Below are 260951 nucleotides of genomic sequence, written 5' to 3' on the forward strand. Positions count from 1 at the left end.
CATCAAGTCTGAGTATGGGAATCTGTGACATGTCACTTGTTACACGATTATGTCTTATTTCAGCACATTACAAAAATTTTACAAATATATATATTTTCCCAACATGAATAATTTTTTTTTTATTATTATTTTTTTAATTTTATTTATTTATTTTTAGAGAGGAGAGAGAGACAGGGAGAGAGAGGAGAGACAGAGAGAGAGAAGGAGGGAGGAGCAGGAAGCATCAACTCCCATATGTGCCTTGACCAGACAAGCTCAGGGTTTCGAACTGGCGACCTCAGCATTTCCAGGTCGACGCTTTATCCACTGCGCCACCACAGGTCAGGCATGAATAATTTTAGAGATTATTTCTGAAGAAAAAATTATTCGAAAAAAAATGGTGCTGATGATTAAAGTTACCATCAAGTGTATTGGCGAGCTCTGAACAAAGAGTACACTTGTGACCTGGGCTGTCTGTCGCCCACAGGGCAGCCAGAGCGCAACACTTTTCAGCACTCACAGGACATATCACTTCCGTAGTTCAACATACCCACTGTGGGACCTCGGGCAAGACACTTTTGAGCCTGTTTGTTCTTCTACATAATGAACGTTTGGGTTTGGGGGGCTCATATAACTGCATGTTATTAAGATTCTTAGATCTAACAATATCTTGTGGGTTAGGGGAAAGTTAATTTATATACCAAGAGTTACTTACTGCATTAGACCATTTTTAAAAGCATGTTTATTTGAGCTTCCTGGTTGTACGTATTCTAAATGAATGAGTGCTTAGCATAAAAAATAAATCTTCTTCTAGGTAAACTAGGAAGACAGATACAAGGTTGAAACTGGTTTAACTAAGAAAGAATGCTTAAGTATTTGGAGTTTATTTCCAATTTCTTTGATTCTTTGACCTTTGAATTAAACTGTGATTTTTCTAAGAAATTCTTTCTGCTTTCAACGTCCCATTACTGCTATCCTTGAAGAAAAAAAAATACTTTCCTCTAGAAGCTTACTTCTACTGAACTCAACTATGAATTAGTATTTTCTGTGCGCAAAGTACTAAGCTGGGCACTGCAGAAAGTAAAAAAAGTAACTTCAATAAAGCAGAATATTATACAAGAGACATTCTAAAGTGAGATGATCTTATATATTTAGGATACTGAATTGTGTAGCATGTACCTTTATGGACACATCTTAAATCTTCTTGCCATATGTATATAAATACATATACATATATTTTTATTATTTATTATATATTATTATATATATACACTTTAATCTTATGTATTATATATTACATATGCATAGGCACATATAACTCTATTGAGGCATAGTTAATATAAAATGAGCTGCACAATCTGTAATTATTTGAATGGTATAACTTGATAAATCTTGACACATGGATAAAACTATCACCACAGTATAATGAATATATCAATCACTGCCAAAGTATCCATCACGTCCTGTGTGATTCCTCCTTGGTACACTTTCTTATTCCATCTGACCCCAGACAAAAGAAATCACTAGCTACTTTCTATCAATATAGAATATACTTTGTATTTTCTAAATGTTTGTAAAACTTTAATCATGGAGTATATACTTTTTTATTTCTTCCTTCTTTCACCCAGTATAGTTATTTGAGATTCATATATGTTGTGGTATATTTCAAGAGTTCATTTCTTTTACTTTTATTTATTTTTTATTAATCTTTTTTTATTCATTTTAATGTGGTGACATTGATAAATCAGGGTACATATGTTGAGAGAAAACATCTCCAGATTATTTGACATTTGATTATGCTGTATACCCCTCACCCAAAGTCAAATTGTCTTCCGTAAACTTCTATCTGGTTTTCTTTGTGCCCCTCCCCACCCCCAAACCCTCTCTCCTTCTTCACCCCATCCCACCCTCCCCCCCACCCCTGTTGCCATCACATTCTTGTTCATGTCTCTGAGTCTCATTTTTATGTCCCTTCTATGTATGGATTCATATAATTCTTAGTTTTTTTCTGATTTACTTATTTCACTTCGTATAATGTTATCAAGGTCCATCCATGTTATTGTAAATGATCCGATGTCATCATTTCTTATGGCTGAGTAGTATTCCATAGTATATATGTACCAAAGCTTTTTAATCCACTCGTCCTCTGACAGACACTTGGACTGTTTCCAGATCTTCGCTATTGTGAACAATGCTGCCACAAACATGGGGGTGCATTTCTCCTTTTGGAGCCGTTCTATGGTGTCCTTGGGGTATATTCCTAAAAGTGGGATAGCTGGGTCAAAAGGCAGTTCAATTTTCAGTTTTTTGAGGAATCTCCATACTGTTTTCCATAGTGGCTGCACCAGTCTGCATTCCCACCAGCAGTGCAGGAGGGTTCCCTTTTCTCCACATCCTCGCCAGCACTTATTCTGTGTTGTTTTGTTGATGAGTGCCATTCTGACTGGTGTCAGGTGATATCTCATTGTGGTTTTAATTTGCATTTCTCTAATGATTAGTGATGTTGAGCATTTTTTCAAATGCCTATTGGCCATCTGTATGTCCTCTTTGGAGAAGTGTCTATTCATTTCTTTTGCCCATTTTTCAATTGGATTGTTTGTCTTCCTGGTGTTGAGATTTACAAGTTCTTTATAAATTTTGGTTATTAACCCCTTATCAGACATACTGTCAAATATGTTCTCCCATTGTGTAGTTTGTCTTTTTAGTCTGTTCTTATTGTCTTTAGCTGTGCAAAAGCTTTTTAGTTTGATATAGTCCCATTTGTTTATCCTGTCTTTTATTTCACTTCCCTGTGGAGATAAATCAGCAAATAAATTGCTCCAAGAGATGTCGGAGAGCTAACTGCCTATGTTTTCTTCTAAGATGCTTTCGGTTTCACGGCTTACATTTAAGTCTTTTACCCATTTTGAGTTTATTTTTGTGAATGGTGTAAGCTGGTGGTCTAGTTCCATTTTTTTGCAAGTAGCTGTCCAATTTTCCCAACACCTTTTGTTAAAGAGGCTGTCTTTACTCCATTGTATTTCCTTACCTCCTTTGTCAAATATCAATTGTCCATAGAGCTGTGGGTTTATTTCTGGGTTCTCTGTTCTGTTCCATTGATCTATATGCCTGTTTGTATGCCAGTACCAGGCTGTTTTGAGTACAATGGTCTTATAATATAACTTGATATCAGTAACTGTGATACCTTCTTCTTTTTTAAGATTGCTGAGGCTATTCGTGTTCTTTTTTGGTTTCATATAATTTTTGGAATATATGATCTATATCTTTGAAGTATGTCATTGGTATTTTAATTGGTATTGCATTGAATTTATAGATTGCTTTGGGTAATATAGACATTTTAATGATGTTTATTCTTACTAACCATGAGCACGGTATATGCTTCCACTTGTTTGTATGTTCCTTGATTTCTTTTATCAATGCTTTATAATTTTCCGAGTACAAGTCTTTGGTCTCCTTGGTTAAATGTACTCCTAGGTACTTTATTTTTTTGGTTGTAATAGTGAAGGGGATTGTTTCCTTAATTTCTCTTTCTGACTGTTCATTGTTGGAGTATAAAAATGCCTCCAATTTCTGAGTATTGATTTTATATCCTGCCACTTTGCTGAATTCATTTATCAGGTCCAGTAGTTTTTTGACTGAGACTTTAGGGTTTTCTATATATAATATCATATCATCTGCAAATAATGATAGCTTTAATTCTTTTCCAACTTGAATGCCTTGTATTTCTTCTTCTTGTCTGATTGCTGTGGCTAGGACTTCCAGGACTATGTTGAATAAAAGTGGTGAAAGGGGGCACCCCTGCTTTGTTCCTGATCTTAAGGGGATTGCTTTTAATTTTTGCCCATTGAATATGATGTTGGCTGTGGGTTTGTCATAAATGGCTTTTAACATGTTGAGGTATGTTCCCTGTATTCCCACTTTGCTGAGAGTTTTGATCAAGAATGGATGCTGGATTTTATCAAATGCTTTTTCTGCATCTATTGAAATTATCATGTGTTTTTTCTCCTTTTTGTTTATGTGATGAATCAAATTGATTGATTTGTGAATATTGTACCAGCCTTGCCTCCCAAGAATAAATCCCAGTTGATCATGGTGTATGATTTTTTTCCATATATTGTTGGATCCGGTTTGCTAATATTTTGTTGAGGATTTTAGCATCTATATTCATCAGGGATATTGGCCTATAATTTTTTTTCTTTGTGTTGTCTTTGCCTGGTTTTGGAATCAGAATTATGCTCGCCTCATAAAAGGAGCTTGGAAGTCTTCCTTCCTCTTGAATTTTTTGAAATAGCTTGAGAAGGATAGGAGTTAGTTCTTCTTTGAATATTTCATAGAATTTAGTTGTGAAGCCATCGGTTGCCAGACTTTTCTTTGTTGGAAGTTTTTTGATAACTGTTTCGATCTCATTTGTTGTAATCGGTCTGTTTAGGTTTTCTGATTCTTCCAGATTGATTTTTGGAAGATTATATGTTTCAAGGAATTTGTCCATTTCATCTAGGTTGTCCAGCTTTATTTATTTATTTATTTAGTATTTTTCTTCATTCAGTTCTTCATAGTATTTTCTTACAATATTTTGTATTTCTGTTGTGTCAGTTGTTATTTCTCCACTCTCATTTCTAATTTTATTTATTTGGGTCCTCTCTCCCTTTTTCTTGGTGAGTCTAGTTAAAGGTTCATCGATCTTGTTTACCTTTTCAAAGAACCAGCTCCTAGTTGCATTGATCCTCTGTATTGTTTCTTTAGCCTCTATGTCATTTATTTTTGCTCTGATCTTTATTATTTCATTCTTTCTACTACATTTGGGCTTTACTTCCTGTTCTTTTTCTAGTTCTTTTAGATGCAGGGTTAAGTTGTTTTTTTGAGCTTTTTCTAGTTTCTTAAGGTGTGCCTGTAGTGCTATGAACTTTCCTCTGAGTACTGCTTCTGCTATGTCCCATAAATTTTGAATTGTTGTATGCTCTTTGTCATTCATTTCTAGGAATTTTTTTTATTTCTTCTTTGATCTCATTCTGCTTTTTTATTTTTTTTATTTTTTACAGAGAAAGAGAGAGAGAGTCAGAGTGAGGGACAAACTGGTACAGACAGACAGGAACGGAGAGATGAGAAGTATCAATCATTAGTTTTCGTTGCAATTGCAACATCTTAGTTGTTCATTGATTGCTTTCTCATATGTATCTTGACCATAGGCCTTCAGCAGACTGAGCAACCCCTTGCTTGAGCCAGCGACCTTCGGTCCAAGCTGGTGAATTTTTTGCTCAAACCAGATGAGCCCACGCTCAAGCTGGCGACCTCGGGGTCTTGAACCTGGGTCTTCCGCATCCCAGTCCGACGCTCTATCCACTGCGCCACTGCCTGGTCAGGCTTTGATTTCATTCTTAATCCATTCATTATTTAACAACCTGCTATTTAGTTTCCACGTATTTGAGAGTTTTTGAGCTTTTCTGTTGTGGTTCATTTCTAGTTTCATGCCATTGTGATCAGAGAAAGTGCTTGATATGATTTCAATCTTCTTAAATTTGTTGAGACCACTTTTGTGCCCTAATGTGTGGTCTAACCTAGAGAATGTACCATGAGCACTTGAAAAGAATGTATATTCTGCTGCTTTAGGGTGAAAGGTTCTGAAGATATCTATTAAATTGAGTTGATCTGGTGTGTCCTTTAAGTCTGCTGTTTCTTTGTTAATTTTCTTTCTTGAGGATCTATCTAGTGATTTTAGTGGGTATTGAAATCCCCTACTATTATAGTATTGCTGTTGATCTCACCTTTTAAATCCATCAAAGTCTGCTTGATATATTTAGGTGCTCCTATATTGAGGGCATAGATACTTATAATAGTTATACCTTCCTGTTGGATTACTCCCTTTATCATTATGTAATGGCCTTCTTTATCCTTGACTATATCCTTTGTTTTAAAGTCCATTTTGTCTGATATAAGTATTGCTACCCCAGCTTTTTTTTCATTTCATTTGCATGAAATGTTTTTTTTTTTCATCCTTTTACCTTCAACCTATGTGCATCTTTTGTTTTAAGGTGTGTCTCTTGTAGACAGCATATGTATGGGTCCTGTTTTCTTATCCATGCAGCTACCCTATGTCTTTTGATTGGATCATTTAAACCATTTACATTTAAGGTTATTATTGATATGTAGTTGTTTATTGCCATTTTATTCTTTAAAGCTGTATTCCTCTTTTGCTATATTCTTTTCCCACTTTGATCTGTTTACAACAGGCCCCTTAACATTTCCTGCAGCATTGGTTTGGTTGTAATGAATTCCTTGAGTTGTTTTTTATCTGGGAAGCTTTTTATTTCTCCTTCGATTTTAAATGATAGCCTTGCTGGATAAAGTAGTCTTGGTTGTAGGTTCTTGTTCTGCATTACTTTGAATATTTCTTGCCATTCCCTTTTGGCCTCAAGTGTTTCTGTTGAGAAGTCGGATGTCAAACTTATGGGGGCTCCTTTGTAGGTGATAGCTTTTTTTTTCTCTTGCAGCTTTTAATATTTTCTCTTTATTACTTAGCTTTGGTATTTTAATTTTAATTATGATGTGTCTTGGTGTAGGTTTCTTTTGGTTTCTCTTTAATGGAGTTCTCTCTGCTTCTTGAACTTCTGAGAGTTTCTCCTGCATTAATTTAGGGAAGTTTTCAGCTATGATATGATTGAACAAAGTCTCTATCCCTTGTTCTTTCTCTTCTTCTTCAGGAACCCCTATGATGTGGATGTTATTTCTCTTCATGTTGTCACAGAACTCTCTAAGAGTTTCCTCAGACTTTTTGAGTCTCTTTTCTTTTTTCTTCTCTACTTTCTTGCCTTCATTGAAGTTGTCCTCCAACTCACTGATTCGATCCTCAGCTCTATGCATCTGTTTTTAATTCCTTCCATTGTGGTCTTCATTTCTGATATTTTATTTGTCATCTCCAACTGATTCTTTTTTAGTATTTCAATATCCTTTTTTATACTTGCTATTTATTTAGGTGTTCATAATGACCATCCATTGTTGTTCTAAGATCCCTAAGCATCCTTACAATCATTATTTTGAACTCCACATCTGGAAGTTTGATTATTTCCATATCACTCAGTTCATCTCCTGAAGGTTTCTATTCTGGTTTCATTTGGATTGCATTTCTTTGTCTTCTCATTATCTGTGTTTGGGTGTTTTGTTTGTAGAGTTGGTTGAGTATAGGCTTGGTGTTGTCTGCCTCCAGTTTTCAATTGTGTTATTTCTAGGTCTTCTTGGGTTGGTATCAGCTATTATTTGTAATCTACTTTTGGATTTGGGCCACTTTGAAGTCTTGATTTGTTTGTTTTCTTAACAGGTGATAGTCTTGTTTACTGATCTCAGCAGGGGGCTTCCTTGAAACTGTATCCAGGAATGCAGTGGGTGTAACCTGAGACTCTGAAGGCCTCTTCCACCAACTAATCTCTCTGGGGGCAGGGTGTTTTCTCAGCTTCAGTAAGGGGAGGTGTATCTCAGATCTCCATGGAGACCTGAGTTACTGCCCCTCCTCCCCACTTCTTGTTTTCAGCTGTGTCTTGTTGCGCTGATTGGAGCTTGCGAGATGTCTGGAGATCTGTGATCTGGAAGCAATTCAGTTGTTTTATGGAAGGATCAGTCCCTCCCCCAGCTATGGCCGCCTCCAGCACAGATGAGTCAGCTTTTTTAGGTCACCTCCTGCATTCCTTTGCCCCTCACAGTCTGTCCCTCTCTCTCTCCTGTGTAAAGGACTTCGGAGATAAGCCGGTCCTTTCAACACACCTTGCTCCCTGTTCGCCAGGCAAGTGGCTGTGAGCAGTATTTTCTGCTCTTTTCCCTGGAGTGAGATCCCCTCTGGGCTCTCAGCCTCACCCCCTCCCCTGTTCCTGTAAGCAGAGGGGATTCAGGCACTCCCTACCAGGTTTGTTGTGGCTTCTTCTTTGCTCCTCGGTTTTTGAGAGCTGTTCTTGTAGTCCAGAGTTGGTTTTTCATGCTGATATTTTCTAAATTGATTTGTATTCCAGTTTGGTGGTGAGAGCTGGGTGTCTGTGCATCTGCTTACTCCACTGCCATCTTCAGGTCTATTTTTAGTTTTTTGTATTTTTCTGAAGTGAGAAGCGCTGAGGCAGAGAGACAGACTCCTGCATGCACCCAAGTAGGATCCACCTGGCAAGCCCACTAGGAGTCAATATTCTGCCCATCTGGGGCCTTGATGTTGCAACCGGAGCCATTCTAGCACCTGAGGCAGAGGCCATGGAGCTATCCTCATCACCCGAGCCATCTTTGCTCCAATGGAGCCTTGGTTGCAGGAGGGGAAGAGAGAGATAGAAAGAAAGGAGAGGGGGAAGGGTAGAGAAGCAGATGGTCACTCCTCCTATGTGCCCTGGCCAGGAATCAAATCTGGGACTTTCACAAACTGGGCCGATGATCTACCACTGAGGCAACCAGCCAGAACCTAGAAGTTCATTTCGTTTAATTGATGAATAATATTCTATTGTATGCTTATATTACCAAATGTCTTCCAAGGTGGCTATACTTTGCATTCCCACTAGCAATGAATAAGAATTTCTGTTGCTCCAACATCCTCACCAGTAGTTGTTGCTGTCAGTGTCCCAGATTTTGGCTGTTCTAATAGGTGTGTAATAAGTGGTATCTCTTTGTTTTAATTTGCACTTCCCTAATGGCATACAATGTGAAACATCTCATATGCTTATTTGGCATCTGCATGTCTTCTGGTGTCTATAAAAGTCTTTGGCCCATATTATTATGGGATTGTTTTCTAACTGTAAATTTTTAAGAGTTCTTTATATATTTTGAATAATAGCTCTTTATCAGATGTGGGTTTTCATTGCAAATACATATTTTTCCATTTTATTAATTTTATTAGGGTGAACTGGTTAACAAAATTATACAGGTTTCAGGTGCATAATCCTGCAACACATCAACTGTATGTTGAATTGTGTGTTCACTACCCCAATTCTGTGGTTTTTATTCTTATTTTCTTGATATTGATTTTAGCATAGAAATAATTTTTCTTTTTTTTTATTTTCTTTTTTTTTTTGTATTTTTCTGAAGCTGGAAACGGGGAGAGACAGTCAGACAGACTCCCGCATGCGTCCGACTGGGATCCACCCGGCATGCCCACCAGGGGGTGACGCTCTGCCCACCAGGGGGCAATGCTCTGCCCCTCCGGGGCATCGCTCTGCCGTGACCAGAGCCACTCTAGCGCCTGGGGCAGAGGCCAAGGAGCCATCCCCAGCGCCCGGGCCATCTTTGCTCCAATGGAGCCTTGGCTGCGGGAGGGGAAGAGAGAGACAGAGAGGAAGGAGTGGGGGTGGAGAAGCAAATGGGTGCTTCTCCTATGTGCCCTGGCCAGGAATCGAACCTGGGTCCCCCACACGCCAGGCCGACGCTCTACCGCTGAACCAACCGGCCAGGGCCAGTATAGAAATAGTTTTTAATTTTAATGATATTCAACTTATTATTTCTTTCATGTGTAATCGTTTTGGTGTTACATTTAAAAAGCCTTTACCATATTCAAGATTATCTAAGTTTTCTTGTGTGTTATTTCCTAAAATACTTATAGGGTTGTATTTAACTTTTAAGTCTTGTAATCAAATTTGAGTTAGTTTTTGTGAAGGCTATAAGTCCTGTGTCTGGATTCACTTTTTTGCACGTGGAAGTCAAGTTGATCCAGCAACATTGAGAAGACTACCTTTTCTGTATTGTATTGCCTTTGCTTCTTTGTCAAAGATCAGTTGATTGTAATATTTGGGTCTACTTCTGGGCTCTCCATTTTGCTCCATTGATCTATTTGTCTATTCTTTCAACAATGGCATATTGTCTTAATTACTGACCTTTATAGTAAATCTTGTATTCAGGTTTTTTTGTCAATATTCTTTATCCAGTTGAAGAAGTTACCTTCAATTCTTAGTTTAGTGAGACATTTTATCAATTATGTATGCATGATTTTACTAAAAGTTTTTCTGCATACTATTTTGAGATTATCAATATTGATTGATTGCTATTTGATATTGAGATTATTATATTTCTTTGTTCGGTTTTCTATTTGGGTAACTATATTTACACACACACACATACACACACACATATAGAGAGAGAGAGATTTTATAATGTTAAAAAAACCCTTGCATTACATGGATAAGGAGCTCATCTGATGATGATAAGGAGGTTAATTTATCAAAAAGACATAAAAATCTGCCCTGACCAGATAGCTCAGTTGGTTGGAGTGTCATCCCAATATGCAAAGGTTGTAAATTCAATCCCCGGTCAGGGCACATACAAGAAGAGTTCAATGTTTCTGTCTGTCTCTCTCCTTTTTCTTTCTCACTCTCTAAAATCAATAAATATTTTTTAAAAAATTAAAGAAGACACAAAGATCATAAACATTTTACTTCTATAAATGTAGTTTTTAAATACATGAAGAAAAACTGACAGCTACAAGGATAAAAAGGCAAATCCACTATTATATCAGAGATTTCAATACCCCTTACTCAATAATTGACAGGTTATGTAGACAGAAAATTAAATCTGAGAATGTAGAATATTTAACCAACATTTTAAACCAACTTGACCTAATTGACATTCACTGAAGACTTCATTCAACAATAGAATATATATTCTTTTCATATGGGAATTTAATAAAATAGATCATATTTATGGCCAGAAAGTAATTAATAAATTTGAAAGAGTTCAAGTCATAAAAATTTCTCTTATCATAAATGAATTAAATTAAAAATTAAAAATAGAAAGCTCTTTAGAAAATCCCCAAATATTGAAAACTAAAAAATATGCTTCAAAGTAACTCTGATAATATGCTTTGCTATGAAAACTACTTTGTCTGATATTAAATAGCCACTTTAGCTTCTTATTTATAAATGCTAGAATTTTATACCTTGGTATATATTTTAAATAATTAACTTACAACTTATTGTGTCTTTGGATATAAAGTGTGTTTCTTTTCAGTGGTTTGTATAGTTGGTTCTTGCTTTTGGGAGTAGGTTTTTAAAATAATTTTAAAAATTTTTATTACACTTGATATTCAATATTGTATTACTTTCAGGTGTATAGTGTCAGACATCTATATAACTTTCAAAGTGATCCAGTTTTTTCACCCCTAATAAGTCTAGTACTCATCTGGCACCATATATACAGTATTACTACAGTATTATTGACTATATTCCCTAGGTTGTACTTTATATTCCTGTGACTGTTTTATAAGTGCCAATTTGTATTTCTTAATCCCTTTACCATTTTCACCCAGCCCCCCACTCCCCTTCCATTTGGAAACCATCAGTTTGTTCTTTATTTCTATGAGTTTGTTTATGTTCTATTTGTACATTTATTTTGTTTTTTAGATTTTACATATAAGTGAAATCAGATAATATCTATCTTTCTCTGTATGATTACTTTGACTTATCACAGTATCATCTAAGTCCCTCCATATTGTCACAAATAGGAAGATTTCATATTTTTATAACCAAGTAATATTCTATTGGATAAAGAAAATGTGGCACATATACAATGGGATGGGTATTTTATTTAGGTGAAAAAGCTCAGGCTTTTAATTGGTATAGTGAACTAGTACTATTCTTCTCAAACTATTCCAAAAAATTCAAAAGGAGAGAAGACTCTCCCAAGCTCATTTTAGGAGGACAGCATTATCCTCATTCCAAAACCAGATAAACACACTATAAAGAGAAACATATTACAGGTCAATATACCTGATGAACATAGTTGCTAAAATCCTCAAGAAAATATTAGCGAGGCCCTGGCCGGTTGGCTCAGTGGTAGAGCGTCGGCCTGGCGTATAGAAATCCCAGGTTCAATTCCCGGCCAGGGCACACAGGAAAGGCGCCCATCTGCTTCTCCACCCCTCCCCCTCTCCTTCATCTCTATCTCTCTCTTCCCCTCCTGCAGCCGAGGCTCCACTGGAGCAAAGATGGCCCGGGCACTGGGGATGGCTCCTCTGCCTCTGCCCCAGGCGCTGGAGTGGCTCTGGTCTCAACAGAGCGACGCCCGGGAGGGGCAGAGTATCACCCCCTGGTGGGCAGAGCGTTGCCCCCTGGTGGGCGTGCCGGGTGGATCCCGGTCGGGCGCATGCGGGAGTCTGTCTGACTGTCTCTCCCCATTTCCGGCTTCAGAAAAATACAGAAAACAAATATATATTAGCAAATCAAATCCAGCAATATATTAAAAAGATCAGACCCTGGCCTGTTGGCTCAGTGGTAGAGCATCGGCCTGGTATGCAGGAGTCCCAGGTTCGATTCCCAGCCAGGGCACACAGGAGAAATGCTCATCTGCTTCTCCACCCCTCCCCCTCTCCTTCCTCTCTGTCTCCCTCTTCCCATCCCGCAGCCAAGGCTCCACTGGAGCAAAAGTTGGCCCAGGTGCTGGGGATGGCTCCATGTCTTCTGCCTCGGGCGCTAGAATGGCTCTGGCTGCAACAGAGCAACGCCCCAGATGGGCAGAGCAATGCCCCCTGGTGGGCATGCCAGGTGGATCCCTGTTGGGCGCATGTGGGAGTCTATCTGACTGCCTCCCATTTCTAACTTTAGAAAAATACAAAAAAAAAAAAAGATTAGGCCCTGGCCGGTTGGCTCAGTGGTAGAGCGTCGGCCTGGCATGCAGAAGTCCCAGGTTCAATTCCCGGCCAGGTCACACAGGAGAAGCGCCCATCTGCTTCTCCACCCCTACCCCTCTCCTTCCTCTCCTTCCTCTCTGTCTCTCTCTTCCCCTCCTGCAGCTGAGGCTCCATTGGAGCAGAGATGGCCCGGGCGCTGGGGATGGCTCCTTGGCCTCTGCCCCAGGCGCTAGAGTGGCTCTGGTCGCAACAGAGCGACGCCCCGGAGGGGCAGAGCATCGCCCCCTGGTGGGCAGAGCGTCACCCCCTGGTGGGCGTGCCGGGTTGATCCCGGTCGGGCGCATGCGGGAGTCTGACTGTCTCTCCCCGTTTCCAGCTTCAGAAAAAAAAAGATCATATGTCATGATCAAGTGAGATTTATTCTGGGAGACAAGGTTGGTACAATATCCACTAATCAATAAATTTGATCAACCACATAAACAAAACAAAGGATAAAAGCCACATTATCATATGAATAGATGCAGAAAAGCATTTGATAAAATCCAGCATGTACTTATGATCAAAATTCTCAGCAAAGTGGGAAGAGAGGGAACATATCTCAACATGAATAAAAGCAATATATGACAAACCTGCAGCCAACATCATACTAACTGGGCAAAAACTACAAGCATTTCCTTTCAAATTGGGAACAAGACAAAGATGTCTGCTTTCACCACTCTTAATCAACATAATACTGAAAGTTCTAGCCATGGTAATCAGACAAAAAGAAGAAATTAAAGGCATCCAAATTGGAAAGGAAGAAGTAAATCTATCATTATTTTCCGATGATATGATACTGTATATAGAGAACACTAAAGATTTCACCAAAATAAATGCAAGAACTGATAAATAAAATCAGTAAAGAAGCAGGATATAAAATAAATATCCAGAAATCAGTTGTACATTTATAAAGCAATAATGAATTATTAGAAAGAAAATCTAAGAAAACAAGCTCACTCACAATTGCTTTAAAAAGAATAAAATAGCCCTGGCCGGTTGGCTCAGCGGTAGAGCGTCGGCCTAGCGTGCGGAGGACCCGGGTTAGATTCCCGGCCAGGGCACATAGGAGAAGCGCCCATTTGCTTCTCTACCCCTCCGCCGCACCTTCCTCTCTGTCTCTCTCTTCCCCTCCCGCAGCCAAGGCTCCACTGGAGCAAAGATGGCCCGGGCGCTGGGGATGGCTCTGTGGCCTCTGCCCCAGGCGTTAGAGTGGCTCTGGTCGCAACATGGCGACACCCAGGATGGTCGCAACATGGCGACGCCCAGGATGGGCAGAGCGTAGCCCCATGGTGGGCGTGCCGGGTGGATCCCGGTCGGGCGCATGTGGGAGTCTGTCTGACTGTCTCTCCCTGTTTCCAGCTTCAGAAAAATGCAAAAGAAAAAGAAAAAGAATAAAATACCTAGGAATAAATTTAACCATGCAGAGGTGGATTAAGGTTTGTTGAAGCCCTGGGTGCAGAAGAAAATATTGGGCTCCTTAAAAAAAGAGACAGGAAAAATAAAAATACATGTTAACCATATTTTTAAATAAATAAAAAATATGTACTATTAATGTTAAAATTGCACCGGTGAAACCAAACTTGGTGTCATTAGAAAAAAGTGTAAACTTGGAGTTTTACAGGGCCCTTCGGAGTCAGGGCCCCGGGTGCACACCCGGTGCACCAACTGTTAAATCTGCCTCTGTAACCACATGTATAAAAGACCTGTACTCAGAAAATTATAAGACACTGAAGAAAAAAAATTGAAGAAGATACAAGTAAATGAAAACATATACAGTATTGTGTTTATGGATAGGAAGAATTAACATTATTAAATGTTCATACTATCCAAAGTAATATATAGATTCAATGCAGTTTTTATCAAAATACCAGTGGTATATTTTACAGAATTAGAACTAACATTCCAAAATTATTATGGAATCATGAAAGACTCCAAATAGATACAGCAACATTGAGAAAGAAGAACAAAGTTGGAAGAAACACACTATGTAATATCAAATTATACTACAAGGACATAGTAAACAAAACAGCATGGCACTGACATAAAAACAGACATATAGATCAGTGGAAAAGAATAGAGAGCCCAGAAACAAACCCATGCATTTATAGTCAATTAATACTTGACAAAGGAGGCAAAAACATACAATGGGGTAAAGATAGTCTATTCAATAAATCATGTTGGGAAAATTACACAGATACATGCAAAAATATAAAACTAGACCATCTTCTTATACTATACACAAAAATAAAACAGAATTTGAACAAGTATTTCAAAAATTTATATGGAACCCCATAGAAGGTCCAGTCCTGGAAAATGGATCTGGTGTTGTTATGGGATCCTAAAGAAACCACAAGGAAGACCAGATGGAGCAAACATAGTCTTTATTACTTACATACAGAGGCAGCACCTATGGTGGCTGGCCTGCACACTGCTTGGTGGGGTCAAGGTTTAAATAGCTAAGCACTGGGCAATTACTCAAACAAAACTCTGCCTTCATGCAAGCAAGCAGGTGAGCAAGGAGTAGGGGAAATGATATGTACCTGTTCTATATTGTCCCTCCTTGATACATATCTGATGACTCAGTTTCATTTTTCTTAGTAAAATCTTAGTTTCAGTTTGACTATCTTTTATCGAATGGCCTAAGGTCAGGATTCATGACCACAGTGCCATGTGGCTGGGGAGGGGGAAGGGTCATGTTCGGCATCAACCCTACAAATAGCAATGGCAATCTTGAGAAAGAAGAGCAAAGTTGGAGGAATCATGGTACCTGATATCACACTATACTATAAAGCCATAGAAATTAAAACAGCGTGGTACTGGCATAAAAACAGACATATATAAATCAGTACAACAGAATAGAGAGCCCAGAAATAAACCCAAGCCTTTAGAGTCAGTTAATATTTAACAAAGGAGGCAAGAACATACAATGAGATAATGATAGTCTATTTAATAAATGGTGTTGGGAATATTGGACAGATATGTGCATCAAAATGAAACTAGATCACCTTCTTACACCATACACAAGAATAAACTCAAAATAGACTAAAGACTTTTTAATTTTTTTTAAAGAGACAGAGAATCAGAGAGAGGGATAGATAGGGATGGACAGGAATGAAAAAAGATGAGAAGCATCAATCATCAGTTTTTCATTGAGACACCTTAGTTGTTCATTGATTGCTTTCTCATATGTGCCTTGACTGTGGGCCTTCAGCAGACCAAGTAACCCCTTGCTCAAGCCAGCGACCTTGAGTCCAAGCTGGTGAGCTTTGCTCAAGCCAGATGAGCCCATGCTCAAGCTGGCGACGTTGGGGTCTCGAACCTGGGTCCTCTGCATCCCAGTCCAATGCTCTATCCACTGTACCACCACCTGGTCAGGCTAGACTAAAGACTGAAATGTTAGATTTGAAATCTTAAAAATCCTAGAAGAAAAGACAAGCAGTAAAATCTCAGGCAGTTCTTTTTTAAAATTTTTTTTTACTGATTGATTTAGAGAGAGAGAAAGGAAAGAGAGGAAAAAGAGAGAGATTGATTTATTGTTCCACTCATGCAGGCATTCATTGATTGACTTCTATATGTGCCCTGACCAGGGATCGAACCCTCAACTTTGATGTATTGGAACAATGTTTTAACTAACTGAACTACCCTGCCAGGGCTTAGACATTTCTTGTACCAATATTTTTTCTGATATATTTCCTTGAGCAAGGGAAAAAATAAACAAATGGAACTACATCAAACTATAAAGTTTTACATAGGAAAGGAAAAGATTAACAAAATAAAAATCACTTAATGAGGCCACATATTTGCCAATGATACATCTGATAAAGGGTCAATATCCAAAATTATGAAAAGCTTAGACAACCACCACCAACAAAAAACAAACAATCCAATTAAAAAATAGGCAAAAGACCTGAATAGACTTCTCCAAAGAAGACATACATATGGCCAATAGACATATGAAAAGATGCTCAATGTCACTAGTCATCAAAGAAATATAAATTAAAACCACAATGAGATATCAGCTCACACCTGTTAGAATGGGCATTATCAATAAATTAACAAACAACAAGGTTGACGAGGATGTGGAGAAAAGGAAACCCTCATGCACTGTTGGTGTAAATGCAATATAGAGTTACCTCAAAAAATTAAAAATGGAACTGCCTTGTGACTCAGCAATTCCACTTCTGGTAATATATTCAAAGAAAACTAAAATATTAATTAAAAGGGATATATATGTACATTGCAGCATTATTTACAATAGCCAAGGTTTGGACGCAGCCCAAGTGTCCATTAGTAAATAAGCGAATAAAAAAGCTGTGGTACATTTACACAATGGAATACCACTCAGCTGAAAAAAAGAAGGAAATCTTATTTTTTGTGACAGCATGGATGGACCTGGAGAACATTATCCTAAATGAAATAAGCCAGTCAGAAAAAGAGAAATGCCATATGATTTCACTCATATGTGGAATCCAATGAGAAAAATGAACTAACAAGCAAAATAGAGACAGACTCATAGAGAGCAGGCTGAGAGTGTCCAGAGAGGGCCTGGGTGGGGGAAGAAGGGGTTGAGAGATTAAGCAAAAAAAGTAAAAATAAGAGAAAAAACTCTCAGAAAAGGGCAACAGTGTAATAATTGCTGAGAGGGAAGGTGAGTTGGCAGTGGTAGAGGAAGGTTTGAGGGGTACATGGTGATGGATGGACACATGACTTGGGGTGGTGAATGCGCAATACAGTGTATACATGATGTGTTGTATAACTGAGCACCTGAAATCTGTATAAGTTTGCTAACCAGTTTCACAACAATAAATTTAATAAAAAGGGGAAAAATAGTATAGTTAGAGCATTTTTTTTAATTTATGTAAGTCCTGATTCTGTTTTTTTTTAATTTTTTTAATTTTATTTTATTTATTCATTTTAGAGAGTAGAGAGAGGAGAGAGAGAAGGGGGGAGGAGCTGGAAGCATCAACTCCCATATGTGCCTTGACCAGGCGAGCCCAGGGTTTCGAACCGACAACCTCAGCATTTCCAAGTCGACGCTTTATCCACTGTGCCACCACAGGTCAGTAGAGCATCTTTTTTAATGTGATTGATTTTGTTCTGTATTTGTCACATTGTTTCATCATACAATTTTTTTCTTTTTATATGCATTACTTTAAATTCATTTAAAAAATTTAATGACTTAATTTTATAGACATTGTTTGTTAGTTCCTTGTTTTGTTATTTTAGTGAGTGCTTAAGATTTAGAGCACACATATTCCACTTTTCACAATCTACTTCATGAGATTTTATAGTACAGATATTGATCGACTTAAGATCTATGCAACTTAATGACCATTCGACTTTACAACCACAATCGCTAGCCACAACTGCTCCGCATCTGGCAGTGCAAGCATTGCCCAGCTGGGTGTACGACAGTGTGGACCAGCTTCCAGCAGCACTACCATCTCTGCGTGCACCATTTCAACTGTTATCCCAGACTTGGTACAGCAATTTGTGTTTTGTGTCTTGGATATTTTTCATCAAACCCCTCCCAAGATGACTACCAAGAGGAAATTGTCTTTGTCTATGCCTCAGCCTGCCAAGAAAGAAAGAAAGGCCATCATTCTTGACATGAAAATGAGCGCGGGCTCATCTGACTTGAGCATGGGTTCACCAGCTTGAGTGCAGGGGCACTGGCTTGAGCATGGGATCATAGACATAACCCCATGGTCACTGGTTTGAGCCCAAGGTCACTGGCTTGAGCAAGGGGCCACTTGCTCCGCTGTAACCCTCTGGTCAAGGCACATATGAGAAAGCAATCAATGAACAGGTACAAAGGAGGAAAGAAAGTGAATGTGATCGCACCTGTTTATGAAAAAACCAACTCCGGTAACCCCAACTGCTGCCGCAGGTGACGACATCAACGATCCATAGCCAAGCACCAGCGGCCAATAAAATGTTTCGTACATGTTTATATATTTTGATATGTTTTGCAATTGGGAAAATGTTTCCAGTGGTATTTTTTACACCTGTATTTTGTATTTTTGTATGCACCTGTATTTTGTATGTTTTGCAAATATTAAACCAGTTGTGCTGGTAATGCGTGTTTTACTTAAACCTGACGAATGTAAAAATAAGAAACAAAATGGTGTGAAGATGATACAAATGGCATAAAATGAACAAAGAAAATTATGATTTATAACAATAATGAAAGAAAATTATGATAAAATATGACTTAAAGATTTTTATAACATCATTTCACAGTACTGTACATATAGCCTACTCAATTTACGACCAAATAGTGTTATGACCAGGGGTCTCAAACTCGTGGCCCGCCCACCAATTTTGTGCGGCCCGCAGACTAATCAAACTTCGTGGACTAGTCTGCGGGCCAGTCTGCGGGCTGCACAAAATCGAGTTTGAGATCCCTGGACTAGTCTGTCGGAACCAATCATGGTTGTAAATCAAGCACTAGCTGTACTAAACATTGAATAAGAATCCTTCAATGAATAATTAACTCTTTTCCCTATCCCCAATCCTTAGCTACTGCTGCAATACATTTCACTTTTGTATACATCATAAATTCCAAACAGTATTTTTAATATTTTTGTTCAAACTGTCAATATATTTTTTAAGATTTAAATAATATTAAAAAACCTGATGTACTTTTCCATGAAGTTCTCATTTGTGATGACCATATTCTTTTGTATTGACTCGTATTTCCGTCTGGTGTCCTTTCCTTCTGCCTGAATGACTGCGTTAACATTTATTGTAGTGTGAGTCTGCTAGTGATATATTTTTCAGCTTTTAAATATCTGAGAAAGTATCTATTTCATTTTCATTTATGAAAGATATTTTTATTAGATACAGACTTACATGTCTGGATAGTTTACATTAGATGCTAAACACTGTAATTTACCTTAATGGGTGTTGAATAGTTTTATATTCCTATAAATGTTCTTGAGAAAAATTTTTTTTGGAATCACAGTTAAGATCAGTTAAGATGATACAGGAGTTAAGTTACATGCAAACAGTGATCCTTTCATATATTGATTTTAAGTTCTGTTTTGAGGGCCGATGTAGCATTTAATCTAAAGCTAATTTTTTTCTGCAAGTGACATGAGATCCTTCTGAGTACTCTACCCATTATTTTGTGAATTATATATTTTCCAGGTTGAATAGGAAGATGCGCTATTCTTGGCCCTGTCTGACCATTTGGTGTTGTTCCCTCTTATCTTTTTGGGTAGGTCTTTCTCCGTTCTCAGGTAGTTTCTTTGCATGCATACACTGATGAATACTCAAGGACCCCTGATGATCTCTGTAATTCTTTCTATGCATCTTTTCTTCTATGTGAAACCCCTTGGTCTCCCAGACTCTCAGCTCCATCCTGTCAGTTCAGAAAGGTCAGTGGGCTCTATCTGTGTCCCCACACCCCACACCTCAATCTAGAAACTCTTTAAAGGAAGGAGCTGGGGCAATTGTAGAACTTACCCTACTTTGTTTCCCATTTTCATGATTCACTATCCTTTATCGCCTTATGTCCAATGCCTTGAAAGCCATTGTTTCATATATATATATTTTTTATTTTTTATTTATTTATTTTTTTTTTTTTTTGGTTTGTTAGTTGATTCTGGAGGAAGACTAAATCTATTCCCTGTTTAACTAGTTTGGCTAGAAGCAAAAGTCCACTTAATTTTATTTAAATATATATATATTTAATTATTTTATTTTATTTTATTTTTTACAGAGACAGAGAGTCAGAGAGAGGGATAGATAGGTACAGACAGACAGGAATGGAGAGAGATGAGAAGCATCAATCATTAGTTTTTCATTGCGACACCTTAGTTGTTCATTGATTGCTTTCTCATATGTACCTTGACCGTGGGGCTACAGCAGACTGAGTAACCCCTTGCTCGAGTCAGCGACCTTGGGTTCAAGCTGGTGAGCTTTTGCTCAAACCGGATGAGCCCACGCTCAAGCTGGCGACCTCGAGGTCTTGAACCTGGGTCCTCCACATCCCAGTTCGATGCTCTATCCACTGCGCCACTGCCTTGTCAGGCTATATATTTAAATTTTATCAAGAGAAAGAGGACGCAAGAGAGGGACAGACAGGAAAAGACAGACAGGAAGGGAGAGAGATATGAGAAGCATGAACTCGTAGTTGAGAGACTTTAGTTGTTCAGTGACTGCTTTCTCACATGTGCCTTGACTAGGAAACTCTAGTAGCGCCAGTGACCCCTTGTTCAAGCCAGTGACGTTGGGCTCAAGCCAGCAACCTTGAGCTTCAAGCCAATGAGCTTTGGGCTCAAGCCAGTGACCATGGGGTCATGTCTATGATCCCATGCACAAGCTGGTGAGCCCATGCTCAAGCTGGTGAGCCCACACTCAAGCCAAATGAACCTGTGCTCAAGCCAGAGACCTCTGGGTTTTAAACCTGGGTCCTCAGTGTCCCAGGTCAATGCTTTATCCACTGTGCCACCACCTGGCCAGGCATAATTTTATTTTAATATGCTAATGTTAATTACAAATAGTGTCCCTATTTTGTAGAACTGATATTAGTCAAGTTTTTGTTGTACTAGTAAATTATCCACTTTCAAGATCCCTGTATTTCCCTAACATTGTACTTCCATCAAGTAATATAATATGCTCACTCTCTTCACTGACTAGCCCCTCCAGTTCTTTCCTCACTAGGTGTACTCTAGCCATATTAGCATGCCAAACCCGAGACCTCTCCCATACTGCCTCTCTTTCTGGAATATCCTGAACCCAAATTTTTGCCTAAGACTACTCCTCTGAGGCTCAGCTTAATTATCGGGTTCTTCGAAAGGCTTTTTTTTTATGCTTTCCCATTATTTCCATATTATTTTCTATTAAGTACTTTCTTTTTTATTATGATTTATGTCTTATTCTGGTTCATTCTCTCTGTAGCCAATGATTTTGTTTGTCTTTCCCCCTTGTGGGTCTAATTATTGTAATGTACTCTATGTCTAGTAAGAAAGACATTAAACAATGTCTAACTTTAAAAGTGCATGAAGAAAAATATTAGGATTATACAGGAGTTTCATAATGAGGAAACCTAATCCTTCTGTTTCAGGCTTTTCTGAAATTAAAATAATCAGTCCTAAAAGATGAGTAACAGCTAGCAAAGAGTGATTGGGGAAAGAAAGAAGGAATTCATGTCCTTAGTCTGGGGAAAGAGGTTTGATGTGAAAGCAAGGTGAAAAGGTGATAGTGAAAAAGCAACTTTGATGTGTTTGAACTGTTGCTACATCAAAGAAGTATTAGTTATAGTCTATTGTTTTGCAGTTTCAAGGTAAGAAAGAGAATTAAGGTGGTAATTCAAGTCATGGGATTTTGACATGATGTCAGTAAGATCTTTCTAACATCTGAAACTGTCCAAAAAGCCCATCATCCTTAAAATGCAGCAAATTTTCTGAAATTGGAGGTGCTTAAAGATTGTGTGACCATTCTTAAAGGAATAAATAAACATATTTCTGCATTAATTCAAAATATAATATTCTTTTCACAAGTACCCTGAAATCTAATTTATGCTGGGGCTTAAACTAGCAATTGCATGCATTAATTCATTTATTCAAGGATTATTTAATGATACTTACTATATACCAAATTATCATCCCAGGTACTAAATTAACAGAGGTGTTTAAAATAATCCTGTTCCCAATTCTTAAACTTAAAATCTAGATTAACAACAAGTCTTCATATTAAATATTCCTCATTTGAAAACTTCTGAAATATTTTTGTGTTCCTCCAGGTGGCTTAGAGTACTGAGCTTTCCTGGAATGAAAGAAACAGTTTATGGATGAATACTAGATTTAAATACTTTTCCACATGCTTGCTCTTTTGTCTGAAACTTTTCTTTGTATCTCCTTCCTTTATCTTGCTAATTAGTATTTATCTTGTAAGACGCAGCTCCCATGTCACCTTTAAAAAGCATTCCCTGAATAACAGTTGATACTCCTAATAGTGTAGTATTTCCTTCTTGCCAGTGCTGACCCAAGACAAATGGTCATCCTGGGAAGCATGATTTGGCATCTTCGAAAAATAAACACTTAAAATTTTTTGTTAATCTTTTATTTGAGTTTAAGAGAAACTGAGGCAAGAGTAGAGACAAATGACCCTTCTCAAACCTGTGACATTCTTCTGCACTGTCACCAACCCCTACTTTGCGCACAGATTGGGCATTTATACTACTCAAAATTGCTCCGATTAAAAAAGCTCTAAGTTTGTAATCCTCTGACCACAACCTCCCTTGTTTTTGGAGGTCAGCTTTTGAATTATTTATATTAAACCTCTTCTGCCATCTAGAATTCTATGCCCGCAATTACAGTCCCAACTATTTTTTTTATCCATCAGCAACCTCTTCTTTTCTTCTCAGCATATCTTCTGTAGTCTACTGTGTCCAGCACTGTGCTCACCTCTATGCTCTCTTGCCCCTTTGCCCAGCAAAGCATCACTCTTGAGTTAATACAACTCTCTCCCTGGGTTTCTGGTTCCATGCTCCTAAAATCCACCTAAGTAAAACTACACAACAAAGCAGACAGCTTGCTCTATGACTCATGACTACTCGTTTTAAGTGTCTCAACAAGGCCTGGCAATATTCCTGTTTCTCTAATTAATCGTCTTTCCTACTTTCTGAAATCACTATTTTAAACCTCCATTCTCTTTAAACTTCTGATCTCTTGCCTCACTTCCAACAAATTCAGCAAAATGGATAAACTTTTTTTATTTTGCAGAAAAAAGTGGGAGCATCATAATAGAATCATTTCCATTTCCTGTTTCCAAATGCATAAATCTTCCTGCATCCTCACTGTAAAGCCAAAAGCCACAGCCAGGGCCACTATCACAGCAGCCACCTGGCCTATGCAGGTTCACTTCGAATTCTGACAGTCGGTAAAGAAACAACGGAGCCACAAACTGGTGGGCCATAGTCTTTAATCCTAGCTTGCACCCGGTGGGCAAGTAAAAACACACAGTGGGCTCCAAAACTCACTCACATTCAGTGCTCACAAAGCTACTGACTTATCCGAGTTTCCTAGAATCAAAGGTTTCTAGCTCACCAGCCTTATTCTCCTCAGTTCCCCATCTCCTTCCTTATCCCAGATACAAACTCTACACAAACTGACATCTCACTCAGCACTCCGCCATCTTGGCTGCTTTTCCTGGCCTCCTCCACGTGGCCTCCTTCGGCTGCTGGCTCTACTCTCTCTGCTCTCTCATGCTAATCTCAGGAACCAAGAGAGCAAGCTCTCATTCTGCCCCCATTTTATAGTGTAGAAATCCAAACCTTTAGTCTCCAATACAAAGTCACTTCTCTGAGGCATGATTGGATTGTACTGCCCCACAGCAAAAAGGGTGGGAAAGGCTTAATCCCAAAACCAAGCCCCAGGCTACAAGGATTCTCAAAACACATTAATATCACCTGGGCGATGGCCTCACGTGGGCAGCGCTATTTTTAACAAAGTGAGCATAATACATTTTATCTGCCCAACACTCACCATCTTTTTCTCTTTCCCTTCTGTGAAAGGATATGTCCCTCCTCCAATTAAACTCTACCTGTGTTATGGATCTCAGCCTCCTCTACGTTTTTAGGCAAATTTCCTATGAGATAGTTCATTTCTATCATCTTTTTTTTTAAAAGTTTTATTACTTATCTTTTTATTGTATCCTTTACAGCAACATTTAAACACATGCTCCCATTATTTAAAAAAAAAAGAAAAGAATCTTTGTGTTTTTTCAGCCTTGTTAGATACTATCCATACTCTTTTTATCCCTTTATGGTGAAACACCTAGAAAAGTACCTACTTTCACATGTTATCTCCTATTAATTTCTCAGTCTACTCACTTCTGATTTCTACACTCAGTGAAAACTACTTCCGCTAAGCTCTCCAGTGACCCCTCTGTTAGTTATAACAGTAGATACTTCTAGTCCTCACTTAATTTGACTTTTTAGTTGTTCTCCATATATGTGATAATATTTTATTTCTAGAAGTACCATCTTACCTTGGCTTCTTGACTCTAAATGCTTCTGTCCCACCTCAACTCCCATCAACTGCTGCTATTTCTCTGATAACATCCCCATTTTCTTGTTTTTTTTTCTTCCTTTTTTATGTTGTACATATTGAATATCTTTCGTATTCTGGGCCTTTTCCTCTTCCCTTTCTTTCCCTTCTTTTTTTTCTCTTTTCTTTTTATAGTTTCTACTTTGACAACTTAATCAGCTCCTGTGATTTTAATTCAATATGCATTTTAACCACTCCTAACTTTATAATATATCTATATAAGGCAATATGTGTTATACAGTATATTCACAAGATCTCTATTAAAATTTAGATATCTGTATCCAGATGCTATTTAACATTTTACTTGGGTGTTGCACAGGAAACACAAAGGTTTTATTCTAAATTGAAATCATTATCCCCCCTTTCTCCAAAGTGATCATCCTGCTGGTGTAATCCAGTTTAGAATATGTTATCTATATCTACTAGGTGCAAAGCCTAAGACTATGGAATGTCTTTTGAAATTTCACCCTTCATCACACCGACACAAATGAACCACAATTTTGGTTCATCCTAGCAACTAAATGTATCAAAAACCTATCATTCTATTTCCATTTTAAGAACCCTGTTAAAATCACTGCCATCTCTCAACTATCTGCTACAACACTCTGATCTGGGTTCCTTATATCCATAATTGCCACCAATATTTCTCAAAGATAGAGTAATGCTTTAAAAGCAAAACTGATCTCATTGCTTCTTTACTTAAAACCCTTAACATCTCTTCTTGCATATCTTTGTACAGAGTCCAGATTCATAATATGTTTGTATTTCAGTCTTCAGATGAACTGATCTGATCTACTGCTCCAGTTTCCCTCATTTGTGTGTTCCAGCAGCACTGGTTTGGTTTCAACAACTTAACTGGACCAAGAACTCTATGCCACCACAGGGAATTTGCTCATGGAAGTTTCTCTGGACTTCCCCTCTGCTCCCACTCCTCTTTGCCTAGCTACTGTTCTTCAGGTCCCAAGTTAAACATTTCTTCATCAGAGATGATTCTCTAGCACTCTAGACTAGAATAGGTTTATTTTATATCTCACACCATTGTCTACCTTTCTTAGTAGCACATCCCACAAATGTAATTAATTATTTAGTGTTGTAATTATTAATAGAGTGTCTGTATTTCCACTTGGTTCCAAATTCCAGAAAGATAGGCATGTTGTCTGTCTTGGCCATTTATCTTCAACTTTGATCTAACATGGTACTAACATAAAATATATTGCTCAATTAATATATGTTGGGTTACTTTTTAATGTTATAGGATGGATTAAAAAATGTATAGACTCACAAAAATACAACCAGAAAACACCTTTGTAATCATGTAGCCCATCCTGCTAATGCTCTAAATTAAGAATTTGAAGCTTAGAAAGGTTAAATTATTTGTCTAATGTAAAAAAAATATAGTGGCAGGGTTAACATACAATGGAACCCAAGTCTTCTGACTCCATATTTATTGCTCTATCCAATATTTCAACTGCCTTTCCAACATAGTATTTTCAGTTTTACAATCTGATTTTTCACTTATTGAGTAAAACCATGCCTTATCCAACACTAATGAACTTGAAGGAAGAAATGCATTATGATAACAGGAAAATGGGTGGCAGCTTTCCCTTCCATTGTATTGAATTTTATGACGCAGTTGTTATTCCCATGTTCTCCACACATATTTTTATTTATATTCTGTTAGTGACCTTATCAATGAATATCATCATTCAGGTAATTACAAAAAATAAAACTGGATACTGTATTGAAGAGGTTATTTGAGGTTTTTTTTTCTGTGTGACCTCATAATATTTTATAATACTATACTGTAGCATGAAATTTACCACTGAAAATTTGTTTATGGGATGATGAAAATATAACAAGGAAGTATTTAATCTTTTATAACAAGCACATCTCTACACTTACCAAACACCTAGTCCACTGTTATTCTAAATTTGCTGTTAAAATAAATGATTAAAATTTTCTAAGACAAATAAATATGGGTCAAGGGCATTTTTATTCAGATCAACTAAAGTCAATTCAAATCTTGATGAGAAAGCACAGACACTAGGGAAACAAAGAAAATTAGTAGGTAATGGAGGCAGAATTAATGTTCATTTAAAAAACTATTTGAATCATACAACTATTCTTATTTTGCTATTGTCATTATGTGAATTGCTTGGTTAGTATATGAAAAAATATGCATTGATTACTATGTCAGACAATAGGATAAATTTTAGGAATATGAAGATAGAAATACAGTCACTGACTTATCAATAGCTTAAATATTTATATAATGATAACTTTTAGAATGTTAATATGACTGTGTTTCTCAATATCAAAATATCCCTCCATTGTCAAACCAAATTTTTATAATCTAATTATAATACTTAGGGTATACACTAAGATACTGTAACATTAAAACTCCAAAAATACAGTGAATCTATCAAGTTGGTAGACTTTTTCTCTCTCTCATATAGAAGTCCATCCAATTTTGGCTAGTCAGAATTTTGCTCCAGATCATTCCAGAATCCAGTTATTCCTATTATGGCGCTCAACTATCCCTTGGTCCTAATTCTCCTGCTAAAAGACACTTCATTGCCCAATGTTGTTCTAGTTCTGTGAAAGAGGAAAGGGAGACAAAATAAAATGTGAGCACATTTCTGTTTACTGGTTTAACTAAAAGATTTAACACATCATGTCTACTGACATTTATTTGTCTAGAACTTAGTCACCTCTTTCCTACCTTAAAGGTAAGCTAAGAAATGTAATATCTTTCTGACTAATTCTATGTTTAGTTAAAACTCTGAGGATTCTAGTATTAAGTGGACTAGGAAAATGAATATACATGAACAGTTAGCAGTCTCTATCACAGTTTTTCCTTCTAGCCATATGGGTATTTTTTTTTTTTTTTTGTATTTTTTGTATTTTTCTGAAGCTGGAAACGGGGAGAGACAGTCAGACAGACTCCCGCATGCGCCCGACTGGGATCCACCCGGCACGCCCACCAGGGGCGACGCTCTGCCCACCAGGGGGCGATGCTCTGCCCCTCCGGGGCGTCGCTCTGCCACGACCAGAGCCACTCTAGCGCCTGGGGCAGCGGCCACAGAGCCATCCCCAGCGCACCCGGGCCATCTTTGCTCCAATGGAGGCTCAGCTGCGAGAGGGGAAGAGAGAGAGACAGAGAGGAAGGAGGGGAGGGGTGGAGAAGCAAATGGGCGCTTCTCCTATGTGCCCGGCCGGGAATCGAACCCGGGTCCCCCGCACGCCAGGCCGACGCTCTACCGCTGAGCCAACCGGCCAGGACCGCCATATGGGTATGCATCTCATCATTCCTCACAAATACACTCAAACCTACATGGTAGCCTATCAAAATCCAGTAGTTCTATCCCTATGCAGCTGAAAATTCAGGACCAGAGTAGTCTTCCGTATCAGATCTGGAAATTGCTCCTGATGATCTGGCAGCCCATCAACTAACCACAAGTTATATGTCTTCCCCAACCCTAATATACAAATGGTAGGGTAAGAAAAGGATAACTGAATTGAAAACACCCTGAGAGAGATACAATATCACCTATGGAAGATTTCAGTCAAGAATAGATATGATGAAATATTATTCAGCCATAAAAGGAAGGAGATGCTGACATTATACTATAACATGGATGAACCTTGAAGACATTATGATAAGTCAAATAAGCCAGACATATTAAGATAAATATTATATAATTCTGCTTGTATGAGTTACCTAGAATACTCAAACTCATAGAGAAAGAAAGTAGAATGTTGGTTACCAGGGGCTGGGGAGAAGGGAAAATGGAAACACTGTACACTAGGCACAGAATATCAATTTGGGAAAATGAAAAAGTCCTGCATAGATGGTGGTAAGGCTGCACAATGATGTGCATGCAAATGCCAGTGAACTGCACACTTAAAAATGGTTAAAATGATAAATTTTATGTTATGTATATTTTACCACAATAATTTTAAAAATAATAATAATAAAACAACACCCTCTCAGGACTATAAAGAGTAGAATGTTCAAAATAAATTTGGGTCCATAGCAAATGTTAAATCCTCCTGGGCAGGAACTGTGAAAACTTCATGCCAGTGGGTTGAGTTCCTTGGTTAATTCCTCTGCCAAGGTCTGATTTATATCTCTCTTGTTCACAGTTTCCTGTGTTGCAAAGTATCATACCTCACTAATGTTGTAAAGTACCGTACCTCACTTCTGCGGGTTTACATAGAGACACAAAGTCCAGATGAATTTTGAAGGGTTTTATTAAAAGGAGGAGATTTATTAATATGCCAGCTACATATGACTAACACGGGGCATATCTGAACCAAATTGTGCACCTCCAAATATATCTCAGAGGCTGGTTATATTCCCTTTGACTACATACAGGTTGGGGGGGGCATGACAGCATGACACAATTATTAACATTTGTCTAGGGGATTTAAAAAAAGTTAAAACTTGCAAGGTAACACAATGGTGATGTCATTTTACATATCAAAATACATTCATATCCTACCTCAATGCCCTACTCATATTTCAGGCCAGGACCTACTCCTAATTTAGAGCTCTCTTTCCTGCTTTTGCCAACTTCTATTATGAATCTACCTTTGCCACCCAGCTTAGTGTATCCCAAGGTTCTCTTTACCATGCCACAGTCGCAGAGCTCCAGGGAAAAGCAACCTGGTCTCATCTCTCCAGGCAGAGGAGATCAGAAGCTCCATCTCCACACATGCTGCAGATGGCCTTTCCAGTCTACCTGAATCATCACCAGCTAGAAGCAGCGGTCATTGGGACTTGGACATGAGCTGCAAAGTATAGAATGGTGACAACAATTCCAGTGCCATGAGGACTTTTCCTGGATGTGGACTTTTCCTGGACTCCTGCTCCCTGTGACAGATCCTAACAAACTGAACTGTGGTTGGGTTGCATTTTTCACGAATTTGGCATGGTGATGGGGCCAACTTGGATTTGGTGAACATGTTAAGGACACTACTCTTTTATGGATTCTTGCTGTATTGTCCGAGAGTTTGCTTAAAGGCTTTTAATCACTGTAAAAAAAAAAAAATAGAAGACTGGATAAAGAAGATGGGACACATATACACCATGGTATACTATTCAGCTAGAAGAAATGATGACATCGGATCACTTACAGCAGAATGGTGGAATCTTGATAACATTATGCGGAGTGAAATAAGCGAATCAGAAAAAAACAAGAACTGCAGGATTCCATACATTGGTGGGACATAAAAACGAGACTAAGAGACATGGACAGGCGTGGGGTGGTTACGGGGGGGGGGTGAGGAGAAGGGAGGAGGGAGAGGGGGAGGGGGAGGGGGAGGGGTACAGGGAAAACTGGATAGAGGGTGACAGAGGCCGATCTCTCTTTGGGTATGCAACAGAACTAGGTGACAAGATAACCTGGAAATGTTTTCTTTGAATATATGTACCCTGATTTATTGATGTCACCCATTAAAATAAAAATTTATTTATAAAAAAAATACATTCATAAACCTTTTAGTGTCTATCTCTTTCCCTAGTTTTTTTTTACAGTTTTCTTAGTTTGCTTAGTATTTACTTGGACATAAACTAAACACTCAGATATTATGCCTTCTGTAATAGATTCTAAGTCTGGCCTTTTTAATTATTCCTTTCCTGCTGGCAAAATTTTTTCTAATTGGTTGCGAATAAACCTGCCAAGGAATTATTGCTAAATAAAGGTTTTAGTAAAGTTACTAAAATTTTTTAGAAGCCCTGCTGATTTTAGGTAGCATCTTCAGCTTTTGGGTTTTCTTAAGATTTTAGGGAGTCTCCCTTCTTTTGGTGTCCTGGTCAGTGACTGAAAGCCACTATCTCAGGGGAGCAGGCTCCTGCATTGTTGGGGTGAGGGTCTGAGCCAGACAGAGTTATGTGATTGAGGGAGGAGCAATGTCCCTTCTGAAATGCTTAGTTTTATTCACTTATTTATTTTTAGCAGCTGATAATGCCACCTTTATAAAATTTATAATACATTTTTTAATTTTTAAAGCTGATTGCTATGTAAAAGGCTAAGTTGACTGCCTCAGTATTTTTTCTGATCTTGGCTAACAGAAACTGAGGGAAAGTGTCTAAATTTTTCTCACTTACTTGGTAGCTAGAATCTTACTTAAGCTAAGCAATTAGAAACATTTTCTTGAGGTGGTCTTGATTGTTTTACAGATTCTAACAGTCCTGCTAGGGCTTGAGGCTTCCCTGATAAAGGGAATTCTGATTTTTCTAATTCTATAGGTCACTTGGGAAAAAAGGATTTAAATTATTTTCTGTTACATTTATGTCTTACATTCTAATGATTTAGTGACAAGCACCAATTGGAATGACCAATAAATCTTATATTTCACTTAATTACAAATTTCTTTTACATTCTAAGAAAACATACCTCATTTATGCTATAATTTTACTGTTAGACTAATCAATAGTAATATTTGTTACTCTGGGTTTTTGGTGACCTAACTCTGAACAACACTGCTTTAAAAATGATAGTAAACTAAACACATAAAAAGACATTATTAACAATTATTACATATTTTCCAAATATCTAAATCAAGATTATAGGGCTATGAAATAGCAAATAAAAAGAAGAATTAACAAAAGGCTTTTGAAATAACACATACAATTCTAACATGGAAAATACTTTTTACATAACAAGGGATCCTTGGTACAAAAAGGAAGTTTTTGGATTTGACAGACTATACAAGTCTCTATGCCTTATTATTAGTACAATTTTAGTACAGTTTACAATAAGAGGATTGTAAATTACTACCCCAATGAATTATTGATTGACTGAGTGTAAAGCCAGTAGCCAATGCCACCATCATAGCCACCTGGCCCGTGCTGGTTCGCCTTTGATTCAGACAGATGGTAATGAAACATCGGAGCCAAGAACTGGTGGGCCATTAGCTTTAATCCTATCTTGCACTTGGTAGGCAAGTAATACACACAGAGGGAAAACACTTCCCTTTCCATTCAGGGCTCCCAAAGCCACTGACTTATCTGAGTTTCCTAGAATCAAAGGTTTCTAGCTCACCAGCCTTATTCACCTCTGTTCCCCATCTCCTTCTCTCTGCACAAACTGGCTTCTCCTTCAGCATTCCGCCATCTTGGCTGCTTCTCCACTCCTCAACACAGCCTTTCTCTGCTCTCCTATGTAATGCTAATTTTGGGAACCAAGAGAGAGCAAGCTCCCAATCTGCCCCATTTTATAATGTTGAAATCAAAACCTTTAATCCAATATACAAACAAGGAAGTCTCAGATACAAAGTCACTTATCTGAGGCATAATGGGATTCCTCATGAGAATGCACCACCCCCTATCATGCAACAGTCAAGGGTGTGGGCAAAAGCTTAGTTTTAAAACTAAGCCTTAGGCTATAATAACTTTGCCAGCTTATAGCCTGTCTCCCACACCCAAAGCAAACTATAAGCGAGCAAACATATATATTTACAAACTTATTTGATCAACACTGAGAAAAATAAAGAATGATCAAAATGCAGTCACTATTTTGTAACTGCCCAGCTGGCAAAGAGATAGTAACCCTCTTTTTGAGCTACAGTGCTTTTACACCATCAAGTCCACATGAGGTTTTCAATTTCCCCGCAATTCCCTGAGAACCCTCTTTTACAATTTTTCACTATTATGGCTAGAGCAGTGGGTCTCCCCCGTGAATCCCATGCCTCCCACATCAGACAACAACCATGACCCCTGAAGGAACTGGGGAAGGGTAGGGGAAACTTGGTGGGGACCCAACACCTGCTTCACTCGGAACTTATTCTTCTTTTCACACTTTCTATACACCAGTGGAAGGAAACAAGCCACCACCTCCAACCCATGGAGGGCCCACGTGATCCCCATGTCTTAGGGAAGGGAAAGGAAGAGGTAGCCAGAGGGCCTGTCCCTGATAATCCCATTCCCTATAATCTTATTACTCATGATTCCATCACTCATGCTCCTTTCTGGAGCTGCAATTCATTTCAAGGAACTGATAACCAGCAAGGTCTACACCTGTGGTTTGTTAATTTCTAAACAATTCTACCTGGCCCCGTTTCCTTTTCTTTCTCTAAGATTTTTCTAAAGTAAAGTTCTAATTTTTAATACTATTCCTACCCTGTATCTTCCAAATGCATAAAACTTCTTTTGGTCAGTAGGTGGATATCTGAATATCTGAAATATAGAATAGTTTCTATTCTATACTTCCGTCAGCACTTTCTCAGGTCTTAGTTAATTTTTAGCTTTAAGTAATATAATATTTCTACGAATTTTTGCTAGTTTTATAATTTGCGGGCTCCAGCAGACATCCGCTAGCTCACATGAGGTTTACAAATTTCCCTTCACTTTTACCCTCTGGTTTTAAGCCAGAAATTTCCAATTTTTGCATGTGAGAACTTAATTCAGGATGTAAAAACAGACACATTTAAACATTAAACAAAGACTTCATATATACAAATCACATATTAAGAAATTTAAATGAGTGTGCTTTACTTATTCCAATTAAAATTATACCAGAGCTTTTCCTGACAAACAGACAAAACAGATCACTTGCTATTTACGCACACAGCTCAACAGACAAAGGAAGGGGTTCCCCCATTAGGGGCCTCTCAGGTACTTGCTCAGCCATGTCCTGGGGGAGGGCTTAGGCTCAGGCACCAGAGATGCCCACTCATACACTAACCACTCATTAGGTGCTTTCCTAGCCGTATTCCTGGAACTTAGGCTCAGGCATCAGAGAGTTCTCATTATATATTAATTACTCATCAGATGCTCTCCTAGCCATGCTCCTGGGACTTAGGCTCAGGCACCAGAGATTCCCACTCACACACCAATCACTCAGGGGGTTTAGACAGAAAGATTAAAAACAAAGAACAAGATCTGACAAACACCTGACAAACACAAAGATGTCTCTGGAAGTCCAAGGCGAGATCGATCGATTGATCAACCTGGTTAACTCAGTCCCACTGATGCAATGTGACGTGAGACTGTTTAATCCTGGTTAATTCAGTCTCCACTATGCCTTCCTAGAGCACGAACAAAGTCCCCACTAATGTCTTTTTTCTGAGAGCACAACTAGATGCCTCTGTAAGTCCAAGGTGGGACCTGGTCCCCACTAATGTCTTCCTAGAGCATAGACATTCCTAGAGGTCCCAGGCAGGACTGAACAATCTGGTTAACTCAGTCCCCACTAATGCTCTCCTAGGGTACAAACAGATTCCCTGGGAGTCCGAGATAGGACCTAATTCTCATTAATTGTCCTTCCAGAGTACAACCAGATATCTCCCAGCAAAGCCTGAGATGGGACCTAAAAACTCCCCACCGACGTCTTGGTCTTGGAGTGTCTACTGCATGAGTAAGATTGCATACAATCCTTATGTGGTAGTCTGAATTGACTTGTCCCAAACAGAAAAGCAAGAATTCAGAGGAAAGCTAGAATTCAGTAAAGCAAAAGAGTTGCTTTACTGCCTTGATTTCTCTGCTGAATTGTCCAAATCGTCAAATTTGGGAATCAGGGGTGTCTACTGAAGAACTGTCCAAACGTACAGAAAAACAGAGAGTCCTGAAAACGTCACAAGTGGAACCTCTCCTCAAGATTCCAGGGGGTTCAGGCAGTCCCCCAGAGAGACCAGCCGATTTGGGTGTCTCTACCCAGTGACGCGGAACACTGGATCCCGGATGAGCCTCCAAATGTTGTAAAGTACTGTTGGGCAGATAAAATATATTATGCTCTGTAAGGCCAGGAACCATCATCGTGGCCATTCACATGCAGGTTCCCATTGGATTCAGGCAGACGATAAAGAAATGGCAGAGTTGGAGGATGGTGGGCCATCCTATTTATTGGTGTCTCACCAAGACAGGCAAACCATAAAAGAAGACAAGGGAAAAGCAGAAAACCAGCTTTTCCCATGAAGGGCAAGGGATCAGGGAAGCCCCTGCAATTGTGATAGCAGGAACTGTGTGTGCCAGCTCCTGGTCTGTCCCACTTTATAGTGTAGAAAACCAAAATCCCCTAATCCAATATACAAACAAGGAAGTCTCTGATACAAAGCCACTTATCCGAGGCATAATTGGATTCCTCATGAGAGTGCACCACCCAGATCATACAATCAGTCAAGGGTGTGGGGAAAAGCACAATCTCAAAACCAAACCCTAGGCTACAACGACCCTGCCTGCCCACAGTCCGTCCCCCATACCCAACACAAACCACAAGTGAGCAAACACATATATCATATTGACAAACTCATTTGACCAACATGCTCACTTTGTTAAAGATGACGCTGCCGACGTGGGGGCCATTGCCCAGGTGATATTAATGTGTATTGGGGGTGGGCTAAAGGCAGGCAGAATCCTTGTACTCTGGGGCTTAGGTTTGGGATTAAGCCTTTCCCACCCTTTCTGATGTGGGGCGGTACAATCCAATCATGCCTCAGAGAAGTGACTTTGTATTAGAGACTTCCCTATTTTATATATTGGATTAAAGGTTGTGAAGCTACACTATAAAATGGAGGCAGAACGGGAGCTGGCTCTTGGTTCCTGAGATTATCATTAGAGGAGAGAGCAGAGCAGAGAGCAGAAGGAAGCCACATGGAGGAGGCCAGGAGATGCAGCCAAGATGGGGAGTGTTGAGTAAGAAGCCAGTTAGTACAGAGTTTGTGCAGGGAGAAGGAAGGAGATGGGGAACAGAGGTGAATAAGTCTGGTGAGCTAGAAACCTTTGATTCTAGAAAACTCGGATAAGTCAGTAGCTTTGTGAGCACTGAATGTGAGTGGGTTTTGGAGCCCAGTGTGTGTTTTTGCTTGCCCGCAGGGTGCAAGCTAGGATTAAAGATGATGGCCCACCAGTTTTTGGCTCCATTGTTTCTTTACCAACTGTCCGAATTTAATGCGAACCTGCATGGGCCGGGTGGCTGTGATGTCGGCCCTGGCCACTGGCATTACAAGTACCATGCCTCACTTCTGCGGATTTATGTAGAGACATCAATTCCAGATGAATTTTGAAGGGTTTTATTAAAAGGAGGAGATTTATTAATATGCTGGCTGCATATGACTGACGGGGCATATCTGACCCAAATCATGTGCCCCCAATACATTTCAGAGCCTGGCTATATACCCTTTGACCACATACAGGTTGGGGGGGGGGGGCATGACAGCATGACACAATTATTAACAAGCTTATAACATTTGTCTAAGGGATTTTTTTAAATGTTAAAAATTTCAAGGTAACACAATGTTGATGTGGTTTTACATATCAAAATACATTCATAAACCTTCTAGTGTCTATCTCTCCTCCTTTGCCTAGAAGAGGTACACATTAATCTCAGGATTCCAGGAAGGGAGGGAGAGCTAGAATTAGTGTAGGGTGGTATGTAAATTTTGTCTCTTATTGAAAGGGAAAGGAAGTTCTTCAGATAACCTTAATTCTTTTAGAGAGCTAAAACTAAATGACCCAGTTGTCCTTGTTAGTCAGGAGATTTCTGTATCCTTTTCCCTCCATTTTCCAAAGAAAATATGGGACAGAAAGCCTGATTTTTCCTCTTTAAAATGGCGTTGCCAATACTAAGTTTTACAGTTCTTTGGCACCTTACCACACCTAGGGCTTTGATTTTGTGGGTTTGGGAGAACTTTTCCTGCCTAACATCCACATCAGAATGGACAAGAAAGAGTGCAGTCCACTTGGGGGAACTTTAGGGGACTGGTTATTATGCTAGAGATTTAGTAATCATAGGCTATTTTATACCAGACCTGTGATTCCCTTGGTAATAAAATTTCTTCAAAATCTTAGCAGCCTTCTTGTCTAGTTACTTCTAGTCAATTCTATGTAGAGTAGCCACACTCAAAGACCTGTTTTGAACAAATTTCTTTAAAGCATATAGACTTTCATCTTTAATTTATTGTCTTCTCTACACTGCTTATCAATCTTTTATCTTATCTTAATATCAGCTAAGCTAATACCAGGTAAAACTAAAGTCTTGGCAACTTGGTTGAGAAGCCAATAATCTTAAAATGATCTTTGTTCCTGGGCTGGCTCTGATGACACTCTTATATCATGCTCTTTAGGAAATATGAGAAGTTGACTTTCTAAACCTCTACAGTCCCAAATTAATAACACTTTAATCCATTGACTTGCATTTCATAAGCAGTGAAACTCTCCACTAGTTGAGACATTTTCTCTCTCATCTCTTTTTGGAAAAGGTTCACTTATTGTCTTACTTTATCTCATGTATCTTATAGCACTTTGATAAAAGTTCCAAGTAGCAGCCACATATACCAAAAACTTGACTTACTTTTTTTTTAGCCTATTTTCCTAAACCTACTAACTGGGTAGTAATGTGGTCTGTCTCCAAGTTAACACATATTTTCAAGCTCTACAATAATGGGTACATACCTCTTCCTACACTAAGTATGGTCCTCATCTGCTTTACCACTTGCTCAACTAATACTACATATTCTGATTTTTACGATCACTGTACCCCACTTCCAGGAGCTCATTGGTATGATACACTACAAGCTAAGCAGATGTAACCTAAATTATAGTGCCTTAAATAAAGCAGAATTTGTGTTTCTTTTTCTTACAACAGTCAAGAAGTAAGCCACATAGGGAGTAGGTATGATTTACCCACAAAATTATTCAGATTCTTAGATATTATTTCTTCATTATCACTCAAAATCTTGTCCTGACTTTCATCATTGAAGCATATTTGCAGACTGTGGGAAAGGGTAAATAAGGACGTGGAAAGCAAGCAACTTCCTTTGTAATAGGAATGTGCATATCCCTTCTGCTCACATCATGTTTGTAGAAACAAGGTCTATGCCTCCTCCTGGCTACAAGAGAGAGTAGGTAGGACATGTAATCAGTTACTGGGCAGCTATAATCCAGCTGAAACTCAGGGTGATTTATGACGAAAATAAAGAAGAGGGTAGTAATGAAAGATTTGCAAACTGTGCCTCTCCAAAGAAATCCCATTGATATGGAGACATTCGTGTAACAAATAATTTAATTATAGTGTAATAATTCAGCATATGTGAATTAGAATTAAAGACTACTAAGAAAGATCAGAGGAGACATAGTGCTGCCTTCTGATTCAAAAAAGGCTCCAGTTCCCCCCCCCCAAATTGATGGAACTTGGAGAAAAGGCAAACAGTAATTAAGATGCAAATTTTTTCTTAACCAAAAGTCTCAATTGTAAAGCATGGATAAGAACTCTAAGATGTATGATCATCTGTTTGTTAACATTTGATACTTTGCAATATTTACCAAGATATTGATTACTTCTAATCAGCTAGGTAGGCTATCCATAATTGCAAATGTATATACAGACATTTAAGTTGCTATGTCAATACAAGTAAGAGTGAATTAGTATGTGAGCATGAGAATAAAAACAAAAATTACTTTGAATGTCCAGTCTCACATCTTGAAGAGTAGGGAAAAAGTATGTCTATAGGTTAAATTGCATGAAAAGTTGGTGAGGAAGAGGTAGACAAGACAAAAGTAAATTTTCTTCCTTTTATGTTTGTCGGGCAGATAAAATATATTATGCTTACTTTGTTAAAGATGGTGCTGCCCACGTGGAAGCTTATCCCCCAGGTGACTGCTTGGGATGGGCATGATTATGTTAATATGTGTTGGGGGACGGCTTTCACACCAAAAGGTTTTTATAAGGAAGAGAGATCACTTTTTTTTTACTTGCAGCAAAAATTTGGATAAGATAGTCTATGTTGGTTTCAATTTATTTTTATTCTCTTTTTGAAATTTTATTGGTCTATTAAATCCAGAAGTTTGGAAGTGTTCTATGCAAGACAATTCTAAACAAAAGTTCATTATTTAGAAACCTTTATGCAGAGTCTTTAGTCTGGCATTCTTAAATTATCTTCACATTTGTAAGCATTATTTTCCAACAAAATATCTGATATTTGAGGGCATAAGTACCCCAATAAATTCAATAAAAAAAGAGAAAGAAAAATACCTCTGGCTTCTTCAGTTTTTCTCAAGGAGCTGACCTAACTGTGTGAGTACACGGTTGACATTCCTAAATGATTGAATCAGATGACGGTCTATACTTGTTTTGTATAGAAGTGACAATGAGTCACTATCTGGAACTTGCCTTTGGGCCATTTCTCACTGGCTTCCTGGGGGGGCCAGCCCTTCTTCCAGATGAGGGTCTCAGGGACTCGTGTGGTTTCCTTTTCTCTCTAATGTAGCTGTTTTTTACTGACCTCCAGGTTTCTCTGCTTACTCTACCAGTTTGCCACATACTGGGACAGAGTCTTCCTACTTTTCTCTTTTTTGTTTGTAAGAAAACCATACAGGTTTGTATGGCCAGTAGTTGTTGCCATCACAGCCATGCACATGCAGGTTCCCATTAGATTTGAACAGACAGTAAAGAAACAGTGGAGCCATTTCTTTATTAAAGTCTCACACTGGTCCATGAGCAACACAGAGGGAAAACACTTCCCTTTCATTCATTCAGAGCTCACAAAGCACTGGCATATTCTCTGGTTCCACAACCAGGAGAATCTTCTCCGGTTTCTCCTAGAATCAAAGGCTCCAACAGTCTCAGCTCAGCTTGCAAAAGTCCCTCAGCTCTGGTTCCCCATCTGCACACCTTCTCCCTCTTTCCCTGCTGTAAAGCCAGAAGCCACGGCTACCATCATAGCAGCCAGCTGGCCCATGCAGGTTCACATTGGATTCGGACAGTCGGTAAAGAAACAACGGAGCCACAAACTGGTGGGCCATAGTCTTTAATTCTAGCTTGCACCCGGCGGGCAAGTAAAAACACACACTGGGCTCCAAAACCTACTCACATTCAGTGCTCACAAAGCCACTGACTTATCTGAGTTTCCTAGAATCAAAGGTTTCTAGCTCACCAGACTTATTCTCCTCTGTTCCCCATCTCCTTCCTTATCCCAGATACAAACTCTGCACAAACTGGCATCTCACTCAGCACTTCGCCATCTTGGCTGCTTCTCCTGGCCACATGGCCTCTTTCTGCTCTCTGCTCTGCTCCCTCTGCTCTCTCATGCTAATCATCCCAGGAACCAAGCGAGCAAACTCCCGTTCTGCCCCCATTTTATAGTGTACATTCCAAACCTTTAATCCAATATACAAAATAGGGAAGTCTCTAATACAAAGTCACTTCTCTGAGGCATGATTGGATTGTACCACCCCACATCAAAAAGGGTGGGAAAGGCTTAATCCCAAAACTAAACTCCAGGCTACAGAAATTCTGCCTGCCCACAGAGACACACATTAATATCACCTGGGCAGCGGCCTCCACGTGGGCAGTGCCACTTTAACAAAGTGAGCATAATACATTTTATCTGCCCAACACCTGCACAAACTTGGCTTCTTCTTCAGCACCCTGCAATCTCTCTGCTCTCCCTGCAAAACAGAGCATCCCTCTCTTCTCCTCCTTCTTCTCCTTTTTAAAACTTTCTTGCCTGAAAACCTCTCCTCCAGCAAACATTAGCAAGACAATGGCCCTTCCCAAGCAGGAAGGTAATTTGCAATTTCACAGATCACATACCTGGCACTGCCCAGCGCCATTATTTTTTGGGGGCAGGGGTGGGGGGGTGGGGGGGGGGTGGGGGGTGGGGGGGGTGGGGTTCAGCGCCATTTTTTAACACTAAAAGTGAGCAGACTCAAAAAATACAAATTTTACAAACTCATTTGCCCAACAAGTTTCTTTACATTTTGAGTCTAACACTAATCACTTCTGATAATTAGATATGAGATAATAATGAAAGTAAACTTAAATCACAAAGGTTTAAAATTTTTATTGTATTCTAACAGTCATGGTTTCTGTTCTATATTTTTTGACTTCTTAACAAAAATGCTAACTAACTAGGTGTGAAGCCAGTAGCCAGGGCCACCATCACAGCCGCCCAGCCCATGCAGGTTCGCATTGGATTCGGACAGTCAGTAACGAAAAAAAGAAGCCAAAAAATGGTGGGCCATCATCTTTAATCCTAGCTTGCACCCGGAGGGCAAGTAAAAACACACACTGGGCTCCAAAACCTACTCATTCTGTGCTCACAAAGCTACTGACTTATCCGAGTTTCCTAGAATCAAAGGTTTCTAGCTCACCAGACTTATTCATCTCTGTTCCCCATCTCCTTCCTTCTCCCTGCACAAACTCTGCACAAACTGGCTTCTCCTTCAGCACTCCGCCATCTTGGCTGCTTCTCCAGGCCTCCTCCATGTGGCCTTTATCTGCTCTCCTCTCTAATCTCAGGAACTAAGAGAGAGCAAGCTCCCGGTCTGCCCCACTTTACAGTGCAGAAATCAAAACCTTTAATCCAACATACAAAATAGGGAAGTCTCTGATACAAAGTACACCCCACATCAAAAAGGGTGGGAAAGGCTTAATCCTAAAACCAAGCCCCAGGCTACAAGGATCCTGCCTGCCCATAGCCCACAGAGACACACATTAATATATTGAATAATTACGCCCATCCCAAGCATAAGGGCAACTAATATCATCACCTGGGAGACAGGCTTCCACATGGGCTGTGCCATCTTTAACAAAGTGAGCATAATATAATTTATCTGCCCAACAATAGGTGTCCTAACTTTTTTTTTTTTGTATTTTTCCGAAGTTAGAAGTGGGGAGGCAATCAGACTCCTGCATGCACCCGACCAGGATCCACCTGATATGCTCACAAGGGGGCCATGCTCTGCTCATCTGGGCATTGCTCCATTGTGGCTGGAGCCATTCTAGTAGCTGAGGTGGCCATGGAGCCATCCTCAGCGCCTGGTCCAACTTTGCTCCAGTGGAGCCATGGCTGCAGGAGGAGAAGAGAGAGATAGAGAGGAAGGAGAGGGAGAAGGGTGGAGAAGCAGATGAATGCTTCTCCTGTATGCCCTGACTGGGAATCGAACCTGGGACTTCCACACGCTGGGTCGACACTTTATTGCTGAGCCAACCAGCCAGGGTCGGTGTCCTAACTTTTTTTTTTTTTCATTTTTCCGAAGCTGGAAACGGGGAGGCAGTCAGACAGACTCCCGCATGCGCCCGACCAGGATCCACCCGGTATGCCCACCAGGGGGCGATGCTTTGCCCCTCTGGGGCGTCGCTCTGTTGCGTCTAGAGCCATTCTAGTGCTTGAGGCCAAGGCCACAGAGCCATCCCCAGCGCCCGGGCCATCTTTGCTCCAATGGAGCCTTGCTGCGGGAGGGGAAGAGAGAGACAGAGAGGAAGGAGAGGGGGAGGGTGGAGAAGCAAATGGGCGCCTCTCCTGTGTGCCCTGGCCGGGAATCAAACCCAGGACTCCTGCACGCCAGGCCGACGCTCTACCGCTGAGCCAACCAGCCAGGGCCAGTGTCCTAACTTTTATTTCTTTTCTTTCTTTACTAAAGTACAGTTGATATATTATGTTATAGTGGTTTCAGGTGTACAGCATATTGATTCTATATGTTTACACTTTGGGATACAATCACCATAATATGTCTAGTAACCATCTGTCATCATACAACATTATTATGATATTACTGACTGTATTCCCTTTGCTGTATATTACATCCACACGATTTCTTTATTTGATACTTTATTTCTGGAAGTTTGTACCTCTTATTCCCCTTCACTCTTTTCACCCACCCCTTGTCCCCTCTGGCAACCATCAGTTTGCTTTCTGTATCTGAGTCTGTTTTTGCTGGTTTTTAAGATTTTGCATACCATATGTGAAATCATACAGTATGTCTTTCTCTGTCTGACTTAGTATAATACCCTCTAGATCTATCTGTATTGTCACAAATAGCAAAATTTTATAAATTCATTATTATTATTTTTTATTCATTTTAGAGAGGAGAGAGAAAGGGAGAGAGAGAGAGGAGAGAGAGACAGAGAGAGAAGGTGGGGAGGAGCAGGAAGCATCAACTCCCATATATGCCTCGACCAGGCAAGCCCAGGGTTTTGAACCGGCGACCTCAGCATTTCCAGGTCAACGCTTTATCCACTGCGCTACCACAGGTCAGGCTAATTTCATTATTTTTTATTTCTTCAAAAACCCTACTCTAAGGCTGGCATGCAGCATGTCTAATCAGGGAAAGAAAATTAACATCAGTTAAGTCAATTTAGAATAGATGCTGTAGTAGGCTGAATAGTGACCACACCAATATATCAGGTCCCAATCCCAGGAACCAGTAAATGTTACTTTATAAGGAAAAGTGGGTTTGATTAAATTTAGCTTAAAATCTTAGGTCTAGAAATCATCTCTCTCTCTCCACACACACACACCTTCAGAGAGCTAGACTCTCCCTGGATAAATAGCAACTCCCCCTCCCCCAACCCCATCCCCAGCAGAAGACAATACCCTGTACTTGACTAGTGGTTACAGGTCCAGACCACTGGCAGGCTAAAGATAACGTCTTAAATTATGCAATTCCTGAACCCTAATGTGGAATGACCCCCTGGCCATTATGTCATGAGATGGAACAGAGGGAACCAGAAAAGACCTCAGAATTGTCCTCAAGACCTGAAGAAATGATTATTACCCAATCAGCTCCCAGCATGACCTGCAAGCCCCTACCACATGGTGGCCTGTGATTTTGCCCTATATAATCTGTAACCTACACACCACCCATCAGGGAGTTTGGACTTTGGAGCATTAGCTTCCAGTTCTCCTGGGTGGCACCATTTATCATAAAATATACAATATTTCTCCGCTGCAATTCTCCCTGCTCAGTGTTTGGCTCCATCAGCTCCAGGCGGTGAATTCTTTCTGTTCTGTTACAATCACTTGTATAGTGTATTATGAACACACTGAAGAATGTGCAGATGACAAAAGAGTCTGTGTGACAGTGGAGGAGAGGTGGTTAGGAAAAGCTTCATGAGAAAGATATGCCTCTGAGCTGACAAAGAAGCAGAGTAATAAAAGCAAGCAGAAGGGACAAACATTTATCAGGTTTTTTATTTTTTTGATGGATTTCATATGTTGAAGGATGCTGTCTACCAAAAAGGACAAGCAGGCCTCTGTGTTTATTAAGTACTGAATAGATCAAGAACACCTGCAACTGCCAACCAAAGTTTATCATCAGCATGGGATGATTATTAGTCTTTTACCATTATTTCAGCCAAGAGCAAAGGTATTTGTTGTTTGATTTTTTTTCCCTATGAAGTCTTTTCCTGACAAAAGCATATTTTTTTAAAAGAAATTATGATTTTTGGAATACTAATACAGCTATAGAACTCTCTTTTCACTGTTTTCAAGGACAGCCCTTTTCATCTTGGGAAAGACAGCACTAGCTACTTTCGCTAAACAATCTGGCCTAGAGAAAAGTATATTGACAAGAAACCCAATAAGGAGAGTTCCTGCTTAAGGAGGCAATAGCTCTGTCTCCTGGGGGATAGCTTGCAGTATTGTTTCCTTGTAAAGCAATTGAAAGAGTCAGATCTTGGCCCCCTTTTACAGATCACCTATATGATAATAGTGATAAGTATAACAATCAACATTTGTTTAGCATTCTGTCATTTTACAAAAGGGTTTCACAAAAGTATCTGATGATGGGTTATTCGAGCCATTAACAAATACTGTTTAACCATTTCACTCAAGTATCTCTTCTTGCCTTTTATTTTTCACATTTATTGTGATGTTATTATTTTAGTTAACATAATCTTTTTTCAGCTTTTTTGAGATATAATTGACATCTAATGCTGTGTTGATTTGATACACATATAGTGCGAAATGAATGCCATCCTAGCTTTAGTTAACACTTCTATCACCTCACATAGTTACCATTTCTTTTTTTGTGGTGAGAACATTTAAGATCTACTCTTCTTGCAAGTTTCAAGTATATAATGCAGTATTGTTAACTATATATATATAATCACCATGCTGTACATTAGATTTCCTGAACTTACTCATTTTGTAACTGGAAGTTTATACCCTTTGACCAACATCTTCCTGTTTCTCCTCCCTCCGCAAGAAACTTTCTTAATCTCTTTTAGCTTCAGTTTCCTTATCTTTAAAGTGGTGGAACTGATATCCACAGAGCTGTTATGAGAATTAAGTGAGATTTTGTATATGAAGTAGTAAAGACAGTGCTGACATTTATGTACACAGTAGGAGCTAGATTTCTTTCCCCCTTGAAAGTAGCCGACCTTTTAAAACACTGTTTTTTGTTCTACTTGTCTTCAATTGTTTTTTATTCTACTATTCTTCAATTGCTTCACTCCTCTCAGCTCAGGACAAGAACCAAACCATTTTCCAGACCGTCCCCTCCTCCTATCTATCTATTGAAATTACGGCTCTGGAATGGTTACTTAGGGGTGTCATTTAGAGAGCACCAGTGTGTCCCAGAATCTGAACTTCCTCCAGTTCTGGTATGCCTTGGGTTGTCTGTGCTCTTGGCCCTTTAAGTAGTATCACATGGTTAATAAGAACAGGGTGTTATTATAAATAATATACTCCCTTACTCCAGGAAGACCTGACACAGTTTTCAGGATTTGATGATGCATAAAATAAGGAAAAAGAGATGACTATTAGAAAATTTGGTGAACTATAACTGGAATTTGATACAGATCATTCCAGTTTTGAATTGAAATCACTTATTAATCAGTTCATGAAATTAACTGAGATAAATACTTTGCATTTGGTAAAGGAAGTATGATTTTATGAAATTCTAGTTTCATTTATATATTATGATGTGTTGTAAGGTGTATTTTGTTTTAAAAAAAGCTTGAAAGTCATTAGTTTAGGCTACTAATGGTTTCTTTTTCCTCCACTTGTTATTTCTTAATGTTGGGAAATTCCAGATTTAAAAAAAAAACATTTATTGAACACTTAGTTTCCATCAGATATTGTGTTTTTTATGAATAATTGTTTTCACTTCCCTAACACTGCTATTTTGCAGTGTAAAACAGGTACCCTGTGTCAATTCCACATTCTTCTCACCCTTCACCTGGCCTCTGATACTATTTGGAGAGGATTCCTGTTACTAAATAGACACTAGGTAGTAAAATGTAAATTTCTAAATAGACTGAATTTGAACTGCCCTAAAGCCCCTGGGATTACGTTAGTTTTAATTGTTAATCCTCTGGGCAATGTGGGTTGTAGTGAGGATGGGGTTTGGAGAAGAGGAAGGTAGAGGGAGGCTTTAGGAATGGGTTGTGAAGGCAGCGTTTGCGGGTGGATGAGTTGCTGAGGATGGGCGGGAGAAGGGGGACCCCAGTACACAAAAGTCTATTTCCGGCCTTAATTTCGTTACCAAGGCGCTCTGAGTTGAACTGTTTGGGGTGAAAAGACGTGTCCAGAACAGCTAGGTGCGTGTGAGCGAGAAGCGAGGCCAGGGTTCCCCCTTTAAGCCCGAGTACCGCTCTGCACATCTTTGTCCTTCGGAGCTGGGCAGGCTGTGCCGCGGGCCGCCTCCCAGTTCCCAGCCCAGGACATCCTGAACCGCGGCAGCCACAACAACAGGCTCGCCCCAGACAAAGGGGCTGGCGCGCTGCAGCCCCGCGCAGCTCGGGCCGCGGCCCGGGGGAGCGCGCCCTCGGAGCTCGGGGCCGGGGTCGGGCCGGGGCCGCCCGCCCGCACGCACGCAGCGCAGACCCGGCGCGGGCCGCAGCCGCCGCGCCCGGAAGACCAGGCTCCGGGGCGTAGACCCCGCCCGGGCTGGCGCTGCGCCGCCCTCCGGGCTTCCACTCAGGCTTTGACCACCGCCCGCCCCCGTCCTGGCCCGCCCCCGCCCGCGCTACTGTAACCGCTGCCCCCGGGGCCGCCGCTCCTTGTCGGGCCGGCCGGCGGCGAGCGCGGCGCGGCGGGTCCGGCGGCATGGCTGTGTCCTGGAGGAGCTGGCTGGCCAACGAAGGGGTTAAACACCTCTGCCTGGTAGGATGGCGGGCAAGGCTCTCCCCGCGTTTTGTCTCTTGTGAAGCGATTTTGATTCATTCTCTGAGCGTGCGCGGGTGGGAAGCTGGAAGTGGAAGTTTTGCCTCTAATTCGAACATTCTCAACTAATAAAACTTCTTGCTGTTAATACCTGGAGATAATAACGATCTTACCCTTCCTCCAAATGCATGAGAACTTCCCTACACACAGATGGGAGAGCGGATGTGGAGGAAGGGAGAAGGGATCACTTTAATGAACACCGCTTTTTCTTAACCCTTTAAACATCTTCCCTTCTCTGCTCTTTTCCCAGATTGCTTCTGCTTGATGATATATTTTAACAATATACAACATTTGGGACATGGTGATGTCACTGATTTCTTAGTCCCATTTTGTACAGCTGGGGATGTCTGCAGATCATTCAGAAGACCTGTTGACAACCCAAATGCTTATCTTAGGTTCAGGGTCTGAGTGAGGTCAGGTTTGTTTTTCTTTGAGTGGTTTTCAGCTTGTTGGTTAATTGACATCGCTTTCTTCAGTTACTAATTGAGGTTCCATTGAAAGTATTGTGCCCAAGGAATGTACTTAAGGTTTCCATGCATCAGGTAATGTTTATAGTTAATTTTTGTTTTCTCTCTCCTTTTGTATGATTTAGCTTGTTTGGCTCTCCCTGAACGTCTTACTTTTCTGGAAATCCTTCCTGCTGTATAACCAAGGGCCAGAGTATCACTACCTCCACCAGATGTTGGGGGTAAGTGGGAGTTGGGTGACCTGGTGGAATGCTTTTAATGTGGGGAAACATTGCTACAGTTCCTTGGTCAGTTCTTCCATTCATCAAAGAAACATTGGTTATTCACTATGAAATATTTGCTATTCTCCGAAGCGGTCAAGTTTTCTTGATTTATCATTTATACTTGTCTGGGTTAAAATGATTGACTCTTTTAAGAACTGAAGATAGTATCTGCTGGGGTGAAATGGATAAAATAGACCAGGCTTTTCTCAGTGCCTGAGAAAAGCTGTTACTTCTTGTCAACTGCAAATTGCCCTGAAGCTTCTGCTTCACCAGGAGGACCCATGGATGACAGGCTTTTGGTTTTCACTAATCAAGACTTCAGCCTGCCTGTAAGCTTCTCCAGAGGATTTCTACAGCTTCCCTTTACTGCCAGTTCTCAAAAACTGGGCATCTGATCTGTATTCATAACTGACATTGAGAAGCAGCTAATTCTTTCTAATTGTCTGAAATCTCTACTTTCTATTTAAAAAAACCTATTTATTCAGTAGTCTATTTAAACTGAAGATACACAGGGCACTTTACAATATTTTTAAGCCAGGTAACTATCCTTCCCATTTTACACATGGGCAAATACTGGCTAAGGAAGCTGAATGACTTGCTCAGTCCCTTTGGATGGTCAGTGTTAGAGTTAGACCTGAATGCAATGTCTCCTGGCCTGTTGCTTTTATCTCATACTACACAGACTTTCTAAACCACTTCACTGGCCCAGTTCAGATACTCGTGCCACTGGTTAGTATTATTACTATTTATTAGTGCTTCCCAATAGAAATATTTTATATGAGATATAAGTCATTTAAAATTTCCCTGTTGTACATTAAAAAGTAAGAAGATGCCATTGGCATTAATTTAATAATATATTTTATTTAAAGTAATATATCCAAAGTATTATAACAGATTAGTCAACATGTGGCCAATATTTTTAAAAAATTAATGAGATATTTTACGTTATTTTTTGCCTATTTGAAATATAGCATGTGTTTCACACTTACGCAGATCACAACTCAGTCACTTAATTTTCATCAGAAAAGGCCTGACCTGTGGTGGCGCAGTGGGATAAAGTGTCGACCTGGAACACTGAGGTTGCCGGTTCGAAACCTTGGGCTTGCCTGGTCAAGGCACATATGGGAGTTGATGCTTCCTGCTCCTCCCCCTTCTCTCTCTCTCTCTCTCTCTCTCTCATTCCTCTCTCTCTAAAAAATCAATAAATAAATTTTCATCAGAAATACTTAACCTATGCTTAGATTTTATGAACTTTTACAGATGATATAGTGGATTCACATACCCAAATTGTTCCAAACATAGTTAAAGCTTTCCCAATAACACAAATAAGTATCAGCTTTTAAATTTTACTTTAACTAAATTAATAAAATTAAATATTTAGTTTCTTGGTGGCTCTACACACATTTTACATGCTCCGTAGGCATGTGTGGCTAGTGGCCATCATTTTGAACAGCACAAGTGTAGACTGTGGAGGAAGATATTCCCACCTTCATGGTCATATGCACTTATTCTGCTTTAAAGCAAACAGCTAGCCACCAATCAGTACAATATAAAGACATCAGAATATGGTTAATTCTCTTGCTCTGCCTCTCCCAAATAAGAGCTGATATTGGAGGGGAAGTTGTGGGCTCTAATTACTGCCATGTAACTATGAAAATACCTCTGACTTCTCCCTAATTTGGTGGTGGGAACCTTTGAGAATGAAGGTTAAAGTATTTAATTTTTCAGACCTTAAGTGTCCATTTTTATTACTAGTGAGCTAGGTGACTATTCTCACACCAAAATTAAGGATTAAAATAGTTGCAAAAGAACTGACAGGTAAAAGAAGATTTTAAATGATGGAGGATAAAAATGTTGGGATTACTATGTCTTAGTAGGAGTTTTCATCATGGTTGTTCTTTGTCAGACTGGCCTGATCCAGACCTGGAGGCAGCATGGTCATGGCTGGTTATGCTTGAGTTAATGTCTGACTCAGACTTTGTACTTCTAGGAAATGTTTAATTATGACATGCCATGAATATTGGGATCTTAAATTTTCTAAGAGAGAAAAAATACCTTTTGAGAAAAGCCAAAACAACATCCAGAGAAACAAACTAAAAAATAACTTCCTCCATCTTCCCATAACTATTTTAAAAATTAAACTTATTGAGGTAACATTACTTTTTAAATAAAAGACTCTATTGATTACTCTTTTTTTTCTTTTTCCAAGAGAGAGGAAGGGAGATAGAGAGACAGACTCCCACATACACCCTGACCGGGATCCACCCAGCAACCCTTGTCTGGAGCTGATGCTCTGCCCATCTGGGGACATGCTTGCAACTGAGCTATTTTTAGCACCTGAGGTGGAGGCTCCATGGAGCAATCCTCAGTGGCCGGGTTGATGCACTCGAATCAGTTGAGCCATGGTTTTGGGAGGGTGAGGGGTAGAGGGGCAGATGGTTGCTTTTCCTGTGTGCCCTGATTGGGAATTGAACCTGGGACATCCACATGCCCAGCCAACTCTCTACCCCTAAGCCAACCAGCCAGGGCCCCATTGATTATATAAGATGAAATTTTTTTGATTTATTTATTTTCAAAATAAATATTTATTTATTTTGATATATTATATTTACTTTATAATATTTATTATAAAGTAAAATGCAGTCGCTTGTACTTTAATGGAAAATACTAATGTGCTGTGATCAATACTGAGAAATTTAATTTCTTACATTTTTTGAAATGTCAGAGCAGTTAGCTGAGAATGCTATTTATAGAAACATTCATATTCATGTTTACCTATTTGAATTGTATTTATGATATTTTAATAATTAATGGATATAATTTAATTGATATAAACATTTTATTTTGAGAAGAGAATGAGTTTTATGGTACCAGATTCAATGTGTCTTGGTTTTATATCTTTCCCCCCAAATTAACACATGTATATGGACTGTTCAAGTTTAGCCTACTTATACTTATTATAACATGATGAGAATGTAATTCTTTTTGCTCTGTTTTACAGTTATTATTTTAGATTTGCTACATGATCATGAAAATCTTTTTCTTTCTTTTTTTAAACTTTTATTGAGATATCTATGTTAATTGGAAGAATGTTGTGAGCTTTGAGTTTTTTCTTTTTTTTTCTCTGATTTCACATTGATGATCTTTCTTTGGTCAATCATTATTTTTTAAGTGATTTAGAAATATTAATAGTTTACCCTTTCAAGAATCTTCAGTGTAATATCGTAACATATTTCAGAGACAAAAGTCTGATGTCATTTTTTTTTTTTTTTTTTAACAGAGACAGAGAGAGAGAGAGAGTCAGAGAGAGGGATAGATAGGGACAGACAGGAACAGAGAGAGATGAGAAGCATCAATCCTTAGTTTTTTGTTGTGACACCTTAGTTGTTCACTGATTGCTTTCTCATATGTGCCTTGACTGGAGGCCTTCAGCAGACCAAGTAACCCCTTGCTCAAGCAGTAACCTTGGGTCCAAGCTGGTGAGCTTTGCTCAAACCAGATGAGCCCATGCTCAAGCTGGCGACCGCGGGGTCTCGAATCTGGGTCCTTGGCATCCCAGTTCGACGCTCTATTCACTGCATCACTGCCTGGTCAGACTCATATAAGTTTCTTAAGGTGAGAGATTAAAGTCTTTGGATGAATGGGTGTAGGGGAGGTGTGGCCAACAGATTTTGCCCCCGGGCCAAATTAGAAATAAAATTTATTTCACAGGCCGGTCAAAATATTAAAATTAAAAAATGTTAAATACAAAAACGACTTAAGTAAACAAAATTTTATTATGTAATTTGTTTATGATTAAATGTGAGTGAAAAAAATTTTAATATACAATATTATTTTAATAAAAATATATTTACATACCGTATAAATATCCAAACTGTATCACAATCAGTTGAAACAATATTTAATTAATAGAATGAGCTTGAAAGGGTTATGTCGCAAATAAAACAATTATTTCTTTTTACAAACAGCCTGGACACGTTTTCAGTTATCAACTGCAGCCATTGTCTATGCTACAATGCCACTTGATTCAGCACACTTGACCACAAAAATAACGAATTGTTTGACCTTGGGTGCACACTGTCAAACTCCACTTAAAAGAATGTGGATTTCACATTGCCGCTAAATGTCAAACAGTTCACATCAAGTACAGACGAGTACAAAAGTTGTAAATCTTTATAATGGAATTTTTTTAAAAAATAAAGAAGTATCACGATTCCATTCGGCCAATTATTGGAAGTTAACCCTAGATTAGTCACATGCGGAATTCTTTTCCGCGTATCACTATCTTCTTAAATATCTCAATTTCCTATAATCAAAGACACTTCTACTTCTGAATAGCTGAGATTTTAAAGTAGCGGAGAATATTAAAAATTTAATCATGGGCCCCATAAACTCATTACACGGGCCGGATCCGGCCCATGGGCCATATGTTGGCCATGCTTGGCGTAGGGTTTTTGAGTCAGTATTATTTTCACTGCTGGCTTAGGCAGCTTTAATTCTGCTGAGAAGGAATATATGCCTTCTGTCAATTTCAGAGAAGGCTTGATCATTAACCTTTTCCTTTTTTTCCACATGATCCTGTAGTTTCAATTGGGATATTTTTAACTAGGTGTATTTTTTGTTTTCATTTATTTTTAACATTCTGCTATTTGAAAACAATTTACTTCCAATTTATTGACAAGTGGAATGGGTTATATTACTTGATGCAATCATTATTTTCCTAATCTGTTTCTGATAGGTACTCATGGAATTTTAGATTTAGAGGAATCCTTTGACTTACTTAGATTTCTTCCTTATGTTCCCAAACAGAAAAATGAGGTTGAAATGATATGTTCTCTATCACCCACTGAATCAGTGGGTTTGTTACCATTCTGGTCTATTGGTTCTGTCAGTCCAATATTTAGCCTATTATAATAAATAATTTTATAACCTATGCAAGAACATATTAAACTTCATACTTAATAGGCTTCTAGTTTTTCATCTTACATGAAATGATATTTAAAGATGTTTAGTAATTTAAGAAGTTAAGGAAAATTATTGGTTTATCCCTGTGATAACATATTTTTAGCATTATAGTTGTTTTAGACTTATATCACAAATTGTTAGAAAATTATGAGCAATTTTATTTAAATAATTTCTGATTTCACAATATTTTAACACTTCATGTTTAATCTCTTTGTTTTATACACATAAATGGCCACTGTATAATTCTCTTTTACCAATATCATCTGAAACAGCATAGAAGTGGGTGTTGGAATTAACTTTAGAGATTTTCAAATGTACTTTCTTCATTTCATTATTCATAATATCAAAAACAGATTACATTCATTGAGGACTAAGTTTTAGGCATTAATATAAGAGTTTTGCCTGGATTAATTTATTTTATCTTTTCATCCATCCTATGGAGTAGATACTTCTAATTTTGCGGCTAAGAAACTGAATTAGAGAAGTTTCCTAATTTGCTAGTGAGTGGCAGAGGTAGGACTCTCGTCCAAACATCCTGGTTCTAGAATTTATATTCTTAATCATTGTGCTCTCTGCCTCTATGCAACATGAACATTAGGGTAAGCCATATAGAATTGCCAAGTGATAGAAACAAAAATATTCAAGTATCAGCCATTTCATCAGGTTCAACCTAATAACTATTATAATTTATTAATCCCATACACTGTGGCAGACACAGTTCTTTGCTCTGTCCTTTTATAATCTCACTTTATTTTTAATTTTTTGAGCAGTCAGTCTCCTGTTTTCCATAGTGACGGCACCAATTTGCAGTCCCACCGACAGTGCACAATGGTTCTCTTTTCTTAGTCTTAAACTTGAGGCAGACTTCTACAATTAGTAGGTATCTTGATACCTATTCCATTAATATGCTTGGGCTTCCATACAAAGTACTACCAACTGGGTGGCTCAAATAACAGAAATTTATTTCCTCACAGTTGTGGAGGCTCTATGTTGTTTGCTTTCTCCTGAGGAACACCCGGTCTAGGAGAGAGGAGTCTGCTGAGCTGCAGAATGTTATAGGGACTTTGGGCATTGTTCTAGTTCATTGATCTCATTTGACAGATCAGCTTGGTATAGTTAAATGCCTTCTGTATAGACTCACTGAAAAGCTCAAAGTGGATGGTAGGTCTAACTCCAGTCAGTTTTTCTAGTTAATCATGCTAAGCATTGCATTGATCATAAAATTGATTTTTCAAGTGCCTAGGTAATCCTGGGGAGGAAAATCAAACAACTCTAATTCCTTTTTTTGACAAGAACCTGGGCTTTGGAACTACGTGGGAATTTGAATCTTGGTTCAGGCATTTACCTCCCTTTGTGATTGTGACAAATTACTTCTCTGAGCTTAAGTTTAAATCATCTATAAAGTCATGCTTAAACCTTCCTCTTGTGTCAGTTGTGAAGATTACATGAATAAAATGCAGATGAAATGCTTAGCACTTGGGGCATATGCACTTAGCAAAAAATAACTGTGATTGTAAATATTAAGAATTATTATTTGGTTTTAATGTCATTAATACTATTAATAGTACTAAATAGTAATATTATAAATTATTTGTATTTATAAGTAAAAATATTAAAAGGAATTTAGAGATATATAAAGATAGAAGGAACCTACTGTTTAGCAGATGGTATTAAGGCAGGGCAACATTCTTTCCTTTGGTTGACCTCTGGCTGCCTCCCTATTCTTCTGGACATAGGAAGGCTATCTGCTACTACTTGTTGTTGGCACAAAACTTATGACAACTTGGTTATAAGTGCTGGGTGGAACTTCAGCTTGATGTAGGATGCATCGCATTTATTTATTAGTCTTTATAAAACCTTGGATTCTTCTACAGATAAGAGAAATAATGCATATCTCACAAGATTTTAGTGAAAGTTTAAGAAAATTGAAAGAAACTAATAATTAAAGTCAACATTCATTGAAATGTTCTCATGGGCCAGATGTTATGTTAAATTTTGTATACATTTAGTGTCAGCACCTTATTTTATCTACAAGGTAGGTTCTATTACACAAGAGAAAAATGAAAGCACAGAAAATATAAGTAACTTTCTCATGATTAAGGTTCCTACCATAAAGCCCATTCTATAATAAGAGTTCCAAAAATGTTAGCTTTTCTTTTTCCTTCCCATTTTCTAATCCTTTATAGCCATATACAATTCACTTAACTGTTCTGCACCCGATAAAACACGGTGAAACTATCCTTCTTATCTCAGAGAACTGTGCTGAGGATTAGAGAACTTAATGGATACGGAACTGCTTTGAAGAACCAAAGGCATCACAGATGTTAAAAAACAAAAAAAGAAAAGGGAAAAAGGTTATCACAGATTGTTTGTCTCCTGTTCACTCTTCCCAGGCGTTAAGGCACCAGCCATGGTACCATATTAGAGTTCATCTAGGAGTAAGGACGGTTTGTACAAAGGAATGAGAAGATTTTGTCGTCATGACAGAAAAGTGTTATATTGCTCTTAGCATCCAATATGCTTTACATTTACAGTGTTGACTACTTAAGTGGGATCTTTAGGGCCTGTGACATGTTGTAACTAATAATTTTACTAAGGCATGAACTAAGAATGAGACCTTTTCATTTTATTTTATTTTTTTATGTTTTTCTTAAGTGAGAAGCGGGGAGGCAGACTGACAGACTCCTGCATGCACTTGACTGGGATCCATCCAGCAAGCCCACCAGGTGGCGATGCTCTGCCCATCTGGGGCATTGCTCTGCTGCAACCGGAGCCATCCTCAGCACCTGAGGTGGAATCCGTGGAGCCATCCTCAGCGCCCGGGCCAACTTTGCTCCAATAGAGCTGGACCCTTGGCTGCGGGAGGGAAAGAGAGAGATAGAATGGAGAGGGGGAAGGGTGGAGAAACAGATAGGTTTCTCCTGTGTGCCCCGACCAGGAATCAAACCCAGGACTTCCACATGCCAGGCTGATTCTCTACCACTGAGCCAAGTGGCCAGGGCCAAGAGTGGGATCTTAATATGAAGGTAAATGACTGGGGTGGAAGTGAATCTACTTCATCTTTTAGTTTCCATGTCTTAATGCAATTTTGTAATGTGATAAAAGTCAAACAGTGTGTTAAAAAGTTACTCTTGTGAAGAGTTAGTTTCTGTTGTATTTTAGTAATCAGACTAAAGAAAAAGTAGATAAAGGACAAGATAAACCTTTCATGATCAATAGAATTTATTTACATTTTAGAAATAGGAAAGTTGAGTTTGGCAGTGACTCCTATCTGGATAAATAAATCCAATACATATTCTGTGGGGGGAAAATGAATATTTTAATGGTTTTCCTGGGTTTGGAGATTATTTTTAAGGGAGAGAGAGACAGACAGACAGATAGGGACAGACAGGAAGGTAAGAGAGATGAGAAGCATTCATTTATACTTGCGGCACCTTAGTTGTTCATTGTTTGCTTTCTCATATGTGCCTTGACTGGGGGGCTCCAGGCAAGCCAGTGACTCCTTGCTCAAGCCAGAGACCTTGGGTTTCAAGTCAGTGACCTTTGGGCTCAAGTCAGTGACCATGGGGTCAAGTCTATGATGCCACACTCAAGCTGACAACCCTGTGCTCAAGATGGTGAGCCTGTGCTTAAGCCAGTGACCCCATACTTAAGCCGGCATCCTTGGGGTTTCAAACCTGTGTCCTCAGTGTCCCAGGCCAATGCTCTATCCGCTGTGCCACTGCCTGGTCAGGCTGGATTTGGAGATTGTTAAAAGTCTCCAAACACATCAAGAATATTAGAGGTCTGATAAAGTTTGAGGCAAGAAGAGATGAGTGATAGCCACAAAGTAAAAGCACTTTGTATATCTGAGATTTTTTTAAAAAAAGTAGGTGCTTTGACACTAAGATAAATAATGAAATTATCTGTGGTAAAAGCCTTTCAGACTATATTTTTTTTCTCTATGATAGGATATTCGTACCGCTGATTACAAATTGCAGGTCATTTTGTTCAATGTAGTCTGGGAAGCTCAGGTCCGTTGGAAGGATCTGAAGTGGATCCAAACAAGCTTCTTTTATTCTTTTTTCCATGCTATCATTTTGGTTCTCTTTGTTAATTTCTTTCCCCCCAATATACTCTTTTACATGCTTTTCAATTACCATCTTATCTTGAGTAAATTCCCTGTCACCCCGTCTCCTATGGGAACATGACTTCAAGGTGGGTGAAGGTGCCCTAAGAAGAGCCAGTTCCAGAACAGGAAGTAAGAACCACTATTGAGAGTACAGATGAGGGTGATGCATGCTTTTACTTTGCACTAATTTTCCTTGGCCAGGTTATTTTTGATAAGTTACTTTGGGCCTTTGAGTTTTGTTAATTCTCTTAGTTTGAAAAGATTGGACCCAAAACCACATTTATAAAGTGATTTTAGTTATTCAAATAAAGGTGAAGATACATATTCCTTTTCTTTTTTTTTCTCAATAGCTCAGACTATCTAAAGAGAAAACCCAGCAAATATCATCGGTGTTCTATATTAATGGATTCCAATTGGATACCAATGTCTCATATTAGACCACAAGAATGTAGAATTTCAACATAAAAGTTCTACTTGACAAATGGCATTTGCTGTTTGATATTCTCTGTATTACATTTGTTGCCTACTATGGAATTTTTCTGGGGGTTGGGCTTTGGCTTGTCCTTTGTAGAACCCATCACTGAATTTTTCAGCTCTTTTGAACTTGTACATTTTTTTAAAACGTAAGAGAGAAAGAATTATTTGAATAAAAATCTGGAAGAGTTTAGTTTCGTGGGTCATAATGGATCTTGAAGGCTTCCTTAGTTTTGGTTTGCCTGAAGAAAACATATCTTAGACTTGTACTGGTTTTAAAGCTTGAATGTGCTATGATTAAAGAAGAAAGTGTGTTTTGTTTAAACCACAGATTTTAGAATATGAAATGTAACTTGTTAAAGACTTGAATAACATTCAGTCTAGTTCTAGTTAAAACCAAAGGTTTCCTATTGTCCTTTCCTAAGTATGGAGTAATTATTAGCTTAAATTTCAAATATAGTAATTATAAAAATTCCAGCTTGTCAATGGCAACATTATATTGTAGTGAAAAGAACATAAATTTTGTAGACAAAATGACTTAATGGATCAATGTTCTGTCTCTCTCTTCCTTCCTCTCTCTCTAAAAACATAAATTTAAAATGCTTCTGAGTTGAAATATTAGCTTTACTTCTTAATGAATGTATCTTTTTAAAATTATATATTGATTGCCTGACCTGTGATGGTGCAGTGGGATAAAGCGTCGACCTGGAACACTGAGGTTGCCGGTTCGAAACCTTGGGCTTGCCTGGTCAAGGCACATATGGGAGTTGATGCTTCCTGCTCCTCCCCCTTCTCTCTCTCTCTCTCTCTAAAAATCAATAAATAGGCCTGACCTGTGATGGCGCAGTGGATAAAGCATCGACCTGGAAATGCTGAGGTCGCCGGTTCGAAACCCTGGGCTTGCCTGGTCAAGGCACATATGGGAGTTGATGCTTCCAGCTCCTCCCCCCTGTCTCTCTCTCCTCTCTGTCTCTCTCTCTCTCCTCTCTAAAATGAATAAATAAAAAAATCAATAAACAAAATTATATATTGATTGATTTTAGAGAGAAAAGGAGAAGGAGGGAGAGAGAAACAGGAACATTGGTCTGCTCCTGTATGTTTCCTGACCGGGGATCGAACTGGAAACCTCTACACTTTGGGTAGATACTCTAACCAAATAAGCTATCTGGCCAGGGCTTAACAACTATATATTTAAGTAATTATTGAAATTGTCAAAGCCTTAGTTTTCTCTATTTTAAATTGAGAATTATATTATTAAATTGAACTACAAGAAAATTTCAATATTGAAACATTTTGACTTATAAAATGTCAATATTGCATAGTTTCGCTTTATTTTTGTCTTACAAGATTTTGTCTAAAAGAAGAGGAGTAAATAAGATGAGGAAAAAAATGAGTGGGAGCATCTCAAAATATGTTACTTTTCTTTTTATTTATTTTCAATTATAATTTACATTCAATATTGTTTTGTATTAGTTTCAGGTATACAGCATACTGCTTAATTATATACAAAATATTCCCCCTGATACTTACCTTACCCCTCTGGCACAATAAAAGTTATTACGACATTGTTAGCTATATTCCCTATGTTGTACTTTACATTAGATTTTGTACTTCTTAATCCTGGCACCTTTTTCACCCAGTTCACCCAGCCCCCTTCCCCTCTGGCAACTGTCAGTCTGTTCTCTGTGTCTGTGAGTCTGTTTCAATATTGTTTATTTACTTATTTTGTTCTCTAGATTATTGGTTTCCAGCTGCCAGTTGTAACATCTGGTTGGTTAACTCTTTTGTGAACCAGCATAAAATTTCTGGGGGACCGGCACTGGTCCTCAGACTGGCGGTTGTAACCCACTGGTTTAGATTCCACGTTATAAGTGAAATCATATGGTATTTGTCTTTCTCTGTGTGACTTACTTCACTTAGCGTGATGCCCTCCAGGTCGATCCGTGTCATTACAAATGGTAAGATTTTATTCTTTTTTTGTGGTCGAGTGATATCCCAATGTATTTTTGTAGCACAACTTTTTTATCTTCTCTTTTATCTGTTTGGGTTGTTTCCAAAGCTAGGCTTTTCTGCATAACGCTGCAATGAACAAAGGGATGTATACATTCTTTTGAATTAGTGTTTCCGGTTTCTTCACATATAATATATACTCAGAAGTAGAATAATTAAGTCATTGGCAGTTCTATTTTTAACTTTTTAACTTGTTGTTTGAGGATTTTTTGATGATAGCTACTGTAACAGGTATTAAAGGGATAGTATCCAAATTGATATGCTCAATGTTAATAATTGTCAGAGAAATGAAAATTAAAGCAACAATGATATGTAACTTCACATCTTTCAGAATGGCTATCATCACTACTCTCACTTCTAATACAGAGTCATAATAAACAAATTTGTGATAATGCTAGACTCATTTCTTTTGGTAAATGTTGTTGAAGTTAAGACTGTTATGTTGAAATCTATTTGTTAATGTTTGCTAATGACTAAAAGTTTTCAGTAACTAAGAGAGTTCATTCCTAATTTTGAAGAATCTAAAAAGATATTTTGCAGTCTGACCAGGCGGTGGCACAGTAGATAGAGCATCAGACTGGGATGCAGAGGACCCAGGTTCGAGATCCCGAGGTCACCAGCTTGAGCGCGGGCTCATCTGGTTTGAGCAAAGCTCACCAGCTTGGACCCAAGGTCGCTGGCTTGAGCAAGGGGTTACTTGGTCTGCTGAAGCCCCATGGTCAAGGCACATATGAGAAAGCAATCAATGAACAACTAAAGGTGTCGCAACGAGAAACTAATGATTGATGCTTTTCATCTCTCTCCATTCCTGTCTGTCCCTATCTGTCCCTCTCTCTGTCTCTGTGGAAAAAAAAAAGATATTTTGCAAATGATACTACATATTTTTTTCTAATTATAATTTCAAAAATATTTAAGGTCGCAATTAATTTGCTTTTATTTAACATTGGTTTTCAAATTTTAGCTCAAAATTTGTTGGCCTTTTAAAACATTTTTGTCAGGCAAACCAAAGATTGAGGTACATTTGAGAAGACTAATTTTATAGGAAATTAGCAGTGAGTCCCCTCTGTAAAAACAAAAGTGTTTTTTTTTTTTATTAAGTGAGAAGCGGGGAGGTGGGGAGACAGACTCCTGCATGTACCTCAACCAGGACCCACTCAGCAAGCCCCCTACTAGGCAATGCTCTGCTCATCTGGGGCCATTGCTCTGTTGTGCCTGAGGTGAGAAAGGCCATGGAGTCATCCTCAGCACCAGGCCAACTTGCTAGAACCAATTGAGCTATGGCTATGGGAGGGGAAGAGAGAGAGAGAAAAAGGGGGAAAGTGGGGGAGAGGCAGATGGTTACTTCTCCTGTATGTTCTGACTGGGAAATAAACCCAGGACTTCCACATAGCGGGCTGATGTTTTACCACTGACTGATATACTTTCATTGTTTATTTTTGGTTTTAATTCTCATGACTTTGAGACCAAATTCATAAAATTCTCTCTAAGACCATGGTCCATATGTTTATTCTTAAATTATTTTTCTTTACAATTTTATTTTATTTGTTCTTTTTTTTTTTTTTTTGGAAGCATCCAAAATATTTTAATAGTAAAGAACTAAGAGTAAATCTTAATTTGTTCCTAGAGTTCAACGGCTAACTTTACAATTTGAAAACTTAAGTCAAAACAGTTTTCATGAATACAAGAAAAAGTAAAAACAAAATACAATCATCTAATTTTCCAAATACAATTATAAGCTTTCAGATAATATGTGGTTATTTCACTTTTAGAACAAAATATAAAATATAAAGAAACAATTTATGCAAATATCAAAAAGACTCAATTTCAGAAAAGTTTGACTCATTATAAAGTGAGAAAAAATTAACTTTAAATTTTATTTATTAGCATCCTGAATCACATTGGTTTGCTTAAATTATACAAATAGACTTTCTGCTTCCTTTAGCTTTTTTTTCCTATCTACTTTAGCAATTACAGCCCAACGGTCATCCCGCATTTTCCTCATAGCTCCAAACTTCCGTGCAGATCCAGAGGTTGTTAGAGATGAAGGGGTCTTTTCTGGTGTTCTGACACAAAAATGAGAAGTTGTTGAATGATTATTCTTGCTTAGGTTTTTCAATGTCTCTTCCTCAGTAACCATGCTCAAAAGATCAGTAGATTCTGAACTATCTGAATTAATATCAAACTCAAAGACCATTTTTCTCTTTTTAGTATTTTCTTCAATGGGTACATTCTTGTTTTCTCTTTGTTGCGTTTTTAATTTTGTTGGTGTCTTCACAGTATATGCCTTTGGTAGTGGTGTAGATAAAGTACTTTTGGCAGATGTCCACAAGTAGTCTTTTTTATTTTTGGATTTGCCGTGATCAGCTGATGTAAAGTTTTGAGATATATTTTGTAAAGGAGCTGCTTTAGAATCAAATTTCCAAAAACTAGTTTCAAGTGTTTCCAAAAAAGATGTCTGTGTTTTCTTGTCACTTTTTTCTTTGAGAGTAACTGTGTTTTCTTCTGCCTCTCTTTTGAGGTTTTCTTTTTCTTCTCTTTCTATTTCAAGTTGTTTCCTAGTAGATGAAAGTTCATTTTTGAGGTTGGATAATTCAATCTCCAAAGATGCTTTCATTGATGATTGTTCTTGTTCTCTGTTCTTACAAAGTCCTAATTCTGAGTCTCTTTCTTCAATGATTTTATCATACTGATGCTTATGTTTTTCCATAAGTGCAACCATTTCAGCTATTTTATGTTGACATCGTAGATCAATTTCTTTCTGTAATCTTACAGCATCATCAGCTATTACTTTTGCTTTCTCAACCTCTCCCAAAAGATTTTCTTCTGATACCTTTTTATCCTCAATTTCTTTTTGATAGCTGTCAGACATTTCTTTAAAATTTTGTTTTGCACCTTCTAGTTCTAACTCTAATTTACTGACCTTTATCTCATAAACATCCAGTTGCTTGCTTTCCGCTGTACCCTTTTTTTTTAAGGCCTTATTCTCCTGTTGGAGTTCTTCAATAGTCTTGATTTTATTTTCAACTTGTTTCTTTAAATTGTTACACTTGTTTTCTAACATCTTCATCTGTTTATCTTTTTTTAATACTTCACATTCAATGTTTCGAACATTTTCCTCACTCTTGTCCAATGTGCATTTAACTTCATTTTCTTTCTGCTTTAGTTCTTCTCTCACAGATTCCAGCTCATTCCTTAATTGTGTTTCTGTTTCTTCTAGATTTTCTATTTGTTTCAACATCCTCTTTTCTTCCTTTTTGTTATTATTAATATCTTCTTGCTGTTTATTGAGTTCTAAGTTCATTTCACTTGTTTCTTGGACTAGTTCTTTGTTCTCCAGTGAAAGCCTGTTGTAGCTTGCAGTTAGTTCAGTATTCTTAAGCTTCTCATTTTCAAGCTCAGTTTTCAGTTCTGTAACCTGTTTTGAATACTGCTGTTCACTTGTCACAATGGCAGTTAATTGTGTTTCCAAATCATGTACTTTTTCCTGTCTGGTTTGGAGAAGTTCAGTTAGTTCTTGCTCTGTTCCTTTTAATCCTTCAACAATCTTCTCCAAGTGTTTCTTTTCATCTAAAAGCTTTTGGTTTTCTGCCTGTCTGGTTTGGAGAAGTTCAGTTAGTTCTTGCTCTGTTCCTTTTAATCCTTCAACAATCTTCTCCAAGTGTTTCTTTTCATCTAAAAGCTTTTGGTTTTCTGCTAAGGTTTTCTTCAATTCTTCAAGTTCTACTTCTTGGTTATTTTTAAGCTTAGTCATCTCTTCCAGTTCACTTGATTTCTCCTGAAGCTCCATGGTAAGTATTTTCAATTGATCTTCACTTTTTTCCAATCTCTGATGTTCTGTAGTCAGTAATTCTTTCAAGTTGCAGATAGTAGTATTAAGATCAGTAACCACAAATAATTGAGCAGCTTTAGCTTTATTAAATTCTTCCATTTGAGCTTCTTTTTCTTCAGTGAGCTGGTATATTTTTTTTGTTGCTATCTGCAAATCTTCCTCTAAAGCCTTTTGAGCACTCACACTTCTTTGCAAGGACATTTTGCAATCTTCTAGTTCTGATGTCAGATAATCCTGCTTCTCATTTGATTCCTTTAAGTTTTCATTCTGTAATTTTATTTTTCCTTCTAATTGATTAACTTTATCTCTGGATTCCTTTAGCAGCAATGTTAACTCTTTTATTTTATTTTCTTTCTCAGTGTTTTGGAGCAATAGCAGCGATACCTGCTTTTCCTTGTCATTTACCTCCTGCTTGTATTCTTCTTCAAGGTGTTGGATTTTTTCATAATCTTCCTTTAATTTAAAACACATTTCTAGTCTGGAATTCTCAGCTTGCACACGAAGTTCTTCAAAAGCCATTATCATTTTCTCAACGTTACTATTTAGATCCATATAAACTTGCCTAGTTTCTTCCCGTTCATATTCATATTTCTTTGTCTTTTCTGTAGATCTGGTACAGGTTTCTTTCAGTAAATTGCATAAATGCCTTGTAGCATTATTCTCTTTTATTAAATCTTTATTTTCTTGAAGTCCTTCTTCTAATTTCAAACTTACTTTTTCATTTTCAAACTGTAGTTCCTGAATGGCTTTCCGCTGTGCTTCAATTATCTTTCTGTTTTCTTGCAACTTATTTTCTTTCTGCTTCAGCTCAGATTCTACATTCACTTTCCACTTCTTAATCTTTCCAGCCTCCTTATACAATTTTGAATATAGTCTGCTCATTGGCTCTGAATTCTCAAAAGCAGAGTCTTTTAGTCCTTCTTGGTAGTGACAACTGTCAGAATTATCAACCTGTTCAAGCATGGGCAAAAAGTTAACTTTTTGTAAAGCAGCATCTGAATTAGTATTTCTGTCATTTTTGGAGAGGTTAGTCATTGTAAATGGAAAAGCAGTATCATCTTTAATTTGTTGAAATTCTTTGTTGAAGTTCTTGAAAAAATTAGCCTCTCCTCCCGAGGTCTGGGGTTTCACCGCAGACACCTGACTGCTACCCAATCTCGGTGGGACAAACAAATTTTATTTGTTCTTTGGGATAAATATATTTTTATCTTTTTTATTTTTTTAATTACAGTTGACATACATTATTATATTAGTTGCAGATGTACACCAGTGATTAGACATTACGCAGCTTACTAAATGATCAAACTGATAATTCTTGCAAGTGTCTGACACCATAGTTATGGGAATATTATTGACTATATTCCCTATGCTGTACTTTATATCCCCCTGAGTATTCTGTAATGACCAATTTGTGCTACTTTATCCATTCACTTTTTTCAGCCAGCCCCCTGAGTCCCTCTCTTTTGGCAACCATCAAAGTTTTCTCTGTATCTATAAGTCTGTTTCTATTCTGCCTGTTCTTCTAGGGACATCACTTATTTTTATTTTTAGAGTCAATTCTTGCTATATATATTTATTTCCACTTTATGGTGGTTGTGGGAGGATAGAGTACATTTACCTATGCCACCATCTTGACTGGAAGTTGATCCAGCGTCCATAAGTTTATTTATTTATTTATGACAGAGAGAAACAGAGAGAGGGACAGATAGGGAAAGACAGACAGGAAGGGAGAGAGATGAGAAGAATCAATTCTTTGTTGTGGCACCTTAGTTGTTCATTGATTGCTTTCTCATATGTGCCTTGATCAGGGGGCTACAGCAGACCGAGTGACCCCTTGCTCAAGCCAGCGACCTTGAACTCAAGCTGATGAGCCTTGCTCAAACCAGATGAGCCCATACTTCGAACCTGGGTCCTCTGCATCCCAGTCCGACATTCTGTCCACTGTGCCACTGCCTGGTCAGGCCAAAGTTCATCAGTTTAGTACTTGTGTTTTCTTCTATGTAATTTATTGCTTCAGTTCTTATAGTTAGGTAAATCTTTGATTCATTTTGAGTTGACTTTTGTGTATGGTGACAAATAGAATAGTTTCATTCTTTTGCTTGTGGCTTTCCAATTTCCCCAGCATCATTTATTGAAGAGACTTTCTTTTCTTTTCTTTTTTTTCAGGGAAAGTAGTCTTTTTATTTTATTTTTTTAATTTTTATTTATTTATTTCAGAGACAGAGCGAGAGTCAGAGAGAGGGATAGACAGGGACAGACAGACAGGAACGGAAAGAGATGAGAAGCATCAATCGTCAGTTTTTCGTTGCAACACCTCAGTTGCTCATCGATTGCTTTCCCATATGTGCCTTGACCGTGGGCCCTCAGCAGACCAAGCAACGCCTCGCTCGAGCCAGCGACCTTTGGTCCAAGCTAGTGAGCTTTTTGCTCACACCAGATGAGCCCACGCTCAAGCTGGCAACCTCGAGGTCTCGAACCTGGGTCCTTCCACATCCCAGTCGCATGCTCTATCCACTGCCCCACCGCCTGGTCAGGCGTCTTTTTATTTTGAATAACCATCCATTCAGTTAAAAACTATTTTACTATGGCACAAAAGGAGTATAGATATGAAGGATATAATTAGAAGTCTGTCACAGATATTAAAACTGAAGTGTTAGTGACTATTCAGGAACTTTTACATTCTAACTATTACAGACTGAGGTGACAATAACTCCAATCGTTAATCCACTGTGTTACAATCACACTTGGTACTGCTCTGGTTGTTCATATCTAAGAGATGGGAGACCAAGTAGAAAGAAGAAAAACGTTTTTGCAGTAAGGAAGTTGGGGTGGGATGATACAACAACAAAAGGAATGGAAGAGGCAAGGCAGAGTAAAAAGAAAGGGTAGAATTGACAAGACAAAGTGATTGGATATTGGAGGAAAGGGAGGAGGATCTGAACTTATGCTCAGCTTTGAAAGCAAATGAGACCTTGGTAATTGGACTAAAAAGGGTAGTTTGGAGACTACAGTAGGCCAGTGGAGTTAACTACTGCAAATTGACCCGAAATCTCTCTTTCATCTCTCACTTCTTGACATGAATTTTCTCTTGAATGGACTAATGAAGTTAATAAACTTCTCTAAGTAGTTAATCTTTGACAGGAAAAAATTAACAGGTCTTAGTGACTTACCCTAGCCAGTTATAATGTTCCTTCTCCTAATTCAGTATACTACATGGGACTCCTTAAATTTCTGAGTTCTTAAGGCATTCTTAATTCAAGTATCAGAATTTCTCACTTGAGTAAGCTATTTTGAGAATCTATTCTCCCAGCTAGAAAGTAGAATTGGTATTGTTATAGTTTTTATAATTGTGAAGTTTAAAATACATTGAGGACAGAGACTTGACTTGGAGTAGTGAACACACAATACACTGTACAAATGATGTGTTGTGGGATTGTGCATCTGAAACCTGTATAATTTTGTCAACCAGGTTCACCTCAATAAATTCAATAAAAAGTAATAAGGAAATAAATAAAATACATTGAATGTCTAAGGAACATGACCTCATGACTGGTTCAGTAAATGTTAGTTTCTGTCTCCTTTCAAAGCCCTTTTTTTTTTTGCAGCCATACAAACATTTATTCAGTAGTTACTATTTTGCGTACTATGCTAAGTGCTAGGGAGAAAAGTTGAACTTAATCATTGGAAACAAAGTTACAATTCTTTTTTCACTTCCAGATGTTGAGGTAAATTGTGATCTTCTACACAAGGGTGCCCGCCCCCTGGGCTGGGAGTTCCTGAGAGCAGAGAACATGCATGTGGCCTTCCCACATGTACTTATTACGTATATGACTAAATATATGACCAAGGTCCAAGGAATGAAGCCAAAAAAATCTGAAAGCAGGACTAGAGTTAGAAAACTAGGATGGTCATGGATGTTTAGACATTACTGGAGTCAATTCAATGAATGTTGAGTGTCTGCTGAGGTGCTCCTTCCATATGGGGCTCAGTGCCGCCTTCTAGAATGGCTGTTGGAGCAGGTGAGGATCTTACGAAGCAAGGGGCAGTATATGACAATGGTTAGGAGCTTGGGCTCTGGAATCAGACATTTGTGCATATAATTATCATACAAGTAAGATAAATCTTTCAAGAAGAGAACAGGCAGACCTACTTGGTCTGAGGGTTCAGGGAAGGCCTTCTTGAAGAGTTCTATAAGTTGCTTACTGCACACCTGAGGTGTTAGCATAGGTAGAAATCCAACCTGTGTTCCACTATCCAGACAGCAGGTTCACCTTGGCCCAAGACCATGTCTTCCTTGGAAGAGTTCTTTTCTCCTTTTACGTGAAGGCCCCACAATTCACCAAGCCTTCTCCATCTGCTACCCTTTAGCCATGCCTCTGAAGTTATGGACATCTGAAAGCAAAAAGATAAGCAGATGTTTTCCAGACAAAGTTTAGGCTAAAGGATCAATAAAAGGAATAGCAATGTATGAGGTCTGGGGGATTTAAGGAAGCCTGGTGTATTTTAGGATCTGAAGAAAGTTCACTATGGCGTGAGGGTGGAGTTCAAAGGAAAACTAACAAGAGTGAGGCTGGAAAGGTACTCATTATAGTTGGCATTTTCTGTGAGTTTACCAGTTACACTGAACTAATGGATTTTTTAAACATTTTTTTAATTAAAAATTTTTTTATTGTGTTTACATAGATATGTGTCTTTTCTTGATTATATGTTTTTACTTCTCTGTTGAAAATTATTTGCCCGTATACATGTGAGTTTATTTTTGGGCTATCAATTCTGTTTCATTGGTCTATATATCTGTTTTTTTCTGCCAGTACCTTGCTCTTTGAATTATTATCCCTTTGCAGTATAACTTGAAGTCAGGGAGTGTGACACCTTTGGCCTTTTTCCCCCCTCACGGTTGCTTTGTCTATTCAGGGTCTTAGGTGGTCAAGTCTCCTTCTGTCACTATCTCCACTGTTCTATTTAAATTTTCCAATTTTTCTTGATTCAGTGTAGGAAGGTTATATATTTCTAAGAACTTGACCATTTCTTCTCGGTTATTGAATTTTTTGGCATGTAGTCTTTCATAGTATTCTTGTATGATCCTTTATATATTTTACAGTGTTAACTGTAACTTCTCTTTCATTTCTGATCTTGTTTATGTGAGTTTTTTCTCTTTTTTTCTTAGTGAGTCTACAATAGAATTTATATAACTTACAAAGTGATCACCCTGATAAATCCAGTACTCACATGGTACCATACATAGTTATTAAAATATTATTAACTAGATTCTTTTTGAATGCTATACTTTATATCCTCACGACTATCTTGTAAATGCCAATTTGTACTTCTTAATTCCTTCACCTCTTTTACTCATTCCTCTGCTACCCCAGTCTGGCAATCATCAGTTTATTTTCTGTATCTAGGAGTTCGTTTCTGTTTTGTCTGTTTATTTGTTATTTGGATTCTACATATACATAAAATTATATGGTATTTGTTTTTCTCTGCCTGACTTATTTCACTTAACACAATTTATTCTACTTGGAAAACTATAAGACATTAAAGAAAGAAATTGAACAAGATATACATAAATGGAAGGATAAACTGTGCTCATGGATAGGAGGAACTAACATCATTAAAATCTCCATAGTACCCAAAGCAGTCTACAGATTCAATGCAGTCTTTATCAAAATACCAGTACCTCAGGTGTAGTAATTTCTGTATTTATAATTTATATGGCTCTTTCTTATGTATTGCCCATAACACTGACCATTCAAGCAAAAATAGTCATATAAACAGTAAAAGTGACAATAAGAAATATAATTTCAAACTTAAAAACACTATGAAATGGAGTAAATATAAGAGAGAAGTTTAAAAATCTAGATGAAACCTGACTACACTTCGTCCCCATGAACAAAAATTAATTCAGAATGGATCAAAAACCTAAATATAGGCCCTGGCCGGTTGGCTCAGTGGTAGAGCATCAGCCTGGCGTTCAGGAGTCCCGGGTTCGATTCCCGGCCAGGGCACACAGGAAAAGGGCCCATCTGCTTCTCCACCCCTCCCCCTCTCCTTTCTCTCTGTCTCTCTCTTCCCCTCCTGCAGCCAAGGCTCCATTGGAGCAAAGTTTGCCCGGGCGCTGAGGATGGCTCTGTGGCCTGTGCCTCAGGCACTAGAATGGCTCTGATTGCGGCAGAGTGATGCCCCAAGATGGGCAGAGCATTGCCCCCTGTTGGGCATGCTGGGTGGATCCTGGTCGGGTGCATGCGGGAGTCTGTCTGACTGCCTCCCCATTTCCAACTTCAGAAAAATACAAAAAAAACCCCCAAAAAACCTAAATATAGATCTGAAACAATAAATTACATAGAATAAAACATGGATACTCAACCTATAGATCTTGGCTGTAGACAGTGTTTTATGAATTTGATGCCAAAGGCAAGGGAAGGAAAAACAAAGATAAATGAATTGGACTATATTAAACTAAAAAGCTTATGCACAGCAAAATAAACCTACAATAAAACAAAAAGAGAGCCAACCAAATTGGAGTTGATATTCACAAACTACCACTCTGACAAGGAGTTAATATCTAAATATATAAAGAACTCATAAACTCAACAGCAAACAAGTAATCAGTCCAATTAAAAAATGAGAAGAGGCTGAACAGACATTTCTCTCATGAAGACATGCAAACAACTAATAGGACATATTAAAAGATGCTCATCTTTGCTAGCTATTAGAGACTTCCAAATCAAAACTACAATGAGATACCACCTCACACCTGCTGGATTGGCTATCATCATCATGACAAGTAATAACAAGTGTTGGAGAGGTTGTGGAGAAAAAGGAACCCTCATTCACTGCTGGTGGGAACGTAAACTGATACAGCAATTATAGAAGATAGTATGGTGGTTCCTCAAAAAACTCAGAATAGACCCAGCAATCCCTCTACTGGATATCTACCTGAAAAACTTGAAAATATTGGTACACAAAGGCACATGCACCCCCATGTTCATCGCAGCATTATTCACAGTAGCTAAGATACGGAAACAACCAAAGTGTCCATTGATAGAGGACTGGATAAAGAAGTGGTACATACATACAATAGATACTGCTCTGCTATAAGAAATGATATATTGCCATTCATGACAACATGGATGGAATTTGAAAACATACGGAGTGAAATAAGTAAATCAGAAAAAGCTAAGAACTGTATGATTTCACACATAGGCGGGATATAAAAATGAGACTCATGGACATAGATAAAAGTGAAGTGATACCAGGAGGAGGTGTTTGTAGGGGAAGAGGTTGTGCAGAGGGAAGTAAAGAGGCAAAATATACAATGACAGAAAATGATTTGACTTTGAGGCATACAATACAATCAAAGTTCAAATATTATAGAGATGTTTAATAATCCTATTGAACAATGTCATCCCATTAAATTTAATTTCTTATTTTTTTAATTAAAAAAAATTTTTTTTTTCGTGAAGTGAGAGGCAGGGAGGCAGAGATACAGATTCACGCATGTGTACCCCAACGGGGATCCATCTGGCAAGCCCCCTACAGGGTGATGCTCTGCCCATCTGGGGCCACTGCTCCATTGCTTGGCAACTGAACCATTTCAGTTCCTGAGGCAAAGCCATGAAGCCATCCTCAGTACCCGGGGCCAACTTGCTTGAAGCATTTGAGCCATGGCTGCAGGAGGGGAAGAGAGAGAGAGAGAAGTAGGAGGGGGAAGGTTGGAGAAGCATATGGTCGCTTCTCTTGGGTGCCCTGACCAGGAATCGAACCGGAACTTCCACATGCCAGGACAACACTCTACTGCTGTGCCAACTAGCCGGGGCTAGTTTCTTATTTTTAAATTCTTATTTTTGTTCATTTAATTGTATTCATTTTAGAGAGAGAGGAGGGGTGAAAGAGACAGAAACATCGATCTGTTTCTGTGTGTGCCCAGACTATAATCAAACCGGCAATCTTTGTACTTTGGGATGATCCTCTAACCAACTAAACTATCTGGCCAGGGCAAATTTAGTTTCTAAATAAATAATAATAAAAAAGTCTAGGTGGATAAAATAAACTGCATTATAAAAAAAGAGTAATTGTGACAGCAATAATTTATCCTGTCTTTCTGAACTGTAAAGTATAGTAGATAGCCCATACTAACCCACATACTAAGCAAGGTTAGGGTGGTTGTGAGATGGCATATAAGAGGAGGCACATGGCAGTGTGTTAGGTTTTTCTTTGTTAATATTTTAATATATGTTGAAATACCTTTTTTTTTATTTTTTAGGACCTGTTTGTTAAGTGTCTTAACAGTGCTTAAGAAAACCATGATGTAGGAAATATAATATGGTGCCTATCACAAAGGAAACATAGTTTGAATGATATCTATTATTTGGGCCTCGTTTAAGTTGTAGTGTTGAAGAATTAGTAACTTTGTCTTTTGTGCCTTCCTATTACCCCATAGTTCTTCTTTACGTTACTTGGAATCCCCCCTTTTCTCTGCTAGCTGTAATGTCACTCATGATAACTTCCACTCCTCCATATTTGTTTCCATACCTATTTCATCTTATCCTAGCTTATTGATCCCATGCTTCAAATAAATATCTTCTCATTTATCAAAATCCTAGACGAGTCCAGCAGCTTAGTGTTCTTATGAAAGCTTTCTCTTTAAACCATTGATATGTTTTCAAAATAATTCTGTAAAGTTTATCATGTATTTGCCAGCATATAATAATACAGTTACGTGAAAAAATGGAAAATGCACAAAAGTAAAAATAGAAGGAAATTTGCCAGTCATATCATTATTTAAAGATAATATTATTCTTCAAATTGTACTTTTAAGACTTTTCCCACATTATTTGCTTTAGAAAATAATTTTCTTATGAATTTTATATTTGTTTAATCCTTTTCATACTTATTATAGTAAATGAGGGAAAATGTTGAAAAACTCATTTATACACCCACACATAACACTATTAACATTTTGATTTATTTTCTAAACACAAGTTTTTGTTAAAAAATATTGTCATTTAGAATAGTTTTGTAATCTTTTAAAATATATAACTAAATATTTCGTTAGACTTGTTACTCATTATAAACTTATAGATAAACACACATTTATTTTTAACATTTGGCTGAATACCTAACTTAAACATATCTGTATTTTTAGACATTTAATTAGTTTCTGTTACTTTATTTACCTAAAAAATACTGTAAAAATATCATTGTGCAGAATATCTCCTCTGTTTTTACAATTATGTCTTCTGGAAATATTATTAGAATTTCAAAGTATATTAACCCATTGATTTCAGTTATTGTGCATTTTTATTGTTATTTGTCTAGTTCTTTATGCTTAATTGTTAAAATATATTACATTTCAAGAAACATGCTTCTGTGTACTGAATTCTGATAATATAGTAAACGTTAGAAAATCTCTTTACTTCTAAGAAATAACCATCTGTATCTATATAATCCATATCAATATCTACATTTATATCTATGCCTGTGTATGTAAATACCCATATATATATGCATATTAATTCAATTATATATCACACATATTATTTTATTTTTCTTATACAAGTTTAACCTGTTTTTAATGGCTACATAGTATCCCATCATGTTATATACTTTGTTTTACATTTCTGTACTCTTGGCCATTTTAGCCCTATTTTTTGTTGTTTTTGTGTCACAGATCATACTTTAGTTAGTGTCCTTGTAGAAACTTATATGAACACTTGAATAAGTATGTCTGTATGTTATTTTATTGTCAAAAGAAAGGCCAAGGTGTGATATTTTGATCTTATTCAATGTTAGTTAAAAATAAATTTGATTTACATTTCCTCTATTATAACAAAATATCATCTTACATTTGATTTACTCTATTGTTTTTTCAGAAGATGAACTAGTATGAAGCAGTGTATGTTGACCAATTAAACTCTGTGAAGAGTTTGTCAGAAGTGTCTAATGCTTAAATACAGTAGCCTGCCCCCCTCCTTATCCACAGTTTTGCTTTTCATGGTTTCAGTTAACTGTGGTCAACCAAAGTCTGAAAATATTACATGGAAAATTCCAGAAATAAACAATTCATGAGGTTTAAACTGTGCATCCTTCTGAGGAGCAAGATAAAAATCTTTGTTCTGCTTTGTTTTGCTTAAGATGTAAATCATCCCTCTGTCTAATGTATCCACATTGTATAAGCTCCTTGCCCATTAGGCATCTATGTTATCAAATCAACTATTGTATTAACAATACAGAGCTTGGGGTCAAGTAACCCTTATTTTACTTAATAATATCACATTCACATAACTTTTATTGCAGTATATTATTACAATCATTCTGTTTATTAGTTATTACTGTTAATCTCTTCCTATGCTTAATTTATGAATTAAACTTTACCATAGCTATGCACATATATAGTTGTCCTTTGTTGTCTGTGGGGGTTGATTCCAGGACCGCTGAGGATACCAAAACCTGCAGATGCTCAGATCCCTTGGTTAGCTATTTATATCTGTGGATGCAGAACCCATAGATTCATGGGGAAAACTGCATGGGAAAAAACATAGTGTACATTGAGTTCAGTATCATCCGATGTTTTAGGCACTGAGGGTCTTGGAACATATCTCCTGTGGATAATTGAGGACTACTGTATGTGTGCGTCATGGCGTTTAGGTATATAATTTGTTCCAAACGATCCATTCATTCAGTCTGTCTTCACTGAATTCCTATTCTGTTAGGCATTTTGGTCATTTTAATGTATTGAGTTCTTTTGCTTCAAATTAATAGGTTCTTGGAGACAGTATTTTTCTTTTCCCAAAGAAAGATTGGAAGAAAGTCAACTTGATTCAAAATTGAAAATCATAGTTAAAAGACATGCTGAATTAGCTAAGATCACTAGTATTTTGATGACAAAAATAGAACTTAATGACAGTTTTATAGATTCAAATAAGATGAGTTATTAAATAGGACTGAGTTCAAGAGGAGTCAGATAGATATGTTTAGGTGTGGTATGCTTGACAGAGGTGAGAGAAAAATCTTAATATTCAATATGTGAATTTTAATATATATTACTATGAATAGTTTGATTAAAATTCTAACCAAGCAAAGAGGTGACATTGCTATAAATATTATTTCCTTTCAAGAATATTCCATATGATCAGGCCACTAGTATATTTGTTTTTGTCTTCTAGATTTTAGGAGGAATGTTGAGAAATTAAAAATGGTGTAAAGATGAGGAAGAATGATGCAAAGATTTGGAATGATTGTTCCCAATGAAGAGGGTGAGAGGTGACTCAGTAATTGTGATCAGATGTGCTGAACCTGACCTGTAGTGGGAACCCAGGCCTGCCTCAGCTTTCTAGACCACCACACTCTGCAAAATGCATTCTATTCTCTGATGCTGTTTCCTTGCTTCTGTAGGACAAGGAAAAGATAGTAATGACATTAAACCAAATGCTCTGTAACTCTTGACACACTTGTTATTGTGCCTTAGAAAGGAGGAAGATGTTAAGGGATGGGCATGAATATCCCCAAAATTTAATAGATGCATTAAAATAAATTCCATTTTAATAATGTTTGTCAGCTAGAGAGGCCAAACCATTTTCATTTGATATGTTTTTTACTTTTTAGAAAAGTTCTCTGAAGAGAAAGTGGAAGAAGATTTTATTATAGTTTTGTTAATTTCTATAATTCTAGGTTTTGGAGACCAGTGACCCTGGTAGAGGTCACAGTATTAGCTGTGGTAAATATCTTGTACCTTTTAATCTGGAGACCATCACCTTTAAAACACATGAATGTGTTCAAATGCATTCAGAGTCCCATTTATGTTGAACTTTAACTTTTCCAGACAGACACATATTCTAGAAGTGAATCTTTTCTGTCTCTTGGCTTTTGGCACATGAAAGACAAAGTAGGCAAACGAGGACAGAAATATCATGTTATAATCTTGCTTACTTATTTTTCTGTAATAGTTACATTTTCTTCTGACTCCTAATTGACTTCTAAAGAAAAACTATATTTGGACTGAAAATGAAAGAACATTCACTTCCAGAAAGGGTGGAATGAAGGGCGATGTCATACAAAAAGAAAGATTGGAGTTCACAAACAAAAGGAAAGATCTGGCTCTAAGGTCAGGGTGGATGCTATATTTTTGGTATTCCTTTCAATTACATGGAAAAAATAATTCCTTTAGCTTCTCTCTATAGAACTGATAGCTTCTTTTAGAGACAGTGTTAAGAAATAAAAAAAGCAGTTTATAGGTGGTAAGAAAGGTCAACTTGAGTAAAAAATTTCATCATATTGAAAAGTCTCCAGGGCTGTTAGTCGACAGAAACCAGCTAACATCATTTGGAATGAATTATAGTTTGTTGTGTCATGAAGGGTCATTCATGAGCTTTTGGATATGCCCCAACAGCTGAATTGGTAGTTTATTTGGGGATTTTTTTTTTGAAAGAATTACTTCAGTTATTAACTGCTTTCTGGTTGTTCATGACAAGTTATTCATTATTGTTTTTATATGAAACCTCATCAAAATAGGTTATCCACTTTTGAAGTAGCCTATCATTGAAATGTCATTTAAAAAAAAAATTTTTTTTTTTGTATTTTTCTGAAGTTGGAAACGGGGAGGTAGTCAGACAGACTCCCGCATGCGCCTGACAGGGATCCACCCGGCATGCCCACCAGGGGGCGATGCTCTGCCCATCTGGGGCGTTGCTCTGCCACAATCAGAGCCATTCTAGTGCCTGAGGCAGAGGCCACAGAGCCATCCTCAGCGCCCGGGCAAACTTTGCTCCAATAGAGCCTTGGCTGCGGGAGGGGAAGAGAGAGACAGAGAGGAAGGAGAGGGGCAGGGGTGGAGAAGTAGATGGGTGCTCCTCCTGTGTGCCCTGGCCCGGAATCGAACCTGGGACTCCCGCATGCCAGGCTGACGCTCTACCACTGAGCCAACTGGCCAGGGCCTGAAATGTCATTTTTTAATTCTTAAGTGCAATCTTGCTCCCATGGAAGTTCATCATATTTCTTTCTTTTTTTTCTTTTTTTCTTTTTTTTTTTTAGCAAGAGATACAGAGACAGAGAGAGAGACAGAGAGAGGGACAGATAGGGACAGACAGACAGGAAGGAAGAGAGATGAGAAGCATCAGTTCTTCACCGCAGTTCCTTAGTTGTTCATTGATTGCTTTCTCATATGTGCCTGACCAGGGGGCTCTAGCTGAGCCAGTGACTTCTTGCTCAAGTCAGCAACCATGTGATCATGTCTATGATCCCATGCTCAAGCCAGCCACCCTGCACTCAAGCTGGTCAGCCCATATTTAAGCCGGATAAGCCCATGCTCAAGCTGAGGACCTTAGGTTTTGAACCTGGGTCCTCTGTGTCCCAGTCCAATGCTTTATCTATTGTGCCATCACCTGGTCAGGCAAAAGTTTATTATATTCTAAATTATAATATTATATTCTATATTTATATATTATAGAATTATATATTACATATTTATATAATGTAATTATATATTATAGAATTCTAAAATATATTTATATGTAAATATATATTGTATGTATAAATATAATTATGTTCATAAAATATATATTATAAATATATTTTATATAAAATGATATATTATACAATTATTTTTTTCTATAATTATATAATCTATAATTATATAGTTATATTTAATATATAATTGTTAATAGTATAAAGTAAACATTTAAATTAGGACCACAGGTTTGATATATAGATGTATAAGAAAAATAAATTGTTCTGACTTTCTACCGTGGACCTTTTTGGTTACCATTAAGACAATAAAAAATGCCTACCATTGCCTTTAGAAATCATATAGATTACTGTATGGGGTTGTCTCTTCTTAGTTGTGTAACTGTTTTATGACTGCGTTTCTTTGGCTTTCATTGATGAAAGTATATTTCCTCCAAGGAGTATTAATGAAATAATTTTTTCCTTAAAGACCATACATTTTGAGGTCCCCAAAAATATGAGACAGCTTGGCTTTGCCACTTTCCAGTGAGGCCATTTGCTAGCTTTGTGGAGAGATAAGATAAATAGGTAAAATGTTAAAATATAATGGGTTAAATGCTCAAAAGAGGGTCTGGTGAAGGAAGAAAAGAAGCATTGTGAATGATGCTTTAAATTTTTCAGAATATTTGAAGAAGGGGGAAATTTGGAGGTGTAAATGAGAGGGTGTAGGTGTAGGTGCCAGCCCCAGCAAAGCCCGAGAAAATGTCCCTTGGGTTGGGACTTGAAGAATAATAAAGAACTCATCATGTGGTTAGCAAGGAGGTGGGAAGAGGCAGGAATGTCACCACAAATGGAAGAAATGGCAGCAGCATAAGGCATGGAGAGCGAACTAAGATAATGCAGTAAAAACTTGGAATAGCTGATCTGGGTAATGCAACCAGGAGCTGAACTGAGCCATAGAGAATATAAGTATAGCTGAGTGACCTTGTCATATTATGAATGTGGCTTATTTCTAGACTTCTAATGTAAGTTGAATTAAAAAGAAGGTTGGAGTAGATAGATCTAAACAGTCTAATGAAAGAGTTACAGTGGTCCTAAGGGTTTTCTTCAAATTGAGAGTTGTTCAGTTACATAGAGTAAATCTCAGTTGTCAGAATGGTAGGACTTAGGGAAATGGAGGCAGAGTTGCTATTGTGGGCAATATGGAATAATAGAAAGAGCAGGTCTTGAGTTCTGATCCTAAATATGAGCTAGATAGATCTCTAGATAGTAATCACTTTTGGTTCTGATTCTTTTTTCCTTAATTTTAAACTGGGGACTTTGAAGGATCATCTTATTGGCTCATTCACTCATTTATTTACCATACACTTATTGAACACTTAGTAGTTAACTAGAACTTTCTTTGAATTCTTTAAATATAGTTGAGTGGAATAAAGCTCAGCTTCCGTAGCTACAACTATAACATCACCTTCTAATGCTGAGGATGGAAAAAAGTTCTGGAAAGAGTAACTTTCAGGAAGCCATGCCACAAGAGCATTTAAATTATGAAAGTAGGTCTAGTTTGTGATGGTGAGTGATCAGGCTGACGATAATAGCTTCTGTTGATTTCTTACAATGTGCGAGGCACTGCACTAAGTTCTATATATGCTCATTTAATATAATAACCTTTTGGACTAGAGTTATTGTCATTTACAAAACAATGTTGTAGATGAAGAAAATGACAGAGAGGGTAAGAAAATCACCTATGGCCACATACTAGTATAGGTGCTTCAAGCTTAACTTGGTCTGACTTCAAAATATATTCTAAAACAGTGATTGTCAAGTCTGGCTGTACCTCTGGAGGGCCCTGCTCCAGATCTCAGAAATGAGAATTTTAGGAAGTACACACAGCTCAGACATGTTTCTTTTTAAATAGTCCATCAAGTGATTTCAACATGTAGTCAGAGTAGGGTAATCTTGTGTAAAGATTTACCCAAAATGACAGGGAAAGCTTTTTTGATTGGATAAAATTATAAGCAACAAGAGTAAGAAAATATTATGGTTTGGAAAGAGCCCTATAGACAAGGTGTCTAAATTCACATCTCTGTTCTGGGGAGTGAAGTGCTGTTAGGAAGATGACAGAGCGTGGAGGGAGGCCTGGGATCTAGTACTTGCTAATTTACAATCTAGAATATAAATGGAGGCAAAAGGAAGGTTGGACTGGTAACTTGTCAGGCCTCATGAAATAGCTACAGTTCTGTGATTATAAAACACGTAAGAATGAGGTAGGGTGTAAGGTTTATTTGGTTTAATTAAAAATATTTTCTAGGGGGAAAAGAGTCTAACATGACTTCCTAGCCCAATTTTTGGGCTAAGTAATGAGTACAAATTTACGTAACTTCATAACTTTAGACAAATACAAAATACCAGATCAGAATATAAAACATATTTTATAAACTTCTATGGTAACTTTTGTTTTTATTTATTTTTCCTGGAAGTGACTAATTATTGACTCACTAAGAGGTAGCTGGAAAAAATGATCAATTATTAAAGTTTACTACTATATTAATACTTCTCTAGCTTTTTTCAAATTCCTTTGAACAATAGTTATACATAGATAGTTACGTGTGGAATGTCACATATTTTACCCAAATTGTAAAATTCCCAATCGAAAGAAAAATGTTTATTTAAAATTTAATGTACCAGAAAAGGTAGTTTGCAACTTCTCTCTAGAGTAAACTATTTTAATAGGATTTTGTTACATTTTAATAGCTTTATCAATAAGTTGAATGAAGATGTAGAAAATGTGAATATAAAATTTTCAGCTAAAGAAATTAATGAGAAAAACCATCAGAATATAAGATTCATACCTGATATAATGGGCTAACGCCAAGAAATTCTTGCATTTACGTACCTGCTCTCTCACACCTCCATTTTCCCCCCTATAGGATAGAAGAGGTTATTACTTAATAGCGCTTCATGTGAGAAAATCTATATGATGTAAACTCAAGATGAGCCGTTATGTGTCATAGTTACCCCACAATGTAATATAGATGGAATAAGTAGATCATATCCTCAGTGAGGGGAAATGATGATCTTCAGTTCTACATAGACATAGGTCTATGTAGAGCATGTGGTGCATTTTAGTGAATAGGGAAGGTTACTGAGATGATAAGGGAGTCTGAAAATTATATCGAGAATTTTATAGGCAACTAATGTGTTTAGCCTGAAGAAAAAATTGGGCTGGGAAATCATTCCATTTTTATATTCCACTTTTTAGTGTTTGAATGTCTGTTTTAGGACTATCTAGAGCAGTCTAGTGGGTGGAAGTTACAGAGACACAGATTTCATCTCAGTGTCAGAAAACAAAATGGAAGCTTTGACAGTCTCTGGGGATAGTCAACCTGCGGTCAGAGTTGCGAGTAGACGCTGGGTGGATGATGGGATGTGGCTAAGCTGTTGTCTCTGGGAAAATTCAACCTGTGGTCAGGGTTGCGGGTAGACACTGGTGGGTGGTGGGATGTAGGTTAGGCTTTTTAAATTCTCCAAGTTTAGAAGTATATTTTTTGTGAATTATTCAGCAAAATAAATTTAGCAAAATATTTAGTCAAAACTGAATTCTTGTTTTATCTGACACAGATATAATTGCCATCAAATGTAGTCCTCACAAACAAAATTTGCTTTTGGGACGATTAACTACACAAAATAACATAATTACCAAAATTACTTCCAATTTGTTCTCCACATTTTAGCCAGAGGAATCATTACCAGATACTGATCTCTTCACACCACCTCTCTGCTTAAAACACAGTCACTGTACATTGATTTTAGGATAAATGTACACATTCTGTTTTATTTTATTTTATTTTTTGTTTTATTTTTTACAAAGACAGTCAGAGAGAGGGATAGATAGGGACAGACAGATGGGAATGGAGAGAGATGAGAAGCATCAATTATCAGTTTTTCATTGTGACACCTTAGTTGTTCATTGATTGCTTTCTCATATGTGCCTTGACTGTGGGCCTTCAGCAGACCAAGTAACCCCTTGCTCGAGCCAGCGACCCCACATTCAAGCTGGTGAGCTTTTGCTCAAACCAGATGAGCCGGCGCTCAAACTGGCAACCTTGGGGGTCTCGAACCTGGGTCTTCCGCATCCCAATCCAATGCTCTATCCACTGCGCCACCACCTGGTCAGGCAAATGTACACATTCTTAACATGACCTACAAAGTCCAGCAAGGTCTACCGCTACCTGCTTCTCCAGTGTTATGTTGTATCACCCTTCATTTCCAGTTCAACCACATTGGACTGCTGGGAGTACCATGCTCCCATCTGCCATTTACCACGTATCTGTTAGCATGCTGTTTTTTAAAAGCTATTTCTTACATATACCTAATTCAATCGCATAAGTATCTTTCTTTTATTAAGTATTTCAGAGTCATTCAATTCAGTATTTTTTCTTATTGAATTTATTGGTGTGATATTGTTTAATAAAATTACGTTTCAATGTACAATTCTATAATACATTATCTGTATATTTTACAGTGTGTTCACCCCCCAAGTCAAGTCTCCTTCCATTGCCATTTATCCTCCCCACACCCTCCTCTACCACCCCACCCCTTTCCCTCTCATAATCACCTTATTGTTGTTTGTGTCTGTTTTTTGTTTGTTTGTTTGTTTTCTCTCCTGTGTGAATGGCTTTCTCATTCCTGGATGGCACTTGCTGTCACCCTCCAGATCTCAGCTTCCTTTTAACTTAAGCAAGGAAATGTTTCTGACTTTCCTGTGGAGATCTCATGTCCTGTTACACATGCTCATTCTCCGTATTTCTCATTCACAGCATTGATCACTTACAATTTACATTTGATTATATAAATATTTGATTCAATATGCTTCCCCTACTAAAATATAAGCATCCTAAGGCAGAAGGCATTTTCTGTTTTTAGTTCACTTTTGAAATCCTGGTGCCTTCGTATATGTAAGTATCACAATGAATATGGATTGAATGAATAATGTGAGTAGATGGACACTTACTTTAAAACACAGAAGAGAACATTTAGAGCAGGGGTCGAGAACCTATGGCTCGTGAGCCAGATGTGGCTCTTTTGATGGCTGCATCTGGCTCACAGACAAATCTTTAATTAAAAAAAATAATAACGTTAAAAATATAAAACATTCCCATGTATGACAATCCATTCATTTCCTACCGCTCATGTTCATGTGAATCGTCACATGAGGAAGAAGGAGAGCTCTGGTCTCTTCCTCTCCTATAAGGGCACTAAACATAGCATCGGCTCTACCTTCATGATCTTATCTAAGCCTAGTTACCTCCAAAGTCTCTCCCTCTGAATATAATGACATTAGTGTTCAACATATGAATCTTGGGGGGCACACATTCTCTTCTCTCTGTAGCAAGGGCTAAGCTATGTTTTTATTACTATCTAATATTTGATTAAAATTAGTTGCCACAAAGTATTACATCAATACCAAAAGGGACTGATTTTTTTTTAATATGTTGTGCAGTGTGGTTTTGATTAGCTCTACCTGAGGCACTGCTGATCTGAGACCTCTCTTAATTTGGGGTCAGGGTCGAATGCTAGACTTGTGCTTTAAGAGGAAACCTGGAAGGTGGAGAGAGCTGGTAAGGTGAAGAGCTTAAAGACAGGTGGTTCTGTGGAAGGGAGCTGTGTGAGGCTCAGAGTATTCTAGAGGGAGAATGTCAACTGTAATTGAAAAATAAAAATCGCTACGGAATTCTCAATTATGTTTTAGCAACCTTGACAGGTAGATTTCAAACATGAAAGTAACACTGCCATCTAGTGACAACTAACCTAAATGAAATTCGGAAACTAGACTAGCAGGTTAAGGTCCCTAGGAAAGATGGAACAAGGTATTCGCACAGAGTGGGCAGGGCACAGAATTTAAGGTACACATTTCTTTTTAGTGAACATTGGAGGCAGCTTATTCTTAAGGAGGTCATGAATGAATAATGACCAAATAAGAGAAATGCTCTTGTCTGTAGAATGCTACCCATATAGTAAGTAAATAAATGATTGTGTCACTTGACTGGGATCTGTCTCTGTTTTTCCTCACTTTCTCCACTGCTTCTGAATGAGGGAATTTGTACTCTGACAACCTAATAAAAAGTTTATATCTTAGTTTAAAGAGCTAAGTATATTCAGGAATAAACATATATGAGGAAATGAATTCTCCGTAAAATTTCCGGTTTGGTTTTGCAGTATCTAAAGGAAGAAGTGGTTGCCAAAAGGACACTTCAAGCCAATTTGAGTTAAATTATTGTGAGATTTAATGTAAACACGACAATAAAACACTTCCAAATACACAAAAAAGTAGAAAATAAAGTGTAAGAATTTTCTTTGAAGTATTGAACCACAAAGGAAATTTGTAAAACTTATTTTTATCTAAGTCCCAAATTTAATATGATAGATTTTAGCTGATGTATTTTAAATGAATTATTATCCTGGTAGATTAAAATTGCAAGTAAAAATATATAAAATTTCTTGAGCAAAAATTTTCTTATGTATAGATTCCAGATCAAAAGAGGCAAAAATTATTCTATTTTTCTGGAGGCCTAAACAACAAAAACCAATCACTTTTAATCTTTTTTTTTTAACTTGATTTATTCATTTTTAGAGAGGAGAGAGAGAGGTAGAGAGAGAGACAGAGAGAAAGGAGGGGGGAGGAGCAGGAAGCATCAACTCCCATATGTGCCTTGACCAGGCAAGCCCAGGGTTTTGAACCAGCAACCTCAGCATTTCCAGGTCGACACTTTATCCACTGCGCCACCACAGGTCAGGCAACCAATCACTTTTAAAAGATAATAATTTTGCTAATTGAAGGGAGAAAATTATATTCAATATTTTTTTAAGATGGTCTGGACAGCCTGACCAGGCGGTGGTGCAGTGGATAGAGCGTCAGACTGGGATGAAGAAGGACCCAGGTTCAAGACCCCGGGTTAGCCAGCTTGAGCGCGGGCTCATCTGGCTTGAGCAAAAAGCTCACCAGCTTGGACCCAAGGTCACTGGTTCAAGTGGGGCGTTACTCGGTCTGCTGAAGGCCCGCAGTCACGGCACATATGAGAAAGCAATCAATGAACAACTAAGGTATCGCAACGATAAACTGATGATTGATGCTTCTCATCTCTCTCCCTTCCTGTCTCTCTGTCCTTATCTATCCCTCTATCTCTCTCTCTGTCCCTGTAAAAAAAAAAAAAAAAAAAAAAATATGGTCTGGACAGTATTATTCTATTTGTTCAGTTACTGGTATATGCAGTGAACTGGTTCCCTAAGGTGTTCTAACAATGTAGAAATAGCCTAACTGGAAATATTAATTACTTTTTTATGTAAGCCAATGGAAGTTATTGCTTTCCTGACACTACTTATTAACTAGTCTCTCCTCAGGAACAATATTTCTTATGCTGACAACAAATAATGTGTAACAGAGTTGCTATTCTGCCGAGTTAAGTTGGAAATCTCAGGAGCATGCACCATTTCCAGATAAGAGACAAGCATCTGACTTGCACATATTTCTTAGCCAATATCCTTAAAATAGTAGTTTTATGTTTATTTTTGGACAACTGTACAGACATGACCCTGTCTCTTGTCTTCTTGTAATAACTATTCATAAAAAGAACGTAGGTACCAGTCAAGAGCAGGTGGCCATCAAGCAAGAATTTTATTAAAATTAGTTGCCAAAAAGTGATCCGTCAATATCAAAGTGGACTGATTTTTTGATTATATGTTGTGCAGTAGTAGAAATAAGAGGTGACTAGCTTTTATGGCAGTGCAAAGCAGAAAGAGGTCAGTTTTTCCTAGGGGTTTATAGTGAAAAGAAAAGGGAAGGTTATTCAAGATTCTTAAAGGAGTTGGCATTTACCATGATCCTTCAAAGAGGAGCTGGGTGAGGTCTGCAGCATGTTTGATGTTTTTGTCCTTGACTGAGTTTGGACCCTTGCTTTATTTGTTCAGCTAGGATTGTGTCTCAGCAGAGCCTCCGCATCTGTTCTTAACCTCAACTGCAGCCTTATCCTTTTACCCATGTGCCGGACGCTCCTGGCTTACCTGCGAGGATCCCAGAAGGTAAGAAAAATGAAACTGTAGCCACAGATTGCAGAATAAAAATTCATTGTGACAGTGGAGTGTTAGTCCTACTTAGTTTCCATGGTCTGACTTTCTGATACAGTGATTGCTTCAAAGATGACAGTAAAGATCTTGTCACCTGTCAAGGTGATCAAGGAGCTATTTTAGATAGCAACACTAAAGGCAGAGAATAATATAAAAGTTATAATAGAAAAAGTTATTAGGCACAATGCTAAGCACTTCACATATATAATTGTGAATCCCCACAGTGATGCTGCAATCCGGTGTCGCAGATGAAGCACCGAGGCATTGAGAGTGTAAGTGAGTTGAAGATCCCAGGACCAGTGAATGGTAGAGCTAAGAGCAGTCTCAGTTCTGAGGTCTTTCCACTATATCATGCCTCACTGAGATCTTGTTTTCCATTTAATTAAATCCAGGTGAGCAAACTCAAGCCCTGTGGCTTTTGAGCAATTCATAGAATGACTGCTAGTCTTGGTGGTAATTTCTCTCTTAAAGTGCACACCTGTTTTGAGCTATGTAAGATGACTCAAAAATATCTTGATTAAACAGTGATGTCACGTGTGGTTATTTAGTGTTGTAAAATGAAGGATTTAAGAAAACAGAAAAGCCCTGGAAAGTTAAAACTCAACTGACATTCTTTTGTCTTTAATTATCTGTGTGTGTGTGTGTGTGTGTGTGTGTGTGTGTGTGTGTGTGTGTGTGTGTTTATTCCTTTCTTCTGAGATAGTAAGGCATTGCTGGATAGATACTGATATTTTACTTTATTTATTTTTTTTGATACTGACATTTCAAAAGGAGTTGTTAATGTGAGGTCACTTTGATGTCCTGTGAAATTTATGTGGCTGAATTTACTACGGTAAAACTTCTTAACCTTTTCCTGTGATTATATATGGAAACTCTTTTCTTTTAATGTGGTAATTTATGGAAATAACTCTTGTTTGTCTACCAGTGTAAGATGCTAGATTTTGATCCCTCTGGCTGGCCACTGGCTTGGCGTGAAGAAAGAAGATAAATAGCAGGAAAAGTGCCCATCTAAATCTCTCAGTATTTAATATGTCATAAAGAATTGTCCCCTATTTTGAAACATAGGTATTCAAAGATGCTTGACATTTTATTTTTCTTAAGATCAAGCAGGCATAAATGAAATTGCGCTATTTAAAAAAAATGTTATTTTTTAACTGCAAAAGGAAATCATATATGTAGTAAAATGCAAACATTCCAGAAACATGCAAAGTAATCAGTGAAGGTTTCCCCTAATGTTACTCTGTGACAACAACTGCTGATTAAAATTGGGGTAAATGCTACAGATATGTTGACATATAATGCCACTAATTTTAAACAATATAGGATTTATTGTTAGGTAATGTTTTTACCTAACAGTATATCTTGTACATTTTCTCATATAAATAATAAGCCTTCTCACATTCTTTTTTTTTTTTTTTTTGTATTTTTTCTGAAGTTGGAAACGGGGAGGCAGTCAGACAGACTCCCGCATGCGCCCAACCGGGATCCACCCGGCTTGCCCACCAGGGGGCGATGCTCTGCCCATCTGGGGCTTCGCTCTGTTGCAACCAGAGCCATTCTAGCACCTGAGGCAGAGGCCACAGAGCCATCCTCAGCGCCCGGGCAAACTTTGCTCCAATGGAGCCTCGGCTGTGGGAGGGGAAGAGAGAGACAGAGAGGAAGGAGAGGGGGAGGGGTAGAGAAGCAGATGGGCGCTTCTCCTGTGTGCTCTGGCCGAGAATCAAACCCGGGACTCTTGCATGCCAGGCCGACACTCTACCATTGAGCCAACCGGCCAGGGCCACATTCTTTTTAATGATTTGAGTGTACCACGGATTAGATATATCAATTTATCTCACTAATTTTTAATCGATAGGCTTCTGCTATATTTCTAAAATGTTGATAGTATAAACAATGCTATAGTGAAAAACTTTGTACACGTATCTTAATTACTGTATCATTTTTTAGAATATTAAATGCTTTTTATTTAGGTTCCAAGCAGGAGAACCAGAAGATTGTTGGATAAAAGCAGAACATTCCATATAACCTGTGGTGTTACCATCTGTATTTTCTCAGGTGAGAAAATCAAAAGATGTGATCTATTGTGTTATAGTAACGCATTTCTAAATGACATTTTTATTATTCTGTAGATTATTTACTTTCACCAACTTGTGATTTTTCTCATGTAGTTTAATTTTTTCTTCCATGGCTTTTTTTTTTTTTTTTTTTTTTTTACAGAGACAGAGAGTCAGAGAGAGGGATAGATAGGGACAGACAGACAGGAACAGAGAGAGATGAGAAGCATCAATCATCAGTTTTTCATTGTGACACCTTAGTTGTTCATTGATTGCTTTCTCATATGTGCCTTGACCGTGGGCCTTCAGCAGACCGAGTAACCTCTTGCTTGAGCCAGCGACCTTGGGTCCAAGCTGGTGAGCTTTGCTCAAACCAGATGAGCCCGCACTCAAGCTGGCAACCTTGGTGTCTTGAACCTGGGTCCTCCACATTCCAGGCTGATGCTCTATCCATTGCGCCACCACCTGGTCAGGCTCTTTCAAGTTTTTAAAGAGAGTTGCTAGTGGCGCTACAGAAAATAGGTGTGTCTTATGCCAATTTGTAAAGGGTGGCTTCCAAGGTGTTAAAAATATTTCCTAAAAGTAAATAATTTCATTTATAAAGATTAGAAGAAGCAGACTAAAAGTTTTTAAGCTCTAAAAGTAGTGATATGATAGGAGTTTAAACACATCAAAATTAGAATGCCAAATGCACATCCAAAGAAGATGATACCATTCAAAATTATATTTGATAAATGTTACTTTGATAGTAATACTTGGATAGAGGAGCATATTTCAAAAATTTGTGAAAATTTGTCCAGCTTAATTCCCAGTTAACATATAAAATGAGAATCTTTTCGTTTTTAAGCATCATATTATACCCAATGCACTATACAGAGCGTGTAACATATCATAGAAACGTACACTTGAAACCCTATATAATCTTATTAACCAAATCACCACAATATATTTAATGAAAAGTGTCATTTTAAAATAAATTTTTATCCTGAGTATTTATAGAATACTTAAAATTTTTGGGGAACAAATAGTAATAAATATATTAAGTATATGGACTCTGGAGGTGGATTATGTAGGATTTATCCCTAGCTGCACTTCTGCCTTACTGTGTGATGTGCATAGGCAGTTCTTAGGGTAGACTTTGTTATTATAGTTTTGAGTTTCAGAGATTAATTACTATCTGGTGGCATACCCCCTGATATTTTTATTTGGTTGTCATTTGTGGGACATAGCTGTTTTGATGCCATGGACATTTGGTCTGGATATTTGTGTAAGGCTTTTTGAATCAGGAGTGTTCTCAAAGCTTTTTAAAATTGCCAAGTATTTCTTTACTGCTTTATTCCTGAACACCTGTGTTCCCATTGGTAGTCCCACCTGTGGAGGTGAGACATGGAGAGAGGCTCTGGGAAGGGAATAGAACTCCGGTACAGCTTGAGTCTGGGGATGGAGTAAGAGTTCAACAAGAGCTAAGGGCCAGATGCGTGCTAAAGTTTAGGGATGGATTAGCTAGGGAGAATGAAAGGTCAGAAATGGAGGAGGATCATGAAATGGAGGAGGACATTGGCATAATCATAACTGGATTTGTTGTAAACTGTACTTGTGTTCCAATATGCTGGTTCAGTTGAAGAACGACCAATAGACTGAGATAGTGGAGAGAGTATTGCCATGAATGAGCACATTTTCTGGAGAGCCTGTTTTCTGCTGTTGGCTAGCAGTCTGACCTTAGCTAGGTTACCTTTCTATCCTCAGTTTTCTTATCTGTAAAGTAGGTATAATTCTACCTACCTCATTGTTTTATTGTGAGAATTAAATGAGAAAATTCACACAAAGTGCTGGCATAGCTTTCTCCCTGCTTCCTAAAATTAGAAGCCCTGAATTATTTTGACCTAGAAGGCTTTTTAAAGAAGGTACATGTACCCCTTAAGGATGTATCTCATACAGCTATTGCTCAGGACTGTTATTTGGGAGAATTCAGAAGAATGGCAATTTCTCTAGGGAAGCCTTTACACTTTTGAGCCATAGAGTATGTAATTAACATATAAACTTTTAATTTTAAATAACGGGATTTTTTTACTATTTTATTTTATTTATTTGTTTTTTTTTGCAGTGATGAAGCTATAGGACACAGACAGTTTTGCTTAAATAATGTTTTATACTTGTGCCAAAGTTGTGCCTCACTTAGATATCCTTTGTTTTATTTCTTTGAGACTTTGTCTTTGCTCATTAATTAGTCTACTTCTAGTTCCATGTTGGTAGGCTTTTTACGTGACCTTTTTCCCTCCTCTAACTTGATCACTGGTAGGAGCTTATAAATCCTTTAAATAATTTTTATGTTATTATTATTTTTTTTGAGACAGTGAGAGAGAGAGAGAGAGAGAGACAGAGGAAGGAACAGATGGGGACAGACAGACAGAAAGGGAGAGAGATGAGAAACATCAATTCTTCATTGCAGCACCTTAGTTGTTCATTGATTGCTTTCTTATATATACCTTGACTGGGGGGTTCCAGCTGAACCAGTGACCCCTTGCTCAAACCAGCAACCTTGGGCTCAAGATGGTGAGCTGTGCTCAAACCAGATGAGCCTGTGCTCAAGCCAGTGACCTTGGGGTTTTGAACCTAGGTCCTCTGTGTCCCAGTTGGACGCTCTATCCACTGCACCACCACCTGGTCAGGCTAGTATTCTAGTCCTTCTTTCTCACTTTGTCTAAGTGAGAAATTCAGAACTCTTGGCCTATTTAGTATCTCGTGCTAGATTTGAGGGGATTGTAGCATTTTTCAGTTGCTGGGCCATGTCTTCTTATGAATCACTACCTCCAAGTATTTGTGTAAACTGTAATGGTTTATTGAGCAATTTTGGGTCACCTATCTCACTAAGTCTTTAATTTCTGTCATTGTATAGAGAAGTAAATTGAGGTGTTGGTAGGCAAGTAATATCTACAATAGCTAAGAAAATAGGTTCCCAACTAATTATCTGTTGTTCTTTCCAGTACATTATAATGTGCTGTTAGTTCAAACCGTTTTTCACCTACAGCAAAAGGCTGGAAAATCCAATACACAGGTCATTAGCTCCTCCCCTGTCCAACCTCCTCAAGATAATCTTCTTTTTCCCTGGCATGCTAAAATGAATTTATCTTTAACTCTTCAGTAATTTCCTTATACTTTTATCTTTTGTATAAGCTCAGAGCCAGTAGTTGAGCACTCTGTTTATTGTGCCATTGTAGATTGATTATTAAATGGTAATTATTCTTTTCCTGAGATTTTGTTCTATGAAGTGATTATCAACACTTTTGCTATTGGGTTTAGGACATTATACTTTGAATTTGTATATCGGTGAAAAGTTTTCACTGGTTAAAAGCTGTTAAATGAATCTATATTTTAGGTTGAGTGGCAGTGAAGTATACAAGACATAACAGATTTTGAGTTATGGGACAGGTGAAAGGTGTGGAACATGTGGAATATCCAGGAGCTACTTAAAAAAAAAAATTCCCATATTATCATATTACTTATTTGTGTAAGTGTGTGTGCATATATATGCACATGTATTTTTACTTTCTAACTGTGACCTAGTATGGCTGTTTTATTCTAGCCTTTGAAAATTCAGTTTCTTTTTTTTTTTTTGTATTTTTCTGAAGTGAGAAGCTGGGAGGCAGAGTGACACTCTTGCATGCGCCTGACAGGGATCCATATGACAAGCTCACTAGAGGGTGATGCTCTGCCCATCTGGGGCCTTGCTCTGTTGCAACTGGAGCCATTCTAGCACCTGAGGTGCAGGCCATGGAGCTATCCTCAGCACCTGGGCCAACTTTGCTCCAGTGGAGCCTTGGCTGCAGGAGGGGAATAGAGAGATAGAGAGGAATAAGAGGGGAAGGGTGGAGAAGTAGATGGGTGCTTCTCCTGTATGCCTCAGCCGGGAATCGAACCCAGGGCTTCCATATGCCAGGTGGATGCTCTACCACTGAGCCAACCGGCCAGGACCTTGAAATTTTAGTTTCTTTACATGATTTTTAATACTGAAACCTTCCATAATCAAGATTGTTTGTTTCTTTAAATCTCCCCTTTTAAGGTTAATATTTTATTGCTTATGTAGTTGTCAAAGTTTGATCCTGTATTGACTTAGAGGAACTGACTCCTTCTTATAACATATCTGAAACCCCCCTGACTTGCACCTGGTGCTATTCTGTAGGTGTGCATGTGGCTGCTCATCTGGTGAATGCCCTCAATTTCTCGGTGAACTACAGTGCGGATTTTGTTGAACTGAATGCAGCAAGATACCGAGATGAGGTGAGTAGATTCTGTCTCATTTTTCTTTCCCTAGTTGTGAAATGACTAATGAGGGGCTGTAATTTTCACACAAAAAATTTGTACCTTGCTGCTCCCTTTGAGTGATCATAAATGCATTTGTCAGGTTGAGTTTTATTCCTTTTCAATTGGAAATATAGGTAATTACTGTTTCACAGTCTCCCCTGCTGAAAATGGGAGTTCAGAGCGTGTCTACTTTCTATGTTCTTCAGTGTTCAGATGATTGCCACTCAGGCTTGCCTTCTGCCTCTCAACAGCTTTTGTCTAATTCTTGTCATGCAGTGGAGACTGTCAATAATGCTGTTCCAGGGTAAAAATCCTTTAATAACTCTAATACTGTGCTTGGGAGAAACAGGGCAGAAAAGCAGGTCAATAATTTGAGGATCCTGGATAATCAGTTTATTTGACTTAAAATATTATTGAGTTTTAATGGTTCATTCATTTTGTTTTGTTTTTTAATCCTCAAAATAAATGACCTTGAGCTGAAGTCTGTAGCAGGCAATGTCTGGTGTAGGGATGCTTTTGTCCACGTGAAGCTGCCCATGAAATGAGATTGTGCGTGTTGGATGCCAGGCCGGAGCCTGCTGCACAGCACCTGCACTAACCTGGTTAGGCCTCCTGCTCAGGCTGCCATCCTGTCCTCAGGCTGCCCTTGCTTCATGCCAAGGCTGCATTAAAACCCAACTGCTCAGCTTTCCATTTGATCCGAACCTTGCCCTGTTCCTCCAAGTCTGGTGGTGACTTAATACGATTACTCCCCCTCTCCTCCCACTCCATTTTCTCCTCCACATATCACCAGACTTATCTAGATTAATACTGCTCATGTGTTTGCCCTCTCTTCCGAAACAGAGCAGTAAAGTACCTGCAAACACAGAAACAGGTCACAAAACTCAGGTAGCAATTAACCTTTGGTAAATCCTTTGACTTCTACTAGTGCTTTTTAAAACACCAATATGATTTAATTGATCCGGTTTGGGGTCAGTTAGTATTATTTTTAAAGAGCTCACCAGGTGATCGTAGTGTGCACCCAGCGTTAAGAACCATTGAATAATCCAGCGTCTTAGTACTCCAGCGGAGGCTCTTCTCACGTACCACTTTCGGACCAGAGGGAACGCTTTCCTCTTACCACTGCTTCTACCCATTTGTCTATCCTCTGCAATTTCCTTTTTTAACTTTTCCTTCTTTGGTTCTCTCTTTTGTTTTATAATTCATGTCTTTTTTTTTTTTTTTTCTGAAGTGAGAAGTGGGGAGGCAAAGAGACAGACTCCCGCAAGTGCCTGACCGGGATCCACCTGGCATGCCACTAGGGGTCGATGCTCTGCCCATCTGGAACACTTGCTCCATTGTAACCAGAGCCATTTTAGCACCTGAGGCAGAGGCCATTGAGTCATCCTCAGCACCTGAGGCCAACTCACTCTAATCAAGCCTTGGCTACAGGAGGGGAGGAGAAGAGAGAGAGAGAGAGAGAGAGAGAGAGAGAGAGAGAGAGAAAGAGAGAAGCGAGAGGGAGAGGGGTGGAGAAGCAGATGGGTGCTTCTCCTCTGTGCCCTGACTGGGAATTGAACCCGGGACACCCATGCTGGGCCTACACTCTGCCATGGAGCCAACTAACCAGGGCCTGCTCATTTTTAGTTTTGATGAACATTGTCAAATTTCCTTTCAAAAAGCCTTCACCAATTAACACACTTCTACCATGCTTATTTCTACACCTCATTAAAAAAAATTTTTTTTGCCAATATGATGAAAGAAAAAGGTAACTAATTGTTTTAATTTATATTTCCCCTTTCTGTAGTTCTGTCATTCCTTTCTTTCTCCCTTTTTTTTCTCCCTCTCTTTTTTCTTTTAATAAATATTTTTGAGCCCTTTTTAGGTACTGACAATGATATAAAGATGAAAACACACACACACACATTGCATGCATAAACAGATATATTGTTCTGAGAATTGTCTTTGAAAAAGATGGGTTTATGCCATTCCCTTTATTGTTCTTGCTTTGTGCTTTCACTTTGCCTCCTCCAGATCTTCAGTGACCCGTCCTCCTATTTGAGGTGGTATTCTTGACAACCTAGTTGAATCTGCCTCATCCTTCCATCTGTGAAATTGTCTTTTACTCTCACATTACATTTTTATTCCCTGGCAATATTAATTGTTCCATCTTCTGAGTTTCCATAGCTATTTATTCCACTTTGTTCAGATTGTTTTCTGTTTTTAGTAATTGTATATATATTAGATTATTCTACATTACCCTTTAGCCAGGTATAGAAGTCATTTGACCTAACCCAGATAAGGAGCTATTCTTAAGCAAGTGGTCCTTATTCAAGTCCCCTGGAACTGCAAGTTCCCTTGAATGACTTCCTACTTTGTATATTCCTGGCTTGATCCCAGAAGGCATAAGAAAGAAATTCAAAAATTGAGCCCTATTAAGCACCATTAGGATGAAAAATAAATTCACAAATTTGCTGGAGATTAATCTAAGTTTCCCAGAAGATAGAAAAGCAGTTGACTAAGGTCCATTACCTCATGGGAGATATAGTGTAAATAAAACACTAGCAATATTAATGTTTTATACTGATGAATAACAGAAGTAACCACTCCTTCTTATTTGTCATCACAATTTTTTACAATATTTGAAACATAAGTTCTTAATTAGTATTGCATTGAATTTACAGCGTACAACCCCTCCTGATCACTTTTAGTTCCCACTGTCCTGACACATTGTAGGTACAGTTTGGTAATTATAGAATTAATGTTTCCACATTAGAGACCAAAATACTGAGTTTCAATTTGGTCAAAAGGTGAGCTCCAGGCCACTGCCACTAGATTTAATTAGCCATTAACATGAAAGCTGACATCCTGTGACTCCTTATTCGGGACTCTTCCTGTCAGATGGATAGATTTCTCAGAGCCAGGTCTGTACTTGTTATACTCTTTTTTTTTAGCATGATGAAACCATTACAAAAACCTTAAAACCTATATAAAAGAGGAGAAACAGGCATCAGTTCAATTGGAAGATTACTATTTTAACTGCCTAATACATGGAACTTATACCCAGCCATATTCCCTGTAGAATTTTATAGGAACAATGTTTTATCTTTCAGTCAAGTATTTTTTTCTCCCTTTTTTTCAGGATCCTAGAAAACTTCTCTTTACAAGTGGTAAGTTGTTATTCACTTTTTTTTTTCTTAAGATTCAGGAAAACCTTTGAGAATAAGCATCATCAAACTGTATAGCAATTAGATGTATGTTAAAATGTAACAAGGGTACTTGCATATCTGAACGAATATTAGGAATTCAAGCGTAAAGTTGCAATGAAAACAGCAGGACAAGGCAAACAGTTGGGGTTCGAATGAGGAGTAAAAGTAAGTAAATGCATTTGTCTTTCACGTGTTCTCCCAATGAGAGCAATAGGACACCACAGGCTCTCTGAGGCCCTGCCTGCTCTGGGCGCACTGCTGTGGCAAGTGCTGGCAGAGACAATGCCTGGGGAATAGGTCCCGGCCCTGGAGGTCCTGGAGAGGAACACCAAGCACTCTGAGCATCAATGTAGTTCTTAGAATTCAGTAGGATATTTTGTAATCTTGAAACCTATAAAAAAAGATGAGAAACAGTCATTAAAATCAGTTATTTTTCTTGAAATGTGCCCCCTTTTTCATTTGTAATTTACTTTTCATTCGCAAGAATTATTTATGCATGAAATCTCCACTCTAGACTCTTAATTTGTTCTTCAAAGCACATTTGACTATCCCCAAATTTTGCCCTGACGTTAGGATAATTTGGACCAACATTCTTCTTTTTTCAGCCTTACATTTATACTGATGAAAGGAGGAAATTGTATTTTGGAGGATTTTTTAGCGCATACCTGTATTTCAGACATTTAGATGAGTGGGTAGTTGAGATGGTATGTCGTAAAGGCTTGGCTGCAAGCACCCTGCTAAGGATCAGAATTGCATATGGGACTGAGGCATGGCCCTGTCAAATGCATTGTTGTTGTTTTTTTCCAGTCAATTTTATAATGAAAAGTAACAAAACATCAGGTGTTTTACCCATCCATGTCACAACTCTATGTTTAGATTTATAAAATATATTTTGTCTCTGTCTTATGATATTTGCTACTTGCAAAGTATTTCACAGTTTTCTCTTTAGGAACCTAGTTTAGTTTTGTTTACAACTTTGCTTATTGAAAACACTGTTTTATTTAAGCTTTAAGAATTGGATAAGAAATAGAAGGGAGAAAAAGCAGAAAAATAAAGCCTTACGTATGAATCACTATATATATATTTTTTTGGTTCATGTGAAATAATTTAAGAAAAATATATAAAATTTGTTTTGATGTTATTTTCTACAGCACAGATTTGAAATGTTTTAAAAAGTTTAGTTTACAAAGATATAAAATAAATATCTTCTATGACAAAGATGTTAGGTTAAGAAACTTAGTATAATTAATACTTCTATATAAACAGGTGATCTCTCCATCTAAGCATGAAACCACATCACCCTTTGTTCCTTCCCAGAGATTCCCATGGGTGATGATGGACTAAGTAGAGACAGAATCCCGGCCCCACCCCAGAGTCTCCCGGCTGGGCCCTGGCAGTGTGCTTTATCCATCTTCCCATACACCTTGGGAGCTTCTGTTTTACCCTTACCATATAGCTCACCACACTTTTGAGAATACGTGCTCACTGCCACCTATATTTTGCCTACTCTCTTATATTACTGTCTCTTTATCACCGGGTCAACTCTTGCTCAACCTTAAGTCTCAGCTGACTTGCACAAATTCCTCCCTAATTCCATTAGGCAGAGCAGGCCTTTTCTTGGTCTGGATTCCCAAGGATACATAGTACTATGTCATCAAATAATTTATTTCCTTACACCTACTGTCTTTTCCACTTGGATATGAGCTCTCCTAGGGTGTGGCAGGGCTGCCCCTAGGGCATGCAAAGCCTCAGGCAAATATTTTTGTGGAGTTTCTGGCAGTACAAACCACTTGCATCACCCCAAATTGGCATGTGAGCATCATTGTGGTGGCCCAGTTTACATCATTTTATGAAAGGTGATATCCACTTCCTACGTCTTTAGCATGGAATGCAGGGGAAGACCCCTAAATATGAGTCTAGATAGACCCCCCTGAGTAGTAACAAGTGAAATAACAAGGTAGTGTCTAAGGAAAGTAATGAGATGAGTGACGTTGTTTATTTACAAATGGACTTAATCTAGCTTTGTTTTACTAATACAACTCTGACTAAAACTGTTATATAGCTATTATTAAATGTTGTCAGGCATAGCACCTAGGAAAAATTAAGTTTCTGAGGAAGGAATGCATGCATGCTTTCAGTTGTTCTAATGATAAAGAATATATTCTTCAGTTGAGATGTGTCTTGGATTTTAGTTTGTTTAGTTACGTTTTCTCTCCGTGTGTCTTTAAATTGTTTTCCATGTAAGCAAGGTCTGAGAAATTAAGATTGTCTTATAGAAAATAAAGCTTGTAGCAGTGCAAGTGACAAAATATGGTAGTCAGAATCACTAAGTATGAAATGTTAAAAACATTTAAATTAAGAATTTAGGAATTAAAATAAGTTTAAAAGATTGGAATATTCAAACCTTCATTTAAAAATACTGCATATCGCCAAATTTGGTAGTGCCTTGTATGATGAGAATAAAATGCACAGTATCCAATTTCTATTAGAAAAATCCTAAAAAATAAATTCAATTGTTTCCAGTTGTTTTGGCAAAAACAGGATAATGAATACAAGATGGTATATTTCTGACCATGTCGGGGTATGGTTGAAAACGATCTCTCAGTCTTATCTAGAAACAGCAGTAAAGTAAAATCATTCATTTTAAAGGCTACTAATTAATGAATTTAATACACGTCGATAAGCAATAAGAGTAAACATTCAAGAATGGTTTTTCTAAGGAAACAACTATAAGTTTTGCTTCATAACTTGAAAGACTCAAAGAGTGCATGGTATACTTCATTTTGCCCAGAGAGGTTAGCCTAGTCCAGTAATTTCCAGAATGTGCTTCCTGACTGTTAGAATAAGTGTAGGAATAGAGGCTAATATACTGCGATTTATCAATGCTAGCTTTTCAGGCTAAGTTAGGGTACCTTTGATGAACCTCAGAAACACTTACTGCTTAGCTCTCTGTTAACACATAATGCCCCGTGTTACAGTTACCAGGCTGTCCTGTCTCCCAGACTAGGAAGGGATCTCTTGTAGAGCAGGATTTATTTTTCCTCTGGCACTTAACAGTATACTATAGATGCCCAGGAAATAGTCACTAAATAGATAAAAAAGCCACTTGTTTAACTCTACTTCTTGATGTGTAGACCTTCCCTACAATATCCAATTTGTTGGCCAGACTCTATTTTTCTAATTCCAGTGACAAAAAAAAAAATCATAACTTCTTAAAATATCACCCCACCTCTTCTTTTGGACCAATTTAATTGTAATATATATATATATTATATACATTATATATATTATATATATATACATATTGCTAATTATAAGCAATTTTTCATCTTTACTTACCCAAAGGCTATTACTTTATAAATAATTAACTCTGGTCTTTTTATACTTCTAGGAGATAGAAAAGAAAAAATAAATTCTTCACATAAAAACGATAATTGCATAAATCTGAAAGAAAATTAGAAAGCACTGAATTAATTATCCTTATGATATGCAGTGAAATTGTGGTTTGACCTAAGAGACAGTACAGGATCCTAATGACAGAATAAACATATCATTGGTCAAGTTGTCTGGGGTTTCTACTTCATCTTCAAATGACTTGAGTCAACTATTTTACCCCCTCTCAGTCTTTCAAATATATTTTTTGTGCTCTGCTCTAAAAGGAGTTCTTTAATTAAATGTTTTAGGAAATATCCATTTTATTTTAAACTGGTTTCTTCTCAGAGACTTTAATACACTAATATGTCTGGTGCCTTCTCAAGAAATGGTTATGGCATCTTTGAGTAATAGAAATTAATATCTCAAGAATTAATGCTAAAATGATGTACTTTGGGACTTATGCCTCTATTCCAAACATACTCAGTTTTTTCAGGTGTCCTCTTGATGAAGTGATTTGCAAACACTTTATAACTAATCTTGGCATGTTTAGAACCACATAGGAAACCTTGTATGTAGACACAGCAGAGATTAATGAAACGACAATAAAATTATTGGAAAGGACTTCAACCACAATTTCACATTTGGAGCCGTCTGGGATTTTATCATTTATTTATTCATTTGGTCAAATAAGGATTAAAAAAAAACTACTTGAAGCTAGAGAGACCTCCTCTTTTTTTCTTCAAATTTATTGAGTTATGATGAAGAACATTAAATTATGCAAACATAATTTATGCTACCTTTTATTGGTTTTGACATATGTTTAAACATTTGAAAACATGACCAAAATCAAGATGACGAATATATCTATCATTCTAAACAGTCTTTTGTACTTCATTATAATGCACCCTACCCTCTGCCCCTCCTAGCAACTAATCTGCTTTCTACCACTAAAGAGTGGTTTGAATTTTCTAGAATGTTACATAAAGGGATTCATAGAGCTTATACTCTTTGAGTTTTCTTTTATGGGTTTTGGCTTTATTTCACTCAGCCTAATAGTTTTGTGATTCATCTCTGTGATTGCATGTATATCAATAGTTTGTAGGGTGTTTTTTTTTTAACACTGATTACTTTTCCAGCTGATGGAGACTTTTGTTGTTTATAGGACTTTTAAAATAAAGTGGCTATGAACATTTTTGAATATGTCTTTTTGTGGATATATGTTTGTTTCTTTTGGGTAAATAGGGAGTTGGAAGACTGAGTCACTTAGTAGGCATGCTGTTCTTTTTAAGAACTATTCATCTTTTAGTGTGAACTGGTATAGTTATCTTGCTCTTCTACCTTTTGAGAAGTAAGACCTCACCTGGGCAGTGGTAAAGATAATGGGAAAGGAAGTACGCTAAGACGGAAGTAGAGAGATGAGATGGTTTGGATTAGACACATCAGGGAAAAGCAAATATTGTTAGGCTTCCAAATCTATGGATTGAAAAGAGTGAGGATTACGTATCCAAAGAGTAACTCCCTTATTTCTCATGTGGTCCTTTGCACATAAAAACTTGTTTCTACTGTTCTGAGATTTCCATTTTTTTTTCACTGATTCTAAACTCCCCAGAACCCTAATAATGTATACCTGTATCATTCTTATATTGTACCCAGCTTGTCTGCTTCTGCTAGTGGCTTACAGTTTAGGATGGCCCCTCTCTTTCATAGGTGGTTCTTTGGCAAGAAGAGAAATAGGGGGATGTCTTTACTTTTGGAGATAGAATTATTTCATTAGCTTTTCTTAGAGGATTTAAGCTAGGACAGTTAGGAGTTACTGTTGCTTGTATGATTTTAAGAGTAAACAAAAGTAAGTGGTAGGATATTTTATTTGCCAGTAAAAAGATAGTAAGAAATGAAACTTTTGATTTTAGCTCCTCCCCCCCCCCCCCCCTGAAGTGAGAAGCAGGAAGGCAGAGAGACAGACTCCCGCATGCACCCAACCGGGATCCATCTGGCTTGCCCACCAGGGGGCAGTGCTCTGCCCATCTTGGGGTTGCTCAGTTGCAATGGAACCATTCTAATGCCTGAGGCGGAGGCCATGGAGCCATCCTCAGTGCCAGGGCCAACTTTGCTCCAATGGAGCCTCGGCTGTGGGAGGGGAAGAGAGAGACAGAGAAAAAGTAGAGGGGGAAGGGTGAAGAAGCAAATGGGCGCTTTTCCTGTGTGCCCTGGTCGGGAATCGAACTCAGAACTTCCACATACCGGGCAGATGCTGTACCATGGAACCTGCCAGCCAGGGCCTAATTTTAGCTCTTTTTGATATAGTACATGAGCTATTCATTTTAGACATGCTATATTAGCTAACTCTAGATTTGAAGCAATCTATCATGTCAATATTTAAAAAACTAACATTTTTGCACATTAAAAAAAAATAAATGTCCTATCAGCATGATTTCAGCATGTTTTCTATACTGAAGAAATATATCTGCAAGTGTTTTGAAAACATCAGCACTGTAATTTTTTCTGAAACTCCACTATTTTTTTTGTTCTACACTTGAATTTGTGGTTTTTAGAAAGCTTTTAGTTTTATTTATTTAAAAAACTATTCTAGATAATAAAGCTCCAGATATATTATTTGAAATTAAAACTAAAGGAGCTACTAGTTGTTCAAAATGGGAAAGGAGAGAGTAAAGGAGTTTAGTTATATGGTGGGGAAACAAAACCAGTAAATGTATTGAATGTCAATCCTGTACATGTATTAATTATTGACATTGGTATAGTATGTACCTTTAGAAACACATATTTATTCATCATTCTGAATGGAATATTTGAAAATATAAAAAGAACTCTTCTGTTAAAAGTAGAAAAGACTGCTTTGCCTTAAGTACCTTGAAATTGTGCAAATTTAAAAAAAAGCTTTTTTGAGAGAGAACATACAAGGAGATATGTGATTTCAATTGGGCTCCCCACAGAACAGCATAATACTTTGGATTTTAAGGCAATAATTTTTTGTACTTTTTCCCTCAGTATGACTTAAGTTAAAATGTACTTATGTCCATTTTTATAGTTCCTGGCCTGACAGGAGTCTGCATGGTATTGGTGCTATTTCTGATGATTACAGCTTCTACGTATGCTATACGGTGAGTGTCACAGTCATGATTTCAGTATTTACTGGTTAGATTATTTAGATTTTCTTCAGAGGATCTTCATTTTCTTTCTTTTTTTTTAAGATTATAATTTTATTTATTTATTTATTTTGTGACAGAGAGAGTGAGAGGGACAAACAGGAAGGGAGAGAGATGAGAAGCATCAATTCTTTGTTGTGGCACCTTAGTTGTTTGTTGATTGCTTTCTCATATGTGCCTTGACTGGGGGGCTATAGCGGACTAAATGACCCTTTGCTCAAGCCAGCGACCTTGGGCTCAAGCTGGTGAGCCCGCGCTCACCAGATGAGCCCGCGCTCAAGCTGGTGACCTCGGAGTCTTGAACCTGCGTTCTCTGCATCCCAGTCCGATGCTCTATCCACTGCACCAACGCCTGGTCAGATGGATCTTAATTTTCATGTATAGAAAAACTCTTGATTAACCAGAATGCTTAGCCAATATCACATTCTGATGAATAGACTATTCTGGGTAACTAAGAATGAAGTAGAGACATTTCTGGATTATATATATATCTCCAGATAATATACACACACACACACACACACACACACACACACATATATTATTTTATGTTTCTAAAATTTTTTTTGTATTAGTCAAATATTCTAGATTGGTAAGGAATTGTATGTGGAGACTTTTTAATGTGAGGAATTTTGAGTTTTTCAGGGGTATTTTTCTGGAGGATAATGTATCTATGAGACACTATGAGACTGAATTCAATTTGTATGCACAGAAATATATAACTTAAAAGTATGTTATAATTCATTTTTTATATGAGTTTGTTTTTCTGTAACTTAATATAGTACAATATTTTAAACAAAGCTTTAAAAACATAGTTAGTGGACATCTGCTAAAATAATCAGAAATATCTTTAATTTCATTATTCTTCTAGTTAAGAGATTTTGAGCAATTGCAGGGACACATTTTCCTGAGTACTTTCACATGTTCTTTCTGGTGGGTACATCTGTTTTTCACTATATTTTACAGTATCTTTTGTTACTGGTCATATTTCTTAGTTAAGAAAGCAAGAAGAAGAAACAATATATAATCTTCAAAAGTAGTCATTCTGTTTGTTGAGATGTGAAATATAATGGAAACATATACACACATATTTTGAAAATAATTACCCCACACCATGATCAAATGAGTCTATCTCTGCACTTCTGAACACATCTAGGCACAGAAGCACACACATCAAATCTCACAAATAAACTTACCACTCAGAGACGGACACTATAAACTTCCTGGTGTTATGTTTTTATACTTCATTCTTCTTGCTTTTGCTCAGTCATTCATCATGTCTTACCTCAACCAAAATCACTTTCTCTTCTCTTTTCACATTTCTGATCTCTGTCTCTTCATATGTATATTTTACCAAAATTGGACCATATAATATGTGCTATTTTAAAACTGATTTTTACTTAAATATTGTTATGAACATTTTTCTCTTTACTGATGGCACAGCATATTACTATATAGACATGCATTACTCTCTCCGCCCCTTATAGTTGGATGTTTTAGGTTGATTCTATATTTTCAGTAGTTCAATTGGGAAAAACCCTGTCAATGTGTCTTTGCATACTTTTATAATTAAGTCCAGTGGAAAAATACCTAGATAGAGAATGATTAAGGCAAATTTTAAGCCAATTTTTATAACTTTTCATAAGAATAAAAATCACAGAAAAGCAAGTCTCTAACATTAGTGCATCAGGGTATCAATTTTTTGGGAGAAACTTTATTTTAGTTAGGTCAATAAGTCATTAAAAAACTGACGTTTTCAATTTTGAGAGTTCTTGAAGAAAAATTAAGGCAGTTGACATTTATTTACAAGATCGAAGATATATAAATGTTCTATATCTAGAAAATGAATCCTTGATTGAGAGATAGTATTGTAAAAACAGATATAAAGATCGGCTCTGTTCTCAACTGAGCCATCACATAAGTAATTTCGTTACTGTGTCTTAATTGTTAGTTCTTCTATTTGTTTAAAAGAGATAAAACTAACTCTGCTTTTCTCCAAGCTTCATTGTGAGAATTATGAAGTTATTAAATGGATCATGGAGATAAACTTTTTCTACCTCTTCTCTTTATTAGTAAGGGAATACAACAGAAATCAGGTGAATCAATATGACTTCAGTATTTGATTTCTGGCATTGAATGTAGTCTAACAATATACCAATAGTTCGGTTTTCCTAAGAAAATTATGAAAAAGCCAAAGTGATATTTTAAATTTTATTATAGTATGCTACTATTTATATATGGTAAGAAATTAAACATTTAGAATTATTAAAAAAAATACAATAACAAATTATCATTACTTTTACAGTAAGGTAGATATAATTGTCTAGCCAGAAAAACCAAGAAAATTATGGGGAAAAATGGTGTTACATCAAATAAAAGTGTTGAAATAGGTAAATGACAAATATTAAAAAAATACCTCTTTTCCATAATAGCTATTATCAGTTTGAAAATAGAATAAAATAAAAAGATACCACTAATCACTGTAACAAAAATATAAAATATCTGCAAATAAACTTAAGAAATTAAGTGAAAGCTATATGGAAAAAAACACACAAAATTCACGGAAAGAAATAAGATATTTGAATAAAGACAATATAATTCAAAAATGGAGTTCTTCAATTATTTCATAAATTTGTTGCAATTTCAATTAAAATTCAAGTTAGGTTGGTTGTTTGCTTATTGGATTTAGTAAAGTTCTCCTTAAATTTATCTGAGGGAATATCCAAGTACATGTTTCAAAAGTGGAGTGAAATGGAGCACGTGGCTTACTAAACTTTAAAATGATTAAGCTTCCATAACTGAAAGCAGATAGAGCTTACTTGCAAAAATGATTAAGACACTGAACCAATGATAGAGTTGGCAGAAAGCCTAGTAAAGGACTTCATTATATATTAGAACCTACTAAATAGTAAAGGTGCCCACACAAACTTGTGATGAAAATAAAGCTTAAGTGAATGAAATTCAAAATAATTTACATAGTTATCTAAAATAATTACACCATTAAAAATTTAGAAGAAACTTTAAGTGAATATTAATTAGATCTCATAATAGAAATATTTGAGGAAACATAGGAAATATTTGACTTTCTAAAAATAGGAAAACTAACACAATATACATTATAAAAATTGAAATGTAAACATGTTATTTGAAAAATTATTACAATTATGTGGAACTAATACATTCTTAAAATTTGAATACTCAACAATTAAGAAAAATTCACTGTAGATATGGGTAATTTTTATGAATAGAGAAGTAATAGATGGATTAAAAGTGTGTAACACAAATATAAAATAATGCCGAATTCCACTTATACAAAATAATGAACTTACAAGGTGGATCCTGAGTTTGGGGAAAGAGGCACTCCTATTTGAAAGTTGGATTTGTAATTGATAAACATGTTTTCAGATAGTAATGGGCAGTGTATCTCAAAATCCTTGCAAATATGTGCCCTTTGACCTAGGAATTTCACTTGTAGGAATTGAAATTAAAAAAGAATTAGATATGTGCAAAAAGGCATATGTTACAAAAATGTTAATGATTTTGTTTATGAGAATAAAAGCCGAATGAAATGGGAATCAACTGCCCACTGTTTAAATCAGGGGTTGTAAAAGGGGTTCTAAATCAGGTGTTGTATCAGAATCCTCTCAAAAACCTTTACAAATCCCTGTCCTTCACCTCTAAGAGTCTATATATTAATACCCACCCAGACATATAAAATAAAATAACTATTAGTTTTTGTACTTCTCTCAAACATTTTATAGATTGTGTTTATCATACTCAAATGTGTTATTTTTTTCAAATTCTGTTCTTCTGCAGAACAGTGATACCACATTGTGATTTTTAAGTTATCTTTGTCCAGGACAAGAATATAATTTTAATGAGCATATATTTAATTCTCTCACTTTGAGTTTCCTTTAAATTACTCTCTAAAAAATATGAACATTGGTTGGTTTGGAAATCACTTGAATATTGAGAATATTGGAAAAAATGACAACAAAAGTACATATGAGCAAACTATAACCATTCCTTAGCCTTACATCAGAATAACTGTAAAATCAACACCTTATTTTAATTTTTCCATGTGTCTTTATTTCAACTACCCAAAGAACTTCAAGTTTTAGGGTTATTTCTAATTTTTGTCAGTTATCTCTATGGTATGTGCATATTTTTATATAATAGATAAATCTCAGATGAATTCATATTTGACTTTCTTCCATTGTGACGTGTTTGAAATGCAGTCTTTTTAGTGAGGTGGAATGTAAAGTGGCATTGAAACTAAGTTATTTGTTTTTTCAGCGTTTCTAACTATGACATCTTCTGGTACACTCATAATCTCTTCTTTGTCTTCTACATGCTGCTGATGTTGCATGTTTCAGGGTAAGTCATAAAAAATATTTTTAACACCACATGTGCCTAAAAATGGGGTAATGACAGAGATATCTGCAGAAATTTTCATAGGAAATGGTAAAATTATTTGGTTGCTTGAAATTGAGGCCAGTATCAAGAATGGAAGAAAGAATTTTATTTTTAGCATAGCACGTTTAATGGAACTAGTATAAAAGTATATTAAAATTGAAAGACAGAGGTATTTTTCCCATAATAATCTTTAAAGCTCCCTGTAGTTTTATCATGATAACTTCCTTAAGAAAGTAAGAAGTGCCTAAGTGATGGTGCTGTGGGTTGATCATAGGCCCAGGGCACTGAGGCCCTTGATTCCAAACCCCAAGGTTGCCTGTTTGAGTATGGACTCACCACCTCGAGCACAGGGTCATGACTTTGAGCACAGGGCTGCCAGCATAAGTGCGGGATCATTGACATGATCGCAAGGTTACTGGCTTGAGCCCAAGGTTGCTAGCTTGAGCAAGGGGTTAGTGGCTCAGCTTGAACTCCCTGGGTTAAGGAATGCATAAGAAGCAATCAATAAAAAAATAAATTAAGAAAAAAAACAAGTAAAATGAAGCAACTACAAGTTGATACTTCTCATCCCTCTCCTCCGTACTTCTCTCTCCCTTCCTGTCTCTCTCTCTCTCTCTTGAAAGAAGAAGGAAGGAAGGAAGGAAGGAAGGAAGGAAGGAAGGAAGGAAGGAAGGGAGGAAGGAAGGAAAGAAGGAAAGAGAGAGAGAGAAAGAAAGAAAGGAAAGAAATAAAGAAAGAAAAGAAAAGAAAAAGAAAAAGAAAGAAAGAAAGAAAAGAAAGAAAGAAAGAAAGAAAGAAAGAAAGAAAGAAAGAAAAGAAAGAAAGAAAAAGAAAGAGTAGGAAGTGAAGAGCTTCAAGAAGCAATTTTAGTATTTGTAATTTCAGGAATTCCTTATGTCTTGCTGCTATGGAATTTGTAAAGATAGAGTTAGGAGGTTTTAGTTTAAAAATGCCTAGAGACAATAATACAATAGTTGCAGAGAAAGCTAAAGATTTACAATGACCAAAGTCAAAGATCTGTCAAAAACTGAAAAATCACAAAGGGAAAACAGGAAGTATCCTAAGGTTGTTACAAAGAATATACACCAAATATTCTGAAAAGAACATAGACCAAAGCAGTGTTCTCAAAAGCATGGCGTTTGAAAAATATTTAGTTCAGCGGAAGAAAATACTATATTTTTGTATGTGCATATGTCTGCATGATCACCAGGGTGGACTTGTGGTTTTATCTTGACACACACTAATATGACACCATTGCCTGGTATCGAGTTCACTTTGTTTAGTAGGAGGATACAGGACAGGAAACATAGAATGTCAACAGGATAAGGCCAGGTGCTTCTTCAGTGGCAGTCCCTATTATTCAGAAATCATTTTTCATTTTCTCTCCTTTACCTCCCAAAGTAGCTACTCAGTTTTAAGATGACAAGACCATATGGCTAAACATAGATTACTTTGCCTTGGGTAAGGCTCATACTCCACAGAACTAGGATCTTAGTAACATGCCAGGTCTCCTCAAGGGATGCCCTCAGTTGCGAGATCACACTGCACATAGGAAGCTGAGATCTGTCAGTCCTAAAATGATTTTACAATTCACTCATAGTCCTACTGGTCCAGATGCATTCCACCAATGAATAGTGTGACCTGGTAACACAGCTGGCATTCTGCATTTATCTTATCCCCAAATGTTCCCAGTGAAAGTGTTTGGAGAATGGTTCAGACCTGTTAATCCTTTCCTCAGAATGTTTTATAATGTACGTTGTCAGAACATTAGGTCATATGTTGTTAATATTCAGGGTTTCATGAAGAGGAGCTGCAAAGGAATGAGGCAGCAACAGTACTGCAGGTGGAGGACTCCAATCTCTCCAGGACTGAGGTGCTGGAGAGATCAGCTATCTAATTTATTAAGCAGAAGTATGACATCTTGCATAAGAAACTAACAGGCAGAATACAGTGTACAATTTTATTATTTAATTTTGCAAAACTGATTAGATTGCTCTTGCCCTTTCTGAGACTTAACACCACACCATCTGCTGTCTGATTCCTGACCTGCAGAAAGCTCCAGCAGGGCCAAGCATCGCGTCCTTGAGGCCTTCCCTGGACGCGCGACTGCCTTCGGTCATGTATGCTTAGTCTCGACCTTTACTTTCTCAGGATGGGAACAGAAAGTCACTCGGTGCTTTGGCTTTCCTCTAACATCCATATACATAAATAGTATATTATTTTCAGGGTTCAAGTTCAAATCCCCCTCCCCTGATTTTGGAGACCTCTTATTTGGAAGGCAGTATTATATGGATCTCTCTCTCATAGGTCCTGGTCATAGTTCTAGACCATATGGTTGCAGGGCATCAGAAACATAGCTATACATCATAATCCCGGCTTCCAGCTAGCCGTTCTGCCACAGTGAAAGGGCTGTGGTCATTGGAAGCTCTGGGTTCCACTTTTTTCCCTTTGTCAGGATAACACATGCAGTGGAGAACTGGGATCCCAACAAAGCCAGTGTGGTAGAGCAAAACTCCTCTACATTCTGTTCTTTTAATGGTTTGTTTTCCTGCCCAGAACTATTATCATAAAATGGACTATGAGTAAGAAGGTGCTGCTAATGATAAAAACAATAATTTAAAGCAATTACATAATGCTTATTATATTGCAAAATATAAATCCAAAATGATTTCAATGCTTCATATCATTAAAGGATCATAATTTTATAAGAGTAAATAACAATGGGAAACCTGCTTTACAAGTGGGAAAACCGAGGTTTAAAAAGAGTAATTTGCTTAAGTTTCCTAAATGATGGGTCCTGGGTTCAAATCCACTCTGACTTAGAAACTCACAGATTTAACACTGGGAGAGCTCTGCACTTTTGAGAATTTGGCCTGAAGATTTCTTTAAAAGAGTTAACGTCTTGATTTATCTGAGATTGTGATCTCTTTCATCTATAACAAATGAGAGAAAAATGCAATTACTTGTTAATATAATTAATTATGCATTCTTTGGCCTTTATGGTATACTAAGTTAAAACTCTGAAAAAAATCTGTTTCTTTGTAATTCAAAACAGAGTCTTTTTTAAAAGTTCAGAAGTTCAAACAGACTTAAGTTTGAAGGATTATATTGAGAGTTCGTTTTTTTTAAACTTTTATTTTATTTACAGAGACAGAGAGTCAGAGAGAGGGATAGACAGGGACAGACAGACAGGGATGGAGAGAGATGAGAAGCATCAATCATCAGTTTTTTGTTGTTAAACCTTAGTTGTTCATTGATTGCTTTCTCATATGTGCCTTGACCGTGGGCCTTCAGCAGACTGAGTAACCCCTTGCTCGAGTTAGCGACCTTGGGTCCAAGCTGGTGAGCTTTGCTCAAACCAGATGAGCCCGCACTCAAGCTGGCAACCTCGGGGTCTCGAACCTGGGTCCTCCACATCCCAGTCCAATGCTCTATCCACTGTGCCACCGCCTGGTTAGGCTATATTGAGAGTTCTAATACTAAAATAAGTTTTATACAACAAAAATGCAATACTCTAAGCATTGTACAGTGCACATTTTTAAAAGAAGTTTTATTTTTTATTAAAGTATCTTGACTAATAGAATTGTATTATTTAGAGTATACAGTCTAATGATATACTTGTGCATTGTGAAATTGTTACCACAATAAAACAAATTAACACATTCATCACAACACATAGTTTTTTTTATCATGTTTTTTTTTTCTTTTGGTGAATGTGCTTAATATCTACTCTACTAGCAAATTTCAAGTATACATTACAGTGTCATTAACTATAGTCACCAAGCTGTACATTAGCTTCTTATAACTTATTCATCTTATAACTAAAAGTTTATTGCCCTATAAAGCTTAATTTTGAATAAAGCTACATTGATTATGCTTCTGCTGTGAGAAAAATTACTACTGATAAATCTTTTAGCTTTCTCAAAATGGAACATTTTTCAAACTGTTTTTTTCATTGCTAAAGATATGTCTGTAAGTAAATTTATTGAAGTTATTATCCTTTGTGCCAATTTTGAGGACTTAGCCATATCTTTATCTATGAAATACCTTGATAATTTCATTCTCTAGATTTTGGTTACATGAATAAAGTGCAGTTATTGAAAACAAGTTTCTTGGATTTATATTGAGATTCCTGTTAAACAGTATACTTTAAGTTTGAACAGAAAATTACTGTGTGCTGGGCATTTTACTTCTCTGTTTATCAGTGTGCTAAGCACTATAATATGGTAAAAAAGAACAACTTTTTTGCATGACCTTGATTTTCTCAACATTGATAATTAGTACTGGATTTAAAAAAATTCAGCTGCTAGAATGAAAGATAACTTTAGATATAATATTTTCCAACTGTAAACATTTTATTTTCAATAATTATAGTAATTTAGGGAATTGAAGGATCAATAGGGACTAGAAATTTTAGAAAACTTTAGGCTATAAGGATGAAGTGATTAAAAATTGTTTGCTGATTTCTCTACCTAAGCAGACTTTTGCAGTGAGAGGAGCAATTGCTTCACATGATTTTGTTTGATCACTTTTATTTTCACAGAATCTCAAATTCTGAAGGAACCTTAAAGAATATCTTGACCAACACTCTATAAATCTCCCCTACAATATGTCTAAGTAAATAATTATTTCTGAAGAGCCCATTCTGTCTTTGGGAAGCTGTAATTTCCACAAAATTCTTATGTGTTGAACCAGAATTTATTTTACTTTAGTTTCTAGATAGATTTAAAAATCTTTGACTCTAATGCAGACCATGGAAACTGAGTCACTGTCCTCTAAATTCTATTCATTTGTCTCTTGCATGGTGATGTTTCAAGTCTTGTCATTATTATAAGCTTTCTCCTTTGGATATATTAATAATTAAAGTTTATTCAGTATTTATCATTATCTTACTAGTGTTTGATCTCATTAAATCCTCCCAGCAGCCCTGGTAAAATCTGCTGCTGCTGCTGCTGCTGTTTTTACTGTGAGAAAACAGAGGCAGTGAAAGGTGAAGTAACATGCTGAAAGTCATGTTACTGAGCGGACTTGGGTTTAAACCCAGCTATCAGATCTTTGAGTCCACATTTCTAACCACTACATTACACTGGCCGCAATTTCACACTGTGTGCCCTATATTGCTTTTAAACCTGGAAACCAAACTAAATGCAGGCTTTTGGAGTATGTGATCTGACTTTGGCAAAGTGAAAGTCTTACCTTCTTCGCTCTAAATATTGCAAATTATTTAAGATTCCTCCAAATTATTTAAGATTCAGTTACCTGGTTCCATGATTTTTTGTGCTCTTAGGTTCACCTAGTTTGCATTCCTGTTACCTATGTTTCAGATTTTAAAAATTATTTCTAAGCAAATCTATTGCATGACACACTAAAAAAACACATTTCATACACACTAAACTCAGATGTTTCTTTACAATATTCAAATGGATTTTCAAAATACATTAATTTTCCTTTCCAAGAGATCAATATAAGCATGGCCATTAAACAGCTACAATACTTAATAGCTGTATGATCATCGCAGATAATCTGCTCTTTCTCTTATCCACTAGATGGGATTAATAAAATCACCTACATTGTGGGTTATCTCAGGTTTATATAAGTAAATGCAGCAATGTATGCAGAGTCTACACATACTCAATAAATACTAGTAGGAAAATAATTATATTTGCACTAATATTAATAGCTGTATAAGGAAGAAACTCCACAGTTAACTGAAAAATCAGGTTTTTTTTTTTTTTATTCTTGAAAAAGACATAGCACTTTTTCCACATTTCTTTTAATTGAACTTATTGGGGTGACATTACTTAATAAAATTATATAGTTTTCAGGTATACAGCTGTATAGCACATCATTTGCATACTGTATTATGCTTTCACTGCCCCAAGTCAAGTCTCATTCCACCATTTACTCCCCCTTTGCCCTCTTCCACCTACCCTGCCCCCTTCCCTCTGGTAGTCACTCATTGTTGTCAGTGTCTGGTTAGTTTTTCTCTTAGTCCCTTTACTTTTTCCACCAAGCTCCCCAAGCCTCCCTCCCCCCTGACAGCTGTCCATCTGTTTTCTGTACCTATGATTCTGTTTCTACTTTATTTGTTAGTTTATTTTGTTTATTAGATTTCACATATAGGCCCTGGTCAGTGGCTCAGTGGAAAGAGTATTAACCCCATTGTATGGACCTCCCAGGTTCAATTCCCGGTCAGAGAAGCGACCATATGCTTCTCCCCCCTTCTCTCTCTCTTTCCCTCCCTCAGCCAGTGCCTCGATGGGTTTGAGTGTGGCCCCTGGCACTAAGGATAGCTCCATTGGAGTGCATCAGCCTCAGGTGCTAAAAATAGTTTGGGACTCCAGCATGGTCCCTAGATGGGGTTGCCAGGTGGATCCCAGTAGGGGTGCATACAAGAGTCTGCCTCACAATCTCCCCTCCTCTTGCCTAAAAAAAAAAAAAAAAAGATTTTACATATAAGTGAAATCATATGGTATTTGTCTTTCACTTACTGGCTTATTTCACTTAGAATAATAATCTACAGGTCCATTCATACTGTCAAAAAAAGATAAGATTTCATGGCCAAGTAGTATTTTATTGTGTAAATGTACCACAACATTTTTACCTATTCATCTACTGATGGGAACTTGGACAGCTTCCAAATCTTGGCTATTGCAAATAATATTGCAGTGAACATAGAGGTGCATATATTATTTCAAAATATTGTTTTGGGTTTCTTCTTATGTATTGCCACATGTGGAATCACTGGGTCATAAGGCAGTTCTCTTTTTAATTTTTTTGAAAAAATTACTTACTGCTTTCTACAACAGTTGTACCAATCTGCATTCCTACCAACGGTGCATGGGGGTTCTCTTTTTTTGTTGATTCATTGATGATAGCCATTCTGACGTGTGCGGTGATATGTCATAGTGTTTATAACTTGCATTTCTCTGATGATTAGTATGTTGACCATCGTTTTATATGATTATTGGCCACTTATACGTTTTCTTTGTAAAAGTGTTTATTCTGATACATTGCCCATTTTAAAATTGGATTATTTGGCTTTTTTGGTGTTGACTTTTATAAGTTCTTTTTAACTTTTGAATATTAAGCCTGTATCAGATGTATTGTTGGTGAATATGTTCTCCCATTCAGTTGGTTGTCTTTTCATTTTGTTGATGGTTTCCTTTGCTGTGCAAAAGCTTTTTAGTTTGATGTAGTCCTATTTGTTTTTTCTTTTGATTCCCTTGCCCAAGGAGATATATCAGCAAAAATATTGCTATGAGAAATATCTGAGATTTCACTGCCTTTGTTTTCTTCTAAAATTTTTATAGTTTCGTGACTTATATATGGCTTTAATACATTGTGCATTTATTCTTGCATATGGTGTAAGAAAGTTGTCTAGTTTCAAAATTTTGTTTATATCTGTCCAATTTTCCCAACACCTTTTATTGAAGAGACTGTCTTTACCCCATTGTATGTTGTTGCCTAATTTATTCAATATTAATTTACTATAAAGGCATGGGTTTATTTTTTGCGTTCTCTATTCTTTTCCAATGGTTGATGTGCCTCCTTTTATGCCAGTACCATGCTTTTTTTGATTATTATGACCTTGTAGTATAGTTTGATATCAAGTAGTATGATGCCTTCAACTTTGTTCTTTCTTAAGATTGCTATGGCTATTTGAAGTCTTTTGCAGTTTTGCATAAATTTTTGGAATATTCTAGTTCTGTGAGATATGCCATTGGTATTTTAATAGGAATCGTGTTGAACCTATAGATTGCTTTAGGTAGTATGGTCATTTGATTGTTAATTCTTTCTATCCATGAATACAGTATACGCTTCTACTTATTGATATCTTCCTCAATTTCTTTCTTCAGTACCCTATAATTTTCTGACTACTGGTCTTTTACCTCCTTATTTAAATTTATTCCTAGGTACCGTATTCTTTGTTGTTACTGTCATTGTAAATGGAATTGTTTCTTAGTTTCTCTTTCTGATAGCTCAGGATTAATGTATAAAAATGTCACCAATTCCTGAATATTCATTTTGTATCCTTCTACTTTACTAAATTCATTTATCAGTTCTAGTAGTTTTTTGTTGTAATTTTTAGGGTTCTCTATACACAGTATCATGTCATTTGTAAATAATGACAGTTTTACTTCATTCTTTTCTGTTTGGATGCCTTTTTATTTCTTTTTCTTATCAGATTGCTGTGGCTAGAACTTCCAGTGCTATGTTGAAGAAGAGTGGTGAAAGATAACATTCCTGTCTCATTCCTGATCTTAAGGGAAACAATTTTAGATTTTGTCCTTTGAGTATGATTTTGGCTGTGGGTTTGTCATATATGGCCTTTATTATGTTGAAGTATGTCTCCTCTATTTCTATTTTGCTGAGAGTTTTAATAATAAATATTTGCTGGATTTTATCAAATGCTTTTTCTGCATCTATTGATATGATCATGTGCCTTTTATCTTTCATTTTGTTTATGTGGTTTATCATGCTTATTGTTTTGCAAATATTGTATCAACCTTGCGTCCCTGGAATAAATCCCACTTGATCATAGTGTATGATCTTTTTAATATATTGATCTTTCTCTAGTTTTAAAATTAGGATAATGCTGACCTCATAAAAAGAGCCTGGAAGTCTTCCCTCCTGTTGAAGTTTTTGGAATCTTTTGTGAATATGTGTTAGTTCTTCTTTGAATTATTGAAATAATTTGCCTGTGTGGCTATCTGTCAGTACTTATGTTTTCTGGGAGCATTTTGATTGTTGATTTGATTTCATTAGTTGTAATTGGTCTATTCAGATTTTCTGATTCTTCCTGGTTCAGTTTTAAAAGAGTGTATGTTTCTAGGAATTTATTCATTTTTGTCCAGATTGTTCAATTTTTTGGCATGTAGTTTATAATGTTATTACATTTTTTTGTATTACTGTGGTATTAGTTGTTATTTCTCTTCTTTCATTTCAGATTTTATTTACTTGGATTATTTCTTTTTTTCTTGATGAGCCTGGTTAAAAATTTGTCAATATTGTTTATCTTTTCAAAGAACCAGCTCTTGGTTTCATTGATACTTTGTATCGTTTCTTTAGTCTATATATCGTATATAATTTATTTCCACTGTATTTACTGTTTCTTCCTTCTGCTTACTCTGGGCTTTATTTTTTGTTCTTTTTGTTGTTGTTGTTCTATTAGGTGAAGGGTGAGATTATTTATTTAATGGTTTTCTTGCTTTTTGAGGTTAGTTGTAATGCTATAAATATTTGGTTTGTTTTGTGTTCATTTTCATTTGTCTCAAGATAGGTTTTGATTTATTCTTTGATCTCATTGTTAACACAGTTAAAGTTTAGCAACATGTTATTTAATGTCTCTTTGTTTATTTTTCAACTTTTTTTTTACCATTGTGGTTAGAGAAGATGCTCTGTGTGATTTTAATCTTCTTGAATTTATTAAGACTAATTTTGTGTTCTAACATTTGTTCTATCCTAGAGAATGTTCCATGTGCACTTGAAAAAATGTACATTGTGCTGCTTTGAGATTAAATGTTCTGTAAATATAATTTAAATCCATCTAGTCCAGTGAGTGTGTCATTTAAAGTTGCTGTTGCCTTGTTGATTTTGTTTTACATCCATTGATGTCAACAGGGTGTTAAACTCCTATACAATGACAGCATTATTGTTGGTCTCTCCCTTATGTCCACCAAGATTTTCTTTATATATTTAGGTGCTTTTTGGCTGAGTGCATATATGTATACAGGTGTTACAGCCTCTTGTTGGATAGATCTTTTTAATATTATGTAATGTCCTCCTTTGTTTCTTGTTATGGTCTTTGTTTTGAAGTCTGTTTTGTCTGATATGAATATTACTACTCCAGCTTTTTTTATTATTATTTTCATTTCCAGTTGCATGAAATAAATTTTTCAATCCCTTCACTTTCAGATTGTATGTATCTTTTATTCTGAGGTGGATCTCTTGTAGACAACTTATATATTGGTCATGTTATCCATTCAGCTATTTTGATTAGAACATTTAATCTGTTTACATATAAAGTTATTATTAATAGGTACTTATTTATTGATATTATTTATTGAATATTAAATAATATTAAAATTGAATATTATTTATTCTATTTTTTATACCTATGTTTCTCTCTCTTTCTTTTGCTTAAAGAAGTCCCTTTAACATGTCTTGTAATATTGGTTTGATGGTAAGAAACTCCTTTAGCTTCTTTTTTTTTTTTTGGTCTGGGAGCTCTTTATTTCTTCTTCAATTTTAAATGATAGCCTTGCTGAATAAAGAAGTCTTAGTTGTAGGTCCTTGCTTTTCATCACTTTTAATATTTCATGCCAATCCCTTCTGACCTGAAGTGTTTCTTTTAAGAAATCAGTTGATATCCTAATAGGCATTCCCTTTTAGGTAACTTTTTTTCTTTCTGGTCTTAAGATTCTTTCTTCATCTGTAATTTTGCCATTTTAATTGTGATATGCCTTGGTATGGGCCTCTCTGGACTAATCTTGTTTGGAATTCTTCTATGCTTCCTGGGTTTGTGTGTCTTTTCCTTTCACTAGGTTAGTGAAGTTTTTAGCCATTAACTGTTCAAATAGCTTCTTGATTTCTTGCTCACTCTCTTCTTCTGTTACCTCTTTGATGCAGGTGTTGTTATGCGTGATGTTGTCCCCGAGATCCCTTAGACTTTTCTTATTTTTTAAAATTCTTTTTTCTTTGTGTTGCTCTGCTTGGGTGTTTTCTGTTATCATGTCCTTTAAATTGCTGATTCAGTCCTGCTTTATCTCACCTCCTGTTGATTCCTTCTAGTGTATTCTTCATTTCAGATATTATTTTCTCATTTCTGACTGTTTCTTTATTATGGTTTCTAATTTATTTTCAATGCTTATTATCTCTTTAATTAAGTCCTCACTGAGATCATCTATTCTTCTCCCCTAAGGTCCTTGAACATCCTTATAACCATTGTTTTTAAACTCTGCATCTGGTGTCTTGATTGCTTCCATTTCAGTTCATTCTATTTCTGGGATTTCTCTTGTTCTTTCTTTTGGCATGCATTTCTTTGTCTCCCCATTTTGTCTGCCTTTTTTGTGTTTGTCTCTGTGTATTAGGTAGATCTGCTATGACTCCCAAACTTTTTGTGGCTTTATGATGTTGGTGCCTTGAGTGGCTCAGTGGTGGAATCTTCCAGATTACCTAAGCTGGGTGATCCAGGTATGTTTCTTGTGTGGGTTATCTATGCCCTCCTGTTGTAGTTGAGTCTTGAATGCTGTTGGCCTGTTCATGGGTGGAGTTAAACCTCTGGCTGGCTAACTAAAGATAGACCTCGATCACCATGCATGAGATGTTGTTAGGGGCTGCCCCCCAAGATAGAGTTGTTCCCAGCAGGGTCTGATGCCTGCCAGGATGTCCCTTTGGATGTGCCACTGTGTGGCTAGTTGGGCCAAACTATGGTGTGGTCTGAAGCTCTCCACTGGTTTTTTGGGTTTTTTTTTTGGTTTTGGGTCTACTTGGAAGATGTTTTAAAGGAAGCCAATGTCAGATATTGTGTGTTACCAGCCTTGGGCTACCTGTCTGGGGCTATCTCTCAATTCATTGTTTGTGGCTGTGTCTACTGAGCCTAGGTGTGTGGGGGTGGAGCCAAGCTGTGTACAAAGGCCAGGTTCCTGCAGCTCTGAGCTGGGGGAAGATCTATTGTTCTAATTTTTAGTACATCTTTCTACGAGGTTGCTACTTATGTGCTATATTAACGATATTTCAATTCATAAGATATTAGGGAGGGGAGCAAAATTGTTTCCTGTTTCCAGAGACAAATGTAACAATGTTTTTTCTTCATTTTCATTTGAAAATCTCATCAGGAGGAGTTACATACTGTTATTCTCACTTACTGATAAAAAAGAATATTGGAGGGAAAGTAATTATGAATGTCACAGAGCGTCTGTCTAGAGAGCCTAACCCTACTCCATTCAAAGGCATGTATAGAGAATGCATTGTAAATGAGATTTGGCACCCTAACCCCTCACTCCCACTGCCTTTACCTCTGGAGTGTTGTGTGGATAGTAATTGTATTTTATTTTTTGTATTTGCATGAGAGAGGAATTATAATGTGATAATTCTGAACAAGAGAAAAAGAATGCCCTTTTCAAATATGTGGATGGCAATAAGAGCCAATTAATAGTGTAAATAATTTATTGAGCCAAGTCTTCTGGACTTCTCCACATTTTATTATATAAATGATTACCTGGATGATTCTTTTAAATGGAACTCTCTGCCATTTGGGACTACTTACTGGCAAGAGTAATTTTAGAGCATGATTTTTCTTCTACTTGAAACATTTTATCTAGGGAATTCTAAAGGAATGATTTTCTATATGCGTAGATCTAAAAACATACTCTTTAGACCAGCGGAACACAGTAGGCAGGCAGTCTTTATAAACAATGAATTAAAGACACTGTCAGCTTCATATTTTAGCCTCAAGAGTTAACCAGGGTTAGACAAATATTTATGAGTGTAGGCTTACTGTACTGGCTTATCCTCCCTCTACTTTGCCCCTAGGAGGAGGAAATTAAGAATAATTATTGGAGGATGAAGGTGTTTATACAGTATAATTAAATGTTGAAAGTTGTTGATTCCCAGGTATCTCCTCTTTTTGAAGCCATTTGCATTGAAGGCTCTTTTCACCCACACTGATGTGGCCTGAGAGGCTTCTGTGATCTTCTTATGAGAGAGAGGCACCTACCTAGTCTTTGTAGAATGTCAAATGGGAACTTGGTGAAGCCCAGGAAAAGGAAGGCCCACAGCTTATATGTTAAGCAAATTCTATTCTAATACTGAGAGAGAAAAATTATTTCCCTATATGTTTTCACAGTTTTCTTTTCCATGTCCCCTGATTTGAAGTGATTATATATTATAATTTGGTCAAAGCGGAGAATGAACTAGCATACTGTTAATAGTTAAGCTATGGGTGTGGGTAAAACGATACATGTGGTTATTCTGCCTATTCCTAGGCATAGAGGAGGCTCCCTAGTCCTAGGGAGGCTGCTGGACTGCTTTTAAGGTAGGCCTAGAGCCAGAAACACAAAAAGAGGCCCCATCTTAAATATCCTACATGGGTATTTGGGAGCCCAGAACCTTAAAATAATAAACGTGGTAGATTTGCCTAGCCTTGTCCTACTTTAGAGATTGTAATTCTATGTCCTCTAAAATGGTGGGTAGAAGGCTGAGGATTTATGAGCCCATGAGATGGCTATATCTTTTGTATACTATCCATGACTTCCAAATGATCTGTTCTGAATACTTTCTAGATGCTTAATTTTTGATGGGTCTTACATAATTATTGTAAATTTTTTATTTTTTATTTTTATTTTTTTTTCATTTTTCTGAAGCTGTAAACAGGGAGAGACAGTCAGACAGACTCCCGCATGCGCCCGACCGGGATCCACCTGGCACGCCCACCAGGGGCGACGCTCTGCCCACCAGGGGGCGATGCTCCTGGGCATAACCATGTTGCGACCAGAGCCACTCTAGCGCCTGAGGCAGAGGCCACAGAGCCATCCCCAGCGCCCGGGCCATCTTTGCTCCAATGGAGCCTTGGCTGCGGGAGGGGAAGAGAGAGACAGAGAGGAAAGCATGGCGGAGGGGTGGAGAAGCAAATGGGCGCTTCTCCTTTGTGCCCTGGCTGGGAATCGAACCCGGGTCCTCCGCACGCTAGGCTGACACTCTACCGCTGAGCCAACCGGCCAGGGCTAATTATTGTAAATTTGATGCTTATTACTTCTACTGTGAAGTCCCACTTTGCCAACAGGGTAGGTATTCTCAATTTGGATTCATAATCTCTAGGACTCGTTTCAGGGAAACATGCAGGGAATTCATGGATTTCTGAAATATTAACATACACGTATCATATATATATATACCTACTCTTAATTTCAAAACTGTACTTGGCCCAAAAGAAGTTGAAAGTAACTGAACTGAATGTGGCTCCTTGAAGCTAGATTTTTACTAGACAGCTAAAGTATTACATTATATTATATTATATATCCTGCTTAAGTTTTATCCAGAGTTAAAGACAATGAATTTGTAGGAAAAATAAGAGCCACTGGGTCAATTTTATTCTCACATGAAGGTACTGTAAAGAGAACTTAGTGGGCAAATATAGATATGGACTTGTGAATCGCACTGCACCATCATTTTAGAGCATAATAATGATACTATTTATAATAACTTCAAGATTTAGATAATATTTAATACGTTACGGTACTGTTCTTGGCACTTTATATACATATGTATATACACATTTTTATTAAACAGCGCTATGAAGTAAGTATGATCTTTGTTTTTATTTTGCAGATGAGAAAGTGAGGCGCAGAAGGTTAAATTAGATACAGAGAACAGACAGACAGCTCTCCGAGGGGAGGGAGATTGGCAGGGTGGGTGAAAAAGGTGAAGGAATTAAGCAGGACAAATTGCTAGTTGCAGAATAGCCACAGAGATGTGGATGTAGCAAAGGGGTTATAGTCAATAATATGAAGGTAAACATGTATGGGCCTTGATAGGTTGGGGTGGGGCGGGGGTGAGAGGACCACTCTGTGAAGTACATGGTTTTCTGGCCATTTTGCTGTACATCTGAAGCTGATGCAGAAGACAATTAAATGTGAACTGTGATTGAAAAATTTAAAATACAAACTAAAAAATGACTAGCCAAAGCCACCCAGTTCATACCTGGTAGAGCTTGGATTGAACCCACAGTCTGACCTCAGAATCTAAGCATTTAATTTCTATCTGTTTCTTGAGTTATTGAATTATTTATTCATGGTGTGGAAAGTACCTTTGTTTACAAATTAAAATATACTGATGTCATGTGAAAATCTAGGATATCATTCTAATTTATCTGTATAAGTTGGTAAATGTGCATATATGTATGCTTGTGTGTTTTAAATAAAAACAATCAATTTTGTTACAAGTTATATATATAGATTCTAAGGTTTGAAGGTGAAATTTTGTCCCTTAGGAAAATAGAATAAAAAGAAAATGCCCACTTTTTAATATTAGTTTATAACTGTTTCTTAAAGTATATTTGTGTGGAATTATTAATCTCCAAAATCTTCCACATAATTTGGAAATAACAATAAAAAAGCTAGGTGTCAGACTAGAGCCAACAAATGTACAGTGGAAGAGGCACTCTGGTCAGTATTCTTCATTGCCATGCTGCGTCTTTGTAGCTCTTCATTCAGGGTACGGATTTCCACACTTTTAAAAGTCTGTTACCAAGCCTCGGAATGGTGCTTGTCATTGCTAACCAACACATAATAAGGATGAGGATGGTACTTGCATAGAAAAAAAGAAAAAAAGAAAGAACCTGCATATATACTCCTTGAAAATGTCCAAGGGAAATATAAGCTCAAATAAACACCATATATCCAGAAGTGCAGAATATTACACACTATATAAATCCTTAGGTAAAAGAGAGAAAGTCAGTTTATCACTGAAGTTGTACTTGAATAGTGGAAAATTTTATTGTTCTCTTCTGCCTCTCCCTAGTGTGTATCTATGAGTTCCAATATATTGAATAAAAGAGAAAATACAGCTGAGGACATACCCTGGGTGAACTAAAGTTTTTGAGGGTAGGAATGTTTTTATCTGTCTTTTATCAATGGGATCTCTTTCGCAAGTCATCACTCCATATTTGCTGGATTAAGCATAATTGTATTAATTGGCTATTAGCTAAGAATGTGTTGTCCTTTTAGGCCCTTCCAATATTCTTCCAATTTTTATTGCAAATAGTAATAAAAAGTAATCCAGGTATTTGTTTAAATATAACTTGGATTCTCAATTTGGGACTGTCACTTACATTTAGTGTTATCCAGGTAATAAGTTATTACGGAAACTGGTTTATCAGCTCCAGTACTAAAGGAATTCACTAGTAAGTCTAGACTATTTTGGTTGTATTGCAGACTGGCTTGGGGATTTTTGTGTAATTCTATGGCTAAAAATTCTTTGATACACAGAATGAAAAAAAGATATTTCTCTTTATTTGTTTTCTTTCACTTTTTGATGTTTGAATTTTTTTACTTAAATATATAGAATGAATAAAATTCCTGACAATTGTCTTTCTTATGTGAAATTCAAATCCCCTCACATAATAGTATTTACATAGTTCCCATATGTTAAAAAATATAACATTATAAAACTATGACCTTTAAGATATATGTGTTTCCCACTATAATTTCCTAATCATAGGATTAATGTTCATTTTTATGTAAAAAAAAGATTTATTTCTGTAGATTTTTTTTTGTCTGAAAGCTAGATGGGGGTGGGAATTGCAGTCATATGGTATTGTCTCCCTTAAGGATACCATATATATAGACAGATGTAGTATACAAGAGCATTTTTATGTACATAAATTCATTTGTGCTATAAGCTACACTCACTTTCTAGTGAATTTTAATCTTCTAAACTGTGAATTTACTTTATTCTCATTTTAGGACAGAAATAGTGAGCTTCAGACCAAATATTTTTTACATAATTTTAACCTCAGTTTTTCTCTTGGGACCTTATTTATAATAGCACATGGTTCTGGCTGGAAGTACCGGAAGAGAAAGTTGGGAAGGAAGGAGAAGGAACAAGGGATACATTATCTTAAGAAATGTTTTTAGTACATTAGTGTTTTATCTCTCACTGCCTTTTTAGTAAAGTGTGAAAGGAGAGGAAATGCTAAGAAATACTGAATGCTTATTTATTATTATTTTTTTCTGAGAAATCAAAATCTTTAGTTTTACATATAAGTATAGTAGAGTAATAGGTACTGTCTTTCTTCTTTAGTGGAAGAAACTTAGTAAAATAAGTTTGACCAATTTTATCTCACACATTTTGGGACAGTTCATGTCTTGATCTTATGCTCTTATATTTCAAGGTTTAGTTTTGCTAGCTACGTAGTGTCAGTGGCAGGCTGCTTTATTTGCGGGTCTCAATGCAAAATAAAAATATGGGGCCTCTTGATCAAAAATTATTAAGCGTTTTAAGATGGTGACAATAGAGCATTGAACCTATCACGGGGCCTTTCTAAGAGCAGAGTCCCATGAGACTGCACAGGTCACACACCCACGATGCTAGCCCTGTCTGTGTTGCCCAGTCTCATAGCTTGTGCAGCACCACCAGTAGAAGCTAGACACTTACATGCTCAGATCAATTTGCAGGATTACAGTACACTCAGGTGTCAGTAGCAAGAGCCCAGGAAGGAATGCAATGACAAGAACCTGGCTAGGCCAGACAAAGTGGGGATGAGAGTAAAAGGCTTGGTTTGTTGAGGACCTAGATGATTAAGGCTTCCTTGAGGCACATTATATCCCTAGCTTAGAAAAGCATTCTATTTTTAGATGCTTCTAATAGGTAGGATTGACTCTTGAGAACTTGTCTGTTTAGGTTAGAATTGTCTCAGGATCAGAGAAGCCCTAAGTTCTCAGTTTGGACTTGGCAGTATGGGAGGATGAAGAAGGATGATGTAAGTTGCAGACTGATTTAATGCTATTTCTTACATATGTGGATGTATGTACATGATTTAATTTATTAAATACCATTTGCAAAATCTAGACATTTTGTTTGAAGTTAGACTATGAGTTCAAACTCAGTACTGTTTGTTAAAAACAGATGACTCCTCAAATCATATGTTTCAACAACAACCACAAAAAGTTGTCTATAGATATTTAGTTCACTAATTTATTCAATGACTATTCACTGAACCATACTTTTTGATTATAGGCACAGTTCTAGGCACCAGAAAAATAGCAAAGGCATAGGACAAATTCTTGACCTTAATCCAGTGAATTTCATTGGGTTTTGAAATATTGAATTTGAATCTATTTTCTTGAGCTCTTTTTTCATACTTGAAATAAAGTAAAAGGAACTTTGAGAAAGAAGTTGTTATCTTTTTCTGTAAAGAATAGAAACATGTTGTGTGTTATAGCGTACTACGAAAATAGTAGTTTCCTCATGGGACAAGACTTTTCTTTCTTCACTTTATAAAAGGATTGAAATCACCACAAACATAAAAGTAGCATGAATGACACTGCATTTATTAGAAAAGTATAACATGCAATTGAAGTATGGATGATTTTGCGATTCTCCTTTCAGCAGGAATATTTAACTTTTGCCATAATATATATTTTTAAAGATTTTATTTATTCATTTTAGAGAGGGGAGAGAAAGTGAGAGAGAGGAGAGAGAGAGAGAGAGAGAAGGGGGAGGAGCAGGAATCATCAACTCCCATATGTGCCTTGACCAGGCAAGCCCTGGGGTTTGGAACAGGCAACCTCAGCATTCCAGGTCGACACTTTATCCACTGAGCCACCACTGGTCAGACATAATGAATTTTTTTTTTTAATGATTTTGTAGGCTGTAACCACTAGGATTGATTCTGAGTAAAATATTTTTTATGACTTTGTCATCATCAAGCATTAAAAATATGGTATTATAACTGTAATGCCTCTTTAAGAAAAAAGAAAAGAAATCTAGTTTTTTGAAACACAGTTGAGTATTGAAACCACATCTTGAAATTCTTATGAGTGCAAAAATAATAGCATGCCCAACCTTGTATTTTGATACACTATAAAATCTTTTATTTCTCCTGATAGAAGACTAGACATTCCAAGGAGACTTTATAATCTCTTTGGAACACAGTACACTATCACTAAAAAAAAATCGGTAATAAGCATTTCTATTCTTACATGCTCTGCGAGCCTCCTTTTCCTACCTCTGATGGTGTCACTGCTAATACTTGGGAAGGCTCTCTGTTTACCATTCACTAACATCTTTTTCCCTTCCTGTTTGTTGCTTTCAAATTATGTATCATTTAATTGAAAGATACAATACGGATATATAGGAATGTTCCTTGCTTTAAACAAATTATGTGGTGTTTATTTGCTTTTAAAGCCTATTCACTTGAAAGGCATGGAAGCTTTCCTGTGTGCAAGAAAAATTGCTGGAGGGCAAACAAAGTTTGGCAGTGACTATGAACATTTGGGGTTGATATAAATGAGTAAGACACAATCCCTTCTACTAATTTTGGAATAAACCATGTGCCTTTGTTCATTGTGCTCCCACACATTGCAGTGCCATTCTCCTATTCTTTAACCAATGGAACCTCTACATCCTTCATGATTTTGTCCATGAAGCCCTTTCCAGAATGTCATAATTAAAGTTTATCTCACTTACCCTCTAGAGTTCACTAAATATCTATATAGCATTACTCATTTTGCTTTTTTGTTATTGTTGCTTTCATGCTCATGCCTGGTATAAATAAGCCATGGCTATTCAATTTAAACTAATTAAAATGAAATAAAATGAGGAGTTATGTTTTTTGCCTGCACAAGCCACATTTCAGTTGCTCAGTACGCAGATGCAGCTCGTGGTTTCCCTGTTGGACAGGACAGAGGTTTAGACTCCTTCCACCATCACGGAAAGTTCTATTGGTAATCAGTGTGTTAAACTGTAAGCTTCTTGATGGCAGGGGCCGCATCACTTAAAATAATAAAGTTCAAAGCAATAAAGTAATAAATGTAAAATATGAATGTCGCAGTGGTGGGGGGGCAAGAAGGAAGATCGAGATTGTTTGGCATATGACACAGAGCTGCATGGCACTTACAGCTCTGTTGTGTATGGGAAGAGAACATTAATCCCTAAGGAAATATAAGTACGTTATATCTGCTGAAATTATGTAGGTACCAGGGATTCAAAACAATCATAAAAACCACATGTATAACTCAAATGTAGCCAATGTGGTCACAATGAAGTAAATGAAGAGACGATATTGGATTTTTACCTACCAATCCGAATATCCATAGTATCTAGTTTATATTTCTATTCAAAATTCTTCAGAATAGAAGTATTTTAATGGGCTTAAAATATAATTTTAGAGAAATATTATATTCTAAGAATTCTAAGATATCTGCATTATTTCCAAAAAACATGAGCACTTCTATTTTTTACTAGTACAATGAAAAAGTAAGTTATTGTGTTTAATTGAACTTGAAAAATAACAAAATTATTGGTTTGCTGACCATGCATATCTGTAAATTTTTATTCAGTGTATACGTTGGTCTTTAATTTCAGAATATTGCTCATAAGTGGGATAGGCATTCTGTAGGGTGAGTAAGCCTGGTAGACGAGCATGGCCTCAGCCTCTGATTGGGCCACTGATTGACAGTGTGGTCTTAGGCAGATCACTTAAGAGCTCCACAAGTTTTCACTCATTCAAAGATGGAGCCACTGATCTTTATCACACAAATTTGATAAGTTTATGAAAATAAGCATTGAAGCATCAAGCATCTGTTTGACATGCGCAATACCTGTCCTTTCAATGAGTTCAAAATTGGCCCACGTCCTTTCTTGTGCACACATGTGTATCCTTACCACTTGATTTAGCCAAATAATCTGAGAGTCGATTTGTTTTTTTCCTGAATGACATTTTTGTGGGTTGTCATTGTCTATATTCTCTTACATGTTTTTTTGTTGGCAACGATTGCAAACTAAGACAAATAAAAGAACACTTTAATGGGGTTTTAAGATAGAGGTGGGCTGTACCATTTACCTTGAGAGTAGCTTAAAATACATAATTTCTCAGAACTGAAAGGGATTCTAGAATATTATGTGCTGTTTTATATACCAAGAACAGCAACATTGTTCGTTTGACTGAATTGGCATGCAGATCTGTACTGCATAGTGACAGCATTTGTTGTTCTAAAAACCATTAGCACATGAGGTCTTGTTCACCTGAACACTGTTACAACTTTGGAGAAGGAATAAATAACATCCCTTTGCTTGATGTTAATTAGCCCCCTTCCAACACACACACACACACATCCCACATATTCATCCCCCTACACACACACACACACACACACACACACTATCTGACCTTATTTCTAGATTTTTGTTCCTTTGAACTCCTTTTCTTGACTTTTACTTTTTTAACCAATAGATTTGCTTTGCATGATATAGGTTTTTGGAGTTATGAATATGAGGTTTCTGAATCCCATGTTTTGACTACTACTTAGTTAATCTCTTATCCAGACAAAGCCTTAGGTACCTTTTCTGTGTAATGGGAATAAAAACATTTACCTTGTGTGATTATATTACTGTGAAGTGAGAAATAGGTGTTTAAAAATTACTTACATACTTTCTTAATAAATATTAATATTTTTATTTTTACCTTTTTAATAGATATGTTGTTAGAATCTGATGAACTAACATGCTGTGTAAGGAGAGGTGAATAACAGAATTTGGGTCAGAGCTGGATTCAAATCTTGGCTGTCCCACTTATTAGCTGGTGACCCTGGGGTATTATTTAATTAAAATAGCATTTTACTTTGTAAAAAATTCAGCTGTTGTGAGAGTAATGTGAAATATGTGTAAATTGCTCTGTATTAGACCTGGTGTCTATCATACAGCAAGATATCTTCCACTAGATTATAATTTTCAGGAGGGTTATGGGCCAGATTTTACTCCTTTTTTAACTTTGTAGAACTACCTAGAATAGTGCCAATTGCACTATGCCAATGTTTGCTCAACTTCTGGCCAGTACAATAACTACCTGAGGTTTTTGGTGTTCCCTCCTGTCATTGACCACCTCAGGAAGGCCAACAGAAACAACAGGTTTGGGTACATCATTTGTAACAGAAGCTGAATCAAATTAATGGATTTTCCAAGTATAAAGCCACAACAATTGCATTATATTACTAGAACTCTATAAAGGATTATGTACTTGGCTCATGTTTGTATAATACCTATTAATTTATTTTTTACATAGGCCATATCTACTGCATTACTTTAAAAAAGGCGTATTTGGCCTATTATAAGTATTATGAAATACAGCCCACTACTTAGATGCTCCAAACATGTACTGTATGCTCTCTGATGACTTCATGATAACTAGTTCTAAGGAAGAAAGTAGAATATGAAGAAGAGAGAAAGGAAACTGAACATAAGCAAAAGGGAGAAAAAGAATAATCAGGTTGAATAGATAGTGCATTCCCCCATGACTATCTTGGCTATTGCTTTTCTAACTTTTATATGTGCATCTATTTAGTATCGTTATTCATATTATAGTTTCAAAATATAATCTTTGTAGAATCATTATAACCATGATGTACCTAAAATATACTTTATTAATGTACTAAAATTAATTACTTGGTAGCATGAAGGGTAATTTAAAAACATACTCTTGCCAACCAGGAATAATAATTTTTTAAATAAATATTTTAATATTTTAAAAATTAAAATAAAACATTGAAAATTGTCAATGCTTTTCAAAATTTTACTTTTTTCTTCTTATGCAAAGAAATGATGTCTCTACAATTTGTTGTTTGATCCACTATCCCCATGAGGTTGATCTTACTGTACTCCTTATTGATAAGAAATATAAAACACAGAAAGTTGAATGGCTTGTCTTCAGATGTCACAAAATATGAAACAATCAGAATGAGATTTTAGGGTTTTAGTCTTTTCCTGCCTGATTTATTATTTTGAACCTTTTATGTAATCTTGTTTGTGGAGAAATTGGAAACAGAACAGGTTTATGGTCTGATTGCTATGAATTCCTTAATTATCTTCAGACTCTAAGTTCTGGTTATGAGTTCTCAGTTCTGGTTGTTATGTTTGTTTAACATTTCTCTGTAAACTAGCCTGTTTTATTCAGGCTTAGCCAAATCTAATATGATTCCTATACCTTATTATTTGTGTTTGAAGATATAGTAAAAGTACCCATCACTATAGTGTTTATTGAAGTGGAAAATTGTATACGATTGTATTAATGCCTGATAGATTAGAAATAAAGGCTATCAGATAAAAAATTTAAAAAGATCACATGTGTTTTTCTCTTTCATACATTTGTAGTATGCTTTGAAAAGGAGAGGGAGCTATATTTTTGGTTTATTCAAATAGTAAAGAATTTATTGAAATTTCTTCAATAAAGTAAGATATATGAGAAATACTTTTGGGATAAATACTATGTAAAGTTAACGAGAAGACGTGTTCTTTTCTTACACTGTATCCCCTGAATTCAGGCCTTTTTTTATTTTCCTGATTTTATTTATTTATTTGTTTGTTTGTTTGTTTTAGAGGCTTACTGAAGTATCAAACTAATTTAGATACCCACCCTCCTGGCTGCATCTATCTTAATGGAACCCGCTACCGGAATATTCACCTACCCGAGTATCTCTCAGAATATGTTCATAAGTCTTTCCCTGGAGAATTTTCAAAACCAGATGAGGTTACTTTGAACACATCTGTGAAGATTTGTATGGAAGAGCCCAGATTCCAAGCTAATTTTCCACAGGTCAGATTAATTTTATGTGTTGAATAGTCTCTGCAAAGTTTATATTCTCATAATAATTTATCAACATTACATTTAAACATGTTTTTGAAGGTATGTAAAGCAGTTTTTCTTACAGAACAGAACATTTTGGGATGTACCCATAGCAAGTTACTTCCTATTGTTCCATTATAGGCAGCTGACAGTTCAAGGAGAAAGACCTATGACATTACAGAATATAACCAACCATATGATCTTTGCATTTTATGGCACTGATGTTTGCCACAAGAGAGGTAACAAAGATATTCTCCCTATCCATTGAGAAAAATAGGTTAAATAATAAAAACAGTAGTGAAAGAACTAATACTAATAATAGTAGTAGTATAGTATAATATGGTATATTATGTATAATATTATAGATACTAAATTATAAAATTCATTTATTGACTGCTTAATATTTTCTGCTAGGCAATGTGCTAAAATGCACTGCATGTACAATTTTTTAATAGCCATAATAACTCCTTGAAACAATTACTGTTATCCTCAATTTTCTGATGGGGAAATTGTTGCTTGAACACATAAAATTCCTCGAGCAACTGTATAAACTAATATGTGGCAGAAGTGGAGTGCAGAACTAGGTCTTTGAGTAAAATGCTTGCTCTTGGAAAACTTCCCCAAATACCCAGTGGATAGTTTAATAATGGCCATAATTGTCCTCTGTGGCTGGGGGAGCTGCCATGTGGGAATTATACCCTATAATTTTCATCTGTACCAAGTAGAAGTAGGGGAAATAGTGATGATGAGTGTCTCTTTTAAGAAGAAAGTGAGTAAATTAGAAAAAGAGTAAAGGCAGTCAAATACAGGATAATGAGAGACTAGACTTCAGGTGGTAAGCAAGTAATAGAGTATACAGATATGTTATATTATAAAGCTACACACCTGAAATGTATACAATGTTATAAACTAATGCTTCCCCAACAAATTTAACTAAAAATAAAAAAGAAGAAAGAGGAATCAAAAGGTAGAGTGATCTGTTGATGACTTTGGGATGAGTGTGTTAGTCTTGTATTTATTATTAATAATAATCCTCTAGATTTCTATAAAGCTTTACAATTTTCCAAACTTTTCTGTTATGTGTTAGGCAGGACAAGTATTATAACTCCCATTTTACTTATGTGCAATCTGATGCTTAGAGGGTAAGAAACTGTCCCAAAGTTGCAAGACTGCTGCAGATTGCAGAGCTTGTCCTGGGATGCTTACACACTGTACGCATCTGGGATAGATGGAAGGTTTAGAATAACTGTGTATATAAGGTTTTAAAAAGTGATCATTATAATAAGTTTGGGTTGGAGGCCTCCAAGTGCTGAGGGAGATACAGTGTGCACTTGCAGGACGAAGGTCAACCACCTAGGCTTCAGCACTCCCCAGAGTATGCAGTTATCCTGCAATCAGGGCTAGCCCTCCAGCCGCTCTGCGAAATTGTTCCGCTTTCCCAATTCTAAATGTTATCATCTTTAGTTGTTCATAATTATTATGTAAAAATAAGTTGTAAACAACATGCCTTGTCTATACTATTTATAAATATGTGCACATATTTTGCATTTTGTATATGTATATACATTATGCATATATATTATACATTTAAAATATCCAGGGTTTTTTTTTTTCTTTTTCTTTCTTTTTTTTTTTTTTTTTGTATTTTTCTGAAGCTGGAAACGGGGAGAGACAGTCAGACAGACTCCCGCATGCGCCCGACCGGGATCCACCCAGCACGCCCACCAGGGGCGATGCTCTGCCCACCAGGGGGCGACGCTCTGCCGCGACCAGAGCCACTCTAGCGCCTGGGGCAGAGGCCAAGGAGCCATCCCCAGCGCCCGGGCCATCTTTGCTCCAATGGAGCCTCGGCTGCGGGAGGGGAAGAGAGAGACAGAGAGGAAGGAGGCGGGGTGGAGAAGCAAATGGGCGCTTCTCCTATGTGCCCTGGCCAGGAATCGAACCTGGGTCCCCCACACGCCAGGCGGACGCTCTACCGCTGAGCCAACTGGCCAGGGCCATCCAGGTTTTTTTTTTAACAAACATCTGATTAGTGCATTTTTTCTAAAATTATCTTCAGATTTATTGAGCTTTTAACTTCTCTTTCACCTCACTGTAGAGAAAAGTATTGTATGAATGCATTATATATGTGTTGTGTGCACAGAAGGATATGTGAAACAATGTACGATTAACTGCTGATGGTAACTGTACCCTGGGCAATGGTTTGAGGGTAGGACCTTGACATTATTATACCTTTTGTTTTTATACCGTATTATTATTTGAATAAGTTGGCATGAAAATCTGTTATATTTCTTTGTATTTTATTTAAAATACAGATTACAATATTTTCACTGTAATGTGTGAAATAAATAATTGAGCAGGATATAGAGAATCTTATAATACAAAAGTATTTTTTAAAGTACATTTCAAAAATTCTCTGTTAGACTTGGCTTTGGATTTCTGGACCTTTGTGCCTGTATTGTGCTGAAAGGCTTTACAGGTGCATCCGGAGTAATAAGCCAGTCACCATCATCTCGGTCATAAATCACCCCTCGGATGTCATGGAAATTCGAATGGTCAAAGAAAATTTTAAAGCAAGACCTGGCCAGGTGAGTCATCATTCAGCAACTTTTAATATACCATTTATTATGTAATTTTTGAAAATTAGCAGATTAGCGTCATTTAAATATTTGAAATTTCTCAGTCACTTAAAAATTGTTTATTTTTATTTTTAGTATATAATTCTACATTGTCCCAGTGTATCTGCATTGGAGAACCATCCATTTACCCTCACAATGGTAAGAAACGTGGTCTTTGATTTTTTTAGAATGACATGTACATCTTCCTTTTGTGTATGTGTACTTCACCTCATTCAAAAAGTTACTCAAGGCTGTCACAATATCCTTAATATTTAGGTAAAATATCTTTTTTACAAAGAAATGTAATTATTTGATCAGAAACTTTGTAACTATTTATTACGTATTATTTTCTACCATTTTAAAATTCAAAAGGTAATATATTTAAACTTAAATCTTATTGATTCAAAGTATAGAAACTTTTCTTGGTATTTGTACTTTGTCTTTCATGAAGGATGTACCAAAGTATAATATGTGCGTGATTTTCTTTAGAGAGATTGAATTTAAGGAAAAAAGAATGTATTCTGAATTGAGGTGAAGGAATAAAAAAACCCATGCAGTGTTTGGACTAGAAAAAGTTCAGTGTAACTGGCACCCATGCTGTGTATGGAGGAGGAAAAGGAAAATAAATTCAGAAAAGTAAAATGGTATATATTATATAATGGGGGTGGGACTGGTATCTAACAAAATAATGGCATCACCAAATATTTTTAGCGCATTGTTTAATATTATTTTATGCATTATACAAGTGGCATGAGCCATTATAAAAGAGAAAACAATTCACAAGTAAATAAGATAAAATGGGAACTTAGTCTCATTTTCCCTCTTTCCAAATTATTTTTCCTAGTTTAACATATAATACTTCCTGGTATATTTCCTGTATAATTTAGCATATATAGCTGTTTGGCATGTTTGCTGAGTGATTTGTTTTATAATTTTCTCTTTACACTCAAAAATATATTATGAGCAAACTTTCATGTTACTATATTTTTATATGCCTCATTTTTTCTTAATGATTGCATAATATTTTACAACATATTTAATATTCCCCATTGATGATGGGAATTAATATTTTATTCAGTTTATAACAAAGGTAACTGAGAACAGGACTGTGTGTTTAAATATATGCTTAATATATGCAAATAAAATTGAAATTATGGCCTGACCGGGTGGTGGCGCAGTGGCTAGAGCGTTGGACTGGGATGAGGAAGGATCCAGGTTCGAGACCCCGAGGTCGCCAGCTTGAGCGCGGGCTCATCTGGCTTGAGTGAAGAGCTCACCAGCTTGGACCCAAGGCCGCTGGCTCCAGCAGGGGATTGCTCGGTCTGCTGAAGGCCCACGGTCAAGGCACATGTGAGAAAGCAATCAATGAACAACTAGGAAGTCGCAACGCGCAACGAGAAACTGATGATTGATGCTTCTCATCTCTCTCCGTTCCTGCCTGTTTGATCCTGTCTGTCCCTCTCTCTGACTCTCTCTCTGTCCCTGTAAAAACAAAGAAATAAAATTGAAATTATGGTGGCGGGCAGATAAATAATCAGTTTGAAATGAGGGCTGAGATGTAAGGTGGGGGTTTACTAGGACTGGAACTGCTATTAAATTTGATGTGCCCTTCAGAACATGTACTTGTGAAGAGAGCTAGCCTAGAAAAATCTCTAAGGGATAAAAGAAACAGAAAGGGAGTGTCAAATGCTTAGAGAAAACTCAGAAGTTATTTGACTAAATAATAGCAATTCTTTAAAGAAAATAATATTTTTGTTTTACTGCTTCAAATGTTGCATTCTGTTCATTTGTAGTAAAGTTATTTATTTATTTATTTATTTATTTATTTTCCTTTTACAGAGACAGAGAGTCAGTGAGAGGAATAGACAAGAACAGACAGACAGGAAAGCAGAGACGAGAAGCATCATCATTAGTTTTTTGTTGCACATTGCGACACCTTAATTGTTCATAGATTGCTTTCTCATATGTGCCTTGACTACAGGCTTTCAGCAGACTGAGTAACCCCTTGCTCGAGACAGCGACCTTGCGTTCAAGCTGGTGAGCTTTGCTCAAACCAAATGAGCCTGTGCTCAAGCTGATGACCTCAGGGTCTCGAACCTGGGTCCTTGGCATCCCAGTCCGAGGCTCTATCCACTGCGCCACTACCTGGTCAGGCTAGTAAATTTATTTATTAATGATAAGAAAATATTATGTTGGTTACTAGAAAGAAGGGTGATAAAAGGGCATAGAAAAGAGTTGATTTTGGGTGGCGGGCACACAATGCAATACACAGATGATGTACCATAGAATTGTACTCTTGAAACCTATAGAATTTTATTAACCAATGTCACCCAATAAATTTAATTTTTAAAAAAGAAAATGTAGTTTGGCATTAATGAAATAAATAACATCCTCTTATATCAAGAAAGACAAGTTCAGGAGTTGGATGGATGGAGGCAAAGAGATTGGATACTTGGAATTTATAAGTTTTTATTTTATCTGACCATCTTTGTACCACAAACTGTGTATAGGCTTAGGAAATGGTTTGCAGCCATCCCAGATTTGGAGAAATTGATAGCTGGCTCACTCACGCAGTCCACCAAGGGAGCTTCTGTGTTCATAAAAGGGAAAAGAGGCAAATTTTGAAGCTGTCTAAAAGTGAATTTGAGTAGAGAAAATATTTTTAGGCTAAATTTTACATTATGCTCTTTTGTTAATTTGCTATCATTGACCTTAAATAAACAGCCTGATAATGTTTCTGGAAAACTGAGTTTATTGAGGAACAATAAAGAATTACAATTTGGGACATGAAGTCTAATGGTGAACCACATGCAAGTCTAAAAAACTAAGCTGAGTAACTTTCTTTATAGAGAAAAAGGGCAATTCAGAGCCATTGTTATAAACAAAGAGTGCATTGGAGGTGACTGGGAATTTGAAGTGCAGTGGCTTTTCTTTTCTTTTTTTATTCTTTTTTTTAATGATTTTATTTACTTATTTTAGAGAGGAGGGGGCAGAGCAAGAAGCATCAACTCCCATACATGCCTTGACCAGGCAAGCCTAGTGTTTTGAATGGGCAACCTCAGCATTCCAGGTCCACACTTTATCTACTGCACCACCACAGGTCAGGCTGTAGTGGCTTTTCATTGAGTGAATTGTAACAGTCTTTAATTGGCTGGTTGGTTGCTAGGCAAGGAGAAGACCCTACTTCTTCCTGCTGGAGTAGTTAAGTAGAAAACCATCTTTCTGCTGGAGATGAAAAGTATGTCTCTTCCTGTTTGAGATAATTGTGAGAGCTTCCCCTACAGGCCTTGACAACTCAAATTTAAATGAGGTTTCTGTTTATTAATTACACTATCTTTTCTTGCCAATTCCCTTCTTTTTGTTTAATTAGTTCTATTTGGCACTTACACGTAAAATGCATGCTTCCTCCACATTTCACTGGATAGTTCCCTTAAGGGTTCCTTTGAAATGAAACAAAGCAAAACAAAATAATTTCCCATGTGCTGATTCCTACTAAAAAGTGGGTACAGTTGGCCCTGGCGGGTTTGCTCAGTGGTAGAGCATCAGCCCAGCATGTGGGAGTCCAGGGTTCGATTCCTGGCCAGGGCACACAGGAGAAGTGCCCATCTACTTTTCCACCCCTCCCCCTCTCCTTTCTCTCTGTCTCTCTCTTTCCCTCCCACAGCCAAGGCTCCATTGGAGTAAAGTTGGCCCGGGCGCTGAGGATGGCTCCATGGCTATCACCTCAGGCACTAAAATGGCTCTGGTTGCAATGGAGCAATGGCCCAGATGGGCAGAGCATCGCCCCCTGGTGGGCATGCTGGGTGGATCCCAGTCGGGCACATGCAGGAGTCTCTCTGCCTTCCTGCTCTTCACTTCAGAAAAATACAAAAAATAAATAAACAAAAGTGTGTATATGCTCCATCTTTGTCAAAGATAATAGTCCCTACTTATTAAGTGCTTTGTAAATGTTGAAAATATTGTATTGTTTAATGTTTACTATATTCCTATGAGACATGTATTATTGACTTTATATTATGTAGAAAATGTGACTGTGAGAGATTAAATAAAATCACACTGCTAGTTAGTGGCACAGGTGAGACACAAACACAAGCCTGCATGGCCAAAGGGCACATTGTTAGCCATTCTACACTGCCTCTCTCTTGCCTCACCACTCATCGAAGCTCAGAGCATTTGTATTTCTAAAACTCCTATTGTTTTTGGAGCCAAACAACAACAACAAAAGAAGTACCATTTAGAAGAGAACTCTACTGAAACTATCAAAAGGTATTTTCAAGAGAAATATGCAATTGAAAGTTTTGAGTTGTCTGTACTACTAAGCTCTGCAAATATTGTGGAGAGCTAAAAATCAAATAAATTTCCCTGCTAGAAAAAGTCTAACACTTATTTTCATGTTCTGTGACAGTGTAAGGAGAAATCAAATCTATAAAATATGCAATGATCACCAATTCAGTAGTTTGAACTTCAGCTCATTTTTTTAAATGGATATTAAATGTTTAAAACTGAAAATATGAAAGAAACAAGTACAAAAGATAAAGCAAAGAAGCTCTAAAGTCATTTTCACAATTTCAGTCAAGGTAAACCTAGTTTTTGAATATTGATTTAATTAGAAACCCAAAGATTAGAGTTTTAATTACTTAAGGTGCTTCAGTATTTCTTACACTTGACATTGCTTTTCCTGCACAAGGACTACATGATAATTTGGTGGTTTTCCTAAAAAGTATGATTGTTTTCTGCTATTGCACCTGCATTCTCCCAGGGCAGAACCAGCAGGTGCATGTTTACTGAGAAGGTGGACGGGGATCAGGATCAGAGGGAAGAGCATCAGACCATGGATTTTGGAAGCCTAGGAAGTCTGGGTTGGCGTCCTGGATCCTCCACTTATTAGTACTTTGTCTTTGGACAAGATAGTTCACATACTTACCTTTGGTTTGCTTCTTTATAAAATGTAGATAATAATAGTGACTTCTCGTGGAGTTACTGTGAATATGAATTAAAAAGATATAATGAAGTGCTAATTATGGTGCTTGGCATATAGTAAGTTCTCATAAGTTGGAAGTTGTTTTTCAGCATCTTACCCACATTTCACCTTTCAGAATTTGTTGACACCTCTCCATTGGTATTATCACTCCCCATGTCACCTTTGCTATGGTGCTTTTTATTTTTATTTTTTATGTTTGTTGTTTCAAATAACGAGTGTAGAACCCAGACAGGGTTACATTGAATGTTTTTGCCTGTTCTGCAGCATGCAGTAACTGACTAAGCTCTGGCCACAGACTGGTTTAGAAAGTCATTTGGGGGACTGATGATTTATTTGTCTCTTGTGGTTTACTGGCCATTAAGATGAATGATGGACCTTTGTTGGCTGAAAATCTGGGCAGAATTTTACATGTTGTTCTTCAGCTATGTAGTAGATCTCTAAGAGTGTTTTCCAGCTATGCTATGTAATTACCAAAGTTTGGATCGTCTTTCAAAACAAATCTATTAAAGTATGCCCTCATCTAATTTAGATGGATAAATCATGTATGATTTTTGAAAGCCCAATCTTAAGAAAGCATGAAACCTACTGCTTATTACAAACTGTAGCTTCTCTTAGTATTTAACTGAGGTAGACATTAATTATGCTTATTAATATTTTTCATGGAGTCTCAATTAATTAAAAAATGTAGAATTTACATTTTTATTGTAGTAATTGATTAAAGTTTACATAAATATCTCTATATCCTCTTCTTATTATTTTAATTTAGAAGTAGACATGTGCTTTCCTGACATCTGTATTCTAAGTTATGTGATTCATTATTTTGAAGCTTGGCTAACCTGATTTCACATATTTTCCCATGAGTCAGAAGCAAGTCTAGCTGTTAGTTTGTTATTGTCTGTATTTTTACATAGCATGCCTTCACTTGCCATCATTTTTCTGCTTTGTGTTTTTAATCTCTCAATCAGTCACTTTGGGAATAGTCTTTCCAGTCTGCAATGAAAACCAGACAAGAATGGCCATGAATCTCTTAAAGATTGGAAAAATTTTAAATTATTTATTTAATTTTATGGGTTTAAATATGAGCAGGAAATATGCATTAGTGGTTTGGATCTAAGATCTTTCCCTCATTTATCTAATTCTTAAAAATTGCCTTTCTCTAGGGTTTCACAAATCCTTTGCTTAGACAGCTTAGAAATTCAGCTGGGATAGATGACAGATTAGGAAGGCAATCAAGTGTCTTAACTATAGAGCAAGCATGGTGATGGAAATATCCACAGTAGGTCACTAATGTTCATGAAATATAACAGGACATCTGAATTCTCTGAAAGTTAAACGTCATCTAATTGCTCTAGTCTGGCTTTTTTCCAGAAAAAAATGAAAACTATTTCTTTAGTGCATAATGAGAGCCTGCGTGATAGATATGAGCTTAAACTGGTCAATGTGTCCAGAGCTAACCTGCTGTTTAATATTAAACTTGATTTATTCAATTGGTATTTTTGGATGGCTTCTTTTATCTAGGTATCAAAGAGAAAATGATGGTTAAAAGCCATTTATTGACTCACATCTTGTAGCCTCTCTCTGTTTTTCAGTTCTCCAGTTTCTTTCTGCTCATTCTCTCTCAAGTCTACCAACTTTTGCTCACAGCACTTTTCTAAAACATTCCCAAGGTCAAGAGGATCATGTTATTTCCAAGACCAGCGGTCATTTCCCAGCCCTCAATGGCTTTCACCTCTCAGAAGCGTCGGCACAGCTTATTGCTTCATTAACACGCGTTGTTCATTTTGCTTTCAGGACATCCACTCACCTGGTTTTCTCTCCTAATTTTTTTGGCTCTTTAAAAAATTTTTGCTGTTCCTTGTCATCCCCATGACCTCTAAATATCAGAACGCTCCAGTGTCCATTTCTTGAAACCCTTTGTCTCTCTAGATAAACTTATTTCTCTGGTGATTCTATTCAGTCTTGTTTATGCATCCGTGTGCTATCATCTCCCAAATTTATATTTCCAGCTCACCTCCCACCTCTAAAATTCAATTCTAAAATTGTCTCCTAGAAACTTCCTCTGGATGTCTAAAAAAATTATAAGTTAACATGTCTAAAATTGAACTCTTAATCGTCAGCTTCCCAAACCTATTCCACCCATAGTCTTCCTTTCCCCTCTTTAGTTAGTGCCAACTCTATGTCCAAGTTGCTCAGGCTGAAAACCTGGACATCAAATTTGACTTTTATCTTTTTTTAAAAAAATACAGTCCTCAATCTGTCCACAAGTTTTCTTGGCTCTACCTTCAAAATATGTCCACAATTTTCACAGCACCCACCCCGAATCAATCCACTACCATCTGGATAGCCTCCTAATTGGTCTCCCTCTGTCTGCCCTTACTCACCTATCACTTAATCTTAAGAAGCAGCCAGCATGATTATTTCAAGATGCAATTCAGATCATGTCATTTCTCTGTTTAAAAACCTGGTAGTTTTCACCCTTAATTATACTTGATATATGTTGACTTGTATCTGTGTGAATGTGTGTGTGTGAATGGGAGAGAGGATGTCAGAGTTCATTGTGGCTGGAATAAGCTAAGAAAAATGAAGGATGGTAGGAAATAATGTCAGAGAAGTCCTGAGGAGTCAGATTGGGGAGGAGGTGGCTGTAACACATTGACAGGGCTCAGGCTTTTACTTTGAGTGAGGAAGGAGCCATTGGAGGTTTCTGGGTAGAGGAATGACATGATCTGGCTTACTTTTTAACAGGCTCTCTCTGGCTGCTATGATATTAGGTGAAGAGAAACAGAGAAACCAGTTAAGAGGCTGTTGTGGTCATCCAGTTGAGGTATGATGATGGCTTGGCCCAGAGTGGAGCTGGTGAGAACTGTCAGATTCTTAACATATTTTAAAGTTAAAGTTAATAGGATTTCTTGACAGACCAGGTGTGGAATGTGAAAGAAACAGAAGAATCAAGCTTATCATCAAAGTTTTTCCTCTGAGCAACTGGAGCTGCAGTATCTGAGATAGGAAAGGCTGGGGGGAGAACTGGCTCCGATGAGACTATTTAGAGCTCAGGTTTGGGTAGGTAAATTTGACATGGAACTTTGTGTGCTTTTAAAGAAATATTTGCTGAGCTAATGAATGGCATCTTGGCTCTACTTTTATCTGTACTGGTTATCCTTGCATCTAGAGCCCTGTTTGTCTCATTTCTGCCTATGTTTGGGTGGTAGAGGAGTAATTGCCTGGCTTATGCTTGGAGTGAGGTGAATCTGGGGGTCAAATTAGTCCATGTACAGACATGAACAATTCTCCTTTTTTAAAATCATGAGCCCAAATGCAGATTCTTTCTTTTTTATCTCTGAAACTGAAGATTTCTCATTGTTATGAAGGAAAGATGGGCTTGCTTCTTAAGGTGGCCCCCTTTTTAAAGGTAAACTAGTAAGTGGGGAAATGAGACAGGAAAATGTTTTCGTTGATCTATGTTGGTTGAGGTGGATTATTAGAGTGAATCAAGGAGAAACATGGAATATAAAATTGGAAAGAATTTAGAATAGATGCATTGGACATGGCCTATAGAAACGAAAGAGTGTGGGTATTTTTCTGTAGGGGGACACAAAAGCTTAACTGACAGGAGATTGTTGCAATCAGACACTTTCTTTGGTAAGATTATTTGAAAGCATTTGAAAATTGATTGCATGTTGGCAGAAAGAGAAATACCTTATATTGCTCTGAGATTTGAGCCTCTGCTCTGATAGAGATGTTTGCTTCCATGTCCAGATGTAGAAGAATGAGAAGAATATAACTTGGGAAGTAGGGTAACAGCAATTTTAGATATATTACATTTAGAGTGAATTTCAGGAGAAAACGTCTAGCAGGAATAGAAAATGTGAAACTAGATCTTTGGAAGAAAGAGCCAAAAATAAAGTCCTGACAGTAATGGTTAAAGAACATTATGTTCTGTGATTATTTTCTCTGGTTTAATAAATTTAAAAACAAAACACATTGTGGCTTTTAAATTTCTTTTCCATGTTGAATAAATTCTTGTGCAGTGACATCATTTTTACATTTAGTTCCCAGATGTAAGATAATTACATAATATCTGTTTATATTTTTGTGGGACTGTTAAAAAAATCATTAGTCTTTTGAGCACATTAAAATCCCATCACCATACTGAACAAATAATTTGAAAAAAAAAGCTATTATTTTTCTTCAGGATAACAGAATACATAGTCCCTCAGATCTGTTGTTACCAATTCTGTCTCTTTTTTTCTTTTTTTTCCTTTTTATTGAATTTATTTAGGTGACATTGCTTAATAAAATTATATAGGTTTCGGGTGTACAATTCTATAATACATCATTTGTACATTGTATTGTGTGTTCACCACCCCAAATCATCTCTCCCACCCCTTTTCCTTCTGGTAATCACCATACTGTTGTCTTTGTCTATGAAGATATTTTTTTTTTCTGCTTAATACCTTTACCTTTTCACCCAGCCTGCAACCCTCTCCTCTCTGACAGCTGGTAGTCTGTTCTTTGTCTGTGAGTCTGTTTCTATTTTTTTTTTATTAGTTCATTTTGTTCATTAGATTCCACATATGAGTGAAATCATATGGTACTCGTCTTTCTCTGACTGGCTTATTTCACTTAGCATAATGCTTTCCAGGTCCATCCATGCTGTCACAAAGGATAAGATGTCCTTCATTTTTATGGCTGAGTACGTAGTATTCCATTGTGTAAGTGTACCACAGCTTTTTTATCTACTCATCCACTGGTGGGCACTTGGGCTGCTTTCCAATCTTGGCTATTGTAAATACACTGCAATAAACGCTGCATCTATCCTTTCAAATTAGTGTTTTGGGTTTCTTAAGATGTATTCCTGGAAGTGGAATCACTGGGTCATAAGCAGTTTCATTTTTCAGTTTTTTTGAGGAAACTCCATATTACTTTCCAATCTGCATTCCCACCAACAGTGCACGATGATTCCCTTTCTCCACATCATCACCACAGTTGTTGTTTGCTGATAGCCATTTTGATAGGTATAAGGTGATATCTCATTATATGGCTTTAAATTGCATTTCTCTGATGATTAGTGACATTTAGCATCTTTTCATATATTTATTGGCCATATGTATGTCCTCTTTAGAGAAGTGTCTATTCAGGTCCTTTGCCCATTTTTAAATGAGATTGTTCTTTTGGTGTTTAGTTTTACAAGTTCTTTATACATTTTGGATATTAACCCCTTATCGGATGTATCATTGGTGAATATGTTCTCCCATTCAATTGGTTGTCTTTTCATTCTGTTGATGGTTACTTAATTTTCTTATTCTTAAACAAGGTAATATGAATTCTGGAACTTACATCAAGGTCAACACGAGCCAAACTCTATTCTCTTCATCTAGGAAACTTACAAGAGACTAAAGAAACATTCAACATTGTTTTAATGTTTACTTTAAATTTAACCTTTAAAATATTTAAAGTTATAAGCATTGTAAAAGCAACAAATAAATTAAAAAAAAACAGTGTATGAAAAAAGTGTGTGAAATGAGTTCTTATTTTCTGTCTTTAACTTTATTTTCTAGAAGTTAATATTGAGTAAGACAGTATTATATATTCTTGTCAACATATATTTGTTTTTACTTTAATAATGTGACCTTAACTACATATATTATCTTGAAACTTTTAAACTGAAAAATTGACACAAGCATATTTATTAATGTTTTCGGAGAAACAAGGGCCATAGATATCAGTACTCTATTGTTTCTCCCTTTTGAGAAGTTTTGAAAGTCTTTAAAAAGAGTGAGAAAACATTAAAGAATCACTACATTGTGTTTTAAGCAATATTAGTGAATATGAACATTGTTTTTTTCAAAGTTACTAAAATGTGATTCTAAGATCTTCAGTCATTCTTTAAACCACACGTGCTAAGCTAAAGCTATTCTGTGAGTAATTCTGTGCAAGCGCCTTTCAGATTTGAGTCTATCTGATTGCCCAAAGACTGTCTTAAAATCTGTCTTAATTTCTAACCAATTAGAGGAAGTATCAGTAATTCCTAAAGGCATTGTTTCCAAGAACTTGAGAAAAACAATATTGGGTTTTATCTTTTCAAAACCATGTCCTGATGCATTTGGCCAACTCTTAATGTTTATAGGCTCCTGCAAGACCCAAGGAGATGTTAAACATTATATGTAATTTTCTTTTACAATGTCTATGCTGAAAGAATAAAATAGCAGTGTGAATACTTGACAAAAATATATGTTTTCCTTTAGTATACATTATAAGATTAAATTAAGCTAGATGCACACTCAGTCAGTCACACGAAGACAAGCATTTTTGCTCCCTTTCTATCTTCTTGGCTTAGATCTTTTTATGTCACACTGAGTGAAACATGTGGACAATCAGATTGGTAGCTTGGAACTCTGCTGGGATTCTTGCTTCCTGTAAACAACTTTTACTGCATAGAGGATCTAGACAGCCTTAAGTAGTACGAAGGAAAAACAGTGGGTTGTTTTTACAGATTAGATCATTTTATTTGGACATTTACTAACAACAAAACTGATTGATCTCAGTTATTAAATACCAGAATTTAAATGAAATAATCAAATATTAGAATCATAAATGAAATATTTTAAGAATATATATGCTATTTAAATAATATTTTATGCTATTTTGATTTATTTTAATATTTCATAATCCTGCAAACAGTAATAGTCTTATTAGAAACACAAATTGCAGAACAGTAGTTTGGAAATTCATGTTACATTAATTCCCAGCTCTGAACATGTATTAGATTATGTGTTTTTTAGTTTGTGATTTGTCATGAACAAATGGTTAATACCTACCTTTTAATTTCACTTTTCCCGATTTACAAACTACCTTTCTTCTTTGACCAATGAGTTGGTACATATCTCCATGGTATCTTAATCTTCTTTACTTTCTCCCTTCTTAACAGCCTATGTGACCTGTATTAATTGGTCACCACAATGAGCTCAGGGATCTTGGCCTTGGTTTTTGTAACCCATTCCCTCTCACTGGGGCCTTCAGAACCACTGCCATTTTCTTGCGTCTGTGCTTTAACTTCATTCAGCCCATATTTTCCCTAATTGATATTGTTGTAGTACATTGATTCCACTGTAAGTTTTTCCTCCTACTCCATTTGACTTCTCATGCAACCCTTATCTATTTGCTGTATTTTTACTGAAATGGAGACACGACCTTATAAGAACCATGTAATCAGGCCTGGATTCAAACTCTGCCTTGTCCTTTTACTAATTATATGATCTTGGGCAAGTTATATTATATGATCTTGGGCAAGTTAAACATAATATTTTTAATTCTCTATTACCCAATTTCTTTAACTATGAAAGACAGTTCTCCAGGGTTATTGTGAGATTTTGGAAATGAAGCACATAGCATTGCCCACGACACATGGTACTCAGTGAACAATGGATAGTTATAGGCAGATGATCCCTTATGTATAACCCATAGGTTAGATGTATTTTTAGAATTCAGATTATTTTGGATTTTAAAAGATATGCATATTTCTCATATTGTATAATAACTCTAGTAAGATGTGAGGCAGCATACTTAAACAAATGGTTATTTCTTTAGAGAAATACTTTTGTATGAATTTTATACAGAAGTGCAGTGTGTCCGTAAAAGTCATGGTGCACTTTTGACCGGTCACAGGAAAGCAACAAAAGACAATTGAAACATGAAATCTGCACCAAATAAAAGGAAAACTCTCTCAGTTTCATACCTATTCAGTGCAGTTCGATGTGGGCTCACGCACAGATTTTTAGGGCTTCTTAGGTAGCTATCCCATATAGCCTCTGCAGACTCGTCACTGACTGATGACCTACCAGAACGGGGTTTCTCCACCAAACTGCCGGTTTCCTCCAACTGCTTATCCCACCAAGTAATGTTATTCCTATGTGGTGGTGCTTTGTTATAAACGTGCCGATATTCACATTGCACTTTGGTCACGGATTCGAATTTAGTGAGCCACAGAACACACTGAACTTTCCTCTGTACTGTCCACATCTCGACTGGCATGGCCATGGGCTGCTCACGGTGTTACATCATCATCTGCACATGCTCACATGCTGCCATATCATCCTACTGGGAGGGTTTTCCTTTTACTTGGTGCAGATTTCACATTTCTATCATCGTTTGTTGCTTTTCTGTGACCGGTCAAAAGTGCACCATGACTTTACGGACACACTGTATTAATCTTTCATCATTACTTGCCCATCAATTTTGAATTTTGGAATTGTGGATAAGGGATTGTGATTCTGAAAAATTAAAGGAGATCCTGTATTTTTTTTTATTGTGAACTATAGATTACTCTCTCATTTTAACTATGTGGGTATTTTCTAGATTTTCTAAACATGTGTCACAGATACTTTTTCTTACCTTTGGTATCATGACTCAGTCTCCTCCCCAGTTACCTCTGCCAGTTCACTCCATATCTTCTGAGAATTAAAGGAAGGAATGAAATAACATGCTTTCAGTATGAGCTTCCTCAGTGGATATGGACTATTCAAGTCACATTAAGAATATTTTTTTTTATTTTTCCTGGAATTTGTTATAGTGTGAAGTATATAATAGTATCTGGAAAGAAAAAGACACTGGAATTATTAGTCTGCATATCTGCCTTTGTAGTTAAAAGCTGTGGTCTCTTAAATATTTTAACTCAAAAGATGTTTAAGCAAGATTTGTAGTTAGGTATAATATACTAGCAGTTTTAGACTGTATTATATGATTTTATATAAATAGTTATGGATTTTTAGAGAAATGGATATCGTCATATTGACTAGTTGACATTGCTCTTTTTTCCCCCACTAACTGGGATCTATATAAATGTTTGTCCCATTGCTTTCTATTTTCTGTTGATTTGGGGGATTTGCTATGCAAATAAAAGTTGTAACTCAGTCATACTTGATAATATATAATTATTATTCAGAATTTAATATATAATTATTATTCAGAATTGATCCTAGTATTTATTTATTTTTTTAGTGTCCTACTGAAACCAAAGCAACATTTGGGGTCCACCTTAAAATAGTAGGAGACTGGACAGGTATGTGGAACATAGAATTTTAAGATACATGCTTTGAAAATAATGGATCATGTAATTTATGTATAAGTAGTGGAATTGCCAGCATGTGTAAAAATGTATATATATATTCTCAAGCTGTTGTTGTCTTTCTTTGCTTGTATAGTTTTGACATATTTTCTTCTTGTAAGATGCATTTTAGAATTGGAATATCTTGGATATTAGTTTTCTTTTACTCTCATATCTTTACAGCAGCTTTATTTTTATTTATAATGCAAAAACAGTAAACAACCCAAATATCCACTAACAGCTGTAGAGATGAACAACAATTGTGGTATATTTATACAATGGGATAATACCAACAATACAAATGAACAGACTATTGAGATATATATATATATATATATATATATATATATATATATATATATATATATATATATATATAGCAAGATGGATTAACATCAAAACAGTTATTGTTAATAAGAAAATCCAGAGTCCCCATCCCCTAGAAAATATATTACATAAAATTCTAGAAAATGTAGTAATTTTTAACGATGTATTTCACTGTGTTTGCAAATAATAGATTCCTGCCTCCTCGTCAGATGTACTGTCAATAGTGGGAACACTGAACTATTTTATTTTTTTAAGACAACATGGTTTTTAAATTATTGGTTGGTTTTACTTTCAAATAATTGACACTAACTTTTCCTGTACAATTACCCACTCCACTACATCTCTGGGATAGTGGTCATTTTGAGTAGCAGGTCTACTGGTGGTGGTATTTTAGTTAATTATTTAATAAATACTTTTTATTATCTGAGAGGTTATATTGAAAATTCTGAGTAAATAACACAAATATTATTCATTCTTATATCCATTCCCTTGACTGTTTTGGTTGGTTACTCAAAGGAAAGGATGCAGGTATAAACATGAGTGTAGATGTAAATAAAGATACTTTGTAATTGAGTGCTAAACAAGGAGCTGGCTTGTTAAAACTATAGGGTATCAGAAAATGTAGTCTAGGGCTATACAGAAACTTCACGGAGAAGATAGAATTTGAGTGGAACCTTGAAAATCAGGGCAATGAGGGAGAAAGTAGGTCATTTAAGTGAAATTCACAGCTTTGTTAAAAATCAGGAGAGATAGTCATTAAACCATATTTAAGAAAGGTAAGTCTATCAGCTGAACTGAAGCAACATATTTGCTCTGGGGAGTAGTATAGAAAAGCCATTTAGGGTCAATGTGGTGAAGATCTTGAATACCTAGACAAGATATTAGAATAACTTAGAGATACTAGGGGACCTTTAAAGAATTTGGAGCATCATAATGAAAGTAATATTAATAACTTGCTAGTTAGGTCAATTAAAATCAAGGGAAGGCTTATGGTGTTGGGAGTCAGAGGAGAATCAACAGAGGAAAGGAGATGAAAACTGGGGAGAGGTAATGTTTGTAAGCACAGGTTGAGAATAAGCTTTGAAAAGGAGGAATTAATTTTTGTAAAAATAAGAGAGGACAAGATATTGTATAATAAGAAAGAAATATTTTAGGAAAAATAGTTGAAAGAGATTATCTCATACAGTTAAAAAATTATAGTGTAAAAATTTTTGACCATAGAAAGGACAGCTGGTTTGGAATTGGAGACTTAAAGGAAATGAAGAAAGTATGCAACATGGGCAAACAGTGAAATTAACCAGCAGACCTTTGAGCAGTAATGAGCTATTTCGAATCATGACTTAAATAGATATTGTTCATATGATAGCAGTTAAGAGAGTTCATGGTAGTCTTTTGTTAGAAAAACACTGGTGTAGTAAGGAAACAGTAATTCTCATGACAGCTGTTTGACGTAGTCACAATTGTTTTCTACCCTATGACAAATAATGAGTAAAGTTCTTTTCTGGTTCAAATTTCAGTACAGTACAGATTAACTTCAATAATGAATGGTAATTAATAGGATTCTACATCTGAAGGGAAACAAACACAATGAACATATAATTTAGTTCATCAGTGTAAACAAAACTTCATGATTGTTTTCTTAATTGAATTTTATTGGGGTGACACTGGTTAACGTAATTATTTGGGTTTTAGGTGCCCAATTCTACAACACATCTCCGTACACTCTGTACATTGTATCGTATGTTCACTCCCCACAAAAAATAAACTCTTTGTCCATCACCATTTATCTTCCCTATACCCTCCTCATCTCCCCACACTGCAATCACCAGACTGTTGTCTGTGTCCATGAGTTTTTCTTTTTTTTGTCCTTTTTTACTCTGTCCCTCCACCTCCCTCTCTGACCCCCGCCCCCTGCCCCTGCCAACATCTGTCTGCTACTCTCTATGTATGAGTCTGTCTCTATTTTGCTTGTTAGTGCATTTTGTTCATTAGATTCCACATATGAGTGATATCATATGGTCCTTGTCTTTCTCTGACTTCATGATGGTTTACTAATAACTACTGCTTCTGAATTTCTTCATAAAGTTATTTTCTATTGTCAGTAAGTCATTAAGATGAATTCTCATTAGTTATATATTTTAATCTCTATTAGGAATACTTAATAGTTTTAATGTTATCCTCTCATTTTATGTACTATGCCATTGAGGGAGAAACACGATCATTCTACTCAGAGATCAGTTCCAGTCAGAGGCTTTTCAATTAATAGAGACCTTCTTGGTTGTTGACTTTAAATATTTGTTGATTTGGAAAGAACCCCTAAATAATTGTGCCACTATCTGGCAGTTTAATTTAAAAAGTTGCTTAGCTGTCATAAAACAATGGAATTACAATTATGGAGGAAAAAATGGGAATATTACTTCTGAGATCAAGGACCACTGATTTTTATTCTGAAAGAATTGATTAAACTCAGTTTTATTTATTTATTTTTTTAATTTTTTTTTTTTTTTTCATTTTTCTGAAGCTGGAAACAGGGAGAGACAGACAGACTCCCGCATGCGCCCGACCGGGATCCACCCGGCACGCCCACCAGGGGCGACGCTCTGCCCACCAGGGGGCGATGCTCTGCCCATCCTGGGCGTCGCCATGTTGCGACCAGAGCCACTCTAGCGCCTGGGGCAGAGGCCACAGAGCCATCCCCAGCGCCCGGGCCATCTTTGCTCCAATGGAGCCTTGGCTGCGGGAGGGGAAGAGAGAGACAGAGAGGAAAGCGCGGCGGAGGGGTGGAGAAGCAAATGGGCGCTTCTCCTGTGTGCCCTGGCCGGGAATCGAACCCGGGTCCTCCGCACGCTAGGCCGACGCTCTACCGCTGAGCCAACCGGCCAGGGCTAAACTCAGTTTTAGAGCTGTAGTTATAGAAAATCCCAAAGAGGTGCTTGAGAATTTGAATACCTGAGTTTTACTTTTAAACTGACTTAGAGGTATTTAACAGTGGCTCTTTCTTCCCTGAAATACGTTCTGCCTGGGCAGGTCTAATGAACATGTTTAAGACCATTGCATACATGATTTTCCTAAGACTAATCAACTACACCCAGCTAGAGAGTGCCCATAAAGCTAATGAAACAGTTATATAGCACAGCATCAAAGTTTGTATTTGTTGTCTAGCTTTGTATTTTACCAAAGTCTCTAGTTGAATCTCCTAGGTGTGTGACAAACTTATTAAAGTTTAGAAGACTCTTCAAACCTCTTAAACAATTCAGATTTTTCCTTGAAATTATGATATGGTATTAGTGGTGGGGTGAATTACTCAAATAGATTTCTCTTTGAATTGAATTAATATTTTGTTGCTTTTCTAAAATCAGTCAAGCTTTCCAGTTTCAAATATATGGTCACAGATTGCCTATTGGCTTGATCTAACTGTTCAAAATATCTTCTTAGTTTCTTCATTAGATATTATTTGCAAATAAAATCTGAGGTAATGTTACACTGTTGATTATTTCAGTAGTTTAAATAGCAACTTACAGTAGAGAGGTTTGAGATGTACTACAAAAACATTATATACCTAATGTCCATATGTAATTAATTAAAAAATTTTGACATTCAATAATTAGTGTATTGACAAAAGCTGGATAAAAATGCAACAAAGGGCTCATTGTATTTATCACATAATAGCTTTTTCTTGCTCCTTGGGCATCAGTTCCCATACTTCCTATTGGAATATCTTGCTATAGTCAGAAGATATGGTTAATTTGAGGGTTCAAAGTGGGAAAACAGGGCCATATAATATCATAGATTTGCCTTGATCACATAATTCATTGATATTTACTGTATAAATAATCCTAGATACAGCGTTGAGTAAAGAGTGGGCCAAAAAAGAGGTGATCACTCTCTCTCTACCACTTTTTACTTCAATAAAGCTTTGTTAACGGAACATGCGTGATACTTCATCTTGCTGTTTTTATGAAAAGATTAAAACAGGATATGTGTGATGTATTTAAAGTGGTTTTCTTTCCCATTTTGAGGAACTCCTTGTAAGTCAGATGATGGGCAGACTAAATAATAATGTTGTTATTTTACAATGACAACATTTTTTGGAATAGTTATAGCATCCACCTTACACTATTTATGTCTGTGACTGGCTTTTGGTTGCTGCAAATAAACAAAAACATAAAAGTATTCCTGCTGAATACTGAACTCTTGCTCAAGGATAAAAGAGGAGATCCAAATGGAGTTTGAGCATACTGACTTCTTTGAATAACTCAAATTATATTTGACTATGTGACTTACCATGGGTTTTAGATAATTCATGTTCATACAGCATAAACTTTACACCCATAATAAATATGAATTATCAATTGCTAGATTAACAAAGGAATGACTAAAAATACTATTTTTCTTATTTGTATGTTTGTGTTGACTAGCAAATTATCATATAATAGTTAGACATTTGAGGAAGATAATATTTAAGCTATTTGTTATTTTGCCTCATAATCAAATATTTATTAAATACCTACTATGTGCCAGATTTAGTGCTACTCTCTGCAGACTGACTGAAACTGAAAAGGTCTCAGCTTTTATAGAGACTGCATTTCATTCTCTAGAGATGTCCAATAAACAAAAAGAACATATCAGTATATAACGTGTTAGAAAGTGATAAGTACTGTGAAGAAAAATACAAAATAAAATAATAAATGAGCCTGACCAGGAGGTGGCCCAGTGGATAGAGCATCAGACTGGGATGCAGAAGACCCAGGTTCAAAACACTGAGGTCACCAGCTTGTGCGTGGGCTCATCTGGCTTAAGCAGGGGCTCAACAACTTGAGCCTGGGGTCACTGGCTTGAGAGTAGGATCATAGACATGACCCCATGGTCACTGGCTTGAGCCCAAAGGTCACTGGCTTGAAGCCCAAGGTTACTGGCTTGAGCCTAAGGTTTCTGGCTTGAGCAAGGGATCTTTTGCTCTGCTATAGCCCCTGGTCAAGGCACATATGAGAAAGCAATCAACAAACAGTTAAGGTGACTTAAGAAAGAATTGATGCTTTTCATCTCTCTCCCTTCCTGTCCGTCTGTTCCTATCTGTCCCTCTCCTTGTGTCTCTGTCTCTGTCACACACACACACACACACACACACACACACACACTAAAAATAATAATAATAAATGAAAATAAAGTAAATAAAAAATAAAAGTAAAGGAGTAAATATGGTGAAGGGTAGTAATGCTAGTTTAGGTAGAGTGTTCAGTTATAGACTTTTTGAAAAGATATGCAAGTAGATGAGGATAAATCAGGTGGATTTCAGAAAGAAGTATGTTTACGCTAAGGAAACAGTAAGTGCAATGTCCCTATCACTTTTTAAAAATTTTCTATTATACTTTTTTTTTTTGTATTTTTCTGAAGTTGGAAATGGGGAGGCAGACAGACTCCTGCATGTGCCTGACTGGGATCCAACCAGCACACCCACCAGGGGGCGATGCTCTGCCCATCTGGGGCATCGCTCTGCTGCAATCAGAGCCATTCTAGTGCCTGAGGCAGAGACCACAGAACCATCCTCAGCGCCTGAAAACTTTGCTCCAATGGAGCCTTGGCTGCGGGAGGGGAAGAGAGAGACAGAGAGGAAGGAGAGGGGGAGGGGTGGAGAAGCAGATGGGCACTTCTTCTGTGTGCCCTGGCCAGGAATTGAACCTGGGACTCCTGCATGCCAGGCCAACGCTCTACCACTGAGCTAACTGGCCAGGGCCTATACCATTTTATTTAAAATGAAATATTTTCAATTAAAAATTAGTTTAAATTTTATTTTTTAGTTTTTATTATTACTTTGGATATTCCAGGGATGGCAAGGAGGCCAGTGGGACTGGATGGAATACAGACATTGAGGGAGAGAGTAGTAGGAAATGAGATTAGAGAGGTGAGTAAATATTAGATGCTATTGGAGGATGTGGGTTTTAATCTTATTGATGTAAAAGACAGGGTTTTGAAGTCTACATAAGAGTAATATTCATTCTGTTCTAATACATAGTACCTGGTGGTTGGTAGGCTGAGGATTCTTTTTTAAAAGGCTAAATTTAAGAACACAGGGAAAAGGTGAGAAATACAAATATTGTAGAACATAGTCACACTGTTTTGATTGGGTGGGTGGGGAGAAGATTCATCATTTTGGAGATGCTTCAGTGGTTCTATTTATGGGCTCTGGTAGCCTCACTACCCCCGAGGTTTCACCAGTCCCTATGGGTGGTAGTAGCTTCTGGCTACTCTCTAGATTTCTTCACTATCTTTGATTTGACTTCTCAGTTCTCCCTTCACTTGAGGCATTAATTCCCTGTACAAAATTCCTTTCATTTATAATATGTAGAGTCATTCCTGGTTTGGCTGGATGCAGACTATTACAAGAGGTCAGCAGACCCTCTATGCACAGAGCACTGAATCCAAAGGAGTAATATATGGAGGGAGGTAAAAAGAAGTGTAAAAAGCCCTGAAGCAGTCCAATGTTTGTGTCAAGGGACTAATAAGAAATGCAGCAAGAACCAAGAGAGTGGAAATATTGTAAGGAATAAAGTCTGAGAAATATTTATGGACCAGATATGGTAGGTAATTGTACATTTCAATTTTATTGTAAATCTAATGGAAAACCATTGGAAGATTTTGCTTAGGGTCTGACTGATATTTTAATGTAGTAACTTTATGTAGAGCATATGATGGGCGTAGGCTAGAGTAGAAATAAAAGAGATGAGTTAAGAGAGAAACTCTTGCCTGACTAGACAGTGACACAGTGGATAGAACATCAACCTGGGATGCTACACACCCAGGTCCGAAACCCGAGGTTGCCAGCTTGAGCATGGGCTCATTCGGCTTGAGCACAGGCTCACCAGCTTGAGTGCAGGGTTGCCAGATTGAGCATGGGATCATAGACATGACCCCAAGGTCGCTAGCTTAAACCCAAGGCTGTTAGCTTGAGCAAGGGGTCACTGGCTCTGCTGAAGCCCCCGGTCAAGTCATACGTGAGAAAGCAATCAATGAACAACTAAAGTGCCGCAACAAAGAATTGATGTTTCTCATCTTTCTCCCTTCCTGTCTGTTTGTCTCTCTCACTGAAAAAAAATAAAAATAAAAGAGAGAGAGAGAGAGAGAGAGAGAGAGAGAAAGAGAGAGAAACTCTACATAAGAGAAAATGTGAATTACACAAAGGATGATATTGATTGGGTCATGAGAAGTGAATGGATTTTAAAGGCATGTCTGAAAGTTTTGTTAACACATTCGAGGTGGGACATAAGAAAAGTGAAGAATCAAAGATATATCCAAGTATTTTAGCTTTAATAAATTAGGGGACAGTGCTGCTGCTTATTGAGATAGAGAACACTGTGGCAAACTGGGAGGGAGAAAGGCAACAGTGGACATTCAAAGTTCAGTCTTGTACATTTTGAATTTGAGATGCCCCTTAGACTTCCAAGAAGTAAAGATATTTGCAAATCCAGAGGTCAGGGAGAGATCTGTGTTAGAGATATAAACCTGGGAATCATTAATATATTCATGGAGTCAAAGCCTTGAAGCTGGATGGGATCACTAGGATACTAATTCTCAACCATGTAAGATCCAACACATTGCTTTATAACATTTTATATGCCCACTTTATGTTCTTAAAAAATAGTTAACAGATATTATATACACAAGTATGTTTTAAAAATAAATTTATTGGCCCTGGCCGGTTGGCTCAGTGGTAGAGCGTCGGCCTCGCATGCAGAAGTCCCAGGTTCAATTCCCGGCCAGGGCACATAGGAGAAGTGCCCATCTGCTTCTCCACCCCTCTCCCTCTCCTTCCTCTCTGTCTCTCTCTTCCCCTCCCGCAGCGGAGGCTCCATTGGAGCAAAGATGGCCCGGGTGCTGGGGATGGCTCCTTGGCCTCTGCCCCAGGCGCTAGAGTGGCTCTGGTCGCAACAGAGTGACGCCCCGGAGGGGCAGAGCATCGCCCCCTGGTGGGCAGAGCGTCGCCCCCTGGTGGGCGTGCCGGGTGGATCCCGGTCGTGCGCATGCGGGAGTCTGACTGTCTCTCCCGGTTTCCAGCTTCAGAAAAATATAAATAAATAAATAAATAAATAAATAAATAAATAAAAATAAATAAATTTATTTTGCTTAACTTATATATAAAGAGCTACTAAACTAATTTATAGTAAAATATTTATATTCAATATTTAAAATTTCAAGCATGACTGTACTAGATGTCATAATGAAATAGGTGACTTGTACCCACATACAGAATGATCATGAATAAAGCAGTTCTAAATAGAGACTCCCAATATTAATTGAAATACTATGAGTACTGTATCTTTGTCATGTAACTTTCCAAAATGCTGAACATCTTTTGGCTAAGTTTTAGTCACAATACAGTACAATATTACTGAAGCTAAAAGGGTGGTTACAAGCCTGAAAAATTTAATGCATATTTAAATCATGCAAAAACATTGCATTTTAATAATTATTTTAATTTCCATGAATGTCCAGCAAGTCATTTAAAAAAGATGCAGTAAATGGGACAAGTCCTTATCAGAGTATTCTTCACAACGTTGTCAGATATATAGTGCCTCTGACTACTACTCTCTAAACTTTGGTAACTTTTGATCATCATCACTGTGAGAACTACATTGCCTCCACAAGTTCTCAAAACTGGCCTAAGAAGTGGCATTGTCTTGCCAGGAGTAACTGATTTAAGAAATGTGTATAGATGGAGAAGAAATCTAACAGGGAAGACAGAGAAGATGGTGACAGGGAATGGCTACAGATTGGTCGATAGACTTCAAGAGAAATGAGATTTTCCTTTTTCTTCCTTCTGTTTTCTGAGTGATGATATAAGTAGTAAGGCTATTACTGAGATTGAGGATGGGGAAAGATATGTTAAATTTTGAAAAGGAGGATGAAGGTATAAGACACCATTTGAAGTAGTGAATTGGTAAGTGAAGCATGGTGGCCCTTCTGAGTTGTGCCAAGATGCTGAATGAGATATGTAATGAGACAAGCCAAAATAATTGTGAGGTTTTTTTCAGGCATGGTCTATTTCTTCAGATAAACCATTAACCAGGTTGGGAGTTGCATTTAACCAGCATTGGTCAAATCCTGATTAAATTTATTATAGTTGTCATCTCCAATACATTCTCTGCACTGTAGCCATAGAAACATCAAAGTATGAATAAAATTGATCACTTCTCTTTAAACACGTTACTAGCTTCCCATTTCTCCTAGAATAAAGACAAAAAAGAATTCTTATGATAGCCTGGAAGGGTCTCCCTGCTCTGGCTCTGTCCAGCTTCTCACCTTGATTCAGCTTGTTTATTTTCTGCACAACAGCAAAGCGGTTAATTTTTAACTTATTGTGTTTACATGTATTCAAATGTCCCACTGAGTATAAATCCCTCACCCCTCACCTCTGTGTACCTTTTTATACCCCTTTGCCCCACTCCCCCTAACTCCTTCCTCTCTTCCCTTAGGATTTGCTGTCCTGTTACCCTTATCTCTGTGTTATGTATATATAATTTCACTAATTCCTTTACCTTCTCTGATTCCATGCCCTCATCCCCCTTCCCTATGACTGCTGTCCCTCTGGTCACTGTGACCCTGTCTCTGCCTTTATTCCATTCCTCAGTTCACTTTGTTCATTAGATTCCACATATATGTGAGATCATATGATATTTGTCTTTTCTCTGCCTGGCTTACTTCACTTCGCATAATAATCTCCAGGTCCATCCATGCTGTCACAAAAGTTAAGATTTCCTTCTTCTTCACAGCCAGTAGTATTCCATTGTGTATGTGTACCACTGCTTTTAATCCACTCATCCACTGATGAATAGTTGGCCTGTTTCCAGATCTTGGCTTTTGTAAACAATGGTGCAATAAACATGGGGGTGCATATCTTCTTTTGGATCAGTGATTTGGCATTCATAGGATATATTCCTAAAAGTGGGATAGCTGAGTCAAAAGGTAGTTCCTTTTTTTTTTTTTTTTTTTTTTTTTTTTTTTTACAGAGACAGAGAGTCAGAGAGAGGGATAGATAGGGACAGACAGAAACGAAGAGAGATGAGAAGCATCATTAGTTTTTTTGTTGTGACACCTTAGTTGTTCATTGATTGCTTTCTCATATGTGCCTTGACCATGGAGCTACAGCAGACCTAGTAACCCCTTGCTTGAGCCAGCGACCTTGGGTCCAAGCTGGTGAGCTTTGCTTAAACCAGATGAGCCCGCGCTCAAGCTGGTGACCTCGGGGTCTTGAACCTGGGTCTTCAGCATCCCAGTCCAACACTCTATCCACTGTGCCACCGCCTGGTCAGGCCATTTTTAATTTTTTGAGGAGACCCTATACAGTTCTCCACAGTGGCTGTACCAGTCTGCATTCCCACCAGCAATGAAAGAGGGTTCCCTTTTCTCCACACCCTCACCAGCGCTTATTGTGTGTTGATTTGTTAATAAGTGCCATTCTGACAGGTGTGAGGTAGTATTACATTGTGGTTTTAATTTGCATTTCTCTGAGGATTAGTGACATTGAAACTTTTTTCATATGCCTATTGACCATCCTGTATGTCCTCTTTGGAGAAGTGTCTATTCAGTTCTTTTGCCCATTATTTAATTGGATTGTATACCTTCCTGGTGTTGAGTTTTAGAAGTTCTTTATAAATTTTGGTTATTAACCCCTTATCAGATGTATTAGCGAATATGTTCTCCCATTGTGTAGGTTGTCTTTTTATTTTCTTCATGGTGTCTTTTACTGTGCAAAAGATTTTTAGTTTGATATAGTCCCATTTGTTCATCCTGTCCTTTATTTCACTTGCCTGTGGAGATAAACTGGCAAAAATATTGCTATGAGAGATATCGGAGAGTGTACTTTCTGTTTTCTTCCAAGATTTAATGGTTTCACAACTTACATTTAAGTCTTTTATCCATTTTGAGTTTATTTTTGTGAATGGTGTAAGTTGGTGGTCTAGTTTCATTTTCTTGCTTGTATCGCTCCAGTTTTCCCAATATCATTTATTAAAGAGACTGTCTTTACTTTATTGTATGCTCTTATCTCCTTTGTCAAATATCAATTGTCTATATAGGTGTGGGTTTATTTCTGGGTTCTCTGTTCTGTTCCATTGATCTGTATGCCTATTCTTATGCTAGTATCAAGTTGTTTTGAGTACAATAGCCTTGTAGTATAATTTGATATCAGGAAGTGTGATACCTCCCAATTTATTTTTCATTTTCAAGATTGCTGAGGCTATTCGTGTTCTTTTTAGGTTTTATATAAATTTTTGGAATATTTGTTCTATATCTTTGAAGTATGCCATTGATATTTTATATAAATTGCATTGATTTTATAGATTGCTTTGAGTAATATAGACATTTTAATGATATTTATTCTTTCTGTCCAGAAGAACGGTATATGCTTCCACTTGTTTGTATCTTCTTCGATTTCTTTAATCAATGTTTTATAATTTTTTGAGTACAAGTACTTTACCTCCTTGGTTAAATTTACTCCTAGGTACTTTATTTATTTATTTATTTTTTTGGTTGCAGTAGTGAAGGGGATTGATTCCTAAATTTCTCTTTCAGACAGCTTATTGTTGGTGTATAAAAATGCCTGATTTCTGGCCCTGGCCAGATAGCTCAGTGGTAGAGCATCGGCCTGGCACGCAGGAGTCCCAGGTTCGGGCCAGGGCACACAGGAGAAGTGCCCATCTGCTTCTCCACCCCTTCCCCTCTCCTTCCTCTCTTTCTCTCTCTTCCCCTCCCTCAGCCAAGGCTCCACTGGAGCAAAGTTTGCCTGGGCGCTGAGGATGGTTCTGTGGCCTCTGCCTCAGGTGCTAGAATGGCTCTGATTGTGGCAGAGCCATGCCCCAAGATGGGCAGAGCATCACCCCCTGGTGGGCATGCCGGGTGGATCCAGGTCGGGCGCATGGGGGAGTCTGTCTGACTGCCTCCCCATTTCCAGCTTCAGAAAAATACAAAAAAAAAAACCTCATTTCTGAATATTAATTTTATATCCTGCCACCTTGCTGAATTCATTTATCAGGTCTAATAGTTTTTTGACTGAGACTTGAGACTTTTTTTATGTACAGTATTATGTTATCAGCAAATAATGATAGTTTTACTTCTTTTCCAATTTGGATGCCTTTTATTTCTTCTTCTTGTCTAATTGTTGTGTCTAGGACTTCCAGAATTATGTTGAATAAGACTGGTGAAAGGGGGCACCTCTGTCTTGTTCCTGAGCATAAGGGGATTGCTTTTAATTTTTGCCCATTGAGTATGATGTTGGCTGTGGGTTTGTCATAGATGGCCTTTATCATGTTGAGGTATATTCCCTGTATTCCCACTTTGCTGAGAAGTTTTGATCAAAAATGGGTGCTGAATTTTATCAAATGCTTTTTCTGCATCTATTGATATAATCATGAGATTTTTATCCTTCCTTTTGTTTATGTGATGAATCACATTGATTGTTTTGCCAATATTGTACCAGCCTTACCTCCCCAGAATAAATCCCACTTGATCATTATGTATGATTTTTTTCATGTATTGCTGGACCCGCTTGCTAATATTTTGTTGAGAATTTTAGCATTTAAGTTCATCAGGGATATTGGTCTATAGTTTTTTTTTTTCTTTGTAGTGTCTTTACCTGGTTTTGGAATGAGGATAATGTTTCCTAATAAAAAGAGCTTGAAAGTCTTTCCTCCTCTTGAATTTTTTGAAATACCTTGAGAAGGATAGGTGTTAGTTCTTCTTTGAATATTTGGTAAAATTTGCCTGTGAAGCCATCTGGTCCAGGACTTTTGATTGCTGGGAGTTTTTTGATAACTTTTAATTTCATTATTTGTAATTGGTCTGTTTAGGTTTTCTGATTCTTCCATATTGAGTTTTAGAAGATTGTATGTTTTCAGAATTTATTCATCTTGCATATGTTGTCCAATTTTTTGGCATACAGATCTTCATAGTGTTTTCTTACAATTCTTTGTATTTCTGTGGTGTCAGTTTTTACTTCTCCACTTTCACTTCTAATTTTATTTATTTGAGTCATCTCTCTTTTTTTCTTGGTGAGTCTGGTTAAAGGTTCATCAGTCTTTTTTCCCTTTTCAAAAAACCAGCTCTTGCTGGCATTGATCTTCTGTATTGTTTCTTTAGCCTCTATGTCATTTATTTCCACTCTGATCTTTATTATTTTTTTTCTTCTACTTCCTCTGGGCTTTATTTGTTGTTTTTTTCCTAGTTCTTTTAGATGCAGAGTTAAGTTGTTTATTTGAGCTTTTTCCAGCTTCTTAAGGTATGCCTGTAGTGCTAAGAACTTCCCTCTCAGGACTGCATTTGCTGTGTTTCATAAATTGTGAGTTGTTGTATGTTCATTTTTATTTGTTTCAAGGATATTTTTTATTTCTTCCTTGATCTCGTTAACCTATTCATTACTTAGTAACATGCTATTTAGCCTTCAAGTGTTTGAATGTTTTTCAGTTTTTCTATTGTAGTTGATTTCTAGTTTCATGCCATTGTGATTAGAGAAGATGCTTGATATGATTTCAGTCTTCTTAAATTTATTGAGACTCATTTTGTGTTCTAACATGTGGTCTATTCTAGAGAATGTACCATGAGCACTTCAAAAGAATGTATATTCTGATGCTTTGGGGTGAAAGATCCTGAAGATATCTATTAAATCCAGTTGATCTATTGTGTCATTTAAGGCTTCTGTTTCTTTGTTTATTTTTTTGTCTGGAGGATCTGTCCATTGATATTAGTGGGGTATTAAAATCCTCTACTATTATAGTATTGCTGTTGATCTCACCCTTTATGCCCATCAAAAGCTGCTTTATATATTTAAGTGCTCCTATATTAGGTGCATAGATATTTACAAAGGTTATATCCTACTGTTGGATTACTCCCTTTATCATTATTCAGTGATCTTCTTTATTCCTTACTATAGCCTTTGTTTTAAAGTCTATTTAGTCAGATACAAGTATTGCTCCCCAGCTTTTTTTTCATTTCCATTTGTGTGAAATATTTTTTTTCCATCCCTTCACTTTTAGTCTATGTATATCTTTTGTTCTCAGTTGGGTCTCTTGTAGAAAGCATATGTACGGGTCCTGTTTGTTTTTGTTTTTTTTCTTTTTTACTTACAGAGACAGAGAGAGAGTCAGAGAGAGAAGGATAGACAGGGACAGACAGACAGGAACAGAGAGAGATGAGAAGCATCAATCATTAGTTTTTCGTTGCAACACCTTAGTTGTTCATTGATTGCTTTCTCATATGTGCCTTGATGTGGTCTTCAGCAGACCGAGTAACCCCTTGCTTGGACCCAAGGTGGCGAGCTTTGCCCAAACCAGATGAGCCCGCGCTAAAGCCAGCACCTCAGGGTCTCAAACCTGGATCCTCCACATCCCAGTCCGACCATCTATCCACTGCGCCACTGCCTGGTCAGGCGGGTCCTGTTTTTTTATCCATGCAGCTATCCTATGTCTTTTGATTAGAGCATTTTATCCATTAACATTTATGGTTATTATTAATATGTAGTTGTGCATTGCCATTTTATTCTTTAAATCTACAATCCTCTTTTTCTCAATTCTTTTTTTTCTTTGCTCTTTTTACAGCAGGCCCCTTACCATTTTTTGCAGTACTGGTTTGGTTGTAATGAATTCCTTGAGTTTTTTTTTTTATTGTCTGGAAAGGTTTTTATTTCTCCTTCAATTTTAAATTATAGCCTTGCTGGTTAAAGAAGTCTTGTTTGTAGGTTGTTGCTTTGCATCACTTTGAATATTTCTTGCCATTCCCTTCTGCCCTCAAGTGTTTATGTTGCGAAGTTGGATATCATCCTTATGAGGGCTTCTCTGAAGGTAATTAAATGCTTTTCTCTTGCAGCTTTTAGTATTCTTTCTTTGTCTGTTAACTTTGATACTTTAATTATGATGCGTATTGCTGTAGGCCTCGTTGGGTTTCTGTTTAATGGAAGTCTCTGTGCTTTTTGAACTTGTGTGACTTTTTCCTTCATCAATTTAGGGAAATTTTCAGCTATGATTTCTTTAAACAGGTTCTCTATTCTTTGTTCATTTTTTTCTCCTTCAGGAACCCTTACGATGGAATGTTGTTTCTCTTCATGTTGTCACAGAGCTCTCTTAAAGTTTCTTCAGAATTTTTGAGCCTCTTTTTGCTGCTCTGCTTCCATTCTTTCATTTATCTTGTTTTCTAAATTGGTGATTCAATCCTCTGCTTCATCCAGCCTATTAATTCGTTCTAGTGCATACTTCATTTCTGATATTGTATTTGTCATTTCTGACAGGTTCGTTTTTATGATTTCAATGTCCTTTTTGATTCTTCCTATTTCTTTAGGTGCTCATTATGCCCACCCATTGTTGCTCTAAGATCCTTGTGCATCCTAAAAATCATTGTTTTAAACTCTGCATCTGGTATTTTGGTTACTTCCATCTCATTAAATTCTTTTTCTGGGGATTTTTCTTGTTGATTCATTTAGGTCATATTTCTCTGTCTGCCCATTTTGTCTGTGTATTAGGCAGCGATGTTCAACTTTGAAATTTTTATGTGGGCTTTATGAAGAAGATGGGCTCAGTGGTACTGTACTCCAGGGCACTTGTTTTCCTTGCTCTAGGAATGCTTCTTGAGCATACTATTTTCCCTCTTGTTGTATGTGAGTATTAGATGCAGTTAGTCTTTTCATGGTTACATTTATCCCTTCAGGCTGGCTAGCTGTAAGGGTCAACCTTGATCATGTGTATTACACACTGTGCAATGTCTGTCCTGTTGGGCATTATTCTCCACAGTGTCTGGTGCCTGCTAGACTCCACCTTTGGGTGTGGTGTTTGTGTAGGTAATTAAGTCTAGGGTTGGTGCTCTCTACACCCACTACCAGTAGTGTTGGCTCTAGCTCTTCTTGGGTTGGTGTTAGCTGTTGTTTGTGACCCGCTGTGGGCTATCATCTGCAGCTACTGCACTTTTCGCTGTTTGTGTCTGTGTTTTCTAGGTCTGGGTACTGTGGGAGGGGCTAACTTTTGTATAAGGATCAGCTGCCTCCTGCTTAGAGATGACAAGAGCTCCAGAAATGCTTCAAGCTCTGTAAGATTTGTCTCCACTTTTCAGCTGCTCCTCCTCTAGCAGCTGCCTGGTCTTCCCATAGAATCTTCTGTAGTAAGACTGTAGTGTGCGCTCAGATTGGCCTCACCCAACCAACCCTATTACAGGTTGCATGCTTGGTGAGTTCGGGCAGCTGAGGTTGTGAATACAGTGTTTGTTGGACCGCCTACTTCAGGAGTTTCTTGGTCAGGAGCTAAGTACTGGGAATGTGGCCCCTACTCCAGAACATTATCCCTCAGCCACTGCTGGATACTCAAATTTTATTTCTTCCCAACAAGGTGAGCAGCAGGTTCAGACTGAGTGTGCCTGACAGCCCCCTCTGCAGAATTTCTTTCAGCTGTTGAGACCTCAGTCTCAGGAAAGAGGACTGAGAGAATCCTCTCCTGGGGCTGACGGTATTCCTCCTGAAGGTGGCTAAGCCCCTTGACCAGATCCAACATTAGTCTCACAGGGACCCACACTTTAAATATCCATGCTCCAAGCCTCTCTTCCTTCCCCTTGTGGGATCTAGCCTAGCAGGACAGAATATGCAGTGTCCAGGCCAGCTGACTCTGAATCTCTACACTACCCAATGCACATGAGCTGCTGTGCTGGTGCTGATCAGAGAGAGCAGAACTTGCCTCAGCTGGGCCTGGTGTGAGGAGCTTTTCTTTAGGATGCCACTTTAGTAAGGGTTGTTAGGTCCTGAACCAATGCTTTCTGCAGCTGGCCCCTGGATGTGCCAGCCCTGGGCCTCCCAAGCAGGAACCCAGCACAGCAGACCAGTGGGGACACTGCCCATGTGTGACTGGCCCTCGGCAACCTTCTTGGAGCTACAAGCAATTCAGAGTTTGTGGCTGCCTCTGCTGGGCCCAGGTGTGCATGGACTGCACTCCTAGGCTGGCTTTTACCCACTCTGGTCCTGGGATAAAGTCCACTCAAATGGCCAAGTTTCCCTGAGTCTTGCCTCTTGCTGCCTGTCTGCTGGCTGCTTGTTGGGTTCAGCTGCTGAAAAAAACCTCTGCTAGAGTCTAGAGCCTGCAGAAATTCAGCAATTATTAAGGATGGTCTGTGTGGCTCTATCCCTTGGCCCCAGGTGTCAGTCTGTCCAGACTTTTTTCACAGACCTCAGTAGGATGTGGCCCCAGAAGTCCAGTGGGTGTGGCCTTTGAGACCCAGAGGTGTGATCTTCCCCATCTCTGGACAGTTTTAGCTGAGTCTCTTGTGAGGTGGAAGCACCGAGTCATAACTCGGGAGAGTGTCTGGGGTAGTTCTGGTCTCAACACCTGAAAACTGAGTCACTGTGCGCCCCCTGCTTCCTGGCCTCTCAGAACGATCCATTGCCATCCCTGGAATAGGAGGGACTCCCAAGGGTGGAGCATCTGCTTTTTCCCAGGCTTATGCCACACAAAGGGGATGCTCTGCCCAAGAATGATGGCAACTGCATTCTCTCATACTGGAGAATGATTCATCACAGGGTTCAGGTGGCTGTCCCCCACAGTGTTTCTCCCTGGGCCTCCAGCTTTATACTCTCCTCCTGCAACTCCAGTGCTCTCAGCTCTCCCCCACCAGAGCCCCAGGTAAGTGGCTGAGAGTGAGATTTTTCTGCATAGGCCCTTTAAAACAGAGTCTGCATCTGAGAGCTGTGTCTCTTTCTCACAGACAGAAACCTGGCTCTTTTCACAGCTAAATGCTGTCTGGGCGCCTCTTCTAGGCTCTGGGGCTCAAGGCTGGGGCTCCAGGCCTGGGGCTGAGGGCCCACACCTCTCAAGTCAACCCATCCCGCTGTGAGAGTCCCTCTGAGCTGCTGCTTGCTCCTGGGAGCAGGGCAGCACTTTCTGTGTCTCCGCCCTTCCTACCAGCCTTGGTGTGGCTTCTTTAGTGATCCTTGGTTATAGATTCCTTTTAGTTTGGTCCAAAGTTGGTTTTTCAAGATGATTGTTCTTAAATTAAGTTGTAATCCAATTTGGTCCTGGGAGGTGGCAGTTGGAACGTTCGCCTACTCCGTTGCCATCTCTCTTCTCCCATGGGTCTTTTAAATCCTTTTTTTTCTCTTCCTTCTTCCTATCCTGTACATGTCCTGATCCATATATTGACATTACTCTTCACCACCCCTGCCCACCCCTACCTACACGTGTACCTGGTATTTATAAGTCCCAGTTCAGCAGTTACTTGGTCTGAGAAGCCTCCTAGACACCTCAATTTTTGGTTTCTTATATATGCTGCCATCACTATATTTCTTTTCTTCAGAGCACTTCTTTCATTGGTAACTATCCATTTAAAATGTGAACATTGATGCAACAAATTTCCTCTGTAGACTATAAGCATTATAATTGTATCTCTTTTTGCTTACCATTGTACTCGAGGGTTTATTAAAATGATTGTTCATAGTAAATGTAAATATTTATTAAGGAAAGGGAGGGAGCGAGGGAGGCAATGTGCACTTCAGTACAATCTTGTAAGTGCATTGTGGTATTCTTTTGAGTTAATAAATCTATTGTAACAATCATAACCTGCATGTCTTTTTCTATACAAACAACTGTATACCTACTTTGGCCTGCCCCTGTATACTGGTCACCTGATGGCATTATGCAGATTGGAAAGGAGAAGGACCAGTTTAGAAGCAAAATTTTCAGATTAAAGATATGTCATAGTGTCAAGGAAGCTGAGAAGAAAAAATTTCTCCAGAGAGAATTGTGTCCAATGAAATAGGACCACACAATAATTGAGTGAGAGGGATTACCCTTAACCTTATGAAGATCATCTTACTGGGACAATGCAGGGGAGAAGTTTGGGGATGGTATAGACTGCTTTGATTTACTGAGTAAACTGGAGATCAGTAAGTAGAGAAAGATAGTAATAAAAAAAGCACATGGCCTGACCAGGCAGTGGCACAGTGGATAGAGTGTCGGAATGGGACGCAGAAGACCAGATTCGAAATTCCAAGATTGCCAGCTTGAGCACAGGCTCACCAGCTTGAGCATGGGGTCACTGGTTTGCACGTTAGATCATAGACATGACCCCATGGTCACTGGCTTGAAACCCAAGGTCAAGGCACATATGAGAAAGCAATCAATGAACAACTAAGGAGGTGCAACAAAGAACTGATGCTTCTCATCTCTCTCCTTTTCTCCTATCTGTCTATTTCTGTCCCTCTCCCTGTCTCTGTCACACACACAAAAAAGCACATGGCAAATGGGCCTATTTCTTTTTTTTTTAATTTTATTTATTCATTTTAGAGAGGAGAGAGAGACAGAGAGAGAGGGAGTGAGGAGCTGGAAGCATCAACTCCCATATGTGCCTTATGGGCCTATTTCTAAAGTCATCCCATCTCTAAATTTTCCCGGAACTCTGAAAGTGATTAAATTTACACTGATCTGGCCTGTGATTAGCAGTGGGAGATGAGTTAGCAAATATGTATGGAATTACTTTTCTATCCTTCTAGGTAGAGCTGAGTCAGAATGAGAATTAATAGATCAAGTCTTCAAGTGTATATTATTTATATGTATAATGAAATAGTATATATAATTCTAGCATTTTGTCAATGTAGAAATCATTAGATAATTAATTAGTTAATGCTATCAAATTTAAGATAACTTGTTTACTATCATAATATAATAAATCATTCAGTAAAAATTAGCTGGTGCTATGTTCCATATTTCATAGCCTCAAAAATCAAGGACATTTTTTTACCAGGGAAGTGAGAAATTTATATTACAATTGCAATGCCCATCTGTTCTCAAGAGAGAAAATAAAGTGTTTCTTCTTTGGTTTCTCGGTTTATGAGCATGATATCTATACTATCATTCTTTTGTAAATGACAGCTCTCTTGCAGTGTCCCTGAAAATATAGAGACTGCTTAGTAAATAGTTGGAATTCACTACTCATGAAGCTTTGTTCTAGGTCTGTCATTTTACAACTCCCAAAATAGGGGAAAATACAAAATTTTTATTTTCTGACCAACAAAAAATGTTACTTTTTATTCGTGAAAATAAATAGATTATGTAATTTCTGGTCCTGGAATTAGAGTTAGTACAGCAAAGTGGTTTGTTTGAAGGGATTGTTATGTTTTTTATTATGATTTGTTCTGTTCCTAGCAGAAGTTAGGATTCTCTGTTATCTACTATTTTCTGTTTTATTTTACTATATAATGTGAAGGAAAATAAGAATAGTAAAGAATTTTCTTGGTAAAATAATATTTTGAGCAATGTCAAAAATATGACAGTAATGTAGTGAGTAGCCCAGAAAGAATATGTCATTTGTGAAGTCATTCTAGTGTTAATGGACTAAACAATTCCAAAGAAGCAGGAGGGTAAGAATTTCATGCCATTATTATTATCATGAGTAACATATTTAAGTACTCATTTTGTTTAATTTACTTGTTGACATTTTATAAAGAAAACTAAATGAATGCAGTTCTTATTTCCTAAACAAATTGTAATTAAATTTATTTTAATTATATTTTTAATTGAATATTTAGGGTGACCCTGCTTAACAAAATTATATATATAGGTTCAGGTGCACAATTCTACAACACATCATCTGTACACTGTATTGTGTTTCCCATCCCAAGTCAAGTCTCCTTCCATCACCATTTATCCCTCCAATACCCTCCTCCACTTCTCCCTCCTCACTCTTCCCCTGACAATCACCACACTATTATCCATGTCCATGAGTTTTTTCTCTTTTTTTTGTCCTTTTTTGCTTCATCCCTCTCATACAGCCCCCGACCCCGACAACTATCAGCTTGCTCTCTGTGAGTCTCTCTTTTTTGCTTGTTAGTTCATTTTGTTCATTAGATTTCACATATGAGTGAAATCATTTGGTACTTTCCTTTCTCTGATTGCCTTATTTCACTTAGCAAGTGACTTGATGGATTACAGTGAAGCCAGTAGCGTTCTTCAATGTCATCTAAGTGAACACACCAAAAACATTACATAGCTTAACACCGGGATTCAAAGGCAATTGAGTAAGACAACTTTGGAAATAGAGTCTAGCAAAAATGCTGTTGTTCTTATTGTGATTTTTGAACTTTGACAAAGGAGGAAGGTGGGATTTCATGAACTTATATAACTAAAATAGGAAAACTAAACTCTTCCATAAAATGAGATTTGGAGAAAACTTGGAGATGGCAATTAAATAATGAACATGGAATGCAAGGGAACCCAAAGAAATATATTATAGCTAGATTGAGTAGTAGAATATTAGTGGAGTTAGTGAAGAAAAGTTAAAATGGTTTGTTGCCTCATGAGAAAGAACTTAAACATAGAAGGTGATCATATATATATATATATATATATATATATATATATATATATTTTGCACTGCTTTGAGACACTAGTAAAATTTTGGGGTGCCGCTATCCACATAATTATGAAAGAAAAAAAGGAAAAAGTACCACATAGAAATCTTTGAAAATCTCAGTGTTTTCAGTGACAGTACCTAGCAGAAAGCTATGTTTCCAATTGGAGCAAATAAGAAAATGTGTTTTAAATGTAGGACTATCCATCTGGAATAGTCAAATGGTGATTGCCATCTTTTCTTTCCCCCTTCTCATTTGTGATATAGTCCTCTTACTTTCCACTTTCATAATAACAACGCACATCTTTTGTTGATGCTGAAATGGTGGAGTTAGGTGGTGGTTTGGAGTATTGTGTCTTCCGTGGTTGAGATGCAGTCCTCAGCAATAGGCTTTCGAAGTTGGCAGCAAGCATAGTGGAACAGACAACTGGGGCCGAGATCCAAACCCAGTGGAAATGGAAATTTATCTTTTTCTCTTTTTTTAAGGTTTGGGAATGCCTTTACATGAATAAATATTCCTAGACCAGTCTTTCCCACAGAATAGGAACACAAAGCAATATTTTTCCAAATCATCTTTTATAAAGAGGTTTTTAATTGTATTGATTACATATTATATTTATCTATTTAATTAAAGGAGTTGGCTTTTACAATATAAACCTCTAACAAAAAATTCTCTAAGCCTATTAAAGACATTCATTTGGTGTTTATTTTTTTCATAGTAAAAAGAAGTCAGAAAAAAATTGATATAACTTCAATGAGTGTTGAAAATAAAACAATAGGAAGAAAATAAAAAGTATTTTAAAGAGTACAATAGTTTAGAGTGACATACTTTGTTTCTAGATATGAAAGCTGAGTATGGTAAAACTGTTAATCTTCCCAGAATAAATTATAGTCATAATGTAATTTAAATCAAAATCAAAACCCAAGATAAAAAAGTAATATTAATGCTTATTTGTAAAAACAGAAAACAATTATTAAAAATAAATAACAAGAACCTGACCAGGCAGTGGCACAGTGGATAGAGTGTCAACCTGGGGTGATGAGGACCCAGGTTCAAAACCCTGAGGTCACTGGCTTGAGCATGAGATCATAGACCTGACCCCGTGTTTGCTGTCTGGAGCCCAAAGGTCGCTCTCTGGAAGTTCAAAGTCGCTGGCTTGAGCAAGGGGTCACTGGCTTGACTGGAACACCTTTTTCCCAGTCAAGGCATGTATGAGAAAGCAATCAATGAATAACTAAAGTGCTGCAACTATGAGTTGATGCTTCTATCTCTCTCCCTTCCTGTCTGCCTATCTATCTCTGTCTCTCAGTTGCTCACACTCTCTCTGCTGCTAAAAATAAATAAATAAATAAATACAAAATCTAGAAAATCTTGAATAACAAGATAGCACTGGCTCTATTAAAATGTGCTATAAAGTGAAATAAAATTGACAAACAAGCTAAGAATTTACAAGGCTAAATATTGTGCCCAGGAACTTGAAACTATTCAGTGAATGAATTGAGATTTGAACTTAGGCTTATCTTATGCTAAAAATGTGGTAATTTACTACACTGCCTTGTATAAAATACAAATATTTTAAATGCTATGGTACTGGAGTGAAAAATGGCAAGGATTATATTAACAAAGTAAAAGCCTAGATATAGACCCTTGATATATAAAAATACATATCACATGATAAAAGAAAAGAAACTCTGTAAGTCAAAATGAACTATTATCTATTGGCCCTTAAATATCAAAATACATCTTTAAATGACAAAATTTTCTTTAAAATAGCTTAAATATTTTAATATATATACAAGTTGATCTGTACAGGAATTCAAAGAAAATGGATATTAATAGTCGCCAATCTCTAAAAGTAAAAGGCCATTCTATCTTAGAAGAACTCACAAGAAAAGTAAGTACATTTAACTTAATAAACATTTAAAAATATATATAAAAAAAGAAGAGAATTGAACAGAAACAAATATACAGAAATTACCCATTAATTCCTTCAGTATACAAAGAGCTACTTCAATTCAAAAAGAAGTAAGCTGAGAAAAGAAACGAATAAACTATGTGAACAGAGTTGAATCATACTAGTATTCAAGTAAATGTTAATTAGAATTACTATATACTATATTCCAGCTATCAGTTAACAAAGATTTTCCTTGTTGATAATATTCATTGCTGGTGAGGATGCAAATATTGACATTTTACTCCCAAGGGTATATGATTTGGGTTCTTTAGGAGGATGCAAGTAATTCTGTGATAGGAAGTCAGAAAATTTATCTAAGCATGGTAAGGTTCACTTGAGCTGGTAAACAGGTTAAAGTAAAAAGCTTTCTAGGCAGGAAAGGGCACACTGTAGGAGGAAAGAAAACTGCAATAGAAGGCATGATGTCATTAGGAAACAATCTGATGTTAAGGCAGCTGAGCTTAGAGTTCATAGAGAAGTTTTAGGAGACAGGCTGCAGAGATATGCAGTTTTTAAAAGAATGTTGAACATCAAGATTAGATTTTATTCTATATTCTACAGGAGATCTAGAATTTCTAATCAAGTACCTAATCTTGCTAGGCTGAAAATAAACAAGGAAACAAATGATCATTACTGGTAGGCACGGTCTGTGAAGCCCTCTTCAAGGAATAGGAATCTGAGCTGGCCCTTAAATCTGGGACAGGTTTTGATTGAAAGAAGAACAAGCAGTCCTGCCATTAGGAATGCCTATGCAGAAAACAAACTAACAAACAAAACAAAACAAAACAAAAAAACAAGACCCAGAGGGGTCAAAGAAAACCCAATTTTGTCCAATAAAACAACCTAACAAAGGAAGTGAATTCATACATTTGCTTGTTGCTCTTCCCTAATCCACCACTTCATAGATTTTGTATTTGACCAGGAAATTCTTTATTTAAGAGCAAACAAGACTCTCACTGCATTGTTGGTTTTGATAGGCTTCAAAGGACCACACATCACATGCTGTTAATTTTGTTTGCCTAAAGTTTTAAGTTAGAACTTTATAAAAACGTAAAATAAGAGCTCCAGTTTCTTTGGATCTTGGATAAAATTGGCTGTTCCTTCTTGAATATATGCACGTGGGGGGTATTCAGAGTTTATGTAGGAAGTGAGAACTGAATGAGTATCAAGCTGAGCCTTGATGGCTTTGAGACGTTTCTTTTGTTGAATGTCTACCTTGTTAAAAATGTGCATTTGCTGTGACAAATCAAAATATAATATTTTCCTTAAATGGTGGATTGTAGAACGCCTAGGAGCAATAATGTGTCTATCCAAAAATGCCTGTTATTTACTTTCACTTTCCTTGAACCTCTGTTCTTTTTTATCCCTGTCAATTTTTGTTGTAGTTTAGCTTCAGTGGTAACAGAAGAGAATTTATATTTTCTAAGGAAGCTGGCGGTAGACATTGATTTACTGATGTATTTAGAAGCCAACACGTCTGTTTGTGGTTCTTTCAAAAATTGCTTTGGATTTTTAAAAAAAGTATGTTTAATAAGTAGGAACCAGAATAATAAGTATTAAAAGAATGGACTTTTATTACTGTGCTTCCTCCAAAAAATAAAAGAATCCATTAAATAATTTTCCTTTGTATTTTACTGCATTGGCTACCTTTAGACCTTCCAGTGTTAATAGTACCAGTTGTGGAGGTGTATGAATTGTATATGAGCCTGCTGTGTTTTTCTGTTATTATGTAATCGTTAGGCAAGAAGAAAGGAAGGGAGGGAGGAAGGGAGAAAAGGAGTACAGTATTTTCTCACCTAAGAATGAGGCATCATGATGCAGTGTGAAGAACACTGGACTATCAGTTTTGTTAGACGTTTTTTTTTTTTTTCATTTTCATTTTTTTGCCTCTTACTTGCTATGTGACCTTGGGCCAGTTGGCCAGCCTGCCTGGCTTCTAGTTCCTTTACCTACAATACATTGCATTAAGGGAGTTTTTCTCCTGTCTCAGCTCATTGCTGATGTAAAACTATCTAACACTTTCCAAAGAAATCAATTCTAGAATATGGACAATTTAATTCCACATACTGTAGGAATGATAATAGATTAATTTTGGTAAAGTTGAGAGACTCACAGGGAATGTGGTGGAGGATGTCTGCCTATAGGATTTTTATGTTTAGGTTTCTCTCTTCTATTCAGGTTCTAGTTCATTTATTAGCTGGGGTTATATAAGCCATTATGCTCATCAGGTTCTCATTTTCTGAGTTGCAAGTGTGGGCTTGTTATGGTTTTGGAGTTTTTTTTGTTTTTGTTTTGTATAAGACAAGTATAAGATCTTGTATTTTATATTCTTTAAAATTGACCTCAATATCTGCAGAGATGGTAGTATTCTATACCCAAAGCATGCAGCTGATTATTTTTCTTACAGAATTGCAGTCCATTTCTATTTGAATTTCATCAACAGAAGATTTGCCTATATCTTTAAGAGGAAATATTCTTACTTGCTCTGCAACTAGATTTCCGGATTTATCTAAAACAGTATTAATTTGAATACCTTTGATGTTGGTTTGAAAGCAATATTTTAAATAGCAGCAATTGTTATTCAATACTAAGTTGCCATGGTAATAAAGAACATTCCCTTGATTTAAACTTTTCAGAAAAGGAAAATTTATACTCCATATCTTTCCAGCTGGTTTTGATGTACTACATCAGGTCTGCCCTTTAATTCTTTTGCTTTTTATTTTTTGAAGTAATTTGTTTTTCTAAGATTAGTGTGCATATTTCTTTTCTTAAGGAAAATAAAACATCAAATTTTGACAAACCATTAATTTCCTTGAGTCCCTAGGAGAACAGCTCTTCTTTCCCTTTTAAAGTAATTTTGTAATTACATTCTAAATCTTTTTTCAAGTAGCTGTAATGGCATTGCTATTCTTTTGTTGTGCTGACATTTTCTTGTAATAAACAGGTCTGCCCTTGAGAATAAGTATGTGGCAAATAATAGGTACTTAACAAAAGTTTGTTGAAAGAGTGGATAAATGAAGTATGATTTAATCGATAAAATTCCCTTCTGCTTAAAATTTTAGTCTTACTAACTAATTTTAAACTCTTGGCCATTAGACATTAATATATGGAAAACAGCAAAATTATTCATAAAATTAGACACTTCATCTATCACTATGGATCAGAAGGACTTCTTTTTTGCTTTCTTTCACTTTGGTCTTTATAAAAATTTTTAAATAAAACTTTGCTGATTCTTTTGGTTTTTATTACCAATATATCCCCACAAAGTTTTTTCTTTTGTTCTTCTGGACTCTTAGAGTATACATTTAGCACTTATTTATTTTTAGTGTTTGTATCTTTTGATAACACATATGTGGTCTTTACTGGACCTTTAACATATTACTATTAAGAACCTTACTTGGTACCTAATACTTAGTATATTATCAATAAATATTTCCCCCCAAAATAAATTTAAATGCACACATTTTGTTTATATTTAAATAGTATTTTCTAAATATTATTCAGAAAATGAATTTGTACTTTTTAAGCAGTGTGTATGTGTATATATGTGCATCAGTGTTGTATGTTTCTGAGCAGGATCAGACAGTGCTACAAAAGCTATAATGTCGAGATTATGAATGAACAGTATCCATGAAGATATTTTTGTGTTTGTGATAGCATACACATCTATCTTTTAAAATATTATTACTATGAGATAAGCAAGATATCAATAAAATAAAAGTTAATGCCTTTTTTTCCTTTCACCTGGAATCCTTAGACATAGTCACTCTTGACTCTTTCATGTATATGCTTATAGACCTCTTAGATAATTTTAGATGAAGTTATCCATCACCTTAGGGAGATTCAAATACTGGAGAGAATTTATTATGTTTCTTATATTGAGAATTTATTATGTTATCAACCCCTTAGCTAAATTCTTATGTAGGATTCTTTCACTAAAGCTTTGAGAAACATATTAATGGCAGGCATTCTAGAACCCTTGAAAAGGTTCTATCGTGGCTGGTTGCAGACTGAGAATGAAGTAAAAGAGGCCATCATTGAAGTGCACTTCATGAAATCATTGGAGATGATGAGGTTTTTGATAGGTAGGTGCTAAGAGGCAGCACTTAGTTGATATATGTAGTAAAGATGGTGTTGTGGCCCTGGCCGGTTGGCTCAGCAGTAGAGCGTCGGCCTGGCGTGCGGGGGACCTAGGTTCGATTCCCGGCCAGGGCACATAGGAGAAGCGCCCATTTGCTTCTTCTCCACCCCCCCCCCCTCCTTCCTCTCTGTCTCTCTCTTCCCCTCCCGCAGCCGAGGCTCCATTGGAGCAGAGATGGCCCGGGAGCTGGGGATGGCTCCTTGGCCTCTGCCCCAGGTGCTGGAGTGGCTCTGGTCGTGACAGAGCGACGCCCCCTGGTGGGCAGAGCATCGCCCCTGGTGGGCGTGCCGGATGGATCCCGGTCGGGCGCATGCGGGAGTCTGTCTGACTGTCTCTCCCCGTTTCCAGCTTCAGAAAAAAAAAAAAAAGATGGTGTTGTTACCATAATGGGCAGCATGTCTGAGACAGTGATCAGAATGGATTGATCTGTAGAGCTCTTTGATGTTGGCTAACTGATCATGGTGCCCGTAGGACTCAAATAAACAGATGACCTACTAAATTCTAACTTGATTTGTACAAATGAAAAGAAAACTCTAGGGTTGGGATATAGATATCTAACCTGAATTATCTCAATAGAGAATCTAGCCCTTTTTCTGATTTGAGTCAGTTCATAGATCTGAGCTTCTTTAGTAAAGGAATGGTCAAGCCTCTTTGAGAAAGAACACTTGTACATGTCAAAAATTAAATGTTAAAGTAGTCCTCTTACTCTACAGCAATTGGTAGAGTGGGTCTACATTGATGAAAGAAATAATTCAACTTTTGGGGTACTAAACATTGACTCTAAAGTAATACTATTTCCTGAAGACTCAAAACATTATTATAGTAGTCCCATAACAGTAAGAGCTTATGGAAAATTAATGAAGTTTTGACTTAAGTCTGAGTTACCATAAGCCTAGTGGTTACCTGAATCTACCCTAGTTTTATAATTCGTAACTAAAGTAAACATACTTAGCTACTGTCAGAATCCCTTTATCCATACAATGTCCATTTTCTCCCCCTTTTATGTTAAAATTTTTCTTAAGTTACTTTTGTTATGTTGTACTTTTAGGTAGAAAGGAAATTTTTCCATGCTTTATATTAGTCTTTTAAAAAGAATTATTGATGAGATTGAGCACCAAAAACACAATGAAGAAAAGAAAGCCTCTTTAATAAATGATGCTGCAAAAATTGTGAAGTCACATGCAAAAGAATAAAACTTGATTACAGTTTGTCCCTCTGCACAGAAATTAATTCAAAATGGATGAAAGACCTAAACCTATGATCTGAAACAATAAATTACATAGAAAAAAACCATAAATACTAAGCTCATGGACCTTGTCCATAGAGAACAATTTATGAATTTGACCCCAAAGGCAAGGGAAGTAAAGGCAAAAATAAATGAATGGGACTATATCAAACTAAAAAGCTTCTGCACAGCAAAAGAAACTGACAACAAAACAAATAGGCAACCAACTAAATGTGAGATGATATTTGCAAACAACAGCTTTAATAAGGGACTAATACCCAAAATATATAAAGAACTCACAAAGCTCAGCAACAAGCAAACAATCTAATTTAAAAATTGGGAGAAGACCTAAACGGACACTTCTCACAAAAAAACATACTAATGGCAAACGGATATATACAAAGAAGCTCATCTTCACTCGCTATTTGAGAAATGCAAATCAAAACTACAATGAGATATTACCTCGCATCTGTTAGATTGGCTATTATCAACAAGATAGGTAATAACAAATGTTGGAGAGGCTGTGGAGAAAAAGGAACCCTCATTCACTTGTGGTGGGAATGCAAATTAGTACAACCATTATGGAAGAAAGTATGGTGGTTCCTCAAAAAATTAATAGAATTACTGTATGACTCAGCAATCTCTCTACTGGGTATCTACCCCCAAAACTTGAATACATTCGTACATAAAGACACATACACCCTCATGTTCATCACAGCGTTATTCACAGTGGCCAAGACATGGAAACAACTGAAGTGTTCCTCAATAGAGGAAGGATAAAGAAGATGTGGTACATATATACTATGGAATACTATTCAGCCATAAGAAATGAAGACATAGTGACATTTACAACATGGATGGATCTTGAGAACATTATACTGAGTGAAATAAGTAAATCAGAAAAAGCTAAGAACTGTATGATTTCACACATAGGTGGGATATAAAATGAGACTCATGGACATAGATAAAAGTGATGTAGTTACCAGGGGGAAGGGAATATGGGGGAGGGAGGCAGTAGAGAGGTTTGGGGGAAGGGTGTAAAGAGGGACAAATACAAGGTAACAGAAAATCATTTGACTTTCAGTGATGGGTATACAACATAATTAACAGTTCAAATGCTATAAAAATGTTTACCTGAAACTTATGTACTGTTATTGATCAATATCACCCTGTTAAAGTTAATTTTCTAAATAAAATTTAAAAATAAGAAAAGAAATTTTTGAATTTATTGGGGTGACATTGGTTAATAAAATTATACAGGTTTCAGGTGCACAATTCTACAGTACATCATCTGTATATTGCATTGTGTGTTTACCATCCCAAGTCAAATCTGCCTCCATCATAATCTCTACCCCCTTTACCCTCCTCCAACTTTCCCGCCCCACTTCCTCAAAGGAAAAAAACAAAACAGGCTTTATTCTTAGTCTTGAATTGACTTTTTTAATGCCTTTTTTTCTTCTTTAATTCTGATTGTTATATCCCATTATTTTGTATTTGTATAAAAATTATTAAGGCATATATGTGCAGAGACCTTATATCAAACCTGTACCTCACTCATCAGAACATGGTCTTTACCACCTTACTTTCTTCCCTGAAATTAACTTTCTTAAAGAAAAGAATGTCATTTGAAACTACTATTTTTTTTTGTAATACGTTCAAGGATGGGTAGAAAATGACTAGGAGAAATGAGAGAGGAATTTTCATTGGAAGGGATTGGGTTTAACTGTAATAAAGAAAAGAAAAGGATGGATCGATGGATGGATGGAAGGAAGGAAGGAAGGAAGGAAGGAAGGAAGGAAGGAAGGAAGGAAGGAAGAAGGAAAGAAAGAAAAGAGGAAAGAAAAATGAAAGAAAAGAAAGAAAGAAATCTTTTTTTATAGGGGGAAGAAAGGAATAGGTAAGGGGTTTAGAATTTAGGAAAAATTTAATTAGATTAAAAAGTTGCAGTCCAGAGAATCTTCTAGCATTTTTTCATCTACTGACCAGTAATTCTTTATCTGTGTCCTTGTCAGTGGGTGTTCTGTCCTCAGAGCATTGGGGCTTAGATACTGTTTTGTTTGTGGATCTCCTGGGTCTGGGCACAAAGGTGGATTGCTTATAACCTCATGAAGTCATGTAGGTCCATTCTTGTGTCCAGCTCCTGGAACAAAGCTTTTTACTTCATTATAACTAAAAGCTATATTACTAAAGATAAATTTCAAACTCTTAAATGTTCTATCTACCAGGCCCCACTGTGAATTTTAATCAACTTATTTCTACTAAATTAGTTTCATATGCAAGTTATCATTTTTCTACTCAGCATGTATCTTAGTATTTGAAAGTCTCATAGAGGGTTATCTGTCAGTGCAGCTGGACCTGGGGTCAGCCATCTTGTTGCTTAGCTGGTTTGCTGCTTGTCTGGGCCTGGAGCTGAAAGGCAAATGAGGCCTAGATGTTATACCTAGGTTTTTTTTTTTTTTTTTTTTTTTTTTTTTATAATTTTATTTTTTTAATGGGGTGACATCAATAAATCAGGATACATATATTCAAAGATAACAAGTCCAGGTTATCTTGTCGTTCAATTATGTTGCATACCCACCACCCAAAGTCAGATTGTCCTCTGTCACCTTCTATCTTGTTTTCTTTGTGCCCCTCCCACCCCCTATCCCTCTCCCATTCCCCCCTCCCCCCCGTAACCACCACACTCTTATCAATGTCTCTTAGTTTCACTATTATGTCCCACCTACGTATGGAATAATACAGTTCCTGTTTTTTTCTGATTTACTTATTTCGCTTCGTATCATGTTATCAAGATCCCACCATTTTGCTGTAAATGTTCCGATGTCATCATTTCTTATGGCTGAGTAGTATTCCATAGTGTATATGTGCCACATCTTCTTTATCCAGTCATCTATTGATGGGCTTTTTGGTTGTTTCCATGTCCTGGCCACTGTGAACAATGCTGCAATAAACATGGGGCTGCATGTGTCTTTACGTATCAATGTTTCTGAGTTTTGGGGATATATACCCAGTAGAGGGATTGCTGGGTCATAAGGTAGTTCTATTTTCAGTTTTTTGAGGAACCACCATACTTTCTTCCATAATGGTTGTACTACTTTACATTCCCACCAACAGTGTATGAGGGTTCCTTTTCCTCCACAGCCTCTCCAACATTTGCTATTACCTGACTTGCTAATAACAGCTAATCGAACAGGTGTGAGGTGGTATCTCATTGCCGTTTTGATTTGCATTTCTCTAATAGCTAAAGAAGATGAGCATCTTTTCATATATCTGTTGGCCATTTGTATTTCTTCCTGTGAGAAGTGTCTATTCATATCCTCTTCCCATTTTTTTATTGGATTGTTTGTTTGTTTGTTGTTGAGTTTTATGAGTTCTTTGTATATTTTGGATATTAGGCCCTTATCTGAGCTGTTGTTTGAAAATATCATTTCCCATTTAGTTGGCTTTCTGTTTATTTTGTTATCAGTTTCCCTTGCTGAGCAAAAACTTCTTAGTCTGATGTAGTCCCATTCATTAATTTTTGCCTTCACTTCTCTTGCCATTGGAGTCAAATTCATAAAATGCTCTTTAAAACCCAGGTCCATGAGTTGAGTACCTATGTCTTCTTCTATGTACTTAATTGTTTCAGGTCTTATGTTTAGATCTTTGATCCATTTTGAGTTAATTTTTGTACAGGGGGAGAGACTGTAGTCCAGTTTCATTCTTTTGCATGTGGCTTTCCAGTTTTCCCAGCACCATTTATTGAAGAGGCTTTCTTTTCTCCATTGTGTGTTGTTGGCCCCTTTATCAAAAATTATTTGACTATATATATGTGGTTTTATTTCTGGACTTTCTATTCTGTTCCATTGGTCTGAGTGTCTATTTTTCTGCCAATACCATGCTGTTTTGATTGTCGTGGCCCTATAATAGAGTTTGAAGTCAGGTATTGTTATGCCCCCAGCTTCATTCTTTTTCTTTAGGATTGCTTTGGCTATTCGGGGTCTTTTATAGTTCCATATAAATCTGATGATTTTTTGCTCTATTTCTTTAAAAAATGTCATTGGAATTTTGATGGGAATTGCATTAAATTTGTATATTGCTTTGGGTAATATAGCCATCTTGATTATATTTATTCTTCCTAGCCAAGAACAAGGTATATTCTTCCATCTCATTATATCTTTTTCGATTTCCCTTAACAATGGTTTATAGTTTTCATTATATAAGTCCTTTACATTCTTTGTTATGTTTATTCCTAAGTATTTTATTTTTTTTGTTGCAATCGTGAAGGGGATTATTCTTTTGAGTTCCTTCTCAGTTGTTTCATTGTTGGCATATAGAAAGGCTATTGACTTCTGTATGTTAATTTTGTATCCTGCGACCTTACTGTATTGGCTTATTGTTTCTAGTAGTCTTTTTGTGGATTCTTTGGGGTTTTCGATGTATAGGATCATATCATCTGCAAAAAGTGATACCTTTACTTCTTCTTTTCCGATATGGATGCCTTTTATTTCTTTGTCTTGTCTGATTGCTCTGGCTAGAACCTCTAGTACCACATTAAATAAGAGTGGAGAGAGTGGACAACCCTGTCTTGTTCCTGATTTAAGGGGGAAAGCCTTCAGTTTAGTTCCATTTAATATGATGTTAGCTGATGGTTTATCATATATGGCCTTTATCATGTTGAGATATTTTCCTTCTATACCCATTTTGTTGAGAGTCTTAAACATAAAATTGTGTTGTATTTTATCGAAAGCCTTTTCTGCATCTATTGATAAGATCATGTGGTTTTTGTTCTTTGTTTTGTTGATATGGTGTATTACATTAACCGTTTTACGTATGTTGAACCATCCTTGAGATTCTGGGATGAATCCCACTTGATCATGATGTATTATTTTTTTAATATGTTGTTGTATTCGATTTGCTAGTATTTTGTTTAGTATTTTAGCATCTGTATTCATTAGAGATATTGGTCTGTAGTTTTCTTTTTTTGTGCCATCCTTGCCTGGTTTTGGTATCCCTAGGTTTTAATGCTTAGGCACTATTCTCTGGTCCCCTGGTTCACTTCCCTGCTAAGGTGGTCTAACCTGCATGAGGAAAGCTTACTCTGGGGACAATGTTGCCTGTTAATAGGCACTCAGGCTTTTGGCCCTGTTAGCCTTCTGTGCCTGGCCTCTTGTCCTTGCTCTGCTCATGTCTGTCTAATTGCCTAGCATATTACCTGGGAAAAAAACAATTATTTATAGTTGGCAAAACCTTGACAGAGTCCCTCCAGCAAACAATTTTTTAGGTTCTTGTTAAAGATACTAATTAGGTAGCTGTGATCATGTCTCTAATGTAAAGGACTTTTAGATTATAAAAGAATAGCATAATCAGCATCACCTATTATATTTTTTCTAGTCTGTCATTAATTTTTCTTTCTTCCCCTTTTTATATAGTGGTAGGGAGAAGATTCTGTTTTATTATCATGCGTGAAGTATATGTGCATACCTTTTTTATTGTGTTATACAAATCCTTATCCATTTGTTACAGTTTTCATATTGAGGAGGATTATAGATTGGGCATTGTCCACAAAGGGAAAAATAAAGAACTTGTCACAGTAAATGTACAAAAAGTTATATTAGACTTGGAAAGTATTTTCTTTTTCTTGCCTTTGTTTTTAAGTAATTAAGTATATTGTCTCATAGTTGATTGTCCAGCAAACCTAAATTAATGTAATTGTGTGCAGTATGTTAACTAGGTCTAGTTGCCTCAGGATCTTTTTGTTGATTGAGTGGGAGAAAGGAAGAGTAATGAAAGTCTACAAAGGCTTGTGTTAATTAAGATATATCATTAGCCTGACCAGGTGGTGGCGCAGTGGATAGAGCGTCGGACTGGGATGCGGAGGACCCAGGTTTGAGACCCCAAGGTCGCCAGCTTGAGCGCGGGCTCATCTGATTTGAGCAAAACTCACCAGCTTGGACCCAAGGTCACTGGCTTGAGCAAGGGGTTACTCGGTCTGCTGTAGCCCCATGGTCAAGGCACATATGGGAGGGCAATCAATGTATAACTAAGGTGTCGCAACAAAAAACTAATGATTGATGCTTCTCATCTCTCTCCATTCTTGTCTGTCTATCCCTATCTGTCCCTCTCTCTCTGATTCTCTCTGTCTTTGTCACAATAAATAAGTAAATAGTGAATAAAAAAAAAGATATATCCGTTACTGGTAGAAAATCATGTTCAGGCATTATCACATCATTAGTCAGCTCATCAGAATTTCACTTTGTAAAAAATCCTCTTATTCTTTTCACTGGCTTTAATGAAATTCTTTTAAGAATGGACTGAGCCCTAGTATTTGGATAACTACCATTTTCTTCAGGCATAGACTTCAGGCCTACCAAGAAAGCAAATCAACTGGTATGACAGTTTGTAGCAAGAAAACAGTACTATTTTAAAATTTTTGTCACTTAACAAAGGAAACATCAATTTATTTCTATCTTTTTCATAGGGTCAAATAAAGATTGGATGCTAATTAAATAGTTGGTAGGCAGAATCTGGGAAACTAAAGGATTAATGTAAGAATTATAAACAATTTTCATTTACTTGTTTTTTCTAAGGATAAATAATCATTTATTTTTATTTTCAGAAAGAAAAAATAAGCAATTATATCTTTATGAGACAAAGTTAATTGTTCACATTTAAGAATTTATGAATATAATAAAAATAGAAAAATTTTAAAGAACATAATTTTCAGGTAGAAAACTTTGAAAACATTTGCAAAAATATATGCACCTCTATGTTCAATGCAGCATTATTCACAGTGGCTAAGACATGGTAACAGAGTGTCTTTATATAAATGACTGGATAAGCATGTAGTGAATATATACAATGGAATAGCACTCAGCCATAAGAAAAGATGAAATACTGCCATTTGCAATAACATAGATGGGCCTTGGGAATATTATGTGATTGAAATAAATCAGTCAAAACACAAACTAAAAACCATATGATTTTACTCATATGTGGGATATAAAACTGAATCTCATAACACAGACAACAGTATGGTGGGTAAGAGAGGAAAGAGGGGTAGTAAAGTGTGAGGGGGGCCACATGTATGGTGATGGAAGATGACTTGACTGAGAGGTGGACACACAATGCAATGTACAGATTATGTATCATTGAAATGTACACTTGAAACCTATATAATCTTATTAACCAATGTCAATGTTTTATTAAAATAATAAATAAAAGGATATAATTAAGGACATAATTTTAAGGTACGGTTTGTATTTTTGTTGTGTATATGTGAATTTTTGACAGTCATTATAGCTCCAAGATTTTCATGTTCTTTTGGTATTCCGTACATTTATGATATTCAAGTTAAAGGATTCTTAAAATGTAGGAATGTTAATTACAGATTTCATAGTTTGAGTAGCTTTATAACGGAGCTCTTATATGCTGTTTTGCTCTGTGTGTGTGTGGAGGGGTGTTGTTTGGTTTATTTGTTTATTTATCTTGTTTTATTTTAGTTCTATCAATAAAATGTCATCTTTAGAAATTTTCTTTCAGATGTATAATCAAATGTACCTTGTGATTCTATAAATAGGAAAAAATCCATAGCTGTATTATACTATGTTTGTTTACATTAAGAATTCTATTTTATTTTCTTTGCATTTAAATCAGTTTGGAAATCACTTAGTAGTATTTTAACTCATTTATTTTTGGCTCCCAAGGATATACTACATTCAGTATAGCTGTTTTATTAAACTGTTCTTTACTTGATGTGTAAAGCTCACCATATTTGCTGTTGGGTTTTGGCCTTTTTCAAGACTCTTTATAAATGGGATAAATGGAGGTGGGGAAAGGAAAAGGAAATACTACAAATACCTTATTTAATGATATGCTATAAAAATTGGAAAGTAGACCAAAAAGCAAGGGTCATATCATCAGAAAATTACTAGATATTTCACTGAAATGAATTTTAAATATGTTGATTAAAAATTGCAGTACATCAGTCAATAATATAACTTAAAATTTTAAAATATGAACTCAAATTAAAGAGTAATTGTACTTAAAAGAGAAAAATAAATTGTTTTCTTTTTTTTTTAATAAATTTTTATTAATGGTAATGGGATGACATTAATAAATCAGGGTACATATATTCAAAGAAAACATGTCTAGGTTATTTTGTCATTAAATTATGTTGCATACACCTCGCCCAAAGTCAGATTGTCCTCCGCCACCCTCTATCTAGTTCTCTGTGCCCCTCCCCCTCCCTCTAACTCTCTCCCTCCCTCCCTCCCATGTCCTCCCTCTCCCCACCCCTGGTAACCACCACACTCTTGTCCATGTCTCTTAGTCTAGTTTTTATGTTCCACCAATGTATGGAATCATGTAGTTCTTGTTTTTTTCTGATTTACTTATTTCACTCCGTATAATGTTATCAAGATCCCACCATTTTGCTGTAAATGATCTGATGTCATCATTTCTTATGGCTGAGTAGTATTCCATAGTGTATATGTGCCACATCTTCTTTATCCAGTCTTCTATTGAAGGGCTTTTTGGTTGTTTCCAGGTCTTGGCCACTGTGAACAGTGCTGCAGTGAACATGGGGCTACATGTGTCTTTACGTTATCAATGTTTCTGAGGTTTTGGGGTATAACTGTGGAATACAACCATCTTGTGTTTGAGTCTTTTTAGCTCTTCCCTGAGCATTCTATAAGAACTGTCAGAATGCTAAAAACACAAAGAGGAGTAGAAGTCAATTAAATATCTGATTCAATATGTTTTAATAAATATGAAGGTAAACATTTGCTTTCTGCTTCTCAGACATACTTTGTAGCCATAGTGCTTACAAATATTTAAGATCTAGCTATCTAGTAACTGGGAAATGGCAATTGTCATCAAGTTTAGATTTTCAGTATTTGTGCAAATTGCTCACCTTCCCTTAGTGACAAATTTACTGAATCCTAGAGTTTCAGCTTTGTGCTCTGTCTCGGCTTAATGATGTGATTGTCAAATCTAAAGCACAGGTTCCCTTGCTTCTTATGGCTGATAGCATTTGGGCTCTTACTCAAGGCATTATAATTAACCTTGACAAACAGTTTTCTCTATTCATCAAACATGGAAATTGGAAATATTCTTTTAGCTAAAACTTATCTATCACCTTAATATGTGTGCATCAGATTATGTTTTATATTCTGGTAACACTATACTCATCTACTAGAATAAGTATCTACCACATAATAATAAAAATGTAGTGTGATAAATTCTGTGAGAGTGTGAACACAGAATGATGTACTAGGAGTACAGAGTAGGGTTATCTCTTCCAGATTTGGTAGGAGGAGGGAAACAAAGCAGTGATCAGGAAAGTCTTCCATTAAGGATGACTCTTGAGATAATGAATATCTAGTCCTAGAAATATGGGGCTCGTATTAGAGTGATGGATTATGCAATGCAAATAGCTATACAGTATAACTTGATTTAAGGTAGAACTGAGAACTCTTCCTTTCTGTTTTTCCTCCTCTTTTTTCTCCCATTTTCTTTTTCTCTTCCTTTCTTTGCCCCTCTTCATCTCATTCCTTACCTCTTTTCCTACTCCCCTCCCTGCCTTTTTCTTCCTCCCTCTCATCTCTCCTTTCCTCCTTCCTAGAAAAACAAATGCATGCGGACAAAACTTTATTAAACAAATTCCTAGTTCATGGATAATATCATCATTGGAAAGTTCCTGGCCATCATTCACTCATTCATTCACTCATTTATGATGCTATAATACATGTGAAATATTAATTACTTATACCTACCTTTTTGCTTTTTCATTTAATCCCCTTATTCCTCCTAAAAGGAATTAACCTAAGGTTTGTACATCATTCATTTTTTCATTTTTTTTCATATATAACACACCTAAACAATGCATTGTTTAGTGTTTTTTTTGTTTTGTTTTTTTTTCATTTTTCTGAAGCTGGAAACAGGGAGAGACAGACAGACTCCCGCATGCGCCCGACCGGGATCCACCCGGCACGCCCACCAGGGGCGACGCTCTGCCCACCAGGGGGCGATGCTCTGCCCATCCTGGGCGTCGCCATGTTGCGACCAGAGCCACTCTAGCGCCTGAGGCAGAGGCCACAGAGCCATCCCCAGCGCCCGGGCCATCTTTGCTCCAATGGAGCCTCGGCTGCGGGAGGGGAGGAGAGAGACAGAGAGGAAAGCGCGGCGGAGGGGTGGAGAAGCAAATGGGCGCTTCTCCTGTGTGCCCTGGCCGGAATAGAACCCGGGTCCTCTGCACGCTAGGCCGACGCTCTACCGCTGAGCCAACCGGCCAGGGCTGTTTAGTGTTTTTTTAAGTCAACAAGAAATAATATTCTTCTGTGTACAATCTGCTGGTTATTTTTCCACTCAACATCATACTAATATGATTCACTATGTTTTATTTTAACTGAATTCATTCAGTTTTATTTCAATTAATATTTTATTATGTGACTGTATTATAGATAGTCCTTTCGCCAGTTGATGGGCAGTTGAGTTGTTTACATTGTGTTGTTATGAACTGTACTGCTATGAACAGTGTTTATTTGCTGCCTGAGACATATCTGAAGGTTTCTCAGAATAGATATTTGGGAATAGAAATACTAACTCATAGATATGCAAAAGTTAAACTTAAAAAATAATGCCAAATTTTTTTTGCAAAGCTATTTCAACAACTTGCACTACAACTTGGTTTTATGAGATTAACTTCTGTCAATTATATGCCATGTAATGTGAATGCTATCTAATGGTATGTGATTTTGGTTTGCATTTCTCAAGTTGCTAATGAGATTGTATATCTTTTGGTACATTTATTGGTCGTGTGTTTCCTCTAATCTTTCAATTATAAGATTTTATTAGTCTGTGCTAGTAAATATTTGATATTTTTATTTGCATTTGTGATATCTTAATCATAAAAGATATATAGTCATTAAAATGAAGATATATTTTAGTAGTATAGGAAACAGCTAGTAAATTTTTAATAAAGGATGCACAATCAATAGTTAACAAATTTAAAGTAATAGGAAATAATTCTGTTTTGTAATTATTTTCATGCCTTTTTTTTCAGCTTAATCTCTATTTTTTCTTTTGACAGAACGATTTCGAGATTTACTACTTCCTCCGTCTAGTCAAGACTCCGAGATTCTGCCCTTCATTCAGTCTAGAAAATATCCCAAGTAAGCAATAGGAGTTCACTGGGTATTGGAAAGGGAATGGGCAAGTAACTAATGGGGGAGATTTGGGAGGACAAAGACAAAACGTTTTCTTAAGATTTCTGAAAAAGCCAGACTAGCCTAACCTAGTTAACTTGGGCATATAATGTCCAATATAATGTCTCAGGCTCTGCACAGCTGGGTCACAGAAAAAGACTTGCTTGCAAGTGTAACCAGATGTGGCTAGGGACCATTGCTGAGTACAAAGCGTAACCATCTGCCTCAGTGCCTTGTGTTTCTTTTGCTTGATGCTGTATCAACAAGGACAGATAACTTTATGGGTGATCCCTCATCTGGTTTCCTGTTTCTATTCTTTAAATGCAAGGATTCATTTATATTATAATAAGTAGTGCTCAAATTACCACATGCTAGAAATGATTTGAGCAATGTCTATATATTTCTCTTTACTATTTTATAATCATGAGAAGTGAAATCTCCTGACCCTTTCTAAATGACCCTTGGTCGGCAACCATGGCTTGCAAGCCTCATGCCGCTCTTTGGCCCCTTAAGTGTTTAGCAAAGGCCAGCTCAGGAGTACCCTAATTAAGTTTATAACAATGTACCCTCCTATATAGTTTAAGTTTAAAAAATTTGGCTCTCAAAAGAAATTTCATTTGTTATACTGTTGATATTTGGCTCTGTTGACTAATGAGTTTGCCAACCACTGGTAGACCTTTATTTTCTTAGGTACCACAAGTGTACTTTTCAGTCGAAGGACTATGCTTTCATATTCTCAGAGAATAAAGAATTACCAGGGTTTTTATTTATTTTATTTCATTTCATTCATTTCATTTCACTTCACTTCACTTTTTTATTTTATTTAATTAATTAATTTAATTTAATTTTATTTATTATTTGGCATCTTCTTCCCAAAGCCTGAGGGTTACTGGTATCTTGATCCTTCCTTTAGAAGCTTGGAGTACCCACCACTCAATGAGTGTCTGACTTTCCTTACTAGCTAGTATGCAAGAGGCTGAAAAATGAATAAACTAATATCTTAAATAAAAAAGGAAGCTTCAGGTTAAAAAAGTAAAGCTTGGTTTACTTTACTCATCAATACTAATCACCATGTTAAATGACTCACTCTTTGATTGGTTTAGCAGTTAATTCAAGGGTTCACTGAACTTCTCTTTCTAGGATAATTTTCTCCCCTTGTCACCCTTAGCTTTAGTAATATTTACTTAACTCTCAAAACAAAATAAATATAGAGTACAAATAATTTGTTCATTGTTTTAGATATTAATCCAGATCTAATCTCTAGCAATAATTTTCCGATGCCCATACAACACACACAGGGACATACGTGTGTCTGGGAAGCCTGGCATGCAAACATGTGTGCTCTTTTATGTGAGGATTGATGGGGAGGATGGAGAGGTGCCTGAAGAGATTGATGTATGTCTATCAGCATTTTCTCCCACAGCTGCTATTTGCAGCTGTTTTTCTGTCTCTTAGGCTACTGTTTGCCTGATACCTTTGCTTAAAGTGGGTTATCCCAGTGATTTCTCAGCTGGTAATCTGTTTGAAGCTATTTCCCTGGGTTTTTTGGAGCTACCTGGTCTTAATCTTCATGTTTGTAGATTACTTTTCTAATAGTGATGTGATCCATTTTAATATTTAAGAGAGACAACCTGTGGCAATCTTTTGTCAATGTTTGATCCTTGGAGTAGCTATTCTTTTTGGATTAAAAGAATAAAAGCCATCCACTAATGCCACACACACCATGTTATGGTGGTTAAGAGTGCAGACTCCTAAGCAGACTGCCTTGCCAGCTGATGTGTCACCTGGGACAACCTAACATCTTTGCCTCAATTCTACTCATGTGAAATGGAGAGATAATAATACCTACACTCAGGGGTGTTATGAGGATTAAATAAATTTTACAAAAAATATTTATAACCCAGCTTAATACCCAGGAATACTTCATTCTAACCTCAGGTTTTATTATTATTCATTTAAAATTGCATATAGAATTAACTAAATTTGCCTATTTCCAGAACCTTAAGGAAATATATAGATTATTGATTGATCTTGGAGGATAGCTCTTATATCAGCATAACATTTGTAAACCTGACATTATTAATACTTAAGAAATTATATTTATTCACTATTTCTAAATTATTGCTACATGCTAATAGGAGACACTGCTTTGGTGACCACTTAACATTTTTATGAGCTTCAGTTTTCTAAACTATCAAATGAAAGTATGCTAATGAAAGGTTTCTGGGTCCTGAACTAAATATAATTTATTTATTTAAGCTACAGAATATTAAGCATTTGTGTCATACCATTGTCCATTTAATATCTAGTTTGGTAGTAGAATTTAAGAGGTGTTAGTGGAATAGAGGGGGAATTATAGAATTCTATTTGTGCTGTGCCGAGGGAGTGTTGAATTGATCCAGGAAAGGGCATAGAAAGTAAAACTCTGAGCATATAAACAATGCCCATGTGAAAATTGGGGTAGGAGAAGAGAGAGTTGTGATAAGGACCATTTCATAAATACGAGTAGGCAGGGATTTCTGTATGTTTAGACCTAATTTAAGCAAATTTTGGATTATTTATTATTTTAAATATTCTCCTTTATTCTCTCACTTATATTCACTTTCAAATATACAGTGTGTCCATAAAGTCATGGTGCACTTTTGACCAGTCACAGGAAAGCAACAAAAGATGATAGAAATGTGAAATCTGAACCAAATAAAAGGAAAACCCTCTCAGTTTCTGTAGGATGATGTGGCAGCATGTACATATGCACAAATGATGATGTAACACCGTGTATACAGCGGAGCAGCCCACGGCCATGCCAGTGGAGATGTGGACGGTACAGAGGAAAGTTCAGTGTGTTCTGTGGCTCTCTAAATTCAAATCTGTGACCAAAGTGTAACATGAATATCGGCACGTTTATAATGAAGCGCCACCACATAGGAATAACATTACTTGGTGGGATAAGCAGTTGAAGGAAACTGGCAGTTTGGTGGAAAAACCCTGTTCTGGTAGGCCATCGGTCAGTGATGAGTCTCTAGAGGCTATACAGGATAGCTACCTAAGGAGCTCTAAAAAATCTGTGCGTGAGCCCACATCGAACTGCATGAATAGGTATGAAACTGGAAGAGTTTTCCTTTTATTTGGTGCAGATTTCACATTTCTATCTTTTATTGCTTTCCTGTGACCAGTCAAAAATGCACCATGACTTTACGGACACACTGTACTTTCATTTGTTCATTATTGAAAATAACTAAAAGTCAAGGTATTTTAAATTTTGTAACACAAAAATTTCTGGAAAGCTGGAAATTTAATCAAACTATTATTATTTGTTGCTTTTATTCACAACACATTATACCTATTTACATTAAGATCTTTTCAGGTTGTTTTACTGACTCATTTAATACTTAGTGAGAGATATGTTTTAAGTGCTAAACCATGGGTGAAGAAGCAACTTATTTGCCTTATATTATGTAGTGTCACAGCATAATGTACCCAGCCTTTGAGTGAGACCCATACTTCGTTGGTTAATGTACGCTGATTAATGGACTGTGGTGATTTGTATTGGGGGTGGGTTCTTTAGTCAGCATAATGTCTCTATAATCTTAACCATTTTGTTATCAAGAGAAATCTATTAGATAATAACACATGGTAAAAGGTGTTATTTAAATCATCAGGTTATAAAAACCCCGAATATCCAAAGTAATCCTCAGGAAAAAGAATGAAGCTGGGGGCATTACAATACCCAACTTCAAACTATATTATAGAGCCACGATAATCAAAACAGCATGGTATTGGCAGAAAAATAAACACTCAGGCCAATGGAACAGAACAGAAAGCCCAGAAATAAAACCACAAATATATGGTCAAATAGTTTTTGATAAAGGGGCCAACAACACACAATGGAGAAAAAGCCTCTTCAACAAATGGTGCTGGGAAAACTGGAAACCCACTTGCAAAATAATGAAACTTGACTACAGTTTACCCCTTCTACTAAAATTAATTCAAAATTGATGAAAGACCTAAATATAAGACCTGAAACAATAAATTACATAGAAGAAAACATAGGTACTAAACTCATGGACCTTGGTTATAAAGAGCACTTTATGAATTTGACTCCAAAGGCAAGGGAAATGAAGGCAAAGATAAATGAATGGGACTGCACCAGACTAAGAAGCTTCTGCACAGCAAGAGAAACTGACAATAAAACAAACAGACAGCCAACTAAATGGGAGATATTTTCAAACAACAGCACAGATAAGGGCCTAATATCCAAAATATACAATTAACTCATAAAACTCAACAACAAACAAGCAAACAATCCAGTAAAAAAATGGGAAGAGGACATGAACAGACACTTCTCCCAGGAAGAAATACAAATGGCCAACAGATATATGAAAAGATGCTCATCTTCATTAGCTATTAGAGAAATGCAAATCAAAACTGCAATGAGATACCACCTCACACCTGTTAGATGAACTATTATCAACAAGACAGGTAATAACAAGTGTTGGAGAGGCTGTGGAGAAAAAGGAACCCTCATCCACTGTTGGTGGGAATGTAAAGTAGTATAACCACTATGGAAGAAAGTATGGTTGTTCCTCAAAAAACTAAAAATAGAACTACCATATGACCCAGCAATCCCTCTACTGAATATCTACCACAAAAACTCAAAAATATTGATACATAAAGACACATGTAGCCCCATGTTCATTGCAGCATTGTTCACAGTGGCCAAGACATGGAAACAACCAAAAAGCTCTTCAATAGATGACTGGATAAAGAAGATGTGGTACATATGTACTAGGGAATACTACTCAGCCATAAGAAATGATGACATGGGATCATTTACAACAACACGGATGTACCTTGATAACATTATACAGAATGAAATATGTAAATCAGAAAAAACTAAGAACTATATGATTCCATACAGAGGTGGGACATAAAAATGAGACTCAGGTACATGGACAAGAGTGTGGTGGTTATGGGACGAGGGGAGGGAGGAGTAAGGGGAGGGGAGGGGCACAAAGAAAACCAGATAGAAGGTGACGGAAGACAATTTGACTTTGGGTGATGGGTATGCAACATAATCAAATGTCAGTATAACCTGGAGATGTATTCTCTGAATCTATGTACCCTATTAATCAATGTCACCCCATTAAAATTAATAATAAAAGAAAAAAAGGTAAACAAAAAAATAAGAGAAAAAATAAAAAGGGAACAATATCCATGAAGAATAGACTAGTTCTCAAATGTGTATGCACATGCCAGTGTATGTGTGTGCACGTGTACACATTTTAAGGGAAATATATTTCCGTTACTTTCAATGGTGTTGGGAAACATTGTTCTAAGAAATAATAATGTTCATTAATCTCATTCTTATATTTGTAAGCTCGTACTTGACCCATTCCCAAAGTCAGGCATGATCATTCTAATCAGGGTATAACTGAGGATAATGTACCATGAAAATTCTCAGAGCTTGAATAGGTGTGACTGTTCATGAGAAAGAAAGAGGAAGACGAGTGAATAGAAGAAAACAAATATATACTTAATACAAGGTAAATGTTGATTTATAAATTAGAGGCAAGAAATAGAAGTAATGAAACTTAAGAAGTTCTGTTGTTCATTACCTAGCTGGTGTCATCGTTATTAAGGATTTAGGGTTAAAATGTATTTAAACTAGAGGATAGGTATAACTAATCCTATTTTTGTAAATGCAGCGTAGAGATATAAAATGGTTTAGGGCATTTGGCATAATTTTACTCACAAATGTCTTGCAGCCATTTTAGTAATTGTGCCAACAAAACATGATTTAATTACTCTGGAGAGTTTAACCATAATGTGTATCAAAATATTGTGAAAATACAGAAATACAATATGGTGTATCTCTGTTTATTTCTCATGAAGATTAAGTTGTCTGTATGCTTAATATCAGAGCCTTTTGGAGAGAGGAATATTATGTAAGAAAAATGCAGAGCGATTCCTGTTTGGCTTGGTTTGACACTGAAGAACAACCTTGGTTGTTTGAGCAATAAAAGCTATGTCTCAACCCAATGTCATTTCCAAGGGGCTGCTTACCACGAGCTTCAAACAGTGATACTGGGCAATAGACTTAAACTGCAAAGCCTCAGGTGACCCGTCCAGAATTAATCTATTCTGCAGCTTACCTTCTTTTCAAAGAAAGTTTTGAGTTCCTCTTTTTTTAAACAACCATTCTTCTTCAATAATTTTTGTTCAATTTGCATGTCTACAATATATAGTGCTCACAAAAATTGGGGGATATTTTAAAATGAATATAAAGCGATAAATATCCCCTAATTTTTGTGAGTAGTATTTTTGAGCTAAGTTATTTTCATTCAGAATAAAAATAATAACACTTAATGAACACTTTTTACATGCCAGGAATTGTGTGAAGTGCTTTATATGCATTATTTTATTTAATCCTTACCATTTCCCTGTGAGTTGAGTTGTACTATTTCCCAAATTTTTTTAATTTTACAGATTAGAGAAGTGGGATATGAGAGGGCTAAGTGCCTTACCCCAAACCACATGGAATAGCAGGGTTTCACACCCAGGTTGTTTTGGCCCCCAAATTATACTTAATTGTTCTATTCTGCCTTTCATTCATTCATCTGTCCATTCTTTCATTCATCTGTTCTTCAAATACTTATTGAATAATTACTGTGCACCAGAAGAAATCACAATTATTGAGAATATAAAAATGATAAGGGCATAGTATATGATTTTGAGGGGCCTGAATTCAAGTGAGGGAAAAGCAGAATCAAAATTAAATGGAGAAGTTAATTACAGCAATGTGATAAGACACACACATTATAAGAAATGCACTAAACTCAATGGGAGAAGAGAATAGAAAGTGCTTTCCTGTGTAAGTTATTTCTATAAAGTTGAATTTCCCCCTTTATTAAAATATTGACAAGTGCTATGTATGAGGCCAGTGAAGAGGCTTTTATGATGGATCAGAAAGCAGGACAGCATGAGGAGCCATGGAAGAGGATGGTTCATTGAGAGATCTCCTTCATGTGATAGGGCTGAAAAACTCTGTGTGTGTGTGTCTGTGTGTGTATGTACATGTGTATTCAAAGAGTAGAGGTCTAGGAGAAATGAGGGCAAGGACTACTTCACGGAGAACCTGGATTGCCATTGAAAGGAGCTTAGACTTTGCTGTGGAGATAATGGAGAGCCATGAAAGAATTTTAATCAAGGAAGCAAAATAATTAGATTTGCCTTTTCATAGGTTATCGTGAAGCCAGGAGGGACATGAGCCACCACATGGGCCAGCACACAGGCTAGGTGACTGTGTCATATTTAGGTGGGAAGTGATAAATTATTAACACTGTGGTATCAGTCATAAGGAAGAGCAGATAGATGTCTAAGGATGTTAGGAGGAGGCGTAATCAATAATGTGAAGACTCTTTATTGAACAAGAGGGAGAGGAAGTGTGAATGGGATGAAAAGGAGAGAGGAGGAGAGAAAAAAATAGAGTTCAAGGAAAGAGTTCTGAGAAGAAGTTCAAATTTTACCACTTGAGTTGCATCAACTTACAGACCCCATGACTGGGAACAAGTGGCAGGTCTTTCTCAGCATCATTTTTTTCTATATTTCAAATGGAAGTAAAAGTAGTACTATGGGAAAAACTCCCTGTTTCTCCTTTCCTCCCACACACAATACTTCTGACACCAGATTTGTGGGGGTTTTCCCTCCAAAGAAACCAATTATTTGAAACAGCTGGGTATCCTGCCATTCAGTTAATTCTGACACTAACTGGAGTTAGCACAGACCCCAGCGGTTAAGAGCTCAGTCCCACAAGACTGCCCATCCCCACATCAGTGCCAGTTGCAAGGAGTAGGTCCCCAGGTGACCCACAGCTTCTGTCTGAGTTGGCCACAAGTCAGATGTTCCTACAACCCCCTCTTTGGATTCAGTCATTTTCTGGAACAACTCATAGGACTCAAGGAAAACATTGAACTAATGTTTACTGCTTTGTTATATAGTAAAGGATATAATAAAAGATGAAGATGAACAGCCAGATAAAGAGATGCACAGGGTGAAATCAGGAAGGGGCTTGAGTAGAAGGCTTCTGTCCCCATGGAGTGGGGGTGCACCATCCCTCAGCACATAGCTATGTTCACCAATCTGGAAACTCTCTAATTATTGAGACTTTTTTTTAGAAAACTGAATTAAATGAGTTGACGTTGGTCAATGGGTACGTAGGTTTCAGGTAAACATCTCTGTAGGCGTGCTTGTCCCTCTTTATTTCCCTCCCCTCTCCTTCCTCCACAATCCCCTCCCACTATTGAGATTTAAGATGGAGGCTTAATCACTTAGGCATTATTGATTATTAGCTTTATTTCCAATCCCGTTCCCCTCTTCTGGGAATAGGGTATGCAAAACTCTAAGCTTCTAAGTATGCTTGTTCTTTCTGGCGACCAGACCCTTCCACGAGCTCACTAGGAGTTGCCTAATTAGAACAAATGACATTCCCATCACCCAGGAAATTTTAAGAGATTTCCTAAATTTCTGTGTCGGATGCTTCAATCACTAAGGAAATTACAAAGGTCTTAGGAACACTGTGTCAGAAACCAGGGCCAAAACCTAATTACTGAAACAAAAGAGTCTCCTAGCACCCCTAATTATAAGGCTTTTGAGTGCTCTTGTGTCAGAAACCAGGGGCAGAGTTCAATACATATATTTCCTATTATTTCACAATTTTTTTTTTTTTTCATTTTGCTTTCATTTTGCTTTGGGGAATGCACACTGTCTGATATAATTCTACTTTGTAAGGCTTTGTAATTGTTAAGTAAAATGATGTGAAGTACCTGCCCTTTTGCAAATGTGAATTCTCATCACCATCCTCATTCTCAGCTCTGTTCCATTTTTTCGCAAAGCCATGGCTAACCTCAGGGCAAGGGGCGGAGTTCTACCACATGGTCTGCTTCAGTGTCTCCATTCCAGTCTGGATTCTGACAGAAAGACAGGTTGTTCTGTCAGACAGAGCTGTCTCTGGCAATGGGATCTATTTGGAGAGTAATTCATCAGAAAGCAGCTCTTTCTCTGGAGTACCTGCTTGTGTGTGGTACATGGCTATTATCCAGTTCCCATAGGCACAGCTATTCATCACATTCCTTACAATATACATAATATTTTAGTATTTCCCTTTATTAAAAGATTACTGTCTGTCATCTTCTCACCCTTAAACTTAAGTTTTCCTTGAATGATGGGTGATATTTCAATGCCTGTCTGGCAAGAGATCTAAAAGAGTTGATATTATGACTAGAGTTGTGGGATGCAGTAATTTGATTTCCAATTTTTATATATATATTTACAAACCTATTGTGGCAAGATGTCAGAATGAAGTTGGTCTGTCAGTAAGTTCTAGGTCCCAGGCCCTGGGCTGGATTCACAAATAAAAACCCCATCATCAGAATTGCGAGAGCAAGGCGAACCACAGCAAACAAACAAACAAACAAAACCCTCAGAATCTACCAAAGCTTTGAATTAGGAAGGCCCTGTCTGGCTCAGACATATGTAAATGAAGAAACTCTCTTTGTGCAAGACGAATGGGCATGCAGTAAAGATGCCTCGGGGCCAAGTGACAGAAGAATTCATTTTGGACTCAGGTGAGAACTAGTTCAAGGATAAAGCCAAGATGAGCCTGTAGCGACAAGGTCAGGTAGCTGACATCTCAGAACAAGCAGCGGAAGTAATCACTTTCCAGGAGACAAGTTAACACAGGTGATGCTCCATCTGGTGCCTTCGAGAACTATTTATCAATACTTTCCTAAACTGACCGTCCTGCATTCTCAGCTGTCATATATCTTCTCAGATATCAGTTGTTTCTAGTTTCTTGTTTTTATTGTCTGTTTTGACTCTGAGATTATCTATCAGTTGAGAGAGAAAGTGGTCTAAAGTTCTTCCTTTGTTAAAAATCTGAAATCCCATGTAATGCCCTTGGATAGAAACTACCTCCTTTTTGCGAAAAGTGATTTATATAGCTCCTCAACAATATTCTTAGCTCTAGAAGAGCAAGATGTTATCAGAGTAAAACCATGATTTCAGAAACAATTTATAAACTCTACAGTTTAAGTGAATATTTTAAAAGCAGTAAAAAGCCAGTCTTATATTAAATTTATCAATTTATAAGGGTTACGATAGTATAATTTTGATAATATGCTGGTTTTATAGGAATTCCTCACCAAAGAGGTTTTCTTCCTGCAGACCCTAAATTAAATAATGGCTTCTGTTTGTAAGACCTGATTGAATAATTCAGAACTCCAAGAAACAAACATCAATTAAAGTGTTTTTTAGAACAGTGTTGCTTTTATTTATGCATGAGATTGCATTAGGTAATAATCACACATTAATTACAGAGATTTTGTAGCCTGCTGCTAGAAAACTTCCTTAAGTTGTTCCTAAAGTCCAAACAATGTGGACTGCCACCCACCACCTCCCACCAAGCCTTCACTAAAATATTAAGGCCTTAAAATCACCCCCTCTACGAGCTCACTCCCTATCCTCCTTACTCTCTACCAAACACATCAGTGTCACATGGGATATTTTTAGAAATACTGATTCTCAGACTTACACTAGACTGACTCAGAAAATCTGGGGTTGGGACCCAGCACTCTGTTTTAACAAACCCTTCCAGGAAAGTATGATGCATATTAACATTTGAGGATCATTAGTGAAGGATAGAAAAATGCTGAGGACTGTTGCAGATATTTGAACTCCCCCTTTCTTGTTGTGTTTATTGATATGATTATATTTTGGGAATGGAATGGTTTAAAACCGAAACACCATCCTGTATGAGGGAACTGTTAATTATATTCATCTTTTCCTGAGATGAAAGAATTGTTGTGAAAAATGACCTTGAGCTCTCCCAGCCTGTAGAGCAGGGGTCCCCAAACTTTTTACACAGGGGGCCAGTTCACTGTCCCTCAGACCATTGGAGGGCCAGACTATAAAAAAAAACTATGAACAAATTCCCTATGCACACTGCACATATCTTATTTTAAAGTAAAAAAACAAAACAGGAACAAATACAATATTTAAAGTAAAGAACAAGTAAATTTAAATCAATAAACTGACCAGTATTTCAATGGGAACTACGGGCCTGCTTTTGGCTAATGAGATGGTCAATGTCCCGTTCCATATTTGTCACTGCTAGATGTAACAAGTGATGTGACATGCTTCCAGAGCTGTGAGGCGTGCATCCCATGTCACTGGAAGTAGTACTGTATGTGAGCGATGCCATGCTTTGCGTCTCTCACTGACCACCAATGAAAGAGGTACCCCTTCCGGAAGTGCGGCGGGGGCCGGATAAATGGCCTCAGGGGGCCACATGTGGCCCGTGGGCCGTAGTTTGGGTACCCCTGCTGTAGAGCATGGTTTTACTGGAGTTCCTTAGCACAATGTACCCTTTTCATATTTTTTCCTTTTTTTTTTTTTGCTGAAAGGTGTTATTTCTAACCCAAATAACATATAATTGACTATAATGATTAACATGTGATTATTAAAAACATGAGCTTTGGAGTCAGATGCACAAAAATTTAATAATAGTCTTTCCCCTTAATAGAAGACTGGCTTTGAAAAAATGTTTGAGTTTTAGTTCTCACTTCAGTAAAATGGACATTATACCTTATAGTTCTCATTTCAGTAAAATGGACATTATGTGGATTAGGAATAAAGATGTATATAGGACATTTAGTGTAGGCTCTGGATTAAATTATATGTTCTAAAAGAGTTTCTATTGTTATTATATCTCATTTTAGGTTTTGAAGGTAAGGGCCTGAGTAGATCTTGAATTTTTTAAAAATTAGAACTACTTTTGCCTGACCACCTGGTGGAGCAGTGGATAGATCTTCAACTTGGGACTTTGGAGATCCAGGTTTAAAACTCTGAGGTCTCTAGCTTGAGCACGGGTTCATCTGGCTTGACGGAGGGCTCACCAGCTTGTGCATGGGGTTGCCCGCTTGAGTGTGGGATCATAGATAGGACCCCGTGGTCACTGGCTTGAGCCCAAAAGTCACTGGTTTGAAGCCCAAGGTTGCTGTCTTTAGCCCAAGGTTGGTGGCTTAAGCAAGGGATCACTGATTCAGCTGGAGCCCCCTGGTCAAGGCACATATGAAAAGCAATCAATGAACAACTAAAGTGACACAACTACGAGTTGATGCTTCTCATCTCTCTCCCTTGCTGTCTGTCGCTTTCTCACTCGCTTTCTCTCTTTGTAACTTAAAAAAAATAGGCCTTTTTTAAAAGTTAGACTTAATCAGATAAAGATAAAATGCAAATGCTTTTTTCAAAAATGTACGTTTACATCAGCATTAAATGGATGCAAATTATAATAATTTATGATTAATAATGATATCAAACATTTATCAAATGCTTACTGTGTCAAGGTACTATGTTAAAAGTTTATAAAGTATATTATTAACATTCAGTTACATAAAACAGAGACATGGCTAAAAGTGATGGGGGGTTATTTTTCTCATGTAACCAAAAGTACCAAGATAAGTGGCAATGGTATTTGTACAGTGTCAATATGTTACACCTGAGGTGTCTGCCAGTCTCCTCTCCTTTCCCTTTCATGATCTCAGGATGGCTCCTCCAGCTTCCCCAACATGTCCTTATTGCAGCCAGAAGGAATAAGGGCAAAAGGCAAAAAAAAAGTCCATGTAAGCTGACTCGGCTTCCCTTTCAAGAAACTTCTCAGAACCCCAATCCAAACACCTACTTACATCTACTTAGCCTAAAATGGGTCTTATTTTGGACATTCTTTACCTGTCTTCTATTTCAAAAACTTTTTTTTCCTGTTGTTATTTTGTGATAATTTTTCTACAATAGGAATTCTTTGTCTCCTAGTAATCCTGAAGTCGTGGATAATGTGTGATTTTATTTGCTGCTTTTGTTGATTATACAATATAGAAGATTCATATTCAGGTGTCAGATTTCATCCTCCATTTCTTTAAATCACTGAATCATCACTTCTTATAAAGTCTCAAAGAAGATAATATTTACAGAATACAAAAGAAAAATAGAAGGAAATCCATTTTCTTGTTGACAGTAGTGGAGTTATCTGGAACGATTCATGAGAGCACAGCTTCTCAGACTGTAGGTGCATATGACTCCCCTGGAGCTGTTAATAATACACGGGTTCTGACTCAGTAAGTTAGGCTTACAATTCTGCCTTTCTAACAAGTTCTCAGGTAAAGTTTATGCTATTTGTTCAAGAACCACACTTTGAAAAGTTATGTAACATAATATTAGTCAAAGCCTTAGGAAGGGCTTTTTGTTTCCTTCAAGGTCAAGTTTTACCACATCTGTCACCAGGTCAGCATGCTAGGCAGAAAGCAAGAGAGTAGAATAAGTCCCTCTCCTCAGAGTCACCTTTGATTACGAAGGAAAATCTGAAAGCACACCTTTCCTTTGAACTGAAAAGTTTAGTTCATTTACATTGAGTTGCATTTTACAACATGGTTTTGTACTGTCTATGTGTTCCATTCTACTTTTCTGTTTCTTCCTCTAACCCATCTCTCTTTCTGTTTGTTTTTCTTTTCTTTTTTTTTTTTATCTGCGAAGATAAGGTGCATACTAATAATAAAAAGCCATGGTCTATTCCTTCATTAAGGGGAGCTCTCTAAACTAATGGAAAAGAGATGTCAAAAAGAAAATATAGTGCAAAGAAATTTGGGGTTTGAAAGTTTGTATAAGATAAGACGAGCCAGCAGTTAAGATAAGCAACTGCTCTACACCTTGCTTTTGAGGAAGATACATTGACATGTAGAAAAAGGAGAAGAGCTAAGAGAAGGATGGATTGACCCAAAAAGAAAAACTGAAATATTTGAGCCTAAAGGCATATACCAAGTCACAGAAAATAAAATGATTCATTACCATGTAAATAAACAACAGTTCAAATGCAATACAATTTATAAAATAGCACTTTTTGTTGGAAAGGCTGTAGTGCAAAAGTCTATAGATCTAAATTAAATTCTGGTTTAAAAATTTTATTTAGAAAATTACATTTAATGGGGTGACATTGATCAATAAGGAGTACTTTCAGTCTTAAAGAATATTGAACTATAACTATGCCCTCTGAAAGCTTTCGGAGATAATGTTATGTTAGTAAGGGTTGCAGCTGTGTTTGACCCTTTGAGCAGCATGAACGTTCATGCAGGTCTCTGTGCCTCCTGACCGTCCAGATAACACAAATCTTTATTTTAAAAATGTGTATGGCAAATGTATGTTCTTCTTGTTTCCATAAATTAGTTATCAAACAAACATGATTTTAAATTAATAAAACTGGAATTAATTTCATTTTTTGAGAAAAAAAACTCACTCCTGGGGGTCAGTGAGAATGAAAAATATTACTCAAAGGGTTAAGTATATGTTGGAGTGGGGTGTGAAATTTGGCTAGATAGATGTTATATTTAAAATTCACTAGGGGTTGTTCAGTTTATAATTCATGTTTCCAGTTAACTACATAGTACTGGGACAGTTTAAAGAGTTTGGTAGCTCTTATTTTATATTTGAAATAGTACATATCAATGAAAGTTTCAAGTTGAATGTTAGCAGATCAATCCTCCATTATCCAGCACAAGAAACAAAATCAAAAGACAAAAAAACCTTTTCAAAAGACTTTCTATAAGAATTAAGTCCAATAGTGGAGATCGATCTACAATATGTGAATGCATTTAACAGTGAAAAATAAACATAATATAGTATACTATGTGCTCAATAATAATCTTTCTGGTACAGAAAAAACTAAAAATATTCCTTAATATACACACAATAATAAGGTTAAAACTTTTTATTATTTAATTATAGTTGACATTTGATATTATATTAGTTTTAAGTGTGCAGCATAGTGGTTAGACATTTGTATAACTTATCAAGTGATCCTCCCAACCACTCTAGTACACACCTGGCACTATACGTAGTTATTACAGTACTATTGACTATATCCCCTAGACTGTACTTTACATTCCATGAATATTTTGTAACTACCAATTTGTACTTCTTAATCCCTTTACCTTTTGCAGCCAGCTCCCCACTCCCCTCCCATCTGGCAACCAACAACAACAAAGAACAAACAAACAAACACATTTATAATTCTTAATGAATGTTTGAAATGTTAGGTAGGGCAGGAAGGAAATTGTTTAGGGTCATAAACCATAAGACACTTCCTATCTAGATGAGTAAGTGAAGTGAGTGTTCGAGTACATACTTGCTTTTACCCACCTATTTATTCCCCCAAATATTAAGGCTGGTTTTAGTGGGCCGTATGTGTGGTGGACAGAGATAAATCCTGGCTGTGAGGATAGTTGGATAGCAGATCAGAGACCCCTGAAAATGACCTAAACCCTTTAAGTGAAACATCCCTAGATAAAGTAGAGATTAAATAGTGTGCTCTGCAGAAGGAGATAGTAGGGATAAATTGACTTGGTATGTTCTTGGCTCTGAGAAAAATGTTTTAAAAATCTCCCCTGATATTTAGTACCCACAAGCTCTGTCTCACTTTGGTTGGAACAGTGAATGTATATGTAGCCCAATTCCAGAGACTAGAATTTAATTTAAAGTGATTTCAGATTTATAGGGTTCTCCTGTTGTCTGGAAAAGGAAAAGGAAAATCCTCTTTTGAGGGACATAATTTAATTCTCAAAAGATTACTATACACAAGGCACCAAGGAATATGAACTCAATTTTTTTTTTAAATGAGCAAAACACCACGAGCACATGTTAGTAGAAATCATATACTCCAAAAGTATAATACAAATGTCTAATGTGGTTAAAAAAGTAAAATAGCATTAAAATAATGATTAACACACATGGGACAATAAAATTTCTCAAGGTACTTTTGAAAAACTAATAGAATTTCTAGAAATGGAAGATAAAATACCCATATTGAGAATAAATTAATTGTCAAATAGAACTGAAATAATTATTCAGAATGCATCACAGAGAGACTAAGATATGGATAAAAGGAAAGAAAGGTTGAGAGATATGGTGGATGAAGTGAGAAGTTCCTGCATTTCTTTACATTAGAGATCCAAAAGGAAGGGAAAGAGAGAGAGAGAAAGTGTGGGTAGGAGATGTAATAGTTGAAATAATAGCTCTATTCAAGGTTACCAATAAATCTCAAGCAACATAGTAAAAATAAATTCACCATGGGAAATATAATTTACTTATAGAATACTAAGACAGAGACCAACAATTAATGTAAAAGTAATCAAAAGAAAGGGGGGAGTAAGAAACAAGATAAAATGGGACAAACAGTACAAGATAATATTTTGGTGAGCAATCCAACATAATTGAACTAAATTCTACAGTTCAAAAGAAAAGCCTGCCGGATTGGAATGAGAAAATAAAATAGAGCAATACGCTGTTTTCAAGATATTCACACAAAACATAAAGATGTAGAAAGGCTGAAAGTTAAAGAAGGTGAGGATATGGCAGAGAGATTCTAGTTTAAGAATAATTGTTTCAGATAAGATAGACTTTAAGGTAAAAATATCTGCAGGCATAAAGAGTTACTAATCACTGATTGAAGTTTCCATTGATTATTTCTCTGAATAAAAGAATTAGAACAAACTCCTGTTTGAGGAAGACTGTTTTGGTTTGTTTTGTTACAAAAATGGAGTTCATTCGGATGATAGATATGTCACTTACAGATATGTGGTTTTGAGCCAAAATTTAAACTTCCAGAACCTTAGCTTCTTAATCAATAAAGTGGAATAGCACCATTACCTCTCATTTAGTAATTATCAATAATTCATCAGCATGCAGCATTATGCCAATCACATAGCTCTGTTGTTGTAAGGATAGGCAAGGAAAAGGCTAGTAGTTTTACATTGTAGTATCTTAACATAAACAAAAAGCTTAGGCCTATAAATTTATTTTTGTCAGAAAAAAAAATCCTTGGTTGTCTAGTGTAGTTCAAAGAGAGCTATTCCCGATGGAAACTTCACTGCCCTAGAGGCTTGTTATAGTGTAAAACTTCATTAATGGTAACATCTCCTTTGACATCAACCCTGCTAGAATATGTGGAAAAATACCCATTTTTTGCCTGATTTTACTAATATAGGATTGGTTTGAGATTGAATCAGAAATTTATATAGATGTGTCTTAAACATCATAAAATTGTTCAGTTGTTATTCACCTAATGGCTATTAAGAAAAAAAATTTAGTTTCCCTTTTTATACTGTCCTCTCCTAGCCTATTCTTTCATTGTATATGGCTAATAATGGCAAAATCTTTTGTCTTAGGCTAACACAACATATTTTTATTCTTTAAAGTATATTCATAGAGTAAAGCCTATTCTTTTATTGTATAATGTGAAATTTTAATCTCTAAGAAACATACATTTATTAAAGTGTGTAATTAAATGATCCTTTTATGGTCACAGAGAACTTAGGGATGGGGAATTTCAGAATGGAACAGCAAAGCTGCCTCCCCGCCCCACCCTTGCTGGGTTCTCTATAATAAAATATATTTTTTTAAAGTTATAAATGCATGACTATAACACCTGAACACCACGGAACAATTCCAACTTTTGACTTCATCTAGCTTTTGCTGAGAATAATAGTCTCATTTTCACTATCTCTGCAAAGACTATCATTAGCATAGTGTCTGTACAGAATACTTCCACTTTTCTCACCTGCATGACCGAGCACAGGGCTGCTCTCACGGAGTAGCTGTGCGCAGGCGTGCTCCTCCTCTCCTGCCTGCGTACAGTCAGGTTGGTTAGTTCCCGGTCCTCCTCATACCACAGTGTCGGTCCGAAGGGCATTCCATCTAGGAGGTGTGGAACCTTACACTGGTCCTGGCACCACTGTGACATCGGGTTCCTCATTTGTTGAATGGGGTAGTAAACATACCTCATACAGTGTCAAGATTATGACAGATGGGAAAAGTACAGAGCACTGGTATATGCAATACAGATATTTAACACACGCAAGTTACTTCTCAAATTGTGCCCTATTTTATGCTGTTTTGTCCTTGCCACTTTTTTTTTTTCTTTTAACCCTTACTATTTTCTTAAGTCACCTTTTAATTGACAAAACTTGGATAAGTTCCAGGGATATAGAGATTAGTAAAAAACAATTCTTTTCTCTTTGAGAAGCTTATAGTTCACGGTTTAAATATAAATTTTTGAGATGACTTAAAGTATATTATTTTTTCCCTCCTTTTTATTAAATTTACTGGAGTTACATTGGTTGATAAAATTATATAAGTTTTAGGTGTACAATTCTACAGTACATCACCTGTGAATCTCATTGTGTGTTCCTCACCCTGAGTCAAATCTCTGTCACCATTTCTCCCTCCTTCACCCTGTAGCACCTCTCTCACCCTTTCCTTGGTAACCACCAGACTGATGTCTGTGTCTATGAGTTGTCCGTTTGTCTTGTTTGTTCATTTGTTGCTTTCAGTTTTATATCCCATCTGAGTAAAATCATAATCTATTTCTTGACCTTTTCTGACTTATTTTGCTTAGCATAATAGTCTCAAAATTTGTGACCACACGGATAGATCTTGAGAATATCATACGAAGCCAATTTCATCTTTATAACCTACTTGAGTACAGATATTGCTGCCGCAGGTCATAGTGGGCCTAATAGTGAACTTTCTATTGTGATATGCTGAATTAAATAAAAGCAAGCACATTAAGTCCCTCTATTTATTTAACCTTTAAAATAATGTTTGCAATGTCTATTGCAGCTAAACTTATCCTTTGTGAAGCGTCACACAGGAGGTAGCCTATTAAAGAACAATACTTTTTTTTTCTTGATCCCAGGTCTCCATTTCCTAAATTGTTCTCTAGCCTCTAAAATCTTAACAGACATTTTGTGGAGAAAAAAATTTGTGGTTAAAGATGTTTACAAAGTATTTGTATCCTCTACTTGGAGATAATTAAGGCAGGTTGTCATGTTAAAAACTTGGAGATATTTTGAATTAAATATATTTTAAAACAAAGAAACAAATAAAATAAAGCAACATATTTCTCAAATTTATTTCACCATGAAATACTTTCCCTCCCCCTTATATTACTGTTCTTTGAAATCCCTTTTGGGAAATACTGGTAAAATTAATATCCTTTTAATTAAAATGTTTTTCTTCAGTTGTCTGAATTCTGACTAGTTCTCTCCTCTCTTGTCTAAGTTCTATTTTAATTTATTATGGTATGACTGTGTTTGGGGAGACATGATAGGAAGTGTTGGGAAATGAGATTTCAAAAGTGTTGGTTGTACTTTTATCTTTTGGCATAGTTGATTTGTAGCTGATTGATTTCTCTACTGAGAAAAGATCTGTTATAACTGGTATGTCAGCTTATCCGTGCTACTCGTTAAAACAATTAAATCCATTCACATTTAATGGACTGTATTTTCACAGGAAAAACGTCACTATTTCAGAAATGTTTGTAAATTTCTGAACAGTCAGGAAAGAAATTTTTTTCTGAGAATTCTCTTAGAGCCACAATCTTCATAAAGAAACTTTTCATTAGTCATCCATTGAACTTTAAAAAGTATGTCAGGTTGATCTTACCTGCACTATTTTGTTGTAAGACTTTAAATTTACTTTCTGTAATCTTGTCACAGATATAATGATAGTAGTAATATAGCATACTTTTTAAAGACAAGGTACTAAGTTAGGGAGAAAAATCACTGTTCATAAATTAAAGGCAGCAGATTTTGTACATTAATTGGATCAAATATGTAAAAAGTGATTTAAGTAGTTCCTCTTTCTGACTTCCTCAAAAACCCAGGTGTGGCCAAGTAACCAATTGCCAATAATTTCATTTTTCATCTCTCCTTTCAAAAAATCAAAATTTTATTTTACTTTGTGCAAAAAACATTTCCAATAAGAAAACAGCTAATTCTCTAAGGTTTTAAAACCACATTCCCATCTACATTTTTCATCTCATACTGAACTTAGTCCACTTCTTGTATTCAAGCTGGGCTTCTCAGATGACCTGACCCTGGACTGTGTAGGTGCTCACTGATGCCGTTAACAACAATAAAACCCACAGAACACATTTTTCTGATCATTTGGGCCCTCTACAATTCTTAGCAGGCTTTTTCTGTGTTGTCATATCTGATTATTCCTTTTAGAGATGTAGGAAATCAGATTTAGAGAAGACAAGTAACATGCTGATGATCCTAACCCTAGTAAATGCCTAGAATCACAGAGAGAGGCCTTCTCTGACTCTGCCTCTAAACTGCCTCTGTAAAATTTCAAGCATATACAAAAGTAAACAGAATAGTGTAATGAACTTTCATGTACTCAGTCACCTAGCTTCAGTAATTATTATTTTACCTATTTTAAAAAGAATTGATCACTATGTGGTATATATCATATACCTTTTCATATCTTTATTTATGAGCGAGTCCCTTTCCCACCAGAAGCAAAGAACTATGAGGCCAGGGACTTTTTCTACCTTGTTCGCTTCTGTATCCCAGGCACGTTGTACAGTATGGGGCACAGAACAGAAAACCGTTTGTTGAATGGAGGAATGAAAGACTGATTAAGGGAAGATTGCATTAAGTCTAGTGCATTCAAAATAGTTGTAAAGATTTATAATAATCTTATTTTTTCAATTGGAAGTACTTATTTTTAATCCTAGTTTTGTTGCTCAATGTTTATCTTCTAAATTGGTTTATGTTCTAAATTGGATTTATGTAGTGAAAAGTGGTAGAATCAATTTATATGTGTTGTTTGTGAGCCACTGATATTTTGAGATTTCTGTCAAGAATCCAATATATTGTATCATTAACTTCTTTTTTTTTTTTTTCTTTTCTGAAGCTGGAAACCGGGAGGCAGTCAGACAGACTCCCACATGCGCCCGACCGGGATCCACCCGGCATGCCCACCAGGGGGCAATGCTCTGCCCATCCGGGGCGTCGCTCTGTCGCGACCAGAGCCACTCTAGCGTCTGGGGCAGAGGCCAAGGAGCCATCCCCAGCGCCCAGGCCATCTTTTGCTCCAATGGAGCCTCGGCTGCGGGAGGGGAAGAGAGAGACAGAGAGGACGGAAAGGAGGAGGGGTGGAGAAGCAGATGGGCGCCTCTCCTGTGTGCCCTGGCCGGGAATCGAACCCGGGACTTCCGCACGCCAGGCCGATGCTCTATCACTGAATCAACCGGCCAGGGCCTCATTAACTTTTAAATATGTATTTTGTTTGTTGAGTAAGCTTTAATGTATGAGAGATATAAATGTAATAAAATTTAAGCATATTGTAACTATCTGATCTATCAGTATTTTCTGAATTTCTGCTGTTTAGAGCACTAACTTGGGCATTTAAACGTTGATTGTTTTTTCTTGAGGTACAATAAGTAGCTTTTTAAATAGATATAGTGATTTTTTAAAAAGCAGTAATTTTGCACATTTCCAGGATTTGAGTATATATTGAACATGTAGTCATGAGGGTCTAAGTTCTACTGCAGTAACTAGTTAACCTTTTTATATCCCTGAAAATGTGATGAAGCTTTATTTCTTGTTCATGAAATGTCTTCTGTGGGTCTAGTCAGCTCTAGGACAGCATCCTTCAAGTGTTAAGTCAAGGATTTATTTGGCTTTGTCTTTTGATTCAACTTCGGCTTTTAGTTCCCTTGGGAGGGAAAGAGTTTTCTTTGCCTGATTCCAGTAGTAACATATACTGCTCACAAAAATTTGGGGACATTTCAAAATGAATATGAAGTGATAAAAAAAGAAGCATTTGGTTATTTTTTTATTAAACAAGAACATCAGAAAAGCAAATGACAAGTCAAAGAAAGTAGTTCGATTTTGTGAATGAGATGCAAGTAAACTTACTTCATTGATGAAAAAGCACTATACAAAAGGCTGAAAGTAGTGCAGTATTTGCACATGCCCTGATCTCCTAATTTTTGTGAGCAATATATTGCTTCCACTCCAGCCCAGAGGTCTGAATTAGACGTAAGGCTTAATATAACTACAAAAAACCCAGGAGATGTAGTCTACTGAATGCTCAGGAAGAAAGATTTTGGCAATGACTAGTAATAACACAGACTACATGCCGTAGACCTAAGGTCAAAAGACTCTCTATTCATTAATTCATTTAGCAAATTCTTAACTGGTAAGCCTGCACATGCCTAATTTTAAATGATCTGTCGCAATCGCTCCAAACAATAAAAGATACATGTATCGTAAGGCTGAAACATGAATGTACTTTTTAGGACTGTTACTAATTTTTAATGATGTTTTTTTTGTTTGTTTGATTTTTACAATAGAAAAAAATATTTAAAATAGTAGTGCCTTATATATGTTTTTATTTATTTATTAGCATAAAGGTATCTGAGACTAGGTAGCTATAGATGGTACAGTAATTCTATAGTTATCAAAGATAAGTATTTAGACTATCAAGGCAATATTGTAGGCACCAGAGAAAAGAAAAGAAAGGAGGAGGAATAAAGAGATGCAGCTTTCAACTGAGACAGCTTCTTTCTTTTTTTTTTAATAATTTTATTTTTTTAATGGGGCGACATCAATAAATCAGGATACATATATTCAAAGATAACATGTCCAAGTTATCTTGTCGCTCAATTATGTTGCATACCCATCACCCAAAGTCAGATTGTCTTCTGTCACCTTCTATCTAGTTTTTCTTTGTGCCCCCCCCCCCATAACCACCACGCTCTTATCAATATCTCTTAGTCTCACTTTTAGAGACAGCTTCTTTCAATGAGCCTTCCGGTTTTCCCAGTTGCACTTCCTTTTACTCCACAGTAACCAGAAGTCACCCATCCAAACAAGAAATGGAGTGTTTTGTCTGGTGCTTTGTTTCCCTGAATGGAATTAATGTTTTATTAAAGGAAAGAATGGGAGGGTGAATTCTGAGTGAACATTGGCAAACCTTTTTGCAGTTAAGAAGGGTTCACTTCTTTGTCTCTCACACACACAGTTGAATGTATAATCACAAGTAATTGAAGATTCTGTTGAGATTGTTTTTAATGTGTTTCTATACTAATAAAAATCTACCCAGGGCAAGAGGAGAAATATAATATGACTCTTTTCTTTCTTCCTAATACTTTTATGTTCACATGGTAAATGTTTTGATAACATTTCTGGTACTGACTTTGCCATTAAAGAAAACATTATTTATTGAATATAGACATGTTAAGGCAGTTGGTATTTTAATTTAGTCAAATATAGTAACATAATATCATCAGAGCTTTAACTTGCCAGCTATTTTTCATGGCCCTATATACATTTTTCTATATGTTTAATTAATATTTTCCTCAAAAAGTCATGTTTAGAAACAGATGTACTGTTTTAATATTGATGGTTCATAACATTTCTTGTTTTTTTAGGCTTGTCACAGTGAGAAACAATAAAGTAAGACCTGAACCATCACAAAGCCTAGTAATTGGATTCAGCATGTTTGCTATATATTATAGAAAATTAATTTAACTTATTTTTATCTTTTCCATTTTTGTCTTTCTCTCCACAGGCTATATATTGATGGTCCATTTGGAAGCCCATTTGAGGAATCATTGAACTATGAGGTCAGCCTCTGTGTGGCCGGAGGCATTGGAGTAACTCCATTTGCTTCAATACTCAACACCCTGCTGTATGTCATTTTGACCCATTTTATTAGTCCAAATAAAGTACTGTCAATATTTTAGACATCTCTCTTTTAGTATGAAGTAACTCCTTACAGAAGCCTTCTACTTGTTTCTGAATGGACTTCATTTACTGATTGATAAAGTGACCAATTCAGTGATTCTCAATATGTGATATTTGGCTTTCAGCATGCTCTTTTGTAAAATATGTCAGTATCACAATTATGCATTCCTCTGTCTGTATTCTCCATTAAAGTTATTTCAGCAGCCTTCATTTCTCTACTTCTTCATCCTTGTTAAGTGTACTCACTACTTATCTATCAGCCAACAAATATTTTTGAGAACCTTTGTGCTAGTCTATTATATAGGTAGGTACTGGTAATACAGCATTGAATGAAACTGAGTTCCTGCCCTTAAAATGCTTATGTTCAAATGGGAGAGGTAAAAATAAACTAGTGAGAAATTAATGAATAATATTACTTTATCCTGACCAGGTGGTGACGCAGTGGATAGAGCGTCAGACTGGGATGCAGAGGACCCAGGTTCGAGACCCCGAGATTGCCAGCTTGAGCGTGGGCTCATCTGGTTTGAGCAAAGCTCACCAGCTTGGACCCAAGGTCGCTGGCTCGAGCAAGGGGTTACTCAGTCTGCTGTAGCCCCATGATCAAGGCACATGAGAGAGTAATCAATGAACAACTAAAGTGTCACAACAAAAAACTAATGATTGATGCTTCTCATATTTCTCTGTTCCTGTCTGTCCCTATCTACCTCTCTCTCTAACTCTTTCTCTCTCTCTCTCTGTAAAAAAAAAAGAAAGAAAAAAATTACCTTAGAAAATATTTGAGCTATGATGAGAAGAAGAATTCATGGGATATAGAAGTAGAGGGCTGGGGCTATTGTGAAAGTATAGTCAGGAAAAGCTTTTCCGAGGAAATGACAAAATGAGCCCCTCATTCCTTGGTCTGTTACTCAGCAAATTTATAACAGATGGAAGAATCAAAATTTCAGAGGTAAGACCGCTGAACCAGGAAATACTTTTTCAGGCAGTCATTTTTGTCCTAGGATTATAAGCAAAAATGACTTGACTAATATCATTAGTCATTATACACAAACAAAATGGCAGTGGAAACTTATTCTCTAATCTATTCCATTCACTTCTCAAGACCCAAGTTGCATTAAAAGTCTGTTTTGTGGAGTACAAAAAAAGAAATAATAAGTTGAAGTGATGTGTTTGAATGACATTTTATTTCAATTTTAAATACTTGATATAAATTTGGGCCTCTTTGGAGGTTCTTCGAAAAATAACCATATTGCATGCCAGAAATCATTTGTTTCTGAAAACATACTGTGAGTTATTTGGACACCTAAAGTTAAGAAAGGGAAAAGACTATTTTCTTAACCTCAAGCCTACTTCCTAATTATAAATAGAAATCCAGACTTGGAATCAAGAGTTACTGGAATGCATTACATAGTAGGTGGTTGTGAAATCTCCTCCTTTAATGATATTAAGAAGGGGACAAACAACCAGTTTCTGGAATGTTTTTGGCTGCCTTTACCTAAAAGCCAGGGCAAGAATGATGATGACTGGAGCCCTGCCGGGTGATTGAAGTCAGGGAAAGTAGAGAGCTTTTTTCTGAGATGCAGGGCTGAGATTATTCTGATCCGGGAGTTTAGTTTATTACCTTCAGCTGGAAATGGGTGATATACATATTATATTCTCAAGTATGAGCACTGAATTCATGGAGTATAGCATGTTTTTGACTCAGTATTTTCATTTTTCATTCATTTGGAAGTTATAGCTAATGCTGTGTCAGTCCCTTGGATATAAATGACTGGTTTTTCTATTGGTTGTTTACTAATGAAAAACAAATTTCCAAAGATACAGGGATTCTTAACTTTTTTTTTTTTTTTTTTTTGCCGTCCTAATCACTATGGTGTTATTTTAATTTTTAAGGGATGACTGGAAGCCATACAAGCTTAGAAGACTGTATTTCATTTGGGTGTGCAGGGACATCCAGTCCTTCCGTTGGTTTGCAGACTTACTCTGTGTGTTGCATAATAAGGTAAAATTAGATTTGTTTTTACTTCTGCAGTTTTAAATTTAAAAACATAGTTATTTTCTTTCAAATTACTGAAGTACGAAATCCTTGCTATAGAGAATAATCCAGGCCCTGGCAGGTTGTCTCAGTGGTAGAGCGTTGGCCCGCCATGTGTATATCCTGAATTTGATTCCAGTTCAAGGGCACACAGGAGATGAAACCATCTGCTTCTCTATCCCTCTCCCCTCCTTCTCTCTTTTTTTTTAAAAATTTATTTATTAAATTTAATGCAGTGACATTGATAAATCAGGGTACATATGTTGAGAGAAAACATCTCTAGATTATTTTGACATTTGATTGTGCTGTATACCCCTCCCCCAAAGTTAAATTGTCTTCTGTCACCTTCTATCTGGTTCTCTCTTTATCTCTCTGTCTCTTCCTCTCCCCCAGCCATGGCTCGAATGGCTGAAGCAAAGTTTGCCCCAGGTGCTGGCTCCAAGGCCTCACCTCCCGCTCTAAAAGAGCTTGGTTGCAGAACAATGAGCAACAATGGAGCAGAGGTCCTGACCAGCAGGCCCAGAGGGGCAAGGACTTGTCGGGTGATAGGGGCTAGTTGGGGTATATGCAGGAGTCTGTCTCTCTGCCTCTCTGCCTCTCACTTAATAAAAAAAATCCAAAAAATATGCAGACAAATAGTTAGGAGGAAAAATCCTTTAAATAGAGATAACATTTGTTAATTGGTATATATCTTTTTTAGATACTGATACCTGTGATTATACAGTTTAACATAGAAATGCTGATTAATATGTTCTAATAGAATATTTTAACAAAGAAATACATGCATATTCTATTAATGTGTGCATATATATGTAGATGTATATGCAAATGTATGCACATTGGGTGGTGAGGGAAGGCAGATAAAGGAAAACATCAGCAGACAATTACAACCGCACTTTCCATCTTTTGTTCTAATAGCTTTTACCTCTTATCTCCATCTTTAATATTCCAAATGGGCCATCACTAGACCTTTAGCACACTGCAGAGCTTCAAAAATCCCCAATTCTAAGTTTTATTTCTTACAGAGATGAAAGCAACCATTCTCCATCTATCCTACATGTCACCTTTTACTTATTTATTAATATATCTTTACTTTTTTCAAGTTGTACAAGTAATACACATCTTTTTTTTGCATCTTTGGTGCAAATTTTTCAAATAATTCAGATAAAGCAAAATCTTTCCTTAGTACTTTACATACCCAATCTATATAATAAGAGGTAATTCATGACTGTTCTATAAATTCTAGCACTGTATTTGTATTGTTCTGAAACTAGCCTTCTTAAACTTACTACTATGTCTTGAAAATTTTTAGTAGGAGCACATATAGAGTTACCTCATTCTTTTCACTGCTCTAGAGTATTTCATAGTATGAATGTATCTAGTTTATTCAATCATTCCCTCATGATGAACATTTACATTTTCATTATAAAGAGTACTGCAATGAATATCATGCATTTTATTTTGTGCCGATATTCACTTATTCACTCAGTCATTCTATCATCAAATATTTACTAGCTTCCTACTATGAACAGAAATTGTTCTAAGACATGGAGCTATATCGGAGAACAAAATGAGAAGAAGTTTTTGATCTCATGTGATTTAAATTCTAAGCAGGGAAGTCAGACAATCAATCAATCAATCAATAAATAGAATGTCTGATCCTGGTTACGACAAAGAATAAAAGGAAAGTGGAGTACAGCAACAAAGAGTAAATGATAGAGAGCATATTAACATGTGTTGTGTATTTAGAAATGCCCACCGAAAAGTAGTACTTGAGTAGAGACTTGAGTAAAGTGTATGAACAGACAAGGCAGATATCTTGGGGGAATTTTTTTTAAGTGAGAGGAGGGAAGATAGAGAGACAGACACCTGCATGCATCCCAACTGCAATCCACCCAGCAACCCCCATCTGGGCCCATCGCTTGAACCAATGGAGCCACTGGCTGTGAGAGGGGAAGAGAGAGAGAGAGAAGGGGGATAGGGAGGGGAAGAGAAGCAGTGGTCACTTTTCATGTGTGGCCCGACCTGGGATTGAACTCAGGATGTCCAAATGCCTGGCTGATGCTCTATCCACTGAGCTCACTGGCCAGGGCCTGTGGAGAATTTTAAGGCAGAGGGACCCAACCTGAGAGGCAAGTGCTCTGATGCAACAACAGTATGAGATTAGAGGAAGATGAAGGAGAGTTGTGTGGGCAAAGCAGAGTAATAAGCAAGGGGGAAAAGAGTAGGAAAAGCAATCAGAGAGGTTGTGTGTATGTTTTTTTTTGGGGGAAAGGAATATTACATAAGTTCTTTGTATTTTATGCAAAAAGAGATGAGTTCTGGAAATATACACATAATAATTGGAAGCAGTTCCTTGAACAGATCTTTGTATACCAGTGGTCATAGCAGCATGTTTCACAATTGCCAAAAGATGGAAACAACTCAAATATCTATTGATGGATGAATGGATAAAGAAAAAGCAGCATGTACATATAATGGAATATTGCACAGTCTTAAAATAAGGAAATTTTGAGAACACGGGTGAATCTTGAAAAACGTTGTACTACATGAATTAATCCAGACACAAAAGGACAAATATCTGATTATACTTACATGAGCAGTCAGTTTCATAGAATGCAGGTTTCCAGGGTCTGAGAGGAAAAGTAAATGGGGAGTTATTGGTTAATGGGCACAGAGTTTTTGTTTGAGAAAATGAAAGGGTCTGCAGATGGTTTATGATGATGTTTGCCCACCAATATGATATATTTAATGCCATTGAACTGTACACTTATAAATAGTTAAATTGTTAAGTTTATGTTATGTATATTTTACCACAATAAAAAAAAACAATTAGTACAGATTTCAGGGACCCACCAGGGACCTGCTGAATCAGAAGGGAGAAAAGGGGAGAGGTGAGTAGCCATTGAAAGGATCTGAGCAAGACTGATCTGAATGTAGATCATCTTGGGAATGTGTGTGAGAATACCACTTCCCAGGATATAGCAGATTCTAAAGGAGCGAAAGGTGTGTAATGGATAACAAAGGGGGCTGGTCAGAGCAGCCAGTGAGGTAGTAGCAAAACAAAAAGAGAGTTCTGTCTTTGAGGCTAAGGGAGGAAAAATTGTCAGTAAGAGCAAACTCACTACTCTCCAATTTCTGCGTATGTTTTCTGGATTGATCCCCGAGACTGGACTTTCTGAGCTGGAGGTGGTGAATCAATTTAAATTGTTAAATTATACTGACAAAACTCCTCCAGAAGAGACTAAAATTATTTGGATTTGCTTCAAAGAATGAGAGAGAAATCTATTCAAAAACATTATATTGCCAATCTTTTAAATTTCTACAATTCTCTTACACAGTGGCATTTCATTTTGATTTCCTCAATGCTGGTGAGATTGAGCCGTGTATCCTATAGTTATTGACCACTTGTGTTACTTCTGGGATTTTCTAATTCTTCCCTTGCCTATTTTTCTAATTTTCTTTTAATTTTTCTTGAACTGACTTATAGAGACTGTATGTCTTTTTTTTTTAATTGAAAAGCTATAATTGGATCCAACATGTGGGAAAAGGCACATTTTGAGTAATAAATACTGTATAAGCAAGTAGCAGGGAAGGAGAGGAATAAAGGAAAGAGAAACATGTGAGTGGCTGGACCTTCAAAAGAGTTGAATCTTAAGATTTACATTTTCTTTCCTTTCCCAGATTTTTTATGAATATGCCTTACCCTTAGGATTCCATGGATTAAATAATAAAAAAGCTTAAAACTATCATAAACAATGTGATGTTATCTTCCATACGCACCTCTGCATTCTTGTTTTGATTTTTCACATCAATAGGATACATAGTGGCCCTTCAATTGTTCCTCTGAGGATGACCTTGAAAAGAAAAGGCTTTTTTATTTTTTGTTTGAAACTGTGTTACCAATTTGTGTGGTGTGTGTGTGTGTGTGTGTGTGTGTGTGTGTGAGCGAGAGAGAGAGAGAGAGAGAGAGAGAGAGAAGAGAGAGGGGGGGGGAGGGAAAAAGAGAAAGACAGAGACCAATAGCAATAATGCACAGTGACTTTACATACAGTCTCAGTGAGGGTAAGTGAAAGTGTTTTTGAAAACCAAATGAAATATACAGTCTTCTGGCACCATATATATTACAATATTATTGACTGTATTCCCTATGCTCTCCTGTACATCCTCAGGAGCATTCTGTAACTACCAATTTGTACTTCTTAATCCCTTCACCTTTTTCACCCAGCCCGCAATCCCCCTCCCTTCTGGCAACCGTCAGTTTGTTCTCTGTATCTGTGAATCTGTCTTTGTTTTGTTTGTTTATTTTGATCTTTAGATTTCATATATCAAAGAAATCGTAGAGTATTTGTCTTTCTCTGTATGGCTTATTTCATTTAGCATAATACCCTCTAGGTTCATACATGTTATTGCAAATAGTAAAATTTCATTTTTTATGGCTGAATAATAGTCCATTGAATGTATGTACCACATCTTCTTTATCCAATCATCTATATTTTTATTAAATTTTGAGGGGTTACATTCGTTCAATAAACATTCATGTGGTACAGATTTCAAGTGTACAACTCTATTAAACCTCATCTGGACACTGCATCGTGTGTCTGTTACCCCAAGCGAAGTCTCTTCCATCACCATTTTCCCCTGCCTTTGCCCACCTCCACCGACCCCATGCCACCCCTTTAGCTATCACCACACTGTTTTCTGTGTCTATTTGTTATGTATGTACATTTTTTGGTTAATCCCTTCACTTTTCATCCAGTCTGCCATTCCCCCTCATTTCTGACATCTATCATTCTGTTTCATGTATCCATGCCTCTGTTTCTATTTTGTTTATCAGTTTATTTTGTTCATTAAATTCTAATATAAGCGAGAATGTGTGATATTTGTCTTTCTCTGACTGGCTTATTTCACATAACACTATAATTTCCAGGTCCATTTGTGCTGTTGCAAAAAGTAAGATTTCTTTTTTATTACTGCCAAGTAGTATTCCATTGTGTAGATGTACCACAGCTTTCTTATCCAGTCATCTGCTGACGGGCACTTGGGCTGTTCCCAGATCTTGGCTATTGTAAATATTGCTGCAGTGAACATAAGGGTGCATATAGTCTTTCAAAATCGTGTTTTGGGATTCTTAGGATATATTCCCAGAAGTGGGGTTGTTGAGTCAAAGGGCAGTTCCATTTTTAATTTTTTGAGCAAACTCCATACTGTTTTCTATAGTGGCTGCACCAGTCTTCATCCCCACCAACAGTGCAGGAGAGAAAACCCTTTTTTTCCATACCATCGCCAGTACTTGTTGTTTGCTGAGTTATTGATGATAGCCATTCTGATAAGTGTGAGGTGAAATCTCAGTGTAGTTTCAAATTGTATCTCTCTGATGATTAGTGACACTGAGCATCTTTTCATATCTCTATTAGCCATCTGTATGTCCTCTTTGGAGAAATATCTATTCAGGTCCTTTGCCCATTTTAATTGGATTATTTGTCTTCCTGGTATTAAGTCCTTTATATATTTTGCATATTAACCCCTTATCAGATGTATCATCGGCAAATATATTCTCCTATTTGGTGGGTTTGCTTTTCATTTTGTTGATACTTTCTTTTGTTGTGCAAAAGCTTTTTAGTTTGATGTTTCAGTTGTCTATTGATGGGCACTTAGGTAGCTTCTGTATCCTGGCTATTGTAAATAGTATTGAAATGAACATGGGGATACATATATCTTTTTAAATTAGTGTCTAAGCACCATGCTGAAGACCTGAAACTAATATAAAATAATATTAAATGTCAACTGTAATTGAAAACTAAAAAATAGTATTTTCACACTTTCTGAGATTAATTGTTAATCCAAATACCTTTAAGACATCTTGGATGGCATTCTGTAATTTGCTAATGTCCATGATTACTATATCAATTTTTAAAGATTTTATTCTTATTTATTTGAAAGAGTATTTTTAACTTAAAAATTATATTAATTAAACTTAAAAAAATAAAAAAAGTGCAGTCTTTCAATCTTCTTCAAACTGAGTTCTTTTTTTGTTTGTTTATTTTTTTCAGAATAATTTTTATTTATTTATTTATTGTGTTTACATAGATTCTAGTGTCTCCCCGAATGCATTCCCCTCTCCATCATATTCTTTTCAACATCTCCCTTGCCTCCCTCCCAACAGCTCCCTCCCCCCTTCCCTTCAGGTTTAATTCCATTCCTCAGTTCACATTGTTCCTTGGATTCCTCAAATGAGTGAAATCATATGGTATTTTTCTTTCTCTGCCTGGCTTATTTCACTCAACATAATAGTTTCCAGGTCCATCCATATTGTTGCAAAAGGTAATATTTCCTTTTTTTTTCATGGCCCCATAGTATTCCATTGTATAAAGAAAGGTACCACTGCTTTTTAATCCACTCGTCCACTGTCGGACACTAGGGCTGTTTCCAGATCTTCGCTGTTGTGAACAATGCTGCCACAAACATGGGGGTGCATATTTCCTTTTGCAACAGTGATATGGTGTTATTGGGGTATATTCCTAAAAGTGGGATGGCTGGATCAAAAGGCAGTTCCATTTTAAATTTTTTGAGGAATCTCCATACTGTTTGCCATAGTGGCTGCACCAGTCTGCATTCCCACCAGCAGTGCAGGAGGGTTCCCCTTTCTCCACATGCTCGCCAACACCTATCATGTATTATTTTGTTAATAAGTGCCATTCTGACTGGTGTGAGGTGGTATCTCATTGTGGTTTTAATTTGCATTTCTCTAATGATTAGTGATGTTGAACATTTTTTCATCTGTTTATTGGCCATCTATATGTCCTCTTTGGAGAAGTGTGTATTCATTTCTTTTGCCCAGTTTTTGATTGGACTGTTTATCTTCCTGGTGTTGAGATTTACAAGTTCTTTATAAATTTTGGTTATTAACCCCTTATCAGATGTATTGTCGAATATCTTCTCCCATTGTGTGGTTTGTCTTTTTATTCTGTTCATATTGTCTTTAGCTGTGCAAAAGCTTTTTAGTTTGATATAGTCCCATTTGTTTATCCTGTCCTTTATTTCACTTGCCTGTGGAGATAAATCAGCAAATATATTGCTGCGATAGATGTCAGTGAGCTTACTGCTTATGTTTTCTTCTAATATGCTTATGGTTTCACGACTTACATATAAGTCCTTTATCCATTTTGAATTTATTTTTGTGAATGGTGTAAATTGTTGGTCTAGTTTCATTTTTTTGCAGGTAGCTGTCCAATTTTCCCAACACCATTTGTTAAAGAGACTGTCTTTACTCCATTGTATGCTCTTACCTCCTTTGTCAAATATCAATTGTCCATATAGGTGTGGGTTTATTTCTGGGTTCTCTGTTCTGTTCCATTGATCTATATGTCTGTTGTTATACCAGTACCAGGTTGTTTTGAGTACAATGGCTTTGTAGTATAACTTGATATCAGAAATTGTGATACCTCCTACTTTATTCTTCTTTTTCAAGATTGCTGAGGCTATTCGTGTTCTTTTTTGGTGCCATATAAGTTTTTGGAATATGTGTTCTATATCTTTGAAGTATGTCATCAGTATTTTAATTGGTATTGCATTGACTTTATAGATTGCTTTGGGTAATATAGACTTTTTTATTATTTTTCTTTCAGGGACAGAGAGAGATAGTCAGAGAGAGGGATAGATAGGGACAGGCGGACAGAAACAGAGAGAGAAGAGAAGCATAAATCATCAGTTTTTCATTACGACACCTTATTTGTTCATTGATTGCTTTCTCATATGTGCCTTGACCGCGGGCCTTCAGCAGACCTAGTAACGCCTTGCTCAAGCCAGCAACCTTGGATCCAAGTTGGCAAGTGTTTTGCTCAAACCAGATGAGCCTGAGCTCAAACTGGCGACCTCGGAGGTCTCGAACCTGAGTCTTCCACATCCCAGTCCGACACTCTATCCATTGCGCCACGACCTGGTCAGGCAATATAGACATTTTAATGATGTTTATTTTTCTTAACCGTGAACATGGTATATGCTTCCATTTGTTTGTATCTACCTTGATTTCTTTGATCAATGTTTTATAATTTTCCAAGTACAATTCTTTAACCTCTTTGGTTAAATTTACTCCTGGGTACTTTCCTTTTTTTGTTGCAATAGTGAAGGGGATTGTTTCCTTAATTTCTTTTTCTGACAGTTCATTGTTGGTGTATAAAAATGCCTCTGATTTCTGTGTATCAATGTTATATTCTGCCACCTTGCTGAATTCATTTATCAGGTCCAGTAATATTTTGACTGAGACTTTAGGGTTTTTTATATATAGTATCATATCATCTGCAAATAATGATAGTTTTACTTCTTCTTTTCCATAAAATGCCTTTTATTTCTTCTTCTTCTCTGATTGCTATAGCTAGGTGAGAGGGGGCACCCCTGCCTCATTCCTGATCTTAAGGGGATTGCTTTTAATTTTTGCCCATTAATGATGATGTTGGCCATGGGTTTGTCATAGAAGGCCTTTATTATGTTGAGGTGTGTTCCCTGTATTCCCACTTTGCTGAGAGTTTTGATCATGAATGTGTGCTGGATTTTATCAAATGCTTTTTCTGCATCTATTGAAATTATCATATGGTTTTTCTCCTTCCTTTTGTTTATGTCATGAATCACATTGATTGATTTGCCAATATTGTACCACTTGCCTCCCCAGAATAAATCCCACTTGATCATGATGTATGAATTTTTTATGTATTGCTGGATCCGGTTTGCTAATATTTTGTTGAGTAGTTTAGCATCTAAATTCATCACAGATATTGGCCTATAATTTTCTTTCTTTGTATTGTCTTTGCCTGGTTTTGGAATCAGAATTATGCTCGCCTCATAAAAGGAGCTTGGAAATCTTCCTTCCTCTTGAATTCTTTGAAATAGCTTGAGGAGGATAAGAGTTAATTCTTCTTTAAATATTTGGTAGAATTCACCAGTGAATCCATCTGGTCCAGGGCTTTTGTTAGTGGGGAGTTTTTTGATAACTGTTTCGATCTCCTTTGTTGTAATCGGTCTGTTTAGGTTTTCTGATTATTCCAGATTGGTTTTTGGAAGGTTATATGTTTCAAGGAATTTGTCCATTTCACCTAAGTTGTTTAATTTTTTGGCATACAGTTCTTCATATTATTTTTTTTACAATATATTGTATTTCTGTTGTGTCAGTTATTTCTCCACTCTCATTTCTAATTTTATTTATTTGAGTCCTCTCTCTTTTTTTTTTTTTGCTGAGTCTGGTTAAAGGCTCATCAATCTTGTTTACCCTTTCAAAGAACCAGCTCTTGGTTTCATTGATCCACTGTATTGTTTCTTTAGTCTCTATGTAATTTATTTCCACTCTGATCTTTATTGTTTCCTTCTTTCTACTACCTCTGTGCTTTACTTGATGTTCTTTTTCTAGGTCTTTTAGATGGAGGGTTAGGTTGTTTATTGTGCTTTTTCTAGCTTCTTAAAGTACTGTATGTCTGTAGTGCTATGAACTTCCCTCTCAGGACTGCTTTTGCTGTGCCCCATAAATTTTGAGTTGTTGTATGCTCATTATCATTTGTTTCTAGGAATTTTTTTTCTTCTTTGATTTTATTGTTAACTCATTTGTTATTTAATAATATGCTATTTAGTTTCCATGTTTTTTAGTATTTTTCAGTTTTTCTGTTGTGGTTGACTTCTAGTTTCATGCTATTGTGATCAAAGAAAATGTTTGATATAATTTTAATCTTCTTAAATTTGTTGAGATTGCTTTTCTGCCCTAAGATGTGGTCTATCCTAGAGAATGTACCGTGAGCACTTCAAAAGAATGTATATTCTGATGCTTTAGGGTGAAAAGTTCTGAAGATATCTATTAAATCCAGTTAGTTTAGTGTGTCCTTTAAGTCTGCTGTTTCTTTGTTAATTTTCTTTCTTGAAGATCTATCTAGTGATGTTAGTGGGGGATTGAAATCCCCTACTATTATAGTATTTCTGTTTCTCTTGCCCTTTATATCCATCAAAGTCTGCTTTATATATTTAGGTGCTCCTATATTAGGTGCAGAGATATTTATAATGGTTATATCTTCCTGTTGGATTGCTCCCTTTATCATTATGTAGTGACCTTTATCTCTTACTATAGCCTTTGTTTCAAAGTCCATTTTGTCTGATTTAAGTATTGCTACCCCAGCTTTTTTTTCATTTCCATTTGCATGAAATATTTTTTTCCATCCTTTTACCTTCAGTCTATGTGTGTCTTTTGTTTTTAGGTATGTCTCTTGTAGACAGCTTATGTATGGGTCCTGTTTTCTTATCCACACAGCTACCCTACATCTTTTGATTGAATTATTTAATCCATTTACATTTAAGGTAATTACTGATATGTAGTTGTTTATTGCCATTTTATTCTTTAAAGCTGTATTCTTCTTTTGCTATATTTTTTTCCTCCTTTGATCTGTTTACAACAGGCCCCTTAACATTTCTTGCAACATTGGTTTGGTTGTAATGAATTCCTTGAGGTGTTTTTTTTTTTTTTTTTTTTTTTTTATGGGAAGCTTTTTATTTCTCCTTCAGTTTTAAACAATAGCCTTGCTATAATATTTCTATTTATCTCTTAGCTTGGTATTTTAATTATGATGTGTCTTGGTGTGGATTTCTTTGGGTTTCGCTTTAATGGAGTTCTCTGTGTTTCTTGAACTTGTGTGACTTTTTCCTGCATCAGTTTAGGGAAGTTTTCAGCTAAGATTTGATTGAACAAGGTCTCTATCCCTTGTTCTTTCTCTTCTTCAGGAACTCCTATTATGCAGATGTTGTTTCTCTTTAGGTTATCACAGAGCTCTCAGAATTTCCTCAGATTTTTTTATTCTCTTGTCTTTTTGCTGCTCTGCTTTCATGTTTTTGTTTATCTTGTCTTCTAAATCGCAAATTTGAACCTGTGCTTCATCCAGCCTGCTTTTCATTGCTTCTAGTGCAGTCTTTGTTTCTGATATTGTATTTGTCATTTCTGACTGGTTCTTATTGTTTTAATGTCCCTTTTAGTATTTGTTATCCCTTTATTTATGTGCTCACTGTGACCATCCATTGTTGTTCTAAGATTTTTCAGCATTCTAAACATTATTTTAAACTCTGCATCAGTTATTTTGCTTCTTTCCATCTCACTCAATTCATTTTCTGGGGGTTTCTCTTGTTGATTCATTTGGATTGCACTTCTCTGTCTTCCCATTTTGTCTGTGTTGCCCTGGACTTCTCTGGCTGGGTCTTGGGGCAGATCGGGGGGAGGGGGGGTCAGTTTCTATGACTGGTTCTTATCAACCTTTTGGGAACTACAGGCTATCCAGATCTTGTGGCTGCCTCTGCTGGGTTCAGTTGCCGTTGTAAATATCAGCTGCACTCCTAGGCTTGCTTTTCTCTACTCTTGACCTAGGAGAAGTTCCTTTAAAAGTTTAAGTTCCCCTAAAATCCACTTTCTGTTGCCTCTTATTGCTGGCTACTTGTTGGGCTCAGTACTGTAATTCAGTGATTAGGTACAGTATTAGATGTGGCCTACTCCTTAGCCTCAGGTGTCATTCTATCCAGACATTTTATTTAATTATTTTCTTTTCTTTTCTTTTCTTTTTTTTTGTTCTTTTTTAACACTTAGTAGGGTGTAGTCTCAGGGGTCCAGTGGGTGTGGCCTCTGTGCTCCCGTTGTGTGGTCTGTCTACCAGGCCACTGCCACTGTTGCTGCCTGGGGCCAGCCCATCTCCACAATCATCACTGCCCTGCTCGGGCTTGTATGTGCCCATGTGCCCGTTTGGACCACTTCCAGGGCTGCCTCCGACTCAGATCTAAGTGGCTGCCTGGGGAGGGGGGGCATCATGCACACCTTGTCGGATCACCACTGAGGTCTCCTGTGGTTTTGCTGCTGCTGAGGCTGCGCCTATACCCAAGCAGTTTTGCGTACCTCCCGGATCCCTGCAGCAGGTAGTGCAACTTCCACCATCACTGGCAGGCTCGCGTGTGCCTGCTCGTTCTCCCTCAGGTGATGCTGGGGGCTCTGCCCCAGCTCAGATCACCATGGAGGGCACCCCCCGCCCTGGGCAGGTTTGTGCACTGCCTGGATTTCTACAGCAACTGGAGTGACTTCCATCATTGCTGGTTGGCTCAGGTGCTCCTGTGTGTTCCCCCTCTGTTGACTCTCAGGCCTCCGCTCCCTCCAAGGGTGGGCCACTCAGCAGGCAGGGTTGTGTGTGAGCCCAGTTTTATTCAGCAGCAATAGTAGTTCCTGGCTCTGGCTGGCTTGCGCATCCTCGCTGGAACCTCTGAAGCCGTGCCCTGCCGCCTCCAGCCTGTCTGCCTCCCACAAGCACTCAGCAGTGTGGTGAATGGTGTAGCTTATATCTCTGCACTCCCTATTTGTATCCCTAACATGGTGCCTGGCTTTAAGCACCTTTGTTCTAGCTAGGGTACGGGAGCCTCTGGTGGACAGAGCACTTTCTTTCCTTTGCTCATGATGCTGGTTCACTTTAAATTTGGGGAGTGACTTAGCCCAGGGGTTAGGGTGACCTCCTGGAGCCCCAGGAAAGTGGCTGTGAGTGAGGCTTTCCATTACCTTTTTTTAATATGGAGCCTGGGTCTGAGAGTCCTGACTCCTTCTCTCAAACCATGTCTAGGCTTTTTCCTCAGCCAAATATAGTCCGTAAGCCCCTTCCAGGCTCCAAGGCTCTAGGCTGGGGTTCCAGTTTTGTGGATAAGGACCTACAACTTGCTGGACAGCCCTCCCTGTTGCGAAAGTTCTTCCAAGGCACCCCTTGCCGCTCCCAGCTCCCCTCTCCCAGGAACAGGGCAGCCTTTTCCGCATCTCTGATTTTCCTACCAGACTCAGCGTGAGTTCTTTGTTGATCCTTGGCTGTAGAACCCTCTTAGTTTAGCCCAAAATATGTCTTTCATGATGAGTGTTCTCAGATTTAAGTTGTAATCCACCTTGGTTCTGGGAAGTGGGAGTTGGTGCATCTGCCTTCTCTGTGGTCATCTTGGAACTCTGCATACTGTGAGTTCTTTCACATCATTCTAGAATGCCTAGAACATAACTATCTAGCTGCCCTATCCACTCTGTCTTGGTGTCAGACTATCTGAAATGAATTCAAAAGTTGCACATTAGGGGAATTTTGCTTGGCCAGATTGTCCAACCTGGTGAATTAAGAACAGAGTGCAGGGCTAGATGTCACGTGATCTTGTACCAACTCTGCAAATAACTAACTACATGACTTTCTTCAAGTCACTTCACCCCTATAAATTACATTGAGAAAATAAAAAAGAGGAACCAAGGTCATCAGGCATTTGGAGTCTCTCACCTAAAATGGAACAGTGGCTGTACCTCATAATGACTCTAAGACCTTGGATAAATCACTTAACCTTTATAAACCCTGTTTACACTTTCAGTTTATAAATGAGGGTAACAGCACATGAAGCCTGATGTGAGATTTAGCTTTAACATATCTAAAGAATCTGTCATATTGAGAGTATTTAATAAATGATTGCTATTATTTCTAATGATCTATAAAGTTTCTTTCAGGAGTTATATTCTGTTATTTTTTATTTGTGAGGAAAATAAAGAAGAGTGACTGGAAGGAGAAGTAAATTTGAAAACATAATCTTTGTGCGTGATACTATAATTCTAACCTATTTGCAAGATTTTGTTGATCCATGTATTTGTTATTTTACTGTTTCCTGGACTTGAAGAAAATTATTCCTTTAGTATGTATTATTACTTGTTCTCTGTGAGAGATAAGTTTAAATGGTGACATTGAAATCATTAAGAACATTATTCAAATTTTCATAGTTCTTTCTGGGGGCGACAGGTGTCAGACACCTCTTACCTTATTGAAGTTAGAGTCTTAGAGCAGCATCCTAGTAGACATTTAAGAAAAGAATCAACACAAGCCATGTACTTTGTGATATGTTACTCATTATTGGACCTGGAAATCCCTTAGCTTTTTCACTATTAAAATTCATGAACCCTGATTCAATTTAGAAACAGCCCCAAAACGAATTCAGCATTTAAATATTACTTGAGGCAACTATTGTATGGGATATTATTAATGGTTATATTTTAAGAATACTATGGATACTGATAATTATCTTTTATTACTTTTAAGGTAAAATATATTTTTATTAGGATTTTATGATTCAGAGTTGCCATCTGTCTGAAAATGTATAATTTTAGTTCTGGAAGCAACCTGTGAAATAATGTCCTTTAACATGACATTGTCCTGCTGAAGTAGTTGAATCCTAGGAAAGTTGAATAACTTGGTAGAAATCTCTGGGCCAGGTAGTCATGGCAACAGACAGAAGTCTCTCAGTTACTTCTCAGGTGGGTGATGAAACCCTACTTAATCACATCCTATCTGCAAAATGACTTTTTTTGCATTCCTAAAACATCTACTTTGAGTCCCAATATATCAATTTTTAAAATATTATTTCTTTCACATTATACATTTGCTTGTATATACACATTTGCCTGTCCATATTGACTGTAATTAGACAAGATACATCTTAACAAATTCTAGAATCACATGTGTTAGAATAGGAGGAAGTCTGAGTATACAGAAATGATTTTAATGTCTATTTACTTTCATGTCCTCTCAGTTTTGGCAAGAGAACAGACCTGACTATGTCAACATCCAGCTGTACCTCAGTCAAACAGATGGGATACAGGTATGTGGCTGGATGTTACTGTCAATTCAACAAGCCTGTTGAGAGTAGGAGACTTACTGTAGGGGCTGTGCAGGAAGAAAATTTCCGCAGGTGGTTTGAAGAGGTTTCCAACAAGAAGGCCTCTTGGAATGTGTCCAAGAAACTCATGGCTTGGCTTTGAAGTTGACCATATTATACCCTTATTATCTGTCCTCTTCACTAGGAATAGGCCTTTTGAGTTCATCGCTCTCGTCTTTACCATTGCCTCACGTTCCTTATCTTGGAGGTCAGACTATAAATGAACAGTCTTGTGATGGTGTTAGTCTAAAGGAGGTTTTATGTAGAAAGAAAAAAAATAAGGTTATGCATTATACAGCTTATTTCTCTTCAAAGGAAACCAATTAAAATGGTAATAGCTATCATACGTTATTTAATCACTGTGGTAGACACTGCTAAGCAATCATATAATTTTAATAGATTCAGCTAACCAGGTGGTGGTGCAGTGGATAGAGTATCGGCCTGTGAGGCTGAGGACTCAGGTTTGAGATGCTGAGGTCACTGGCCTGAGCACAGGCTCATCCATTGTGAGTACAGGCTCACTGTCTGAGTGTGGGGTTGCTGGCTTCAGCATAGAATCATAGATATGACCCCCATGGTCACTGGCTTGGGCTCAAGGTCACTGGACTGAGCAAGGGGTCACTGGCTCAGCTGGAGCCCCTGGTCAAGGCACATATGAGAAAGAAATCAATGAACAACTAAGGTGCCACAACTATGAATTGATGCTTCTCCTCTCCCTTCCTGTCTGTTTTTCTTTCTCTCTCTCTCAAAATAAACACATACATACATAAATAAATAATTTTAATAGATTCAAGAGGTAATTGTAACAGTTTTAAGAGGTAGAGAATATTGCTATCTCCATAATGTAGAGGAAGAAACTGATGTTTGCAGACAACATTGAAGAGCTGTATAAGTGTATAAATCTGGGTATGAATGCTTTCACATGTGCTGTTTTAGTATTTTCTGTTATACATTTTCTGTAATACTTGAATGCAAAATAATGAATATTTGTCAGTTACTGCAAAACTAATGTAACCCTATTTTTTCTAGTCAGAGTTCTTCCCTACTTGGTATGTAAAAATATTTCATTTTACTACTCTCATTAAGCAAGTCAATATCATTATTCCTGACGGTATTGCTGTGATTAAAGTACAGAGCATACATTGCATGTGCTTCTCAGTTTGTCTGCCTGGAACTCAATCATTTTCTCCTCTCTTCTCACTTCCTTCCGATCTTCAGAGCTCATATTTTGTTCATTGCCAGCACCAGTTCATTAGAGTTATTTGTTGATAGACCAAAAATTTAGAGCTCTCCTGTCTTAAGCTGTCTTGACTAAGATCATTTCCCCAAATTTATTATTACAATTTGTAGTATTTTACTCATATAATGTGCCAAATATGACAACTGCATTTGCAGTGCAAAAACAGTTCAATAACGTTTATGTGCTGAGTCTCTGAGGCTTCTTTTTTGGGAGTAGGCAATTAGAATGCATTTTTAAACATTGGAGTTGTGTAAAAATGAAGGAAATCAGCCACTGGTAATAATGGCATTCAAGAAGAGAATGAATTTTAGAGGAAATGATGTTCTAACTGACTGTACTTAATAGATTGCCATTTGGTACTTGTATTCTTTATACCACAGCAGTTAGGTGGGGAGCCACAGCACCAGCCGCAATGATGATAGAGAAATGGGTAATTTGCCAACTCAGTGTCCTATAAAATATAATGCTTTCTTTGTGACAGAAAATAATTGGAGAAAAATATCAAGCATTGAATTCAAGACTTTACATTGGGCGTCCTCGGTGGAAACTCCTGTTTGATGAAATAGCAAAATGTAACAGAGGGTGAGTACTGTTCCTCAGAAAATTTAACATGTGGCTAATGATCAAATTAAAATATTCCCAAGTCATTACATGAAGTTTTTAAAGATGAATTAGTAATGGGTTTACAAATTAGAAAGCCACTTAAACACTCAATTATCACTATCAAAGGAGGAAGGAAAGCAGAGACCACCTCATGGATGTGTTATGGCAAATAATTAAAATTTCTCTTAGAAATGGTGTATACATTATTTATGAGCTAGATTTTTCTACCTACTTTTAAATTTGTATAGACTCATATTAAAATGAGTATTCATTCCCAAAGCACATATTAGCTGATCCTTGGAAAAGTTTTTCAAAAATATCTTGCTAACAAGGTAACTCTACAAATAATTTTAATGTAAAAATACACTTAAAAATTAGTTTTTGTACCTATTTAAAAAATGAATACATTTAAAAAATAACTTTCAGTTGTTATTTGCAGTCCCTAAGTTAAGAATATTTTTAAACGTATTTTTTTTGGAAGCTATAATTCTAAAGAACCTTAGCATTATGGACTGTGTATCTATGATCTGAAGAGATTATTAATAAAAGAAAGCATTTATTTTAGGGTATGTAGTAGACAATCCACTTGCATTCTATAAGCTTATTATAGTGTAAGACAATAATCTAAAAAAATCTACAAGCATTTTGAATACCGTATTCCCATTCACACATTTTAAAGTTGACATTTAAATAGTTTTATTATAAGGTTAAAGAGTTGCAAAGGCTGTAATTTCTAACATAGTGCAGATATTGACATTTAATAATTAATGTAACTATTTTAAACTTATCTACTGGATCTAAATATTAGTTTCTTGATACCCAACATCATATATTATAAATACACAAACAAGCTTTTATTATTAGTTGACAATTATACACCATTTTTTTCTACTTGAACTTGTATTTTTATCCTGATTAACCGGCAAAATTTCATGAAAATCCAATATATTTTTATATTTGAACTGATTATATTTTTATTGCTAACCTAAACATTTTTCTGCAACAAGAATGTATATAAGTTGATAATTTGACCTTTGAAATTTCCTTTGCCCCTAAAGCTCAGGTGTTAAGTTTTTTCTTCTGGATTGAGTTATCATTATACTTATCAGTATAATTAGCATACAGTTGATTAATTCATAATTTCAAATATATATTTTGATAAATATAAAAAGGATATTTGTAAATGAATGAGACATCTTATGAGATGGAGAGGTTTTTTTAAAAATATCAAGTTATGGCCCTGGCCAGTTAGGTCAGCGGTAGAGCGTCGGCCCATCTTGTGGAAGTTCCAGGTTCGATTCCCGGCCAGGGCACACAGGAGAAGTGCCCATCTGCTTCTCCACCCTTCCCCGTCTCCTTTCTCTCTATTTCTTTCTTCCCCTCCCACAGCCAAGGCTTCATGGGAGTAAAGTTGGCCTGGGTGCTAAGGATGGCTCCATGGCCTCTGCCTCAGGCACTAGAATGGCTCTGGTTGCAGTGGAGCAATTCCCCAGATGGGTGGAGCATCGCCTACTGGTGGGCATGCAGGGTGGATCCTGGTCGGGCACATGCGGAAGTCTGTCTGACTGCCTACCTGTTTCCAACTTCAGAAAAATACAAAAAAAAAACCAAGTTATGAATTCATGGATGAACATAATGTATTGAAAGAATTACTGATTCATCATGGCCCTTACCTCTATCTTCAGAGATTTTGTTTTAGGAATTACAGCATGGAGCCCCAAAAGCAAAATTTAAAAAGGAATGCATACTCATGTAATTCAGATATCAGCCATGTTTGAAACCACTTCTGTATTCTCTTCCCTTGAAGAAGTAGGTTGGAGTTGAAGAGGTTCTGTATAATATGCAGGGCCCCAGTTAAAGGTGACCAATAGAATAAAATACAAGTCAATCCAGTTTTGGTTATATTCTTTACTGTCTTTTCCCAATATTGTCCACCTTATTCGTGATCATTTTGTCATACTCACTGGAGTTTTGCTCTGCACCACAGACCACTTATTCCTTTTTAGTGACGTTTAACTGACCTCTGATAAGCATTCTTTTATTAGGTTCTAAAGTGTACTGCTTAAAAACTTGATAGTTTTGGAGCATTTTGTGAGTGTGTGTGTGTGTGTGTGCTTCATTCTGCAACCAAAACAGTAGAGGACAGGAAATTAGATTGGGATTGTTTCTTTGGTTATTTCTTAATAACCATTTAATAATAGTTTGATTAATAATCAAACCATTATTTGATTTCTTAATAATCATTTGTTATTTTGTTCATGATTTAGGGGTATTTTATGTGTTTATTTGGTTTTCTATTTTATTCAGACAGCATGCTAGATTAAAATGAGTAAATGTGCACCACCTACTGTTGACATTGTGTACAACACTTTCACTTTCTGTATTTGCTCTAGGCAGGCACCTAAAATGCATTATTATTTTTTATTTTATTTTTTTTACAGAGACAGAGAGGAAGTCAGAGAGAGGGATAGATAGGGACAGATAGACAGGAACAGAGAGAGATAAGAAGCATCAATCATTAGTTTTTCGTTGCGACACCTTAGTTGTTCATTGATTGCTTTCTCATATGTGCCTTGACCTTGATTGTGGGGCTACAGCAGACCGAGTAACCCCTTGCTTGAGCCAGCAACCTTGGATCCAAACTGGTGAGCTTTGCTCAAACCAGATGAGCCCGCGCTCAAGCTGATGACCTCGGGGTTGTGAACCTGGGTCCTCCGCATCCCAGTCCGACGCTCTATTCACTGTGCCACCGCCTGGTCAGGCAAATGCATTATATTTATTTTTTATTTATTTATTTTATTATTATTTTTTAATTATTTATTTATTTATTCATTTTTAGAGAGGAGAGAGAGACAGAGAGGGAGAGAGAGACAGAGAGAGAGAAGGGGGGAGGAGCTGGAAGCATCAACTCCCATATGTGCCTTGACCAGGCAAGCAAATGCATTATTTTTAAAGGAATTTTTATGTAGCACAGTTTGAATAAAAATTAACATCTTAAGGTTTTAATAACTAGAAAAGGGTAATATTTTAGAAAGGTTCATATTAGATGTATAATTTTGGTTAACCACATGTACATCAATTATATCAAAAATATATAGAGAGAGAGAGAAATAGAGAAGAAAGATATAAATTATTTTAATACTGTTTGCTGGGCTACAATTTAGTTTTTAGAAAGTGATTATTCATTAAACCAGAAGGTATTTGTTTAATAAACAACATAAAATACAAGTTTAAATTGGATTAAGTATTCCTTGGCATATATACACACACATGTATACTTATATATACACATACTTGTAAAGTATGCATACACATATAAGTATTATACATATACATATACATATATAAATACCTATACATTTATATAAGTACATAACTATATGTATATACATGAATGCACATGTTTAAAATATGCATTGAAAATATAAAACTTAATATTAATAAACTTAATTATTCTATAATATCAAATTCTTCAATTTAGGCTTTTTCAGATACACTATATATTGTCCATGAATAATTTTAATGTAGTTATATCTCAACAGTATTCTAGAATACAGATAACATGGCCATTACTATCCTGTTTATGGATATTTGGGTTGCCTCCAGCCTTTTCTGTTACAAACAGTGTTATAGTAATTATCTTTGCACATACCTTCTCATGTGCTTGTGAGAATATTGCAGTAGGTAAGGTCCTTGAAATGGAATTGCTGAATCAAAGGGTGTGCACATTTCAATACTGTCCTACCAAAGCCAAAAGGCTGAATTAATTTATACTCAATTTACTTTGCACTCCTTCCTTGAGTGACTTCTTTAAATTCAGAAAATAAATTATATGAAAGTGTTACATGTTTAAGGAATGTGAAGGAGCTTTGAAGTCACCCTGCCTTCATCATTATTTTATAAATGAAGAAGCTAGGGTCCTAAAAGATAATGATTTATCTACAGCTATGGTTAATGAGTCGGATTTCAGACATGAACCTATATCTTCGGACTGTAAAGTTCTCTGTGCTTTACTGAGAGCATCATCCTGAATAGAAAAAGTGGCAACCTTACTTTACTGTGTCCCTCTTGGGAACAGTGAGGTGTTTCAAGAAGCCATCATGCTCATTATGTATGTTGCAGAAGAATGTTAACTGTAGTATGCTAAAAGTTTCAACAACTAATTTTTAAAAAACATAGATATTCCACATATTATTTTATAAACCATTCAGTATTTAACAATCTGTCAGAAAATTATTTGTCACGCCTAATCAAAATCCAATTTCCTACTAGTTATAATAAAAATATATATCAAAAAAGTTGAATTTATGCATTATGCAAAAGGAGAAATAAATAATTAACTTTATTTAAACTTTGGGGAAAAGAATTACTACTCTGGGATTGGGCAAAATGTCTGAGACCCTATCTATATTTTGCTATCTCATGGTATTTCAGAAATAATCACAATTAAGAAGACCTAGTTTTGATCTGTCATATTTTCTCCAGTGTTCCTGGGTCAAGTCACTCAAACCTCTGGAGTGAATACAAGGAGTGAATAATCTCTAAGGAGAAAAAACTGTCATATGAAATCCCTCACTTACAAATCTGCATGGAAAAACTCATATTGGTATAAGAGAAAAATATACACAAATATACTGAACATTAGTAAAACTAGTTCCATCTGCTCCCAAACATTGTCTGCTTGGCTTCTAAGTATTTCTCTACCCACTCAGCAAAGTTTTTGTAGATGACTTTTCAGATAATTGTTAGATTGCCACAACCTAATGTGAATTTAGTGCAAATGATTGAAAAAAATTCATTGTAGAACTTTAAAATGTTGTAGGATTTCATTCAGTTAGTGAAAATGACATTGGGGAACTCCTCAAATTACACAAAAATCTCCTAGAGTTAAACTAGTTAACAGTTGAAAACTAAAATGTTAAAAATAAAAAAAGATGATATATGTGTGCTTTAAAAACAATGATTTTATTCAGAGGTATTTAAGAAAGTCCTCTACAAAATCTGGCAAATTTGAAAAACTCCCTCTATAGTTGTCTTGTAAAAGACAAGAAAAAATGTTATCTTGTAATAATGCAGTGTTGACAGAGAATGTATAGTCACCATGCTGTAATCTCCAGAACTCATTCCTATTCCAACTCAAAGTTTGTGACCCTTTTTCTACCTTCCTCTTCTTCCTATTTCCCCAACCTGCTCCTGGCAACTACTATTCTGCTCTCCATTTCTGAGTTTGTGGGTTTTTTGTTTTTTGGTTTTTTTTTAGATTCCACATACAAATAAGATCATACAGTATTTGCCTTTCTCTGTTTAATGTATTTCACTTAGATTAATGTCTTCAAGGTTCATACATGTTACAAATGGCAGGATTACTTTCTTTTCTATGGGTGAATAATATTTTAACATGTGTGTATATTTATATATAGATACATATCACATCACTTCTCATTTTTTAAAATCTGTTCATTCATCAGTGGACACTGAAGTTAATTTCTATGCTTTGGCTATTGTAAATAGTGCTGTAGTGAACATGGTGGTGCAGATATCTCTTCAAGATAGTGATTTTATTTTTTTTTGTTATATACTCATAAAAGGGATTGCTGGATAGTATTTTATTTTTAGTTCTCTGAGGAACATCCATACTGTTTTCCAATAAAGGCTGAAACAATTTGCATTTCTACCAGTAGTGTACAAGGGGTTTTTTTTTTCACATCCCTCACTAATACTACCTTCTGTCTTTTTTATTTGCTTTTTTTTTTAATTTCTTTTTTTTTTTTTACATTTCTTGTTTTATTGAGAAATAATTGACATTACTCATGGTATAGGTTTAAAATGTACAGCTTGATGTTTTGTTTCACATATATTGTAAAATGATACCACAAAAGGTTTAGTGAACATTCATCATCTCATACAGATGCAATAAGGGAAAGAAAAAATATTTTCTTTTTCTTGTGATGAGAACGCTTAGAATTTGGATAATAAGGTTATTCTATTTTTAATTTTTTGAGGAACCTTTATACCATTTTCCATAGTGGCTGTATCAATTTACATTTCCATTAACAGTGCCCTAGGGTTTCCTTTTCTTTACATCCTCTCCAACACTTGTTATCTCTTTTTGATGATAGCCATTTTAACAGATATGAGGTGCTATCTTCTGATTGGGTTTTGATTGGCATTTTCTTGATAATTAGTGATGTTCAAGACTTTTTTATGTACCTGTTGGCCATTTGAATATCTCCTTGTAAAAATGTCTATTCAGGTTCTTTGCCTTTTTTAATACATATGTTTGCAGATAAGTTGTATAATTTATATGTTTATTTTGGATATTAACCCCTTATCAGATATGTAGTTTGGAAATACTGTCTCCCATTCTCCCATTTCATAGGTTGCCTTTCATTTCTTTTATTGTGTAACCGTTGTGTAATCTGATGGAGTCCCATTGGTTTGGTTTTGCTTTGTTGTTGGTACTTTTGGTGTCATGAAATCATTGCTTACCAGGGGTAGTCAACCTTTTTATACCTACCGCCCACTTTTGTATCTCTGTTAGTAGTAAAATTTTCTAACCACCCACCGGTTCCACAGTAATGGTGATTTATAAAGTAGGGAAGTAACTTTACTTTATAAAATTTATAAAGCAGAGTTACAGTAAGTTAAAACATATAATAATAATTACTTACCAAGTACTTTATGTCAGATTTTCACTAAGTTTGGCAGAATAGATCTTTATTAAACAACTTACTATAGTTAAATCTATCTTTTTATTTATACTTTGGTTGCTCCACTACCACCCACCATGAAAGCTGGAATGCCCACTAGTGGGTGGTAGGGACCAGGTTGACCACCACTGGCTTAGACCAATGTCAGGGAGCAATTTCTGTAAATTTTCTCCTATGAATTTGATTGTTTCCTGTTTTAAATTTATGTCTTGAATTATTTTCAAGTTAATTTTCTGAGCTGCATAAGATAGGGATCCAGTTTCATTTTTTGCATGTAAATATTCAGTTTTCCCAACACCATTTTTTGACAAGACTACCTTTTCCCCACTGAGTATTTTGATTCCTTTGGTTGTGTTTAAATATTGCAATTTACTATTGTTTTCTATTTATTTCGTTTGTTCTTTTCTACTTTTTTTCTTTTCTTTACCTGTTCCCTTTTGGATTATTTTTTATGATTCCATTTTCCCCCCTGTATTGGCATATTACCCATACTTCTCTGTCTGCTTTTAGTGATTTCTGTTAAGGCATTGTTTTCCAAACTACATTCCTTGAATGAACATTGACTGGGAATTGTTAGAAAAGCAAGTTCTTGAGCCCTGTCCAAGACCTACTAAATCTGAAGCTCTAGGGAACAGGCTCAGCTATCTGTGGTCTGTGAAGTTCTCAGGTGATTCTGAGAAAGCGGAAATTGGAGAAACATTTTAGGTTTACAGTGTGCCTCATTAGCTCATCACAGTAGACTTAAGATAATGTTGTATCACTTCATGTACCTCTATTACCTCTGCATCTTCTTGGCTTTTGTTCTTACTCTACTTACATTCAAATATGCTATAAACTTCATAATGTATTGTTATTGCATTTGTTTTAAACACCAGTTATATTTTAAAGAGATTCAAAATCAAGTAAACTATACGTTATATTAATTCACAGATTTCACCATTTTGGCCTTCTTACTCTTTTGGGGTATATTCAAATTTCCTTCTGATTTTATTCTTCTTCCTAAAGAATTTCCTTTAATGTATCTTATAGTGCTGGTTTGCTGACAATGAATTCTCTTACCTTTGGTTCAAAAAGTTTGTATTCCATCTTCACTTTTGAAAGTTATTTTTGTTTGCTATAGAATTTGCTTGAGCCTGACCTTTGGTGGCACAGTGGATAAAGCATCCACCTGGAACACTGAGGTCACTGGTTGGAAACCCTTGGCTTGCCTGGTCAAAGCACATATGGGAGTTGATGCTTCCTGCTTCTCCCTCTTTCTCTCTCTCTCTCTCTCTCTCTCTCTCTCTCTCTCTCTCTTTCTCTCTCTCTTTCTATCCCCTTTCTAAACAAAGAATTTTAAAAAAAAGAAAGGAATTTGCTTGGTATAGAGCTGCCAGGTCATGGCAGGTGAGGACTGGGACTGCTGCAGAGGAGGCAGCAGTGGTGGATGGAGGTCGGTTCCACACCACATTCTGATCAGCCGCTGTACCTCAGAGCCATGTACCCCCACCTTGTGGCCCATTTGGGGGCACTATGGGCTCCCCAATGGGATCAAATGAATGATGTGATGGCAGAATTAGCCAAAGAACACCCCAAGTTTTATTTGTGGAGTTGGAAACTGAAGTTCTTCCTGAAGGATCTGAAAAATATAAAATTAGTTCCGTTTCCACTTTTCCACTTTTCAAGAATTATCAAAAAAAATTTTTTTGACCAATTAGATGGTACAACATGCCCTAGAGTTGACCAAAAAAGTTCAGCAACACGCATCCATGGACTCCTTCCCATCCAGTGGTAATGAATGCCCTGAAGAAGACCTGAGTCTTCCCCTCAAGTAACACTTGCTGCCCTCGGCGTGCTGTTAATGAAAGGGACTTGTGGGAGCATGCTGCAGGTTCAGCAAGCAGGTGGTGGAAATGCTCAGCAAATACATCATTCAGTTTAGCAGTTTTGAAATGTTCTCAGAACAAGAAGTTTGTCAGGGCCTCAAAACCTATTCCAATTGGCCTGCCCATCCCCAGCTCTACGTCTCTGGTGAGCTCATAGGAGGACTTGACATGGTTAAGGAGTGGGAAGCATCTGGATAACTAGATACAATTTGCCCCAAAGCTCTCCAAATAGAATAAAGGTTCAAAGTATTGACCAATAAAGCTTCTGTGACGCTCCATATGAAAGGAAACAAACAGGAAGCTGAATGGGACTCAACAAACAAATTCTGGAAATACTAAATAGTACTGGTGTTGAAAATAAGATATTTGATATATTGGAGGATGAAGCAATTCTACAAAAATTTAAAACATATTCCAATTTGCCTGCATACTCTCAGCTGTGTGTGAAAGGGGAGCTTGTTGGAGGGCCGGACATTGTTAAGGAACTGAAAGAAAATAGTAAATAGCTGCCTCTACCAAAAAAAGAAAAGTTATAAATCTTAAACATGGTACTCAACTGGTGCAGGAAATAATTACAGAGGAGCAGCTCATAAGTCCATGGTCAGACATGGAAGGGGAAGAGGAGGAGGAAAGGCTTCTCCCGCAGCCTTGATCTGTGTACTCTACAAGGTTGTGTTAAATAAATGTATTTTTTTTTTACCAACAATAGAATGCAATAAACATCTTCAAATTTAATTTTTTGAAAAAAGAATTTGGTTTGGTATAGAATAGATTATTTTTTCTTTTGTCGTTCAGCACTTGCAGACATTTCCTTGCCTTCTGACTTGCATAGCGTGTGAGAAAAAATCCATCTTTCATCTTCTGCTAATTATTTGTAATTTGTCTTTTTCCCCCTCTGGCTGCTTTTATGTTTTTCTCTTTGTCATTTACTTTCAGAGTTATACTTGCAGTTGCCTTATATGATTTTCTTTGTGTGTTCTTCTTGAGGGTCATTATATTCTTGGATTTATGTGTTTGTTTTTGTTAAACTTGAAAAAATGTTGTCAATTAGTTATTTAATTTTCTTTTTCCTTTTTCTTTCGGTCGTTTTTCATTGTTGGGACTACGGTTACATTTACTGTACTTTAAACTAGCTGATTGTCCCATAGGGTGTGTTTCCATTTTGATAGATTCTAGTGCTTCCTTCATGTTTACTTTTGTTTTCTTCATCAGTGCCTGTTCTTCCATTAACCCACAGAATAGTTATCATTTTAAACATTGCATTTAATCATTAAAATTTCCATTTAGGCCTTTAAAAATATTCTATTTCTCTTCTCATTGTGTTGATGCTTATCTTTGAACATATGAATCATGTTTCTCATCATTGTTTCAGTGACCATATCTGATAATTCTGTCATTCCTGTCATTCTAGGCCTTTTTTTATTGACTAATTTTTCTCCTTGTATTAGTTTGCTAGGGCTTCTATAACACTATTCCACAGACTGAGTGGATTAAATAGTAGAAATGATTTCTCTCACAGTTCTGGAGACTGGGGCAGGGGGTGTCTAAGATCAAGATGCCAGCCTGTTAATTTCCTCTGAGACCTCCTTCTTTGGCTTACAGTTGACCACCTTCTAATTGCCTCTGTGTATGTGTATCTCTTGTGTCTCTTTGTGTATCCACATTTCCTCTTCTGTATAAAGATACTACAGTAAACCCCAAGTTACAAACATCCAATTTACATACAACTCATACTTACAAACATAGCACCATAGGGCTGTTGGTAATCAACTGCAGTTGGACATCAGTGAAAATGATATCATAGATTTACTTGACTCCCATGGCAAAGAACTAACCAATGGAGACCTTATGGGACTAGAGCAGCAGATGATAGCATTTAGGGAAGAAAACAGGGACCTAGAAACTCCAGAACCAAAAATGTTTTCCACAGAAGAGTGAGATGATGCTTTTCATCTCATTGAAACAGGAATGACAAAGTTAGAGGAACAAGATCCTGATACAGAGAGGTTCACCAGAGCTTACTGTACAGTTACCAAAGGCCTGAGATGCTACAGGGCCATTTATGATGAGGAAAAGAAAAGCTCTGTACAAACCTCCCTTGATGCCTACTTAATTAAACCCTGACTCTCCACATCAGTTCCATCCTCTTCAACAAATCCATTATCTTCTGCACCGTCCAAATTGTTTAAGGTTGTATTTGAAAATGTTTAAGTATTTATATCTACATAAAGTTAAAAATAAATACTGCATTAAAACAAACATCTAAGTTGCATTTAATAGGTAAATGTACCTGTTCCAACTTACATGCAAATTCAACTTCAGAACAAACCTACAGAACCTATTTTGGTCATAACCTGGGGATTGCCTGTAGTCAGATGGAAATAGATTCCACTCTGACAGCCTTATTTTAACTTAATCACATGTTTAAAGGCCCTGTCTTGAAATACAGCTACATTCTGAAGTGCTAGGGATTAGAGATTCAGCACATGAATTGGGTGAGGGGGGTGACTCCTAGTTATAGTTCATAATTTCTTGCTCTAAAGGTTCTTGGTAATATTTGATTGGATATTGGGCATTATGAAATTTAGATGTAAAATGCCAAATTTTGATTTTTTCTTTTCAATATTGTTGGATTTATTTCTGGCATAATGTTTTGTTACCTGGGCCTAGTTTGATTTTTGTCAAGGCTTGCTTGTAGTAATTGTTAGTATTGATCTAGGGCAGCCACCAACTGAAGACTGATTTTACCAATATCTACTCCACTTTTTGCAAATAAGGTGGTACCTTTCTGGAAGACTACCCATTGTCCATTGCCTATTATATACAGATCTTTCCATTGTGATTTGTGGAAATACAAGTTATTCACAACCTTGTAAAAAGTCGGGTTTTGTTTTACTTACTACTCCCTGATAGTTCTTTACCAAAATTCATATGATTCTATTCTCACACATGAGCAAATCAGTACTCAGCCCAAGCCATAAGGATACTCCTTGATAGATCTCCAGAATTTCTTTCTGTAGATATCTCTTCCCACCCATGTTCTTCTCTACAAATTCTAGCTATTTTGGCCTCCACAAATTTTATTCTTTGTCTCTTCATCTCAGCGAGGCCGCTCATCCGTGCCTGACTTTCCCCCTTTTGTATGCAGACAGTAGCTTGCCTTTAGTCCATAAGCAGAGACAGTTGCTGACTCACCTTTTTTTTCTCTTTCTCAGAAATCAGTGTTCTCTTCTGCCTCTTGTCCAGTATCTGAAAATACTTGTTTCATATATCATTTTTTCTAGTTTTTTTAATGCCAAAGGGTAAAACTAGTCCCTATTACTCAATCATCACTGCAAGTGAAAGCTTTATTTTCATAGTTCTTTGATTTATTTTCATATGAATTTTATATGATTTATTTCAGATGAAAGTTTTAGTAAAATCCTTTTTCAGTGTTTGTTATAAATTTTTGGTACCCACTTAAATAGAGTCACTGTCTTTTTTTTTATTTTTCAGCACCAGTTATTTTCAGGCAATGAAAACATACTGTATTTGTCCAAGATATATGAATTGTTAATCATTTTTGATATCCTACAGAGAATTCCAGCAAATCAATAAATGTGGAATGAGATTATTGTGAAATATTTGTTATTTCCTGGGATTTATTTAGTCTTTTGTTAGGGATATGTATAATGTACCTACTAAAGTTTTATGTTAGCAAATAATAAAACTTGTTTGTCATTTGTTACAATTATTATAGTGCATAAATGAAAAAGAAAATGTATCCAGATTAATATGTTTTTTAAATTTTAATATGGATATAAATTAGTCACTTAAAATTTTCTTTCAAATTGGTAATTAGATTTTCTTTCTCTTCTTATATTCATCATTGCCCATGCAAATTTATGGGATCTTTAGGAACAATGTACATAGAACAGCTATGAGAATATTGACATGATATAGCATGGGTGAACATCTATCAACTGCTCTTCTTGCTTTAGTTTCTGTCCTCAACCAATGGCATGTAATGAAAAGGCTAAGGCAGACTGCTCATTGTTGGTCTGATAATAAGCAAATATGTGCTCACAGTCACAGTCTTTGAATTATCCTAAATTCTAGAATGAAAAGCATAAGGACAATAAAATATCTTTCAGATGATAATTTACATTTGGGAATAATAGAAAAATTGATTTTAGTAGGCCAAGCAGCAAGAAATTAACTTTGTTAATACTTTATGCATGCTTATAAAGCATACTACTTGTCATGTTCTGCCAAATTTTTCACCTGATTTTTCATTTTCTCCCTCTCCCTTCCCAGGAAAACACTTGGTGTTTTTTGCTGTGGACCCAGCTCAATTTCTAAGACTCTTCATAAACTGAGTAACCAGAACAACTCGTATGGGACAAGATTTGAATACAATAAAGAATCTTTCAGCTGAAAACCTTTACAATAAACCAGGACTCTAAAGAAGGAATTAGTGCAATTTCTAAGACTTTGAAATTCAAACAGCTCTGTCATGCCAAAGAGTAGCAAGGCTTTTTTATTTATGATTATTTAAAATGGAAATACAGAGAATGTGGCAACATGACGGGTCAAGTTACATGTTTAATCTGAAAACCAAAGAGGCCCTGAAGAATATTTGATGTGGTGATTCACTTTTCAATGCTCAAATGAAAACTATTAGATGTGCACTGTTGATTTTTATGGCAGATCCTAGAACTCCCTAGTGAGCAGCTAAGCTTGCTCACTGTGAGGCTGATAGCCGTGGTCCTCTTTAAATTGTTTTTGGTTGAACAAATGCAAGATTGAACAAAATTAAAAATTCATCGAAACTCAGATTACATTTTCTACATAAGTATAAGCAAAGTAGCTTCGATTTAGAAAAGCTCCAGGCAAATATATTAGATGTTTGGAGACACAGCACAAGACTCTCTATTGATACGGGTACTTTGTGTCAATATCTAATCTTCCTCACTACTGATGCTAATACCTCTACTTAATATCTGTAGAATTTATGCTGAATGAACCATCTACAGATGTTGATATAGTATCTATTTTTATATATTCTTTCTTCCTTCCCCTCTAGCTAGGGAAATCTTTCCTCCCTTGGCATGCATTAAGCACAATGATTTAATCAGCCATTTCCACCCTTGATTTATTTAATCAATTACTGTTGCATAGTAATGAGGAAATATTATTACTATAATTTTTAAAGGGCTATATCGACTTTTAAGTTTTATTTCCCTTTCTAGCATTGTGATCTCTATTATTTTTATTTACTTTTTTCCCCAAAATAGTTTGTCTTCGTTTTTAGCCTCTTAAGTTACTTAATTTGCACTTTGAGACCAAAGGACATTGTGTCTGTCAGTGGTCACTGAAACAGCTCTTTTGTCACACATTGGTTATGTTAAAGACATTGAAAGTGTAGTCACATCCCTACCAGGAAGTCTGTATTTTACTTCCTATGCAAGATGAAATACTTCATTAGTTATTTAAATTGAAGTTCAGAATCAAGCATATTATTGCTGCGCCATCTGGTATTCTGGGTCTCAATAGGGAATGATTGAGTTTAAAGTCATTATTGGGATCACTCTGTGTGATCCTATCAGTTCATGTTCCCTGGCCGTTATATTCTTGGCTCACAGGAAGAATCATTTTACTACCATAAGAATTAAGGCATTTTTACATTTTAGTGATCTTGTTTTGTAGACATCTATCAGTTGCTATCAAATATAGCACATTGCTGACATCAGCAATATGACTTGTCTTGCCTATGTTAAAGTTTTGCATGATACAAAATAAACTGGTAGATGGTATTGTTTTTTTTTGTTCTGATTCGCCAATAGCAATCAAACATGTTAAACTATCCAGCACTGAATGCCTATAAATATAGTACTTACAGATATTTCTTTCTCTCTGAAATCATTTCTTCTCCATTCTGTGGAAGGTGAGTCAGAAAGAGACATGGGAAATGTGCAATGTTCCTGCAGATTCAGTTATGAAGAATATATATTTACTATACAGTACATTTGGCAAAAGTTTCTAAATTGAAAATAATTTTCATAAAAACACAACAGAAAGAACTAGTAAAAGAAATTTAGTGCAGGCTTGATGTGCAATACTGACTCTACTAATCAGTTTATTTAAGTGATTATATTAATACACCTAATTTCAGTAAAACAGGTGGAAGATTTTTCCAAAGAAGAGTAATTATGTGAGTAAGTAGGTCTGCTTTTGTAGATGAGGCTTTTTTTTTGTGCCTATTTTGAGTTACAGTTGATGTTCAAATGTTGTGTTAACGTAGGTAATTTTTGCTTCTGTAAGATATGAATGGAAACTACAGCTTCATCATGCATGTAGAAGAACGTTTTGTTTTGTTTTGTTTTGAAGGATTCTTTCTCTCTGGCTAATTCTTGTCACACAAGTCTTAAAACAGTAGTTTAGGTGGCAATAAGTGTTAAAATTGAAGTGGGCCTGACCTGTGGTGGTGCAGTGGATAAAGCGTCGACCTGGAAATGCTGAGGTTGCCGGTTTGAAACCCTGGGCTTGCCTGGTCAAGGCACATATGGGAGTTGATGCTTCTAGCTCCTCCCCCCTTCTCTCTCTCCTTGCTCTCTCTCTCTCTCTCTCTCCTCTTTTTTAAAAAATGAATAAATAAATTAAAAAAAATTGAAGTCGTATTCTCAAAATTGCTCTAGGTTTACTTTACCTCTGTAACAAAGAAAGCAGGCAGAGTATCTTCATCAGATAATGCAAGCTGCAGAAACACCATCTATTTGAGTGTGTACTGGTATGAGCAGCCTTAGGGATTTGTGTTCTGGGACTATCAATGTCACTGGCTAACGGTGTGGCTATGGAAAATTGCTACTTACTCTGGGATTTCTCATTTGTACTAGATCAGCAGTCAATTAATCTTCTTTAGGTAATGTATCTCTTTGAGGACATGATTGAAAAGTAATATCATGACATACATACAGACGATGCAGACAATCTTGGGGGCCCATAATCTCCAGAAACCAAGGACCCATTTAAGAACTTCTGAACAAAATTATCATCATTAAAGAATTTTTTAAAACTCTACCTTTCTTTTCTTTAATTTTTGGAAGAAACTATCAATTTTTATAGTTACTCTAAGAAATTAGGTCTGTTGACAAAGGGAAGAAAATTCTCTTTGCATTTCCAAAAACAAAGACTCCAATAGAATCTTCATGGGGTTTTAATCTTCATGGGTCTTCCATTTTATGCTAAGTAAGACTGTGATTTTACATAATAATAAATAAAAATGGATTCATACACACACACATAAATTTGGGCCTTAGTTTTTGTTTGTTTGTTTGATTTCAGATTAAAAATGAAGGGATTGATAGTTTTTTCATATTGTGACTTTAAATTCCCGTTGTATGATTGTGATAGTACTCTTAAAACAAAGAAATAAAAACAATGTAGATAATGTATAGTCTGAATTGATTTACTCTACATATGTATATATTTATAATCCCCCATCAGTGTTTACTTGGACCATTCAGAGCAAGTAATTGATTTAAATTATAAGGCATTGTTGAAGAGGCTTGCTAGAAGCAAATGGGCCAGCCATTCTTATTCATAGATAATGCTGGTGCTAAAGGATATTCATATATTAAAAAATAATTTTTTTGAAGAGATACCAGAGTATACAACAAATATATATGACAAAAAAAATGATTTCACTTTGGCTGATGGGCACACAACATAATCAACTGTTCAAATGCTATAGAAATGTTTACCTGAAACCTATGTACTTTCATAGATCAATGTTACCCTATTAAATTTAATTTTCTATAAAAATTATGTAAATTTTTTTACTTAAGGATGGTTAACTCAGCTGAACAGTGATTTTTCTAAACAAACCATAAGACACATTTTCAGTTGCTACTAATAACAAACAGTTCTCTTTTCTTATGCTATCTAGAACATTTTAATATCCAGTTACAGTATAAAAACATAAAATGCTGAAGTTAGTACTGTTATTTTGCAGTTGAGGAAACTGTGGCCTGAAGGAAGATGGTAACTTGCTTCAGATTATCCACTGTGTTTGTCAGACTTGAAACTGGAGCTCAGCTTTCCGAATCTCTGCTACTGAAAGGCTCTTTCTACTTCCCCATGAAATAGATATCTAATAAGACACAGCCAGTATTGTTAGTTTGACTCCCCCTATAAACTTCATTGTGAGGTGGAAAATAAGGTAGTGAGTGTTAATTCCAGATTCACAGCAGAAAATCACTCTTCTTTCATACGTATCTTCTGAGCCTAATTTGTAAGTCACATATTTTGCCTACTAAAATCTATTTTCTGATATCAGGTTTAAAACATAACTACTAAAAAGATTTTGTTCTCCAGAACTCTGTATTGAAAAGTTGTAATAGAGTTTCTAGGAAATGCTAATATTGTCATTTTAAATTTAGGTTTCATAGACAAAGGTCATAACTTCACCAGCTTTCTAATGACCCAGGGAACTGCTGTTATTAATCTAATGACCCAGGGAACTGTTGTTATTAAAACAAATGACTGTTGTTCTCTACTCACATGATCAGAACATGCTTCTTGATCAGGAGTCATCTGTTTGTAAACTAGTGAGACAGGAAATAAATGAAATGAAGCCTAACGAGATCTGCGTACTCCCCCACCACACCCAATGAATACTCACTGTATCCTTCTGTTTAAATCTCCCCTCCATTACCCCAGCTTCTTTATTCCATTCTGTAGTATTCTCACAGGACAAAGTTGCAAAAGCTAGCTAAATGCAGTTTTCCAAAGAGAAGAAGCAGCAGACTTCTGATACTTAGCAAAGAAGGGTTAATTAAGAGAGAAGAGAGAAAAGGACATATGAGTGATTTGAAATCAGCTAGTTAAGTAATGTTGCTTTAGAATGGAGATTAGTAAATTTTTTTAACATGAATATACAGAATTTTTATTTTTCCTTTGCACAAAATTTTAGTTTTGTGTATAGAATCTAAAAATAGATTTCTTTTATGTTAAATTGAAGCAAAATCACTAATAATCTCAATGCAGAGAGTTAAAACCACAATTTAAGAATTGGTAAGGGCAAGAAATGTCTTCTAGGAGCAAAAGTAGGAGGAAAAAAGGGGGAGTCAAAGACAAAAATTATTTATTACATCAGGACATGATAATGCTTTTTTTCCATAACTTAATAGATGCTCAAATGTGTGACAAAACTGGCTATTATTCTTTTCTGGGGAAATGTAAAACAATAAGATGTTTGTTTTTAGAGAGCCCTTCAAATTTTCTTTGCCAATAGGATCATAGCAGAAGCTTTGATCAGAAGTACCATCTTCTTTGAGAATTAGAGCCGTGATGAGTTGCTGGTTGACCTGGAGACAACTTAACCGTTAAATGAGAACCAGCACAACATAAATGCTCTAATATATGTAGCGTTAAGAAGGGGAGGCTACCATGCATTGACTTAGCAGGACTCATCACACATTAACATTCTGTCACAGCAAGGTCACAGTCTTCAGCTCTTATCCTTATACCCAGGGAATGAAACCTTAACAATGCAGACACTGAGGAACAGATACTTTCTCTGTTGTATCATAACAGGATATCTGTACACCTGTATCAGCACATTTATTTGAACCTAGTTCTCAGTTTAGGATGAATGTATATTTTATTTTAGTGGTGAGAAATCACGGTGCATCACATCAAAGCCTTGTTTGCTTGCTAAAAATTATATGACAGCGAGCACATTGAGCCCTAAAAGCGTGTTAAAATACCTTGTCACACATATGTTGGAACATGACCTGGGTTTCACTCCCAGCTCTGTGGTTAGATGTGCTGCACAGTTTATTCTCCAGACTCCAGAGACTCTGGTTTCAAAAGATACCAGCTCTTGAGTCAACTTGACATCTTTAACCACACAACTGGGTGCCCACCAGGTGTAATTATATGTTTTTTTTAAAGATGACAATTATCAGCTAACCAAATGGTCATAGCAGGAAACTGCCTTTATTTTCTTCTCTGTCCCATAAAATTTGATTAGAATTCAAAGTTGGAAAAAGTAGAAATGACTTTGGAAAGTGGGAAGAATTGGTGGCAGTTGGGCCAGGGTCATCATTTTATCCAGCCACCTCCAGTGGAGAAGACTCGTTGCCTTTACTACCGTGAAGCATTAGACCATGCACGTAAAATAGGGTCGTTATCTACCTCTGCCCAACTCACGTGGCTGTAGTGGGGCAAGAATGTGGGGGAGAGGAGAAACAGAGCAATGAAGAAAGAAAAGGTTCCTGGGTAGATCTTCTTAAGTAGGTTTTTTGAAATGATAAAAAAAATAGTTCTGAAAAAATAAAAACACAGGTGTTTGTGAGTCATTGTCCATTGTAACTGAGAGTTTGTATTTGTGTTACCTGGGCAAATAAGAAGTACCCACAAACAAATTAGCACCACTAATCTGTAATGAGATTTTTAAACAATATTTATTTCATTGATTTTAGAGAAAGGAAGGGAAAGAACAGAAAAGAGACTGTGTGCCCTAAGATCCAGCAATCTCTGCACTTCAGGACGATGCTCCAACCAACCAAGCTGTCCAGCCAGGGCTCAAATTCTGATAAAGTTGCAAGTTGCGTTGAGTAAAACTTCCTTGTGAATTCCTGGTAAACTAATTTTGGTAAGGCCCATTGTGGCTAGAGATAGCTGGACTAATCTATGACTAAGCTACGAATTGCTGGAAGGCAGTATCAATTACCCTGCTTATTTAAGGGTTGATGGAGTAAAAAGCTGTTGTATATAAGACAGTCTACTGAGCTAAAACTAAGGCCTAGTACTGGAAATAATTCTAGAAAAAACAAAAGCACTTCATCATAACTATTTTTTTTCCTAGATGGAAAAAAAAGAAATTTATCTTTTTCTTACTCGTGCCAAAGATACTTTACTTTATGTAATTTCATCAAAGCTCACATAGTTTGTTTGTTTTTTTACAGAGACAGAGAGAGTCAGAGAGAGGGATAGATAGGGACAGACAGACAGGAACGGAGACAGATGAGAAGCATCAATCATCAGTTTTTTGTTGCGACACCTTAGTTGTTCATTGATTGCTTTCTCATATGTGCCTTGACCGTGGGCCTTCAGCAGACCGAGTAACCCCTTGCTCGAGCCAGTGACCTTGGGTCCAAGCTGGTGAGCTTTGCTCAAACCAGATGAGCCCACGCTCAAGCTGGTGACCTTGGGGTCTTGAACCTGGGTCCTCCACATTCCAATCTGATGCTCTATCCACTGTGCCACCACCTGGTCAGGCAAAGCTCACATTGTTTTAAAGATATTTATATTTAAATTATGTATGTATGTGTAGAAGAAAAAGAGAGAAAGACAAAGAGAGAGAGAAAATATGTTTATGATGGATTGGAAGAAAAATTGCCTGAATGAAAAAGACATTCTACAATGATGTGTAATGACACTTCCCAGTTTTCATAGTAATTATTCAGCTGTGGCAGGTTTGCAATTGCACAAAGTATAACCCTCCATCAAAATGTGAGATGCTCAGCAATCTAGGCATGACATTTGATTCTTGTCCGGCACAATAGAATTGTGAGTGTATACAGTGCTGAAGCACTAACTCAGATTCAATACTTATAAAGAATTTTTAAAGTACATTTATTTTTATTTGTTTTAACAGAGACAGAGGGACAGATAGGGATAAACAGGAAGAGATAGAGATGAGAAGCATCAATTCTTCGTTGCAGCTCCTTAATTGTTCATTGATTGCATTCTCATATGTGCCTTGACAGGGGGCTACAGCAGAGTGAGTGACCACTTGCTCAAGCCAGCAACTTTGGGCTAACGCCAGCGACCTTGGGCTTTAAGCCAGTGACCTTTGGGTTCAAGCCAGCGACCATAGGGTCATGTCTATGATCCCACACTCAAGCCTGCGACCATGGGTTCAAGCTGGTGAGCCTGTGCTCAAGCCAGATGACCCTGCACTCAAGCTGGCAACCTTGGGGTTTCGAACCTGGGTCCTCCACATCCCAGTCCAATGCTCTGTCCACGGCGCCACTGCCTGGTCAGGCTAAAGTACATTTATTTTTATATTTGATTTTATTGTTGTAAAATCATAGTATGTTTGCAGAAAACCTTCATTATTTTTGAAACATGGTATATATTTAAAAGCTAAACAAAGATTGGAAAAATACACTTAAATTTTCTTTTACTGTAAACAGATTGTGCACCTTTGGCAGTAATAATCAAGAATTTTTCTCCAGAATTTTGAGAGTAAATTAGTGTTGTTTTTATCTTAATGAAAGACCAAATGATCATACTAGTCTTTCATGTGAACATGTTAAACAAGTAATATTTTTTAAAATATTACCCTGAAAAACTTTGAAGTGGTCTAATTCCAAGCATATCAACACTCATAACTTTCAACAAGATTTATTTACAACTGGGAATTATAGACTTCTAATCTTTAAATTTAATACACTGAGTTTGGAATTTTTTTTTATTTGAGGGGGTCAATATTATCAAATTTCATAATTTTGTCCACTAAAACATTGAAATACTTATACAGTTTTAAGATGTCAAATTATACCCAATTTCAGCACAGAAAAATTAATAAAATACAATGTGTTCATCCTGAAGTCCGAGTGTTGAATTTTTATACTTGATCACTGAAGGTTTCAGTTTTACCTAAACATTGAATATATTGTAAACATTTATATACGTACAATTCCTTCTGAAAGGATTTTATTTTTTAAATATATTACCATCTCCCTTTTCTGAAAAATGTGAATTACATAAAATAAAGACTAATAGTAAGGTAACTCACAGTTCTGTCTGACGTTTACGTAGGTGGAATGTGAGCAGTTTGCCATGTTCTGTCTTAAAGACCTGTGTTTCAGGACCATCCAAAAACTAGCTGAGTGATTTCCCCATCAGAAAAACGTAGACCCGAATTTTCTCTAAGCTCATTTCACTTTGTGTTTCTGTGTTGGCTTTGAACCTATAATTTGATAGTGGACAGGATGAGTAAAAAATGCTTTGCTATATACATGACTGTGGTCACTCTTAGCTTCTACAATTTACCTATACAAAATTGAAAAACCTTCTCTCACCAACAGAATGGAAAGATATTTGCTTCCGAGTATAAGACATCATTTTATTGTGATTCTAAATCCATGTTCTTTATATTAAATTATTATTTATTGTTTTTCTCTAATCTAAAAATCACTCATGGGTCAAATCAGATGCCACAGTGCTCTAATTTATAGAGCTTTTCAAAGTGGTGACTTGTTTATAGAGTTTAAGCCGGTTACTTCACTATGTGCCTCAGCCTTGTTCTCATTCAGTTCCTACCACATTGCAGTCCTTCAAGTGATTTATTTTTGAAGAATCTGTTTTCCTGAGATGGTGTCTTGCCTCCTGTATTTTACAAAACTGACCTGCATTCTGTAATGGGCCTTTCAATAGGTCAAGTTCAAATGCATTTAAAAAGCAAGATTAGCAGTTATGTGCTTGCATTTATTTGTTATGTGCATTATTTGCTTTGTGTCACAGTGGGGTCATGTATGTATGCCTTAGTAGGATTCACGTTGTAAAAATACTCAGCAGCAGCAGCCAGGAAGGGAGGAATACAAAAGATAATTAGGGCCCTGGCCGGTTGGCTCAGTGGTAGAGTGTCGGCCTGGCGTGCAGAAGTCCTGGGTTCGATTCCCGGCCAGGGCACACAGGAGAAGCGCCCATCTGCTTCTCCACCCCTCCCCCTCTCCTTCCTCTCTGTCTCTCTCTTCCCCTCCCACAGCCAAGGCTCCATTGGAGCAAAGATGGCCCGGGGCTGGGGATGGCTCCGTGGCCTCTGCCTCAGGCGCTGGAATGGCTCTGGTCGCGACAGAGCGACGCCCCGGATAGGCAGAGCATCGCCCCCTGGTGGGCGTGCCAGGTGGATCTCGGTCGGGCGCTATGGGTGTCTGTCTGACTGTCTCCCCGTTTCCAGCTTCAGAAAAGTACAAAAAAATATATATATAAAGATAATTGGGGAAAAATGTGTTGTTTTGGTGGGGGGAGCACAAACCAAGAACACTTTGATGCAAATAAGAATCTGAAGATGAAAAGTGCCTCTGAAATGCCTCCCTTATTCATATCGATTACCCTGCTGTCAGGAACATGTTTGCCACAGCTCAGAAATATGAAAATGTGTGACAGTAAAAGTTTCTCATCAGATGTTTTATTAGGCAATGAAATCTATAAGAAATCGTTTCAAGTAGCTTGTGCTGCAGAGGAGAGGGCCTATTTGCAGCTTGCTAATAACTGTCATCAACTGGGAGATGTAAATAAACATCCCAAACTTGGTTTTACATTTCAAATATAGGCCCGGGTACTGTGTGAAAAATACTTTTTGACTTAGAGTGAGTGTTAATTGTGACAGATTTTTCAATGTCACCTTACATGCATTTGGACAGGATCATTGCTGATATTAAATTTCAGGTTTGTTTGGACAGAAGACTGTGTTAGGAGGTTTTGATTAGTAAACAAATTCAGATTGCACGTTTTTAACATAACTGTTTGCTTTGAGTTTCTTTTATGGTGGTGGTAAGAAGTGGTTATTTATTTTAAATCGCTAATGGGATATTGGTGACAAAATAATACATTTTGGTCTTCCAAAACATATAGAAACAATATATCTAGTAACCTTCTATTAGAGTTGTTTCCCTCCGCCTTAACTCAGATCTGTCATAACTGGAAGGGTGCTCAAAATTGGCTCAACAGGCAGCAATGAGCCACAGCCATTCTCTGCAGGCGCACTGGGATTTAAGTCAACAGCTTCAACCTGGAACCTTTATCAGGACTTTCAGGCATGTATTGTTTTTCAGTTTGCCTGTTGTTTTCTAGCCCAGCTACTATGGAAGTGAGAACCCCCAACTCCTATGCTACACTTAGCATAGCCTATTTGTTTGGGTCTTTGGATCAACCCAGGCTCTGCTTCTGTGTTTCTCATTCACCCCTGAATTAACCTATTATCCTTTGTTTTGAATTTTCCTTTGTCTCAGGGCTTCAGGGAGTCATCCAGGCACTGGTCCTGCCCAGACGCAGGTCACTGTAGCTGTCCATCGCACACACTGTACTACAGAACCAGGTGTGTTTATGGTAGGCTTATAAGTAGATTTTATTAACATAAGAAGTGATGCTAGCCTTAGCTAGTGGCTCAGTGAATATAGTGTTGTCCTGGTGCGCTGAGATCGTAGGTTCTGCCCCCAGTCAGGGCACATATGAGAAACAGTCAGTGAGTATATACAACTAAATGGAACACCCAAGTGAAACAAGTTGATGAGTTGATGATGCTTCTCTTTCTCTCCTTTTCTTCCTCCCTTCTCCCTTCTCTCTATCTCAAATCTGGGGAGGGGGGGAGAAATGATGCTGCATAAGAGCTCTTGTTTTATTTTTAATTTTGGGGGTTATTTTGTTTTATAAAGATGCCACACAGCGACTGAATTAATAAATACTAATAAATACTGGGCCATTACTCCCTGTTAGGTTCTTGTGAAACTCTGATCACCTTTTTTTTTTTTTTAATCAAACCTCATCTGACCCATGTATTTTCTCCATAAAGCAAATCACAGCCTTCTTGCATGGAGGAGCTATTTTAAACAGTGAAATCACCAGCAAAAGGCACAAACATACAAAAACTGTGACACTATATAAACCACGAGTAGGATACTTGGTTACAGTATGAAACAAGGTGGAGTGACTCTTTGTTTGACATCAGCTGGGAACACAGACCGCAAGCGATGCAAAATTTTTGTTGCTCTGTGAGTGTGTGAATGACTCCGAAAGTTCACCAAGTATTGATTTGGGGGTCACAAAAAATATTAGTGAGTAAGCGATTTGCAAATAAGGAATCCATGAATAACAAGACTTGACTCTGTCTTGGGTATGGTGACTTGATAGGAAGACACTGAGTTTTTTGTAGTTTTAGTCTTTATTCATCACTTATTACTGGTTTCAAACTAACTTGGAGTGGGTTTTATGTAGGGGAGAGAGATGCTTCTCCACCTTGGTCTGTTTCTCTTCTCATCCCTTCTTTCACCTCAAGAATACTTTAATTTGATTAATCGGTTATACTTTTTTTTGGCCCACATTTATTAATAAGTAAGTTTATTGTGTGTAAAAGACTGTACATATGGTTGTATTCAGAGAAAAAGTTACTATACCAAGCCTGAGACTGCTGTTCTTAGAAAAGGCTGCTTGCAAGGTTTGCCATTAGTTGGCATCTGGGAACTTAGACTTCAGGAGGGTTCCCACCACTCTACCTGATAAGAGTGTCTCGGTGTGACTAAACTTTTGTGCAAACAATAAGTTTTATACTGAATACTACTTTTCTTCTGGGAGTCTGGAATTTTGACAAGTGCTAGTCAGACGGTGCCTATGTGATCAACCCAAGTAAAAACCACGGACACTGAGTCTCTAATGAGAGTCTTTTGTAGACAACATTTCACAATACTTGTCAGATCTTCTTGCTGGAGGAATTATGTATATCATGTATGACTGCTGAAAGAAGACTCTTGGAAGCATATGCCCGATTTCTTCTGGCCTTCATCCCACACGCCTTTTCTTTGCTGATTTTGCTTTGTATTTTTTTGCTGTAAATCTTAGCTCTGAGTACAACTACAGCTGAGATTTATGAGTCCTAGAGAATCAACAAACCGGAATCATATTAGGCACCCCTGACACAACCGGCATGCCTCTTGGTACCGTGTTCTCTCACTGTCTTCTAGGTGCCTGGGAGGGAAGAGGGTGCAGGACCTCATCCCGCACTCTGCTCTCCCTTCCATTTTTTTATTCCGTGTTTGTGGCTGAACACTCAAATCAGGTCGCTGTCTTCTTTGTTGTGTCTCTTTTCTCTCTTTGCTTATTTTCTCCTCCATCTGACAGACCCAGGGCAATAAGTGCCCCAGATTTGCAGTCATTCTTTACTGAAAGTTAATGGTTGAATAGGTGAACAGTTGGGATTATTGCTTGAATCTTATGTACCAATCTAGCTTTACCAAAGAACCTCAAATTGGGTTAAGACAATAGTTCACATACTAATGTCACCTTCTCTCCTCTTTGTATATTGTTTAATGTCTATACCTTGCATAGAGTACCTGGCCTGCAAAAAGTAAAGGGTACCTGAAACAAAACAGAAGTCATTGGCAAGGCAAGATTCAAACATGATTTGATCTCTTTTGTTAAACATCATTAAAAAAAAAAAAAAAACCCCACCCAGGCCCTGGCCAGTTGGCTCAGCGGTAGAGCGTCGGCCTAGCGTGCGGAGGACCCGGGTTCGATTCCCGGCCAGGGCACACAGGAGAAGCGCCCATTTGCTTCTCCACCCCTCCGCCGCGCTTTCCTCTCTGTCTCTCTCTTCCCCTCCCGCAGCCAGGGCTCCATTGGAGCAGAGATGGCCCGGGCGCTGGGCATGGCTCTGTGGCCTCTGCCTCAGGCGCTAGAGTGGCTCTGGTCGCAATATGGCGACGCCCAGGATGGGCAGAGCATCGCCCCCTGGGGGGCAGAGCACCGCCCCTGGTGGGCGTGCCGGGTGGATCCCGGTCGGGCGCATGCGGGAGTCTGTCTGACTGTCTCTCCCTGTTTCCAGCTTCAGAAAAATGAAAAAAAAAAAAAAAAAAAAAAAACCCACCCAAACTCCTAATACTCATCTGTTTCTGTTTTTTCTACTCATTCTCTTCTTAAACTTGCCTGTTCTCATTTTTTTCTTAAGTGGATTGTGGTGAACATTGTCTGTTTGTTAGGATTAACTGTTCAAAGACATCCCTTTTTTTATTTATCTTTCTTGTATTCTTCAGCCCATCTCTTTTCATCAAATCTCACAATTCCAAATGCAATCTTACAGAACTGGATATGTTCCCAAGAAAAACAATTTTTATTCCATCAGCAATTCTTTATTACACATTTGAAAGCTGTGACCAGTTTTCCCATCAATATCTGGCTTATTTCAAAACAAAAGAATCAGTATACCTGAAACAGCAGATTTAGAGTCAATAAATGACACAGTGATGTGGAGTTAATTGATTATCAGATATCATATTTTTAGTATTATACTTTATCAAGAAGCCTTTGGGTTTCTTTCAGGCTGAAGGCTGATGATTTGTTTAACTGATTTCATAGATTGGTGTCTTTATGGACCTATAGAATTCCAGAATTGACCATAAAATGTAATGGTGACAGTTCCTTTGGAGACAAAGTCCCTAAATTTTAGAGTCTTACTGCTTAGGTTAAAATCCAGCCTCCACTAATGTGAACTCTGGTTTTAAAATCTTTTTTTCATCTTTAGTTTTCTTATTTATAGAACCAGGGTTACATGGATTAATAAATGTGAAGTATTTAGGGACACAAAATAAGTACTCAATGCTATTAATAACAATAATAATTTTAATAAATACAGAAAAATGAGGATCAAAGTCTGGAAGCAGTATGGTATACATAGACACAGGTTATAAATTAAAAGTCCTGGTTCTATACTTTATGAGTTTTGTACCCGTTGGACAGGTTCTTCAAGTTTCTTCTCTATTAAAGTTAAGATAAAAATGCACTTTCATGTTTTATATGAGGACTAGCAATGATATAATAATAGTACTTTGAATTATGTCTAATATGAATAGATAAAAATGTAATTATTATGTTAAAAAGTAGGCTAATCTGAAGAAATCAATTAGTAAACTATGAATAATTTGTTACTTTTCCTGTTATGATCTTATTTATGAAAGTGTTTTAAAATATTGTTCTGAGGTGATTATATTTCTAGTACAGTTTCCTAGTTATTTGTCTGCTTACCTGTCACCTTCAATAATTGTTCATTTCTTCAATTAAGTGCTGCTGTTAATAATCTTTATATTCTAATTCCTAGCAAAATATTTAATTCTTAAGAGGTCTCACTAACTGCTAAATTAAGTCTATTTCTTACTGTGTTAATATTACTAAAGTAGCATAACTAATAGGAAATATTGGATATTGTTAGGGGCAGTTACAGGCATAGAGAGAATCTTAAAACAGTTGTCCCCAAGACAGAAAAAATATTATAAAGAGAAACAAGAAGAAATCAGTTAATAATTTATATAAACAACAAATAATTTTTAGCATTGACATAGTAATTATTTGACTAGATAAAGGAAATGTAGTATCAGACTTTAAAACTTAAATATTAATTTTGATTCTTCCTCTTTATCACTGATTCCAAAGTCCTCTTAATTTTTTTTTGAAGTTTCTTGCAACTGTCCACTTCTCTTCCCATGACTATCTTCCCTATTATAGATACAACCTCAACACCAGTTTGTAAATTCATTGGCCAAAATGTAGAGTAGCATTTAACTTCAGATTACTCACATTAAATAATAGAAATTCTTCTTCTATAACATTCTAAAACATATTTATTTATTTATTTATTTATTTATTTATTCATTTATTTATTTATTTAGTATTTTTCTGAAGTGTATTAGAAAAGCCATGAACTATAGAGTCAGAGGTAGGTTTGGATCCCAACTCTACCCTCACAGTATGACCTTGGGCGTGCTACTTAACCTCTTGGCATTCTAGTTTTCTTATCTTTCAAGCAAGGATAACACTAAATTCAAATGATTTTGTGATAATAAAATGTGATCAAATGATCAGAAATGGGGAGAGACAGTCAGACTCCCGCATGCGCCTGACCGGGATCCACCCGGCACGCCCACCAGGGGCGACGCTTTGCCCACCAGGGGCGATGCTCTGCCCCTCCGGGGCGTTGCTCTGTTGCTACCAGAGCCACTCTAACGCCTGGGGAAGAGGCCAAGGAGCCATCCCCAGCGCCCAGGCCATCTTTGCTCCAATGGAACCTTGGCTGCGGCTGCGGGAGGGGAAGAGAGAGACAGAGAGGAAGGAGGGGGGGGGGTGGAGAAGCAAATAGGTGCTTCTCCTGTGTGCCCTGGCCGGGAATTGAACCCGGGACTTCTGCATGCCAGGCCAACGCTCTACCACTGAGCCAACCGGCCAGGGCCTTCTAAAACATTTTAAATTAAAAATCAATATCCATAGTTCTTAGCATTCTTCTTTTTTTTTTCTTTTTTTTTTTACTTTATATCAAGGGCCACCCTCAAATTTCTTTTAGGAATAAACAAAGGATACATTTCAATGAAATATCCCAGTGACCTAAAGCTATTTGAGGATCAGGACAGCAGGATTTTCTTTTGATTTTCTAGAAAAACTCTGTTATTATAAAAGAAAACAAACTCAAAATTCTCAAACACTTTCTTTTCTGTCTTGTCTTCTAACATTGATTGAAGAAGATATATCAGTCATCTGAATAACCAGAAATATTAGCTTAAATGTCACTTTTTCCTTGAACTTTTCTTGATGCCATCACCAGATGTGCACGCACATCACACGATACATAACCAGATATGTATGTCAATAAATTACAGCAACATTGTACAGTGTATTAGAAAAGCCATGAACTATAGAGTCAGAGGTAGGTTTGGATCCCAACTCTACCCTCACAGTATGACCTTGGGCGTGCTACTTAACCTCTTGGCATTCTAGTTTTCTTATCATTCAAGCAAGGATAACACTAAATTCAAATGATTTTGTGATAATAAAATGTGATCAAATGATCAGATCCTCACATGACATATAATAAAATCCTCCCTAAATATTATATCTATCAAAGCTTTCAACTTCTGTTCTCCAAAGACCCTAAACCAAATCTCATGTTTTTATCATCTGTGCAATGTAAGTATTTTTTACATTTCTCCCTGATCCCATGCATCTTAGGGGCAGGACTTTTGTCTGTTCACTTCTGTATCCCTGAAAATCAGAGCCTGGGTATGCCTAATTCCAGCTCACTAATGGACTTTCCATCATGATTATCACACTATGGAAGCTCTAACAGGGTTGATAACCATCTGCACCGAAGAACACTGTTGCTAGAGCCACTTGCAGATACATCAGATTCTTGTGCCCTCATTTCCTGCTGAGAATTTTTTATGAGCACTTCTCTCCTCTCAGAATTACTATTTTCACCTGTCTTAGCTCTCCATTTTCTTTTATTAGGAAAGTTACCTAGTTTAATGCAAGCCACAATAGAGTGTGTGTTCTATAAATACTTGTTCCTTAAATTAATCAAAGGTGAACCATTACTCTCCAATTCAAGAAATAGCTACCTTTTGTTTACAAACTGTTAGCCTATTAGTAGCCTGATTAAGATTTCTATGTCTCAAATATTTCTCTGTCCTAAAGTTATACATGCATAGTTATCATATCATTTCATTACATAGGTATATTAATATTCAAGATTATGCAAAATGACTTAGCAAAAACAAAATGTATAGTTATATTCTCATCTTTTAAAAAAAATTTATTTATTGGTTTTTATTTTTTAGAGAGAGAAAAGAGAGAGAGAAAGGGGGTGGGGGAGACCAGGAGGTATCAACTCGAAGTAATAACTTTTCAAATATGCCATGACCCAGGAAACCCGGTTCTGTACCAGCGACCTCAGCATTCTAGGTCAACACTTTATCCTCCACGTCACCACAGGTCAGCCATCATCTTTTTCTTTCTTTTCTCTCTCTCTTTTTTTTTTTTTAACAACACAGTTAACTTATGGTAACAATCTGTCCTATGAAAATTTATTAACTCACCTTTACTGAGCACTTATTATACACTATTGTAAATGTTTTGTATTTATTTTTGAGACCATGTTGAAGAAAGTACTATTTTTATTTACATTTAAAGATGAGAAAACTGAGGAACAGAGAGTTAAAATAGTTCATACAAAGTTAAAACAGCTAATGAGAGATTGAGCCAGGAATCAAATTCATAAAGTCTGACTTCAGATCCCACATATATTAAAGGTTTCACATACCTTTAACGTACTTCATATCACAGCCTGTGCCATGTTTACCTCACATAAAGAGTAATTTATTCCATGGCCAATTTGCCTTCTTAGTTTTTAGGTCATTATGACAGGCAGAATAAACCCTCTGCATTCCCTACCCCCAAAATGGCCCTGTCCTAATCTCCAGAACCTGGAACTATATGTCCTTACATGGCAAAAGAGCTTTTCAGATATGATTAAAGGTATGAATTTTGAGAGGGGGCCTTCAGAGTACAATGTAGGCCCAAACTAATCACATGAATGTGTAAATGCAGATAATTTCCCTGGCTGCTGTCAGTCACAGAGAGATATTTCTACGAAGGAATGATCAGGGCGATGCAACATACCTGAATGCACATTCAGTCCTCACTTAACATCTCCCATAGAATGGGAGAACTGCGACTTTAACAGACATGTCGTGTTTGGAAACCAATTTAGCTCTAGTTAATTGATATAAAGAAGAGTTATGTTGCTATGGAGTATTTCTGGTCAAAATTTTTAAATAAAGACAAAAAAATACTTCTAATATTAAACATTGAAATAAATGTAAGCTAGATAAACATTTAAGAAAGTCTTATAAAAACGAGATCATTCTTTTCCAACAGCTTCTGTCAGTTCCGGGTCACGTGGGTGACGGGCACTCTGCTTGCAGCTCAGGCCGTGGGGCAGGAGCCCTCCCTGGACAGGACGCCCTCCCTCCCCGGGCGCTCACCTGGCTCACCCATTCAGAGTGGGACCATGGAGACACGCGGGTTCACTTCGTGTGCACATCTTTGGGATGTGGAAGGAAACGGGAGGACACAGAGAAAGCCCACGCAGAACTGGCACAAGCAAACTCCACACAGACGGTGACCTGGCTGGGAGTCGATGTTTTTCCTCATTAAAGTTACAATGAAACAAGTTTGACTGAAACGATGTGATTCGGGGTCCTGCTGTATATGACCTCGAGAAGCTGGAAAAGGTAAGGAAATTAATTCTTCCCTCGCATCTCCACAAAAAGCACAGCCTTAATGCCACCAGTGATTTTAGCTCAGTATGACCCATTTGGGCTTCTGGTTTATTGAATTACAAGATAAATCCGCCTTGTTTATGCCACTCTGTTTGTGGTAATTTACTGCCGTAGCAATGAAAAAGTAATACAATCAACAACAAAATTCTCTTTGATATTGGAGAAAGGTGAAACAATCTTAGTCTTTCTGTATTTTCTCTCTTTCTGCCCAAAAACACATGCACACTACACGAACATATCTATTCTTTACGATTACTCTGGCAAGAGTGTTTAAACAAGACATAATCTGAAAGGAAAGACTGACCAAATGCCCAGGCAGAGTTAGAATTTTCTCCAAAAGCCATAAAAACAAAGTGTTCAAACTTGTCTTGGGCTTTGTTTTCAGGGCCTTGCCAGCCTTACAGAGCCCTGTTACATTATCTCTGTTGTATCCCAACAGCTGAACCTAACTGCTTTGATTCAGAATGCTTTGACGCTCTCTGCTATTCTTCCAAGGGTGGGTTTCTGCTTTTGCTGTTTATATTTCTGCATTGTTCTTAATGCACACACATCTCTGCACAGCCAAGATGTACACATTTCTGAGAGTGACTTAATTTGGGACCAATTTATATTCATGTTATTTCCTATCTCTCTAAAATGGCTTCAATCTGAATTTTCTTCTATTTTAGTGAGGGAAAAGTGCCCATTAAATAGATGTTATAATTTGAAAAAGATATCCTTATGAAAAGAAGCAATATTTCATGTGCCAATTAGGGCCTTCAGCTTCTCTCAAAGAGAAGTGCAACTCTTCTTCCTTCTTCATCTTTCAGTTTCTTCTTTATTCCTTCTGATCTTTTATTTTCAGATTCCTCAGCATTTTTAAATCCATGCAACCCTTTTCAAAAGAGCAGCGGCAATTCATTAAAAAAAAAACCATAAAATTATTTATATGCTTTGACCCAGAGATCATATCACTGGAAAATAAGAGAAGTCAGGCCATATGTCCCACGATATTCCTTATAGCACTAAACATAATTTAAAAGCGAGATAAAACCTAAATATCTAGTAGCAAGAATCTGGTAAGTTATGACACATCAACGTAATTGAATAAAAACAACAATGAAATTTATAATTATGAATCATCTAGGAGGAAATGGATTCAAATCCCACCTAAATTACCTAAACTACTGAACAGACATGTAAACCTGGGTAAGGTATGTCTTCTATGGAAGCCACAGCCTCCTCATGTGAATACATAATATTTTCATATCAATAAGATGAAGGTTAAGTAAGTTTATATCTATGAAGTACTTAGTACAGTTCTTAGTTGAACTGTACAAAGTGAAACATAACTAATCACTACATTGTAACATCTTTGTTTTTTATTTTAAATACAAAATTAGAAATCTGATTTTGATTGTGAAACATGCAAGAACAGGCAGAAAAAAGAACTATTAAGAAAGAAACTCACAAACCAATTAGATAAACATGGACTATATAGCATTTTAAAAAGAATTTTATTTAAATAAGATAGTTAAGCTATTTCTATTTAAATTTTAAGTAGTTGAATGATTTGAAAATTCTTAAGGCCTCCAGTGCATGCCACAGGCAATTTTATCTTTTTGATGTGCAAACTAGCAAATTTTTTGAAAATAAGCAAAACAAAGATAAAAACAAATTAAAAAACTGCACACACAAAAGCCTCTTTTTACTTGCATTTCAGTAGCTTTCAGAGGAGTCTAATCAGAGGGGAAGTGGAACTTTGTTCTGCTGACAAGCTCTCCTAAATAGCACAGGCTCACAATAGGTGGCCCCAATGAAGCCCTATTTATGATGACAAAGAAAACTGTTCCTACAAATCAAAGCCCATATAAACAAGGAAAAGGCTATTTTAAAACATTCACAATTAATGCCAGTTGTCAGCCTGCTCAAAACGCTGGTTGAAATGACTTGTACCCATCACATATTTATTTCTACAGATGGAGAATTATATATTTGACTTGTTGGAAAGGTTAGGTACTAAAAATACTCTCTCTCTCTCTCTCTATATATATATAATATATATATATACATATATATATATAACACACACAGAAAGAGGAACAAAAAATGTGGCAGCTGCTTATTTCTTTCTCTGTGACAAGATGTGACTTACAATGCAGCAGTGGAAAAGAGCAGCGCTGGAAAAGGATCAATTTAGAAAAGCCAGACTATAAAACAATGCCACAGCATATAATATTGATTAGAGTTTAATAAAACTGCCAGGTGTCTTGAAATATCAGTCACGACATGTTGGTACCTTATTGAGAAAACTGTGGAATCACTGTGGTGGTAGT

At 36.8% G+C, this 260951-nt stretch overlaps 1 protein-coding gene, 1 non-coding gene and 2 pseudogenes across 3 annotated transcripts; 3 read left to right on the forward strand and 1 right to left on the reverse strand.

Moving 5' to 3' along the window:
• The first annotated feature begins 46356 nt into the window (after positions 1-46356).
• NOX4 (NADPH oxidase 4) lies at positions 46357-243535 on the forward strand. Of its 2 annotated transcripts, none has more exons than XM_066248545.1 (18): positions 46357-46482; positions 47135-47230; positions 84070-84180; positions 86196-86280; positions 90460-90557; positions 93703-93730; positions 100191-100263; positions 104605-104685; positions 127819-128035; positions 130489-130653; positions 130780-130842; positions 144662-144722; positions 184847-184928; positions 208425-208544; positions 210491-210599; positions 225222-225290; positions 227069-227169; positions 240062-243535. In XM_066248545.1, exons 1-18 carry the CDS (start codon positions 46426-46428, stop codon positions 240180-240182), a joined length of 1737 nt encoding a protein of 578 aa, XP_066104642.1. In that variant the 5' UTR covers positions 46357-46425; the 3' UTR covers positions 240183-243535. The 2 variants fall into 2 exon arrangements, with proteins under 2 accessions (XP_066104642.1, XP_066104647.1); XM_066248550.1 differs by having other exon boundaries at positions 46450-46482; positions 84074-84180.
• Positions 60615-63831, reverse strand: LOC136319411 (synaptonemal complex protein 1 pseudogene; annotated as a pseudogene).
• TRNAA-CGC (transfer RNA alanine (anticodon CGC)) lies at positions 152781-152856 on the forward strand. Its single transcript has one exon. It is a non-coding gene; the product is annotated as a tRNA-Ala (tRNA).
• LOC136319614 (glutaredoxin-3 pseudogene) lies at positions 232292-236301 on the forward strand (annotated as a pseudogene).
• Positions 243536-260951: the final 17416 nt, after the last annotated feature.

This window comes from Saccopteryx bilineata, chromosome 1 (genome assembly GCF_036850765.1).
Source record: "Saccopteryx bilineata isolate mSacBil1 chromosome 1, mSacBil1_pri_phased_curated, whole genome shotgun sequence".
Lineage (NCBI taxonomy): Eukaryota > Metazoa > Chordata > Mammalia > Chiroptera > Emballonuridae > Saccopteryx > Saccopteryx bilineata.

Coding starts and splice junctions, on each gene's coding strand:
- NOX4 (XM_066248545.1), top strand. CDS start 46,426: ATGGCTGTGTCCTGGAGGAGCTGGCTGGCCAACGAAGGGGTTAAACAC. Junction 84,181..86,195: donor ACCTGCGAGGATCCCAGAAG/GTAAGAAAAATG, acceptor CTTTTTATTTAG/GTTCCAAGCAGGAGAACCAG. Junction 130,654..130,779: donor TTAAAGCAAGACCTGGCCAG/GTGAGTCATCAT, acceptor TTTTATTTTTAG/TATATAATTCTACATTGTCC.